General features: G+C 33.9%; 2 protein-coding genes, 1 long non-coding RNA gene and 1 other non-coding gene across 5 annotated transcripts; 2 read left to right on the top strand and 2 right to left on the bottom strand.

Annotated features, from left to right (window-relative positions):
• The first annotated feature begins 60,973 nt into the window (after positions 1-60,973).
• Positions 60,974-61,348, top strand: LOC123648095 (probable protein BRICK1). The gene has a single exon (XM_045565821.1). The coding sequence runs from the start codon at positions 60,974-60,976 to the stop codon at positions 61,199-61,201; it is 228 nt and encodes a 75-aa protein (XP_045421777.1). The 3' UTR covers positions 61,202-61,348.
• Positions 61,349-131,161: 69,813 nt separating this feature from the next.
• Positions 131,162-170,052, bottom strand: FAM174A (family with sequence similarity 174 member A). 2 transcript variants are annotated; one of them, XM_045565966.1, is made up of 3 exons: positions 169,404-170,050; positions 151,504-151,638; positions 131,162-131,598 (listed from the first exon to the last, which is right to left on the bottom strand). In XM_045565966.1, exons 1-3 carry the CDS (start codon positions 169,841-169,843, stop codon positions 131,595-131,597), a joined length of 579 nt encoding a protein of 192 aa, XP_045421922.1. In that variant the 5' UTR covers positions 169,844-170,050; the 3' UTR covers positions 131,162-131,594. The 2 variants fall into 2 exon arrangements, with proteins under 2 accessions (XP_045421922.1, XP_045421923.1); XM_045565967.1 differs by lacking the exon at positions 131,162-131,598 and having other exon boundaries at positions 151,500-151,638; positions 169,404-170,052.
• LOC123648261 lies at positions 169,960-249,195 on the top strand. The gene is made up of 4 exons (XR_006738542.1): positions 169,960-170,193; positions 210,566-210,655; positions 248,084-248,245; positions 249,091-249,195. It is a non-coding gene; the product is annotated as an uncharacterized LOC123648261 (long non-coding RNA).
• Positions 249,196-277,917: 28,722 nt separating this feature from the next.
• LOC123648699 lies at positions 277,918-278,025 on the bottom strand. Its single transcript, XR_006738725.1, has one exon. It is a non-coding gene; the product is annotated as a U6 spliceosomal RNA (small nuclear RNA).
• Positions 278,026-288,358: the final 10,333 nt, after the last annotated feature.

The raw sequence follows: 288,358 nt of genomic DNA, 5'->3' as shown, positions 1-288,358 counted from the left end.
AATGACCTCACTAGCTCTTCATAACTATAAAATTGACCAAGCAGATTTTTAGATGTAGTACATGGATACAGTAATAAACATGGCATGATATCAAACAAGAGTAGACAATAGTTCAGTAAAATATATGAGAGAGCTCAGAAACAGAAAAATGAATCTGTAGAAACTTAATTTGCAATAAACAGGCTCCACACATCAATGAACAAAAAGTAAATTTTTAGTTTATAGTGTTAGAAAAGATAGATTATTATATGGAGAAAAATAAGATTGGATCACAACTAGAAACACATAAGACGATTCCAAAAGATTTAAACACTAAATGTTAAAGATAACACTATAAAAATAATAGAAGGAAATGTTGGAGAGTATCCCTATGATAAGGAAGGACTTCTTAAAATTTCAAAAGCATAAACCATAAAGCAAAAACTTGCTTAATTAGATTATGTAAAATTAAGAATTTATGATCATAATAGACTGCGAACATGTATAATGGAATGGCAAAAGATATTTCAAGTCTGCAAATGGCAGAGCAATCAAAGCTAGAATTCCTGAAAATTAACAAGGCAACCCCAATAGAAAAGCTGACAAAAGATGTAGATAAGAATTTTATAGTGGAAAAATCAAAAAAAGCTAAGACACATATGAAAATGTTCAAAGTCATTAGTAAACAAAGAATTACAAATTTAAAGATAATGAGATATTATATTATACCTATTTAATTGTAAAAAAATTTGGAATGCTGGAAAATACAAAGTATTGGCATGTATATGACATGTATGAATTTCCATGTGCTGCTGCAAAGAATGTAGATTGTAATTTTCATTTTGAGAGATGTTTTCATTTCCTAATAAAATAAAATTATATATGCCTTATGGTGAAGGAATTCTACCCCTTGGTGTACAGTGCTAAGAAATTCTCTCACAAGACATGAGAGAGACGTGTGTGTAGATATTCATTGCAGCAATATTTCTAGTGATAGAAAGTTTGAGGGAATCTGGGAATGAATTTCTAGAAGGGTAGGAAAGAAAACGAAGTAGATGCATGCCATAAAATATAGTGCAGAGTGTTGAAGCAATGGATTAAAAGTGCACAGAGAATCATGAATATTCTTAGAACGTAGAGACAGATTAATAGAAAGATAGATACACACATAGACAAATAAATCAGATACAGTGGTCCCCAAACTTTTTAGCACCAGGGACCGATTTCATGGAAGACAATTTTCCCATGGATGGAGGGTGGGGCAAACTTAGGCATTGATGCAAACCATGGGGAGTGGCTGTAAATACAGATGAATCTTTGCTCTCTTGCCTGCCGCTGCCCTCCTGTTGTGCAGCCCCCTTCCTAAGTTTCATGGAAGACAATTTTTCCACAGGGGCTGGGGGTGGGGAGTGGGAGTGCAGGGAGCAGGGTGGCAGTGGAGCTCTGCAGCCTGGTCCCTAACAGGCCAAGGATTGATAGCGGTCCCTGCCAGGGGCTTGGGGACCCCAGATGTGTAACACAATACCGTTTAAGTACATTGGAATACATGTGCACAGAATGATCTACATTTGCTAAGATACGAACATGCAAAATACATATTAAACATAGTAATATAATGACCTTTGGATAAATAGGAATGGGTAGAATATAAGAATAAATAAAGAAATAAAACAAGAAGAACTTTGATGTATCATTGATGATAATGTGCCATGAACTGAGTTAGCATACTTAACCATATGCATCTTAGATTCAGAAAATAACATAACAAAACAATAAAATCATATTTTACATTCAGGGCACCTAGAGACTGATGACGTAGCATCGTATGTGGTATTACAGATTTTTGCTGTTCTTAATTCCTATCCTTTACTCCTAGCAAGGTACAAGACTTCATTTTCACTCCACAGAAGACTATTTTGCCTATAAAAGACAGGATTTGCTGAGCGGTTTCTTCCAGCTTATGATGTGCATGCATATATGAAAGAACAGCAAAAGGGAATTCTCTCTGAATTTTTCACTTTGAAACAGTTTTCGGCTATGTACTAAAATATTTCAGTCACTTTCAAAGGTTTCATTTTTTTAATGGAGGAAAAGTTTAATTTGAAGATAATATGAAACTGCTATAATAGCTTATTAAACATAAAGGATAAAAGAACCAGTGAAGCTTTAAAATGGTAATTAAAAGAGGTGATGTGTGACTAATGCATTTATCCAGCCTCTTCTAACAGTAAGTCATGATGATGCTAAAAATTTTGTCTATATGTTTAGAAATTATTGATGAAATTTCTAATTCCATCGACTGTCAAAGTCCTGTGGTATTACTGCATTTGAGCCCCCGAAATTAGGAAGCAGTGGACTCAGAGCAGCAGACGTCCGTGCACCCTGCCTGCTGCCACCCTGCGTGACTCCTGGCAGGAAAGTACACGGAGACTCTGTCACCACCACAGAACTAGGGAAGGGGGTGGGGGTTTCGATGTGGCTTCCAGGTCAAAGTGAAACTAGAAGTGACAAAAAACAATTTATTCGTTCTCCATATAATAGAGGATCTATTCTGTTTCGAGATGTTTCCAGGTTTACAAAGATATTTACATGTATTAGCCATTCTCTGCCTCACAAACGTCTGTGAGGTAAGTACAGTGGCATTATCTGAATTTTACGGAGGAGGAAACTGGATCTACGGAGACATTTCTGTAAATATGCACACAGTCATCATGCTAAGGTGTGATTTGAATATAAATTTCCACGTTGCAAGTCAAAATCATTTTCTCTAACATGGTTTAAAACTTCCATTGGACTATAAACAGCTTCCTCAAGATTTTTTCCCAGTTTGAATCAGAAGTTACATTTCCCTAATGCCTAACTATTAGGGAAATATATAATATACCCGAAAGAGGTGGGGTGGGGGAGTATGATTGAATCATAGAACATTTTGGTACAATGTATCGTCTGAAGTAATAGTTTCAAGCTGTATTGATGATTTGGTTGTGTTTTACATGCTTAGTAATCCATGTAGAAGGATAAAAAATACATGTTTTCAATAAAATATAAAATAATACAATGATTTTGGTAGACTGGTTAACACATACATATGATTTTATTGGACGACAGTGTAAAAACAGAGAAAAAAAGCACAGACGACTAAATGATGAATAGAAAAATGATGCGGATTTAGAAATATAGTGCTGGATTCCCCTACAAATAAAGATAGCATTTTCCATATCTTCATGTGTTGACCAATAAAAAGTGTCATTATAATATGACACCATAGGATGCATATTTGTTTGTAGAAAGGCAATTATAAGTTCCTGACAGGAGAAAGAAGAGACCCACAGTTCCTTAAGTAAGAACAGAGTCTCAAAAATCCCTGCTCAGAAAAGCCTCTCACACACTTTCCATAACTTGTGATTAATTTGACTAATGGCTGCTTTTTAACAACAGCAAATAACCCAGGGTGAGAGTGAGGCTAGTTTATAGAATAGTCACAGCTTGGTGTCAATCATTTTAATTAAATGAGGGTTTTACCAGTTGTAGATGTTGACCCACTAATGAGTCTCTGTCAGCAATTTTTTAAAAATAAAATGGAATGGAAAATGAATAGAATAGAAAACATAACAGTTGGCGGCAAGTACTATGGGCACAATCTGATGTGTGAAATGTTTGATTCAGTTATTTTCTCTGTGTTTATATTTAGGATGTAAAGTCTATTCTTTACCATTCCTAAATGTTTTAAAGCCAACGAATGCAGTGAATATCATGCTGAAGCCCAAGAAATGTGGATGGAGGAAAAAACTGAAGCAGGAGGTTTCTTTGAAGTCTGTAAATTTTGAGGATGGAAAGAATCTTGGACAAAGATGATCCAAAGGTCAGAAGAGTCAGGTATGACATAGAGGACTAGTTACCGATATGTGAAAAAGGATGCCAGGATTAGTAAGGAATGCAACTAAGCCCATTTTTCGCCAGTTTAGCAAATTTTCTATAGTTTAGCCTAGGAGCCTACAAACTAAGTTTTTATACATCTCTCACAAACTAACAATAATTTTTACATTTGAAATGATTGAAAAATCAAAAGAAAAACAACATTTTGTGACATTTGAAAATTACATGAAATTCAAATTTCACTGAGCATAAACAGGCTGCAACAGCCACACCCATTCATCTGCATATTGCCTACGACTTATTTGGTTCAGCAGTGGCAGAGTTGAATTGCAGCAGCAAACACTATATGGCCAGCAAAGCTTAAAATATTTACTATCAGGCCTTTTGGAGAAAAATTCTACTGACTGTTGATCTAGGCTACTCCACGTAGATCCAAATATCCTAGAGCCAGCTCATACTATCAGACTGGGTCACAGAGCAGATAAGAGTATCTCCTTTCAACTCCTGTTTAATGACATCACCTTCGTAACCTGACATCAGCCATGGTAGAAGTATTTACACTACTGAAATCAACAGGTACAAATCAGCACCTTTTGGGTTTTTTCATCTGAAAGCCAGTTGTTAACATTTATAAAACACTATATTAAACTCATACTGGAAACACTTAAAAGCTGTGTGAATTTAGGCAGGTAATAATCTAAGTAAACCACGTTTTTCCATTTTTTAGCCTTGACCACCTATGACAGACATAATTGCTTTTAGGATAAAGTGAAATTAGGCAATTGCACACTATTTAAAAGAGCAACAACAAAAACACGGAAAGTATAAGCTGCTATTAATATTCTCTCCATTGAGAAATTTGTGGTCATCTCAAAACATTACCACAAAAAACTTTGAAGATAAAAGTCTCATCTCTAGATTTCACATAAGACAGCTGATGTTATTCCCTTTGAACTTTTTCTCAACATTATAATTTTCTTCAATTTAAGCTAAAATTTTGTTCACATTAAGACTTGTTTTGTAAATATAGGAAAGAACTGTTAGGAAACTTTTTACTCAGGATGTTTAAATCAAAACATCCAGACATTGTCTTTTTTTTTTTTTTTTTTTACATGACAGAATGTGACATTTTAATGAAAACCTTAGTCAATATACAATTATTGTGAATCCATTATTTATTCCAACCTCAGTGTATGGCCAGACATTGTCTTTTGATAACAACAAAAACAACAAAAAAGCCATCAGCAGAGAGATGTAGACAAATGTGTTATTTAATATTTGTTTTTATTTTTTGCTAATACAATATATCAGTATCTTGTATGTGTCTGACATCTTGGGTGTGTCACTGTTCTCAGAATTTCAAGCATCTGCAGAACTCTTTGGCCTCATAGGGTAATTTATGCACTCCAAATCTCCAAACATAATGTGTTTTATTTCTGTTGCCAAAATTAAAATATTATTATCTTCTTTTGAATATGTTGTTAATATAGAAATAGTTATACTTTTGTAGTATAACATGACAAGATGGAAAACACACAGTTTTTGAAGTTAGAAATGAGAATACTGGCCTCACTTTTTATTAGGTTATTAAGTATGAGATGTCTGATTTCCTTAAGTACTAAGTTTGACAGTTGCTATCTCTGACATTTCACTTTGACACTTCTTGTTTTATTTTTATTGTGAAGGTATATCCTTAGTCTTTCAAACACACATTTTGGTTTGTGATTACCTTTCACAATTTTTTTTAGTGCAATTTTTGTGAAACCGTGGACAAGTAAAAAATTCGTATCATTTTCGAATGAGTTCCATTGTGGAAACAATGCAGTGCAGACAGCTGAAAATGTCAAGGAGGTGTTTTTGGGAAGGATGTGGCTAATGAACACACAGTACATCAATGGTTTGACATGTTCCATTTTGGTGATTTAAATCTTGAAAATGAGCCACACAGGCCACTTTAGACTAAGGTGGATAATGATGAGCTGAAAGCTGTAGTGGAAGCAAATCCATCTCAACCTATGTACGAATTAGCAGCAAGGTTTGATGTTACCATTACAACAATATTGGACCATTTGAAACAAATCAGCAAGGTAAACAAGCTGGATAGATGGGTTCTGCATGAATAAACAAGCGTCAGAAGAGAAATCGTCAGGAAGCTTGCCTTTCTTTGTAGTCACACCAAAAAGGTGAATCATTTCTACATCATATTGTTACATGTGATGAAAAATGGATCCTTTTTGACAATCTCAAGAGTTTGACTTAATGGTTGGATAAAGGTGAAGTCCCAAAACCCAATCCAAACCCCAATATTCATCAAAAAAAGCTAATGATGTCTGATTGGTGGTCTAGCATTGGTAATATCCACTATAGCATCATGAAATCTGATCGATTGATTTGCAGCAGATGTCTACTGCAACTGATTGGATGAAATGATGAAGATGTTTGCGATTAAACAGCTGAGATTGGTCAATAGAGACAGACCAATCCTCTTGCAAGATAAGGCTCCAGGAACCACATGTCACACAAACAACACTGCTCAAACTACAGAAGCTGGAGTTGGAAACTCTTTGTCATCCACCATTTTCACCAGACCTTGCACAAACTGACTACCACTTCTTCCGGGCTTTGGACCACTTCTTGCAAGGATAAATATTCAATTATCAACAAGCTGCAGAAAACACCTTTCGTGATCTCATCGCCATTGGCTCCCCAGGCTTCTTTGCTGCTGGCATAAACAAGCCACCATTAAGATGGCAAAACTGTGTTGATAGCTTAAGAGCATATTTTGAGTAATTGTACTGCTTCTTGTTTGAGACATAATAAACTACACTTTTGATTCAAAATGGATATTTCATATTTAATGACCTAATATTTTTCTTCAATTTCTTCACCTCTAAAATGAGTCATTGCAGAGTCAACAAGAAAAGGAGCTGGATCAGTTCCTTTGTCTTCAAAGCTCTTTAGTTGGGCAGAAGTCTGCATGAGCTGGGATGGAATCTCTTCTCTGTCAATTAGGTGAATTAATTTGTGCAAGTCCTTTCAGTTTCTGAGCCTATGTTTCTATGTGGGTAAAATGTGAAAAAGTACTTACTTTGAAGTTATCATGTTAAAAATAAATAATATATTATAGGAAATCACATGTTAAATATTTAATGAATGTAAATTCATCATATATCACTCCCTCAGTTCTTATACTTACTGATGGTATTATTTTTTGAGAATTTAACTTTTGTCTTCTTTCAGATTTTAAAATAGGATGCTAGATCATAAAGTATCCACTATTCCATGATTATGAGCATCTCCTCTTTTTTCATTCATTCGTTTCTCTGCTTTGTGATATCTCTTTCCAGTTGATGAACATCTTCTTCAAGAGGTAAAAATAGAAGGAGAAATTTTAATCAGTACATTCTTTTTCTGGAGTGTGATTTTGGAGGTCTAAATTTTACCTATGAATGTCTATTTAGAGATCTTTCTGCATTCGAATTTATTGTATAATTACATAGAATCATTTGGATGAAAACAGAAGAATAATAAAAATAATGAGAAATTTTAAAAAATGAGAAAAATAGATTCCTGGAGGAATCTATTCAGTAATTCTTTGATACTAGCTACTTTACAGTTATTATTTTTATTATAGTTCTTTATTTATTTTCTAGTAAAGTGACTTCTCTCAGAATATTAAAGTTGGTTCAACAGTTAAGACAATAAAAAATAGTCATTTTCCAGTCCATATATATTTGTGAAGGGTTTTATATGTACCAGGCACTATAAGGAATCCAGAGAAAATCAGCTAAGCACGGTGGCTCCTGCCTGTATTCTCAGAATTTTGAAAAGCTTAGGCGGGAAGATAGCTTGAGGCCAGGAGTTCTAGACCGTATGGGCAATGTATGTCTGATATCCAAATATGATTATTAGTAGTAGCTGTTTGCTTTTAAGTTTTTAGAAAGATAAATCATATTGTTACCCTAATCAAAACTGAATATAAGACAATGTCTATATTTCACTTGTAGCTGTACTCTGTGTCAGAAAAATGGGAAAATGTTTATAATTGTTCACTACCATCAAAAGCTAGATTACAGTGAAATTTAATTTTCAACTATTTGTGATAATATTGGCTCTTTTGCATATTCAAATATACACCTACTTTTTATATTAAATAGATAAAATGTCTTAATCAAATTTGGGTTAAGTCTACAACCACAAAGGGAAACAGTAAATTCAGGACCAAATCTTTTTGATCATAACAAAGTTCATAATTATTTCTTTTTCTAAGCTATAAAGTTACCTGGTTGTGCAACACAAACATGACTAGCATAGCTTGCCTTTCATGCTCTTCTTTTATGGGATTATCAGTGTCACTCTCTTGCTGAATCTCCTTTAATTCAAGGTTATCTTTGTAATTTGATCTCTCCATTATGCCAAAATTACTCTTACCAAGAACATCAGCCCCTTCCCAAAAGGATAGTTTTGATATATATATCAATGACTGGAACTTGGAACTTTGCTACTAAAAATTATAAATTGCTACAGCTGACAAATTAAAGTCTTAAAATCTACTTACTTCAATTTGTTGTAAGGGCATTAAATTATTACAAAAGGAGCTACACTGAAATCTCCAAGTACTAGTCTTTTTGTTATGTCTAAAGAACAAGTTGCTACTTTTCCTATCATGCCTTAGGGATATATTTTATTGTGTAGAAATCTACCAAAAGAGATTAGAAAATAAAAGTTCGCTTTCTATATTTCAGTCTTTAACTTTTAACCAGTGTTTCCCCATAATGATGCTGGCTGCCATAGTGGTAGTTCAAGCTAATTTTTCAATGATTTCATTTATTGTATATTTATATAATCTCTCTATATTAATAATCATCTTCATTTTCTCTTGATCTGAATTTGGAGAAAAAGAGCCTATGAAGAACCCTTATTTATTCTCAATCTAATAAAAATGGCAGACATTTACTTCAAACATATTCATAGCACAGGTTCAGACACAGAAAATTGTTTCTGTATTAGAAATAGGAAGTAACAACATAAAATAATAAATAAAGTAACTTGGTGTTCACTTTTCTTCCCCTTACCTAATACCCCAATACTTTATTTCCATATGAAATAAATATAGAACAGTTTGCCCTATTATGATTATTTTATTAATCCCTAACTTCAAAATTATAACTCATATATAAATAGTAGCTTCTTAATATTACTAAGAGAACATCTTTTTAATAATAAATTAACAATTTATTATTACACAATGTGATCTTTTTACAATTGAGAAAAACAATTTATTTTGTCAACAGAGGCCAAAAATATTAGGAAGCAACCTTTTTATTAAAAAAAGTTTCTTATTTTGATGTGGTGGTGTTGACTTAGTGCTGTTGAAAACAATAATCATGAGAAAAAACATCCTTAAATTTTTTGAGCTATGGACATCTTTGACAGTCTAGGGAAAACTATAGATTACTTCTCAGAAAAATAGTTTTAAAGGCATAAAATAAAATACATAGTGTTACAAAGGATACAAAATATAGATCTAAATTAAATCCTAACTTAAGATCCCTTTATGTAGAATAGGGTAAATAAATAAATTGGTTTATCCCCATAAAGTTCCATTATAAGTCAAATATATCAGAGTAATGCATGTTAACATAACTGATAGGAATATAAATATAAGTTGAATCTAACATCTCAAGTACAATGATGGATTGTGAAGCTATTTTGAAATAATAGAAAATTGGCTTGTCAAAATTGGATATAGAGCCTTTTAAATCTATAACAATCTAGAGAGATTGTTCCTTTTAAATTATCTGCCTAATTTACCCAGCTCTACATAGCAAACTGATTTTTAAAAATTAATGCCCTGTTCAATATTTTCTCTTCTGAAGGCTCTTTTTGACCTACCTGTAGTAAGAATGATTTCTTCCTCAGCACTCTCAATGCATTTTTCACATCTCGACCATAAGAGCTCATATTTTAGTTAATGTCTTATTTGTTTCATTTCCTTTGTAGGTGTCAGTTCCCAGAGGATGACGACCATACCTTACACATTTTTAGATCAGAATTTAAATTTATTTAAATTTTTTTTTTAGATTTTACAGTCAATATTGCAGGATACAAGATTGATATACAAAAGTCAGTTGCTTTCCTGTGCACCACCAATAAACAACTGGAATTTGAAATTAAGCCCACATCATTTATATTAGTATGAAAACATTGAAATACTAAGGTATAAATCTAACAAAATATATAAAAGTTCTATATGAAGAAAAATACAAAATTCTGATGAAAGAAAGCAAAGATGATCTATACAAATGGAAAGATATTTTTTGTTCTTAGATAGAAAGACTCAATATGGTCAAGATATAAAGCTGTCTGCTCTCATTACTTCTTTTCATCATTGTGCTGCAAGTAGGCAAGACAAAGACCAAAAAAAAAAAAAAAACAAAAAAAGGCATTGGAAAAGAAGAAGAAATAAACTTATTTTTATTTGCAGATTACGTGTTTTTATATATAATCTTGTATCTAGACTATCCTAAATAATCCTTCAATCTATTAGAACCAATAAATGAGTTCACAGAGGTTGCAGGATACAAGAACAATATATAAACATAAATTATATTTCTGTATACATACTAGCAAACACATGCTAAAAAATAAAATTTAAAAAAACAATTCCATTGCAATAGCAATCAAAAAGAATAAAATGCTTAGGAATAAACTTAACAAAGCAAGTGCAAAATCTTTATTGTAAAAACAGTAAAACATACTTGAAAAAAAAAATTTTTAAGCCTAAATAAATGGAAACACATCCTATGTTAATGTATCAGAAGATTTAATATAATTAAGATGTTAACACTCTTCAAATTGATCACCAGATTCAGCACCATTGCTTTCACAGTTTCAATTATTAATCGTTCCAAAGTTGACAAGCTTAGCCTAAAATTCATATAGAAATTCAAAGGACCCAGAATAGCTAAAACATTCTTGAAAAGAAATTTGCAGGACTCACACTTTCCCATTACAAAAGTTAATATAAAACTACAGTAACTATTTTAATTACTGAATTTTAGTTACTGGCATACTACAGATAGACAATGAAATAAAACTTAGAGTCCAGAAATAAATCCTCATGTTTATAGTCAATTGACTTTTGATAAGGGTGCCAAGGCAATTCATAGGCAAAGAACAGTCATTTCAACAAGTTATCACTGGGACAATTGGATATCCACATGCAAAAGAGTAAAATTAGATCTCTTCCTTACCTTATAAACAAATATTAACTCCAAATGGATTAAAGGCTAAGTACAACTGCTAAAACTATTAAACTCTTACAAGAAAACATAGAAGTTAATCTTCCTAACTTGGGTTAGGCAAAGCCTTGTTAGATGTGATACCAAAAGCACAAGTCACAAAAGAAAAAAATAGATCAACTAGATATCATTAAAATTAAAAGTGTTTTTTTCTTCAAAGGATAAAGCAAAAAGTTAATATGCAGAATAGGGAAGTATTTGTAAGTCATTTATCTGATAACGGTTTATTATCGAAAATATACATAGAAATTTTACAACTCAAAAATAATAAAAAGACAAATAAGCCAATCAAAACGGGCAAAAGATCTGAATAGAAGTTGTTCAAAAAATGCAAAAATGGCCTATAACATATAAAAAGATGTTGAACATCATTAGCCATTAGAGAAATGGAAGTCAGAATTACGATAAATACTACTTCACACTTACTAGAATAGCTATAATCAAAAAGACTGGTAATGACAAGTGTTAGCAAGAATGTGGAGAAATCAGAACCCGAATACATTGCTGATAAGAATGTAAAACGGTACAGCCACTGTGTAAATCAGTTTGGCAGTTCCTCAAATTTCAAACAAAGTTACCATGTGACACAGTATTTTCACTACCACGAATGTAGACAAGAGAAATGAGAACAAACATTGCTACAAAAACTTGTACACAAATTTTCATAGCATCATTATTCAAAATAAAGTGTAAGTAACCCAAAGCCATAAAGTGTAAGTAACCCAAATGTCTGCCAATTAATGAATGGATAAATAAAATGGTGTATACCATTGCAATAGGATATTTTTTGGCAATAAAAATGATGAAACACTGATACATGCTACAACATGCATGAAACTTGTAAACATGCCGAAAGAAAGAAGACAATCACAAAGGATCACAATTTATATCATATGATTTCACTTATATGCAATATCTAGCATAGATAAATTTATAGATACAAAAGTACTTTAGTGGTTGTCTAGGGCTGAGGGAGAGGTTTGATAAATGAGCAGTAACTGCTACAGTGTTTCTTTTTAGATGATGAAAATGTTTTAAAATTCATTGTGGTGATGGTTTCACAACCCTGTGTATCTACTTAAAATCATTTAATTATATGCTTTAAATGGGTGAATTGTATGGTGTGTGAGTTATATCTTAACAGAGCTGTTAAGCAATATATATACTAATAAAAGAAATGTATAAGAATGCTTATAACAGCACTATTTATGGTAGTACCAAACTAGAAATAATCCAAGCGGCCATTATATAGAATAGATAAATAAGCTATGGTGTTAAAAAATAAATTACAAATACATGCAACAATATGGAAAAACTCAAATATGTTTAATGAAAGAAAACAAACATAAAACCTTTCATATAGTGTGATTCCTTTTACTTAAGAATGAAAACTGGTATAATGAATCTGCTGTATTTGACTTCAGGCAAATGGCAACTCTGTATTGGTGCACTGATGAGGTTTCTTGATCTGGATATTGATTTCATGGAAATGTCAATATGAAAAGTTTTTCGGCTGAACTTTTCTGTATGTTTGTTAAACTGTATTGAAACTTTGATAAGGTCTTGTTAAAGAAATAATATCGTTTAAGTATATTTATTTTGTAAAGAAATCTAAAAAGCTTTTTAGATAAATTTTCATCAAAAGTTATTGAAATTTAAAATTTTAAAAAGTAATTGAAATAAAATGTTCAGCATAGATGAATTCCAGTTCTGGAAAAACTTTATTTCCTGAAAATGCTATGTTGATAATATATAACACTATAAAGCTTACAGAGAAATTTTTCACATGGATTTAGTTTACAAGGGATATGATGCCTTGCAATATACACTATATAACTGAATACCCAGCTTCAGAGTAGCCAAATGATCTTTGAGTCAATCAGTAACGATGAGTGCATTTCCCACCTGGCTAAACTGGGCAACTCTCAGAATATAAAATAAGTATACTCCTCTTTTTTAAACTTATCTAGTGGAAATATAAATTCACATAACATAAACTGAGAATATACAGTTCAGTCTAAAGTGTTAATTATGTTTTGGGATTAAAAAAATCATTATAGACTGAGATTTGCTAGGAAAGATATCATGATTCTAAGCTTGGATTAATTTTTGTTCTTTTTGTTGTTTTGTTTGGGATACAAACCTACAGAAATGTAAAATGTACTTGGACAAAAAAGGAGAATATTATTCAAAGAAATTATAGCCCAGGAACACAGAACAGGGCACATAATAGATTTAATAAAGGGTAGAATGAAAGAATGAATGAAAAGGTAAGAGTTGATAAAAAGGTTAAGGGAATAATAATATTGGATGTGTGGGGCAATAAGGGCTTTTATAAATACCTTTAAAATAATTTATGATAACTATGCTGAAAGAAATATTACTTAAATTAAGGATCATAAAACATACCTGGCCATGATATTAATGATCTTTAAAGATATTATGAAAAGATAAAAGTACCTGGCTGTTATAATTGAAATGTTTATCATACAATACATGAAAAATAAGGAAAGGATTAAGAACAGTAGCTAAGCCTTAATAAGATATGGAAAGTAAACTAGGGGATAATCACTATGGGGCAATTAGAAAGGAGAGAAAACAATAAGGAAAATGGAGTGAATTCAAAGTTGTCATCTGTCTAAATTTGTGCTAAGTTTTAAATTAATAGCCATAACCCATAGAGAGTAATAAAAACCCCAAATCTCATATTTTCCCCTCACTTTAAACTTTGTTTAATCAAGAGAAAGACTAAGCTCTTTAACAGAGTCTAAAGCATAATGAATAGATTAGGCAATTCTCTGCTTTATCTAATTAAATTAGCTAGAGATTCTTTCTTCTGACTGTAATTTGAATCACTCTTAGAGATTACTGTATTTTAAAAGTTCTGAAGCTCAGGTCCCAGATCAGATCAGTTAAATTAACTCTCTAGGGATGGGGGATATATTTCTCTATTTAATCCTTAAAAGAAATGAAAATCCATGAAATAGGTTTTCATGTTACCCCATTTTACAGATAAAGATAGTGCAGCTCAAAGGAGTTAAGCAAGAAGATTGAGGAAACTAGTAAATAGCTATTTGGGACTCAAATTTGAATCCTCTGATCCCATATATGATGTTCTTTCCATTGGACTCTGAAACTTTTCCGTTACTAATGGATTTTGAAATAAGACCTCAGAGCCACCAGTAATCTTAAGAAATTATGGAGTATGGAAAAGGTCTCTGAAGGCTGCAAAGAGCCAAATGTAGTCTAAGGGAGTATACCGATTCATACATAGGCTATATAGGCTATTACTGTGCCATGTGATGAGACTGCTAGGGGAATATATCAGGTTCTTCAGAGACTCAGAGGAGAGTATTTTAGCAAGGAATGCAAGGAGGAGAATCCAATTCTTTCAGTAATCTCCTTTTCTACAAAACCTGGTTTTAGTCAAAATGGAGCTTATTTTAGGACACTGAAATATTTCAAGAAATTAAGATAAAACCTGACCTCCCAAGCCCTGGAAAGAGAGCAGATGGTTACTTTCTCTTCTTTGGGAGATGTGTGGTCCTTTGTCCATCTTGCCCTGCATGTTGCCTCTACCTGCCTCTGAAATTGGGCTTTCCTTTTTTATTCTTAGCTTCTCTGCACAGGTGAAGATGCCACTGACTACCCAAAACTTTTTCTTACGTTTCCTTGCTTTATATTTCTCCACTTCATTTACACTATCTTGTGTACTATATATTCTCCTATTTATTTACCATCACTCCCCCCGGAAAGGAAGCATCACAGGGTAGGAATTTTTATCATTTCTGTTCGCTGCCATGTCCCTAGTACCTATGTAGTAGTTGACATATATAGACCCTCAATAAATATGTGTTGAATAAATTAATGAATGAATAATTAAATGGACAACTTCTTTGAAAACAAGCTTTTCCCTGGTGATTTTAGGTTTGCTCCCTGTATACAGCCACCTGTTTATAACCTTTAGAATTTGATCAGGAAATGAGTTCAAGCTCACTCTTCAAGAATCTCTCTTTGTTGTAATTGACAAAAAAGATTTGAGTTTACCTATTCTTAGGCTTCAGAGATTTTTTTCTCCCTATTCTCTGGAATAGTGTCCCTATGATATTCATTTCAAGTTTATTGTATTCACGTGGCATCATGATCAAATAGAAAGAGCAATATGTTTGGAATTACAATGTGGAAGTGGCATCCATACCCCGATACTTATCAGTGGTGTGAACTTGAGCTATTTATTTCATCTATTTGTGAAACTGAAATAATAATAAAACCTAATATGGTTATTTGTTTTAAGTAGTGAAACATGCAAAAGATATAGTCCATTTTAAAAGTTGCAATTATTAATTTTTTTCTATAAAATTGCACCTTGTTCATGCCTATTGTAGCTGATACTAATTTGGGGTTATTACAAATAAAACTGCTATGAACATTCATGTGAAGTCTTTCTTCAGGCCTATGGTACCATTTCCTTGGATGTAAATGCCTAAGAGTATAATGGCTAGATCATATACAAGGTGTATGTTTAACTTTTAAGAAAATGCCAAACTTCTCTCCAAAGTTATTTTAGCATTTTACCTTGCACCAGTGATATAGTAAGTTCTAGATCCTCTGTATCATTGTCAACACTTGTTGTAACTAGTTATTTTAAATTTAATTATTCTAATAAGTGTGTAATTGTATATCATTGTGGTTTTAATTTGCATTTACCCAATGACTAATGATGTTGAGCAATTATTCTGGTGCTTATTTGCCATCCATATATCTTCTTTGATGCATTCTGTCCAAATGTTTTGGTTATATAGTTGTGTTGTATTATTGAGTTTTGAGAGCTTTTTATATATTCTGGATATAAATACTTTATCATATATATTATTTGAAAATGTTTTTTCCCACTCTATGACTTGCTTTTGTAATTTTGAATATGTTTTTAAAGGAACTTTTTTTTAATTTTAAGTAAATGAAATTTCCCAATATTTTCTTTTATCAATAATGCTTTTGGCATCACATGTAAAATATAATTTACCTATCCCCAAGGTCATAAAAATGTTCTTCTATGTTACCTTCTAGAAATCTTATAATTTTTGGTTTTATATTTAAGGCTACAATCCATTTTGAGTTAATGTTTATATATAGTATGGATTTGAGTTCAATATTTTTTGCATGTGGATTTCCAATTTTTTCAGCATCATTTCTTTTTTTTATTTATTTTTCTTTCAGAGTATTATGAGGGTACAAACATTTTGGTCACATTTTATGACTTTGCCTCACCCAAGAGAGGATTAGAGGAATGCCCTTCCCCTTAAAAGACTATCCTTTCACAGCTTTTACAATTGTCTTGGTACTTCCATTGAAAACAAATTTCCAAATTCCTGTGGATCTATTTCTGGACTCTCTATTCTGTTCCAATCATTGATTTTTTAGTCTTTACCTCAATATAAAACTGTCTTGTTTGTTGCACTTCTATAATAATTCTTGAAATCAGTCAGTGTTCATCTTCCAGTTTAATTTTTCAAAGTCATTTTGGCTATTTTAGGTCCTTCGCATTTTTACATACATTTCAGGGTAAACCTATTAATATCTACTAGAAAATTTAGCTGTTATTTTTCTTGGGAATATGAGTTGAATCTGTAATGCAATTTGGGGAGATTCACAATTTAACAGCATTCAATCTGCCAATCCATGAGCATAATATATATCTCCTTTTACTTAAAAATTTTTTAACATTTTTCTCAGTGATTTTTGTAGGTTTCAATGTGCAGGGCAGGTCTCATTTAAAAAAAAATAAAAAAGGTTTTTTTAAAAGCATTATATTTCATAATTCTGATGCTACTTTAAATGGTAATTTTAAAATTCAACTTCCATTGATAATGTGTAGAAATATATTTTTTATCTTCAATAGTGCTAAACTCCATTATTAGTGCTTATAGCTTTTTGTAAATTTCATTGTATCTAGACAATCATATGTTCTAAGAATACAATTTTACCTCTTCTTTTCCAGTGTTGATGTTGCTTCATAAGCATGGTAAAGGACATTAATGGAAAACCTACGGATGCCTTTTCTATATTGTACATGCAAGAGTACTGTGGTATTCTGCTGTTGTTTTGGTTTTCATGTTCAGCTTTGTTGTGTATTTTTAATTACTTCCACAATAACCAGTGTTATTCTGCTAGACAGAGATTGAGAGTCTTACCCTAAATAGAAGAGAGGTACTCTTCCATTCAAATGAAACCACAAAAGCCCTGTTTCCCTAGCTCTTTCTGTTTAAGGATATTTGGACCACACAGCAGCCAGATCACTTAAAATCTCTGTTCCTTCTTTGTCCTGTCCTCTTCTCTTTCCCCATCAGCACATAAATTCTAAGCCATTGGACTACTTGACTCTTCTTTCTCTAGGGTAGCTGAACTAGGACTTCATTTTCCTATATTAGAAACATCCGTACACTTGCAACATACGACCCTATTTCTTATTTCTAAAAATATATTTGATAGTGAAAGATGTGGAGTGTTATCCCAATTTATCCTACCAACACCTGTTCTCATTACCTTCTTTTATACATTGTTTCTTCTATAGTATATATGCTCCTACATGTGGAAATGATATTTAAATTTGAGCATATTTTAGGTTAAAATGTGTTGTGGATTGTTTTTCATAAATTGTAATATGCCTCTTTATGTATTTTCCCCTTTGCATTTTTATTCAGGTAACCATGTTTTGTGAGTTTTACCAATGACACAAATTAGATGAGAATGTTAAGATCAATGATTTATGTGAGGGTTTCTACTTTGTATTTAATACACCATTTCTTGTTAAGGTATTAACTGATGTTCTTAAGTTGAGCTACTATGGTTCAGTATCCCATTTAAATGACAAGACCAGAAAAAGTAGAACTGGTAAATTTTTAAAATCCAAAGAAAACCTCTTCCTGAAAAGTCCAAGTCTGATCAAGCAGAAAATTAGAAAAATATTCTACTAAGTACTAATTAGTACTTATTTTAATTTTCTAAACCACGATGTGCCATATAGTTAGTGTGTGTGTGTTTGTGTGTGAGAGAGAGAGAGAGAGAATGTGTGCGTTTGTGTATTATAGTCCATTTCCTGATAAAAAAATTTGTTTCTTCTGTAAAATCAGCCTTGGTTTTTGGAGCAAATTAAATTAGATTTCTTCTTTTAACAGTTTAATATAAACTATCGATTTTTGCCTCAAAAAGTTCTCAAAAATAATTTGGTTTCAAAGATAATGTTTGAAAGTATTTATTAAATTATGACCCACTTCCACCCTTGGCATACTGTATTGTTTCTTTTCCTACATGTAAATTCTCAGACAATTGAGAATGTGCAATAACAAGGAAATTAGACACTAGACCAATTTGAACCAATATAAATAAATTTCCAATACACATCCCAAGCATAAAAATACTTATGAAATCTTATTGAGCTTAGTTCTTAATTAGATTTTAAAGCTCATGTTCTTAACTATATTCTAGCAACTTTGAATGATATTTTTAGATACCCCATTGCCTTATTGTTTTATATCAATTAACATTGTTGTTTTCTAGTTTACATTCTTTGCTTATGAATTTATGAGTCTAGTGACTTCATATGTATTAAATCCTCATGTTACCAAATGAATTTTGAATAAATTTTTAAATTATTTTCATTCTTCTTTAATTAAATGGTCTCTATTGAAAGCATGTTAAATTTGCATACATTACATATGCATGCTGAATTGAATATGCAAGTTCTTCTTAAGCAATACCCAAGGAAATTAATACTCAGCTTTTTGGTAATTTCTTTTTACATTTTTATTAACATCTATTAGACTAATTTCTCCACAGGCAAAGTAAATGGCAAATGTTAACTCAGAAGATTTTATAAATTTGAAGTTTTATAAAATTATACCTAAAAATAAGTCTTTCAACTTTGAAGAAGTATTGAAGCTTTAATAAATTATATTAAGTCAGAAGGTTAAAATCAAATATATGCTGATTTGAATCTAGTTATAGGGACAAAAATTAAAAATTAATGAAGAGAAACAAAACAAAAAAAGGATAATAGGGACTCTAAGATTAGCAGTAGGAATATGGAAAATGTATTAATATTTCTTGAAATATATGTTATTTTTATTGTGTCACTTACAAATGTATCAAATTATGTTTTATCAATATACTACTTTTTTATACCTCTGCATTAATTAATCAAATATTTATTAAACATCATCTGTATGTCAGATACTTTTTTGTGGGTACTGGGCATTCAAAGAAGAGCCAACAATATAATGAGGTAGAACCTTAGGTAAATAACAGACTCCATATTTGAATAGTAATATTAATTGACTAACTTTTTAATAATTGTTTAAATTTCGGCCTAAATACCACTTTATCTAAAAACTTTTCCTTAAGTAATATTCCTTGTTCCCAAATGAATTAAAGACGACCACTAGGGGCATTTCTTTAGCATTCTGTTCTTTCTTTATTGTGTCACTTACCACACTTTATTGTAAATTCTTGTTTTAAAATTAAACTCCTTGATTCTAAGCTTTGGAAGGATAAATACAAGGCTACCTTGCTCACATTTATACCCCTTGTGCCTTTGAACAATGCTTGGCACATGGTATATGGTTAATATATACTAGTTGAATTGCATGAAAAATGGAAGAGAGGGGGAAGAGAAAGAGCGAGAGAGAAAAAAGGAATGAGGAAGGAAAGAGAGAAAGGAAAGAAGAAAGGGATAGAGGAGAACTAATTTTATATTTAAAACCTCCCTTAAGGTTAGTTTGGGATGAAATTCTCAATTTATCTTCAGATATGTCTAATTTACAGATACAATGGTTGGGAGATAGAAGAAACTAAAATTCATAAAAAACATTATTCCCCCTCCAATTTAATATGCTGGCGTGAGAGTGCTGGAGACATACATACACATGAAGTCTAATTCTACTTTCGATTCATCACCAAACTATTATCACCAAACTCCTTTGAACAGTTTGAAAAGGACTCAGTCACTAATTCATGGCTAAAGATGTCTATATTTATATATCAGTGAAATATCTACCTGAACAGGCCAAGATGTAGGATAACTTTAAAATGTTTTCTATCTAAAGAGAATCTATACATATCACACTTATCTCCAGTGAGGATGGTGTTTATCAAAAAGTTCCAAAACAATAAATATTGGCATGGATGCAGAGAGATAGGAACATTCATACACTGCTGGTGGGACTGAAAACTAGTACAACCTCTGTGGAAAGCAATCAGGAGATACCTCAAAGAGATACAAGTAGAACTACCATTTGACACCGCAATCCCATTACTGGGCATCTACCCAAAAGAATAAAAGACATTCTATAAAAAAGACATGTGCACTAGAATGTTTATAGCAGCACAAAGTCACAATTGCAAAGATGTGGAAACAACCCAAGTGCCCATAAATACATGAGTAGATTGACAAAATGTGGATAAGTATACTATGGTGTTCTACTCAGCCACAAAAAACAATGGTGATCTAGCACCTCTTGTATTATCCTGGATAGAGCTGGAACCCATTCTACTAAGTGAAGTATCCCAAGAATGGAAAAACAAGCACAACATGTACTCATCAGCAAATTGGAAACTATTACAGTTAAAAAATTGGAATATATGAGATAAAAAGGTTATACATTTTCCAGGATTTTGAAATATATTGATACATATTTTCTAGACAGGTTACCTATTTCATCATTTCCATAAAAAAACTGATTGTTACAACCCTTGGACATATTTGCTAATTTGATACTAAATAAATGATAACTTACAGTTATTCTTACTTGGATTTCATTTGTTTGTTTGTAGCATGAACTAAATATTCTTTTACGTATTGGTTAGGGGATTTTTGTAGTTATTTTATTTGCATTATTTTTATTCATATTATTTGTGTATTTTTGCTTTCATCACTTTGTCAGTTGACTGTTTTTAAGATATTTGCAAATCAAAACTAATCTTTCATCTTTATTCAGCTATATTTAAACCTACAATATAAAATATATATCCCAATATGAATTTGATCCAGAGAGAGATCTTGAACCCAACTTGACAAATTAATATATCTGAGCCATAAATTAACCATCTGTATTACATTTACACGATGAACTTTTAATCATTAGTCTATGCTTAAACTATATCATTCAGCTCCCAGAGTTTGGAAAATTAAAATATGAAATTAACAAGGCATGACTTTTGCCAATAAATCTGTTATTTTCACTGCAAGACAGAGTAACCATTTATGTTGCTGGAAAGAGTTGCTTTCAAGCTCTAAGATGCTTAATTTGAAATAGCATCATTGCAATTGCGGCAGTAAATGGTTCAAAGTGCACCTTATACATTCCGAGTTTGCCAAATCCTTTACATTTCCAATCTGACCCACATCATATTTATTGGGCTATAATGACTGTGGATCACAACAAATTCAGGATGCTTCTGGAAAGGCAAAACCTCTCCTATTAATAATGCAGCAGCTGAACATTAACGTACTGTCACTATGCTAGTTTATGATGTGATAAAATTGTTAAAAGTACATTACTATACAACTGCTGGGGTGTATTTGGCCATAAGTGTGTTTTAAGTACTGAAGAGAAACAGGAATAAGATAAGGAGCAAGACAGCTTTCATGAAGGCAAAAAAGGAGCATAATACATGTTATCAGGCTAGAATGAAAGTGTGTTTGTATGTATGTGGGGGCATGTATGCACATGTATATAGTGTGATGTGCTGAATTCATGTGTATTTTTTTGTGTTTTAATATGTATGCATGTTCATGCAGGTGCCCGTATGCGTTTATGTGTTCGTGCATGTGCACATGCATGTGTGTGTAAAGGCAGCTTCCGGATTTCCCAGCTTGCCAGCAAAGCTGCTAACGACAGATAGTCAGTGGGTAGAAGGAGGAATGGAGAGGGTATAAAGTCAGGTGAGACTATTTCTGAGAACAAAGTACTGAGTGATAAAACCTGTGGACAACACTACGCGTTAACCCTATAAGATCTTGACTAGCGTGTAGCACAGTGCTGATTTCTCTCACAAAAATTATATATTTAAATTTAAAACATTGATTTTTGAGAGTTGTCCGTATTAGTTTTCTACTGCTGTGTTATCAATTACCACCGTTAGCGTCTTAAAACAGCACAGATCTGTTATCCCACCGTTTCCGTGGGTCAGGAGCCCTGGCACGGCTCAGGTGGGAGCTCTGCTCAGTCTCACAAGGCTGCACTCAGGTCCTCTGCCAGGCTGCTTCAACATCAGCAAGCTTCATTAGGGAATAATTTTCTTCAAGCACATTCATGTTGTTGGCAAAATATATCTCCTTACCACTGAAGGATTGTGGTAGCCATTTTCTAGCTGGCTGTTGGCTGGGGTGACTCTCAGCCTATAAAAACCACCCACAGTCCTGTGCCATGTGGCCCTCTTCATGGGCAAATCACAATAAGGCTGTTTGTTTCTTCAAGGCCAGGAGGAAAATCTCTCTAATCTCACCAAGGGCCCAGTTGATCCTTTAAGGGCTTTCATCTGATTAAGTAGGCCCACTAAGGATAATCTTTCTTTTGCTTAACTAAAAATCAACCTTAATTGCATCTGTAAAATCAATTTATTTTTGGCATTTAATATAGCCTACTCATAGCAGTAACATCCCATCATATTCTCAGTTCCCACCGTACTCCAGGGGAGCATTACACATGGCATGGGCATGTATAACAGGAGGCTGAATCTCGAGACTGGTCTCACAATTGTGTCAAGCCTGTTAAGCAGCCTATACTGTTTACCTTTACCCAATTCTTAATTCAATTACCAATACGATAAATTGTTTAGGAAATATTTCCAAATTTCACATTTTATGATCTCATTCTCACTTTCTCACTTTTACCTATTCCATTTGCTTCATTATTTTCTTGACTTTTCCTCTGTGCCAGCACCCTTTAAATTGACAAACTATTACACAAAACTCCTGGCTGTGGCTTGGTTTTCCCTGATAATCCCCTCACCTCTTCTGCACACTATACCTTGCAGAACAATATGCAAAAAAGAGAGTAAACGCTTTTCCCGCAGACAGAACTGAGTTTGAATCTTGATTTGCTTACTCATTATAAGGCCTTGGGCAAGTCATTTCACTTTTTTGAGCCTCAGCCTCCTTATCTGTCGAGAAAGTCGTAGTTTTTACTTTTTGTTATAACTGGCAGGAGAAATTAAATAATGCTTTATATAACATCTAGTAGAATACCTAGAACATAGAAAGTGATTGATAAATGGAAATCTGTTCTCTAAGTACAACTATCCTTTAGCATTTTTCATTCTAGGTCTTATACTGCTTGGGCTTTGCATAATATTATAATAACTTCTATTTATTGATAACATTCTATGGTCTAGACCGTATGTTCAGTATATTCATCACAATTATCTCATTTAATGCTGTATTACTTCCCTGTTGCTGCTGTAATAAATTATTACAACCTTGATTTAAAACACAAAGTTATGATCTCACAGTTCTGGAAGGGACATGTCCAACATCAAGGTGTTAGCAGGGTCATACTCCCTCTGAAGGCTCGAGAAGAGAACCCATTGCTGGCCTCTTCTAGGTTATGGTGGCTCCCGGTGTTCCTTTCCTTATGGCTACATTAGTCCAGTCTCTGACTTCATGGTCATATTGTCACATCGTCTTCTTCTGCATTTCTCTCTTCTGTGTGCCTTTTATAAGGATACTTGTATTAGAGTCAAGGACCACCCACAGATCCAGGATGATCTCCTCATCTTAAGATCCTTAAATTAATTTCATATGCAAAGACCTTTTTTCTAAACGTGGGATCATTCACAGGATCTCGGGATCAGAACAAGAATATGTCTCTTTGGGGGACACTGTTCAGCCCACTACCAATAACAATCTAAATTCTAAGTACTACTATTATTTCAATTTCATAGAAGAAGGAACCACATCTCAGAGATGTTTAAGTACTTCTCCTAAGATCACATGACCAACTAGTAGTGCTGGGATGTGGGGCGGGGGGGCACCCACCAATTTCTGACTCCAAGCCTGTGCCCCGAACCCCTCACTGTGCATTATGCTCTGGCACAACCCTGCAAGTCCTAGAGCTATCGGGAAATCTTAGAGGAAACACCTATCAGTAAAAGAAGACAATTTTACTCTTTTTTCCTTATATAAGCTTAACCTGACTTTCTGAAACTGTCAAAAATCATTTCTTGTAGTGAAAATTAACCTGAGTGTAGGAGTGAAAGGTGAATTGCTTTAAATTTGAAGACGTCAAAGTGAGGGTCGAGTAGATGCCTATCTTGGTTCTTTAATTAGAAGATTTCAGAGTTCTGTGCTGAGAATTTAAAAAGCAGGATAAATCACTTCACCTTTGTGCTGTGGTCTTTGATGCTCTGTTGCTGACCCTTTGTCACCACAAATTACAATGGTCAGAGACAGTTTGGAAAAGAGAGTAAATTCCCAAGTTTTGAAGAAGCACACTGTGCCCATGTTTCCCCACCATTCCACTTTTGTCTCCCCTTCCCAATTAACCTGGACTTCTCCCATCTACATCTACTGTGTTTCACTGGCAACTATGAAAATGGGTGAATGTGTCTCAATTTATACATATAATTCTTCTCATTAGAATAAATTCCCTTCTTATAAGACTCTTAACAGATCATATAATTAAGATGTTCCCCAACCCTGGCAACTAGAATCACTTTTTCATATTTGCATTAATATATATTTTTATAATGACTATAGAAATAATTGTACAAGGAGACACACACCCTAATGGAAAAATCTTGGGCTAGCAAAACAATCTGCGTTCTAGTTTCAGTTCTGCATTAATTAATTTTGTGACCTCAGCTGAAGGAAGGCCAAGAGGACCTTCTATACATTTTCCTTATTTGCAAAACTGAGATATTACTATTTCCTGACTCAAAGCATTGCTCTAAGTATAAAAGAATGTATAAAATAGATGTCAAAATGCTCAGAAAAGAAAAAAGTGTTCTAACTTTAAACAAAAAAGATAAAAGAAGAATAGGGAGCAATTGAAATAAGCAAATTAAAAATCTATATAAATATTTGGAGTTTTTTCTAAGTCGGGAGCATTTCTACAGTTATCGTGGTGGTATATTTATAAGCTTCAGCAATCTCTGATAATTTTAATGTTGTTAATTAAATATAAATTTAAATCTACTGAAATACTTCATCCTATAATGACAATTCTGCAAATTCCAGGAGGTGCCTTTGGAAATTTATTCTGTAATAGCCTCCCTTTACCCTTATCCTTTGATTTGCAGATGTGTTGCAATACTGACTTGATGTGAAACTCATCAGCCAACTCCAGAGAGCTTTAATTCTCAGCCATTTACCTCAATAGATAAGTGGTTAAATAGTAAACAAGGGCAGAGGCCTTTCCTAGAGAAGGTAGAGATATTTGTAGTGAGAATGCAAGGCAATTGAAAAGTATTTAAACTCAAATGATTAGTGGAGTTGTCCAGGGCCCAAAGGGAATTTCTGTTGAGTGGATAGGAAAAAAGATTGGCCTGCTGTTTTTCACAGATAGCTCACATTTAAAACATAAAGTAATTAAGTGTTTTAATTTTGATCCCCATGGTGCCTCCCCTTTTAGAGCACAGCAGGATGGGTGAACATAATTAGCACCATTGTGAAGGTTGAGTGCCTAAGGTTGTAGCAAGTCTTTGTTTGCAGCTGAAAAATGACATTTTGTTTTAATATCTTGCTACTCTTATCTATATTCTATTCCATTATAATTATTAAGCAAAAAGATTGTGCCTCCCTCAACTACAAAAAGCAGCCTCAACTCTTCAAAAGCTAGGGTATAAACTATGTCTGTCATCTGAGACACTAAGAGTGTGTTCACCTGGGCAGAAACCAAGGCTGAAAATGGTTTTTTTTTTTTTTGTATGTTTGTTTTTTTCTAATATCATTTTGTACTCAGACAAGATTAGACATAATTTTTATAATTTTATTTTACTCTAAAATATATTAATGTACATATGGTCCTTTTGATTTCCTGGTAGTTATAATAACTAAAACTTTGAGTTAGATTCATATACCAGGAATAATTGAATAACAGAGTAGATCCTTTTTCAGTTGATATGGTAATAGCAGAGAAATATAAAAGAAGAAGGTCATCTTTATAAACAGCCAGACATGTTTACCACTGCACTGAGATTCCAAAATAGTGCCTGGACTGGTATAATATGCTCCCTATAAATATTTGAAGATTCAGTATATGAAGGAGTCTTTTGTATGCTTTTTTTTCCTGTCATATAATACAGCATGGCAGCTCCCGACCCTGTTCTAGGCTGTGTAACTTGAAGACAGGGTGATAGACATGGAATAGGTTAGATTTAATATTTTTATGAGGATATTTCTATTGATCTACAAACATCAAACAGTTGTTTTATTTCTGTTGCAGTTAGAGGTGTGTTGGACTAAGAAACTAAAGACCTGGATTCTAGACTTCATTTGAATACTTGACCCATTTATCTCAAATGCAAAATGGAGATCTTAGCATCTTTCCCAGCTGTCCTACAGAATAGTCACAGAAGTCAAAGAGACCAGGTACACAGTCCTGTTGACACTCCAAAGATGCTATGCTATCCAAATGTGAGAGATTGTTTTCAGAATAAATGAGAACCACGTTACCTGGATGAGCACCTCTTGTCACTAGAAGAAAAAAGATAATACATGAGGATTGAGAGAGAGTATTCAAATCCTTTTCTTTCATGTTGGGTTAAATAGGAGAAACGAGTGTGTTCATCTAGAACCATGTAGCACTAAGGAAACTAGGAGGAAATGTGACCAGCAGTGTAGTGACATGTTTGAAAGCATCCGTTCTGGAACCAAACTGTCTGATTTGAATCCTACTTCTTCTCTGTGCTATCTATAAGGCCTTGGGAAAGCTACCCAAGCTCTTTGTGCCTTAGTTTACTAATTTAAAAATGTACATAATATTAAAATCTACTTTACAGGGCTGTGTCAAGAACTGTGAAAAGTCTGAAAGTGTAATGTACTCTCAAGCTAGCACATTACCCGGCCAGAGCTTCATGGATGCTAGTGGAAGACAAAAGACTCCTGGGTATAGAGAGATAAAAGATTTAATTATTCATGCATGCCATTACAGGACAAAAAGGCAATTATTGCCTCTGTTTGCAAAAAGAAAAGAAATACAAGAGATCTATAAAGGATTGTCTCCCAATGGGTCATTGTGGGTTAATAAATGTATTATTATTATTAAATAAGTTTTAACTATTATTTTAGTCATATATTTTATTCTATCTGTTTCACTCTCATGTATATTATTCATTACAATCATATCCAACTAGTCCAATTAGTATAAATAAGAGCATTAAAATTATATAAGGTCCCAGACATCCATACGTGGCATTGGGTCCCCAAATAAGGACCTGATAAGTAATCATTTTGTTCATTTGCCTTTTTCTTAATAGGCCTGAACTTGGGTTTAGAAATTTCCCAATTTTATTTATTTCCCTCATGCTGATTGCTACGGTTTGAATGTTTTTCGCCTCCAAACCTCATGTCAAAACTCAATCCCTAATGTGGAAGTTTTGAAAGAAATGCTTAAGAGCTGATTTGATTAGTGAAGTTCTCATGAATGAATTAATCTATTCATTGATTAATGGATTAACAGGTGATCATGGTGGTGGAGCTGGTGGCTTTATAAGAGAAGGAAGATCACTAAGCTAGCAAGTTAATGCAAGTTAACATGCTGAGCCCCCTCACATTTGGTGCCCTGTGCTGCCTCAGGACTGCAGAAAATCCCCACCAGCAAAAAGGCCCTCACCAGATGTGTCACCTTGAACTTGGACTTTCCAACCTCCAGAACTATAAGAAATAAATTTCTTTTCTTTATAAATTACCCAGTTTCAGGTATTCTATTATAAGCAACAGAAAATAAACTAAGGCCCTGTGTTGCTGTAATTTCTCACAGGCATTTGTTATTAACAAAATAATTTAATTTGCTCAGTAGATATGTAAAAAATTATTGTGTATTATACAATAACCATGATGATAACAATAACAGTAATCTAGAAAAACAGCCCTCCATAAAAGCCCACATTGTGTCTGATTAATACTTTTTTCTGAAAATTTCTTGGGCTATTGCTTTAGAGTTAAATTAGAATTATTGGAGAATGAAAAATTAAGAAATATTAACAGGGAAAAGTTAATAATAATGTGAGAAGATGAGGCTTAAAATTACAGAATAAATGATAGCAGATCAAAAATAGTGATAAAATAAAAAATTATATTCAATTTGAATAAAATAACTTACATTAACTAGCCATAAAATATGACTCATTAAAGTTTTTTTCAGTTGTAAACGTAATTAAAAAAAATCCAATATGTGTAGCCAACATAGAAAATGCATGGAATGAAGAACATGCACCACAGAATAATGGTGGCTAAGAGCGCAAGTAAACTCAAACATCTATTAACAGGATCACCAAGGGATAACCTTGTAGCTGCCAACAGAATTGTCTGAATTTTCTGCCAGAAGATCAGATACTGCTCTGCTTGAAAGAAAATAAAGTCCCTTGAATTAGTCTGTGGCCTGTGGCATCTATTTTTAAAGGTGGAATAAAGTAATATCTATAGTAATTATTAGTAGACCTGTTTGTAAAAGCAAAAGCTTTACAAGGAAAAAAAAGCACACGCTTTAATGCGTGTGTGTGTGTGCGTGTGTGTGTATAAAATCTATTGCAAATGACAATAACTCATAACTGCACAGTTCTTTATACTTTTAATAGAATTTTCAATGTAATACTCTAAAACAAGTAAGTTTTATTATGACTATTACTCTGCCTTCATTTTACATTAAAAAAGTGGATGTCAGAAAAGATAATTAACCAGTGATACCTAACTATAAATGTTTTAGAACCAAAGAAGCATCAAATTGAAAGTTAATAGACTCTAATTTATTTTGGCAATTAGAAAATATGCCCTCCACAGGAAGTTTCCTTCAACTCTATTCAGAATTTGGTAAAAAGGCAAAGTTAAGTCAGAAGATGACTCTTGGCTCATTTGTTTTATCAAAGTCTATGCATTACTGAAGTAGTCAAGAGCCTCATTGCTGACCACTTTTATTTCTTGGAAATGAGACAATCTGATTTATTTTAAAGAGTAATGTTTTCAAATTTTGCAATAATCCCATGCCTTTTTACCACAGCTACATGGATTAAAATAGCAATAAGAAAATAGTTGATCGCAACCAAGTATATAAATTTCTCAAAAGTACTTCTGTAAGAAATTTCTTTTTACGGTTTACAATTTATTTTTATTGTATATAACTGAACAAAATCACAATATAATGAGCTTATGTCATGTCTGTATTTTCTTGGGAAATGTGATGGAGAAAATGTAATATTAAATGGGAAAGTGTTTTAAATGTCATAGAAGTTGCAGCCTTCCTCAGTATGCATTCTAAAACAAGTCAGAAATTGTGGTTGTGAACTCTCTCCCCAATTTAACTTCCTTGTCCAAGAAGATACATTAAGGGAACAAATTTTAGAAACCAGTTTTATGGTTGCAAATAGAAGCCCCAAATCACAAAACTGATTGAGCTGAAGCAAATTTAGAGAATGGCTGTGGTGGCAGGCACCAGGCCTGTAAGAGGCACATCCCTATTGTTAGCACAGCAATCTGCAGGCAGAGCCTGCCTGCCTCTGGATGAGAGGCCAGAGAGGCTTTGTAAGCCACACTTGTCAAATCAAGATATCACAGAGAGAAAAAGCCTGAGAGTGAATTGCATTTTCTCACCAAAATGCTTCCATCATTCTTAACAGAATCTACAAAACGTCATCCTAAAGTCAACATAAGTGCAAGAAATTTGGGGTCTCTGTTACTGACCAACGATGTGGAAAGAGAGACAAAATTCACTTTCAGGGGCTGTCCCAAATTTTCACTGGATAAATAGGTAATTAGGTTCAGGTGTACCGCTTTCTCACCTACTATCCTGTCCCCCAAATGGATCACAGGACTTTCTTTTCACAAGGCTACCAGAAATCATGTTTCTTTATTCATTTATCCATCCATTCCTTGATACCCTCAGGGGCTCACTGATGGTCAAGAACAAATTTGTTTCCTCATGGAGATCATAGTCTTAAACAATAATGATTAGTTTTATGGATGTTGTACTAATTTGCAGTCCCACCTACAGTGTATAAGTGCTCCTTTCCCTCTTCATCCACGCCAATATCCATTGTTTTTGGACCATTTAATAAAAGCCATTCTGACTGGGGTAAGGTGATATTTCATTGTGGTTTTGATCTGCATTTCTCTGATGATTAGTGACATTGAGCATTTTTTCATATGTTTATTGGCTATTTGTCTATATTCTTTTGAGAAGCTTCTGTTCATGTCTGTTGCCCACTTTTTAATGGGGTTGTTTGATTTTTTTACTGCTAATTTGCTTGAGTTCTTTGTAGATTTTTGTTATTAGCCCTTCATCAGATATATAGCTTATGAATATTTTCTCCCATTCTGTAGGTTGTCTATTTGCTCTGTTAATTATTTCCTTGGTTATGCAGAAGTGTTTTAATTTAATCAAGTCCTATTTATTTTTGTGGTGACTTAATGCCTTTTGAAACAATTTGAGTGGAACTGGAGACCATTATCCTAAGTGAAGTATCTAAAGACTGGAAAAACAAACACCACATGTGCTCACTATTAAATTGGAACTAACTGATGAGCACACATGTACACAGAAGGAAGTAAAAGGCACAGGAAATCAAGCAGGGAGTTGGGGGAAGGAGGGGATGAGTGAAAACATACCTAACAAGTACAATGAACAGTACCTGGGTGACAGGCACACTTTTAACCCTGGCTCAAGCATTACAAAAGCGATCCATGTAACCAAAAATATTTGTTCCCCAAAATACTTTTAAATAAAAAAAATAATAATAATGATTGGTTCTTCTTACAAGTTGCTGCCACTGGCCCTTCCCATTTCCCTTTTCTTCTCCTTACCTCTTGTTCTTTTTGGTTTTCTAGGTTTTTTTTGTTAACAGGATAATAGTCGATAATTGCTTGATGTCTTAACTTACCCTGGAGATAATAGTATTATAACTAGAATGTTCTAGAGATATTTTAACCAAGGATTAGACTTAGTAATATCCTGGTACAGGAGAGTTAGAATCTGTCATAAATCAGGTTTTTTTTTTTTACATTTGTCTCCCATACTTGACTCTTGACTCCTTTGAGGCTAAAATTCATGTTTTTGCCCCCATATTCTAGAACAATGCCTGGCAGTATTCATTGAAACAAACTGAACTGAATGAAATACTAAGCAGGTATTTACTTCTTACTGATTCTGCCCAAACTTCAAACCATTTAGAAGTATATTAACTGTGTTTGATTTTCTGTTTTCTGGTTTGAGTTCTTTGGACACAGTCCAGCAAAATCCTCCCTAATCTGTATATAAAATATTAAAGTAAAAATAGTGGTTTATATATAGATAACAATAAGGTTCTTTGCTTTTCTGAATTAAGTGTTTCTAATGATAGCTAATTTTGACCCTAGAATGTTAGTTTGTAGAACATCATTTTCTCAGACAAAATGAATACACGAAATGAATAAAATGAATAGATAACAAATATAGTATTTTGGAATTATTTGATTGTAATAAATTATAATTTTTCTTTATCTACAATTCTTTTTCTACAGTATGCTAAATAAAAGTCAAAAAGCATTTATATTCATCTAAAAAGAATTCTAAATTGCCAGAGTGGTTACCATTAGCCAAAAGCTAGTACAAAAACAGAAAAATTATCTTTAAAAACCTACCATTAATTTGTAAATGTTGTTTTCATTATCTGTTTCTTACTCCCTGTTTTCCTACATGATACTTCAAATCTATGAGTGAAATAATGTCATGAGAGCCAGAGTATAAGAATTCTCTTTGAGAAACTAGAACTTCCAGATAGAAGAATGGTTTATGAAGTGGAAAATCAATTCCACTTGATTCTTGAAGTCTTTCATTGTTTTCAAAATTCATTTTCGTTAGCAAACTGTGAGAATTGCTATAGAGTTTAATGGGTGAAGGTGAGACAAAAGAGATCTATTCAATTGCTAATTGATTAAATATTTTTAATACCTAGTTTATGTCAAGACAATACTCAGCAAACAAAAAAAACAAACAAAAAAATGATGTCTGCCTTAACAGTACATATATTTTAGAAGAGGAAATTATAATTAACAAATACAAAATTGCACCTTTTCTCAGTGCTCTGAAGATGTGCCTGTAACAGGAGACTTGATTTGAGATATTGAGCTTAAATGACAAATATGAGTAAATTAGGCAAAAATGACAAGAGTATTCCACTTTTCTTTTTAGAAACACCATTATCACAATGTATTCAAAAATGTTTCTGCTAATATCCCCTTATGCATAAGATTATTATTTCATAGCCCAGGGATCTGAAGATACAGCCAAAAGCTTTTCTCCCAAAGCAAGATCTCAGTGTCTTAATCTAATTTTAGACTAGAATGATCTCGCATTTCAGTTTGCCCTGAGTCATCCTAGTATTATGCCTGTTGTTGTGCCTTAATTTTAATAGCTCACAGTTTACTCTCAGAATTATGGTAGTTAGGACCATAAATTATACATTCTTTACTTCTTTATACTCATATTTTATTCTCAATACTCATGAAAACATTTCATTATGTCCCAGAATACACCTGTGTTGTTTTATGTATAAGAAAGCAACGAGGAAGATATCTTCCAAGGGGAAATTACTAATCTTAGAGTAGCTGCAATTTGAGTAAAAGCAATTTCAATAAATTATTTAAGCACGTAATTTAAAACTGGTTTATATAATCACAGATAATATAGCCTCATCTTTGGTGGCTCCAAGAGATAGAAGATGGATGCAAACAATTGGACACAATTACAAGAATTCTAGAAATAGAAAAGCAGAAGCAGAGAGGATGAGAGAACTACACCGTAATCAAGGACAAGGCAATATTTATTATTGTTGTTTCTCATTGTGCATTTTTATTAGAAAACTAGAAGGCCTACTATATGAACATAAGAATTTAAAGAAGTTATAAAAATTATCGCCATCATAGTTATAAAAAACATCAGTGATTAAGCACTTAACTGTCTTAGGCACAAGGCACATGTTTTACATCAATAATTTAATTTAAAATTAGATGCACAAAATCTAGAAATCTATTATTTTGGTATTTTTGATTTTTTATAATAAAATCATAATGGCAGATTTTATAATAAAATCAGATCAGATCAGATTTTATAATAAAATCAGAATTTTAAATTTATAACTGATGGTCTTCAAAGCAAAAATTCTTTACTAATATACTAAATTAGGTTAAATTAAATCTATTAATATTAGTGTTAGATGATAAAGGTGGCTAAAATTGAGAATATCATTTTAAAATATGACAGTGAAAAGATGACTGGTAAATATAATAATGATAAAAGCCAGAACACGAGCACAATTCTTTAACCGGCAGGTAAAACAAACTGAGAAAAGTATTTGTATTTAGCTTCTAATGTCAATGTATTTCCCATATAAAAGTTCTCATACATTAATGTACAAGACAAAAATATTTCATTTGGATATATAAAAAAATAGAAGAAATAAACTGACCAATAACTACTGAAAACTTATTTAGCCTCACTAATAGTTATAAAATATGTAAATTAAATATGAAGTATTGGTTTTGCTTATAAAATATTCTATGAAGGAGTAAAGTGAAATGGGTAAAATATATCTTCCATATGTCACCTTAAGGATTATCAATTGGTATATCTTTGTAGAAGTAGATTTGATAATATATACATAAAATATCTGAAACACTTTCCATCTTTCATGTAGTTCTTTCACCTCAACTAATTTGTTATACAGAAATAATCTGAACCCAGATTGCATACAAATACAATGATGACAGTGCTATTTATGGCAATATAAAAATAAAAGTAAGTTAAGTGCACAAAAAAGCAGAAAATTAGAACATTTGTGGCACATTCATAGTTTGGAATTCTTTGTATTCTACAGGAACCTTGTAAATAAGATTACATATTGTCTTCAAAATGTGGTCATTTTATTACATTAAGTGAAAATAAAAATAATTTAAAATTATATAAAATTATACCTTGAAGAAAATGTTTCAAATCTATGTACATTGTGGCCATAATTTTGGGGAGAAATAAACTTACACATATTGACTCAACACTGAAAATAATTGTAAGAGAATTCTAATAGTGGCTGTCTCTGAGAGTGGGCATTTGAGTAATTTCAAATTTCTCTTTATACTTTTCTTTATTTCTTATATGTTATTATTCTGAAAATGAAGTCATTTTATAATCTGAGTAGTTCTGAAATGGTTTAATAGAACATCCTATCTGTGAAATGATTAATTTTATAAGAACAACATGATTGCGTTCTTTAGCCCAGAAATTTGTTTTCTCAATACTATATTCAAACACAAGTGACATAGAGATACTCAAAGGGTGGGTTTTACAGTTATATGTAGAATTTTACGTCATTTATATATGCGATGGTTATCATTAGTTTGTCATCAGATAAGAATAGGCACCAATGATTTGGCTGTCATACATCTTCTCTGTATTTCTTTTCTAGAAAACATAACAGAAAAAACATTGAGAACCAGGATGAGAAATTCACTATCAGATTCATAACTTCTTGTTGATGAGATGTACTTTGTAAAATAATCATCTTCCCGCTTTCACTACAGCTTAGCCTTCTTTGAAGAAAAATGAAAGTTGCCATCAGCCTAGGGATAAACACTGTATATGAGCACATCTGAAGAAACATAATGCATATCCTTGTAGAATTCAGCTTGCAATAAAGTTCTAGTGTTGCTTTCTCATTTGTGGGCAGGATGTGTTTTATTAAATGGCCACATCAGGTGTAAGATCATTTGAGAGCAAGCTTTCACAATGTTTTCCACAGCTAGCCACTTACAAACCTGCCGAAGGAGGAAGGAAATGGGGTAACAGTTTGTGTTCTTAAAAGCCATCAACTCAGAATAGATATTATCCTCAAGAAAAGGAAATTGCATTTACATAGCTCACATTGAACCAAATTCTGTTTTTCATTGTGCAGTTGGCCTTCCTTAAATGGAAAGAACAGAGTAATCTTCTCAATGCCCTTCTTGAATTGTCTGCAAGCCAGATTTATGTTTAATTCTGTAAGAGAAAAACTGGCACAGAACTAATTCTCTAAATGATAAATCTGCAATTTCATGTAGTTAACAGTTTATGTGAAAGCCCATCCCAATAGCACATCAGGAATCCATCAATACCTTAGAATTTGTATATATGCAGAGAAAGGCCTACTGTTTGCCAAACAGTATGATAAATCCTATTGAAGGTACAGAAGAAATATTAATAGAAGGCATGATGTCTGCCTTTGGCAAGATTACAGTTAATCTGAGATGGTATCAATTTGCTATTTTCTCTCTTCCTGAAATAGAGCTAAGCACTTTGCAAAAAGTACCTTACTTAATCTTTAACAACACCTTGAAATACATATTATTATCCTATTTTACAATGTGACGATATGAAATTCCAAGAGGTTATGTATCTTACCTAAGAAGATATATCTAAAAACAGGTAGAGCTGGGATTTGGAACTCTGTCAGATGCCAAAATCATTAATTTTAACACTATGTTAAACTACCTTATCCAGACTATTTGGACAAGATTTCACTGTGAGTTAGCTGCATCATGCTGCTCTTTACCAGTAGCACAGCTTTGCTAAAATAGAAGACATTGTAAAGAATGTACATATTATTAAATGCCATTTGAGGCCATTCTCTTCCTTCTGATTAGAGTCATGAGCTTATTGAATGTCAAATATAAAAATCCCAATTTATATCAAATTAGCACACTCCGTATATTTGCACATTGAACTTCTATTATATACTCTGACCTGGCATCCAACTATATTTCAGCTTGCTAAGGATTTGTTTGCTATAAATTGAGGCTTGAATCACGACTATTTCAACATCCGTCTCTCCTCTCATGCATTATTGCCGCCACTAAGGTCAGCTAATGCACACCTATGGAGAATCTCAAATTCCACTCACACAAAACCATAATTGTATATTTTAAAGGAATTGTTAAATTCCATGTAAAATTTTTACTTAAATTTAAATGTATGGAATTACCAATATGCTCTAAACAAATTCTCTATTGTCAAATATTTATGACTAAATTTCTTTTTTAATGACTTTTTGCCTGATGAGCAATAAAATGTGTTAATAATGACATTTCACTGTTATTTAATGTTATCATTTGCAACACTTTGCTGAAGTATTTCCTGGAAAGATTTTTTTTTTTTTTAAATCAGAAGTTTAGGTAAATCACAACAGAAAACTTTTATTGCAACTATTCCAATATCCTAGTAGTACTGGTGGGTATCTTGGCTGTGTTTGGCATTTATCCACCAAGGATAGTTCTCAGTATTTGAAACTGTGTAATCCATAGGGCAAATATATCACTTTGTAATGAAACAGCAAACATTTACTAAAGCCTTCTGACTCAGTGTGGTAAATCCAAACTAAAAGGACTATTTTGGTTCCAAATCTTCAGAGTTTACATTCTTCATTATTCTCCAGTATGGATAATTTAAATTGTTCTCAGTTGTGCTCAAAAGGAGATATCTAAGTATTGATGTCAGTTTATACAGAACTAAGAATGAAACTTATCGGTTAACAGAAATATAACGTCCTTCTACAAAGAACTGATTAATGTGGCTGATTCAACTGATTATAAATTTCAATATGGCATGAGAGTCATTTAGAAATTTCCCAACATGGTTGTTTGCAAGGAGTTAGGGGGTTCTTTACTATCAGTCACTTGGCACCAATATCCTGATCAACCAAAATATATTTAATACATTCAATGATGGAAGATTTGTCATGAAGATATAATCACGCTTCTTTTTAAGAAAAAAACTATGGAAACACAAGATAATATTCATTTTGATAATGAAGAGGGCTTTCTTCATTAACTTAAACAGGCTTTGGAAAAATATTTAAAATTCATATGTGTGGCAAGTATAATAATTTCCAGTTGGCATACTCAGTTGTTCAATACAGGCACTACATAAATCTGCTCAACAACATAAACACACTGCCTTAGAGCGATCTTACGAATTAAATAGCCTGTTGCCCGGAGAGAGGAAATATAGAACAAAATTAATAGTACAGCTACTGTATCTCAGTGGGGAACTACCCTCAAGCCTGAATCATTGCAGAAGAAACGAAGTTAACAGAGCTGATTTTAGTGAGTATGAGAATGAAAATGCCTATGAACTCAAGAGAGAGGAGTAGGAGAGTTGATTTGATAGCATGTTGTTAATTAGCTAGCTTAACAGAAATGAAAGTCATGTAGAAAACTAATTAAGTGAAATTGATGTGCATGATCTTTGTCTTCATTTTTGAATACAGCCAAAGCAATCTCTGAGCCAGGGACTCCAGCTCCAGAAAACATGCTTCCATGGGCTGGATGCTGATAAGGGGGGTTGATTTCAGCTGCTCATAAAGGCATGCTTTTCATGCTTCGGTGATGTGCCCAGCCCAGCCATCCATGTCAGTTTAGTTGTGAGAGACACCTGCTTTTTGTCAGATTGTCAGGCACATTAAAAGTGGAAAAAATATGATACTGCCCTCATTTCATTACCTAATTATAACTCTCCATGGCCTTTGTCAGTTGCATTGCTGACTCAGAAAGTACAACAAGTTACCATTCTCTACCCATATCAGAAAAACCCAGACTAAGGTATGGAACTTTTGTGCTATATTTTAAATATGTATGATTTTTCAGTATCTCTTCTCATTGAATTAAGGTTGCATTTTATCCACTTCATCTTGCACACATGAAATGCACATACGAGTGTTTGCAATCCAAGGAATTCAACTAAGAAAATTTGAAAATATTTCATATTGTTCTGGGGTGCTCACATTAACTTTTAGCAAATTTAATTGTATGCAAATCAGAGAAATAAACAGAAAAAGAATAGATATTGGTAGCCTAAAGTCAGTAAAGATTTATATATTTCATTTTGTACAGGTAACAGAGTAAAACCCATGAAAGTTCCAGGGAAGCTGGGAAGAACTATTTGAATAAATTTAGCAATAAGAGTGACCACTGAATGCTTTCTATATGCTAATGGATATGCTAAACACATAGAGACATTATTTTATTAAATCTTGATAAAAATCCCCTATTAAGTTATAACTCCCATTTTATAGAAAATTAAACTGAAAGTCAGAGAATTTAATTAATTGTCTATGATCACAGACTTAGTAAGAGGAGTAAAAAGACTTCAAACTCAGTTTTCTCTCCAAAACCTATGCTTTCAACCCTAAAAACATAGAATACAGATTACAAGAATTCTTTCCAAGGGAGTTTTTCCTTAAAAAATTATCATTTGGAGAATTTCCTAATTTCATTTCTTTAGCAAAGCCCAGACTATTAACATTGAGCCTGGTACAAAGTGTTTGATATTTCAGATGTTGCTGTTTCCTTTTTCAAGAATTTTAACTATGACAGTATATATTACTAATATCTGATATTTATATTCTGAAGATAGCTGACTAGATGAAATACTAGAAAAGCCAGAACTCCTTTTGTATTTTTTTCACAATAAGAGTTTGAGAATTTATTCTCTATTTTGTTAGTTGTAGCTGTTTATATACTTTCACTGTCAAACTGAATAATTAATTGACAAAAGGACATCCTGTAAGATCAGAATTTATACAATTTCTCAATCGAGTCTAAGATATATCTAACCATGGCATAACAGCGCATGTCTGATAAATTGATTGTGAGGAACAGGACAGAAGTACTTTTTTATATGAGGTGCAAAGAATCCTTCAGGGAAAGAATTTATCCTAAGGGTCATGATATAATTCTGTACAAGGAAACAGCTTCTTTGGAGCTGTGAGAGGGATGGTCAACTCAAAGTACAGTGTGATGTCTGTCACTCCAATTTTTTCTCAGCCCATGTGTTGTGAGGCTAGGGTTGAGTCCAAGAAATAGTTGGGCTGAAGTATAAAAGCTGATAATATATATTTCTTAGGGGCTCAATAACATACTGAGGTTACAAGATATCATACACAATAAATAGTGTAATACACTTACAAACGTAGCTTCAGTGTGCTGACTGCTCCAGATTATCTCCTGGTGTATAATGTTGCTTTGACATTCTGAGTGGACATACCTGTGGTACTAGCAACAGGACCCAGTCAGTGCCCAAGTGTGAGGACACGTTCCCCCCTGAGAGTAAGGGATCGCAAGCGTAGTGGTGTCTCGTGCCTGTTATTTGGTAGCAGCAGGAATTTATGTCAGTAACAACTACTTTGGAACTTCATGGGACCCCTTGGCACAGAAAGCAGACCTCTCACAGAGGATACTCTCAACCGTGGCACTGGTGAGGTGGCTTCTCGAACATAAATAGTGGGGGTGAGAGCAGAAGAGTGGGGAGTGGATAAGAGTAGATACTAATGGGTGATGAGAAAAAAAAACTTTCCCTCTTTCACGTGGTAACAGACTTTCAACCATGGACTTCCCCTCAAATTAGGAGATGTTTTGAACAGGGTAAATTTCCCATAAAAGTGGGTAGTTATAAGACCAAGGAATCCTGTTTGTTTTTGTTATTCAGATCATGAAAACCATAAGAACCTTACTAGAAAAATACCAAAGGTATTTATTGATTTCACTTTTGTAAATGAAAGATTATGAGTCTGGGGTTCATAATGATGCATCTCAAAACCTAGACTGATAGACATTTGCTATTTGTGGAACAAACATTCCAAAGTCAGTAAACAAAAACCAGTTTGTCTCCTTTTCCATTCATGTGCCTTACTCACAGTCATCTTACTAATTATGTGTCTTCAGTTCTGTTGCCAAGAATATCTAGCATGAGGCCAGTGAGGCCTAGGGTACAAATTTTAAGCAGTCACTCACAGAATCATGGAAATGTTGACCCTCTCTTTAATGACCTCACCCTAGTCCCAGTCCTAGAAGACATCCTTGTCATGTTCCTAATTGCTACTAAGTAAGATATCTGCTATAGATTTTTGAAAGGTACCCATTATTTGATTAAAAAAAGCCTTTTTCATTTTTAGTTTGCTGTTAGTTTTTTAACTGATATCGAATTTAAACAATTGCTTTTTTGCATTAATTTAAATGTTCAAGTTTTTTAAAAATCCATTATTTAGTCAGTGCAATATGTTACATTTATAGATGTCTATGTCGATTCATTGTTATGTTTCTGAGCTAACCTCATTTTCTCTAAAGCTCAATTCAAATATCACTTTTGATCAGTTAAACAGAAGCGATGCTTTCTCTTCCTCTAAATTGCTACAATACCATGTTTATCTTTCCTATATACTTTAGCATATTCTAGCCTGTATTGTATCTCTCGTATTCTATTTTTCCTCATACTATGAAGAATAATGGATTGATTAGAAGCCAGATAAACTGAAATGGATTCCAGGTCTGCCACTTTAATATATGTATGGTTCAATTTTCTTTTATGTAATATAGAGATCATAATGCATGCCTTGCCTGCTTTTCTAAGTATTTAAATGAGATACGTTGATGACAGTATTTTGAAAATGTAGAAGGCTTCATACGTATCACTTTTATTTTTAATTATTAAGCTTCAAAACTTACAAAATTTTTGCTCATTATTGGCTATGCCTAGAGGTAAAAATGACCTTGAACAGGTCTTTGGATTTCTCTTTTACTGTCATATCTATCTCCTGGAATGAATATTATTAGCAATAATCATATTGAAGGATTATCAGTTATCTTTTCACATCCTGTTAATCAGATTGCCTTGTGGCTCACTACAGAATCTATGGTTGCTATCCATATCCTCTAAGAGATGGCAGCTACACCTAGAGCAAAGAGATCATTGATCTGCTTTAATCTCAAAGATCACTTTTTTATGATCCTAATGAGACAATGATCTTGAAAAGAAGAATCTATAAAAAGGACAAAAGAGTTTTCAAAATTATAAAAATTTTCGTATACCTAAACAAAATAAAGCTGGGCATCAGCACATCAAATCTTATAATAATATACTCTACTCTTGTAGAGTAAGAGCAATAAAACCATTCAAGTTTCATGAGAAGAGGGAGAACAACCCATGTATCAGCTGGTGATCACTATATAATGAACAATACCAAAACTTAATGGCTTACCAACGATTATTTCTAATGAGTCTACAGGTTGAGTATTGTGTTATGCTGATCTCACCAGCTCACACTAATGTGTCTGCATTTATCTAGAAGGTCTTCCATGGCTGCTGATATAGGGTGATCTCAGTTGAGAACAATCAATTCTGTCCCACATCATTTTTTATCCTTTAGCATTTTATCTCTGGCTTGTGTTTATGGTGAAGACAGATGACCAAACAGACAGAATTAAACTATAAAATGCCTCTTAAAACCTGGGCTTGGGGAGTTTCACAGTGTGACTTCTGTTGTCTCATTTTACTGGTCAAAACAAATCACTGGGCCAGTCCACATTCATGTAGTGGAGAAGTAGATTCCACCTCTTGATGGGCAGAATTGCAAATTCACATTGCAAAAGATGCAAATACAGGGAGGGATAGAGAATTGGGGGAATTTCGACAATCTACCACACCTGTCCATGGCAAAATCCTACAATGAAAGTGTTAGAAGTGGTAACAGAAAAGTCAAGAGGGCTTGGCTTCACTCTCATTTGGTAAGGTGGAAGGTGACAGCCACAGGGTCCAATGCCCAGTAGGAAGTTGCAAGAGTAACCTTGATTAGAACATTCACATCTCACATTGCTGCCATGTGTAGTAAGGTGGATCTAATTAGAAGTTTCTGTATGTCCTGCAGGAATCAAGAAAGTGATGACTTGATCACTCATGAGAATAGAGACCTGCTATGCAATCACATAGCAAGGGTTAAGCTACAGAAGTTAGGGCTACAAAACCCAAACAAGGATCATATAGATACTGTTGCTAACACACAGAGATGTCTGCAACATTGGTAAGAGATTCTGAAATGATTATCATGCCCTGACAGGAAAAACAAAAACAAAAACAAAAACAATTTATTTGATCTAGAGCTCTGAGACCAGACCAGCTAAAACACTGAAATAGAGGCAAACAAAGACTGGAAAGATAGACACAGATTTTATTGTTTCACCTCTCCAACACACACACACACACACACACACACACACACACACACACACACACACACAATAAGATCAAATGTACCACCCTGTGTTTGTTGGAGAAGAGAAAGATTTCCCTCATAAAGTGAAGAAGTTTTGGGGGTGGGAGAAGAACACTGAAGATTGAATATTTCCCCAAGAGGGATAATGCTTATCTGAAAAGGAGATGTTCACATGAGAAGGGATACTCCTATTTGACAAATTTGTTGTTGTTGTTGTTATTATTGTTATTAAGATCAGATCCAGTAAATAAAATACATAAAAAAGTCAGGTTTTCTTTATATATCAGAAATACAGAAAGGGACAGTTCCAGATTTTGTGGAGGCTCTGTTCAAAAGAAATGAAACAAAATGTATCACTTTTATAAATTTTGCACACACATACAATTATATAAGTACTTTGCAAGGGCCCCTTCCAAGGTCTCAGAAGGGGCTCCTCCAAGTGAGGGACCTGCAACTTAAGCATCATTATCTTCACAGTACTTCTGTCTTGGTACCATCATATTAAATATGAGAGTTTTTCTTCTTTTGATAAGTGTACCATCATTATTCTTTTCTTTTCTTTCTATAGGAATGTTTCCATAAATAATAGGTTTAGTAGTACTTGTACCAATTAGGTGGCAAGACAAAGGTATTAAGGTATTCAGAACAGAGCATGGTACTGCAGAATAGGAAGGCTATTTGTTTCATTCTCCTCTAAGTTTGAATGAAAATTATCACTTTAAATAGGTCATGATTGGAAATCGTCTTAAATATGTGTTCAAATCCTTGAAGACTGAAGTATCATATGCTGGCAGCAAAATCATTTTAATGCGGTGTCTGAAGGCCCTAGACCAGAGAGAGATGAGAGTATCCTACTCTCGGAGAGAAAACACTACTGCCTAGTCTCCACAGTTACCTCTCTCTCAACTTTTCTCAGATCTCAACATCATGAAGCTCCATAGGAGGAACTCTGACGTGCATCCAGATTTCTTCCAGCTTTCCATACTATCTTCCTTTGAGTGTCCAGACCTCATAGAGTATTACAGTTTCTTGTTCTACTTTGGTAAGCTCACATCTCAGTCTCTCTTCTTCAAATCATGTTCAATCTTTCACAGTCCTGGTGGCCAAATTGTGTTCACAACAACCCTTGTAAATTGAGGTAGATACACTGAGTGTTCTTGCCCATGTACAGCTTGACTCAGGACCATGGAATAGGGTCATTTTCCATGAGACTACCTTCATCATTCCCATAGAAGGATTACATTATCTCATTCAACCTATATTAAAACAGCTGTTTTATGATTCTAGTCTGTTCTGAACTTGTAATTCATAAACAGTTATATCCATTTTTACTTGAGTCATTTGATTTTCTTATTTATATGTAATACAAAAGAATTTATCCAGTTGAACTCCATTCTGCGTGTCTTCAATACTTTATAATATGTCAAAATTTTAATATAGTTTGACATCATTATTTTTTATTCAAATGATTATATGAAACACTCCTATTTAAAATTCAGGCTTGTCATTGCCATTAGTTAGTTTCCATTTAATTAGTTTTTTAGAATTACACTTTATAATTATGCATACTAAGAAATAACAAGTCTTCACATTCTCCTGTTAACTGACTAAACAACTTGTCCTATATTTTCCATCTTTTTTGCCTCATACTTCATTGAACTGTGAAAACCTACTCAACTATTTGAAATGGATTTTGCAATATTTACCGATATAATCTGAGATTCCAGTCTGCCAGCACACCATGAGCTCACTCTAAAGGTTTCAGAGAGATAAGAAAAAAAAATAGCTGTGCAGCATTTATGGAGTGTTTTATACCATTCCTTCTTAAAAACTGCAATATAAAGCAGTCTGCTCATATATTTTTGACGTTCTTCTTCTATAGTCAAGACTATATTTAGGAAAACATAAAAAGTTGAATCTTAACTTTCAAGTCCTAAATAACTTTTTTTTCTTAACAATGGCTAAGCTAATATGAACACAAGTACTTCCACTGTAGGGAGAAATGCTATAAAATAGATGTCTTCCTGACACTGTTTATATAGCATTTGTTTCTTTTAATGAAGACACTGTACTCTTATACAGTGTTTACAGCTATTGTGTTAGAGATCCCTGTGACACAAATGGTCCATATCATTTTAGAGGGATCAAGCATCCATTAACTTGGACCCACCTCCTAGAAACTTGAGGTATGTCTACCCAGTACAGTTATTAACTCCTCCATTTAAAGATTCACCAGGCAACATGAATGAGAGGGAACGTTTTTAAAGTAATGAAAACCAATGTATGTTAGATGATATAGAAGAAGAAAACTGTCATAGAGTAGAGAAAAAGTAGAGCTTGGGGGTATGGACCTGCATGTTAGCAGTGCCACTAACTCAAACTTTGGTGTTTGCCAGTTGAGCCACTTCATTTCTCTAGGCTTCAGTTTCCTTGTATGTAACCCTCTGTAATTAAACTTAATTAACAATTTTTAAAATATGTTTCATAATCACTGCAGCCAGGAAATGATATGTGAAAAGAAAGAAAAAAGAAAAAGAGAGCAAGAGAGAGATTGGGAGAGAGAGACAAAAAGAGAGAGAGAGAGAGAGAGAGAGAGAGAGAGAAGAAAAGAAGAGGAAAACAGAAAAAAATAAAAAATAAGAGGGATCTATGGAAACTTGGAGAGAGTACACACTAAATCAGTAGATTCACAGTGCATATTTAATAAGACAGAGTCTCTTGGCAGTAAGGAAATGTCTTACATTGTTTTGAAAAATTCTTTTCTGAATGTATTGAATCTGAAAATCCATTCACACCCTCTTTTTATGTAACATCTATTAATATAACAAAAAAAAACATTATTCCAAGTGACACACATTGGGAGATGCTTGTCTTTAAGTTTCTGCTAGCTTATTGTATAATACGTTTCTATGAAAGTACTACTCTCTCCAAAAGATTGTTTTCTGACCTTAAAGTTTCTGGATGAAGAATTTCCTTCTCTTTGGTACTTCCATGCAGTTTTGCCTGCATGGCTGTAGTCACTGCCTGGGAGTTGCTCCAGCTCTCAAGAGGGATGAGCCTCCCTCATATGTCATCTGTTTGTCCTCTTCTCTAGTCATTTCCCTAAGGTGAACTCCTTTGTCCTCTGCTCAGGACCCATATTGACGTCTTAGTCCAGCACATTCTCCCATATCCCACAGCAATCAACAACTCTACTTAGGCTCAGGTTAGGAGCATCGAGTCTCAGAACCACACCCCCATGACAAACACCATATCTAGCCAGAGCTGAATTTGAACTCTATAAGAGAGAGAGCATTCCACCCTAAGAAGACATAAAAAGCCAGCTCTTTGGCAACTTTCCATAAGTTCACAGATGCTAAAGCAGCAAATAAACAGAATGGCTTTAAGAGGAATAACTATATCCAAAAATTCACCCATAATTAATCCCCTTATTCAGTGCAATACCTACTAAAGGATCTCTTATGATAAACAGAAAAAAAAATTATTTTTCTTTCTCATGCATAACTTACATTCTTGACCAGGCTGCATGGAACTCATGGTAACTGGCTTTAGGCTCTCACTTAGCTCTACTGTTTTTCCAACCTTCCTGCAATCCCTTCTCATTCACCTTTACTCCTCAAGGGGACACAGTGTACTGTGCATTGCCTATATTAAACATACTATTTTCTGTAGAGTTAATACTTACTGAAAGCATAAACCTCATTTTCAATAACATTTATTCTAAAAAAATACTCCATTAGTTGGACATGTTCCATTTTTTTACATAACCTAGTTCACACTATTTTCAATAATAAAGGACATATATCAGCTCAAGTAGCTGTAGTGTTTAAAGAAATAAACTCTAAGTGAACCTTAATTCAGAAGTTGAGCAAAGTTATCAAACACCAGTTTCCTTTCATTATTTTCCTTTTTCCTTAGGTGGTATATGTTCCATCATAAGACCCACTCTCTCATAGTAACTGGCTGTTCTGTGATCAGGTTTTAGTGACCGCATGCTTCATCATTCATATCAAGCAGGAATAGTGAGGATTTGACTTTTCCTGAAGATCACACACAATAATCTCAAGCTTTATTCTGACTAGTTCAATTAGGTCATGTCCCCATCCAAAAAAAAAAAAAAGTGAGAGAGAGAGAAAGAGAAACAATAAATGCTATTTGTCCTGGATTAGTATTAATTACTATCAAAAAGAAGTTGAGTTGAATGATTGGAAGAGGTCCACCTCTGGAGGTGAGGATGAGGTCAATACCATTCAAATCACATGATTAGCTTCTGCAGAGTAGGTGAAGAGGAGTAGAGGATTGAGAGGTAATCACAATGTCAACACATACACACTTTCACAAAAACAAACACTTAAAAACCCACACTTTATGAAATTAAAAATAAATAAATTTTAGAAATTTGTAAGCATTTCAATGGACTGGCCAAACTTCTGAAGTCTACCACACACAGAGTTTCCTTCCAAGGTCCCATAGTCAGGATGTGCTGAAAGTACAGCCCCCAATTATTTCTGTTTTATATCATGTAACATACTCTCTGCAGTTGAGTGGTTTTAAGGCAGGACCCTCACCCTTAAGCAGAAAAATCCATAGACTCTAAAAGACTAAGGGAGCCAATCACACTCTATTCTTCACTGTTGAGATATACAGACAGTTAGCTGTTGGAACTAAAGCAGGAAGGACAGGAATGAGCTGGATTTGGAGCCATGAGGTCTCACAGGATGTCAAAGTTATGAGAAATAGGAAGTTATGAGACAGAAAATTCATACAGACTAGAAAGGCAGGAAATATAGTCTTAGTGAGAGTTGATCAGAAGGTGCAAAAATAACAATAGAAACAAAGGAAAAGGGACACAACAAGTAGCCAAGTCTGAGATGCCTCTATTCCCAAAGCCTTTCCATTTCAGTCTCTGTGAGAGCAATTCCACTTCTCATTCTGTTGCCCCTGCTGCTACCATTGCTCTCCATATGTTCTTGCATAACTGCCTAGCCCCTTCCATGTGGGGACTGAGTTGCCATTCCATATAAATGATAGAACCAAACTGAAGAATATATTACAAAAGGATTCTTTGCTTGACTAGATATTTCACTCTGGGGTTGTTTGAATAAAAGATCTTCCCTTCTGGTATATTAAGATTTTACTTTACAAATTTGCTTGACATGTTCCTCAAAATGTACTAGTTTATTCCTAATACAAGCTAGACACCAACAGCCCTAGGCTGATGATACTTTTGGGCTGGGGAAATGTGAGTCTCATTTAGACATATGCTGCTTTTCTCACTTGCTAAGTCAGGAAATAACTACTCCCTACATGTCAAACAGGACTTCTAATTAGCTCACCAATTTATTATGGAATAGACATGTAGTCCATCTCCAATTTACGAAGTATTTTTAAAAGGTCTTTAGATGAAAAACATTAAATCACATCAAAATAACCATTATAAAACGTAAGAATTGAGTTCACTTTTTAAATTTTGATACTAGTGTGATCTATGAAGCCACAATTATATTCTGTTTTCTGAAAATGAGTTGTAAAATCCTCCAGTACCTTTTTTTTTTTTTTTTAATAAAATGTATATTTGGTAAGGTCACATGCTTCACCTACAGGGCAGAGCCGCGGACACACTGATCTGAGTCAGCATGGAAATTTGCCTGGAAGCAGGGGTTCTGTTCTCCTAATTGACCTGCCAGTTTGAAATCTTTTCTTGGCAACTATGACTTCCTACAGAGTTGAAAATGTTGTCCATCTTGAACTCAAATAGCATATTTAGTCAAAGACAACATAGTGTTCAAAGTAAAACCCCTTCATGAGAAGAAAAAATATGAATTTTAAGGGAAGAAAAAATAATCAATAGCTGTTGGATTCAAAATATTGGATCAAAATATGCCCCCATATCTCTGACTTGTTGTTGCCAAGGCAATTTTAATTAGCTGACTACATTCTTAGAGAATAAATTTTCATTTCTACAAGGATCATCAATGCTTGATCAAGTAGTATGATAAATTAACTTGTAAGAATTTTTGATGTAAAAAATAGGTTTACTATTTTGCTTCTTCATTTATTTCTTCAGGCTGACTCTGTTAAATATAATAAATAGTTTCAAAACTATCTTCATGATATCTTGCTGCACACTCCTAGCTACTATTGCAGATGCAGTGAGATGATCACTGGCTATTTGGGACTCCTCTTTCCTAAAGCTACTTCTGCATAAAGCTTTAGCAGAAACTCTCAGAGTTTACAGAATTAACTTTCATGCCCTTCATGTTCTGTTCTCATTAAAAAATTTTATCCATGAAATATATCAGTTCCATGATCTATGTTCATGTACTACCGTGTTAGATATGCCTGCAAGAATAAGATCTGTAAGATCTATCTGGACTAACATCAGCAGGATGGCTAACTAGAGTTGCCTAATTCTTGTAGCCCCTACCAAAAGGGACCAAAAAAAACAAATACAGAACTGTATTTCAACTAGAGCGACTGAGGAAGTAGGATAGAGAGCACCAGGGGATGGTGACATCCCCGTAAAGCATGGAAACCCAGGATAGCACCAGAGAGAGGGGAGTGAGACATCCTGCCTCTGCCACACTGTGCCCCTGCTGAGATCTGCTCAGAGTCAAGGGGCACACCTTACGGGGTAAAGGTAAGCAGGAGATTTTCAGTGGTTCCCATTGCAGACAGAAACAGCAGCAATCCCTCCTACAGGAGAATCCTCCCGTACTCACTGTCCCAAATACAGTTTGGAGAGTAGCTGGAAGTTCACACAGCTGCATTTCTTCAGAGTAGAAACCCACCCCACACCACTGTGACCTAGTTGCTATGACTCAGTGCCAACTTGAAAGGGGACACATTACTAGAGTGCATCCTGCCCTGGGGTCCAGCAGCAACTGACTCTAGCCATCACTCTGAGTCCTCAGTGTTATTTCACCATGTTCATATACATGACTACAGTGCTACAAACCTGGCTCTTCAGAGCCCAGGCCAGATTGGACAACTGAGACACCAGCATAGAACACATGTGTCCCATCAGTCTTCCAGGGAAGAGGTGAACCTGCACAATGGAGAAATCAATGAACAGCCAGGCAGCCAACTTGCCAGCACACACCTGTATTGCACAGCTGACCGGCTAGCCTTGCCCACATGTGCCTACGCATGGCTTAACAGCCAGTCCTTCGGAGACCTTGCCCCAAGACAGACTACTGTAGAGCCACCTGGCGTTGCTGCATAGAAATGCCCAAATACCTAACTCAACAGCTTGTCTGGCGGCAGCCTAGCCCCTAGACAATCTGCTGCAGGGTCATCTGACCCTGCTGTGACCACATGCACACATGCACACCAGGCCCAGTAGCTGGTCTGGTGGTGGCCACCACCTCCCTAGAGAGCCTACCAGACAGGCTTTCAGCCCTCCACACCCTCACATACTTGGCCTAACATCTCACTGACTCCACTCTCACCACCCCAGCAAAACCACACTACTCCCATCAATAGTGCCCACAGCCTAGGCTACTGAAGCAATTATAGATATTTCTGCCAAGGATTACAGCTAAAGCAACTGCACAGAGCCCGCAATATTGAGCCCGGCCATAACCAAATTCAGTACACCACGCCCAACTAACACCCTAGGACCCAACTAGAGAAGAGAGTCTTTCCATAAAAAGTTACTCCATAACGTTAGAAAAAGCAACTATTCTACTAGACACAAAGATATCAATGTAGTGACAGAAAAAACATGAAAAAGTAAGGAAACTTGACACCCCCAAAGGAACAAAATAAGTCTCTAGAAACAGACTACAAAGAAAAGGACATTCATGAAATATCTTAAAAGAAAGCCAAAATAATGATTATAAGGAAACTCAAGGAGCTACATGAGAACACAGACAAACAATTCAGTGAAATTAGGAAAATAATTCATGATCTGAGTGAGGAATTCGACAGAGTTAGATATACAAAAGAACCAAACAGAAATATTGGTGCTGAAGAATTGAATGTGTGAAATAAAAAATATAACCAAAATCTTTAAGAACAGACTGAAATCAACCAGAAGAAAGAACTTTGTAATTTGCAAACAGTTATTTTGAAATAATTCAATAAGAGGGAAAAAATAAGCATAAAAAAGAATAAAGAAATCCCATAAGATTATGGTGCATCATGAAGTAAACAAATATTAGCATATAGGAGGGTAAGAAGAAGAAGAGATGGAAACAGGCAAAGAAAACCTATATTGTGAGATAATAGCTGAAACATCCCAAATATTGCTAGAGATACGGATATCCAGATTGTGGAAGTTCAAAGAGTCCTAATTTAATTCAATTAAAAATTCTCTCCAAGGCATATTATAATCAAACTATTAAAAGACACAGAAAAAGAGAATTCTGAAAGCTGCAAGAGAAAAATATCAAGTCACATAGAAGGGTATCTTCATTAGACTATCAGATTTCCTAGAAGAAACCTTGCAGGCCAGTAAAGAATGGGATAATATATTTGAAGTATTGAACGAAAATAACTGTCAGCCAAAGATACTATTTTTAGCAAATTTGCTCTTCAGAAATGGAGGAGAAATAAATAACTTTCCAGACAAGCAAAAGCTGAGGGAATTCATCACCACTAGACTGTCCTCACAAGAAGCACTTAAGAGACTGCTACAATTGGAAACAAAACATCACTCTCATGAAAACACATGAAAGTATAAAACTCATCAATAGAGGTAAATTTATAAATCAAACTCAGAATACCCTAGTAACATAATGGTGCCAATGTGAATCTCTCCATTCTTTACTATGAAGGTTTAAAGTAAAAATGATAAAAACAACAACAGCTAAAATTAGTGGCCAAGGAACACATAACAGTTAAAGAAATAAATCAGGACAACTACAATATAAATTATGGAGGGAAGAAAAATAATCTAGAGTATTTTTATGCAACCAAAGTTAAGTTTTTATCAGCCTAAAATAATCTGTCATAACTACAAGACTCTTTAATTTAGCCACATGTAACCAGAAGACATTACAACAGATATACAAATGAGAAAAAGAAAAGAAAGCTTACCATCACAGAAAACCACTAAAGCACAGAGGTAAACAAGAGAGAGGAAGAAAGGAACAAAGAATCTAAAAACACCTAGAAAATAATTAACAAAATAGCAGGAGTAAATCCTTATATCAATAATAACTTTGAATATGATTGGATTAAAAGATATGGAGTGAATGAATGGATATAAAAACAAGACCCAAATATATGCTATCCATAGGAGGCTCACTTCACCCATTAAAGACAAACATAGACTGAAAATGAAGAGATGGAAAAAGATATTCCTTGCAAACAGAAAACAGAAGCGAAGTAGTCATACTTATATCAGATAAAATAGTGTTTAAGTCAAACACTGTAAAAAGAGAAAAAAGGTCATTATATAATGATAAAGGGATCAATTCAAAAAGAAAATATAAAGTAATAAATATATATGATCCCAAAGTACCCTATATATTACATATTATACTATATATAAAATATGTGTTTATATATAAAATATACAAAGAAAATACTATTAAACAAAAAGTACAAAATAGACTGCAATAAAATAACAGTAGAGAATGTCAACACCCCACTTTCAGCAATGGACAGAAGATACAGAAAATTCAACAAAGAAACACAGAAAGTAAACTGCACTATATGTCAAATGGACCTAAAAAATATTTACAAAGCATTCTATCCAACAGTTGCAGAATACACATTTTTCTGAACTGCACATGGCACATTCTCCAGGATAGATCACATGTTAGGCCACAGAATATGTCTTACGAAAGTTAAGAAAACAGAAATCATATCAAGTATCATTTCCGACCACAATGGTTTAAAACTAGAAAACAACAAGAAAAACTTCCAAAACTTTACATAAACATTGAAATTAAACAACATGCTCTTAAACAACCAATGGGTCAATGAAGAAATTAAAAGGGAAATTTTAAAAAAATCGTTGAGCTAAATAAGAATAGAAATATATCATATCAAAGCTTAGGGAACATAGAAAAAGGGGTTCTAAGAGGGAAGTTTACAGCAGTAAATAACTACATCAAAAAAGAAGAAAGACTGCTAATAAACAACCTAATAATGTACCTCAAAGAACTAGAAAGACAAAATCAAAGTAAAGCCAAAATTGTTAGAAGAAAAAACATAATAAGGCTCAGAACAGAAATAAACAAAATAGGGAGAAAAAGCAATCACAAATTTAATGAAACTTTTTTTTTAAAATATAACAAAATTGTCAGACCTTAGCTAGCCTAAAAAAAAGAGAAGACTCAAATAAATAAAATCAGAGATGAATAAAGACACATTATACCTGATACCACAGAGGATCATAAGAGGCCACCACTATATACCAACAAATCTGAAAACATACAAGAAATGTATAAATTCCTAGACACACAATCTTCCAAGATTAAATTATAAAGAAACAAAAAGTCTAAAGAGATCTATAATGAGCAAGTAAATTGAATTAGTAATAAAAAGTCTTCCATCAAAGAGAAGCCCAGGACCTGATGACTTCATTGGTGAATTCTACCAAAAAATTAAATAAGAATTAATACCATTTCTTCTCACATTATTTTAGAATATTGAAGAGGTGGGAATACTTCCAAATTCATTTTACAAGGCCAGCTTTACTCAGATTCCAAAACCAGAAAAGAATACAACACAACAAAACAAAACGAAAAAACCACGGGCCGCTGTCCCTGATGAACACAGATACAAAATTCTTAAGAAGAAGACTGAATTCAACAGCACATTAAAAAATCATCCACTATGATCAAATGGAATTTATCTCAGCAATACAGCATTGTTTGCACATATGCAACTCAATAAATGTGATACACTACATTAACAGAAAGAAAGATAGCAACCATCTGATTATTTCAATAGACACAGAAAAAGCATTTTACAAAATTCGGTATCTTTTCAAAATAAAAACCCTCAAAATACAGGTAAAGAGGGTATGTACCTCAACACAATAAAGGCCATATAAGACAAACCCACAACGAATATCATACTCAAGCGGGAAGGCTGAAAGCATTTCCTCTAAGATCAGGAACAAAACACTACCTCTGTTCATAATACTGGAAGTCCTAGCCTGAACAATTAGGTAAGACAATGAAATAAAATACATGCAAATTGTAAAGGAAGAAGTCAAATTGCCCCTGTTTGCAGACAATGTGATATTATACAGGCATACCTTGTTTTATTGCATTTTGCTTTATTGTGCTTTATACATATTGCATTTTTTAAAACCTTGAAGTTTTGTAGCAACTCTGCTTTGAGCAAGTCTATTGAGGCCATTTTCCCCCAAAATGTGCACTCAATTCGTGTTAGCATTTTTAGGCATAAAATATTTTTTATCTACTGTTTTTTAGATATAATCCTATTGCACACTTAATAGACTATAGTGTATACATAAATTTTATATGGACTGAAAAACCATAAAATTTGTGTGACTCACTTTATTGTGATATTCATTTTATTGTAGTGATCTGGAACTGATCCCACAATATCTCCAATGTATGCTGGTACGCAGAAAGTCCCAAAGACTCTACCAAAAACTGTTGAAACTAATAAACAATTTGAGTAAAGTTGTAATATACAAAATCAACATACAAAACCAAGTAGCATTTCTATATGCTAATAGTGAACTGAGAAAAATTATGAAAACAATTTCATTTATAATAGCTACAAAAATAACATACATAGGAATAAACTTAACCAAGGAAGTGAAAAACCTCTACACTGAAAATTATAAAGTGTTCATCAAATAAATTGAAGAGGACATAGATAAATGGAAAGATATCCTGTTCATGAATTGAAAGAACTAATATTGCTAAAATGGCCACAATACCCAAAGTGAAGGGTAGATTTAATGCAATCCCTATCAAAATACCAATAAATAGAAGAAAAGAATCCTGAAATCTATATGAAACCACAAAAGATCCCAAATAGCCAAAGTAAATTTTAGCAAAAATAACAAAGCTATAGACATCACGCTACCTGACTTCCAAATATGCTACAAAGATATAGCAACCAAAACAGCATGGTACTGGTATGAAAATAGACACATAGAGCAATAGAACAGAATAGAGAACGCTGAAATAAATTCGTGCACCTACAGACAAAAGTGCCAAGAACATACATTGAGAAAAAGATATTCTCTTCAATAAATGGTCCTACGGAAATTGAAATATCCACATGTGGAAGAATGAGACTAGACCTCTACCTCTAACCAATATAAAAATCAACTCAAAATGGATTAAAGACTTAAACATAAAACCTAAAACTATGAAAGTATGAGAAGAAAACATAGGGGAAATGTTTCACCACATTGGGCTGGACATGGATTGTTTAAATGAGACCTCAAAAGCACTGGCAACAAAAGCAGAAGTAGACACACAGTATTACAATGCATTAAAAAGCTTTTGCACAGCAAAGAAAACTATTACCAGAGTGCTGAGATAACCTACAGAATAGGAGAACATGTTTGCAAACTGTACATTTTCCAGGGGGTAATATTTGAAATGTATAAGGGACTTAACAGCAAAAAAATAAATAACCTGATTTAAAACTGGGCAAAAGACCTTCATAGACATTTCTGAAAAGAAGATACACGAACGGCCAACACGTATGTGAAAAAATTCTCAACATCACTAATCATCAGGGAAATGCAAATCAAAACCACAGTGAGATACCACTTTACTTCAATTAGAATGGTTATTATCAAAAAGGTAAGAGAAAACAATTGTTGGTGATGATGTGGAGAAATGGGAACACTGACACAATGTTGGTAGCAATGTAACTTAGTATAGCCTTAAGGAAAACACTATGGAGATTCCTGAAAAAATTAAAAATACAATTATTAATACCATATAATCCAGCATTCCCACTACTGAGAATTTACCCAAAGGAAATGAAACCAGTATGTTGAAGAGAAATTTCCATTCATGTTCCTTTCAACACTAGTTACAATAGCCAAGATATGTAGTCATCATCCTAAGTGCCCATCTACAGATGAATGGATGAAGAAAATGTGGTACATACACACAATGGATTACTATTCAACCATAAAAAGGAATGAAATTCTGTCATTTGTAACAAAGTGGATGAACCTGGAGACCATGAGGTTAAGTGAAATAAGCCAGACACAGAAAGACAATCAGATAGGAGGAATAAATTCTGGTGTTCTAGTGCAAAGTAGAGTGATCAGTTAACAATAAAATATTGTATGTTACAAAATACCTAAAAGAGAGGCTTTTGAATGTTCTCACCACAAAGAAATGATAAATGCATGAGGTGATGTATACACTAACTACCCTGATCGGATCATTATACAACATACATAGGTATTGAAATTTCAAGTTGTACCACATAAATATGTACAATTACAATGTGCAACTAAAAAACTTGAAAAGATTCCTTAAAAATCTGTAAAACATATGATATATATTTTTCTTTTATTTACCAGGTCTTACCCACAAATAATTCTTTTTTTTTTTTTTAAATCCAAGCCTAGTCACCTTCCTATCTTTTTTCTTTTTCATGGGTCTCTAGTTCCATAGTCATAAATCTCAAGGTTTTTGCTACCCTTACACTGGGGCAAAAACCAGAGGCTTCTGTTTAAACTGTAAAGTGGTTCTGGAGTCCCAGGGTACTAGGAATCATCTCAAAGGATGGTAATTAGAATAAGAGCTCCTAGTAGTTTTCCCACACATGGGAATTCCCAGAGGAATCCATAGGTTCAGTGGTTTCTCTGTGTGGAGCTGGAAAACAAGAGTTTGGAATGTCTGGAGCTTCTCTCAAAATACAGAATGGTTTCCTAAAGAGTCTCTGAACCCTCATGCCAATGGTCCCAGGCTTAACTTTCAGATGAAGTCTAAAGACCACTGACTAGATCAAAAAATGACCATAATTTAATCCTAACCAGTATATAGATCATGTATTATGTATCTTGTTTCTTCTGATAAGGCGAGGACCTGAAGTAGGGGTGGCAATATTTATTCATTTCTTCTTCCTTCTGCAGGTAAATCAGCTTGATTTTTCTCAGGGGGACTATCCTGCCCACTCTCCGACCAAGCAGTTATGGTGGTATCAACTCCATCCTCAATCTGTTAGCACACATGGCATTTATATCTGACCAATCAAATCACACATGCCTTTAGTCACAGTGATTGGTTGAGGGAAGAGTACATGATCTACTAATAGCCAGCAACATACACTATTAGAACCTTTTCTAATATTATTGAAAAAGAGGAACACTTTGCAAACACTCTCCCCAACCTCCACTCGCTCCCATTTCTTTTATCTTTTTGGTGGTGTTTTGTTTGTGGATTCGGAACTATGAAAACCTAAGGCTAGACTGCTGACAGCCATATTTCTACCCAAAAGGGAGCTTTATGGAGAATAGATCTAAGGTAATTCAAAGCAGAGCCAAGAGATGAAGATAAATCAGATTTTGATAACATTTGAACCTCTGTATTCAGCCATGCATAAAGTCAGTTCTATCTTTGGACTGTTGTATTGTTTAAATTAGGGTGTTTCCTATGTGCTTAAAATAGTTTATGTAAGTATTTTTGAACTTGCAACTTTATGACTCCTAATTTATACTGGTGGCAAACAGCATGCATTTTTTTTTTTTTTGGCTAAAAGTTGAAGATATGTTATATTTCCTTATTACCATGGTTACCAACCTTTAGCACCAGGAACATTTGTATACGATATCTTATCCAGAAGTAAAAATAAATTTATATCCTGTCAAGTAGAACTGATCCAACTGCCATAAAAGTGTTCCATTGAGCTAACACTGTCTCTACTTGAGCCACTGAGATCCTATTTGGCCTAAGAGGCAGAACAGCAACAACAATTAGGTATCTAAGAAACCTAATGCCAAGTAGCCCCAGTAGCTGCAAGACGACAGATAAACTCCCACCAGGGCATTCATTAGCTACTGCACTAAGTGCCAAGCCAGAAGGGAGAGAGATGATGACTGAATAATTCTCCATCATTTTGTCTGCCAATTACTACATGCACAAAAGCAAAATAAATAATATATTTGAACTTTGGCAAGCGAGGCACTACTTTAAAAAGTCCTCCTTAAGTTGTAGGAAATATATGTACTTTGGCAGCAATAATCTTTGCATTACTCTGCCTTGAAACCAGCTGTGTTTGAGTGAGATCTGGAAATCCCATTCAAAGGAGCACTTGACTGAAAACATTTTTTGCTCAGATGAACCATTAGCATTAATGAAAACCTATAAATCTGTGCATTTCAAATGAAATTACCACAAATGCTTAGCCACTGGACTTCACAGGATATGCTTTGTGGGATCTATGACGGGAACTTAAGTTTGGGAAAAAGAGTAAAAAGAAAGTGTTAGTCATCATGCCCACAATTGTAGATTGGACTTAATGTTAGTGTCCTTAAAGGGATAGGATGCACAGTCAAGTGATATTTATTTGGTCAAATGCTGGCAAGAAAAGCATGATTCTATTTAACATGCCCCAACCCACATTGGAGACTAAACTAAGCTACAGTTACCACAGAAACCTCAGGGGAAAATCTGTGGCAGTGTTATTGCCAATGTCAGAGTAAAACCAGGTCTACTGGATTGAAGATTATTTGTCTATCTCCGTAGGGACAAGAGAAGGCTCTGCCTCTATTCCTTAGCCATGGATTAAATCTCTCCCACCGTCAGCATAAAAAAAAAGAAACTCTTGGAGGCAATTTCTTTAAAAAATAAATTTATACAGCTTTTTTAAAGCTAATGGTTTTGACTTATAAAATATCATTACTTAAAAGTAATTTAATTAGGTTTATAATCAAGGAGAAAAATGGGAGGGGACCCTCAAAGATTATCTTGAAACAGAAAAACACATAAAATTACATAGAAAAGGGTCTCAGTTGGCTGGGATGTTCGGTAGATCTGATGCTTTCTTGCTTTCTTGGGATCAATAAAAGGTATTTGAACACATTTAACTCTATCACACTCTGTGGGGAAAAAATAAGTTTTTGAAATATACTTGAGGTCTCACAGTTTATACTGTTTGCCAAGAGTTAACATGATCAGGCAGCTGATACATTTTGATATGACCAGGGCCTACATCTGAAATAGGGTTATGTGATAAGCACATTGTTTGACTTAGTTAAGCTCTCTTATCCAATGTATACCTAGCTATTCAATGAAGAGATGGATTAAATTATCAGTTAACAGGAAAATTATTATTTATACTCCCATTACATTCAAGATATTTTGTTAGGTACTTCAGGGCATACAAAGATACTTAAAACTAGCATGTCTCTAAATTTATGTTCCAGTTAGTAAATAAGACCTGGGCACTGAAAATGTTATCAATGATTGCCAAAGCGATTTAAGGCACTGCTAGCACTTGAGGGAGCGGCATGATGCAAATGACTTTTCAGTGGTGAGAAAATCCTGCATCCCTGCAGATTTTTGAACGTCCAGCTGGAAATACAATTTTAACAGCTATTTATAATTATATGAGCCTGAACATCTGTTTATATATATATATATATATATATATACACACACACACAAAGCTCATTTGCACAGATTTAGTTTACATTGGATTTTCTATTTTAATGTATAAATCAAGAAAAGACTACTTTTATTTCCTGAACTTTATCAAGAATGGTTGATCTTTTCAGAAATAACAACCCCAAAGACAAAACCAGTATTAGAGCTGCCAAAATCATACACTTTGTATCATTTAGTATGAAAAACTCAATAATCGTTTCTTAAGTATTTGTTTTATAGTGCCTCCCATAAATTAAATTTCTAGCTCTTTTGCCAAGATATTTTTAATGAAATAAAAACAAGACAAACAAAAATCACCAAATTTAAATGACAATTTTACAATGAAAGTACTACTCAGTCATTAAAAAAAAATGGTGAACATTAATACCTCTTGTATTCACCTGGATGGAACTAGAGACCATTCTTCTAAGTGGAGTATCACAAGAATGGAAAAACAAACACCACATGTACTCATCATTAAATTGGAACTAATCTATCAACATTTATGTGCACATATGGAAATAACATTCATTGGAAATCAAGTAGGTGGGACGGGGGAGAAGGGGATGGGTAAATTCACACCTAACAGGTACAACACACACTATCTAGGTGAAGGGCATATGTAACTTTGACCCAAACAGTACAAAAGCAAGTTATGTAACCAAAATGTTTATACTCCCATAATACTCTGAAAAAAAAAGTTGGCAAAATTATATAATACTTTTTCATTTTCTCCAACTCAGCAATATGTAATATATCTTGTCCTATTTATTGTTAATTTAATTAAGATTGTTTCCTAGTTTTCTTTTTCTTATCTGACATTAATCTGCCTGGTCTGTGAATATCTATATTATACTTATTTTTCTATTAGTATCTAATATTATCTCTTCTCATTGATTTTTCTATAGTTCATGTACAGAATGGTTTCTGATCTTTCCTTCTCTGAAATTAAAGCTTAATTATTATAAATAGGTGAATGAATCTATTTCATTGAGGTTTCTATTGTAGTCATTCATAAATACTTAAGCATTAAAATATATATTAGTGTATTTCTAATAAGATAAAATTATATTGATTTTTGAAAAAATTAGGTACATAAGCATGTTGCTTTCTCTGTGAATTCAATTTCAGGATAGTACAGTGATCATTATTAAACATGTTATGAAAAGAGAGCACTGGATTTGAATGGATTGAGACCCACTGACTCTGGGTTTTAATGAAAGTTAAATAACATGGTATGCATAAAGTGCTTAAGAAAATAATTGACTTGTAACATGTACTCCATAAATATGAAATCTCATGCAATGAGGGGAATGATCACTTCTGACTCTAGTGGGAATGATCTCAAAAACTGCACAAATTAAATTGCATGTCAAATAAAAGATAAACTATGATTATTTCTGGCAGAAATAGACAGCAATATTACTTGATGAGAAAAATGAGCAAAATGTAAGGATATAAAAATGTAAGTCATAGTGTGTTCAATTTTTCTCCATGAGGAGGCTGAGAGTGACCTAGTGTTTGAAGCTTTTCTTGGTAAGAGTCTAGATGTGAAAAAGCATAAAAAATTAGGCCAGTCATCCCAAGGAAATATCAAGAGAAAAGACAAGATAGAGGGGAGAGTTTAAGTGTCACAATATTGGATAAAAATAAGAAAAATTTGTCAAGAGAAAGATGTAAAGTGTAGATGGGAAACAAAGCTATAGGAATTCCTTTCTTGAAAGAGGGTGTACCTAGGTAAGTTTTATCCAGAAAGAATTGGTTGCTTAACTATGGACAAAGGGATGAAAACGAGGCCTAAAATGTTTGAAAGGTCTGTATAAAGACACTTGGATAAATTACAACAATATTCTTAATAGGTTAAAATCTTGAATTGCCCATTCTTCTTTAACAATTTTTGACCTGAAATCCCAGGTGAAAAAAGAAAGCAAAAAAGTGAGGCAACTGGCTGGGCCAATAGATTTAAAAAAAAAAAAAAAAAAAGAACTTGGTGCAGCCATGGCGGGGCAAGAGGATCTCGTGCAGCGGGAGATTCACCAGGACCGGGAGAACCGGGAGTACATTGAGGTCATCACCAGCAGCATCAAGAAAATCACGGACTTTCTCAACTCGTTTGATATGTCTTGTCATTCAAGACTCGCAACGCTAAACGAGAAATTGACAGCCCTTGAAAGGAGAATCGACTACATTGAAGCACGGGTGACAAAAGGTGAGATGCTCACCTAGGAGTATGCCACGCTGCTGCTGAGAAGTTGCTTGACAGAACACAGGCCATGTGGGAAAGGCCCCAGCAGCCTTCAGCTCCTTCCTCTCTCCTTAAGGAGCAACAGGGCTTATTCTTGTTTTTCTTTTTTCAAAAGAGTGGCCTTCGGGCTCTGCCATATGCATCTGGGGGTATGATGTGGCTTGTGGGGAGAAGTCCAGGGGAACTCTTGGAAACAACATTAGGCATTTTACCTTTTCAGTAACATTTTATAGGACGACTTGTCAATGTATTTGAGGTGTTCAGAGCCAAAAGCCTGGAACTCTTTGTGAAGGTCCTCACCACGTGTCTCTTTCTTTGTCACTCAAACTCTCCTTACACCTCTCATTGCTCTGCACTGTATCTGTAAACAGTCTTTTTCTCCTCTCCACCTTTGGTGGGAGATGGGGGGCAGTGCCGTCCGAGACGCTCATGCCTTGGCAATCTGGCTGCCAGAGAATGTTGTTGCTAACCCAGCAGTCTCTTGTCATTTGGGGGAGGTCAAGGCCAGGGCCCCACTTGGCTTGAAGGGACATTTTCAAAGTTTTCTTTCTGTCACTTGGGGTAGCTGTGCCTCATGTTTCCCTAATAAACTCCTTGACTTTAAAAAAAAAAAATGAACTTGGATGTTGTTTGTCCAAGTTGATACATGTCAGTTCACAAATGAATCTTAGGTTAAAAGAAGCCGTAAATGCTAGAGGAGGCTTCTCCCATCTCATCTTCTTTAGGAAAGATATGGATCAAGAGTTCCCTGAAGGAGAAAAGAAAGGTAGATTTTCTTTGCATTTCCAAAGTTACACTTGGTTGACTAATGCTGTCCTATTAGTGAGAGGGATGATAAGGATGAAAGTCATCATGGCACCAGCTTAGAGAATTAATTCAAAAGTCTGAAAAATGCTTTGATCTCCTTAGAGATGATCTACATATATAATGTGTGTACACATATATGTGTGTGGATGCATAGAGAAATTTGTATTAATAGTATGACCCCTAAATTTGATTTGCCAATTCATTGGTTGTAGATGAAAAGTGTATATTTCCATAACTAACACTCCAATAACTTTAAACAATCCTGTAGGACCTTACCATTTCTAACTTCTGTAATACCAATAATTGCAATAGTATGAAAGACTTTGTTTAGACGTTATTGGCCTCCTTTTACCTTTTGCAGATATGCTTGGCACACAAGAAACATTTATTTGAATCCCTATACTGAACAACAAAGTGTTTCTGTGAATACTACTTTTTCCATTTACAAAAATTTGGAATAATTCCAATGCCTATAAAGAGTGTATGCATTTCAGTATTGTCTACCATAGTGAAAACCTTGGAATAATATAATACCTGTCAAAGCAGTTAGTTAGGGTATACAAAATACACTTACATTGAAGGAATAAGTTCTAGTATTCATTAGTACAATAGGGAAAATATAGTTATTGTATACTTCAAAATAGCTAGCAGAGATTTGTAATGTTCTTAAAACAAAGCAAAGAGAAATGTTTGAGATGATAGATGTCCCAATTACCCTGATTTAATCATTACATGTATATATGTATCCAAATATCATATGTATCCCTAAAATATGTGCAAATATTATTTAAAAAATTGGAGTAAAAGAGAATGCAATAAAAATGCTTAAACTCATGCTATAGACATATTTATTGACTTTGCAATAAAATACATATCCTTAAATTTTCTAAAGTCAGTTACAAATCAGGTTATCTGTATATGTGAAGTAGAAAGTATAGGTGTGTGTATTCATAATAAAAGTAGAAAATACATATAAAACAATTAATGTTTTCTTTGGTAAGAGGAATATATAATGTATATTAGTTCTATATATTTTCAGTAATTAAAAAACAGCGATGTAATAAATATCTTTGTACCTATCACCCATTTTTAACTTATCTTAAGGCTTCACCACATTGGTTTCAGATCTGTTTTATTTTACACCCATAAAATATTCCAGTTCATTTGAAGCCCCTTACACACTTTTTTTATTTCATTTTCCTTTTGTCTTTCTTACCCAGAAGTAATTCTTATCTTGAACTTGACTTTCTTTTTAAACTTGACTTCAATTTTTAATATAATTTGAAATACTGTACTATATATATGTTCTCATAAACAATATGTGTTTTTCTGCTTGCTTTGAATCATTCAGTACTTGTTATCATACTGAATTTATCATTTTAAACATGGTTTTATCCATTTAAAATTATGTTTGTGAGATACGTCACCTTTATTCATGGGATTCTAGTTCATTCTTCATCACCAAGGAAGAAAGAAAGAAAAGTGGTTAAGATTAAAGACTAGAGCCAAACTAGATGAAAATCCTAGCTTTGATTCTTATTAGCTGTATTTTACCTTGGATAAGGTACTTTACCTCACTGTATCTCATTTTCCTTACCATAAAATTGAAATATTTAGTAGTCTTTATTTGACAAGGTTGTGATAAGTATTAAATGTGTTAATATTTGCAAATCACCTAGAACAAACAGCACATGGCAAGCTGTAATTAAAAGAATTTTTTAAAGATATGACCTGTATCATATTCCATTTTAAGAAATGTATCTATCATATTTTGTTAAATATTCATATATTTCTAAGTTTTTTACCGTCACACACCATGCAGTATTCTATTGCTTACAGTCCATTTTTGAGCATGTGTCTGTGTCCATTTGCATTTCTTTTTCTCTAAGGTGTGTATGATGTGGAATTGCTGGGTCACAGAAGATGCAGATGCTCAGCTTCTTTAGATATTGCCATTGCACTCTCCACAGCTGTTTTTAGACTTACAGTAGAAAAATGTCTTCTATTATTGGACAAAACTTAAATTTTAATGAAATCAAATGCATTGTTCTTTTCCCTTAATTTCCTTTAGAGTTTCATAGTTTCATTAATAAATTATTGCATATACTAGAGTTATAAAGATAGGAGGCAGCAGTCTATTGTCTTTCAGATATGGATAACTTTTTTTTTTTTTTTTTTTGAGACAGAGTCTCACTTTGTTGCCTGGGCTAGAGTGAGTGCCGTGGCGTCAGCCTAGCTCACAGCAACCTCAAACTCCTGGGCTTAAGCGATCCTACTGCCTCAGCCTCCCGAGTAGCTGGGACTACAGGCATGAGCCACCATGCCCGGCTAATTTTTTTTTTGTATATATATTTTTAGTTGGCCAGATAATTTCTTTCTATTTTTAGTAGAGACGAGGTCTCACTCTTGCTCAGGCTGGTCTCGAACTCCTGACCTCGAGCGATCCACCCGCCTCGGCCTCCCAGAGCTAGGATTACAGGCGTGAGCCACTGCGCCCGGCCTCAGATATGGATAACTTATCTACATTATTTATTGAAAATATTATCAAATAGTTTGATTTTTGGGTTTAACCTCTCCTCTATTTGCTACATATCATTATCACTATTATAAATATATTTTTAAAATCAGAACAGATAATAAAAATATTTCCATTGAAACAACAAAATAGTCAATCTTTGGCCATCTCATTGATCCCATTGCTTTGACAGTAAGGAGACAGAAGAGAGGAAAGCTAATGTAAGTTGAGCCAGGTTCTAGGCTCCTAGTTTGGCTTTTTCATATACAGAAGAAACTCTCTGACTTCCATGGAACTAAATATTAGAAGTTCACATCACTCACCATTTCTTATGTTAATCATATTAATCCATTTCCAGGGTCTTTGGAATGCTATACATTTGTTTTAACTAATTTTTAATTAACAAATTAACTACTTGTCCCAATAATGTCAGATAAAAGACTTTCTACTGTACATTGCATCATTTAATCATTTTAAGATTCCTGTAAGGGATTGCTGGATTAAATGGTAGTTTTATTTTTAGTTCTTTGAGGGATGCCCAAACTACTTTCCATAGAGGTACTAGTTTGCAGTCCCACCTGCAGTGTATAAGTGCTCCTTTCTCTCTGCATCCACACCAGCATCTATTGTTCTGGGACTTTTGGATAAAAGCCATTCTCACTGGGGGTTAGGTGATACTCACTGTGGTTTTTATTTGCATTTCCCTGATGATTAGTGACATTGAGCATTTTTTCATATGCTTTTTGGCCATTAATCTATCTTCTTTTGAAAAGCTTCTGTTCAGACATGAAGTCTTTTGTCCACTTTTTAATTTGGTTGATTTTTTGTTCCTGATTTGCCTGAGTTCTTTGTACATTCTGCTTATTAGCCCTTTATCAGATGTATAGCTTGAGAATATTTTCTCCCATTTTATTGGTTGTCTATTCACTCTGTTAATTGTTTCTTTGGCTGTGCAGAAGTTTTTTAACTTAATCAAGTTTCATTTGTTAATTTTTGCTGTTGCTGTAATTGGTTTTGGGGTCTTCATAAATTCTTTTCCTAGGCCAATATCTAGAAGAGTTTTCCAACATTTTCTTCCAGAATTCTTATGGTTTCATGTCTTAGGTTAAGTCTGTTATCTGTCTTGAATTAATTTTTGTGAGTGGTGAGAGATTTGGATCCTGCTTCAATCTTCTACATGTGGCCATCCAATCTTCCCAGCACTATTTGCTGAATAGGGATTCTTTTCCTCAGTGTATATTGTTGTCTACGTTGTCAAAGATCAGATGGCAATATGTGGATGGTTTCATATCTGGGTTCTCTGTTCTGTTGCATTGGTCTATGACTCTATTTCTGTGCCAGTGCCATGCCATTTTAGTTACTATAGTAACTTGTGGTATAGCTTAAAATCTGATAAAGTCATGCCTCCAGATTTGTTCCTTTTGCTTAAGTTTGCTTTGGCTATTTGTGTTCTTTTCTGGCTCCAAACAAAGTGTAGAATTATTTTTCATAGATCTATTAAAAATGACATTTGTATTTTGATGGGGATTGCATCAAATCTGTAAATAATTTTGGGCAGTATGGACTTTTTAACAATGTTGATTCTGCTAATCCATGAGCATGATATATTTTTTCATTTGTTTACATTATCTGTGTTTTCTTTCCTCAGTGATTTGTTGTTCTTTTTGTAGAGATCTTTACCCAAAGGAAAAGAAGTGATTTTATCAAAAAGACTCACTAGAATGTTTAGTGCAGCACAATTCACAATCGCAAAGATGGGGAATCAATCCAAGTGCCCATCAATTCATGAGTGGATTAAGAAAATATAGTATGTGTATACCATGGAGTACTACTCAGCCATAAAAAATGAATCAATACTTTTTGCAACAATCTAGATGAAACTGGAGACCATTCTTTTAAGTGAAGTATTATGACAATGGAAAAACAAACACACACTTATTCACTATTAAATTGGAACTAACATATGAGCACTCATATACAGAGATGGGAGTAAAACTCAGTGGAAATCAAGCAGGTGGGACGGGGCAGGATGGGATGGGTGAAATCATACCTAATGGGTACAATGTACACTATCTGGTTGATGGGCACACTTACAACTTGGACTTACACAGTACAAAAGCAATCCATGTAACCAAAACATTTGTACCCCCGTAATATTCTGAAATTAAAAATAAATAAATATGTGCACTTAAGTGTTGATCAGTTAATACCAATTTGATGGTGGGTATATGTGGTGCTTGTTTTTCCATTTTTATGATACTTCAGTTAGTAGAACTGGCTCCAGCTCTATCCAGGACAATACAAGAGGTGCTAGATCACCATTGTTTTTTATGGGGTGGAGCAAAGGCAATATATGAAACCTAAACATTTGTATCCCCATAATATGCTGAAATAAAAAAAATTGAAAAGTAAAAATAATAAATAAATAAATACATAAATAAATAAATAGTTTGACCAAAAAATAAAAACCAGACTCCTGTGAGGTAGTTATAATTTCACCATTTTTTATAGGAAACTAAGGAAGAGAAGTTACAATTCTACACATGTTAAACAGTGATAATATTGAGATTTTAGCTCAGGTAGTAGTAAGTCCAACACTAATATTTCTTTATTAATTGTCATAATTTATATTTCTTTCTGGGTATGGCTTAATATTGAAATCAGCATATCTTTGGATTCACTTACAACAACTTTTCTTGAGAAACACAATGATTGAAATCACTAACTCTAAGCAAATTTATATATTCTACTCTCCTTTTAAGTGAACTTCAGAGTCAACCTCTAAATCCTAAGGCTCACCTGAGAATGTAAATGTCTAGTGGCATAGATAAAAGGAATAGGGCTTTGATGGAACTATTCCTATCCCAGAGTTAACTATGAATATTTTTTTGTACAAAAAAATCTATTTTTCCCAAAATGTAAGATATATTGAAAGGAAAACATTAGGAGACTATTAAAAATAAAAGCTAAGCCATCGTTTATTTTAATTTTCTTGAAAACATTGACTGTGATTGATGTTTAGACGTATCTCTAGAAAGATTTAGAGTACTCTTTTACAGTCTAATAACTTCCAGCATTGATAAAATAACCCAAACATTCAATACTATTTCTGAAAGCTGAAATACAGATTTCACAATAATCAACCACATTTTGAGTCATGTTTTAATGAGTGAAACAATACAAATGTATCCTTTCCAGTGTGGAAATCCTTTCAATCACTAGGCTTGTTATTGTTTGTAGTTCCTCGCTTGTGCAATCCTCCCTCCATTTTTGTTTCAGGGCATGTCTAATTGTGGGGCTTTTCATGCTGCGATTATGTGTTTCCTAGCTATAGATACAGATGTCACATCAATTGCAACTGTGTTTCATAGGTTATATGGACAGTCTACCATCTACAATTGGACAACTGTTTGCCATGCATGAAGTACTCTACCTTCCTTTTTAAATCCAATTTCATAACAGTCAAACATAGCCTGCTATTCTGTAATGAGCACAGGTCTTGAGGCATGAAGAAGGATTTCACTTTGAATCTGTGTTGCTACTAACTTAGAGTTGCTATTTTCTGAATGTAAGAACACTTGAATGTCACACATAAAGTCTAAGATATAAAAGATACCAGCTCTCTGCAACAACAGCATTACTTGAAAGTATTTATGTAGTGAAAATCTTCCTCAAATAAATTCCAGTCCTTCTTCACAGTATCTCTACAAATTCTTCCTATAATTTAATCCTATTTTCAGAGGAAGACGTATATTTGTACTGTTCATTTCTTTTTTATTCCATCACTCATAAAATTTTACCAGTTGGCTGTGAAAAATCAATGTCCTCTTGTAGGTTAGCTAGTTGATCATTTTTTTAAAAAGCCATAGGAATCAATATAGTATGGTGGATGTGTGTGTGTGTGTATATGTATGTGTGTGTGTATATATATACCCTCAAGTCAAATTGCTGCATTCAAATACTGACTTTTTACTAAATGGGCAATGATGGGCCAGTCTCTTACCCTCACTGTACTCATTTCCTCATTTATCAAATGAATAACAATAGGACAGATTTTGCAACTTAGGTAAAAATTAAACGAGCTAATACATAAAAGAAATGCTTACCATAACAGCAATCACATATAAACTTAGCAAATGTGAGCTCTAATGATTTTGACCACGTCAGTTTTAATGAAGTACATATACACATGCAAGATCCATAAGTTTTGATTAATTCTTTCTCTCTGTAAATGCACCTTTTTTTTTCAAATTTGTCTCTTCTCCATTTACATGTTATCATTTTTATTCCTCAAAATTAAATACAATTCTTCCATTCTCATCCCATGTTTGTTGGATTATTCTGTCCATAAATGGATCTATTTGCCCAAACTTTCAATCATGTGACAAGAATCTTGTTTTTTACTGCCCAGAATAAGGAGGATAGATGGAATAAATAACTTTGTCCTAGAGGAGGAAACACAATTGATAAACTGGACCAAATACAGGATCATAAGAAGGATGGGGCCTGGGATGAGCATGATTGCCCGCATTGTTCCCTTAAAACAATCAATACTGAAATTTTTTAGACTGCTAGATAAAACACATTGGGATGCTTATTTAACTTCAATTTACTAAATTTTCAAGCCCATCCCATGTGCTAGGTCTAGAAATTACCACAAAAGTTTGAGATTTAGCAGCTTTAACAGAAGCAAAGAACTAATATTTACTGAGTATGTATTTTGTGCCAGTTCCCGAACTAAGCATTTCCAAATAATTATAAGATATATATAGACAGAAAACAGAAAAATAAAGGAGTAGGACTGGCATTTTCTGAAGTGCTATTGTGTGTCTATGGTTAAAAAGATCAGATCATAGTTCACAAAAGCAGGAAAGACACAGATTATATCATTTTCTTCAAAGAAAATTGAAGGTGATACTGAACCCTCATTCTGTTAGGCTATCAAGAAATTTTGGCTCATCCATGCATCTATGGTGAGGGCTTTATCCATCCCAGGAACATGTACAGATATATAAGAGGTCTAGTCATGCAAAAGAAGGAAAAGAAAAAGTAAATAAATAAGAAAAGGAAAGAAACCCAGAAAATGTCTTTTAGTTTGATTAGGTAGTCCTATGTGGGCAGGTGGCTCTGCTACTTCTAAGTGTAGGCTGGGAGACCTGCAGATAGGTTTCAGTCTCTTTAGGTGTGCAGTGTAGACATATCTTCTCAAGACCATTCTGCCTTCCTAGGCTGTAGGTAAGAGTTCACACCAATCTCAGAAACTCACAGTCCAGCTTCTTTGCCTATTTAGGAAGTCTTTTTTCTTTTTTATTACTTTCTCTTGCTTCTCTTTGCTTTTTTACTATAGTTTTTTAAATGAACTCAACCTTCCAAAAATTAAAAGCAAAAGGAAAACAAATGTTTTGAGATGATCTCCTAGTCTGAAAAATTCCTATTAGGTAAGAAAGCACAGATGCTTAGATAACAGCATAGAAAACAAGAGGGGAAAAATCCAGAGCATAAAACGTAAATAGCAGTTCATTTTAATTCTTCAACTATAATAAAAAAAAAATAGCAATTAATACCTAAATACATTTTCCTGACATATACTAGGTGTTCTATGTGTATTAACTCATCTGATTTGCATAACGATTCAATTTTAAGTAAAGAAAACTTGGCCTCAGGTTTTCTAAAGCCCAATAATATAATTTAAAGAATTGAACAAGATGAGCTCAAAAGAAGGGTATATCTACCAGCATAAGTCACAGTCCTCTTACTAGATCAGTCTGGTGGCAGATCAGAAGATTCTTTTGGAGCAAATGGTGCAATCCTGGTCTGGAGAACTGGTTTTGGGGCTACGCAGTAAAGAGCTATGTCTTAAATCACACCACTCATCCACCTGCTGAGGTATCAGATATTGCAAATCACTAGACTCCGCATCTTGCTCTGGATACCACCTTGCATCTTGCAACTGTTGTACTACAAAAATTAGAGTTCAACATGGGCTTTAAATTTTGGGGCTGCGTACATCTAATAGGTGGAACCAGTCTCCTGCCTGAACTGACAGGAGGGCTGAGAAAGCCATTTGGCCTTTTCAGTTTCAATAACTGAAGGCAGCTTTGCTAACTAACAAAATTCATAAAGCAGAGAGATCTTCAAATATTGGAAGAAGTTCAGATTCAGGTTGGCTGAAATGAAAGACAAGTGGCCTGTATATTGAATGAAATGCAACTTAGATACTGGCACCTTAATAAAAACAAGAGTTTCATTTGGTGAAAAAGTTTGAAATGGAAATGGGTTGATCCTCTTCAGAGAGACAGCTAACATAGGGCCTTTTTGGAAAATTATTCCTAAATGCATTGGGCTGCTTCTTGCTTGCAAAACAGAAATTACTGACTATTGGTTAAAATGCCATGTGAATTAATTTTCAGCCTCATTTATTCTCTGGCTAAGCATAAAGGCAATTTCAAAGGAGAAAAATATCCCCAATGTGTGTTGCCACAAATCTTTTGAGAGATGAAAAATATTAGCAACTAGTATAATTTAATTTCAGATTCAAACAGCTATCACTGTTGTAGTTAACAGTTCTGAATATACACTTAGCAGATTCATAGAAAAAGACTACTGGTTAATGTTAGATGCCAATTATTTCTTTTAGTGTCTAATTTGCTTATAATTGCTCCAGCATAAGATAATACATTTAAGCATTGAACCCACCCTCTGTAAACCTTATCACCAGGGATTAGTTGGAGGATTTAATTAATTCTCTTTTCTAATTAATTGTCTTCCCTTCACTGTAAGCAGAATAGTTCTTTGTTGACTGTTGGTTACTGTTGGGGTTTTTTTTGTATGATTATACTGGATTAAGTGATAGTTTCTTTAATTACTTAATTTCACCAAATAGAATGATTCTTATGAAGATTACACAATGTCTAAAAATTGTGATGAAGCAGGTATATTTATTTCAGATACAGATAATGGGTGAAAAAGTGAATGGCAGTGACAACCTTTGCATATTTCATGTATGCTTCTAATAATGAACTAAATTAGCATACATTCATTTCTGAGTGATTGTATGGCAGTAAATCAAAGATTAAAAAAATGAATCTAAAATAAAGGTGATATTTACCATTTGCAGTCAAAGCAGAATTCCCTGGGTAGGACAGTGCTGCTTTATAATCTCAATTTTGGTTATCATTTAAGTTAGATTTAGATGACCAATTGCTTTAATTTTAGCCTCAAAGAACAATCTTTTATTGGACTGGCAGAACACTTTACATGAAATTTTTTTCTTTACAGTGTACTCTGCAGCAGAGAGACGGAAAAGATTAGAAAAGAGAATTGAAAAACATTTTAATGGATTAAAGTTAAATAAAAAAAGAAATAGAATTCTTTAAGTCATTTGATCTGTACCTCTCACTTTGTGTCTGTATTATTTTTCTTTTCTTTTGCCTTAGGAAGACTACAAATTGTTTTCACAGTCACTTTTCATTATTAGAGCATTAGAGCTCTTGGACAATCTGAGACATAATTGCAATATCGCCCTGAATTGATGTATGGCCTTGAGAAAGAAACTTAACCATTATAGTTATTGGGCATTATAAAATTATATTCTGGTGTGTACTGATTGAGGGATGACTGATCACAGCAGGACATTCCTTTTAGGCAAGTTTTCTTGTTTATTTTCTGAAGGGATATATTATACAGCACATCCTGGGTCCCTGTGGTCAGAGGTCCTGATTAAAAATAGGATATCAAAACAATGAGTAAAAATACAAACCACTGAGGTTCTCTTGTACATGTCAGTAATGGGCCAAAGGGAAACACCTGCTTCATAGATATAAATGGAGAAGTTTCTGTTGTTTCAGAGGCCAGGCAAGACTCTGTCTATTCATGCTGCATCAGAGCAGAAAGAGTTATTTCATATAAAAATACTTCAGGTAGCTTAAGTGTACACTGTTGTGATAAAAAATGAAATAAAAAACATGCTTTTATTCAGCCATTTTGATTTAAAACATTTAAACAACAGATTATATTATTTCACATCCCAGTTTTATAAATAGAGGGTATTGACTGTAATTGAAATTTTTCTTGGTAACTCAGATTATCGTTATTATTATTGTCCAATTATAATAGCTCAGCAATGTGTCAGATTCAGTTTTTCTAGCTTGTTTCCTATTGAACTATGAACTGTTTTTTTTTTTCTCACTCATTCATTATCCTTCTTAAGCAAGAATTCTCCTGCTTATATTTTTTAATGATTGGGACAAGAAAATATAAAAAAAATAAGTTATTAAGAGTCCAGAATAATTGCATGATGCTTTCTTTCAGTTGTGCTCTATAGTTCTTAATGAATTCTCTGGAGAGACTTTTGCCTCTCACCAAGTTGTACTGGGAACCAATTGATTCAGTTCTTAAACAGAGAAAGAATGGACAAAATTTATGAAATAATGGTGTTCAATACACTGGACACTAGGCAACAAAAATAAATCCTCCCTCAGACAGAAAGCAAATGACATGAGTCTTATAATTATCCCAATTTACTGCTTGGAGAGAGTTTCTGGTCCAAGATCCAAAGAGAGGAACCACAGTTGAATCCCAGCGAACTTCCCGAATTAAGGAGACAGAACTGAGAAATCAGGAGACCAAGGTGGCTAGAATTATTCATAACGGGATAGGAAAATCTTCACAAACAGAGAGCTCCAGGTGTCTGCTGCAGGTTGGTATTGTCTATTCAGCTGTGTACTTACCAGCAAATACATATGAGGAAACCACCTGAGATAAAGGAAAGATGAACAAAAAGATTAGAATTAATAGTGCATGGTGTTCACGTAGACTAGGGATGGTGCCTATTTCCACCAGCCAGAAGAGAAACACACATAATTCACAGGGCACTGAGTATAGTACTCAGAAGTATTTTGCCTCAATAATGGGATAGTTAAACCTATACTAAGCATTTTCTGACCTCACCTAACAAATCTTAAAAGCAAGAACTGAAAGGACCAAAGTGTTTCCAACTACTTAGCTGTGTCACAGAGCAAAGCTTTGGAATATTTATAGGAATATGAAAATAAAGAAGTCCATGAGTCAAAAAGTGTGGCATTAATCACCCTTTAAGTTAGTCAGAAGGAATAAATGGATAATACATGCAAAGGAAACTATACAATAAAAGTGACTTAACACATTTAAATTTGATGTCAGTACTATTTTTCTATTTTCAGATGTCATGAGTTGCTAGATATTCTGTTAAGTTATTAATGTTTTTATTTTACAACATATATATTTAAAGAATTTTTGAAATGCATTCTACAAGTTTATCCTACAAATACATTTTAAGCAAGTTCTTTGTGGTAGATTTTAGAGATATTTAGGAAATAGACATATTTCCTAACCACATGGTGCTTCAATCCTGTGGAGGAAACAGACATTCACAGAATAATTTTAAAAAGAAATGTATGAAATGTGAATCAATTGTCATCCTAGAAATTTCTGTCATCTGCACCATGTTACCATACACAGTTGGCCAGCTGGATTTCTGGTCTTGGTCTAGGTGTTTCTGAAAGCCCATAAACTTATTTATTATGTTTCCATTAGTAAGATACCTAAAGAAAGGTAAATATGAAAGTGAGATATTTCTCACCTGCATTAAAAATGTATGCATATAAAGAAAGTTTGTACTTGAGATAGCAGATCTAAGTGCAGAAAAACATAGCTTGCTTCCTAATTATATTTAAGATTATGAAAGTAGAATACAAGGGGCCATGCTTTTAAAATGATAGTTATGCCCATAAGAATAAATAAAATGCCCTGGAGTTGACACTTCAAGGGGGAAGGGACACAATAGTCGAATCTATAACTGCTTTTAGGGTGGTGAAAGTTGTATACTGAACAATGCTGGAGAAACCATTCATGGCATGATTATCCAGTGCATGACTTGCATGAATGCATATGAGGCCCGTGAGTAGATTTCTATGTAAACCGCTGCTCTAAATTTATGAAATAGGATATAACCCTGTCTCTCAGCCTTTACACCGTGCAGTGGTAGCAAATAGACCAAGATACACTGACCCATCCATTCAGGATACTAGGACTAGTCAAAGAGCTAAGCTTTCCTATACAGTCAGAAGAGGGGTTTCTTCTCTCTTAGCTTCGAATACTGTACTTTAGTAGTCTCTGTCAAGCAGAGTTAGCAATATTAAGGTTAAGTTGACAAATTCGTCAGGTAACCAGAGAGCTGGAACTAGTAAGCCTTTAAGAGATTGATAACTATTTGTGTCACTCTTCTAAATAAACACCTGGAAGGCAGTTAAATATGTATATGCAGAGTACCATAATGGGCACAAACTTTCCCAAATATTTAATTTAATCACCATCACTCTCTCTTGTAATTTCTTGGGTTTGCCCTTTTGAGGAATGCTTTTGCTTCTATCTTCAAGTCTGAACATAACTAAAAAAATGAGCACTGCTCAATAAATTTGAGAGAACCACTGGTACAGTTATAATAAAAGTCCTTGAAAATCTTCCGTGATACTTAGGTTTACATCCTCCAAGAATTGTTCTGGCATATAGTATATGCGAAATAGGTACCTGGATATGTCCTGAAGGGGTAATGATTTTGGAGGAACCTAAAAAATACATTTAATATCAAATAATGTACCATGATTACTAATCAGGTATGAATAAAAGCAGAGCGGGACTTCTTTTCACAGGTCTCGATGACCTAATCCTTTTGGGGAATAATAATTAGTCTAATCAATGGCAATCTTTGCACTTTATATAGTCCAATTCAGTGGGTTTAAAAGTTGCCTTCCCAGGGAAATTTATTAAGGTTACAAAACAGTAATGTTGAGACAGATATTTTAACCAATAGAAATGTTAATACTAACCTTCATGGTGTTGACAGCAATGCTTTTAACCCTTGTCATAGATCCTAGTCAAACTTTGACCAAGAGAGCCAGAAAATTCTGTTTTTCTCCAATATCTTTACTCAACGTACCTCCATTTATTTCCTTATTCATTTCACAAATATTAATTGAAGATCTATATTCCAAGCTCTGTGATGGGTAAAAGGGATAAAAAGATGAGCAAAAACACACCTAGAATATGAAAACTAAACTTATCCTTCTTTAGCATACAATGTCCTATCTATAAAGTTAAATAGGTGAGTAATTGGTAATAATTTCAGATTGCTGACAGCTCAAAATCCTCTGCATCTGAGCCTGAGGAGAACAGAAGTGAAAGGAAAAAGAAATGCACAATAGTGAGAGGTTTAAGAGAGAAAGTCAATCCAAGATCTTTTTCCTAATGGTGTCCTGAGGGTATGACATGAAAGAATGACCCATTCTCCTTAATTTACTCAGTGTAATGCTAAAGTATAAAGTATTTTTTGTAAGAAATCAGTACTTTGGCATTGAGTCTAACATCCAGATGTGTATTTCATTATGTTTATTCACTGTATTTGTATAGGCAACAAAATTTCACCAAATGTTATAGCTTTGTAACAAAAAATTAGCACAGTTGTAGTTTACTATTGAAATCATAATATAAACTTTAAATATGACTGATAAATATATATAGGCATAGAGAAGGGAGGTAAATATTCATAAAATGATACCAAATAATATTTACTCCTTAAATATAATACACATGAAACAGCATGTTTACCTCTCTGGTATTATAAGGAGTTTATATGCTTAACAGTTTTTGTAGGTTTAAGGTATGTAGGAAACCATACAGATATCTTTGTGGTCATCTATCAGAAGGGTGGAAAGAGCTAAGAAAGAAATATTCCTTTCCTTCTCTGCCAGAGAAAATAATAGCACTTGGAAATTATACACATGAACATTACTAAAAAGGAATGTATGAAGAGCTGAGCATAGGAAATAGCAGAAATTCATTAGTAATTCATCTCTGCCTTGAACCAGTCAACCTTCTTATCTTATTCCTGGAAATTTGGCCACTGGTAACTTTTACCGCCACAGTTGAGCAACTGGTACTTTCCATTCTCGTGGTCCAGTCCCTGTTTTATAAATCCACTCAAAGAGTCTGAGACAGTCAAGAACCCAGACCAAAATTTTTGGACTGTGGTGCTCATGGAGAAGCTTTCACTGGGAAAAGCAAATAATTTTCATAAGCTTACCTGTGTGAAGTAAAAATATTTTCACAGTGATGACTCTTGTCTGGTTTCTCTTTTGGAGGCTCTTACTCTTGAAACTCAATATAGCTGTTAGAAAAGATAAAGAAGTCTAAAAGTATGGGTAAATGACTTAGTGATAATTTTCTTTGGGTCCATTTTTCTAGGATTATTTTCAGGGACGTGCAAAGTGCCCAAAAGACCTGTTTCTGTATATGTTGCCGTGGCTGACATGCGCTAGGCAAAAGAAATGCTTGTGCCCCAGATATGTTCTATACTTCTTCACAAAGGCCAAGCATCCCATACAAATTTAGTGAAGGCACTAAATCCCCGGGTAGACTAGTTGCTCCTTTTAAGGATACAAAGGGAGAAGTATCAGTAGATATCTGTAAAGATACAATTCAGAGACTTTATCCTAGATTACTACTTACAGTACCCTTACAAAATATCTCTGCTTCCATGGAATTTAGAGACTAGTAGGATAATATGATAATTCTTTAGGTCTTCATTGATTAGAAAATGGTATATAGGAAAAGAAAGAGAAAAAATTTACTCTATCTGTCTTTTTGTTTACAGTTCCCAACTCTACCCTAATAGATAATACATGGTCTCCAATAGTGGGAACCACTAAACTACAATTATCTTCATTAGGTTTTGTTCACACCAGTGAATCATGATCACAAGAATAAACCCTATCAATAAAGATATCCAATAGAATGGAAATGTAGCCACCTTGACAGTAGAGTCTCGTTATGATGCATAATTATACTGAAAGAAACTGCTGAGGACCTTGGAGCACATGTTCTCTGTCACAGTGAAATGTTACTCTGATGACATGAAACAGTGTTTGACTCATGGTCTGTATTGTGGAAATAGCACCCAAATTTACTCAGGACTCCTCATGTGATTGTCATTGTTAGCTTAATGAAACTTGACCCATCAGAGCAATTCCCCTCATGTGCAAGAGAGAACGTGTTTAACTCCAGCAGTTCCACTGGGTTTTGCATTAATTAGTCAATATCCATATAATTACATATTCCATAATTGATTCTGACAAAACATTCACCCAAGTGCAGACAGAATATTGTCTTATTGAACTTCAAAAATCATTAGACAGATCATCAAAAAAAGACCCCTTTGCAATCCAATTGCCTGTTTCTGTGAAAGTTATTGCAATGTCATATTGACCATCCCAAACTCCTGGCAAAATTATACTAACGAGAATCAAGTTCATTCAAATTTATGCTTTTAACTGAAAGTCTTCCAGAGAAAAATACTTTAAATGTTTACATGATCTGAATGTCTGTGAACCAAAGTCTATGTATGTAGTCATATATGCAATCCTAAATCCATGTAATAATTAGCAGCCCCGAGTAAAGCATATGTTGTTCATTATTTATTCATCTGTTTTTCTAGCTCTGAGAAGCACTGAGTTTGATGATGGAGAGTGAGGACTCTGTCTGTATGTGCATATCTAAAGCTTCAGCGAAGTGTGAATCAAATAATATTAATATTTTGACAAAGCAGAGTGAGAGTACTGGATTCACTGATCATCCTATAAAGAAAAGCAGATTAGACAAGGAAAGAGCTTGAATGTAAGCCAAGGGGGAATTCCAGTGAAAGTTATGCCATTAATGAACTATGTAAATTAAAGAAAGTCACTTTATTCCTCTGGTCCCTGTTCTTATATATGGAAATTTGAAAAGCTGGATTAAAAGTTTTCTGTAGTCTGCAAAAAATTGCACCACTTTACCTTTCTGTGAATAAATCATGTCAAATGCATCAAACAAGAAAGCTCCAGTCACCACAGTTACTAAACATCAATCTGGAGATTTTAACTGGAATGATCACACAAAGGATGATATGAATATCAAACAGAAGGAAAACAAAATAAATATTACTAGAGGAAATAAAAAGCAAAAAACAAGATCTCTATATGATAAGTCTATAAGGTAAACAAACAAGTGTTTCTTATTAGCAATAACATATTTAAATTAAAATAATAAATATTTTCTATTACAGAATATATAAAATAAAATAATACATTTAACAAGAACTATTAAAATTTTTATGAATAAAATTATAAAACACTGCGGAAAGATATAAGAAGACCAAAATAAATGCAAAGTCACATATTATTTGCAGGTGGCAAAACCCTAAACTGCAAAGCTATCCATTCCCTTGAGAATAATCTGTGTGTTTAATACAATCGCATGTAAAACTAACAAAAATCCAAGAACATTTTTAGAAGACTAATAATGCGAGATAATCCATGCTAGGTACCAATAAGTACTCTAGACCTACAATAATTAAATGGTGGGCTACAGCTCAGGAATGCACAGAAAGTTCAAGGAAACAGAAGAGTCCAAAAACAAGCCTTAAACTAACATCTAGAATTCTTAAAAACTTGCTTCTGACAACTTTTTGCCAGTTTCCCAATTCTTTCATGGAGGAGGCAACTTTTGGAGTTCTTTACTCCACATTTTCACAGATCTAACTCTTTCAATGCAATTTAAAATCAGTTTTATAAATGTGGATGGTATTTATGGAAAACAATAGAGTAATGATTTAAAAGTTCTAAATACCATATATTCTTTAAAATGTACTTCCCACATTTAGTTAAAACTTAGTTATCTTTTTACCCAAATGTTTCTAGATTTCTTGTAGTTTTCTACATTTCCACTTTAACTTCTCTTGCTCAGTGTCCTTATAAAATATTCATAAGAATATTATTCTATATACTTTAAATTGCTTCTTTGAAGGCTTAATATGATACTGGATATGAAACTCATTGGAAAATGTACTTTAAAATGTAAGACTTCAAAGTCCTTTCTGCTGTACACAGTATTAAATATCAAATAGCACTTTTTTCAAGTGAAGGACCATGATGTCCAAATCTCAAGCAAAAATAGTGTTCACTTCAGCTGTATTTTGATAGTAGCTAATCAGACTGAGAGATGCTGATGCTTTAGATGTGTATTATAAAACCAATGTCTGTGGAAGATTTTCTTGGTATCTGAGAAAAGCAAATGGAAAAATGGAAGCAAATGGAAAGAAGATCTATAATAAACTCTCAAATCTTTATGATCATTCAAATATTTATTACTTAATGCAATAAAAAGAATTACATGAAAGATTTCAGCATTTTGCAAATTCATGTATCTGTTTCTGGAAAAAGAAGGAAGAGGAAGGAAAGAGGGAGAGAGAAAGAGTGAGAGAGACTTATCCTTGGAAAAGAGATAAGTATAATTTTTGAATAAAATATTGCAATTATGATATCATAACCAAATCAGTAATTTTTCTTTTGCAAAATTGTAACATTTCCTTTAAGAAAATATATGTGCTTGAATTTTTACTACTTTTTTTGTCATAAAAATAGTCCAAGAAATTGTGAAATAACAATCTTAAATTTAAAATCACCATTGTAAAGATACAATTAAATTGATTTTAACATCTCTAAAGACATCATTAGGAGCTTAGTGAGTAATTTTTAAAGTCTGTAATCACTCATTTATCCATATACATTATATATCCATATGCTATATCATGAAGACTGATACATCTGTAAAATAATGGTAAATCAAATACAAATAATTGTTTGACTTTTACCACTTTAAAAATTATATTACTTAATACAACAGAAATATAGATCAAAGACCTGGAAAGAAAGGGATTAACCATATATGCATGACTACAATGTTTTTCATTCTAATTAAAAATCTGACAATTTTAAGCCTGGCACAGTGGCTCATATCTATAATCCTAGAAATTTGAGAGGCAGAGGTGAGAGGATGGCTTGAGGCCAAGAGTTCAAGACCAGCCTAAGCAACATAGCAAGACCCCATCTCCACAAAAAATGGAAAAATTAGCCAGGTGTGGTGGTGCACACCTGCAGTTCCAGCTACTTGGGAGGCTGAGTTAGGAGGGTCACTTGAGCTCAAGAGTTTGATGTTGCAGTGAGCTATAATAATGCCATTGCACTCTAGCGTGGACAACAGAGTGAGACCCTTTCTCAAAAACAAACAAATAAAAAATAAAAAATTTTGATTTTCTTAAACAAAAAAATCATATTCACAATTTTTCTTGTTATGCCTTATCTAGAAATAGTATGTGCCATGCCAAAATTAAGTAATGTGAAGTTTCCAAATAGGCAGTGAAATAATACAGTGACCTAAAAACAAGACTTGGGACACTGGGTAAATTAGAATAGTTTATAGCACTCACTCAAATCAACACAATATTAAAATTTTATTTCAATATTTAAAAGAAGGAGTGAAGAGTAGAACAAGCAACTTGATATTATGTAAACACACTTAGGATGAAATTCCAAAGATCTATGTTCTAATCCCAACTTTTAATAATGATTATGGAAAGTCATTTAATGTCTGTATAACACTATTCCATTGAATAGTATATTATGATAATCATAATAAAAAATAAATCATAATAGTTGTAGAGTTTACAAAGTATTTTATTTAACATTACCTTATTCTCTAAGGTCACTTCCAGTTTTATGCTCTATGAAATAAAGTTTTAAGCATGATGACTACAATTAACTAAGATATTTAATGTGAAACATTTGAGAAACTTGGGGGAAAAAATATCTTCTTTTAGAATTCATCTTCTTTCAAGGCAGTAAGACTTCAATCATACCAAACATAACTTCTTTTTAAACTAAGCAATACATTCTTTCTACAGAGCCACAAGCAGAATTTAAAAAGATAACTGAGTAGATGTATACTATTTCATGAACTGATTTGACTAAAAATGTAGAGCTCAATTATGTTTTAGCATGTGTATTTCTTTTGGGTTACATGATGTAGATTTCCAAGGAGATGCCTGTAATAAGAGCCTCAGTTGGCTACACAGGACTTCAGGGTAGTATCCTTTCATTCAGGCTGTAGGCAGATCTAAAGGGGTATCCTTTCCCTAAGTGCCAAACACTGATGTGTTGGGGCTGACATATATTTTGGCAGAAGACAGCTGATTGTGCCCACTTTTCCCAACTCCGGGTCCAGTAGCATCACATATAGCTCAAAATCAGTCATGGTGGGAGTACTTACATTATGAAAGTCAGTAAACACTACTAATATGGGCTTCTTCAGAGGAGAGAGAGGGCACCTTGACAGCTCTACAAGTTTACCAGCATACTGCTAGTCAAACCTTTGTAAACTCTGGGTGCAAGGAAAGGTGAAGTGAAACCAATGGTAAACATATTGACAAAGAATGAGACCCAGTTTTTCCTACCTTCAAAACTGATTGAAAACTACTGAAGAGTCTCACAGTGAAGTGATTCTCTGACAAGCTCTCTCAAAAGGAAGCATTGTTCGATCTACCTCTGAAACTAAGTGACAAAGAATCCTTTTTGTTACAAATCTCTCTGTACTTCTTTTTTTACTTTTAATCATTATGGGTATGTAATAATTTTATGTATTTATAGGGTATGTGTATCGTTTTGATACAAGCATACAATATGAAGTAATCAAATCAGGGTAATTGTGGTATCCATCACGTCAGGCATTTATTATTTCTTTGTGTCAGGAACATTCCAACTCCACTCTTTTAGTTATTTTAGAGTATAGACAGAATTCTGAGAAAAAGACAGATTAAACACTGATCCATTAGATATTGTTGTTGGTCTTGAGGAATCTTAATCAGTGAGAGGTGCTGAGGAGAATAAAAAAACTGACAACACCTTCTTTTTTTACCACTGCCCTCCCACTAGGTGAGGAACTCAGGCTAACTCAACAGTTTGTGCCTCTTTGGGTTTGTCCTAAGCATGTGGATGTTGGGATAAGATGAAGATAAATAGAAAAGACAAAAATTAATTGGTTTTAATTAATTATTAATTGATTGTTAACAACCTAATAAGCTTTTTAACTTTTGCAGGACTTTTCAACTTGCCATACGGTTTATCATTTCAGCAACTACAATTCCAATATTTTTTATTTTATGAATATAGGATTAGATTTGCTAAAACAGGCTGTACCCTCCAAACATGTGAATGAGAACATTTTTTTAACATGTAGAGGACTGTAGAAACATTTTATGTCAATGGTGCTGATATATGCTGGAAGGGTTGATCACTACTTTGATGTATTCATTAGAGAAAAGTAAAAGTAGAACAAAATAATAAAAAGACTAGATAATAGCTTTTCATTTTCAAATTTTCATTTTTCCCACAAACTGACTCAGGGTCACATAAAATTTAATCCAGAAAATTATAGCTGTGATTATATAAGCATAAAATAGATTTTTAAAATCTTTTTTCCTTTACTTGTCAACTATATCTTGTGGCCAAATGAAAAATACAGTCATTTCACGCCCTCTTAAGAAAGGTGGGTAAAATGAAACTTTACAACGTCAGAGTAGGTAAGAAATTTCAGAGCTAAAGGTCCTTCATTGAAAACAACCTATATTTAGTTGTCTGATGCTTATATTTGAAGAATGTGAGAAGGTTGTGAAATGGTATTAGGTAAGAAATTAGCAAACTAAGAGATTGCAAGAGGAGAAAGGAATGAGTCAATTAATAATCTTGTCTGTTAACAATCTTTGTGCTAACCATATTTGATGACTCAAAATGAAAGAAATGTTAAAAAGCTGGTGAATAAGAACTACGATAGTGAGCAAAAAAATGTTCCAAACACCTGCACCCTGGAAAACATCATTGAAAGTGTCATTACATTAAATGTCTGATGCAGAATTCAAATTTGGTAGGTCTTGAATGATATGATATAATATTTTACATAGATATTTCTTCTGTTAAAATGTTCAGAGATGTAATTTATTAGATTTCTTAAAGCCATCTGACTGTAAGCATAATTCCAAAAGGGATGTACGGCACAGTCAAATCTCTTTGCTCAGAGCAACTCTTAGCTTCTGTCTTCCGATCTTGAAAATCAATTCTTATAAAGTTTGCTATAATTATATTTAATGGACAATAGAGATCTGAATTTCAAAAGATTTGAGACTTTTAGAAGAACTGAATAAAGAGAAAAAATGCTTGTGTATGCAGGTAATAAAACTCAAGGGAGCTGAGCAGAAGATGCCGTGTTTCCTGAAAGGTTCTGAGAATTCTGTGAGAAGTGCATAGAGATACTATGGAGCAAGAGTTCAGGAGACTTTGAGAAAAACAATATCATTGTGAAACCCAGAGGAACTTAAGGAGAAACAGAAGGTACAGGAAGAAAATGCTGTGCTTCCTTAGACAATAACTAAATACAAAGAAAGAGCAACAGTCCTGGAGGGAGAGTGTAATCATGATCTACCAGAAAGGGACGAATGGAAGTAACTTGGCTTTATAGGAGGGGCTGGACATATGTCTCAAAGAGGAGACTACCTGGCTGACGCTGAGTAATGCTTTAACTAGCTTCAAGCTGACCTGAGAAACTGGAACTTATATCCTCATATTTCCCTTATCTTTCCTGAGTTTGTAACCCCAGATTCTGTTTCACCTTAGTAATTTGTTCAAGCTATGTACATAGATATCAATCTTCTAACTTCAGTAGCTGCGACCCATTTGATCAAGGAACAAAGAAACTACATGCTTTCCACTGGGAGACTGGTTTTGCATTAACTGAGGCATTGCGGAGAAAAAGGGAGAGAAGGAACTTGGCTCAGTGTTCTAACAATGGAAGCCTTTAAGACCTTTCCCCCCAGGCTGACATACGGCAATCTACCTCTACAGCCATGAGAAGTTTTCATGTCAGGCTGCTCCGTGGCTTTTCAGGCATGAGACCCCTTAGGCTCTGAGGTGGGAACATGCTTTGCTGAACTCCCAGGTCGCTGATATATGTCCCCCACCTATGCAGTTAACATCTGCCCTTATTTTAGGCCCCTTCCCAGGCAATTCCTTCACCTCCTTTTTTCCCACAGCCTCAGACATAGCATCCCTAAATCCCAGCGGTCTTAATCCCATCACCTCACTCCATTTTATCCTGCTTCTTTCCCTCCCTCACTGGTGCTATTCCTTAGTAAGTGCCTCCAGAAGTTTCCTACATAATCCAATTCAAGGTAATTTCATTTAAGACAATGGTATGTTTCATTTGTTTAGTTTGGAATTTAATTTTTTTTCTTATTCTAAGGAAATATTAAATATTTTACCTAATTTTTTACTCATGATTTTGTATCTGTCTTCTCAAAACACAGAGCTCTCAAAATTCTATACAGTTCAGGGCCCCCAAAGCCTGGATCTGTTTCTTCTCTCCTTGAAGGAGAAAACCCCTATGATTTGTCCTGAAACTAGTGGCAGGAAAAATTTCCTGTAATAGCAGAGACTGGGCACAGAGCTTTCTGCATGAGGGAGGTCTGTGGCCATGATGTGCTTCACTATCCACAACTGTTGCATTACAGCTGGGTCTTTTTCAAATTATCCGACTGTACATCCCATAAATTTGACATTGTTCAAAAATATTTTCTAGTTTCCATAGCCAAATGTATCCAGTCATCCCTCAAATATATTTATAGCATTTTTGGACCTTTTGTTAAGGATTCAAACAGGATTGTGCATTTTACCTAATTGCAATATCCCTTTACCCCTTTAATCTGCAAGAATCTTCCCACTTTTCTTTCATGACATTAATACTTTTGAAGAGTTGGCCAACCGCATTGTAGGATATTTCACATTCTAGATCTGTATGTTTGTTAAGGACAAATATATTTTAGGATATTTAGCAATCTGTACTTGTCTGATTCTTTTCTCATGCTTAATTTTAAACGCTTTCGTAAGAATACTACATAAATGAAGGGATTTGTTCATCAATCACATCATTGCAGATGTAAAGTAGGTTTGCCACTTTATCTCATTGTTCATGCTGTGAAGTTGGATCATTTTGTTATCTGCCTCAGTGTTATCCTAGATTTCTCCTTTATGATTAAGTAATCTTTGTATGAGTGGAAGGGGGATAAAACCTTGAAACCATGTAAATATTTTTGTACATTGTGCTGATTTTTGTACTCAGAAATTCTCAGCAAATGCTTAACTACTCATCATATTCTACTCATTAAGTACTAATTTACTACTCATTAAGTAATCTAGACAGGAAAGAATGATTTTAAAATATCCAAATTACAAAACAGGCCCATGCATGGTCCTGTAATAAAATGATCAGAGCTCAGGTGGCTCTTGTCTTGGCAGTGCTGGGATTTACTGACTTGGCATGCAGGTTCCTGTGCCAACGTCTGCCATGGCTAGTGAGTTATACCACATGATCGATCTAAAACTGGCCAGTAGATCCAACGTTTTAACCCAAATGGTTATTAGCTCCAGGTTTGTGCATTACTCCTGGGCTTAATTTGCTCCTCTCTACTTAATTGTGTGCATCCTCATTTTCCAGGAAATACTTCTGCACCACTTATTGGATTCCCGATGACAGTGTCACAGCATGTTTCCAAAGTGCACCAGCTGCCCAGGAATGTCATGGCAGCTGGGATCACATTTACCTGAATGCTTCACATATACCTCTTGTTTTGTTTGACAGTCTTTATAGTGTAGAAAATCTTTCTTTCTTTCTTTCCTTCTTTCTTTCTTCCTTCCTTCCTTCCCATTAATTGGAAGAAGTTTGACTCTTTTGGACTTGCATTCCTAGGGGACTTTTCTCATCACTCTTTCTCTGCCAGGTAGTAGCTGCTATCTTTATCTTTAGATATTACTGCTTTAGACCAGGGGACAATCCTTTGTGCTGGGGATTAGTGACTTTTCACTGTCCTTCTTTATCCTGCTGCCTCCCATTTTGCTGTAGCTGCCTTTTCCTTGTTGCATCATGGTTCTGAAATTTTAATAAATATATGTTTTTTTTACTTCTTATTTTCTTATCTCAATATAGCAGTGGTTCAGGATTTCTTTCCAAGAGATCAATATTCCAGACTAATTATTTCTGGACTATGTTTTAAGCCAGAATCTCATTTCCTACTGTTCTGTATCAATTTTGTGACACCAAAACATTACAAAACTTAGCATTTCATTCTTGACATGAAACACACAACCCCCAGTTGGTCTGATTTGATGCTTAGGCTCCAGTCTAAAGGCACCCATTTAACATGAGAAAACATGGCTTTTTCTTCTCCACAACTGTAGGGGGTTTATCAATAGCAATTTCAAAACAACTGTGCTCTCAATATAGTGAATTAGTATACTGCAGAATATTTTCTTTCACCCTGTAACCCTATTAGCATCCAGCATAGAAGCAATGGAGACAAGTCTATTGCTACTTCTTATTCAACAACTGAAGGTTTACTCCACAATTTTGTATAGCAAATATTGTAAAATATCTTTTCCCTTTACTACTCCTTGCTTATCCCCTAATGTCCTACCCTTGATTTCTTTATATCTTTCAGGGAAAAAAATGCTAAGAGCACTTAATGTATTTAAAATTCCTTCCAGGATTTCTTAAAGGGAAGTAATAAACATATTCCCACTCACATCCTCTGACTCAGTCTCATTCACATGTACAATTGTGTTTCCCAGTAAGGCCATGTAACACATTAAAAGCTGAAGACAAGCTGAAGAGTCACACCAAATTGGCCATTCAGCTTGAAGACACAATGGGGGATAATCGCTTAATCAATCTGCATTGTCCTTTTGTCATATCACAATAGCTAAATTGAATAGTGACCACAACAATGGCTCAACATTGCTGTGCGAGGGAATGATTTGCTGTCTTTCTTAGATAGTCTCTCCTGGGTCATGAAGAAATAAAGCAATTATGAAAGTTTCTCACAATGAATCAAAGGAAAACTACAGTCAATTGCACAAACTCTGTTCTTTTTGTGCATAATGTCAATATATAAATCCTAGAAAAACTTTAAAATATATGTTGTTTTTTTGTATATGATCATTAACATATCTTTGTTGTATTTTTGTATATGATCATTAACTATTGTATTATTTCTCCAGAGAAATAGAAGAAACAAAAAAAATGTGTGTGTGTGTATATATATATGCACACACACATGCATACCCTTACCTTCCCCCACCCCCACATATATAAAGAGATTTATTAGTAAGAATTGGCTCATGCAATTATGGAGTCTGTCAAATCCCAAGATCTGCAGAGTAAGTCAGCAAGCCAGAGATCCAAGAGAGCTGATGGTGTAGTTCCTGCCCAAAGGCAGGAAAAAGCTGATGTCCCAGTTTGAGAGCTGTTAGGCAGGAAGAATTCTCTTTTCCTCAGGGGAGGTTCGGCATTTTTGTTCAAGTCAAGACCTCAACTGATTGGATGAGGCCCACGTACACTATGGAGAGCCATCTGCTTTATTCAGTCTACTGATTTAAATGTTAATCTCATCCAAAAACAATTCTCACAGACACACCCAAAATAAAGTTTGTCTGGGCACCCTAAAGAGCAGTCAAGTTTACACATAGAAGTAACCATTACAACTGTCTATCCTCCCTGAGGATGGTATGTCCTCCAAATGTTTATTTTCCAAAGCATTCACTTTCTTTTCATTTAGCACAGTACATTTTGCTCTCACTGCCAAATTATATATGAAGCGTGATTTGACCCCTTTGACTGGGGGCAACTCAATTCAACCATCTAACCACCTTGTGTAAAAATACCACTGATGTCAGGAGCCAAAATTCATAAATTTATGTCATTTTCATCTCATTTTTCACACAGGATTCTCTTTCTTGAAGATATATAAAAATCATAGCTCAAGTTCTTTAACTTGTATCTTTTAATTATCAAGAGGGGAGACAGTAATATCTTTTCTTCACCCATTACAAGGTTCATAGCTGAGATATGAGAGCCTTCAGAAATGAAGACCCAAAGAAGCAGAAAAACCTGGGCATTTTAATGGACAGTCATGCAGAAGTATTATTGGAGGGCAAAAGGGCATGATCTAATGGGAATAAACTAAAAGAGAACTTAAAAAGGCCTCTTTGTTCAGTTTTTTTCTCTGACTCTGCATCTTCATTTCTTTATCTGAGTATAGGGTGCACCCCTGAGGAATGAGCATCTCATGATATACTTTAGAGGAAGGTCAGAGCATTCTTTTTGGTCTGCTTCAGGACAGAATTGTGGGAGAATGTCAGAAAGAACTTCCCGCGTCGGCTATTTTCTCAAATTCCTTCAGCTTAAAATACTCAATATGCCAAGGTGCCATATTCTGGGGTAGTGTGTCCTGAATGCCATCACATCCATTCATTTTCCTGAGCAAAGATGTGTTTCAATTAAAATGATTGATACTAGAGGAAAAAATAATCCAAGAAAGGTCTTGGAGATAGCCAAGCCCTTCGTTAATTTTATAGGTGAAGAATCTAAAGCATGAAGAAGGGAAATGTCTTATCCATGGGAATGGTAGTGGGAGAACTGCGAGCATAAATCAAGTGAAGACCTGCGTACCTTTCACTCTGTTGTGCTTTCTTCTATGTCGTAGCACGTAAGGACACATAAGACAGCAATGCAACAAAATCTCACAGTCTGACAAGTAATTCCAAAAGACCTTTCTTCCCATATTTAACGCTTGCCTTTATTCTCATCTAAATCCTTAAGAAAAAATATCAATAAACAAGCCAACCTTCCAATAAACAGTTGCTGAACACATGTAATCACAAATATAAAAGAGTGACCAGTGCAAGTAGAATTTTTTTTTCTCCATGTATAATAATAGAAGCTTCTACTAAAGAATATTTCAGAATTATATGGCTATTATCTCCAGGAAACGAATGCAAAATAACCTATAAAATGGATATATTATAACCCCAAATAATAACAGTGCCTGCTTGGGCAGTATCTCCTTCCCTGCAGGCATAGTTACATAGGAGCCAGACCTAATGAAGAAGAAAATATAATAACAATAAAAAATTCAAACTTCAGGGTATTGTCAGAGGTCCCACTTTATTTTCATGGTAACTTTGTTTTAAACTTAATATACAAGGAAAAAGAAAACAGAGAATATGATGAAGAAATGTATGTTAACTTTCATGATATAGTTTACTATTTTTCTTAAATCTATTTACTTGAAAAGGGCAACAGCTGTGAAGACAAAGGATAAACAGTCATCTAAGTTAGCAGCAAAGCTGCGTGAAGGATTTCCCCTCACTTGAATTCCTCTTACTTTCCTCTAAGGACCCCAAAGTGCACTCAGTGTAAGAGGCAGCTTTTCTGCCTGTCATATTCAAGGAGAGAGTCACTTCCTTTGTGCTGGCTAAATGCCAGCTGCAGGGCAGAGGAAAGCTGAAGTGTCAGCAGAGGAGGGAAAGGGCTGATGGGCAAAGTGTGGAGACAAGAGCTTGCACCCTCTGGGGCAGCAGCAGACCTGGCCAGGGGATCAGCATCAAGCAACCAAGTACAGCAAATATGCAGACCAGGAAAAAGTGGAGGAAAAAAGTGAGATGCTTAAAACTCCAAGAGGGTAAATTTGAAATAACCTTGCTGTTATTGCATTATAAAATTTTCTTGGGTTGTTTGCATGTTGTTTGTTCTGTAAGACCTTCAATTTCTGGCACAAACACGAGTGATGAGAGTAATATGATCATGAGACTGCAAAACTACTTTTTTTCTTTTATTTTAATTCTCTAACAATGTTCAAAATATTGGTCTATAAAATGATGCCGAGTAATGGTGCTTACTCCTGTGTTTCAAGGATGACCTTATTCTGGCTCACCTTGGTTTGAGAAATAAGCTTCAGTTTAATTCCACTTGAGAGTGGTTTGGAAATGACCCAACAGTTGTATTCCTCATACAGTGGTCTTGAAGCTATAAGGAAAGGGATTTTTAAAAATGCAACCCAACAGACTATTTCAAATCCTAAGGGAGATGGATCTTGGCCTCCCTGAGCCTATAAAATTAAAAATAACATACCAAAAGTTATTCTAAGAGTCTATAAACCTACTGGAACCAATCCACCTCAGTATACTAGGTCCCCAAATCTCCATAACTGAATCAAAATGAATTTAATATTTAGTAGTGAGATTCATCAAGATGTGAAGAAAGCCATTTAATTTATTATCTATATTTTTTAAATGTGAGTGTTTAAATATAAAATGGCTTTGACTTTGAAGAAGTCAGGTGATAAAACAAAAGCACATTTGTTCACCCCTAGAGAGAAGATGCAAACAGTTGAATCAAAGGGCAATGAGAGTACATATAATGATTTCTCCTTTAAATACATATCAAGAAACATTGTTTTTTAAACAAAAGTCTAAAGGCAGGACAGTCTGCCTATACTGAATAATTAGGATCATTTACTGCTCAGTTAATAGTGAATGAGGAAATGATTACTTGTATTCAGAATAATATTTAAATACAGGCTGACTATTCAATCCAATCAAATGAAAAGAAAATAGCATATATAAAAGATGACCTTTAAAAACTTATTAAGAAGAGCCTTGGCAACACAGCAAGACCCTGTCTCTACAGAAAATTAAAAACTCCTCTGGATGTGGTAGTGTGCACCTACCTGTCTGTAGTCCCAGCTACTTGGGAGGCTGAGCTGGTTGGATCTCTTGAGCCCAGGAGTCCAAGGCTGCAGCACACTATGGTTGCTCCACTGCATTCCAGCCTGTGTAACAGAGCAAGATTCTGTCTCTAAAAACAAAACAAAAAAACTTCATGAAATTTTATCTTTAACAAATTAAGGTAAACTCATCTACCTGGCTTTCAAGGCTGTGCTTAAATTTGCACAAGTCTTCCCATATACCTGCCCTAGTCTCCAGTTAAATCAATCTATTGCTATTGACTCATACATTCAATCTTATGCTATTAAGTCTTTGTGTTTTTCCTTCCAATCTAAGCACTTCAGTCTCTGCTATCAAAATCCTATTTATTTTTCAAGATCCATTTCAAGTATGTCACCACTATTTTATAAAGATATTCTTATTTTTTTTATTTCTTTAATTTACTACAAGCCAAAATGTATGTCCTCCCCATTTTCACTTCCATCCCATTAAGATGAGGGCAAGAATGGCCAAGTGAGTGAAAAAGATTCTTAGGAAAATATCTGAAGTTATGTTATTTTTCTTAAAGATTTATGAACATTCAAGTTATCCTGTGATTTTCTTTCCAAGTCACTTAATTATTCCATAATTTGCTGAGTATTTATTTTGACCCAAACCCTGGGCTAGAACCTAGAAATGGAAAGATGACTTAAGATACAGTACCCACCCTCAGAAATTTCATATCTAATGGACAAAAGGAATTTGAACACAGCTAGACAACAAATGCAAAGAAAATAACCAAAGAGAAGCAGACCATTAGCACATCATAAAATTTTCATAAGTTTCCACACCTAATTTATGCAAGATTCAGACTATTGAGTTTAGTAAAGATTATTTTGATGTATCATCCATCACGGAAGATACACATTAGTCAGCTAGAAATAAAAACAAACATACAAAAACCAAAAAATGAAAACACAAAAACCTTATTTGTTGCCCTGGGCACGTTTGAATTTGCTCCTCAGTTTCACATTTTTTAGATTTTTACATTTCATGGTTCACTTAGCTCCTGTGTGTCAGATGAAATATTTTTTAAAACTATTCTTATCTACTTATTTGCATGTATGTATATTTTATAAGCTTGGAATTTTCAGATTAACTTTCTGACCACAATGTTTACAGTCTTATGATAGAGTAAAAACATTTTTAACATTCTCTGTAATTCAGTCTCTAAAAATATTTTCTTATGCTAGGCACACAAAATGTTCAAGTGTGCAAAAAAGCAGACAAATGTACATTTAGAAAGAACAAAACCTAATAAAACCTCAAAAATTATTTAGAAAGCTTAATGTAAGATAATGTTTACTCCTTTTCTCAAGAAGGAAACATCTGTAACAGCTTAAATTGAGATTACTATGAAAATTATTAAGGTTCAACATTGAAGAACTGGAATAATAATTTTATTTTCTGGAATAAGATTGACCAACTGTGTGACCTTAAATCATCAATTAAGCTCTCTGTGCTCTCAATTATTGATATGTAATACTGAGCTGAATATTTCTTCTTATTAGAAAATGTTTAATGGTGTATTTTGTCCTTTGAAAGAAAGTGTTTTGGAAAAGTCAACAAATAGTGTCACATTTTTCAACTATCAGTTGAAAATAAAGATAAAACTATAATTGTTGGAAATGAAAATATGTATATGTATAAAACAGTCACCTTTCCCTTTGGGTAATTTACTCCAGAAATATCAGAATATAAGGACTTACAATATGAAATGGATCTCCTTATCGTAGGAATACAGATGAGGTTTATCAGCCTCCATGCATGAAAGCTCTCCACAAGTGGCCTTGCCTCTATGGCCGACACAGAGAGGATATGTACTTGATTTTCAGAAGCCTTGTGTTATGGTCTTCCCCAACACTCCAAGATTATAGTAGGCAAGAATGAAGATCCTTTCCTAAAACAGAAAGACATTTAATTAATTCATTCATTGGTTGTTTATTAATCCCCTGAATTCAAAGGATCAGAAAACAGGAGGCAGAGGTTTTGGAACAGCACCAATGCTCTCAAAGCCAATTCTATTCAAAGACAATGTGTGTTGATAATGCAGCAGGCACAGCCCTTTGGGAATCAGGGTGGTAAGCCCTCTGAAAAGCACAGTTTAACCTGCTCAGCATCCCAGGTCAGGAAAAGGATTTGTATAACTCTAGTGCTTTCTTCAGAGTTCCTAGGTCAGGAAAAGCTACTGCAGTAGATTTAGTTACTGTACTGATCAGAAACAGTCTTAACAGGAAAACAAGACCTGGTATGAAGGTTAAAAAAATAGATTGATAGATGATATATAGAGATATAGACAGATATTATAGGTAGATGTGCTACTTTCCATAATTCCATGTAAAAATATAATAAGAATAGGGATAATAATTATATAATATGGCTCAGTGATTGAATGGTAACATATAACAATGGTGGTAAATCTTATGGTAGAAACTGTATAATAGCTATAAATGTCACCTAGAGGGTTGTATCACAATGGAAATTTAAATCAGTGCAATCTGGCTAGTCAATTAAAGACTTACCACCATAAATCAAAATTTTCAAAACCATCAGAAAGTCCAATTTTATCAAACCATTTTATTGCTGAATTCTTGGAATTCATACAAAAGTGAGTCAGGTAATGGATAGCTAATCCAAATAAACATGCATGCCTTCCTTACCTCTTCATTGATATGTATTTTGATTAACAAAAATAAGTTATTTAATTATTTTATATATTTATATTTAGCTATATGAGAAAATACAAGTGTTTTTCTAATATAATTAGAAAAATAATTATTTTCTTTTTAAAAATTTATTTATTTTTTATTTTTTATTTCAGCATATTACAGGGGTACACATGTATAGGTTACATATATTGCCTTTGCCCTACCTGAATCAGAGCTCCAAGCAAGTCCATCCCCCAGACAGTGAGCACTGCACCCATTAGGTATGAATATACCCATCCCCTCCTCTCCGACCCACCCGCCCGACACCCAATGAATGTTACTACTAAATGTGCACATAAGTGTTGATCAGTTAATACCAATTTGATGGTGAGTACATGTGGTATTGATTTTTCCATTCTTGTGATACTTCACTTAGTAGAATGAGTTCCAGCTCTATCCAGGATAATACAAAAGGTGCTAGATCACCATTGTTTTTTGTGGCTGAGCAAAACTCCATGGTATACATATACCACATTTTATTAATCTATTCATGTATCGATGGGCACTTAGGGTCTTTCCACATCTTTGCAATTGTGACTTTGTGCTCCTATAAACATTCTAGTGCAGATTTCTTTTTTATAGAATGTCTTTTTTTCCTTTGGGTACATGCCCAGTAATGGGATTGTTGGATCAAATGTTAGTTCTACTTGTATCTCTTTGAGGTATCTCCATATTGCTTTACACAGAGTTTGTACTAGTTTGCAGTCCCACCAGCAGTGTATGAGTGTTCCCATCTCTCCACATCCACATCAACATTTATTGTTTTGGGACTTATTGGTACAGGCCATTCTCACTGGAGTTAAGTGAAATCTCCTTTGGTTTTGATTTGCATTTCCCTGATGATTGGAGATGTTGAGCATTTTTTCATATGTTTCTTGGTCTTTAGTCTGTCTTCTTTTGAAAAGTTTCTGTTCTCGTTCTTTGCCCACTTTTTAATGGAGTTGTTTGAATTTTTCTTCCTGATTTTCCTGAGATTCTAGTTATCAGCCCTTTATCGGATGTGTAACATGCAAATATTTTCTCCCATTGACTAATATTTCACACAGTACTCACATAGTACTCATATTTCTGTCATCCTCAAATTTCCAAAATACAGCTGTACAGATAGGGGTTAGAACAATTTTGATGTGCAAATGAGCTGAGGAATATCGAAAGACCAATAGAAGACAAAAAGACTACCCCAATTTTCTGGACTACAGTCTAATGAATAAGACATGAAACTTTATAAATAACCTGGTGTCTGTGTTTTGTAAATGACCCGTGTTGTTTAACAAGTCTTTCTCAGGTATAATAGCATCATATTGGAAACTGAAGGCAGAAGGACAAAATTTGCAGAGGAGAGGTATTTTAGAGAACTCACAGAAGTCTATTGTGAATGGCAAATCTGATATTAACACATAAAAGGATTATAAATAATGAGAAAATACAATTATTTAAGGAAACTGTGGAAAAGTATAAGTCACTTCATTATGTTCCCTGTCTTCATATATTTAAAAGGAAAACCCTCCAGTGTGTTGGTTCATATATTCTAGAAAAGACAAAGTTTGAATGAATTTCTGCTTCGTGTGTCTGTTTGGTTCTACTCTTACTGCCAATAACTTCATTCAGTTCACCTTTCTCTCCTGGGTTACTATAACAACTTCCTAACATATTTGCTTTATTTTTTTCTTAGTCTTGCCTCATTAACCTGTTTTATGACTTGTAACCTAGATTATTTTTGTATAACTAAAATTTGATCATCTCACTAACCTACTTTAAACTTGTTCATGAATACTCAACTTAATGTAAAGTTGTTTCTCTGAGATTATTCTTTATTGCATACTTATACGAATAATTTCCCGCCATCCTAAGTTTTTTTTTTTTTTCAGTTCCTCAAACATATCGTACTCCAGTACTTCACATGTGCTGGAGGCTACCCCAGGAACACTATCCTGGTCTTTGACTGTCAAACTTTTTCTTACCTTTTATGTCACTTATTCCAGAAATGCAGACAATGGCTCTTAACCTGGGGTCTTTTTCCTTCTCTTACATGTTTCCATAGCACCTATCAAAGAAGTCATCCCATTGTAGTTATCTGTATAATTACTTACCATTGCCTTCACTAAGGTATGGGTTTCTCATGACTAGGGACTGTGAAAACAGTGCCTGAACCACTGTGTTATATTTTTAACATGTTAAATGACATAGTGGATGTTCAACAGTAAATATTGAATGGATATACAAATTAATAAATGTAATATATAAAATATATATTATGTATCCATTTTAACTGATGGATATTAAATAAATTTTTAGCACTCAAGGAATATTTATATAAATGTTATATACCATGTCAAAGAGAAAACCTCAATAAATTCTAGTAAGAAAATATTATATGATCTATACTTCATAACCAAAATACCACAAAATTATGAACAAAAATCAACTAGAAATAATTTAAAAGTTTTGAAATACTATTTTAAAAAGTGTCTTAGGTTAAAGAAGTAATGACAACATAGAGAAAGATGTTTATGGTTGAGGTGAGAACTCTGGAGAATGGAAGGGCTGAATATGTACTCATTTTTTCATGATTACTTTTTTTCTTTTCTGAGGGACAGAACAGAAATAGCTTGCTGAGGTCATTATACACTTAACTTAAAAAGGGACACAATGGACCAACCTGTCCTTCATATTTATAGGACCCAGGATAACAGCACAAACAAAGGCTCCTGGCCTCCCATCATTACCTGCCTACTCCCCAGCTCCAATATTACTCTCTGGCCTCAGTGAAGTCCTATAAACAGGATTGTTAAGTCAAAGGATTATCTGGACTCAGGTATCCAGAATGTGATTCATAAGAGATTCAGGGGTGAAGACTCACTGGCCTCACAAATTTCTTATCTTAAGGACACTGTGCAACTTGAAACAGAGGTAGTCTCTCTAAAATCCTTTTAAAAATCAGAATACTATGTGAAATAATAATAGAAAAATATAAATTATATATCAAGTATAAATTTTGGCCAGGGTGTTAGGGAAGGACTCTCTAGGGAAGTAATATTACACTGAGGCCAATTAGATGAAGACATTAGACATAAAAACATAGATTAAAGAAAGTTTTAGGAAGAGTGAGTATATGAGCAAAACTCTAAGACAGCTTGGAATCTTTTAAAAGCTTGTTTAATGCTTAAGTAACTGAAAAAAGACTGGTATGGCTTTTCAGTAGCTAATAAGAGAGATAGGCAAAGGCCAGATCAGGCTGTGCAATATAGGCCAAGTTAAGACATTTTGATTTTCCTTTAAATTCAAGAGAAATCCCTTGAAGAATTTTAAGCAAGGCATTGCAATTATTTTAAAAGTATTACTCTGACTATTCTAAGGCAAATCGGCAGGAGGGAATCAAGCATGGAATTAGGGAGACATTTCAAAACCTATTGCAAAAATCTAGATGTCACAATGATAGCTTGTGTAGTTACATGGGGGATGAAAAGTGGAAGAATTGAAGACATATATTGCTAGTAGAATCAATAAGATTTTTATGATAGATTAGTATAAAAGATGAAAGAAGGGAGTTTTCAAAAAATAAAGCCATGATCTCTGGTTTGAGGAATCTGAAGGGATGTGGATGTCATCAAACAAGATGATCAAATATGAAGAAGAACACTTTGGATGGAGAGACATCACATGTTTATATTTACAGATATTACATTTCAGATGATGGTGAGGTGTTCAAATGTATAAAACTCAGAGATGAGGTCAAAGTTGAAGACACGTACTCAAGAGTTACCAGAATATAGATTTAATCTGAAGCCATGAGGCTAGATGAAAACAACTAGGGAGAAATTAGAAAATAATAATGAAAGTAACACATAAGAAATTTTAGGATTGAATCTTGAGTTATTCTAACATTCAGAAGACAGTAGAAAAAAAGCTATCAAACGATACTAGGGAAAATAGAGTAAAAGAGAATTAGGCATAATAGCACTGGAGTGTGGAGTCTTAAATCAAGTCAAAAGGAAAAAGAGAGGAAAAAATGGGAAACTTGAATACTTCTAAGAGGTCAAAAATATCAGGACATAAAAGTGTCCATTAGATATTCCATCATAAAGATGCCCTGCACAAGAACAGTTTTAGAATTGAGGTAAGAGAATAAAGTTCTAAAGTGCATAATATATTAGTCAATGAATGCAGTACTGTTTAAATACTTGTATTTTAGTGTCAGAGTAATATGAATTATTGGCAAAATAGTCAAGCTTTTCCCCATAAGACTCGTCCACTGACCCAATCTCATAGACCCCAGACTTAGCCATGTGACTTGCTTTGGCAAAATGTGAGTGGAAGTGAGGCAAGCTATCCAAGCAGCATCATTAGTAGTTATCAGACTGTTCCACCATGCTTCTTTTGCCTTGCCAATAACTTGACATGCCCTTGGCTAGGGCTGTACCATCAGCCTGGGTCCCAGAGAGAGAGAGAAAGCCAATCCAAGATATAGGTATAGCATGAAACTTCAGGATAAACTAGTAAAATGTGATCAAAAGCAGATACTGTTAACTTTGCTGACTTAATTTAAAGTTGATGATGTGTAATCACTGTGTAGCCATTTTCTACAGGGAAAAATGTAAATGTGTAAGAGGAGTTACAATCATTATAGTCTTCAAATCAACAAAAGTAATGAACAACAAAAGTGGTCATTATATAGTGGTAAAGGGAAGAATTCAACAAGAATACGTAACAATTCTAAATATTTACATACCTAACACAGGTATTCACAGATTGATAAAACAAATCCTACTTGATCTAAACAAAATGATAAACAGCAGCATCGTAATAGCCAAGGGCTTCAACACTCCTCTGACAGAACAGGACAGATCCTCCAAATAGACAATAAACAAAGAAACAATGGACTTAAAGAGAACTCTAGAACAAATGGGTCTAACAGACGTTTACAGAGCATTCTAACCAAAAACCATTGAATATACATCCTTCTCATCAGCTCATGTAACATTCTGTAAGACTGAGCACATCCTAGGACACAAAACATGTCTCAAAAAATTAAAAAAAAAAATAGAAATTATACTATGCATCTTCTCATACCACAGTGGAATAAAATTAGAAATCAGCAAGAAAAAATCAAACAATCCCATTAAAAAGGGGGCAAAGAACATGAACAGAAACTTTTCAAATGAAGACAGACTAATGGCCAAGAAACACATGAAAAAATGCTCAACATCTCCAATTATCAGGGAAATGCAAATCAAAACCACAAGGAGATACCACTTAACGCCAGTGAGAACAGCTCTTATCAAAAAGTCCCAAAACAACAAATGTTGGCGTGAATGCTGAGAGATAGGAACACTCATACACTGGTCGTGGGACTACAAACTAGTACACCCTCTGTGGAAAGTAGAGTTCTCTGGAGTTTCCCAAAGAACTAAAAGTAGAACTACCATTTGATTCAGCAATCCCACTACTGGGCATCTCCCTGAAGGAACAAAAGACATTATATATAAAAGGCATCTGCAATTGAATGTTTATAGCAGCACAATTCACAATTGTAAAGATGTGGAAACAACCCAGGTGTCCATCAGTGCATGAGTGGATTAATAAAATCTGGTATATATATATATATATATATATATATATATATATATATATCCTGGAGTACTACTCAGACATAAAAGAAAATGATGAGCTACCTACTGTATTATCCTGGATGGAGCTGGAGCCCATTATTCTAAATGAATTATCAGAAGAATGGAAAAACAAGAACCACATGTATTCACCATTAAATTGGTATTAATGAATCAACACTAATGTACATATATGGGTAGTAACATTCATAGGGTGTCATGCATGTGGGAGGGGCTAAGAGAGATGGGTAAATTCACACCTTAGGGATGCAGTGGATGCTGTCTAGGGGGTGGGCAAGCTTGTGAAGCTTCCAGCTTTGACTTGGGCAGTGCAGAGACACTTTATGTAACCAAAGCATTTGTACCCCCATATTACTCTGAAATAAAAAATAAATAAATAAATGCAATCATTAAATAGGTAGAGTAATATTTTTAAAGCAGAAGAAGCTAAAAGAGATAATATTACAAACATGTTAAAACTGGATAATATAAGCCATATATGTGTATGAACATTTGTGTGTGTATATATATTTGTATATGTGCATCTTATAGATAACAATCCAACATAATTTATTTTTAAGAGATTCTGTGAAAATCATGCAATGATTAGATTCACCTACACTTTTATGAGCTATTTTGCCTATGGCTAATTATTCTATTACTTTAGTAACTGACAATGCCCCTGTTAAAAGATTCAGAACATCAAATTTTGCTTATTACATAATTTGTTATAAATTCAAGTATACGTAAATTAGTCTAAATGGAAAATTATTTTAAAACAAACATAGGTTTTCCATTTTATTCTTCCTTCTTTCCATGTGTCTTATTACTAAAAAATTGTTAAGAATTTTTATTACTGAATATTTTATTATTGGCTATTTTCAGAAAAATACTATGCAGATTTACAGTCTTTGATCACCTGTTACTCGTTTAAACATATCAAAGTACCTTCCACTGGAATCAACTTTAAAGAAAATATTACATTTTATTCAAAAGTAATACTAACTTCCTTCAAAAAATTCCTGTGTAACCTGGTTTTTGTTAAAAATTTGAAGTACAATAATTCCAAAGACGTGACATCCTAGTGCTGCAGTTTACTTCCCATCAATGACTTTCCTATCGTACTCATTCCCAAGGTCTTTTTTTTTCTCTTTTGGTAATGTAGTCAGTAGTGCAAGCTTAACCACTTATTTGGAAATCAACCTATGTGCTTTCCACTTTGTATATCATCACCAACAATAAAAATCCTGAGATCAGGATGTTGCTGGCAGCATTTTGATACTGCATTAGGTGGAATAAAATCCAACTTGCTTTTTGGAAGTTCACAGCTCAGCATTGATGATAATAGTGCAATTGTTTTTTCCTCTATGAGATAAACAGACCTGATTTTTAGGACTTAACCAGACTGAACAAATGTGCAGTGAAACAGTACTGTTTCAAGTCTGAAAGGAAACTTTTCTGATCATAGCTGTACTTTTCAAGTAAAGCACTTTTTCAAGATGAGAGTATTTTCAATGCTGTTAGTGATCGTGGAGAATTCTGGTATATAAAAAAAACAATTAATCTATATAGGCTATATGTGAGCATTCCAAATCTCAGTTCTTTCGTTATATTTGATGATTAGGACAAGGCTTTCTGCATCCATCACCCACTGTGTTTCTTTCTCTTCTCAGCTCTGTTTGAAAAATATGTTTTCATTATTGCTGTTGTTTGGAATAATTGTATACTAAAATATGTTCATATTAGCAAGAAGTACTTTGAGAAGTTGCTACAAGAGGATCTTAAGGGTTTATACTTCCCACTTTGCCCCCAGGATAGTACCAAGACCTAGGTTAAGGAATGAAGAGAGGAGGACAGAAAGACAGAAGGCAATAGGAGAATACAGGGAGAGGAAATGAGGCAGAACAAAAACGATATTTGGAGCCTGGTTTTGAACCTCTTCAAAGTAACTTAAGAGGAAATAAATATTTTGTTTAAATCTTTGGAATTAATATGTGTTGATGATAAATAAGACAGTTTGTCCATAGTTTGTCTTGGTAATGGATACTGCTTGTATGTAGGCATAACAGAGGGATTAGATATGCAAGTAAGCCAGATACCCACAGTGATGAATTAATCACAGATATATATAGCAGATATATATACACACACCATATGTATATATATCACAAACATATATACACACCATATATATGTATACACATACACACATACACACACACACACACACACACACACACCCCAGATATAAAATTTCCAGTTGTTCTGCTTCAGGGATTCACAACATGGGACAGTCTTCTTGACATAGATACACAGATATGCAGACATAGGGTGAAATGGCAGTGTATACTCATGCCTCAAAAAGCTATTTAAAAATTCAATCAAAATATAGGTCACAATTAGACATGTGGATCACTAGAGATCTCTGAAAACCTCTGAATATATTATTGGGACAAATCTATGCCCTTGATGGAGAAAAGAATATACACAATTTATTTTACCAAGCTATGAAAGCTTACCATCCTTAAAATGTTTTGAGAAAAAAAATTATATAAAAAATATATATTTATAAAATGACACATGTGTCATATATATGTGTGTGTGAGTGTGTGTGTGTGTCTAGTGTTGCTGCAATATTTGGTACAGAGAAAGTGCTTAAAAATGGGAGCTGTTATTATTGTTTCTTTATAAGACATCCAGAGTATTGAGCTTTTAAAATATGCAGTGATGTGCTGTAAATACATGAATGGTGTGTGAGAATCTTCATCTATATATAAATAGATTAGGATTATTATGACTGAGTTGGGAAATAATGTTTCCCTGGGAATATTCTATAAATTCCTTAAACAGCAGCCACATATGGTTATGCAGGTTGTGCACTATACAAAAATATCCACTTGAGCTGAGTGAGAAAGAGCTGAAATCCAGTATCTGTACCATGTCGTGAACTGAGTTTTCCCAAGAGAAATGAATTTAGAAAATATTTGTCAAGTTGTCTTAAAGATTAATGTGGTAATATCTATGAAAATAATTTTAAAATTTTAATTATCTGGACTTCTCAAGTTAAGACAAAATCTCAAATACACTTTTCTAGCATGAATAAAAGTCAAGAGAATTCTAGATTTATGTGCAAACAAAATTTTTAAATGTAAAACTTTAGGTGATTATTTAGCACAGTTATTTTTTTCCAAATACTAATACACATCCTGAAATATTTTTTATTATCCATCTATATAAAGTGAGAGAAACAGAAAAAAATAGGCAACTAGTTTTAATTTGTGACATGAGGACACATCATAGAATTTTTGGAATGGTCTTAATGGGTTAGTTAGCTAATATTTTTCTTACCTTCTTTGTTTCATAAGAAACTCTTAATGACCATTAATTGTGTTTGGAAATCAATGTCAAACATCATTATAAATATAAGATAATTCAAATGCCTGATAGGTGTACATCTAGTTTGGGAAAAATTTTTGGATTATAAACATCATGTACTTCCTGTGAAGAATTAATTTTTCATCCTTACTTCTATCTTCTCCACCAAATAATAGTTCTGGGTCTATTGTGACTCCTAGTGGCTTTTCCTGCTTACTGTATACTGATGGGTTGTATTTCTCTCCATTTTGTCCTTATTATATTTTATTTCTTGGGTCTGATGAATTACAGTTCCAATAATCTCACACACGTACATCTTTATATCTTTTTGTCCCTTGTTACTTCCTCCCTATATTCAGCTCCTTTCTGCTGAACATTGGAAATTCTTTCTCTTCTGCAAAATTTAATGATATGTCCCTTCTCTTTCTCCAAGAAAGCCAGATTTTCCCAACAAACATCCTTGAAATGTCATAAAAATTTGTGTTGTTGACTAATTTAAATTAATTCTTAATGTAAAAACAATGTTATTTTCTATTGTGAGCTAAGCAGGTTCTTATGAATTGTCTTGTAACTTGCACACATTTTATCTTTTATTAGAGTATGTATGTATGCTGGATACTGCATGTAGGGATGTTGGATGTTTTGGAAAACCCTATGATAAGTAGAATCCAAATAAAACTCCTGAATATAAAACGGTATACTGTGTTTAGACAGATAATGAAAAAAAAGTGTTCTGAAACTAAACCCATCAATTGCCCACATTCCTTTTCCTACTGTATATATTTTGTAACTTAGATGTGGAAAAAAAAAACTAAAATTATAAAGTCCCAAGAATGGAGATATATTGTAACAAAGTTGGATCTCAAACAGGTTGGGACCTCAGGGAGTCAACAAAATAAAGCTTTGTCATTTTCGTAGTCTCATATTCTAACTTCTTTCTTACTTTTTTCTTCCTTTAAATTAAAAGGAGTACCTATTTTATCTCTTAAACACCTGACATGAAAATTGTTTTTATGTTACTCAGGTCCATTCCATTAGACAAATTTTTAAAATTTTCCCCAGCTGTATTGAGATATAATTGACAAATAAAAACTGTATATATTTAAGATATACAATGGGATGTTTTGATACATGTGTATATTATGGAATGATAACCAATATCAAGCTAATTAACATATCCTTCACCTTACACAGTTACCTTTGTGTGTATGTGAGTGTGTGTGTGAGAGTTAGAAAGATGAGAACATTTAAGGTCTACTCTTTTCACAAGAGTCAAGTATTTGATACAATATTGTTAACTATAGTCAATATGTTTTACAGTAGGTTTCTAGCAATTATTCATCCCACATAACTGAAACTCTACGCCTTTTGACCAACATCTCTTTATTTCCCTCAACTCTAGCCCCTGGAAAACGTTGTTTTATTCTTTGCTCTTATGAGTTTGACTTTTTTACATTCCACATGTAAGTGAGTTCATGCAGTATTTGTCTTTTTGTGCCTGGCTTATTCACTTAGCATAATGTCATCCAGGTTCATCCATGTTGTTACAAATGGCAGGATTTCCTTCTTTTTTTTTAAGGATCAATGATATTCCATTTTATATACATATAGATGTGTGTGTGTTTGTGCTTATATGTATATATCTCACAATTTCTTCATCTATCCATCAGTGAACATTTAAATTGTTTACCTGTCTTGACTATTGTGAATAATGGTGCAATAAACATGAGAGAGTAGGTATCTTTACGGGGTAGTTATTTCATTTCCTTTGTATATATACCCACAGAAGGGATTGATGAGTCATAAGGCAGTTCAATTTTAAATTTTTGGAGGGCTCTTCATGTTATTTTTCATAATGGCTGTACTATTTATTCCTACCAACACTGTGCAAAGGATCCTTTTCCTTACATCCTCACCAACACTTATCTTTTGTGTTTTTGATAATTCCTACCATACTAACAGGTGTGAGGTGATATCTCATTGTGATTTTGAGTTGCATTTCCCTGAAGATTAGTGGTGTTGGGCATTTGTAAGTCTTCTTTGGGAAATTGTCTATGCAGGTCTTTTGCTCATTTTATAATCCAGTTATTTGTTTTCTTGATATCGACTTGGTTGAGTTTCTTGTACATTCTGAATATTAATCATTTATCAGATATATGATTTGCAAATATTTTCTCCCATTATGTAGGCTGTCTTTTCACTCTCTGTTTCCTTTGCTGTGCATAAGCTTTTAGTTTGATGCATCCAGTTTGTCTGTTTTTGCTTTTGTGACCTGTGCTTTTTACAATGCATTTTGAGCTTTGAATCTTGAAACAATGACTCCAAGGAACAAGCAAGTTTCTGATTACCTTTGAAGAGGCTATGATGAGGATTAAAGATTACTGCAGGTGCAGCTGCAGATATCTCGTGCTGGTGGTCACTAGTGGCAGAATCCTGGGCAGAGACTTACTGTGGCAGAATTCGGGTTGTTCTCATCTCTTTGAGCTTCTACTGGAGTCTTTGTAAGCTTCCCAATATTCTCCTTGAGGCTTCAAAGCTCCCCAAATTCCTTCCAATAAATAATCTTACAATAAATTCTTTTGTTGCTAGAGTTAGTCTTCCGTCTGTTGTTACAATTGAAACCTTGACAGTACAGTCATTTCTCTTAACATTCTAAAGCAGGTGGACAATGTCAAAGGGCTCCATCTTAATAATGGCAACTTAGGTCCCAGATTTGTCACTGAAATTTTTGGTCCTGATCTTAGAATCTGATAATATTTACCTCCCAATCCTGGAAGAAGAGGTGTAATTTTGGAATTCTGTCAGTATCTACAGTATCATAATGCAATTTTGGTAAGAACATAAAGAAATGTATGTCACTGGGTAATATTCAATTCAGCTTGCTTCAAACATGTCATGAACAACCTATTCATGTTCAGCATTGGGTTTAAAATGATAAATCTAAACTTTTTTACACCACGTTTATTAGCCCAGAATAAAGATATATACCACAATACGCACAATATAGTGTGAAAAGAGCTGTAAATGAGATATTTTATAGCTATTGTTGAGAGTGCAAAGTTCAGGGATGATGTAAAAAAAAAAAACAAGACCCAGCAATATTTTCTTCTGTCCAAGTAATAATCAGTGAATGATTCTGAAAGAGGTGGTTATAGCTGTACACAGAAGTAGTAAGATAGTGGAGCAGAAAGGAAAGGATAAGCATTTAAGAAAGTCTGCATCGATATTTTTGTAGCTTTCATTAGTTATGATAAAACCAACATGTTCATTATCTATCAGAAGCCACATAAAACAAACCAAGATGCCTGCAGTCACTGGATAGGATTGTGAACGCAGGCAGCAAGTATAAAGGAGACACAAAAGAAGGCCACCAGCACCGCAATGAATGGTGTCTCTGCTTTAGCAATCATTCTTCTACCTATCACAAGCATTATTTCCTTAGTGCTGTATTCTTCGTTATGCAAGCGCTGCTATTCACTCTCAGACGGAGAAGCAGAGAAGCCTAGCTCAGGGGAGACAGTCAGGCTTCCTCTCACTAGGAGTGGAGGGAGCCTTTTGGATTTGTTTGTTTATTGTTTGTTTGTTTACAAGAGACAGTGCTGACTGCCAATTACATTTTTGTGATAAGAGTTGAAGCAGAAAGAAGGCAAACTATAAATCTTTGAAAGTGATTGTTAGATTTCTTAAAGCTGTGATCCCACTCATAATAGCTATTGAGATTTTACTCCCTTCTCATGTTCGAAAATATTTGCTATTCACATAGTTTCAAAATCCTAGGCAACATTTGTGAAGTCAAAAGCCACAAGAAAATGTATATATCATCCATCTATCTAGACATATAGATACAGAAATAGATAGTATAAATATGTATTTAGTTTTGTAATGGCACAGTAAAACTATTTTGCTTGAAACATAACTAACACAGTTTTCAGCGGACTGGTTTGAAGTTTACCTGGATTGAATTAACATTCTAGTAGGCAGCAAAAGTTAATGCATAAAAGTAGAAAAAAATTTAAAGAACATTATAAATGAGGTATTTGAAATTCTCTAAACACATCTAATTACATAAAGGTAATAGTAATAAACTTACTATGATCTTACATACCATATACATTTACTAAAGTACATGGCTTAAAGATTCCTATAAGTAATACTTAGTTTAGTTTGAATTTTGGCATAGGCTCTATATGAGCAAATTGGTATTCATTTTAAATAAGAATAGGTTTCATTTTTTCCTAATAACTTTTGGTAATTTTCTCCTAGATGGCATAAACTGATATTTTTTGTGATTTCTATACTTATTTATTTTCTTATCTGTTCCTAAAACATTTCCCAGAACATATTCTACCTATTTACAAGCCTCAAATCATCTGATTGCTATTGTTGTCACAGTGAAATTAGACTATCTGTGAAAGAGGCAAGCAACATCTTTTTATAGTTGCATGTATCAACCAGACTACCAGGGTACATCTGATTTGTAAAATTTTCAGTGATTATTATCAGTTATACTAGACGTGAAGCAGAAAGAACAGTTTGATTTTCAAAGTGAAGATTGAACTTCAACACTGTCAAAAAAAATCTTGTTTTGACTTGTAGAGTGAGCGTATTTACTATGCAAGACACAGATGGAGAGAAAATAAGAAATAGCAGAATGTCATCTTGAGAAGTCCTTTTTTGACCAAGCCACAAGACAAACCCCTCTTTAAAGCATAACTGTGAATTTTTTTTAAAAAAATGTCAATTCTTGGCAGAAGAGAAAATTAAAATTTAATTACCCTCACGTTTCCTTTCTTTGTGTTGAATTTGTTTTGTTCTTATGAAAATGAGACGGATTCAAGAGAGACTTGGAGCTGAAATCCCTGTCGGGGGACTGTCAATCACACTGGTAGGCACAGGTTGTAGCTCCAGCCTCCAAGAAAATCATGTACAAGCAAATCGCTCCAAAACTATGAATATTCTAGATATTTACTTATTTCTTCTACTCCCACAGCACTTTAACTCACCCCTTAACTTTAGTTGCAAAGGCCTGAATTACAAGGATGTCCGTATTAGACTCCTATTGCTGTCATAACAAATTGTTACAATCTAAGTGACTTAAACTTATTATCTTACAGTTCTGGAGGTCAGATATCCAAAATACAGGGATAAAATCAAGATACTGGCAGAGCTTCATTCCTTCTAGAGTCATTAACGGAGAATCCTTGCCTTTTACATCTTCTAAAGGCCACCTGCATTTTGGGCTGGTGGCCCTTTTCTCCGTCTTCAAAGCCAGCACTGTAGCATCTCCACATCTCTCCCTCCTTCTCTCTCTCTCTCTCTCTCATTTTTTTTTTCTCTCTCTGTCTCACACACACAATGATGTGTTAATACACCTTCTTTAACTATGACTCTCCTGCCTCCCTTTTATAAGAGCCCTTGTGATTACATTGGGCCTATACAGTTGATCTAGGAGGGAAAATAAACAGTAATCGATAGTAATTGGTAAATAAAAAGTTTGTATTTAAATTTCCCTTTAGCAATATCAAATATATTCCCATAAGTTTATTGATGATATGCATTTTCTTTTTCCATGAACTGTCTTTTTACATTTGCTCATTTTCCCAATAAAAATGTTTATTTGTATGTTTTCAAGTTGTATGAACATTTTGAATACTAATCTTTATAGTGTCACATGCATTGCATTATTTTTCCAGTCTATAAGTTGTCTTGATATCGTCTCTGAAAGTCTTCCTGCTAAATACTTTATAGTTCATTCATTCATTCACTCAGAACTTTTTTACTCAATAAAGGAGAAGAAAAAAATGGTATAAAGAGTATGTATTAAAGGAGGTGAAGGTAAGTAAAGAGTTAAGTATAAAAGTATATATAATCTTATCTCATCCTACAACAATCTAGAAGTGTACACAAAAGCTTTTCAATTTCCTGCTTAATAAATGCAGACTCAGAATTTAAGTAATGTCACTAGAATTTAAAACAATATCTGAAGGGCTTAAAAAGCTTTTTTATTAAACCATGCTGCCAAATGTGGTGATATTGCTGCAAATCTGTTCAGTGTTATCCTTTGAGCCTTTTATCCTACATAATCCAATTTAGTTGACCTGTCATGTTTTATGAATAGTAAGAGAATTAACCTAAAAAAAGATATATTATACAGTAAGCAACCTTATATTTTAAATAAAATACACATAGCCCCTCCCCACATTATCTGACCTTCACTTTACAGATATATTAGGTGACTACAAATACACAAATCTTGTGTATGCAAATATAAGTTATCTGGAAATGATTGGAAATCAGTGATTAAATTAAATCCACATAACAGATATTACAAAATTATTTATTAAATGTACTTTTATTCACTGCAGACTAAAACAATCTGAAGGTAATTTCAGTAAGAATTTTACCGTAAAACAAACACATCTAAGAGAAGAAATTTTGTATTATATATTTATTAAAAATATGTATTGATAATATGTTTATTAATATGGTAAAGAAATTAAAGTGTGATACTACTTTTCTTCTTAGGCAACAATGAATAAAAATATGTAAATATACTAATTTCTATTGTAACACAGGCCCTGTCTTACAACCGTATTGTATTTGAATATGACTGAGGAATTGTTGAGGATACTATACATAATTCTATTTGTAGAAGTGCCTGGAAGCCACTCATCCTGTTTGTATTTTTTCTACAATTTTTTATGACAATAAGCTCAAGTAGCTTCACTTTGAAATGCATCTTTACTATTTCCCCTTCTTTGAATCACTTTCTTAATTCCCTAATTCTGAACTTCCCAAATAAACCATTACACTCAGTCCTTGCCTTAGAAGCAGCTTCTGGGGAAACCCAATCTACAATACTCAGTACCAGAAATTTCTCTAACAATAATACCATTAGGATAGAGTTATAAATTTGAAGCATAAACCAACCAGATGGTAACAAGAATCCAATAGCAGATTGTAAATTGGGTGACGATACCACTGGCATGTTGTACTATCATCATTACTGTGGTGAACGGAGCTGTGATATAATTGAAAGGGGAAGCACTGGTTTATGCAGTGTCTCTAGAATTTGGGAGAAATGAAGGTAACAGTGATCTAAAAGGTGAAAGAATTGAATGGTTACTGAAAGAACAAAGTGTCAGACAAGATAGGGCATAGTGTGAAAACCAGGAGGCCCTTAAAATCTGCATCAGTAAGGTAGATTGTGTGGAAAATCAAGCCCAAACCTATTGTTATAGTAACAGAATTAAAAAAAAAAAAAAAAAAAACTCTTAATCCACAGCCTCAGCAAGTATTCTAGGTTTAATCAGGATCTTAACACAGGATTAGTGAGACATTGGCACATGGGATAGGAGATATCTGAAAGTAAATCCTAATTTTGAACTTTCTGTTCCATTCAATGCTTAGAGCATGCAGAGGTGATCAACATCCTTTCTAGAAGACAGTAGCCTCCCTCTGCCTATATACAATGATGGAGAAAGCTCTGCAACATCATGACAAGTGCATATAATAATGATTCCTTCAAGACTTTCCCAAAATGAACTAAGTTAATTTATACAAGTAACAGTACCGAAGCATTATTACACTGAGGGAAGGGAATACTCAGAGTTACTGAGGATAGTTAGATCCAGAATCTGAGGTGAAACTAACATCAGGGTCCAAATAAGCATCGTAGCTCTCCTATTGGCATGGCAGCATACAAAGGTTAGATGGTGAATAGAATCATGGCACAAGTACAATTCATAGTAGGTTCAATATCCATGAATATACCCTGTGGTCACTTCTCCAGATGCTGAGTGTTTAATTGAAGTATTAATATATATGCTTAGCAGCTGGATGAATCCTTATGTTGTTTTCTGGCCTTTGAATAAGGGCTGTCATTGTAAGAAATGTCAATAGAGAAACTATGAAAAGGTAGTAGCCTTTTCTACTACCAAGATTAAAAACCAGAAACAATTCTGTATCCCAAGTAGAACAGCAAAGATTAATGTCAAGATCGTGTTGGGGGATACCATCACATCCCTTTTTTTGTAATTCACTAGATTAGCCTCTGCAAAAAAATAAGATGAGTTTTTTTTTTAAATTTTTATTATTTATTTATTTATTTATTTATTTATTTATTTATTTATTTTTATTTCAGAACATTATGGGGGTACAAATGCTTTGGTTACATAAATCGCCTTTGCACCAGCCGAGTCAGAGCTACAAGCATGCCCATTCCACAGACAGCGCACACCACACCCCTTAGGTGTGAATTTACCCATCCCCTCGTCTTCTCCCCTCCCACCTACGCAACACCTCGTGAATGTTACTTCCATATGTGCACATGAGAGTTGATCGATTAGTACCAAAAAAATAAAAAAGAGATAAAAGAAAAAAAATACAATCAACTGATTATGGAATTAGCTTTTCACCCTCACAATCTTCACTTAGTCTTTATAGAGATAGTCATTTGATGCATCTTTTTCCTGCTGAGGGAAAGCATATTGTTATGTATTGACAAATACAAAGAATAAACACTAAGAAAGTGAGAAAAAAAGACGAATTTGGCAGATCATGGTGAACTACTGTGAAATTAACTGGGTGGGAGCTCAATCTCAGATACTGGTAGGAAAGTCATATCTTTACTAGAACAGATCAGCACAGCCTCTGACACTTAATATGCAACTATTAATTAACCAAATGCTTTCTTTTCAAATCTATGAAGAGGAAAATTCAGAAGTTTAATTAACCTAGAACATGTAAGAGTATATATTCATGGTCTAGGGTTATACTATTCATAACTCTCTTGCTAATATATAATATAGCCCCAGAGGATCTTGATTATCTACATAGTCCATGGAATCTAACTGTGATCCTCTATATTAATGATATCATATCAATTAGAAATGAGAAGCATAAAGGGAAAAGCATTCTTAATGCCTTGGAAAGAGACATGTATGCCAGGAAGTGAGAGATAAAATCTAAATATTCAGAGACCTGCCATTGGTGAATATTTTAACTATCCAGTGGTCTAGGGAATACCAGAACATGCCCTCTAAATTATAAAGCAAGTTATTGCATTGTGGACCTCCTGTCATTAAGAAAAGCCTCCTTGAGTGACCCAGGATATTCCAACCAGCCCTGTAGCTTTGACTTTACACTGGCAGATCCCACTGAAATCTCTCAACATTTGAGAAAGAGGGGATTAATTCAGAGAAAATAACTTCAAATTTCCCAATGTTGAGATTCTACATTTTAATCACACGGTTGGGTTTATCTTGATAAAACAAGACAAGGGAATTGCTGTAAATAAGAACTTCGTTGGAGTGAAAAAGAGGAAAATTTAGGAGGGAATCTTGGTAATTGTGATAAGAAGTCAATCATAGATAATAAAAGTAATTATAAAACACAAGTAAGGGGTCAGGTCAAGTAAAAATCATCACTATATCCTGAACGTAACCAGGATGTGACATGATTCCCTCAGTAACACTCAGAAGAGTCATAGGAGAAGGAAAGAAAACATATAATCAAGATTATTCAAGCTGGATATTGTCAAGGTGAGACTAGGGGTGGACACTGAGGAAAATGCAGGAAGAAGGGAGAGTGGAGTGGGAATGATTTGAGTTAACCTAACTTTATATCAAATTAGTGCCAAAACCACACAGAAAAAAAAAATTAACATGGCTTTTGAGCACAACTCTGACCATATATCATTAGTGAAATATTCCTTACAAATAAAAATAAAATATCAAAGTATATTAAACTTCTCTCAGTAGCTTTATTGTTAATAAAAGTATTGGTTAGTTATATAGATATAGCAATTTTGTAACAGTTATATTCAAATTACAGGACAAAGCAAATAAGTAACTGTATTATTGTTAATAGTCATTAAGATTTTTCATAGTAAAAGAAAACAGGTGAAATTATAAAATCAGAATTTAAGTAAAATATTCTGTCATGTTAAATTTGAGTTAGACACATCAATATGAACTTATGATTTTAAGGCCCTGAAAGGTACAGACATCACAGTAATAATGAGTATGCTTAAAACTCAGAAACCCAGATTTTGTTTTTCATATACTCTTCTAAAATAAACCAGGGTTCTTAGATATATTCCAAGATTAGAGTGAAGAAAACACAACATGAGCCTGAGAAGATTGTTGGGCAAGAAAACCAGGAAGCCTAATGGAGAAGGTTGTTCAAAAAGACACAAAAGTCAGCTTGAAAGGGCTCCTATTGGCCAAATTTGAAACCTATGACCCCATAGTGACAGCAGATGTTGGGGGGGAGAGGGGATGGGTGTATACATACATAATGAGTGCAATGTGCACCATCTAGGGGATGGACACGCTTGAAGCTCTGACTGGGGGGGCAAGGGCAATATACCTAATGCAAACTTTTGTACCCCCAATAATATGCTGAAATAAAAAAAAAGAAAGGAATGACAAAAAAATTACAATTATATGACAGACTAGGTCACAAAACAGCTACACTACTATATAAATGTTGAATAAATGTGAATCATTGTACTGCCTATATTCAGGAAATAAGTGCTTTCTAAAATATATCAGTTTTCCAATAAATATAAGGGGCATATTTACTTGTCATAATTTTTACTTTGCTAAAAATGAAAGGTTATAAAATTTGATATCTAACTTATACAATGTTTAACACATGGTTACAGGACAAATTCAAATGTACTTACATATTTACTACTGGTACTGATTCCTAAAAACTCATTACTATAATGAAGAGGAATTAAATGCATATGCTGTGGTGTAATATTTTCAATGGAAATGACAAATTCTTTCATAAAACTACAATGTCTTAATAAAGTCACTTATAATTATAACCTTTTCTATAAACAATTTAATATAAAAAGAAGAAAACAAATCAATATTTGTATCACACTAGAGATACATTTTTGAAAAATGAATGTTCCATAAAACTGTTCAAAAGAGATTTTAGAAGGACGTTCTCAAAGATTTTTCAATCTTGCTGAATTCGTTTATTTTTAAGAAATAATACAACCAGAGATCCTTCGATTCATGGGCAAATTAAAAAGCTCTTTTATTCTGGGATGAAGAGATCATAAATCCAGGGCCCTGACGTGAAAGAGAGCATGAGTGTCCACAGCGTTTATTTAGCTATAAACGTCAAGATGGTGGTCTTTAAATAATTTATGTGGCTGGGTGGCTGCTTGGGAAGCTGCAAACATGCCATTTACTACCTTTGCTAAGAAACTGCATATTTTCTCCATAATAATGCTTTGATTTCCTGTGAGAATTCTCTCCCTTTCTCTCTCTCTCTTTTTATAAAAAAGTGCTTTCTGATCATGATAGTTTGATAAATTTCCTGCTTCTGTAAGTTCTTATAAAAATAAAATGTATGCGTTTATATCCGTAATTTTATGAAATCCCATTATTCAGAATTCTTACTGTTCTTTCCCCAGGTATTTACAGAGTCTGATTAGCAAAAGCAGAAGAGATGACAAGAGAGATTCCTTGTCATAGTTATCTGCCAAACTGAAGCAAATTCTTAGCAATTCTGAATATATGAGGCAAAGGGGACAAGGGAAGGGGATAATTGAAAGCACTTCTCTTAGGAATTTAGATATGTAATAACTTTCAATTCTAGAGGCATGTAGAAAGACCTCATGAGTAGAAACATAATCCAAACCTATCAGTCTATGACATGTTTCAGAACGCAAAAGGGAGACCATAAAATGTGTGTGTGTGTGTGTGTGTGTGTTTGTGTTTGTGTGTGCAGGCATTTGTGTGTATTGTGGGAAGAAGAATTTCTCCAATAACCTCTCTGGAACTGTTGTTTCTTTTCTGTAGATGATATGCAAGTTTTTGACCAATGTTTTAAAATGTCTGGACTGGGTGCAGTCTATGGCTAGACAGAATAAAGAATACACAGATAATTAGAAACATATGCTTCTAAAAATATAAATTATTCTCTTTTAGAAAATTGAGGAGCATTTTTAAGCCTCATTCTAAATATTTAATTCTTCCTAAGAATATAACTTAATTTGCTTAGCCAGTGGAATGCCCTTTAGGATAGAAGCAAGTTTTCAGTTCAGTGTTTCTCATTCTTGGGAAATTCATTCATTTATTTCTTGGTTATGTATTGACCCTGTTCTGTGTTCCAGACATCACATTGGGAGGACAAAATAAGGAACAAGGAAAAATCTTTACCTACATGAAATATACATTTCTGGCCTGGTGGTAAAAGTGAAGGAGACAAACAAATAAAATTAAAAAATAAATACATAAGCAAATTTTAGACTGAGATTAAGCACAGATTATTAAATTAAATAAACAAGATGTGGTAGTAGGGAGTAAATGGGCTGCATGATTATTGGTAAGAATGCACAGAGGAGAACTCTTGGAGAAAATGCCATTTAAGTTAGATCTAAATGATAACTGAATATGAACAGCTGTGTGAAGAACCAATGATGAATTTCCTTAAAATGACTAGGTAACTTGCCCAAGGCCAACCATTCCATTAGAATAAAGCCTCAACTCAAACTCAGGTTTTCTCACTAAAAGATTACTCTTCTTTGCACAAAGTGTTTCTCTCTATATAATAACATCCTAAACAAAAGTTTCAGATTTCTCTTCCTCCCCATTCTCATCACTTTTTAATGTTGAAGTGTTTCGTGACTTCAACTGTGAAACTTCTCTTTTCTTCACCAGTTTGGAGTTATTATTGACTTCCCTTTCTTTTGTAAACTGTCTCCAATTCATGAACAAATCCTGTTAGCTATACTTTCAAAATATGTTGAAAATGTTATTTCATAAGCAAGTAATTTCTTCACATATATTTTTCAGTTTTAGCTATGTATATTTTGTGATTTTCCTATATTGTTAATTTTATAGTTTTAAAAGTATATGTTTTTCATTTTGATCGGTTCTATTTTTCTTTCAAATATGCCTATACACTTCAATTAATCATTCCTTTCTCTCTCATCTTTGTGATTGTCTTTTGCTTCTATTTAATTTTATAAACAGCTTCTTAAATCCTCTAAGTTACTCTTTGTTTATCCCTTAGTTGTCTAAATATGATATTTTATTTCTATTGAATGTTTTTCATGTTGCCTTGGCAACACTTGTGTTTTGTTATCTTTGACTGTAAACTAAGTGCTTTATTTTAATGTATGGGAGTCCTGCTGGCCTGAATTGGAGCAGCTTTCCTACAGAAACAAACTAGCTTCTTCTGGTTGCTGGGAAGCACCAGATACACAGCAATTCTCTGTAATTTTTTTCAGCTGAATGGTCTCACTCAGAAATCTTAGTCTCAGTTCCTTCACCTTGATTCTGGCTCAAAATTCAGTAGTCAGATAGCTTTTATACTACTAATATCCACTATGCCTCTACTTGCTGCTTGCATCTCTTGCACTACTTCATGTTTTGTTTGCTTACTTATTTGGGGAGAAGTTAGCCTCGGAGACCACTGCTTGCTACCTCAAATGAGACTAGTACTGCCTCAAAGAGTGTGCCACGTTTATGATCTAATGGTTTTGAAGTTAGAGGGTCTTTTATACTATCAACCTACTATAATACTGGCCAAAGGGAAAAATAGTATGTCTTATCTTTTATTTTATTTTTAGAAATGGGTGTTAAAAACCTACTATAGTTGTTAACTTGTCTTTCCCTCCTATAATTCTCTCAGGTTTTGCCTTATTTGTCCTAGGTTATGCTTTCAGGCACACACAAGTTAATGATTGATATTATCTTCCTTTTAACATTAAGTAAACTCCTTATAGCCTATTTAATTGTTTTGCCTTGAATTCTATTTCTTATACAATGCTACACTTTTTTTGAGACTTTGCCTCAAAAGAGTCTCTTTTTCCATTCTTTTATTTTCAGTCATTCTTGTATTGTTTTACAACTGGTGTGCCTCTTTTAACGAGCAGATAGTTATATTTTTACAATTCCAATCTCAGTTTCTTATAAAAGATAAATTTATTTTATCTCTATTGTGGATAGTAATGCCAATACATATTTTGTCTTACTTTTACAATCTCATTTCTATACCATGCTGCCTTTGCTTCATTACCTTTTGTTGAATTAACAAGTTTTTCCTTTCCCCTGTTACTGCTTATTAAGTTATATATTCTATTTCTAAACTCATTGATTAGCCTTAAATATCAAAAAACTTAACATTCTATGTTTTCTGATAAATTTCAAAGCCAGAGCAGTAATATATTTCACCTCCTCCCTCTGCTGTTCCTTCCTCCATTTTCTCCTTCTGGACTTATTTATATTTAAAAATTTGGTTTACAAATTAATTTTTTTATCATTTCTGGCTTTCCACTCATTTCTTCCGGATTCTTTTTTTTTTCTTGTTGACGGGTATCTTTAAATAGTTTTTCTCCTAGACTTCCCCACACCTATTAAACTCTTAATCATGTTTTGGCTATATGTGTACTTATTTTATTTTCACTTTTGAATAAAAGACGAGCTAGAAAGAAAATTCTGAGTTGCAATCAATTCCCTCTTAGCAGTTTTAAAATATAATGCTGTCGTTTTATGACATTTTAAATTATAGATGAGGTCTGCTATAATTAAGCATTCTTCTTTTGTTAGGAATCATTCTTTTTTCTCTAGTAGTTTTGAGTTTATTTGTCCCTGATATTCAGTAACTTTATTAGAAAATAGTAAATGTGAAATTTATTTTTTATTCTGCTTGCTTTGATTCATTATTTGTTAATTTAGTACCTTGGCTTTCTTTGATTCTCAAAAATATAGTCATTATAACTTTGTATTGTATCTGTCCCAATCTTTGTGCTGCCCCTAGATATTCAGTTACACACTTGTTGAATTTTCTTCTATCTCTCTATTCTAAAATTATGAGTAATTTTCTCAGTTTTATATTTCAGTAGACTAATTATATGTTTCTGTGTGTACAGCTTACTACAGAGTTTTTCTATTAAAATTTACTCTATCAACTATTGTGTCTTCAATTCAATATTTTAACTGGTTAATTTTTAAATTAGCCTGTTTTTGACTAATAACTACATGTTTTCATTCCATAATTTGTTTTAATCTGAGATGCACAGGTGTCCAGTCACAGATTTTGTTTAAAAGCAACATGCGCCACTTTTACAAATGGCCCAGGTTTCCCATCCATGCTTTCCCATGCTCTTCCCACTTTCCTCTGGCTTTCAAGATAGCGACAAGAGCAACTTTTGAGCCCACGCACTAAAGATGGAAGAATCATCCACATGGTTAGGTTGTTAAACAATTGTATGTGTCAAAGCCAGTGCCAAACTAAAATGTCTACTCTTTACTCTTACATGAGAAACAAATAACGTTTTTGGGCTGGGCGCGGTGGCTCACGCTTGTAATCCTAGCACTCTGGGAGGCCGAGGCGGGTGGATCACTCGAGGTCAGGAGTTCAAGACCAGCCTCAGCAAGAGCGAGACCCTGTCTCTACTAAAAATAGAAAGAAATTATCTGGCCAACTAAAAATATATACATAGAAAAAATTAGCCAGGCATGGTGGCGCATGCCTGTAGTCCCAGCTACTGGGGAGGCTGAGGCAGGAGGATCGCTTGAGCCCAGGAGTTTGAGGTTGCTGTGAGCTAGGCTGATGCCACAGCACTCACTCTAGCCCAGGCAACACAGTGAGACTCTGTCTCAAAAAAAAAAAAAAAAAAAAAGAAATAATGTTTTTGTCCTCTGTTACCGAATCTTAGCTTGAAAACCCATCTTGCACTGGAATATTTCTCTTTCCCACAAGATCCCCTCTCCCTGTGCAGTGTCTCGTGAGGTTATCTCAGCTCAGTCACAGGGATCCACAGCTCAGAGATAGGTCGCCCGAAGGTGTTCAGAACACTGTCTGAGGGTGTTACAGCAAGTGTTACAGTAGGTGGTCCCGCGGACAAACCCAGTGGCACAGGGAGAGTCGGAGAATCAAAGTTTATTCTCTTAGGTGAACCTGCGGCCAATATATGTAACCTAAACTTTTGTACCCCCACAATATGCTAAAATAAGAATATATATTAAAAGAAAAAAAGGACCAAGTGTAGAAAGGCTGAGGAGGGGAACATTTTCAAAGAAAAAAATAAATTTATTCTCTAGTGGGCTCAGAGGGGTCTGGCCACCAAAGTCTGAGCCCCGTCTACCTGATTTTTCCCACTTTTATTAAGTTGGGGTGGTCCAAGGGGTGAGGTCTCAGGTGGCTGATGCCCACCAGGTAATAGGTTAGTTGATATGTCAGGTAATAGGTTAGTATTATGTTGATGCACCAGGTAATAGGTTAGTTGCTGTACTGGGTTAATAGATTTAGTGTTATGCTGATGCACCAGGTAATAGATTAGTTGATGGACCAGGTAATAGGTTAGTATTATGCTGATGCCGGTCTTCAGTGAGGAGTGGGGGTCTCAGGTGGCTGCTGTGCCAAGTAATAGATGAGGGATTTCCTTATCAAGAGTACCCCTGTCTTCAAACCAGCATACGGGTTGGCTAGGATCCAAGTTGTACTGTTGTCTCTTTTTACTCTCTCTACCACATATAAGTGTTTTGTTTCTCCTACAAATGGACCAAGCTTTGCTGACTATATTCGTGTAGCTAATCTAGCTATGTGATCCAAGCAGGAACTATGCTAAGTTTCTGTTCATATACAAGGGTTGAAATTCTAGACTCAACTTCTGCTTCTGAACCCAGCATCCTTTGGCCACAATGCACCATTTCCTGTTGTGGCTTCCCCAAAATTTCATGTTTGTGTATTTTCTTTAACTCTGTGATATTTTTTGTATCATAAACTATTTCTATGAATTTGTAGAAGTGAAAACAGTTGTCCTTGTGCGCTTAACCACACATTATGACTTCTTAAAATTTATCTTAAATGGTGAAATCTATGTAGAGATATATACAAAAGGATATTTATTTTAACACCCTTTATACAATTAAGTAAATCATTGATAGTGTGTTTGATTACATACATTACACTATTTCACAGAAAATAATACCATGTAGTCAATAAAAATAATTACATTACCAATTATTGACAAAATGAAACAAATGTTAATTTTTCAAAATTAAAAATAGCTGTTTATAGTTCAGTTTATGTATGTATATTTATGTGTTTGCATGCTTCAGTGTGTATACACAAGATAGCATATTATTTTAAATTTGTGTGCTTTTAATTTGTAATTTCCAGAATTTTGGGATGAAATGTTTTATTTCAGAAAACAGGATAAAAATTTGAATTTCTAAAGGTAATTCCAGATTTTCACAGTAAATATGTCAGGTGGTAACTGGCAATACATTTAAAACGTATAATTACAGTATCATTTAGCTTGTGATCTGTTCATTCAACTGTTTCTGGCACACAAACAGTACCTATGCTTATTTATGACACTCTAGGACTCATATCTGGGATATTACTCCTGCTGCTTCATCTGGCATATGTTTGACAAACAGATGGATCTTCCATTATGCCCCAAGGGCCAGAAAACCTGAGCTCTTTCAAGCAAAGCAGTAAATTATTTGCTAACTTCTTCATGGTCCCATTGATGACCTGATAGATCAGCAAACCAATGGAATGTGTAAAGTATACTAAATTGGTGTTGGTATAAAAAATAAAAATTCAGTGAATACAAAGGAAAGAAATCAATTGATCAAAGAATCAGTAGAGAGAAAGTTTTCCAATACAAACACACATTCTTTATGGAACTCTAAATTAAATAATGAGTTAAATGACAATAATGGAGAGAAGCATCAAGAAAGAATGAGTTTGTAATCACTGGAAGATGCCTTTTTGCTCATATGTATGTATAGAAAAAAATTGGTGTAGAAATTTCTGATGCAGTCTATGTTTTAAAATAATATATTTGAAACAAAATATAGAGAGTTCACACCACTAAAGAAAACACTGGATAAGATTTCTTTTAGAGTGCTATATATAATCTAAACTCCCTGAGGGCTGGGTAAAAAAATTATCATTTTTATTTCCCAATGCATCAGCCTCAGTGTTTTCCATGTAGTAAGTGATCATGAAATCATTGCTGAACTAAATAGAATTGGTTGAAGTTTCCAGAGGCAAAATGTGGTAAAAGCAATTATATAAATGTGAAAAATTACAAGCTTGAATTTATAAAAACTCTTTTTTATTTGACATAAATATTTTGTTCTCTATTTAATATTCCTGTTATAGAAACTACTTTTTAAAAATTCTTGGATTTTAGAAGATTTAGCTTTAATTTCTCTTGTGCCATCTACTTATTGTTTCCCTTTTTTAGTGTAAGAACAGTGGGAGTAGAAGTGGATTTTTTCCAAAGTGAAGCATTTAAAAACTCAAAGTTCATAAATAATTAATGCACCTTGGCATAGAATTTAAATTATGTACTCACAAACTGGCTTACCCAATAAGGCTGACTTATCTATAAGCTTTGACGGCAATAATAGCTTTAAGCTTTTTAGATGAGGAGAAAACAGAAAAGAAAAGCAAGCATCCAAGTAGGGGACAGCTATGTTTGTGAACCCTGATACGTGGCCAATAGATATTTTTGCACAAAACAAGGCCTGAAAACCATGGAAATATAAACCTAAATCATGGTGATCAGCCAACTTTGATGGTGAGACCCAGCTGTAATGTAAAGTCTGATTCTAACAACAGCCTTGGCAGCTTTTCACATTGCTTCAGCTAATACACATAAGTGTTCACTCTGCAAGGGAGCCTGCTAAGGACCAAAGCCATGCTGCTAGAGTACAAAGACAAAATAAAGACATGAACAACAACAACAACAACAACAACAAAACAGAAAGCAAATGCAGATCACCATTAAAGGGTCCCATCACAATATCTGTCACATCAAATATCATCCCCTGTGATTTCTTTTTAGTTTTTTAAAGTTTTAATTATGGATAAATAACATTTGTATATATTTATAGAGCACATGTGATGATTCGATACAGGCATACAATATGTATTAAACAAATTAGGGTAATTGGGGTATCTATTATCTCAGGAATTTATCATTACTTTGTGTTAGGAACATTTCAATTCCACACTTTTAGTTAATTTAAAGTATACCCTAACTTACTGTTGACATAGTCATTTGTTGTACTATCAAATATTGATCATTCTATCTAACTATATTTTTGCACCCATTAATAATCCTCACTTTATTCCCCCCTCTCCACTATCTTTCCCATCCTCTGGTAATCAGCATTCTACTCTATGTCTTCATATCAATTGTTTTTAATATTTAGCTCCCACATATCAGTGACAACATATGAGATTTGCCTTTCTGTGCTTGGCTTACTTCACTTAACATAATGTTCTCCAGTCCCATCCATGTTGTTGCAAATGACAGGATTACATTCTTTTGTGGTTATGTACTATTCCATTGTGTATATGTATCACAATTTCTTTATTCATTCATCCATTGATGGGCGCTTAGGTTGATTCCAAATCTTGGCTATTGTGAATGGTGCTGAAACAAACATGGGAGTGCAGGTATCTCTTCCATATACTGATTTCTCCTTCTATGGCTATTTACCAAGCAGTGAGATTTCTGGGTCATATGATAGTTCAATTTTTAGGTTTTTGAGGAACCTCCATACTGTTCTCCATGTGGTTGCACTAGTTTACATTCCCACAAAAGGTGGGAATATCCTCAGTTGCATTTGTTACTGCCTTTTAGATAAAAGCTTCTTTAACTGGGGTGAGATGATATCTCATTGTAGTTTTGATTTTCATATCTCTGATTACTATGATGTTGGGCATCTTTTTCATATACCTGTTAGCCATTTGTATGTCTTTTTTTGAGAATTGTCTATTCGGATCTTTTGCCCATTTTTTGATTGGAGTATTTGACTTTTTTCCTATAGAGTTGTTGGAGCTCCTTATATATTCTAGTTATTAATCCCTTGTCATATGGGTAATTTGCAAATATTTTCTCCCATTCTGTAGGTTGTCTCTTCCTTTATTGATTGTTTTCTTTGCTGTGCAGAAGCTTTTTAGCTTGATTTGATACCATTTATCCAATTTTGCTTTGGTTGCCTATGTTTTGGGTATATTACTCAATAAACTCTTTGCCAAGACCAATGTTTTGAAGTATTTCTTCAATGTTTTCTTTTAATGGTTTCATAGTTTCAGGTCTTAGATTTAAATCTTTAATCTATTTTGATTTGATTTTTATATATGGTGAGAGATAAGGTTCTAGTTTCATTCTTCTGCGTATGGATATCCAGTTACCTAATCACCATTTATTGAAGAGACTATCCTTGCCCTACAGCTGGACATCCATATTATCAGATAATCCTATAAATGAAATGTCAAAAGATTAAAAAAAAGAATTTGTAATACTCCAAATAGGAGCCATCATAAGGGTAGCCAAGCAACATCCTAGCAAGAGATGAACTGGTATACAGCCAGGCAAAGGCAGCCAGTCTGAAGGCAAGGTTGAGAGCAAGAGTTTGGCTTTCTCCCAAGTATATTATTTTCAATTACCCTAAGACAGTGGACATTAAGGTAAGGGAGGGTGAGTGGGCAGAGTGTAAAGGCCAACTAATAAAGAGAACATTCAAGGTTAAAAACTCTGACTAGATAAGATCTTTAGCTATAATTACTCCCACAGGATACTGACTAGGTAGAAGTAACCTACTAACATTCTGACAGAACTGTATGGTGACCAAACACCCAATCTGGACTGTAAACTCTTCTGACTGCTATTGCTTCACTAAAAAAGTTACCGAAAAATTTCCTGACACGCCCCGAAGGAAAAAACACAGACAGTAGTTTTTGAAAGCTGTACAATAGCCTGAAGTATCAGATCTGCACAGCCTCCCGGAGGGCAGAGCTAGGGAACACGGAAACTGAATGAGGGAGTGAAACACTGGCTGACCAAGACCGTACTCTGCCACTAGTTCTGGGAGTCCTTGTCATTCCTGATCAGTAGTATTTCAGAATTGCTAGAAATCAGTGACTCCTCTGTATTTGCATAATCCTCTCTTTTCCTGGATGGAAGTTCTCATAACAGCTAATCTATTTCTTCCTCAATATTGTACATATTTTGGAGACAGATACTTTATTCTTTAGGTAATAAAATACCAGAAAACCAGAAACCACGAACTACAAATGGTCTTATTATTGGGATTACACATCACCAAGATTATACACCTTGCACTTTGAGTCAGATGCAATAACTAGAAAAGAATTTGAGATGTCTCTCCTGGAAAAAGAGGTAATTACATTACATTATTTGAAAGAAGAATGTGTAAAGAATGTTAAGTAGCCAAAGTATGGATTGTACCAAATTTTGTTAGATTCCTACAAAATATCCATTTTCTTTTTCCTCATTAAGGGACCTCCTGTATTATTTTGTGTGGGGGCTGGTAATGAACACAACAAAATAACAATATTTTACAGAACTATACTGCTCTTTTTCTGAACTATGAATAAAAATCCTGGTCAATGAGAAAGTGTGCCAAGGATTTCTGGGAAATTTTGCTTTCCTGTTGATGTAGATAATCTGTACATACGCCCACCATAAATTTCTTCCCTTTATTTACATATATATTACTTCACATATGAAGAGATAAAGTTTAATATCTCTCTTCATGAATCTGGGAAGGTGATGGTGACTGATTTTACAGATAGAATATAGCAGAAGTTCCATTTAGGAACTTCCAAGATGAAGTCATATTAAACCTTTCAGTGGCAAAATGTTTATTGATAACATGCTACAGTCATGTAGACAGTAGAAAATGGTCTCAATAAATTATACATCAGGCTAAGGAGATTTCCAGACAGAATGTTGAAAGTGCCATTTAGTTTCTGTTAGCTGCATAGGATAATGTATAGAAAGAAGGAGATTTTAAAAAAAGACATTTGTTTTTTTATAGAATAATTTGGAAGAGCGAGAAAAGAGTTAGGATTTAATGGGCTCAAAAATAGAATCATTTATCTTACCCAGTTCTTCCTGGCAGCAAAAGTTTTCTCAAAACAAAAGATGGCCTTAGGGCAAAACTCAATCCCAGAGTGTTTCCAGTAACACATAACATCAGGGTAAAGTTCAGTTCAGTGGCATCCTTGGGTTGGAGGACCCTTTACTGACACCTCAGAAACATTTATGGCAGGTTTACATACAGCCAGAAAAAAGTCTTCTAGGAATATCAAGGAATATTTTATAGACAATAGGGCTCCTAAGAATCTTGGCTGTGATGCCACAGCATCAAACTCTAAGCCCAAAATAGAGAAGGATCTATCTGAAGAAAAAAATGTGGGAGTGGTATTTGTCTAACAGAGTAAACCCTAATAGGACTGGATGAAAAGGCACAGACGCAGTTCAAAAATAAAAAAGAGCTATTAGGACTCAAACTTCCACCAGCAGAAAGCAGGCTCTGAAAGCTATTCAGCAGCAAACATAGGCATTTCTAATGGAAAGAGGGTCAGTCAGGGGCACAACTTCAAGAGCATAGATGTGGTGCAGACACATTCTGTTAGAGCAAGACTGGGCCCCAGTCAAGAAACTGGAGACTTGTGCTCACCTAGATTTCAGAATTACTGTGAATAAATGACTGCTATGTACCTCCCGTCAGAAGCCACTCCTTTGTAAATTGGAATTTGTTTTGTAAATTTCATAACCTTGGGTCACTATTGAGTTTGTCGAGCAGGTAACCTATTGAGTTATTGAGCAGATTACTTGTCTCTTTAGTTTTAAGATTCTTTTGTTAAAAAACAATTTTAAAATTCTTTTGTTAAAAAACAAACAAACACATGCCTAAGCAACTGCACCTGAGAAGCTGGACCCTCATCTGCCCTTGAACCTTATTTAAATGATGAATCCTAGACTTCAAACCAATGTCACAATGGGATATAATTTGGGGGATATTGGAGAGGGATTAGTCAATTTTGCATGTGGGAGGAACATAAATATTGTTAGCCAAAGAGCAGACAGTAGTAGATTGTTTCCAAAAAGGGCCACCATTGACTCCTTCCCTCTGTGCCCTTCGTTTCAGTGGAGTTGAGTTTAAATTTAGTTCTGGTCTCTTACCACTATCACAACAGCCTTGAATACAGTTGTCTTTGCCTGTTTAACTTTGTCTGTTACAATTTTTCATTTGAAACTGCATATATATGACAACTGAAGTAATGCGTAGTTATGCCTAGGGAGAGGTCAGAGTGTGAAGTAGAGAAATCTAAAAGTAGAAAGAGCTCCTAACAAAAGGAGGAAGAGAGAAGGAAAAACAAACAAACAAAAAAGGAGGGTATCAGAGAAGCCAAGGAAAGATAGTGATTGTTCTTATAGGTTGTTTCATAGACTATATTTTGGGAAAGGCCATCTTAGATGGCACTCAAATTTAATCTTCAGTTTATATAAACCATTAGATGGTTGCATACAAACAGAATGATTTTTTCCCCTGTGAAATTAATTTTACTGAATTATATTGCAGTGTAATGCCACTAGTCTATGTTAAAAGATATTATAAGAAAGATGTGCATGATATAGTTTCCTGAGATTATTCTGAAGATGTTGGGGAAAATGTTCACTATTTTATGCCAGGGGATCTCCTTATATTAATATTTACTCCTTAAGAACCCTGGAAAACAATTTTTATTCTGGTTCCATACCAACAATAAGTGAACAGCTTTTGCCTCTCGAGTGAAATTTATGACGTATTTATAACAAGTGTACGGAATTTCATATCATAGCTTTGAGACAATGAAATGATGGTATGACCTCATTATCCTACTTTTTGTTTACTTGTGCCTCAATTTGTATATTTGTATACAAATATTGTATATTTACAACCTTATCCTTTCTTTGGAAACAAACTGAAATACTCATTAACAAAAATAAATTTCCTGAACTCATATTTAAAAGGCCATTTTGCTACTTTCTAGTTGTTTGATTTGGGGAAAATTCTTCAATTTTTCTGAGACTTGGTATCCTTGTTTGCAAAATGGGGATAATAGTCCCTCCTTCTTTACAAAGAGTTATTGTGAGGATTGAATGAATTAACAAATCTAAAGCATTTAACACAATTACTCTAAAGTGTTAATTGTATGTGGAAAACAGTAGACTGTGGTAAAAGAAATATTGAAGATAACTAAGATGGAAAAAATACTGGAGCCAGAATTCAGTACAATATCTGGTAGTTTCTGAAGCTCTGCTTTAAATCACAGTGTGATTTATCTTCAAACTGGCAGAGGTTCTCCATCCTGGGACAATCACTTGTGGAGCTTTTCGATGGTTATAGATGCTTAGGCCACTCCTTATGATAACATAATATGAATCCTTGAGTGTGGGACCAGCACATGCATATTTTAAAAATATTTCCATAGGCTAGAAACCATCACATTTTCTATAGAAGTCATCTTGCTCCAAAACACTTCTATGAAGAATCCCTTTGCTCCTGCTAACAGGTTTTTTTGGCTTTCAGGTCATCAGATACCACTTATATCATAAAGGAGTTAAAGGTAAATAAAACTATGAACAGATATCCAAACTAGGTGCCTTTGTTAGAAATAATGGTCAGTGCTTTGATAGGCAACTAAATTAGAAGCAATTAAGCAACAGACTCCTGTGGATGTGAGAAATAAACTTGATTAATCTACCCTTACTTATCAAAGTCTATTTTATCTTACAGAGTTAAAAAAAAAGTATGAGGTATTTTTAAATAATTCACATACTTTGAAAATGAAATATTAAAATTCATTGGAAAAGGCAAGCCAAACCACTGGGATGCTTACTTTTGGAGCTTAGGTAGCCACATTCCAAGAAAGGAATAATTATCAGCAGAAATGTCCCAGAATATGTCTTTTCTGAAAGATCATACTTACTGATTTTACTTTAGACCTTAGGATTTGTTAAATCCTTAGCTCTGAGTATGGTGTATTGCAGATATGACAAGCCAAGAACAACTAATCAAAGGTCACATGTCTGTTGCTGGAAAACAGGTAAATCTGCAGACATTCTGGACCTCACTGGAAACACTGATACTAGTGTACCTATACTTTAGCTGACTCATCCATGAGAAGCTATTGGTCCATGAGAAGCTTCTTAGTACTGTGCAAAAAATAGAAAATTAGTCTGAGTATTCAGTTGAAAGGTTCAAAGATACATTTCTTTATGAGGCTGAGTGAGAAGAATAATCTATCCTGTTGCAAAAACAAACAAACAAATAATAGAGTATGTTCTATTTTAAGGAGGGAGGTTGGAGCCTGAATGGATGAATACCAATATTCATCCATTCAAGATTCAATGAGAAAAATATGTAGAACAAAAGAAGAAGAGTTAAAGTCTAGAGTTTAAAGATTGACATCTTTCCTGCTTTGTAGATAAAGGATTAGAAAAAAAATCAGCCTAAGCTGCACTCTAAGTCAAGAACTTTCTTCAGGCAAAGGAGCAAGCGGAGTAGGAGGATGACATGAACTTGCACTCCTTTTTAGGTAATAATAATAGAGGTGGGCCCAGGTTGCCCCCAAAAGGACCCCGGCAGATTAAGAGAAATAACTGTCAGAGATGTAGCTTATTTTGCTTCAAAAAGCCTATTTGAGGAAAAACTACCTGAGCAATTTCAACTTATTCCTGGTGACATGGCATGGGTACTGAAGGCACCTGTATAGCAAGAATACAGAGAGGAGCAAATACAAAAATATGTCCTAGAATCTGATATAAAAATAGAGTCAGGTACCTGGCTATAGATACTCGGTTGTGGATCTATAATAAGATCTTTCAATGGGAGATGCAGCATCCATAGTTTTGTAACCAGCCAGACATGAAAGTTTTGGGGAGGGTCACTCCTAAAATTTTTTCTCTTCACTTTTACCTCCTGCCTTGCAACATACTATTGGCATGGACAGGAAAAATACATTGGAGACTATGAATTTAAAATGTTTAATTTCTGATGCAAGGGATTAATAGTGTCAAAGAAAGGGAAATAACATCTATTTTAGTAAATCAAGCATAATCTGTACTAAGAATAAATTTTACTTGATTCTTGTAAGTCACAGAATATAAAGCTATTTATAAAAGACATCCTTGAAAGTGATAGGATAGCCACCGGGTATTTAGGGAAATAAGTACTCGAATTGCCTGTGTTTATGGAATGGATTATTTAACTGCATTTGTCCCTTCATTTATGTTTCTTATAAGTTCTTTTTTACTTCTCAACATAAGAGAAACAAACTTGCTTTCCTTTATTGCTTCACTTAATAGCAGTAGTCAGAGAACAAAAGAAAAAACAAACAATAGAAAATAAGGTAAAAATGATGAAACTACACTGAACAAATTAAAAGGAATGCAATTCAAACCGAAGTACCAAAGGGAAAACATTAAAAAACAAACAAACAAAAAAACGGGGGTTGGGGAGAGGTGAGAGGATAGGTGATAAAGGGTAATGGATTACATCCTTGGTAAAGCAACTAACCCCCAGAACTACCTAGAAGGCAACAAGGTGCAGGTTGAACACCTAGCTAAGGGGTTGGTTTTCATAGCAGTAGTTACTTACCTAATAATTAAGAGAAATTGGGCAGAAAGAAGCTACTTGATTTTCTAGTCCCACATAGTGGTTGGTCAGAAATTTCCAACTAAAGAGTAGAGCATCTATAAATTACTTTAAAACCTATCCTTTCTCCCCATTTATTCTCTTCCTGAGATATAAATTCAATTATAATAGCTCTATTGATCTCTAATTCCTAGGTTATGCTATTACTAATAAAATAGCTAAAAGGAAGTATAAAATGGAAAAGGAGAATAGTAACATGTTTTCAAAACATCTAAGATAACACTATTTTAAAATGTACATATAGCTTTTTAGGTGAAAATCCTAACCATTTCATCTAATATATATATACTTACTTCAGATATATAATAAGCATGCTTGTTATCCTTTATAATATAGTCATCTAGAGAAATTATATATTTCTAATAAAGTTGCTGTCATTGTCAAAACATTTTAATAATACACCCTTTAAAAGCAACTTGAAGACCATTTATAAAAATGATCATTACTTTAGGTTGCCTTAATTATTAGAATTTTTACTCTTTGGTAGATTTGATTCTTACTTCCCATTAGTTTTAAAGCAAAAGCCACCTTATAAATGATAGCTATTAAATGAATTATTACTGTTTCAAAGATACTTTATGATTTTCCCATATTACAAAATGTGAGCTTTTGGGTTAAATTTCATCAAAACATGTGTTTTATGTTAATAACATTTTAAAAGAGGGAAATTTCTTTTAAGAAATCTGGAGTCTTGCCTTCTCTTGGAAATCAAAAGCTAAGGTTTAATAATAGCGGACAAGTATTTTCCTGTATAAACTATTAGTTGGAACTGAAGAGAGGATGATTCCTTAAGTAGAAATGTCTCCCACTTTAGTCCCTGCTCACACATTTTTTTATATCTATGTATACATACACACACACGCACACAAACATCATGGTGACTTGACTTATTGTGGAAAGCCAGTTGGCATACAAGTAAAAATAAAGTTGGCATTTTGGATGGACAAATACTCCAATTTGTTTCCTTGCTAGAGGACTATCTATCCTTGCCTTGTTAAACTGTGGAACAGCCTTAGGGTTTGTTTTGGCCAATAAAATGTAGGTGAAATTGAAATATGTCACCTTGAAGCAGAAGCTTAAGAGCTAGCATGCAGTTCATCATGTGTGCATGTTTAGTTATGAGACAATACTAGAGGTAGAGGTTTCTCCATTAGCTTCGTTCCTGGAGAAAATGAAGAGCAGAATCGCAATCCATAACAAACATGCAGCATGAATGAGAAATAAATTCTTGTTGCAACCCACTTTGGGAATCATCTCTTAACTCTCTATGACCTATTGTATCCTGACTGTCACACACGTTTAAATTACCTTCTGGACCCAATAAGCTACTGAATTTGTGATTTTCTTGTAAGTTCTCGAACTTTTAAAATGTGAAAAATTGAACTCAATGAGGTTAAATAATTTGTTTAGAAATAATGAAGTCAGTTTCTGCATACACGTCTGTCTGACTCCAAAGACTGTGCATGTATTTTAATTCCTCACTCTCCTATACTCTAACATGATAGAGGCTTTGAACCATGCCATTATTGCCATTTCTATTTCACTGTATTATAAACAAATAAAAAGGCTTTAAAATTCACAGATTTCTGAAATAATTAATCAAAGTAGGTATCTTATTTGTACATGGAAGTTGACAAAATATAATAACCCTTTTATGACAGATTTTTCTAGAAATCATATAAAAATACATATTAATATATAATTCTATAGTCTTTAGGTTTATTTTATAAACATATTATCTGTACTACTTTAAAAGAATTTTAATTCTTATATAATAACTCAGACATTTATTAATATTTAAAAAACCCCGACACAAAGTAGTAAATTTGCCTTTTTTTCCCCACAAAAATGGGAAATAGATATCAGTAAAGGAAAATTTTAATTATTTTTACACACCAGTTGGTTGTTGGGATTTACAGTTCTTTAAATACGACAACAGCAAAAAATAATTAACATCAACTGATAGGTACATAAAAGAAAACAGTTTACAATCATGTGGTAAGCAAAAAACAAAAACTGATCAGAAAACACCACTTTAAAGTAATTTTCAAATAGGTAAACTATTATAGTACAGCTTATCTCCAACAACTCTGAGCCCATTAATATAACACTTCTATACATATAAAGATATAACAAAATGATAGAATATTTATTTTAACAACAAATTAAAGTTTGTCATAATGTTTTTAACTTAAATACCCTCCCCCATGGATACAGTGGCTTCTTTTTTCTTAAACATAGAAACTCTGCTCTTCACTATAGAAAGATGAAGTCCTCTCATCAAAAGGCACATTCTTATCTGCAAGAAAGAAAAATACCATATAAGTACTCCTTCTGGAACAATTTAAACACATTTAAAAATATTCAGAAAGATTTGGAGAAGGAAGAATATAATCAAAGTATTTAATCTAAAGGAATTATAATAAAGGATACCAATAAAATAAATGATTTTGTCTAGATCAAATATTTCAGATAATGTTGTTTGAATTATAATTAAAACTTTTCAAAGGGATTTGTATATAACTACTGTGAGTAAAGACTATGACATATTCATGATAAAGTTATACCCTCATTTAATAATCATAAATGACTTTAGTTGACTCAATTATATAATACAGTTGACCTCTGAGTGACATGAGTTTGAACTGCATAGAGTCCACTTATACCCAGATTTTTTAAAGTAAATATATTGTAAAATTTTTTGGAGATTTGCAACAATTTGCAAAAACTTCTGGATAAACCTAATAGCTTAGAAATATAAAAAAAATTAAGAAAAAGTTAAGTATGTCATGAATGCATAAAATATATACAGATACTAACCTATTTTACCATTTGCTGCCATAAAATATATACAAATCTATTACAAAAAGTTAAGATTCACCAAAACATACACATACACTTATAGACCATACATGGCACCATTCACGGTTGGAGAGAAATGTAAGCAAATGTAAAGATGTAGCATTAAATCATAACCGTATAAAATTAACTTTAGTATATACTATACTACTAGAGTAATTTTGTAGTTACCTCCTGTTGCTATTCGGGTAAGCTCAAGTGTATTTGGTTAAAATGCATGTGACACTAATCATTTCCATGTGAATAGTTTGCCTCTCCAGTAAATTGTGTATCACAGTAAAAGTAACCTCTTGCTTATGGTTCTTACATATTTTTCATTGTGTTTAGTACAATACCATAAATGCTGAATAACACCATGGGACTCATACGAAGTGCCACTAGTAATGCTGGAAGTGCTCCCAAGGAGTAGAGAAAGTCATGACATCAAAAAAAAAGTTGAATTGCTTGGTATGTACTGTAGACTGAGGCCTATAGTGGCAGTTGCCTGCCATTTCAAAACAAATGAATTCGGCATAAGGACTATTTAAGAAAAGGAAATTTGAGAAACTGATATTGCCGCTATGCCAGCAGGTCTTGCACTTTTTACAAAATAACTTTTTATCTCATATTGAAAATGCAGCTTTTATGTGGTTGCAGGATTGCTATAAGGAAGGCATACCTATAGACTCTAATATGATTCAAGAAAAAGAAAAGTCATTATGTGACCATGTAAAGCAAAAGGGAGATGAAGGATCTAAAGCTGGAGAGTTTAATGCCAGCTAGGGATGGTTTGATAATTTTAGAAAGAGATTTGGCTTAAAAAATGTCAAGATAAGAGGAGAAAGAGTTTCTGCTGACCAAGAGGGAGCACAGTCCCCACAAAGAAAATCACTGAAGAGAAAGGATAGCTGCCTGAACAGCTTTTTAATGCAGATAAAAGTGCCCTGGCTCTGGGGGGAAAAAAAAAATGCCACAAGGGATATTTACTATTAAGGAAGAGAAGCAAGCACCAGGATTTAAAGCAGGAAGGGATGGGCCAACTCTACTGTTTTGTAAAAGCAAATGCTTATGAAGAGTACTGCCCTTATTTGTACAGCTGCTAGCCCCTGAGCTTTGAAGAACAAAGGTAAACACCAGCTTCTAGTCTTCTGGTTGTAAAACAAGAAGGCCTGGACAATAAGAACTCTTTTTCTGGATTGGCTCCATTGACACTTTGTCCCTGAAGTCAGGAAGTACCTTGCTAGGAACTTCTTTTGATACTGGACAATGCTCCTGGCCACCCAGACCACCAAAGGCAACAAAGGGGTTGCTCAAACACATCTCTAATTTAGCCTCTAGATCAGGGGTCATAAGGGCCTTTTAGGCTCATTACCCATGGTGCTGTATAGAAAGGATTGTCAATGCTATGAAATAGAATCCTGATAGAACATCATGGAAGTCTAGAAGGAATATACCATTGAGGATGCCATCATCATTACAGAAAAAACTGTGAAAGCCATCAAGCCTAAAGCAATAAATTTCTGCTGGAGAAATCTGTGTCCTGGTGTTGTGCATGACTTCCCGGGATGTACAACAGAGCCAATCAAGGAAATCATGAAAGAGACTGTGGAGATGGCAAAAAAAGTAGGGGCTGCTGAGTTTCAAGATATACATCTTTGAGAAATGTAAGAGGTAACAGACACCACACCAGAGGAATTACCAGAAGATGACCTGATGGAAATGAGTACTTCTGAACCAGTGCCAGATGATGAAGAAGATGTAGAAGCTGCAGTGCCAGAAAACAAATTGACATTAAACAATCTAGCAGAAGGATTCTGATTATTCAAGACTGCCTTTGACTTCTTTATGACATGGACTCTTCTATGATACAGGCACTGAAACTAAGGCAAATGGTGGAAGGAGGACTGGTATTGCATAACATGTAAATATTTTTAGAGAAATGAAAAAGCAAAAAGTCAGATGTATTTCTGTGAAGTCACACCAAATATGCCTGCCTCTCCTGCGTCCCCTTTCATCTCCTCCACCTCTTTTGCCTCTGCAAGAGTCTGCCCCTGAGACAACAAGACCAACTCCTCCTCTTTTTCCTTCCCAGCCTACTCAACAAAATATGTGTTAATTGACTATTATTGGTAAGGATTCCAGTTAACAACAGGCTATTAGTAGTTAAGCTCTGGGGGAGTCCAAAAGTTACATATGGATTTTTTACTGCATGGGAGGGTCAGTACATCTAACACCCATGTTGTTCAACGGTCAACTGTATAATTATTCATTTCTATAGTTTTTATAAATAAAACTCTTTAACTGATCCTGTTTTTCTAAGCCTTCAGAAACGAAGATTCCTTAAAGGTATTGGCCTGGAAGTATACTTTAGAAAACAGTAAAAGCTTTGGATATTTATGATATAGTAACAAAAATTATCCATACAGAAGGCAAAGTTTTCAATACATACATACAATGGGGTAAATTTGCCCATTTTTCTCTTATTGACTAGTTTATGGTAATATAAAGTTACATTTTTATCACACACATTTTATAGATCTTAATTCAAATTATAAAACTTGCTTTTCTATTGCTTAGTCCAAATTTTGGTTTCCAAGAAACTTCTAATAACAACCATCACAATCAAAAGCATTTAGTCAAACCAAAAGAATAGCCAAAGGTATGGAGATTTTGCAAACTTAATAAATCTTCCTTTATAATCATCAGTAACATTTAGAACTTTATTAGAAATATGTCTGAAAATGAGTAATGCTCTTTTTCATCTTGTTTTATTAGAATCTTTAGTCAGCAATCTATAAAAGGTCTCTAAATCATTAGTATAAGCTAATGAGGTTCCAATGTATTTTTACTTTGAGAGTAAATTTAACCTTTTAAAAAAGGTATTATAAGTTATTTAAAAAACGATAACAATATAACACATAGACTTCATTTTACACAACCCTTGTCTTTTTAATTTTTAAAACTCATGCTCATTTTGATAATGAACTTGTGGATTGTAAAAAATTAATGTGTAAAATCAAAATTGCAGTTTCATGTATTAGGGGAAAAACATAAAATAACTAAAACTTAATCTAAACTCTATCACTAAATAGCCTCTTGAACGTTGGATTGACTTATAAGAACCTAAGGAACATCACGTAGCACCACAAGTTTTCTAATAGAGAAGTACTTAGCATATGAAGAATTTTTTTTTTTTTTTTTTTTTTTGAGACAGAGTCTCACTTTGTTGCCCAGGCTAGAGTGAGTGCCCTGGCGTCAGCCTAGCTCACAGCAACCTCAAACTCCTGGGCTTAAGCGATCCTACTGCCTCAGCCTCCCCAGTAGCTGGGACTGCAGGCATGCGCCACCATGCCCAGCTAATTTTTTTCTATATATATTTTTTAGTTGGCCAGATAATTTCTTTCTACTTTTAGTAGAGACGAGGTCTCGCTCAGGCTGGTCTCGAACTCCTGACCTCGAGCGATCCACCTGCCTCGGCCTCCCAGAAGGCTAGGATTACAGGCGTGAGCCACCGTGCCCAGCCTGAAGAATTTCTTAATGTATGGCTTCACAAAGGTATTTTGAGACTCAGTTAACCTCACCAAGTATGTGAATAACCAGAACTGCCTATTAGAACCTATCATATTATTAGCATATCATTTCTCAAATTTTCTTAAACTTCTTTATAAGACTGTCTGACCAGTTCTCCCACTTAGCGTATTTCATTCCTTGAGTGAGGATTTCCTCAGAATGCTATCCTGGATGTTTTCATCCTGTTCAGCTCCTACTATGTACTATATGAAATCACCATTCTGCAATCCCTCCCTGGTATGACTAAACCACAGACCAAATTCAATACTGAAGAAGATATTCTTCATCTATATGCCCCATAGGACATATTTTTAGCACATGAAGAATTAAACCCATCATCTTCCAGCCTTAAACCTGGCCTTTCTCACTATCCTCTTAAATAATCATAATGTTATCTACTTAGTCACCATTCCAGTGGGGGGAGTGAAGTCACCTCTGACTACTTTTTATGTCCTGAGTATTGATGGCATCTTACAATAGCTATCAGGTGGCAATTTCTTACATAGTTGCCATTGCCTATATATCCTAGTCAAAGAGCTCTGCATTGTCACTTCAACTGAATTACATATATTGTTGGTTTTATAAAGAATGAATTTAATGATGTTTAAAATACATTTAAAAAGATTATATCATCAATTACCACTGAGGCAGTTACAGTACATGTAGACAGACATGAAAGAGAATAGAAAGTTATAATTTAATATTATTGAAGCAAATATTTATCACTGAACAAAGGCATCAATTCCATATATTCTTGCCAAGAAACAAACATGTCTCTTGAGATTGGAAGATACCCCAGATAAATGAAACTCTGCTGGTTTCTGTTTTGAGGAACTGTTACATACCAATCAATGCAACTGAAAGTAGAAGACAACAAATTCTTCAGAAAGGAAGCATGCTGTAAAAGTACTGAGAGGCTAGTGTGCATGATTCTTACAAAACTAAAAACTGTTACATTATTTCATAATTAAATTGGCAGCTATTTTTTTCTTTCTTAATGGTCTGCTTAAAATTAATAGTGTCTTAGACTAAATGAATAATGGTGTAAGTCTCCACAGAACTTATATCAATTTAGAATAAAAAGACAGGGGAAAAGAGGGGTAGAATCTTTTATTAATGATATTTAAATCTTGAATTGACAAAGTTTAAGCTGGAGATAACTGAACTAACTGAAACTGGAAAGTTCAAGTTTTTCACCATTAGAATGTAAGATGTAGAAAAATTAAGAATGTTATATATATTCTTGGTCAACTACATGCTATGGTAGTGACATGTATAACAAGTACACATAAATCTATTTCAGATGTAGTCTCATGTGAAAAACAAAAAGGTAACTACAACATTTAATGCCTTGATGGCTTCCAATGTAATTAAAATTGGTATGTAACATATTGGGCTGTGTGTGCTACTAAGTTTAATAGTTAATGAAGTTAATAGTTAAAAATATTTAAACAATTACCTATATTCATTTAACCACCAGACATATATTGAGTTTTATTAACTGTTAAGAATATTGCTTGATACTGGGTAGGATGGTGGTAATGAAGAATAAAGAAAGAAAGAAAAAGAAAAAAAGGGAAGGGAAGGGAAGGAAGGGAATGGAAGAGAAGGAAAAGAAAGAAACGGATAGTGCAAGAGGTGTTAGATCACCATTGTTTTTTGTGGCTGAGTATATCCATGGTATACATATACCACACTTTATTAATCCACTCATGTATTGGTGGGCACTTGGGTTGTTTCCACATCTTTGCAGTAGGTGGAAGAGGGAAGGAAGGGATGGGTATATGCACACCTAATGGGTATGGTGCACACTGTCTGGGGGATGGACAGGCTTATAGCTCTGACTCAGGCGGGGCAAAGGCAACATATAATGTAAACATTTGTATTCCTGTAATATTCTGAAATTAAAAAAACAAAGTTTACTATATTCAATAAAAAATATATTGTGAACATCTTTTCAAATAAAAAAAGAAAGGAAAGGAAAGCAGAAGGGGAGAGGAAAGGAGAGGAGAGGAGAAAAGAAAGAAAAGAAAAGGAAGAAAAGAAGGAAGGAAAGAAGAGAAAAAGCAAGGAAAAGAAAAGATAAAGAAAAACACAACCCCTTCCTTTCTTATTGCAAAATCACAGATAAAGCTTGGAAGTTACTCAGAGGACAAAAAACCTTGACCAAGACAGGTAGCCTGAATTCTAGTACCATCTTCATCAGTTATTTATTGGACATTCTAAGGTTTTTTTGTTAAAACAGGGATGAAACAAATAGTTTCCAAGAGAAAATTAAACATTGTCTTTTTATGGCAGTCTTCAAGATGAAAACAGACAATGATTATAGAGTCTAAAAGGTGAGAAAGAGTTTAGGAGATACAGTCCTACTATACTATTTGGCAGGCAACTTGTTAAGGAGGAAGAATCAAGACTCAAGAGACTGGTTTAAAGTCATTCAGTTAGGCAATGACAGAAGCTCAAGAAGTCCTTGAGTCCATATAATTGCATTCTGGTTCTCCTTATTTTACCACGATACTTCTCAGTCATGGAGGGTTCAGTCATTGACATCTAAAGAATAGAACAAATGTCAAATGCTCAATTTTCTGTCATTTACAGAATCCCCACTATACTAAAAAAAGCTACTCTGGTTATGGCAATGGATTCTTATTCCTTCTAAAAACAAACAACAACCTAGACACACTACTAGTATGCTCTATGCTCTATCCTCTGCTCCCATTGTCCTGGATATCTCTTGCTTTTCTACAAAACTGCTAATCATGAATAATAATTCCTTAGAATCTATGCCTTCATTCAGTGACCCTCCCCAGTCCCAAATATTTCATTCTCATCAATGGCCAAATGTGGCCTTCAAAAAATATTTGGAATAGTCAAATAGTGACATGCTATAAGTTATCTACTAAACATCTCTTCTTCTCTTCCTTTTGTTTGCTAATAAAAATCTTGATTTTTTTTCCCCAATGAGCAAAAGGGTGGCAAGGTCTGTTTGAGGGGGCAGTTCTGAGAAAGTTTGATTTCCTGATAAAGAGGCAGATGTGGCATAGGTTCTTGCCTTCCATCCTCTCGTTGCCTAACACACAAATGTGATGGTGGAAACTACAGCAGCTATATAACAAGAGTAAGACAAACATAAGGAACGTTTTGAGAAACTGTACAGATATAGAATATGTAATCAAAAGGCCATTGAATTAATACCAGGAGCCAACCACTGCAGAGTTCTCATGCCATGAGAAAACCTTTCAAGTCTCTGTAATGCTGGGTTTACTATTACTTGTAGTAAAAGACCATTCTCCTACCCTACCCTCCCAAATCATTATGTTTGGCTATGTGGCAAAGCAAGCATATAGTTAGTAATAAATTTCATGGAAAACTTAGCTCGACTATTTTCCAAGATCCAAAGATTCTAGATACATTATACAGTAATACAATTTTTTTAAAAAATACATTATTTTAAGGATAGCTTAAAAGCTAATCCAGAAAAACTTAAAATATCAAAATGGCTATAGATCCAAATCAAGTTTGAATAGAAAAACTAATCTAGTCCAGTCAAGAGTATTGTTAGTGTTTGTTCATTTAAGTAAGTTTGCAAATATTAGACTCCTGGAGGTTTTTTTTTTTTTTTTTTCCTCCCAGGTCCTTTTAAATAAGATATAATGTCCTTGGATTTTAGATAACGAACATTATATCTGAGAGTGCTTGGAAAGGTTAATGCCTTAATAAGTGTGTTTAGGACTTTTCCCATTCATACACTTGAGGTCCTTGTCCCCATGTTATCCTGCAACCCAGTTTATATAAAGCGACCATGTGGTTGGTTATGTTCCTCCTCCCATGTCCATGTCCCTCCATCCCATTACATACCTTAATGATTCTACAAAGAGAGACAGACTAAAGAAAGACTAATACAGCATGATCTTACATGTAGAATCTAGTAAGAGGTAAGAGTAAACTGATGGTCACCAGAGGCAGGGGGTTGGGGAGCAAAGGGATGAAGAGTTGCTGATGAAAGGGTAAAAAGTTTCAGATAGAGAGGAGGAAGAGGTTTTGAGATCTATTGAACAGCAGGATGACTATGGTCAATAATGCATATTTCAAAATAACTAAAAGAGTAAATCTCAGATGTCTCATGATTAAAAAAGATAAGTAAGTGAGGCAATGAATATGTTAATTAGTTGATTTAACCATTCCATTTTTTATACATATATCAAAACATCACTTGTATCCCATAAATGTATATAATTATGATTTTTTTCAATCAAAAGTAATATAAATAATATATTTTTTAAAATAGAAAAAAAGATTCTATAATCCAAACAATCACAGCAGAATGTAAATCTGGAACCAAAGCAGCATTTTATTAAATGAATCAATTGCTATATAAGTAGAAACTTGTGACTCATCTGTTCTACAAGGACATTCATTTAATAGAATTAGTTTAAACTAATCAATCAAACACTCTAGATCTGTGCTAAAACAATAGCTACTAGGCACATTTGGCAATTAAAATTAAAATTTCAATTAGTTAAAAATAAATAAAATTAAAAATCCAATTCTTCAGTATCACTGTAACATTCCAAAGGCTCAAAAGCCACATATGGCTGGTGGCTATCAAATTAGCACATTGTGATTCATAATTATTAATGGAGCAAGGCAAATTTTCTCCTAAGGCTCAATGTCCACAGGAAAGTAAAACATACAGAAAAAAACCTATGTGAAACTTCTCTTTTGCTACCTGTTTAAGTAATGACAAACACAGAATAGCTCCATTCAGAAGAATAAATAATATACAAACTATCCTATTAGTAACACACCACTGGACAAACTAAAACATAAATTTCTTTGTAAAGTAAACACTAGTACTTTAGGACATTCTTTTATTCTTTTTATTTTGACTAACTTTAGTGTTTATTCTGATAAAATGTTATACCCAACAATTAAGGCAGTATTTCAGAAATTAGAACTATACTTTTTTCAAACTGATAACTGCTTGAACAAGATTTTCTTAATGGGGGTTTCTGGCTATCAAATCTGCTATCTGATTCTGATATACTGATGTTAATAACAAGAAAATATTTTATGGTCAAGTAACACATTGAACACAGAATGTAATGAACACTTACACTATAATATTAAATTTAATGAAGCAGAATAGACGTAGCCCAAAAGCAAATTTAAGGCTTTTAAAATTAGAAAGTTGGCAGAAATTACTAGACTAGCCTTGAAGTTACAGAAATGCTACCTTTTAGAAACTGTCACTAAGAGATTGCCAAAATGTCCTCTAGTTTAGATAACTAGAAAATAATAATTTAAAAATAATTATAAGATAATTTATTTTTTTTAATTTTAATAAAAAACAATAGCAAGAAGGTATTTTTTTCATTTGTTGTTTTGAGTTGTAAAGCACTGCTCTAAACTGGTGTTTTTGAGACTAGGTCTGAATATTTGTCTCCAACATTTTTCATTCAGAAGAATGAAGGTAATTTTTAGCAGGCATATGCTGCCTCTGATTCCTCATCAGTTTTTCTGCCTGAGAGAGGTGAAAATTCTACCCAACAGTTAAAAAATTGAGATTCATTTTTCAATTTTATAATTCCTTTGTGCAAAATGATTCAGTAACTAAACAAAAAATTCTATTTAATTCTAATTAAATTCTATTTAATTCTATTAGTTCTATTAAATTCTAATTTTGGAATAACACATTCATGAGAAGTTATATTAAGCAAGTGGCTCAAGGTATTTTTTTCCACATACCTACAAATTTTCCCTATTTGACTGTATTAACCTCCATATTTAACATGCTAGATATAGTGGTAACTGTGGTTAACTACTTGATATACATTCCACCTCAAATAATCATTCTGAGTTAATCATTATACTTCCATTTTCCTCCCCAAGTTTTAGTTCAGGAATGATCACATAACCTAATCCTGGTCAATGATGTGAAAAAATACAAATAAAGACAACTCTCTTGGAGGGCTTCTGGGGAAACTTTTCTCATTCTTAAGAAAGAGACACTGGAGAGCTAGTCCCTAACTTCCACTGAAAGTTACCCTCTGGTTGTAATTATAGGGACTGCAAGCATGATCCTCTAATCAGCCTGAGAATGGAGCTAGCCCATAAAGATGAGCAGAACCAAGAGAATCCCAGGAGAAAACAGCACAAGCCCTGGGATACTGTACCTGGAGCTGGCCCTATATGCGACACCCTATTATACAAAATAACATATTTCCTTTAGGAAATTTATATTAAACCATTTATTGGCATTTTCAGATGGTTCATTCTAATATGTGGAAACAGTGAAAATATTATCCCACATCCTAATGACCAACAACAATCACTGTTAATATTTTGATATATCTAAGGCCACATTAAAAACACCCTTCTCTTTAGCAGACTACAAAAAGCTAGTTTTATAAAATTGTAAGCAAGGAAATTCATTTCTCTCTCTGGAAATGACTTGCTTCCTGTTATTTTGTGGATAGAATTTGGAAAATGAAGAACTAATTTTAGAAAAGCTTAAACAATGAAGACAGCATCACTAAGGGATCATCTAACAAGAATTATTAAAAGTTATACTGTAGACTAATTGGAGTCTGCAGTGCAGTTGAAAAGGCAGACAAATCATGCTACTGATATGCCTTTTGGGGGGTCTTCACTTGAAAAACTAATAGTAACAGCAAGTGGTAACAGAGAAGACAGAATGAACAGAATTTAGAATCATTCTCTGTATAGGTATAAATCAAATAAATGTTAAGCAAATGGAATGAGATTCATCAGAAAGAGAAGCCTAAGTTATTTGAACTGTCTGAGACTTAGTTTTCCTACCTTTCAAATGAGAGCAAAAAACTATTCTGAAAGATGATTTTGATGATTTCATAGTACCCGTAAAGAGCTTAGCATAGTGTATGATACACACTGCACTACAGTAGGTATTTACTAACAAGCAGCTATTACAATCACTTCTATTGTAGTTCTGTTACCCCATTCTGCCCAGGCTAGAAATAATTACTCCTTTCTATGAAAGCCTGCACCATTTACTTAGATACTCTTTTCTGCCCTGGCTTTTAGTTACTTGAATATTATCTATCCTAGTATACAGGTTCTTTGTTAATTTGTATACAATAAAAGAGTCAAATTTAGGTGAAGAATTATAAGAGAGAAGTGAATAGAGATAGAAGCAAAGCAAATAACTTATTGTCAAAAAAGTTTAAGTGTCTGAGATGTGACGTATATAATTTCAAATAAAATATTTACTTCAAGAGTGAAAGCTGGATCAAATCATCAGTTTAAAAAATAATATTTCAAGTTCGGAGATTTGGGAAATTTTGGTTTCCTCATCCCTCAGAATTCAAATCAACAGTATATTAGGCTTATATATATAGCTCATTAATAAAATAAAAATAATTGGTTTATAGATGACTGAACCATGTACTTACGATGTTTTCATAAAGTTCAGAACTGACTCAAATGCTATTTTATTCAGAAAAGGCACATTATGTTAAGAAAAAAGCTTAAATCAACTTTGTTACATTTAGTCAGACAGGTTAATATGCCTTCCTTAAGCAGGTCTCCTCCTAAACTGGTTTATTAATTAAATCGTTTTGGGGTTTGGGTGGATCGACAATAATATTTTAAAGTACTTCTATAAAACTTTCAATAGTTCTAAAAGAAGACTGATGAGGATCATCAGAGAGTCAGCAAAGGAACTGTCCTTTCAGTTCAGTGATGAAGCCCAATCTGCAACAGTTTTATATTTCCTGATATTCTATGATGGCTGACTTTAATTTGCTTTGTCTGACAAAAATATGTGGCTAATATAATCAGTACAGCAACATATAACACATGCAACCACAGTCAGCAAAGGCTTTGCCATAAAAATGGTTGTAAAACCTACACTCTCCATTGCAGGATATTTGTAGCAATCTTGGCAATAGAAAGTGGAGTTATTTATAACAATACCAACAACAGCGAAAGAATACCACATTTCTCAACCCTCTATTTAGCCTGTATCTTTTTAAAAAAATAATGTAGTTATTAGAGGGCATGGTTTTAAGTGCCAATGGAATCCAAAGAGAAGCAATAAGCAATATATTGAGAAAGACTAAAATGGGAAAACGTTATAGATAAAAGAAAGCAATAGAATAACTAGTAACAGGAAATACTGCTTCTGAATGTTTTTCATTTGTCAAACACAACTATATATACAGCTTTTGTTATTAAATAGCATTTTTGAACAACCCTAATATTTTCCTAGCATACAAATAATATATATCAAATATATATAATTGTATGTATACCATATATACACACACACAAGCTTACATTTAAGTATTTAAATGATCACAAGAAAAGCAGTTATGTGACAATTATTCACACAATTCACCACTTTACTTAATAGTTTTACTAAAATCCAGTATCTTATGAACAAATTTCTTAAAAAAAAAATTATCAATTACATAAAACACAGAAAATCTGAAGAACCCTTTATCTATTAAAGTAATTGAATTAGTTGCCAAAAATCTTTCCATCAAAAAAGTCTATTTCCCTGATGGTTTCTCTCATGAATTCTATCAAATATTCAAGGTAGAAATAAGAGCAGTTTTATGCAAACTTTTTAAAAACACGTATGCAAAGAAATCACTTCCAGCACAATTTAAGAGAATTGCAAAACTCTAATATCAAAACATAACAAAGCCACTACAAAAATGCAAACTATATACATACATATATTATGTGTGCGTGTGGTGTATGTGTACACATATGGCAGAGAGTTAACCTTTGCTTTCAGTAAAAGAATGAATTCATTCACTTTGCTCTGTCCACTCAAGTATCATCTTATAGGCACCTCCAATTCCTAATGTGACTTCATGCTATGTGACCCATAATAGCAGTCCGAGGAATTTACTCTGAAAATATCTCTCCAAAAATACAAATATATATATGCACAAGGTTATGCATTGCAGTATTATTTATAATTATAAAATAACTGAAAACCACTAAGTGTTAAACCACACGTGATTGAATAAACTGTGGTTATTATACTATAGCCACCATAGAGTACTACGCAGTTATAAAAAATAAAAACTGTATGAACTTGCATGGCATAACTTAAAGGAAATATTAACTTCAACAAAAAAGTAAAAGAAAGCCTAGATGGCATGCTACCTCTTGTGTAAGAAATAAGAGAAACATAAGACATACATATTTCTGTCAACTTTTACCAAAAGAACTGCAAGGAGGACAATCCAGAAAATGATGAAGTTGATTGTCTAAAAAGGGTAGGGTGAGGAGAATGGAGCATACAAGAGAGACTGGTACTTATCTGAATGTGTGCATGAGTGTGTGTGTTTAAATTTTATGTATAGGATTAACTTTTAGAAACATGTTAGTGTTTTTCATATTAAAACAATAAAAATGGGAAGGGGAGGGGAAATTTAAAACAGAAAATAAACTAAAATGAGTTCAATTCAAATGACTACCGTCAGCTCAGTGAATAGGGGAGGAAAGAACTAAGCCAAATGACTTATGAACACAGTATATGACTATATACCCTCAGTCTTGGACAGGATAGGGTTATGAGGAAAAAACTGCAAATATTCATAAAATCTTTGTAGGTTTTTTTATTAAGCAAAACAACTGTTTAATAGGCAAAGCAACTCAGAAACTATTTTAGTTTTATTATAAGATTGAGCAAATGAGTAAAAGTGTTGATGTTCTTGAAAACCAGGAATTTCTATAGAAGGAGAATATAATTATGAAAAGGGAGAAGGCAAGAAAGAACTCAGTAGGGATGAAATGGAATATAAGGTATGAAGTAACAACATGTAAATATGAATATATACATATATATGTGAACATATGAATACAATAAATTGGATCAAAGTGCTAAAAACCTCAAGATGATTTCATTTTCTCATCCCTGAAACTTGTTTTACCATTATTATCACCATTTCTCATTCCTTGACTATAGAAACAGAACATCTGAATCTTGTTGATAAATCTTCCAAAATCTGTTAGATGATTCATTCTTCTCTACCTCTCCTGCTGTCACTCTAATCCAGGTCACTCCGTACACTTGCACCATCTAACTGGCCTTCTTCTTTGTCATCTTACTCCTTATCTTGGTCTACCCCAACCCATGCAGTCAGAGTAATCTTTAAAACACAACTTTGGTTGTTTCCCTTGTCTTAAAATTTTCAAAATGACTTTTTATGACCTGTGGAACTGATTATTAGCAAGGATTACAACTGCTTCATGATCTGTCTTCTTGGTTTTCTACCTTCACTGAGCAAATAAAAATGGACAAATAAAAATTGTACATATTTAAGGTGTATACCTTAATGTTATGATATACATATACTATGTGAAATGTCACAATCAAGTTATTCAACATATCCAACACCTCACATGGCTATCACTTTTTTATGTGTGGTGAGAACACTTAAGATCTAACCTCTTAGCAAATTTCAAGTATGCAATACAGTATTGCATTGTTAACTGTATTCATATTGCTATAATTAGGTCTCCAGAACTGATTTATTTGCATAACTAACTTTGGACCCTCAGACTACCTTCTCCCCATTTCCCCCTCTCTGCAGCCCCAGGCAACCACTATTCTATTCTCTATTTCTATGAGATTGACTATTTTAGATTCAACATATAAGGCAGAACATGCAGTAGTTGTCTTTCTGTGTCTGAATTATTTCCATTAGCATAAAGTCCTCCAGGTTCATCCATGTATTTGCAAATGTAAAGATTTTGTTACCTTTTAAGGCTGAATAATATTCAATTATCTAATATTATATATAATGTAGATTATATATACATATAACATATTGTAATCCATTCATCTGTTGTGGGCATCTAGGTTATTTTCATATCTTGGCTATTGTGAATAATGTTGCAATGAATATGAGAGTGCAAATATCTCTTTGACATATTGATTTCCTTTGGATATATAACCAGAGGTAGAATTATTGAATCATAAGGCATATTTTTAATTTATTGAGGTATCTCCATACTGTTTTTCATAATAGTTGTACCAATTTATATTTCCAACAACAGTATACAAAGGCATCCTCTGCCCATTTTTAAATCAGATTATTTGGGTTTTTTTCCCATTGAGTTGTATGAGTTTCTTATAAATTTTGGGTTTATTTATCTCTATCTATATATTTGCAAGCCATATAAGCATATATATATATATATATATGCACACATATATATATATATAGCGTAAGCCATATATATGTACACAGACATATATATTTACAAATATTTTCTGCCATTATATAGGCTTCTTTTTACTCTGGTAATTGTTTCCTTGGCTGTGTAAAAGCTTTGTAGTTTGATGCAACCCTACTGCGTCTATGTATGTAGCATTGCCAACTGCTTTTGCTGCATTTACTAAAATAATCATGCAGTTTTTTTCATTTTACTAATGTGCTGTATTACATAGATTGATCTGTGTATGCTGAAACATCCTTGTATTCCAGGGCTAAATCCCACTTAGTCATGGTCCATCACCATTTTAATATGCTACTGAATCAGATTGCTGGCATTTTATTGAGGATTTTTGCATCTATGTTCATCAGCGATATTAGCCTACAATTTTCTTTCTTTTTTTTTTTCCTTTGAGACAAGGTCTCACTCTGTCATCCAATCTGGGGTGCAGTGGCACAATCATAGCTCATTGCACCCTCTAACTCCTGGGCTCAACCGATCCTCCTGCTTCAGCCTCCAGAGTAGCTAGGAACTGACTACAGGCATGTGTCACCATGCACAGTTATTTTTTTTATTTTTGTAGAAATAGTGTCTTGCTATGTTGCCCAGGCTGGACTTGACCTCCTGGCCTCGAGTGATATTCCCACTTCATCCTCCCAATAAGTGTAAGCCATTGTGCCAGGCCACACACAACATTGGGCCATTAGTTTTCTTGTGGTGTCTTTGCCTGGCTTTGGTATCAGGGAAATGCTAGCTTTATAAAATGAGTTTTAAAATGTATCCTCTATCAGTTTTCAGAAAATTTGAGAAGAGTTGGTATTAATTCTTCTTTAAATGTTTGGTATAATTCATCCATAAAGTCATATGTTCCTGGACGTTTCTTTGTCGGGAAGTATTTGATTACTGATACTATCTCCTTATTTATTATTGATCTGTTCAAGCTTTCAATTTCTTCTTCATTCCAGGTTTGGTATATTACAGCTTGTTTCTAGGAATTTATCCATTTTTTCTAGGTTATAAAATTTATTGGCATATACTTGTTTATAAGTCTCATGGCCTTTTTTATTTCTGAGGTACCCACTGTAATGTCTTCTGCTTCATTTCTGATTTTATGCGAGTCTTCTCTTTTTTTCTTACTTAATTTAGCTAAGGATTTGTTGGTCTTGTTTATCTTCTCAAAAAAACAAAATCTTAATTTTGTTGAATTTTTCCACTAAATTCTCTAATTTATTTCTACTATAATCTTTATTATTGCCTTCCTTCTGCTAACTTTTTATTCTTTAGCCACTTCTGTGAGGTGTAAAGTTAGGTTGTTTATTTAAAATCTTTCTTATTTTACAACATAGGCATTTATTGCTACGTAATTCTCTCCTAGTACTGCTTTTACTCCATTCCATAAGTTTTATCACGTAGTATTTTTGTTTTGGGCTATATTGAGATAACTTTTAAAATTCCCTTTTGATTTCGTCTTTGACCCAATACTTGTTCAAGAGTGTGTTTAATTTCCACATATTTGCAAATTTTCCCATTTCTTTGCTATTATTAATTTCTGGCTCCATACTATTGAAATTGAAAAAGATAATTGGAATAATTTCAAACTTCTTTAATTTGTTTTGTGACCTGATATGTGATCTATCCCAGAGTATTATGTGGGCATTTGGGAAGAATGTGTATTTTTCTGCTGTTGGGTGTAAAGTTTTGTGTGTGTCTGTTAGGTCCACTTGGTCTACAATGTTGTTCAAGTCAGCTATTTCATTAATGTTTTTCTGTCTGGATGTTCTATTCATTATTGTAAGTAGGTTATTAAAATCCCCTATTTTATTGCTATCAATTTCTTGCTTCAGATCTGTCAATATTTGCATTATATATTTAGGTGCTCTGATATTGAGTCATACCAATTATCATAACTTCCTACTAAACTGACCGTTTCATTATTATATAATGATCTCTGTTTTTTTGTCTCTAGAGATAGTTTTTGACTTAAAGTCTATTTTGTCTGATATAAAACTGGCCATCTCTGCATTCTTTTGGCTACTATTTGCATGGAATACTTTATTTCTATACTATGTGTGTCTTTAGATCTGAAGTGAGTCCCTTATAGATAGCAAATTGCTAATTGCTAAATCTATTTTTTTTTTTTAAGTTTTAGTCCATTCAGCCACTCTCCATTTACATTAATTACTGGTACTTGAGGACTTACTATTGCCATTTTGTTGAATGTTTTCTGTTTTACAGTTTCATTTTTCCTCCTCTTGGTGTTTTCCTTTGTTATTTGATAATTTTTTGGGTAGTGGTTTGCTTTGATTATTTTCTCTTTATCTTTTGTATAGGATTTTATTTGTGGTTAGCTAGAGACTTGCATAAAATATTTTGTAGTTATGACTATTTTAAAATGATAAAAGTATATTTTCAATTACATATCAAAACTCTACATGTTTACTCCCCATCTTCTGTTTTTGTATTCCAAGTTGCTTCTTTTTATATTGGCATCCATCAACTTATTTTTATCCTTTAACTTTTAAATTAGGATTAGTTTATACACCAACATTACAGTGTTACAATATTCTGTAACTGTCTACATATTTACCCTTAGGAGTCAGATTTATGCTTTCATCTGCTTTCACATTGCTGTGTGGCATGTTTTCCTTTCAATTTGAAGAACTTCCGTAAGTATTTATTTCAAGGCAGGCCTAATAGTGACAAACTCTCTCAGTTTTTGTTTGCCTGGGAAAGACTTTACCTTTCCTTCATTATTAAAGGATGATTTTGCTGAGTATAGTATAGGCAGTTTAGATAGGCAGTTTTTTCCTTGAGTATTATGAATATATCATCTTACTCTTTCTTGGCCTGAACCGTCTTTTGCTGAGAAATCCACTGATAGTCTTATGGAGGTTCCCTTTTACTCAAGTCTCTTTTTTCTTACTGCCTTCAAAACTCTTTGTCCTTGACTTTTGACAATTTGATTATAATATGTCTTGTTTTAGTGTTCTTGGGTTTGGATATATTTGAAGTCCTTTGAGACTGGATGCAGACATGAATCTTGATGTCCATTTCTCTCCCATGGTTTGGGAAGTTTTCAACTATTACTTCTTTAACCTTCCTTCTACTTGCTCTCTCGTCTCCTTCTGTAAATCTCTTAATGTATGTATTAGTTTTTTGATGGTGTCTTACTAATTCCATAGGCTTTCTTCACTCTTTTCCATTCTTTTTACTTTCCTCTCACTAGGTAATTTCAAGTGACTTTTCTTTGAGTTTACAGATTCTTTCTTTTGCTTGATCAAATCTGCTGTTGAGGTTCTCTCTTGAATTTTTCATCTCATTCATTATATTCTTCAGCTCTAGAATTTGTTTGGTTCTTTATTATTATTTCTGTCTTTTTGTTGAACTTCTCATTTTGTTCATTATTGGTTTACTGATTTTATTGAAGTTGTCTGTTTTCTCTTGTAACTTGCTGAGTTTCCTTAAAACAATTATTTAAAATTTTTTTGTGATGCAATTTTTAGATCTCTATTTCTTTGGGGTGGGTTAGTGGAAATGTATTGTGTTCCTTTGGTGTTGTCATATTTTCATAATTTTCTGTGTTCCTTGCAAACTTGCACTGATATCTGAGTATTTGAAGCAGTCATCTCTTTCAGATGGTATGAACTGATTTTTGTGGGGAGAGATGTTCACCTGTACATTTTGGCAGCTTCTTCTCCAGAGAGCACAGTGGCATGGATACCAGGCAGCTCAATTAATAACCCTAAGTTCCTATATTAACAACTTATTTTTTGTGTGTGTTCCATTTCTGTGTGTGTGTGTGTGTGTGTGTGTATATATATATATATATATGTACATATATATATATATGTACATATATATATATATATGGGGCTTAATAGCATAGTTTTTGTAGAGTCTTCTTTTTTTTTTTAAATTTCAAGATTTCTGTATTCTTTGCATATGTACCTGGTTGTAGACTCTCATTTTCCTTCACCCAAGTAATCCCTCTCTACCTCAGTATGTATTTACTTATTAGATTGAATCTTTGTTGCCTCTTTTTCCCATTCCATTTTCATTGAAACTAATTCAACCCTCATGTGATTTTATTTATTCAAATCTCTTAGGGAAAGTCTCAACAGTCAGTAAGAATAGATCTGCTTAAGGATGTAGCTATACTATCAGACCATAAACAATCAGCCCCACAATTCTTCAAGGAAATACTGTTTATAAATACTATAACCCAAACTAAAAACAAAATATCTTCAGAATACAAAAAGAAAACTAAGTTTACTAAAGCTCTCTCTCTCTCACACACACACACAGTTAATAGATATTATAAGAATGAAGAAGTTCAAAGACAAAGCTCTCCAAGAAGAGATTACAATTAAGATTTCTTTTTGAGATAGTATTTTTGTATCTTCAGGAAAGCAATATGAGTGTGAGCTATAGGCTAGGTAGCAAAAAGAAATTCATTAAACATAACTGAATAAAACCTGTTAGAATAAAAACTGTTAAATAAAAGTCTACTTCACTTCAATTTGCTTGGCAAGGACTTGCTTCTTGATTCATGAAATTAAATTCCTGGAATACTTACCTTCGAGGATGATTGGCATCAAACAATGTGTTATCATCATCCTCATCATCTTGTTCTAAAGGTGTTAATTCCATGTTTTCTATGTTAGTGTCCAAAACTCCATATCTCCTAGTCTTTCGGTTTCTTCTTCTCATCCTATTAAACAGAATAAATTAATCAATAAAAATTATTTCAATAAGGTATAGATGATCCTGTATTTATTTGTATATTAAAAATAATCATTCTGTTTCAGACATAGGAGGTATTCAATATCAGAATGGTTATATTTCAGGATTGCAGCCAATTTACCATCTAGGATTACTTATACTTCATGAAATAAAACCTACTCCTACATGTTTGTATGCCATCAGTTTCTTCTGTCTGACATACTCTCTTCTCCCTTTGTCAACTGATGGTGTTGACAGATAATCATTTAAGCCTTAGTTCAGGCACTTCTTTTTGAAGCCTTCTATTCCAATCTTTTCCCCATGTCTTCCATGTTTTTGTGCCCCACTAAGAAACTGCATGGCTATACATAGTCAGATTCTAGACTGGTAGCTCACTACCCTAGCTGAACATCATAATCACCTGGGCTATTTTAAAAGTCCCATGTTCAGGCCATAATTAAGTTAAAATGTATAGGAATAGGAACTAAGCATCAATATTTTGTTAAAGTTCTACATGTGATTCCAATGTGCTGAAAATCACTACTTTTGATCAGTGGTTCTTGAAGTGTGGTTCTCTCTATCAATAGAATCACAATCACCTAAGGACTTAAAGAAATAAAAATCTTCATGGCTAGCCCAGACCTAGTGAATAACAAATTTTGAATGTGAGGCCCAGAAACCTATGTTTTAACAAATACTTCTTGTGCCTTTGATGCATACTAAAGTTTGAGAACTACTGCCCTAAAGGAATTGAAAAGATTTTAGCTGTATATATGAAAGAATCTGATGATTTAGAGCTCCATTCTGCATTTCTCTCTCAAATAACTAGCTCTTTTCTTTCAAATCATTTACCTTAATTTGCATTCATATGTGGTTATATATAGTTTATGTGGTTATTTATTCGCCTGTCTCTTCCACCAAGTTTCATGAGGGCAGCAACCATGACTATCTCATTTACCATTGTACAACCACTTTCTAACACATTGTCTTATCAATTAAGATGTTCTTTAAGTATTTGCTTAGGGTCTGAGTGGTTTCTAGCTCAGTGATGCAAAACCATGACCCTGTTATCAATGCCTGAATCACCTCCAATTCAACTACTTCAACTCCACACATAGGAAAATATGTGTCACAAAATTATCTATTGGAGTTTAAAAACAAAATAGAAGATATTTCAGAACTGATGACAAAATTCGATTTACTTAAATTCCAATTCACTTTGCCTGATGCAATGAATATGATAAATAATTGGGCTATAACACCAACTGTAAAGAATAACATGAACCTCTTCAAACATGACAGTGGGGCTCCCTTGAAAACAAACTGTCCTATGTATACATGCACAAATACATACATTCAACAAATATTTGAGTCTTACTAAGCATCAGGCCCTATACTAGCTTCTGGGTATAAGCACCTGATTTCAGTGTCAAAATTCACACAATATTATTAAGCATGGACAAAATCCAAAATAATTTCCACCAATCATTGCCTATAGCTTTATCTATATACCCACCTACAGGTGATGGAACATGAAACAGTGAGTTAAGCATGGTATTTAAAGTTCCAAATGTAACCAATGAAAGAGTTAATAAATATTAAAACTAGCAAAAATGAGGCAGTATGAAGTATAAGCTAGTCTTTTTTTATAGTGAGAAATTAAATATGTTTAAGTTATTACCAAGGTGAGAAAACTGCTTGAGCTTAGGAGTTCAAGACCAGCCTGAACAGGAGTGAGACCCCATCTTTACTCAAGAAAGAAAAAAATTAGCCTGTCATGGTGGTGTGTGCCTATAGTGCCAGTTGCTCAGCAGGCTAAGGCAGGAGGATCACTGGAGCCCATGAATTTGAGGTTGCAGTGGGCTATGACGATGCCACTGGACTCTACCTGGGGTAACAGTGAGACTCTGTCTCAAAAGAAAGTTATTAAATTAACAAGTATATATCTGTTTGGTTGTGGGTGTGTGGGTGTATGTGCGCACACACAACCACACACCCACACACACCATATAGACCAGAGGTCTAAATTTTTTCTGTAAAGAATTAAATAGTATTTTAGGCTCTGTGGGCCATATATGGTCTCTGTCACCTATTTATCTTACTTTTTTATTTCATTTTGTTTACAATCCCTTAAATATATATATAAAAATATATATTTAAAAAAACATTCTTAGCTCTTGTGCCTTACAAAGACGTGCCAGCAGATGGGATTTGGCCTATGGGTGATAGTTTACCAATCTCTGATTTAGATTTATGAAAATAATTGAAGAAAAACTAACAACATAAATGAATAAAACTACTGTCCCTAGAAAGCAGATACTGAAAAATATAGGGATGCTGGTTTACTATTGGTGCTTTTGAGCGCACATGATTTAATAATTTTGTATGTATTCCTTTGATTTAAAAAAGTATATACAAGAGAGTGAAACCAGTTGGTAGCATACGGTATGGATACTGAGAGTTAGAAATTCTGCAATTCCCTTTTGCCAGTCTTTTGCTTGATTTCCTAAACCATATGACTTCCCAAACATTCTGGCATTTTCAGTCAATGAATAATTTAATGTCATGTGAAATTATTTTTGGAAATAAATTAGATTCTCCCAGGTCATATATATCAAATAGTCAATACATTAATAACCTGCTCATTGTCAGCCACAGTATGTTGACACGTCTTAAAACAAGGAATAACATGAACACAGAGTTTACAGACTTTAAAAATCTTTCCCATATGCTGCTCTTCTCCACTCTCAAAGTCTTCACTCTACCTTGAATGAATTCCTAATCTTTCAATGAGTAGCCAGATTAATCTGTCTAATAACACTATTTTCCCAATATGCATATAGTATAAATATTTGACTGCATTGCTTTGGGCATTTTATTATTAATCCTAACTTATACTGTCCTTTAATTCAATCTTGTATGTAAACACGAATCTAAGTTCTTTAAAAACAAGAACCTATTTCATATACAGAGACAGAACATTGTTAGGCACCAAATAAATGAGCAATGCAGTTCAATTTAAATGAATTTATTATTTTAGTATATGTACTAATTCACATAAGAATGAGTCAAATAACACTGGATATTATTAAATAGAATTTAAACTTGAAATGCAACCTTTTTAAAAATGGTCTTTCATCAGTCCAAGGATATATGCAGTGATGACTACTTGGCCTCGACAGTTACATGGCCATAAAAACTACAAATAAAACACATATACTGTATTACTATATGTGGTGCTATAATATCTCTCAAGGAAGGTCAAAAACAATTATAAAGCTTTAAACTAAATGGGCTGATTCAATAAACTGTATACTGAAAATACTAGCAAACATTAAGTATAAAATACAACACACACAAAAATTTACTGAAATTTTAAGTAAAGGGCTACTTTTATCTTTTAATATGCAGTGTATATTACTTTTAAACACAAAAGTAAAGGAGGCTTTAAAAATCCATGCAATTTTAACACTCAAGGTCCTTTTCTTACAAATGAATGTTTTCACTGAGTTCATGACACCCAAACTTGTCTGTTGGGTATATGTGTGGGTTGATAATTATATACATGTAATTATGTGTATGTATACTTTTCTCCTAGACATAGTAAATGCATATTGAAATATTAAAACAAACTTTGCTGGCTGCTAATGAACATAAAACTAAGGACATGCTCTACAAATATGTAGAGAGGGAAGTATGTAAGCCTGAGCTGGCAAAAGAAAAAAGCTATATCATTACCTATACTAAATCACATTCACTCATCATCACATGGTGTGTACAGATGAATGATCCTGGTCAGACGCTTTCTAAGTATTCAAGTTAATATCCAAATAGCTGGAGATGCAGATTCCTTAATGTTCCATTATACTCAGGTTGGTGAGAACTATTTCTGTTCCAATAGCATGTATAAGCTAGATTATCAAAATAAAACTAAAGTACTAAAGTAAGCTTGATAAAATTTTATGTAAAAATGTATAATGCCACATAAAATAAACACAACAGACTAAAATTCCATTTCATTTTACTGCTCTACAAAAGGGAGAACAATGATCAATGTAACTTGCTATATTGCTATATCTTGCTATACCTACCTGCTTTAATTCATATCTTTTTTTTCCCTTCTGTTTTCTTTTAACTGAACATCTGTAGGGTATATATTAAATATGGAATAATATAAATATTCTTCCTTCACTTCTTTTATAGCACATTCAAAACTAGACTGAGGAATATATTCTTTACTATGTATATATTATATATATGTATACATACACACATATATATATACATACAACTTCCCATGTGGTTAGATATAATGATAAATCAGAGTAAATATATTAAAGTACAACTACTGATATAGAAATTTTTGTCTTAACGATTTTTAGCAAAAATTGAATTAGTGACCAAGAATGAATTTGAAACTAATTTTCTGCCACTGCAATGTAAGTGAATAAAATATGGGCATCTATAGTTTTCATCCAATCCTTGTATATATGACATAGTAAAAATTCTTTTGATTAATTTGATATCTCTCTCATCTTTATTTTCCATTCTCATAATCCAATCCATCATTTGTTAGATCAACTTTTTCAAGAACCAGATACCAATAAGGAATGAGTGTGTGTAATGGGTTGAACTGTGTCCTCCAAAAATTCATAAGTTGAAGTCCTAACCCCCAGTACTGCAGAATGTTATTTAGACTCAGGGTCTTTATAAAGGTAATCAAATTAAAATGGGGACATTAAGGTGTGCTCTCATCCAATATGACTGGTGTCCTTACAAAAAGCGGAAATTTGAAGACAGACGTGCATGCAGGTAGAATGCCATGTGAGCACAAAGATGGTCACCTATAAGCCCAGGAGAGGCCTAGAACAGATCTTTTTCTCACAGCCTTCAGAAAGAAGCAAACTTGCCAGCACCTTCATTTTCGACTGGCCTCCAGAACTGTGAGACAATAAATTTCTTTTGTTTAAGCCACCCCACTTATAGTACTTTCTTTCAGTCTCTCACAGATTAATGCAGAATGCAAGAGATTTATCAACGGAAAGGCCCAAGAAGGATAAAGACAGGAGGGAAAGGGAAGGTGAAGAGAGCCTACAGACGGTGATACATGTCTGATATCTATAAAAAATAGAAAGGAAGGATGACTGGGTAGAAAGAGTTGTAGCTTGCAGTGCAGTTCTGAAAGAGTCTTGATAGAATGCCTGCAAACAAAAGCTGCCCATTAGAAGAGTCTTCTTTCAGTCACAATGGCCAGACTCTGCTGGCCACTCAGTCACTGGCTGAAAACAGGACTTGGAATTATGGCCCTGGCATGAATGCTATGGCAGCTGCATGCTGTCAGCCAACTATGCTTCCTGCAGCAGGTTCTCTCGAAAGGATGTCTGATTAGTATACCTCCATGGCTGCCACAGTCACAAGGTATTATTGATTATATACTTCCTGAGAATCACTGAAATTCATTTATATTGCTCCACCATACCACTGCTATCTTATCGTCTCTTCCCTGACTATTAAAATAGCTTCCTAACTGACTATCACTATCTTCTCTGGTCACTTCCCCTTCACCATCTAAAATTCTTCAATGGTTTCCTATTACTCAGCATTAAGTAATGAGTGTAATATCTGGTCTATAAAGATGAGCACCAGATGGCTCATACTTTTGCCTTTAGGTTCAATGTGTTCTTCACTCCACATTCCACTTCACTTTCTGAATATACTCTTCCCTCAAACTCTTATCAGGGCCATGCTTTCTCTGTCACTGGCCTCACATCCTTTTCCTACCCACCTCAGTGTTGTGTGGATGCCTATTTATCTTTCAGCTCTCAGATTAGGTACCCCTTCCTTAGGTACCTTCCTTAGGGAAGCCTTCTGATTTACCTAGCCAGGTCACAAACCTCTATTATTGGCTTACATAGCACTCATGTACATCTCCTTTAAAGTATTTATCAAAGGTGCACTTGTATACTTATTTACTTAACTATTTTTCTTCCCTGTTAGACCTTTAATTTCATGAGAGAAGGAGCTATATATTACTAGCTGTTCTTGCTTACCACTACACCTATGGCAGACAAGTTCTATCATAAAGTAGATGCCTAATAAATATCTGCTAAATAATTAACTGAAATATTTAGAAAATATATCTTGCATTTTCGCTGTATGACAAAGACATCTAAAATTTTATATGCAAATCATTACCTCCAGGACAAAAGAAGCCTGAAAGAATATGATTTCCAGAAACACACCACAGCAAACTCTAAGGGGACCTAGCTAATTTTTCAACCATTTAATATGGATCTGTGGAGGTGAGTAATAAGTTTCTGGTTCAGGACAAAAAAAGTACTAGAATATTTAAACATATTAAACATGTACTCACTTCAGGACCTCTGAGATTTCATTTAGGATGGTTTAGGTACAGCTCAGGTGTTTGTCATACTCTATTCAAATTAGAACCACTAATATTTAGCTTGCATCCTGTGCGGAGGAGTTTCATTTTTATCTTTTGGCTATGTAAATTTACCATATTGTAACACATAGTTATCCTTTATATACACTATGAATAATTGAAGTTTACCCTTTCAAAAAGCTAAACTGGCTTTTTGTTTTTCTTGTTTTAAATTCTCCATATTCTACATGGAACTTTATCCAATGCTAAAGAAATTCCTGCCTTCTTATACAGGAAAAAATGAGATTTTTAAAAAAATCTCTTTTTAATCTCTCAGGATCATTGTAATTAGTCCACTTTGATGTAAAGCAATGGTGCTCTCAGGATCTATTGAAATGTATGTGACCCCACGTTGAAGTTCTCAGACTACTGTGGTTTTGAATCCTTTAGCTTCTTCTCATAATTTTTCTTGGGCTCTATTGACCTGACAGTTATCAATTGCTATCACTGTCACAACAAGTGCATCATTAAACAGAGGATTCCTCCAACAAGGTATCCTGCCACAGCTCATCTCCAGTAAAATGTTCACTGCTAACAACCAAAGGTCAAAAAAGAAAACATCAAAAGCATGTTCACCTACGTTTAGCCTACTACAATGTTGTTTTCTCTGATAGACACCTTTTCTCACCAAACTCCTTGTAATTCAGCACGTATAATCAGTTCTTATGCTTAGATGTGTTTCCTGTTTGAAAGCAGGCTGGTAGATATCCCAAGGTAATGTAAATCCTAAAAAAATGTCATATACTTTGGCTTTGAAGTATCCTACATGAAAGAGTATAATAGTTTCCTTGTCATCTCTCCTCTTTGTCTTTACGTGGATTTCCTAGTCTTCTCTTTTAGGCCCTAAAGTTTGGGATGTGAGTCTTGATAATTCCTCTGACCTCCATTTCTAAAACTTCAGCATGGATTTATTTTCTAATCAACCTTAAAGTCCTATGTACAAACAAACACTCCAAAGATTCATCCCACCTGGCCTCTCACTGGCTCTATGACCAACCCCTCCAGATTTCTCCTATAATCACCTTTCATTTCCCTTACTCCCACTCCATCTCCAGCCTTGTCAGATCTACCTTCTTGCTGATTATGGTTTCAGAAGCCAGATGCCACATAGGTGTATAAATAGATACACTATAAAATATATTTATATATATATACACACACACACACAAAAGTATATATATATAAAATATAGATTTAAAATATACATATATTGAGGTACTATATACTATATGTCTTTCAAATGTATAAAAATATATGTAAATATATTTAAAGCCTCTATTTTATAAATATAAAGTATAAATATAAAAATAGTAATAAAATAGCAATGTTTTATGATATGACAGAGGTATTAAAAAACATATCATAGTAAAATCTTCCCCAAATATATTACAATTCTAGATGCAAAAAAATTCCAGTAAGAATAGCTAATATTTACTGTGTGTGCACATATGAGAGGCATTGATCTAAACAGCTAATAAGCATTACCTGACACAATCCTTATAACAATTTTATAGGGTAAGTACCCTCATTTTATACACAAAAAAAGCACAGTTTGGAAAAACTTAAATTTGGAACAGCAAATCGTAGAGCTAAGAGTCATACGCAAATAATTTGAGTGCTGAGCCTGAGTTTTAAATAATTAAGTCAAAGTGTATTCCTAATGAATCAAAGTAATTTCAACCAAAGTCACAAAATTAGTTGACAAAACAGTCATGTGATCTTCAACTTAATGATTTTACATTATACCAGACTGGATAATATTGTTAGTTGAACTATATTTGCTAGTTCATCCTTTTGCAGTTATAAAAAAAATAACTTGGCAGCTACTTGCATTAACAAGCACAATTATTTTGTTCTGATTAGTTCATCTCTTAGTTTTGATCACTGTAACAGAATCTGCTTTTTGTGTGAGACAACCTGCTTCTTCTGGCTTAACAGAAACACAATTTTGTTTAGAGAGCAATTGTGCCCAGCCCTAAGGAGGACACAATGATCATAATAATTGGGGTAAACCAATCATGAAAACATAATTTTCCTTTTGCCAGTCATTGTCTAGCGGTGAGCAGAAGCAGCAGTTCAGACAAATGAGATAGAAGGGGATGTCTCTGGTAGTGAGGTTTCTGGGAAAAGATTTTTCTCCCTGATTAAAAAAAAACAGAAAAGAAGGCCTCCTTTCAAATCCCTTTCCCTCCTTCCTGCTTGAGATACTACTGTGTGAGAACTTAATGTTTAAAGCTAAGGTAGCCACCCTATAGAGAGAGAAGAATGGAAACATCCAGAATTCTTGATAATCTTCCAAAGCCACTGAATCAAACTTGGGTCTACTCATATTCATGATAAGTAAACAACAATAAAATATATCCTCATGTTAAAGTCATTTTTATTTGGTTATTCTATTGCTTATAGCTAAAAACCTCCTAACTCATAAAGATACTCAGCAACTCAACTTCTCTGCATCATACTGCCATTTTACATCACCTGCACGTATATTTCCTTCTAACCCTCTTCTTTTTAAGAATCCTTTTGTCAGGTTCTATTAGCAATTCCTCCACTCTGAATAAACTGATTAAACTTTTCCTCAGCAGTTTTCAATCTATTAATAAAATCACATTGCCACAAAAAAAGCCCACTAACTTTTCATACCTTCACTTTACACTTGTGTTTTTCAGTTTGGCACAGTTGTCCCAGCTCCATTTAGATCATTGTATCCTTTCTATCATATTCTTTCCTCAGAGATTTGACAGCCCAAATTAAACAACAAAACTGTTTTCAAACTGGGATCCTCAGAGTCCTAGGTTTCCGAAGAGGTGTGCCCAATCAGCACGGTTTTGCTTTCACCTAGTTTACATGTTGCGGTACCACCGCTAAAAATGATAGAAATCTACATTACAACAATGCACAAGACATGCTGTCATAGAATCTGTCATGTCCATTGCCCCTAGTCCACCTTAAGAAAAATTGTTCCACCTATAAACTCCTTTGAATGGCAGCAATGGTTACTCATGTGTTCTACCATGCAAAATCACCTACTTTCACCCACAACTAATATGATCCTGGGACGAGCACCTTTTCTAAATCATGATTGTCAATCTCAAGGATAGACTGTGACCTATGATGTGACTTAGCCTACAAAGATAAAATAAGCCAATCAGAATACCTGCTTTCGATATTTAGCTATTTAACAATTGGCAGGGCATAAGGATCATCTAATGAGAATAGACACTGGCTGCAACAAGGGACCTAGGTACACAGGTGAAGTGTATTGGTACATGCCATGTGAATATCATTACTGAAAATTCACAACTCAAATTTTATTGATTGTTTTGTTTTCAGAATAACTTTACAATAACCAATCAGAAGCATCTCAATTCAGTTTCCCCTTTTTGTCACAAATCCGACCTCTATCAATTATAGGGAAATGTGTCTCCTGGCTGCACTCTATTACAATTTATCCTGAGGACTACAGGTATCTTAGATATACTCTAATAAATAATTTGTATATTATCTTGGGTAAATAGATGTGAATAATATATCCACATAAAATAACCCCAATTGACTTTTCTGTACAACTTCAGATCATGAGCTGCCAGTATGGAAAGAATTTGAAAGGAGTTAAAATGACTAGATTTTACAAGACTGATGTTAACACCTCTCTCTCACAGATATCCCATATTTCTAATCTTCATTTCCATGTTTTACTTTCGGTTTTCCATACATTCTTTCTTATTGCCATTTGTTATTTATTCAGGAAACACTTGGAACATTTACTATTTTCTAAATAAGCATAAGGAGCAAACAGCATAGAAAAGAAGACAGACAACTGAACCAACTATTATGTTTCACTGGAAATAATGTCATGATACAGGTATCCACAAGGTGGTCTGCAATCACAGAGGTTTCCCAGTAGAGCTGATGGTTCACTTTCATCTTCAAAGACAACTAGGAGTTAGACAAAAGGAGGAGGAAAGAATCCACTGCTTGAAAAATGTACTTCCATAAAAATATAGCACACTTGAGGCTACAGCACAAGATAAAATAAAACTGATAAAAAAGAGTCAGATTGAGGAGGACCTTAAATGTAATCTAGGGAGTATGAACCTTATCCCAACAGATACCATAGAAATGTACTGTCCAGTAGAACTTTATGTAATGATGAAAATACTCTGCATAATTCTGTCCAGTACAGTTGCTACTAATGACATGTGATTTTTGAAGTCCTTGAAATGTGCCTAGTTTATCTAATGGACTGGAATTTTTTTTATATTATTCTGATTAAGTTTTTAAATAGTCACATGTAGGTAGTGGCAACCATATTGAATGGTATAGCCATAAAAGATTATAAGCACAAACACAGCATGATCAGATTTGCATCTCAGAAGGAAAACTATATGCTCAGCATGGAAGGTAAATTGAGAGAGAGACATACTTGGAGTAAAGAAAACTTAGTAAAGGTATCACCATAACCTAGTGATGTGAGCCTAAACTAATGTAAGGTCAGTGCAGCTCACAAAGTGGTAATGTAGAAAAGAAATACTTAGAAATTGAAACTGGATGATTGGATATGAATGGTAAACAAAAGAGAGATTTGGGAAAGTTCAGGTTTCTAGTCTGAGAAACTGTATAGATGATGATGTCATCCACCTTGTGAAGCAAGATATGCTCAGGGGTAAAAATAATGGTTTCAAGCTTGACCTTTATGAGTCTGAATCATGTATCCAGTAAGAAGCTGGCTGGGTATACACGTCTGTAACTCAGAAGGCATCGAACAGCTTAGAGGTAGCTTAGAGGTAGTTATGAAAATGAATTTGGAATATGTCACCCAGAGAACATGGACAAAGCAGAAAGGGTTAAGAAAAAGACCCAGCTATTTAGGAAGTAAAAATCACTCTATTCCACAAACATTCAATGAATGCCTCTACATTCCAGGAACTGGAAGGGGCCTGAAGGGACCAAGGATGTATAAGACACAGGCCCTGCTCTTGAGACATTAGTTGTAAAAGAGTCTTAACGGTGGGAAGAAAAGTTCATAAAGAAAGAAAATCATGAAGAAGCTGGGGACTAAATATTTAAAGATGTAAGAAGAAAATCAGAAGAGATGTCACAGAAGCCAAAGTAAAGACCAGTGTATTGATTGCCATGAAATTGAGACGATGTGGTTATTAATTATCCTCCACAAGGACAATTTTAGAGTGGTAGAATTAGAAGCCAGACTGCAGTGAAAGGTGTGGGAATGGGGACATTTCAACAGAGGATCTCACTTTCTGTCCTACTGCATGAGGTTTATTTAAAATTCCCTCTTCATGTCTTCTCAAATACCTTCCTTTCCTATACCTCCAATATTTCCTTCTCTACTGGCTTTTTCCCCACTACTAGCATTTAAACAAAATTGGATACTCCATTCTTAAATGGGCACTTTTCTGTATCTCTCATGCAATACTTCTCCCTGACTGAACAAATTATATCCATGGAGTAAAGGCCACCTTTCAGGTAGATTCAGTTACACGGCAAATTTGTAGGTAATTCATATCAATTAGAGATAGAGTTCAGTTTTCTATAAAAATATAATCATTTTGGCTATCATATTAAGTGACTTTTCAAACAGCCCTGGCTATGAGAGTGAGATTCAGGAGCAACCCCTCTACCAGTTAGCTTAATCTCTTGCTACCATATTCCTCAAAGTTCAATTTATTAGCACAAAAAGCAATGGTACTCCTCCACTGGATAAGCCCCTTGAGCACAAACGTCCTCTTTATTACATTTAAAGTCCCAAAATTCAGAATGGTTTGAGACACCTAACAGTCACTTAAATTTATCATGAACTGATTTGTGTGGATTTAAAGGTGGCTGATAAGATAACTTGTCTTTTTCTTTACATAGGGCACATTCAGCATCACCTATAAAACTCTGCAACCAGCTTGTCACACATGTAAATAGTAACATGCTGAGACAAAGATCTCCACAGCTCTCAAGATCACTAGGCAGGGTATAAGGTGGATAATATCAGGACACATAGTTTCATACATTTACCCCATATAGACATCAATTTCTATGTGTGACATGACATGAAAAAGGTTGGGAAGCATTGTCCTGACCTCCAACAACACCGCCAACAAATAAGAACCTCTTTACTTTTACCTCCCAGAACTGCACACATGGCAAACGTTGCTTAAATAGAAAAATCCTATTATCACTTCACACAGATCCCTGACATATTTGATTGTCATACCACTGTTACAACATCCTCTTGACATTTTGGCACTTGAACACATAACCAATTTAATATTTTATAATATTTTAAGTGCATGAGTAAACATTTTGAGAAAGTAAGTTTCATCTCTGCAAAGAATATCAGTTCCTCGAGCATCTGTCCTTATTAAATACATTTCCAAGCTTCTGGGTCTGACTCTATAGAAAACATTCAATATATACTGTCTGGCTAATCAAATGATGGCAAATAAGGACAATTTACACTTGTTGGGAAAATTCTACTTTCTAAGGTTATACAAAACAACTAGTATGGAAGTTCCACAAAGGTAGAAACTTTTCCATCCTGTACACTGCTAATCCTCATCCCAGGGCCTACTAACTGGCACATAATACGTAGCCAATAATATTTACTGAATTAATGTCAGTAACTAAATACATAAATGGTCAAATAGTATTCCCTGTTTTTGCTTAAATTGAGTAATTTCTATGTCTTAGGATCTTATAAGTAGGGTGGAAACCAAATGTTTTCTGAAAAAAAAAAAAAAAAAAAAAAAGAATAGAAATTCCTTAACTCATATTCTTAAGTAACTAGACAGGAGAGATCGTTATCAATCTCATATTCATAATTCAATAGTGATTTGCTACAGGAGGAGCTAAGGTAGAAATATTATAAATACGACCAGATTAACAGAGGTCGCTTTAAAATATCACCATTCCCTATGTCTAGTAAATCAAGAAAAATCTTTGGATGAGGTGAGGAATGAAGGGGGTTGAGGTAGTGTATGAAATTATTTCAGTGTGGCACCAACATGATGATCAATAAATGTTAAAGGTGATTCACTTTTTAAAACAGTGAAATTTGGAAGCATAACATTTAACAAATTCATATTTTAAACAGAAAGGCACTGGGCAGATAATATCTACCTCATTTTTCACCATAAATAAGCTAGCCATCTTTATATGCAATATCACTTTAATTACATGCAGTAATCACAGGAAGCAGCATGGTTCTTGAACATGTTAAGTTTCAGCACAGCTGGTTTCGGCAATTCCTATATGTGTGCCCTTGGACAAATTAGTTAACCTTATTAAGCCTCAATTTTCTCAACAAGAATAATATCACCTACTTTGCAGGTTTTTGCAAGAATTGGAAAATGTACACAAAGTATGTGGCATTATATCTGACACACAAATTAGCAATTAATACTATTAGCTATTAGAATGGTAAATAAAATCTCAAAAATAATCTTTCAGTTACAAAGTAAGAGTCTTTGAAAGAATCCTAATTTTGTGTCTTAGCTTATGGGCTTGGGTAACCATTCAAATTAAATATCGTGTATTTCCGATGGGCATGGTGCCTCACACCTATAATCCTAGCACGCTGGGAGGTTGAGGCAGAAGAATCACTTGAGCTCATGAGTTTGAGACCAGCCTGAGCAAGAAAGAGACCCCTGTCTCTACTAAAAATAGAAAAAATTAGCCAGGCATGGCGGTAGGCACCTGTAATCCCAGCTACTCAGGAGGCTGAGGTAGGAGTATTGCTTGAGCCCAGGAGTTTGAGGTTGCTGTGAGCTAGGCTGACTCCATGGTACTCTGGCCCAAGCAACAGAGTAAGACTCTGTCTCAAAAATAAATAATAAATAAATAAATATTGTGTATTTCCTATACACTAAATATTAATAGGAACTGTGTGTATTATAAATGCCTTTTGATAGCATCCTGTATATTGCTGATTATCTATGTGATTATTTGATTAATGCCCCTCTACTCCTCCAGTCTGTAAGCACCACAGAGGCAGAAATGTTTATTTTGCTCACAAGTGTATCCCCAGTACCCAGTATTGGGTAGCTGAATAAATACCGACAGCCTGAATGAAGGCTATTATGCTAAATTTCATGCTCATCTCCACCATATCAATTAGCTTTTAATCCTCATTTCATAGGAGGTGTTCTGAAATTGGAAAGGTTAAGTGATTTGCTAAAGAGCACAGAGGCAAAACAGTGGAAGAGTTAGAATCTAAGCCTTGGTCTCCTCCTTGTAATATAACACACTCAATAAAAAATGAAAAAGCACCAATGAGATGACATGAAAATAGAAATAATTCCCCGATTTAAGGCAAGAACCATTATTCATAGTTATACCAGAAATTACTTTTATATAATCAACATATTTAAGATTAATAACAATCCTCCAGAGTGATTTCTTTTTTCTGGCCTTATACTGCACAGGGAATGTCCTACAGACAGGAAGAAAATCTAGTATTAATTGAGATCTTCGTATTTCTTTATTCTATCAGTAAATAGCAATTACTCTTAAATTTCCAAATCCTCACCATCTACCTATTCATCAATATAGAGAATTAACTAAAAATGCTCATTCATTAAGCAATTACTTGTTTAGTGCCCATGTGATGTTCAGCACTGGAGATACAGTAGAAAGTAAGACATACAAGTGTCTTCTCATAGATATTATGTGTTCATGTTAGGAAGCCTACTCTGTTCCCACTGTATTTCTTGCATATATTTTTCACTTTCTACAGAGAGAATCTGACTGTTCTTTGGAATATTTCCAGACTCAAAGTGGAAGTTATTTCTAGACACATATTCATTACAACTGAATTAGATTAAAACAAAACAACTTGGAAGTCTCATGGAGTTCGATCTAATAAAAATTTACAAGTAAAATATTCTCAGTGTCACCTCAACTCAGTTAAGAAAATAATAATTTTGGCCCATTCTTCCCCCTTGGCACAAATAACTAATGTTGGTGTGCTGTCACACATATTTTAGAAGTGAAAGCCAAATTGAGCATTCACCAAAATGATGAAAAACAAAATCTGGAAGCAAAAAATATGAGTTCTGAACATTGCCCAAACATTGTTAGCATCAATCAAGCTTTGGACATTTGGTAGTCAACTAAATTTAGGACTTGGACTGCATGTATGTATTATATGCTGGTTGAAAAATGCAGTTTATATTAGCCATAGTTCAGAACTTAGCTGTTATCATACAACATGTTACTGAATCATCCAATGGAATCTGATTGAAAAGACTGTATCCTTCCCAAGTTTTACAGCAATGAAGATAGAAAACTAATGGCAATAAACATATGTATAAAGATTATAAAAAAGGTGAAAGCAAAAGGAAAAACGAGTAAGGGACATCCCCCCAAATTGTCATCATATCCATAATCTATGAGAGAAATAATACTTAAGGTACTCTGGATCTTCACAGGAATTATATGCATATGGAATTGAATAACAATTATATAGTGAGAAAAATAATTTATTTATTAATTGTCTTTTAATCTTTCTTTATATCAAGGAGAAAGTCTCAATTTGGTACTATTATGCCTTTAACACCTCCCAAACATTTTCTAACTTCCCTACTAACAGAAAGTAGGCCTGGATTTGCTGGCCTTTGTGAACCCATAGTATCTAATTCAAATATTGTTTATACCAGTAGTTCTCAAATGTTTTGGGTTCCTTTACATTCTTAAAGCCCCAAGTAACTTTTATTTATGTGGATTATATATATATATATATATATATATCTCAATATTTAACATATTAATGAAACCTGAGAAAACTTATAAATACTTATCAACTGATATAAAATAATACAGGTTAATTTAAATTTTTACGAAAAATAAATATACTGCCAAAAAAGAAAAAAATGATAAAAAAAATGACATTGATTTAGGTTTCTTTTCAAATCCCTTTAATAGCTCGCTTAAGCTGACAGAAGTAGATAGAAAATAGGAAGAGACAAAAAATTGAAAACAGATTTTCATATTTGTTTCTACATTCAATCATTTGCAATGTGTTGTTTGGTTGAAAGGTACGAAGAAAATCTAGCTTCATATAGATATGAACATTAAAAAGGAGCATTTTAATAGCCTTTTCAAATACTAGTAGTTATTCTTTTTTAATACTACACCAAATCTTGACAAGAGGTAGTTTTTTAAAGGTTAGTTGCAATGTGCAATCCAAAACGATATCAATGAACTTTTTGTACCCTATAAACTTGTAAAAGAATGTATTCTTTTGAAAATAGTTTTGATACTGTAGATCCACTGAAGAGGTCTAAGAGGAATTCTTACCCGCAGTGTTCCCTGGACCATTATTATGTCAAGAACCACTGGTTTATCATTACTTTTTTAATTAGTCATTTAAGTCAAGTGATGTTGGTTTTCCATTCATGATAATAATGACTTGTTTAGAAGGAAACTTTTAATTTAAATGATCAATTTAAAGAAATAAATTATAATAGAGAGGATAATTATACGAAAAAATGTGAAGTAGTTTGGAAAACCATAAACCAATACAATCTTGCAAACCTACCCTCTATTCTTACTTTATAATGGAGCAAACTGCTAGATAGCTTTCCCTCAGCTCTTCTCTTGGCTTTCTTCTAATAGTGAGGTCTTGGCTCTATATGTCAACTCTTCAAAGAGGTAGTCCTCAACTAATTAGGTACAACCTAATTACTTAGGTGGCAGATTAAAGGCCTATACTAAAAAACACTGACGGTAAGGAAGAATTTGTCTTCTCCTAAATTTTATAAAAATAAAATATCCATAATAAGGCCCTTCTGTACTACTCCACTCAAATAAATATTGATTTTTCTATTCAGTGGCAGTACTGTGCAAAGAACTCTATGACTTACAAACCTACTAAAAATAAGTATCCTGCCCTTAAAAAGTTTGCACACTGATAGGCAAAAATTTGACACGTTAGGTACACAAAAATATACAAAATAGAAAGGGCGAACTTTACAAGATAGTGTGGTGGAAATTCAAGGCAATAAAAGATTACTACCACTTCTGACACAGGGTGCCCTTTGAGGCTAGGGCAGGCCTCAGGCACGATGAAGAAACATGGAGGCGGGGTGCTAATTTATAAATCAAGGAAGCAATTACTTGGAGAGTCCCCCAAAGGTAACAGGCCATGGAGACAAAGCTGCATTCTCACTCTCAGGCAGGAGCCCTTGATGCTGGGGGAGGGGAGGGAGCGACGCAGGGTCACACAATCAGCCTTGCTGGAGGAGCGGACCGGCCAGCCCATCTCAGGCCCACAGGGGAGCCCGACCGAGGCTTCGCCTCACCTGACCGTCCTGACCACGAAGTACACCAGCACCGCGCCGCTCACTACCATCAACACAGTCAGGGCCCGCTGGGTCATGGGCTTGTCGCCAAGGTTGGGGCTCACAGCGAGGCCGCCACCCAGTAAGCCCTCCACGGCCTTCCCTCCTTGATCCTCTGCCGCAAGTCCCGCCCCGGGGCTGCTGCCATTGCCGGCCTCCGAGCCCCGTGGCCCAGCAGCTTCAGCCGAAGCACGGCCCGGCTGTTGGGCCGCGGTGGGGCCCGGCGATACGGGCAGAAGTGTCCGCGACCCAGGGTCTGGAGGCCCCGGGCCCGGCGCGGCACTGGCCGCCTGGAGCAGTACCACGAGAGGTGCGTTCAGCCCTGGCAGCAGCAGCAGCAGCAGGAGGACCCGGGCCAGGAAGTGGATGAGGCAGCAGCAGCAGCAGTGAGGGGCCGTCATCGTCCCCGGACCTATCTCTCACCACGCGGGAGCCGCCGGGCCCGCCGCCCTGGCTCCAGAAGGGACCATGGGCGCGGTGAAGAACGAAGGCGAAGTCACCCCACACCCAGGCTGAGGCCCAGCCGTGGCAGGTGGCAGAGACAACAGCGGCGGCAGCTGCCGGGAGAACCGGAAGTTCGTACATCTCAGCAGCCTCTGCTGCTACGGACGCTTTCGGTTGCCAACATGTAGGGGCGGGGCGCGCTCAGTGGCGTCAGCAGCCCAGGGCTTATGCGCATGCGTGCTGGAGGAATGCGTGAGGACGTGAGCTCTGTGGAGGCTGGTGAGGAGTTGTCTATGAAGGGTAACAGGTAAGAAAGCGCCTAGACCAAAAAGTAAAGTGTGCGGCAACTCATTCCATGCTGGAACATGAGAGATAGTAGAAAGTTCACAATTTGAATTCCTTGTTGCAAAAATGCAAAAACACATCTAATCAGTAAGCAAGACAGGCTTAGTATCCCCCAACTTTTTTCCTGATTCCAAGCCCTTGACCTCCCTTTTCTTACAGCATGTACTTCAGAAAATCTGTAATTGCAAATTATTTCTCTGCCCCTTTGGGAGGTGAACCTTATAAAAAGTTTTTTTTGTTTGTTTTTTGTTTTTTACAGTTTTATAACTCAGAACTGCCTTTCTCAAGGATTAGGGAACCTTCCCTTTGAAATGCAATTAGCAAGGACTATCTCCCATTTTCTGTGGAAGGAGAGGAGCCTAACCTCAGTAGGCTTCTTCAAGTTGTAAAAAAACCTGTCATGAAGATAAAGTTTACTTTTCCTTTGAGTAAAATCAATTTAGCAAACACATGGCCTATGACTCCCCCCACCCCAGCTCTTAAAAACTCTCCAGCACTTTGCTGCTTTTAGAGGTGTGCTCAGACAGAGTTCATACCCTTCTCCCCTATTGCGATACTCTTGAATAAAGTTTTCCTTGATGTTTAACTTGGACTTCAGTAACAGGGAACGTCAGTTTAAGTAGATATTAACAAACAAGAAAACATCTGACCAGAAGCCAAAGTTAGCATATGTCATCTTATTCAAAACTTATTCATTCAACAGACCATTTAGAGTTCCTACTCTTTGCTTAGCACTGCTGAATTTTGAGTATTGGATAATGAACAAATGAGACTTGATTCCTGCCCTCATAGAACTTAGGTTCAACAACAATAATCACACCAAGTTTGAATTCTGAAGTGTGTGTTGTAAATGAAATGTACAAAATCTACACTGCAAATTTTGTTAATTGCTACTTTTGGTAGGGTGAACAGGATAGTGTCTTTTAGCTGCTTTCAGGGATAAATAGGTGATGCAGTTGCTTCTGCCTGGTAGAATTGCAGGGATTAGGGCCCTTAATGTTGAGCACCAGTGTGATGAAGCCCATTCTTCACACATATTATTGTCAACTTCCACCAGGCATTTATCAGGAATAAAGTGACTCTTTTGATTTCCCATCTTCCTTACTCAGAACCTTATTCCACACCATTCATGGAAGAGAATTAGTATTTAATGCCACTCTCCCCCACCTCTCAAGAAAGACCAACATTCAATTTGTGAAAGAAAGAAAGAAAAGAAAAATGTGCATTATTATTTCCTTTCTTCTAAAATGTGATTTTTTCGTTGTGATCTTTACCTTGCTTGATGACATTATTACTGTCAGCTACTCAGGCATAAAACCTTGGAGTCATTTGTTACCTTCAAGTTCCCATCTGCAGCAATCCTTACCAGAAACTGGGACATGCAAAGAGTTAAATGAATCTGAAATCTCACAGTCAAACTAATGTTTCCAAATGATTAGAGAAAGCCATGTTCTAATGTTTCTCCAAATTTGACTTCCAATCGCCTTCAACAGAATCAGAAAGAGAATTTGTTAAAATTGCAGATTCTAGTGCACTATTCCAGAGGTTTAGAAATAGAATTTTGGAGAATGGACACATGGATTACATATATATATATATATATATATATATAAAATATATATAAAAATATATATATATATATATAAAATAAGTTCTCAAGGTGATTTTCATTGACACTAAAATTAAAGTATCTCTTTCCTTTCCTTCACTTCCTACATCCTGATGTTCTCATATCCTGTCCACTTCCCTAACATCTTTCCATTAATCCACTTCTTTCTGCTTTCTGCTTGTAATGTTAATAGCTAATCATTTTTATATTGATGGGGCTATATACTAGCTTTTTTGGCTCCCAGCCTCGTCTACCTTCAATTAAACCCTGTATGTTACTGCCAGGGTCAACTTTTCAGGATGAGATCTCTCTTGAAATACGAACAAACAAAAAACAAATAGATTTTTCCGAGATACTTAGTTCCCATCAACAGTAATTTTAAATAGGCAAAGCACCTGGAAGTTATTGTGTTCTTTGTAGAATACCATAGTGTTTGTAAAACATCATGACATATTAATAATAATGTATTCGAATCTATCATAGGTATGAGGGACAGTTTTCCTAAGGTAAAATATTGTGTTTTGCTTATGACTATAATGGTAATTTTGAGCACAAACATCTAGTTAAAATACTAGCTCTCAAATATATTGGTTGTTTCTGAATTTTTCTGTTAATCTTAGTATACTAGTTCATTTACTTATCAGTTGGCTTCCAAACAAGTTGTACTGAGCACTAGAGATTTAAAATCATAAACGGGAGAAAATTTCTTAGGGTGCGAAATTTATATCAAATTACTTAAATGTATCTGCATACTAGGAAAAGACCAATATTACTTTAATTTATTAAAAAGGACATCAACAGAAACTTTTCAGAAGAAGATAGACTAATGGCCAACAAACATGAAAAAACGCTCAACATCTCTAATCATCAGAGAAATGCAAATCGAAACCACAATGAGATATCACTTAACTCCACTCAGAATGGCTTTTGTCAAAAAGTCCCAAAACAATAAATGTTGCTGTGGATCCGCAGAGATGGGAACTCTCATACACTGCTGGTGGGACTGCAAACTAGTGCAACCTCTGTGGAAAGCAATATGGAGATACCTCAAAGAGATACAAGTAGAAATACCATTTGATCCAGCAATTCCATTACTAGGCATCTACCCAGAGGGAAAAAAGACATTCCATAAAAAAGACAGCTGCACTCGAATGTTTATAGCACCACAAGTCAGAATTGCAAAGATGTGGAAACAACCTAAGTGCCCATCAATACATGAGTGGATTAATAAAATGTGGTATATTTATACCGTGGAATACTACTCAGCCATAAAAGACAATGGTGATCTAGCACTTCTTGTATTATCCTGGATAGAGCTGGAGCCCATTCTACTAAGTGAAGTATAACAAGAACAGAAAAACAAGCACCACATGTACTTACCATGAAATTGGTATTAACTGATCAACACTTATGTGCACATATAGTAGTAACATTTACCAGGTGTTGGGCAGTTGGGGTGGGGAGGAGGGGATGGGTATATTCACACCTTCTAAGGGATGGACACGCTTGAAGCTCTGACTGGGGTGGGCAAAGACAATATGTGTAACCTAAACATTTGTATCCCTGTAATATGCTGAAATAAAAAATTTAGAAAAAAAAAAGAAATACAACACTCAGTTGACACAGCAACCATATTTCATGGACATATACTTAAAAAAACACTGGCCAGATGAGTAAAATCTGAACTCTTCATTCTGTTATTGAATAATGAATGTCAATATTAGTTAAGTAACTAGTATTTACCAGATATTGTGCTGTCAAACATTAAGTCATTAGCTTGTTTAATCCTTAAAAGTACCCTGTAATTGTTCTTATTTTGCATGTGAAGAAAGTGACACACAGTGTAAGTAATTTGGCCAAAATCCAGGTGCTTAAAAACACTAGAGCTGGATTTGGAACTCTGGCTGTCTAGTAGCAGAAGTGGACTATTAACTGCTACATTATTATATTTTCCTAAGTAAGCATTTCCATTATTTGATTCTAGCTTATTATCTCAGTCAACTATTGCTAGAATAATGCTGCATAATGAATAATCATAAAAATCTCAGTGGCATACAGCAAATAAGAAAGCTTCCACGTCAGGTGACTGAAGTCCAAAAGGAAATAGACTTTAATAGTCCAGAAAAGAGAATATGAAGTGATCACAAAACCAAGAAGCCTAGAGAATGTATTAAAAGCCAGAACGTGAAGGCAGAATTGGAATATGAGAGAGACGACTAAAGGCAGCAGTTCAAGAATAAGAAAAGAGTGTTGTTGGAGTAGGCACAGCATATCCAAATAGGAATATAAACACATTTTAGGATTAAATATCTACAAAAGCAGATGACCATAACAATGGGCTATAGTTCTTAAGAGGAAACAAACAAGGTGAGTCCCATAGTTACCCTGGATCTCTGTGGGGGAACAATATCTCAGCTACAGTGTAGTGATCCTGAGTTTAATCATAATATGGCAATCTCTCTAATCTGATGAATGAGACATCAGAGTTTTGGACTTTTGAAAGTGTTGGAATCTGTGGGGCAGGGCATTAAAAAACGGGGTCTGTGGAGTTCAAGAAGTCCAGTTGGAGTTCCCCACAAGTCTTTGCCTGAGGACTGGGCTATACAACCATAGGCCAACTCCAGACCCATTTTAATAAAGCCCTGACAAGATCCTTAGAGGAAACAGTTTGGAGATTGAATCACATCAATTTAGGAAAGTTCAGAGAACAGATCAACAAAAATCATATGATTTCAAGAACAGAGATATAAAGTGGCCACAGAAAAATGAACAGGATGACCCATGAATTGAACAGTATTTCACAGTTTCCAAAAAGGATAGAGAGTATAATAAGGCAATAACATAGTTTTAAAAACTGGTGAATGAAAAACTTTTGACTTACAGTTTCAAGAAGGACGGATATCAGTAAGCAAGAGAAATACAAAGAAAGTCATATTTAGGCATATCAGAGTCATACTGAGTCACACATATCAGATTCCAAAATAGGAAAATCTTCAAATCAGCCTTGGTATGGAGGGGAAGATGTATTACATACAGAACAACAATAATACAAATGAAGACATACTTTTCACCAGAAACAATGGACACCAGAAGCCATTAAATACCAGTAAGGTATTTAAGGTGCTAAAAGAAAAAAAAAAAAGCTATTAATCTTTAATTTGATATCCAGGGAAATTATCCTCCAAAAATATGGTGAATAAAAATATTTTCAGACAAATGAGATCTGAGGAAATTATTTCAAGTAGACAGCACTACATGTAATACTAAAGGACATTTTTTTCAGGTTGAATGGAAATAAGACAAGAAGGAAACTTCAATTTACAAGAAGGAGAGAACACCAAATAGAAATGGAAAATCAATGTGTAAACACAAGAACCTCTGTTTTTTTTTTTAATTCTCTTCAAATCTCGCGAAAATAATGTTCTGCAAAATAATATTACAAGGCTGCATTTTAATTCATGTACAAATTAAAATATGGCAATAAAATAAAAGCAAAGACAAGAGAGGTACAGGAAATGGAGATATAAAATATAGCAATAGCATAAAGTACACAAGAGGTGCAGACTCTGTTAAATTAAGGAAGAATATTTTTAGACTTGCAGCAATCAGTAAAAAATAATGAAAAGAGGTATGTCTAAGAGAAGATATTATAAATAACTACAAACAGAAATATGTCTTTGTCAGACATTTCTTACAGTGAATCATGAAAACGGCATCTTTCTAATAGTAAAAGTGACATTATCAAAGTTTGGAAATTTACGGTGTAAAGAAGCAATAATTCCACCATGCTAAGAATTTCTGATATTCCAATATTATGTGTACCTATGTACATACATGTATATAATTTGCTTATATAGTTAGAACAATACAGTACATATAATTTCTATCCTATTTTTACATTTTATATCAGAAATATTGTCTAAAATCTCTTTGTAAACATGAATTTTAATGGTTTACCATATGTGTTTACTGCATTGGTCCATTACTGTTTTGCTGCAACACTATTATTAAATATACTCTTGGGGTATTACTTCATTTAAATATTTTCCAGCATCTCTGCCATTGAATTGTTTCTTAAGGGACTATGTGCCAGTCACCTCATTTTAGGGTATTATGTATGCAGAATCTGTCTTAAAGATTTTCTTTAAATGGTATGTCATCTGGCTGAAAAGCAAAAGTGGATAGAACTGAGGCAAGTACTAAGTATTAAATGGCTCTCATTGACTGTGGATGAGCAACCAACCCACAGAATAACAACTGCAGAAGGTAAACTTGAGACTGTGGTTGAAGTATAGGCAAGAACAAAGAAAGGTGTTTGAGAACAGAGTCAGGTATGGAGTAGGATGGCTCTCACTCACTGCCATCATCCCAGAATATTAGACCTTGTATAGGAGGATTATATTGATGAACATTTAGTCTGATGCAGTAATATAGTGTTTCCAAGATAAGGGTAGTCTATTGGCAATGAACGAAAAGTGAGTCACTGTCAGGTTTGAAAGGAAAGTTGAAAGAGATTAATTATTTGTGAGACAAGGGTGTTATGACTGGCTGTATATGTACACTGAACAATCTCCCTTAGCATCAGTGTCATCAGGTGAGAAAAGAGAAATGCATACCACGTTCTTTAGCAATCAGTTTACTGAGGCCCTGCAGAGCCACGGGACAGAAGCATCATGGGGTTTATAATCTGTAATAGATACGTCTGCAACTGACTTCTTCAATGAAATGTTAGGATTTGGTGGTTGATATTGGCAGGAGGGAGGGAAGGGAGTGAAATTTGTATTTTTAAAACCTAGAAACCAGACACGCACCTCAGAAAAGAAAAACAAACTTCATCAAGGCACTGAATATGTAAATCTTTACGAAATCTTGCATTCCTTAATTGAGCTGATGCTATACTTAGAATTTGTTGGAGACATTATACTTGTGTTTTAATTACAGAAAAAGCATATGATATCTGGATAGTAATCATTATATTTTAAAATGGCTTGTTAATTTGAAAGTATACATTGATACCATAGAAGGAGAAATGCATCGTAATCATCAGTTGATTCCATATTATGAAAACCTATTTTACTTTATTAAAATTTTTTGAACAGATAATAAATTTACATGGTTCAAAATTCAAAATGTACAAAAGGATATTTACTGAAAAACTTCATCCCTTTTCACCAGATATGCAGTTGCTTTCTCAAAGCCTAATTATGTTTTAGGTTTCTTGTCTATCTTCCAAAGTTATTCATACATACACAAGATGTATAAAAGTTTTATTTTCTAAAACAAAGGAAATGGTAGTGTACATTATGTACAGTCCAGTACTTTGCTTTTCTTTTGTTGTTATTTGTAAGAATGCCTTGGAGATTATACCATTTCAGTACATAATGAGAATTGTTTTATCCTTTCATTCAGGGCTGAATTATGACTTTTATAGGCCTCAGGCATTTTGACATTCTTTAGCCTCTATCTCCATTAAAAATTTTAAAATTATATTATGATTATATTGGTGTAAAGATTAATATAATCCAAATTGAATTATTTATGATTATTATGTTCATTTCTTTTTGTGGTTATAAAAGAAATTAAAATTACATTTTTGTGGGTCCCTAAAAGTATTGTGGACCTTAGATTCTCTGGCTATTGTCACTAATGGATAAATCAGCCCTGGTTTTGACACTACAAAGTTTTATATTATAAGGATAATAATTTATTTTAATCAACACCCCCATTGATGGACATTTATGTTGTTTCTAAACTTTTTGATAATTCTTTTGTACTAAATGGAGTTAACTTTGTAAATCACAAGTTAAACAAAGAGAAGCAACCAAACACAATATTTACATACTCATTTAGAATGCCATCTCTGAACTAAAAGTATTATTTTGTTTTATTTTCCTTTATTTGTTTAGCTGGTGGTATACCAGATAGCCACCAAGTCCTACTGGGCATCAAAAGTATTATATAGTTTTTATTTTGCTTTTCTATTTCTCTGTCTTCATACATCATCCCCTTTTCATTCTTTTCTCCTTCTTACATACTGATGAATTTTCTCATTTCTTTACAATTCTTTTTTATTTCATAACTACTGTTTAAGTGTGTCCTAAAGGCTTATGTAAACACTTTGGTAAAATTCAAAGATGAAGATATGGCTGATATTTATCCCCAAATGGTTAATGTTTGAAAAGTGTCTGCATAGAATTTCCTTCTGCTTGTACATAAATAGCCTAACCCCCAAATTAATTTAGATGGTGTGAATGTTTTGTCAAATTACCTTGACCTGGATTCTCACAAGTATATTATGTCTTTCTTTTTATCCTATTTTCTACGCTAATCTCTTGACAAAATCATCACTTAGGTATACATAGTGGCTATTTTAGTATTGATATTGGAGCTCTCACAGAAAATTTAGTTTAATATGGCTTCCCTAAATGAGATATTTATCCAGCTACTTTAGGTTTGTATACCATGGATTGAACCAGGAGGAGCAGGTAAATGCATATAAAATCAACTGCAGAGTGATGGTCCTACCTGAAAATAGGTTATTACTTTCAGTCGTTTTTTTGTCATGCAAGAGAAGGCATATTTTGATTTTTTTCAAAATAAAGAAGAAATCCATATTTTTATGTAAAAATCACTTTTCAATTAACAAATAAAATAAATAAAAATAAGAAAAAACATGCAGTCAGCACGGCAGGCCAAATCAAATATATCTGTAAGGTGTAGAACTCATTGTTGGTCAGTTTAAAACTTCTGTATATGCTCTTGGAAGACAGAAGTTTGTAACTGCCATTGATATGCAACAGAAGTGCACATGGCTGGTGTTCGTTAATATTATGTTAATTTACAGAATCAATAGGAAATAAGATTTCTAATTTTGAATTTTGAAAAATATTCATAATATGTTCATTTTACTTATGTATCACAACTCTCTGGGGGATCAAAAAAGATGGAAAGGTATAATGCAAATTCTTCAGGTTAATCAAATTCCATGATTTAAAAGAAAAAAATAACACTAAATAGTCATTTGTAGAAATGTTTAAAATTATAATGGACCATGAATGAAATGTAACACCATAAATTTTATGGAAGAGAAAAGGGATGTCTAGAGATTGTATGAGTTTTCTGGTGTACATAAAGCTACTTAAATGCACGACTCAACTCATATCTCCTAATTTTTTAAAACTGGGCCCTTTCAGACTACACAATGTTTTCTAATCTGGCACTAATACTATACTTAAACTAACAATTGGATAATAAAAGTTTATCCCCTGACATCCATAAATATTCAGATTTTTAAAAAGGCAACTCCTATTAATAAGAAAATGTTTAAAAATTAAATTAATTAGGATATTTTATTCTAAATGGAATAATATAACTAGATATTTAATAGGTACAAAAGTTTGATTTTATGAATATGATACCATTAAAAAATCATTTAACAAAATGAAATTTGAAACTAGTTTTAATACTAGTTTTGGTGTGGTTAATTAACAATAATGAATAATTCTTCCTGTTTTATCAGATAAACCAGTTTTTGAAGTTGAAAATTATGTAGTATGTCCATAGTGTTCATTTCAAAGGATAACAAAGGATGACAAAGATTATAGGGTAAATATTGCTGTCTAAAAAATTTAACAGTTTTCCTTTAAAAATTATGTGTGTGAACAATTGCTATATAAATGTTTTCCTGCAATACTAATAAGATTGAGGCTTAATAATCATCTTATTACTCTTGTTATACTTATTACTCATCTTATTACACTCAAGATTATTCCCAGCAATCAGCACTGACATACCAAGAAAGGGAATCTGGGTATGTTGTCAAAGAAGTATCTCCCTCCAAGAACTCTGTCACAAGCTCCTGATTTGGGTTTTGTAGAAAGGCCACAGTAAAAGAAAACTATGATGGCAACTTACCGGTCACCTCAGGAATGCCCCAGAATTGTTATAAATCTGCGAGGTAAGCCCTGAAGGAAGGATGTGGTGGTCAGGGAGGATTAACCTGTGTCTAAAACTTTAAATAGAGCCAGCTGATCCATCCACACACATGGTCATATTAAAGTAGTATACACAAGCCACAAGCTCATGATTCAGGTCAGATATTTACCCAGCATCACCCTTCTGTTTATTCACTCTGCTATTGCCTCTTGGAATGCATCTTGGATTATTTTACTTAAGTTGTTATTGAAGATACATGCTCTATTCTTAGCCTGCATCCTACTCTGGTGCACTGCAACCTCAAGAGAGATTTGATATACAATGCTATATTGTTAGCTATAGTCACCTGACTGTTCAATAAAACACCAGAACTTATTCTTTCTTTCTAAATGTAATTTTGTTTATCTTCACATAGCTAGAAGAGAGGATTTTGAATGTTCCCATTTCATAAAAATGATAAATGTTTGGGGTGATGAATATGCTAATTACCCTGATTTGATCCTTACACAATGTATGCATATATGAAAATATCACATTGTACTCCATAAATATGTGCAATCATTATATGTCAATTAAAAATAAAATTTAAAGATAAAGATCTTTGAAAAATTATAGAATATGTATGTAACTATTAACTAATATTTTCATGTGTCTTACTAGATATGTGTGAGAAAATATCACTCAATTAGAAAAAAGGAATTAAGTTAAGGGAAGTAGAAACTGGGAATTCCAGTGATAATATCTGCACTGTTCCTATGTTTTGTTTATGAACATCTTTGTTCAAGATGAATCACTAGAGGACACTAATAAATATAGCAGTCCTAAAAACATACACTGAACATCCTGTTACATGAAAACTACTATTCTCTCACAGCAGAATAAAAACAGATAAAAAGCAAATTCTGTACTTTAAAGGCTTCCCAACTAATCTGAAGTAAAAACAAATATAGCAGGCAGAAAAGGAAGAAAAACAAATATCCAAGAATGTCAATCACAAGATTCTTCTTTAATAATTATCTTATTTGTCACCAGGGAAAAACTACTTCCCCTACCAAAAATATCTCAATCAAAGCTTATTGATGAAAACATTGTTAGTGAATTATATATTTTCATGTGATTCATCCATTTATTCATTAGCTCATTTATTCATCTTTTCAATTTATCAAACCTATATTGAGTACTACTACATGGACATACCTAGTAATGCCTCTTGGGTAGCCTCTTCACACCTATACTCACATAGTTATAGGGAAGTCTGACCCCATTTCCTGGCCACACTAGCAAAACTCTAGGTGAGTACCTGACCCAAGCTGGGTCATTCAGAATCCATTAAAAAATTTAGAATTTGCAGTAAGATTCAACTCATGTGTGAGAATGTTTACTGAATGGTTAAAATGTATAAACTCAGCCACTTTTTCTGCAATGTGGGCTTGGGTGTAGCTAAAACTGATTTGGATATCAAAAAAACCTGAGGTGACAGAAGGGAGAAATAAACAAAAATGAAAAGTGGATAGTGACTGTAGGATTTATTTGTGTTTTGGTTCATTTTGTTGTTTTCAACAGCATTTGAGTTTCTAATTCTGGAATTTACAAGTTCTGGCTACTTTCATGTCATTGTATGTTCTGAAATTGGGCTCTTATAATATGTTCTCTCTCCAGGTTTTTTTTTTTTATTCCCCTTTGGCATTGATTTTCTGTCCTTTATTTGCTTCTAAAACAATTTCAATTAATACTAGTTCTGATGAACTACTGTGTTAGACACTGATAGTTTAATTGAGATATAAGTCCCAATTTTTGAGATACACACAGATAAAGTAACTAATCTAATAACATATGTTCAATAAAATTGTAATGAATTTCTAGGAAAGAGTTAGCCAGAGGATGCTGTGTTGTGATAATAGCTGGTAGATAGGAGCTATGCTGTTGTACAACAATGGGTTAAATTTTACAAATACTAAATTAAAATAAATAATTATCCTCAATAATAAAATGTATTTTTAAATTATTCATTTGAGTAAATTATACATAAAACTGTGCCATATAATATAATCTGCACTAGTTAATTTCACTTGCATTAATAGATGATTTTTAGACTCAAAATTAGCATATTTAAATTCTCTGCCAGCCTTTCCAAAAAAAAAAAAACCCTGTAAATAACAGTATATGAGCTTATATATGAAAAGGCAGAAAGTCACTAATTTCATAATAAAAATAGGAATAATAAATTACTTCAGGTATACAAGTTTTAATTTCATTTAGCCAAATCTAAATTCCAGATGTCCAGTATTGTTTCTCCTTAAAACAATTCTCCTAAACAGGTAAAACAATAATGTTGGTCAAAGGGTACAAACCTTTAGTTATAAAATGAATAAATTCTGGAGACCTAATGTACAACATGGTAATTATAGTTAATAAGAATGAATCGTACACTTGAAATTTGCCAAGATAGTAGATCTTTAGCATTCTGACTGTACATAGACAATGTAACTATCTGAGGTGATGGAAATGTTAATTACCTTGACTGTGCTAATTATTTTACAATATAAACAGATATCAAAATATAAAATTGCAAACCTGAAATTATAACAATTTTTACGTGTGAATTTTACCTTAATAAAGCTTGGGAAAAAAGAATGCCTAATAATGTAGGGTACTTCTATATTGTGATGAATCAGGACATTCTTATATCACTTTATACAAAACTGATACTCTTACAAGGTATTTCTACCAAAATGGGACAGAGTCACATACGTGAGGTTTTATTTACTTTTATTTTTTATTTATTTTCTAAAATAAACACTTTGTTTAATTTTGAGAGCCATGAAATTTTCCTTTCTTTCTCTCTTTTTTTTTCTTTGAGACAGGGTCTTGCTCTGTCACCCAGGCTAAAGTGCAGTGGCATCACTATAGCTCACACTGCACCCTCAAACTCCTGGCCTTAAGCAATCCTTCTGCTTCAGCCTCCCGAGTAGCTGGCACTACAGGTGTGGACTACCACATGAGCTGATTTTGCTGTTGTGCAGAGACGGGGTCTTGCTCTTGCTCAGGCTGGTCTTGAACCTCAGGCCTCAAGTGATCCCCCTGCCTCAGCTTCCCAAAGTGCTTAGGATTACAGGTGTGAGCCACCATGCCTGGCTGAGGTTCCTAACCTAAATGAATTATCTATTGAAAGGTTATTCAGTGAAACCTTCTTTTCTTTCTATTTGCTTAGCTGTGAAAGATAAACAGCCAAATTAGTTATTAAAACTGTAAGATAGGTTATATATAAAATATGTACTAATGACCACTTAGAACTAGAACCAGACAAGGTTGCCCACTGTCTCCATTTCTCTTCAACATCATGCTGGAAGTCTTTGCTAGAGCAATTAGACAAGAGAGGGGAATTAAGGGTGTACAAATGGGGGCAGAAGAGGTCAAACTCTCACTCTTTGCTGAGGACATGATATTATATGTAGAAAATCCAAATGATTCAACCAAGAACTCCTGTACTGGCTTTTTGACATTGTGCACTTTTTAAAATTCTGATTCTAACTTTTGTCCATAATAAAACACGTGGATTAATTCCCTCTCATGGGGTTTTATCTCCATAAAACAAATAATGACTGTAAACTATATTATTATTTATACCATTATAATAATTAGTATTACTACTACTACTACTATTTAGGGGACATAATGTACTTGAGGCTTCTGTTGGAGAACTACATGGATCATCAAAGTTTGGTAGGTGAAGTAAAATGAATCTTGCATTCAGAAGAAAATTTAATACTGGAGAAATAATTTTATATAGTTGATATAGGGACTGTAGAAAGATCATAACAAGAAGAAGATGTTCATCTGTGGACAGAGCAGATGAAATACTAATATATTAGTATTTCAGCCAGATAAATAACAGTAAATGATAAGGAAAATCAAAATAGTATTGCCAGGTAATCCAAGAGAGGAGAAGATAGATGTTGCAAAGAAATCAATGTAGCTGAACAATTAAAAGTCTATTTGACAATCAAGAAGTCAGTTTTAAGCAGTTTTAGTGGAGTAGTAGAGGGAAAAACACAGTTCAGTGAATTTAAGACTAACTGGTTAAAACAACAAGTTTCTACTACCTACCTATTAGAATGGCAAAAATCCAAAGCACTGAGAATACCAAATGCTGTCGAGGATGTGGAGCAATGGGAATTCTCATTCATTTTTGGTGGGAATGAAAAATCATATAGCTACTTTGGAAGATAGTTTGGCAGTTTCTTACAAAACTAAATATAATCTTACCATAGGATCCAGCAGTGATACCCTGGGTATTTACCCAAAGGAGTTGAAAACTTATATACACACAAACAAAACAATGTGTTATAACAGAAAAAATGTTTATATCAGCTTATATCAGCTTTTCTTCATAATTGCCAAGACTTGGAGGCAACCAAAATATTCTTCAGTAGGTGAATGGATAAACTTTGGTACATCCAGACAATGGAATTTTATTCATGCTAAAATAAATGAGCTATCAAACCATGCAAAGACATGGAGGAAACAAATGTATATTACTAAGTGGAGGAAGCCAGTGTTGAAAAGGCTACATACTGTATGATTCCATCTATTTGACATTCTGGAAAGAGCAAACCTATGGAAACAGTAAAAATATCAGTGATTGCCAGAAGTTGAGGGGACCGAGGGATGAACAGGCAGAACACAGCAGATTTTTATGTCAGTGAACTTACTCTTTGTGATGCTACGGTGGTGGATACATGTCCTTGCACATTTTTCTCAACCCAAAGAATGTACAACGCCAAGAGTGAACCTTAATGTAAACTGTGGATTTGGGGTAATAATTATGTGTCAATGGGCCGGGCGTGGTGGCTCATGCCTGTAATCCTAGCACTCTGGGAGGCCGAGGCGGGTGGATTGCTCTAGGTCAGGAGTTCAAGACCAGCCTGAGCAAGAGCAAGACCTCGTCTCTACTAAACATAGAAAGAAATTATCTGGCCAACTAAAATATATATAGAAAAAATTAGCTGGGCATGGTGGCGCATGCCTGTAGTCCCAGCTACTCGGGAGGCTGAGGCAGTAGGATCGCTTAAGCTGAGGAGTCTGAGGTTGCTGTGAGCTAGGCTGATGCCACGGCACTCACTCTAGCCCGGGCAACAAAGTGAGACTCTGTCTCAAAAAAAAAAAAAAAAAAAAAAAAATTATGTGTCAATGTAGATTCATCAACTGTATTATAACAAATGTGCCACTCTGGTAGGGGATGTTGGTAATGGGGGAGGCTATGCGTGTGTGGGACCTAGGAGTATATGGGAAATTTCTTTACCTTCTGCCCATTTTTGCTGTGAATCTAAAACTGCTCTTAAAAATAGACTTTATTAGAAGAAATTTAAAAAGCCTCAATGGAGGCATAAGAATGAAAACGGTGTAGATTACTCTTGAGAGTCTGTCAGAAGAGAGAAAGAAGAGAAGATAAAATACATTACTCTTTTTGTCCATTTTCTAAGTGGAGAGGACTGAGTGTATTTGAAGGCCAAATGAGAGTTTTAGTCAGGAGGCAGACTAAGGATGCTAGGAGAATAATAAAGGTATAATACAACCACTGAGGAAAATGGGAAAGGAAGTCAATGAAAAAGTACTGACTCACATTATTCACATGATTATGATTATGATTATGTAGTTGTATGCTCAAGCCAAAAGAGAAAGAGATCTGTATCCAAATGAGAATTTGAAAAAAAAAATCTCAATACACAGCTCTGCATCTTATATTTCCTTCACTTTCTACTAGCGTATCCTGTAAAAGACATATACATCCCTTCTGCAGTCTGGCAAGTATGAAAAAAGCCATAAGATTCTCTATAATTGTTTTTATTTTGTTTTACTTTCTTTTCTCATATCATTTCTTATGCCTCTTCCATCTTCTATCTGACTATTCATGTTTTTAAAACATTTACATTTCACAAAGGAATTATTTCCATTTTTGGCTATAGGCATGTATCCTATAGAATATGTTCCATTACAAATGCAACCTGTAGGAAAAATTCAGGAAGTGCACTAGGTCATAGAAACAGGTTAGAAAACAATGAGTATAATACACAATATAATCTGTCTTCTGCCACTGCTGACTGAAAAGGTGGGCTAAATAGCAATTACTATCCTTGGATGAGTTGTGCTTGTCAAATGTTACATCTAAAAAAAAAGAAAAATATATCAATAAAATCAATGTGTTCATTGGCTTGTTTACCCAATAGCCAAGTATTTACTATATAGTATTAATATTATTTTTGCAGTTCTATCAAATGGAATAAAAATAGCAATGAAAGAACCTGTGCACCATTAAGTACAGGAATATTTGTGGAATTTTCTCCTTCACTCAATTCTAGATCAGTAAAATTATTTTACTCTATAGTATTAGGAGACATATAAACTGTGATTGTATGGTTGTACATTTGTGTTATGATTCTATCCTTGCTGGCCTCTACATTTCTAAATGCCATTTGCGGAGCTAATTTGAAGTATATAAAACTGCATTTACTAATATTGAGCTATAATGATGTAAAACGTTTCGATTCAGTAGTCATGTCATATTTGGTCAATAGCCAGCATTTGCCGTTAGTAAAAAGTGAAGCACCTACAAGAAGTGCCAAGTCAGTAAGAGAAAAAAAAAATCAAAGGGGGATGAAGTGATCTGTAATGAGCAGAGAAAAATCAATAAGATAAGAGAGCCTATCTCCTAAAATGAATGAAGCAGAGACCAGCTGATATTTGAACTACATTTATTTCATGTAAGTTGTTGCTTTGAGCAGTAAAGATCAGCACAAAAATACTTCTTTCTTGCTCTAATTCTTCCTGATTGCAAACCCATTCTAGATTTTAAGCATTCATTGTGCCTAGTAGTACACTGAAAAATGTCTTATTTTTTTAAAAAAAATGTTTAAAGAGGCAAATATAGAGCAAGTTCTACACTATGCAAAACTCTCTATAATAAGCTGAAAACCTGATTGTCATTCTCTATTACATCACTCTTATAGCCTAATTTAGACTGAATAAAGAACAGTGTGAGAATTGCCAGCTTAGTGTGCAGGTTAGCCTTGGGACTAACTTAATTTAGTGCTCTGTCTTGAAGCATATAGAAAGCTTATCAGGAAAACATTGAAGAGGAATTTGTAAGTCCTTGAAGAGTTATTCATAGATTCCAGGAAGATAAATTCAAGCTTCAAAAAGAATGGAGATTGTGGCACCTGAAAGTTACAAATTGCACTGCCACTCTGTTCAATTCCTCCCGTTAAGAAAGCTTTCTTGGCTTCTGTTTAACAATAGGCTTTTCTAGTAAATCCATTGATTTAGCTAGAGGATACACAAAAGTAAGGATATTTAGGATTTTAGAGGGGCATTCAGTGTACCTTTTTAATGCTCAAGTATACACTATTGCTTTATATTTTCCAAGGATGATAAAGAATCAGGTGAATATCCAATACCTCAAAAGAGGAAAGACAATTTATATACAGTCATCTTTTCTAAAGATTAAGCTTTTCACGAGGGCAAGGAAAAGAGTGGGTTTCTTCTTTCCCTACTATCCAAATGAGTTTATTAGCTCAAGTCTTTGGATTCCAAGTCAAAAGCTCTTTGTTATTCAGACTTAAAGATGACCCCTCAAAGCCTTACAACCTTTATTGTGAATTGTACTAGCATTGTGTATGTGACCAATCAAATATGACAAAATAGATGATATGCCACTTCTGAGTTTAGATAATAAGATAGAACATCTAACTTGGTTCCTCTCTCTCTTAGACCACTCAATCTTGGAAAGGCCTTTCTTAGATCATGTGATCTTGGGAAAGCCTTATGGATTGGCCTACCTGGCAAGGAACTAAAACTTCTTACCAATAGCCATATGAGTGAACTTGGAAATAGTTCCTTCAGCCTCTGTCAAGCCCTAAGAATGCAGCCCAGACAAAAGCTCGACTGCAACCTCATGAGAGATCCAAAGTCAGAAATATGTGACTAAACTACATTTGAATTACTGCATCTCAAAAACTGTATGACAGTCTTATCTTAACCCACTAAATTTTAAGCTAATTTTTATATAGTAATATACAAGTAGCACAACTTTTTCATTTATGAAATGGTTGTTTTCTAAATAAGTGATGTCAAAGATTCTTTTAGTTTGGCCCTGATCAAGTGTGAGTGATTCCTGGGGTGTAAGAATGGTTCAATATATGCAAATCAATAAATGTGATATACCACATAACAGAATAAAAAATAAAAATCATATGACCATCTCATTAGATGAAGAAAAAGTCCATGAAATTCAACATCTCTTCACGGCAAAAATTCTCAATAAATTGGATATAGAGGAAATGTACCTCAACACAATGAAGACTATGTGTCACAAACCCAAAGCTAACATCATACTCAATGGTAAAAAGCTAAAAGCTGTGCTTCTAAAATCAGGAATATGACAAGGATGTTCATTCTTATCATGGGATGGATGAATTAATATTGCTATATATCCATACTACCCACAGCAATCTACCAATTCAATGCATTCTCCATCAAAATTTCAATGACATTTTTTACAGAAATATAAAAAACAATCCAAAAGTTCATATGGAACAACAAAAGTCCCTGAATAGCTAAAAGCAATCTTGAGCAAGAAGAACAAATCTAGAGGCATCACACTTCCTGATTTCAAAACATATTACAAAACTGAAGTATAAAAATGGAATGGTACTGGTATAAAAACAAATACATAGAATAATGGTAGAGAACAGCCCAGAAATAAACCCACAAATATATGGTCATATAATCTTCAACTGAAGCACCAAGAATTCACAGTGGACAAAACATAGTCTCTTCAACAAAAATGGTATTGGAAAAACTGGATATCTACACTTAAAACCATGAAATCGGACACTTATTTTACACCATACCCAAAAATCAACTAAAAATGGGTTAAAGACTTAAATACAAGACTTTAACCTTCAAAACTCTTAGAAGAAAACACCGGGGAATAACCCTATGAGATTGGTCTGGGTAGTGATTTTTTTTGCATAGGACTCTAAAAGCACCAGCAATTGAAGCAAAAATAAACAATAGAGACTACATTCAACTAGAAGGCTTATGCACAAGAAAGGGAACAAGCAATAAAATGAAAAGACAATCTAAATAATAAGAGAAAATATGTGCAAGCTATATATCTAATAAGGGGTTAACATTCAAAATATTTAAGGAATTCACAACTCAATAGTAAAAAAAATTCCAAGTAATTCATTTTAAAAATGGAGAAAGAACTTGAACTGATATTTCTTCAAAGAAGCCATACAAATGACAAACACATACATGAAAAGTACTCATCATCACTAATTATCAGGGAAATGCGAATCAAAACCACAATGCCGTATCACCTCACACCACCTATTAGGATGTCTATTATCAAAATGGCAAAAGATAGCAAGTGTAGGAAAGGGAACCTTTATACATTGTTTTTTAGAAATGTAAATGGTACAGTCATTATGGAAAACAATATGGAGTTTTCTCAAAAAATTAAAACTAGAACTACCATGTGATCCAGCAATCAAAATTTTGGATATATATTCAAAGGAAATACATTACTATTTCATCCTTAAAAAAAAAAGAGGTAGTTCTGACATTTGTGGCAACATAAATGAACTTGGAGGACATTATACTAAGTGAAATGAGCCAGACACTGTAAGACAAATACTGCATGATCTCATTTATATATGGTATATGTAGAATCTAAAAAAAACACCAAACTCATAGAAACAATAAAAGGAGAGTACCAGGGATCAGGGTGGGGGAAACAAAAATATGTTGGCAAAAGGGTACACATTTTCAATTATAATATGAATAAATCCTAGAGACCTAATACATAGTCTGTTGATTATAGTTGATAATAATATATTGTATGCTTGAAATTTACTAAGAGAATAGATCCTAAGTATTCTCACCACACACACACACACATGGCAAGTAAGTGAGGTGATGAGTATCTTAATGAGCTCGATTGTCATAATCATTTAAAAATGTATGTGCATATCAAATCATTATGGCATACAACTTTTATTTATCAAGTATACCTCAATAACACTGAAAAAATTTCTTTTGCTTTATGAATGTCACTGATAGAGTTGAACCACACACTTTTAGATACCATCATCCTATGAATCCAAGAGATTTAAAAGAAAAATGATTTTATTGTGATTTTCAGAATTTTAGGTGATCTTTTTGTTTTAAGGTGTCTAGGGTACATGGTAGGTGCTAAGGTTAGGGACTGTCTCTTTGAAAACTAACTATATATTAATAGGTTTACATTCTACAGTTAAGCATATTTATTGTCCTTTCTTCAAGTTATTCTGGCTTCTTGCGCTGTCTATATGTGTAAGTTGGAGATAATAGTATTGGGTCATTGGAGTGATAAAATGCACATAGAATACTTCAAACCATGATTGGAATTTTGTAATTACTATATACATGCCCTTTCCTGGATTATCTCCCTCAGCTCATCTTGACTATTAGTGATATTATTAGGGAGATATCAACCTATCGTTATGATCCTCACCTCTAATTCAAAGTTTATTGTCCTAGAATTTTCTCCTGCATTCATATGATATTTTTTCTCAAGACATTTAGCTGACAACCCTAGATTTTGAGTTCACCTCTTTACTAACATCAATTTATTGGATACAATTCAAACATAATACTTAAATATAGCATACTCATCAACCAAGAGACCATTTCGAAGTGTTTTAAACACAAAAAGGAAATGTCAGTAATCACTGGTTGCTCAGTTAATGAGAAAGTGAAACACTGGTTAATTTAAGGGCTATGATGTTAATTAGTCCAGAGAGTAATAGAGAAGAAGCTAGTAAAGGAGATATGTATGTAGACTCTGCCACATAAGCAAAAAGTCCAGAATACACCTCCGATTCTTATTGTAGTTATACTTAGAGATTAAGGACAAGCTTGTGGGAAGGCTCTCTGAAAAAAGAGACATTTAAGCATATATCTAAAAGACAAGGAGAAGTTAACAAGGCAGAGTGGAGTAAGAATTAAATAATTTACCATTTTTTAAATCAAGATTTTATTCCCACTAAATTATGATCCTGTTAACTTAGTAGATACTCCATTTAAAATGCATAGTAACTCCATTCTTGGTAATTAGTAACCTGGGATTTTTATTTCAACTTTTCTATTTGAAGAGTATGCCAGCTTGAAGTACTGTCATTTCATTATTGAACTACTTATATTATTTAAAGTCCATTAAGAATAATACTAAATATGTGGGATTTCTGTTAACCTTACCTTGCTCTTTGCATCAGTGATTTGGACTCAATTATGGGCTACATATATCTCTACTATTTGGTTAAAATGGACAAAAATCCAACTTAAAATAATTTTATTAAAAATTTATTGGTCCCGGTCGGGCGCAGTGACTCACGCCTGTAATCCTAGCCCTCTGCAAGGCCGAGGCGGGTGGATCGCTGGGGGTCAGGAGTTCGAGACCAGCCTGAGCAAGACCCCGTCTCTACTAAAAATAGAAATAAAAATTATCTGGACAACTAAAAATATATATAGAAAAAATTAGCCAGGCATGGTGGCGCATGCCTGTAGTCCCAGCTACTCAGGAGGCTGAGGCAGTAGGATCGCTTAAACCCAGGAGTTTGAGGTTGTTGTGAGCTAGGCTGGCGCCACGGCACTCACTCTAGCCCGGGCAACAGAGCGAGACCCTGTCACAAAAATAAATAAATAAATAAATAAATAAATAAATAAATAAATAAATAAAATTATTGGTCCCTATAAAAGCCTATTATTAGAGATTATTGCTCACTGGATGGATCTACGGACTTATGTTATCACAATATTCTTTACACTGATTTTACACTTATACAATATCTAAGAAGAGAGCTATTTGAAATCAACATACATACCTAGTTATTGACTTTTACACAGTACTTATATTTTTTTTTATTTCAGCATATTACAGGGGTAAAAATGTTTAGATTACATATATTGCCTTTGCCCCACCCAAGTCAGAGCTTCAAGCATGTCCATCCCCCAGTTGGTGCATACCACACCCACACCCGTTAGGTGTGAATATACCAATCCCTTCCCCTACTCCCATCTGCTCAACACCTGATGAATGTTATTACTATATGTGCACTTAAGTGTTGTTCAGTTAATATCACCTGATGGTGAGTACATATGGTGCTTGTTTTTCCATTCTTGTGATACTTCACTTAGTAGAATGTACTCCAGTTCTATCCAGGATAATACAAGAGGTGCTGGACCACCATTGTTTTTTGTGGCTGAGTAGAACTCCATGGTATACATATACCATATTTTATTAATCCACTCATGTATTGATGGTCACTTGGGTTGTTTCCACATATTTGCAATTGTGAATTGTGTTGCTATAAACATTTGAGTGCAGATGTCTTTTTTATATTATGTATATTTTCCCTTTGGGTATATGCCCAGTAATGGGATTGCTGGATCAAATGGTAGTTCCACTTGTATCTCTTTGAGGTATCCCCATATTGCTTTACACAGAGGTTGTACTAGTTTGCAGTCTACCAGCAGTGTATGAGTGTCCCTATCTCTCTGTGTCCATGCCAACATTTATTATTTTGGGACTTTTTGATAAAAGCCATTCTCACTAGAGTTAAGTGATATTTCATTATGGTTTTGATTTGTGTTTCCCTGATGATTAGAGATGTTGAGAATTTTTTCATATTTTCACTGGCCATGAGTCTGTCTTCTTTTGAAAAGTTTCTGTTCATGTCCACTGCCCACTTTTTGACAGGGTTGTTTTATTTTTTCTTGTGACTTTCCTGAGTTCTGTACAGATTCTATTTATCAGCCCTTTATCGGATGTGTAGTTTGTGAATATTTTCTTCCATTCTGTAGGTTGTCTGTTTGTTCTAATGATAGTTTCCTTGGCTATGTAGAATCTTTTTGATTTGATTAGGTCCCATTTATTTATTTTTGTTGTTGCTGTGATTGCCTTTGGGATCTTTTTCATAAATTCTTTGCCTAGGCCAATGTCTGTAAGAGTTTTTCCAACATTTTCTTCTAGAATTCTTGTAGTTTCATGCCTTATGTTTAAGTCTGTTATCCACTGTGAATTGATTTTCGTGAGAGGTGAGAGTTGTGGATCCTGTTTCAGTCTTCTACATGTGGCTATCCAATTTTCCCAGCACCATTTATTGAACAAGGATTCTTTCCCCCAGTGTATGTTTTTGTTTGCTTTGTCAAAGATTAGATGGCTATAAGAGGATGGTTTTATATCTAGGTTCTCAGTTCTGCTACGTTGGTCTATGTCTCTGTTCTTGTGCCAGTACCATGCTGTTTTAATTACTAAAGCCTTGTAGTATAGTTTGAAGTCTGGTAAATTTATTCCTCTCAATTTTTCTTTTTGCTTAAAATTGCTTTTGCTTTACAGGGTCTTCTCTGGTTTCATACGAAGTGTAGAATTATTTTTTTCTAGATCTGCGAGAAATGATGTTGACATTTTTATAGGGATTGCATTGAATCTGTAGATCACTTTGGGTAGTATAGACATTTTAACAATGAGCACGGTATGGTTTTCCACCTGTTTATGTCCTCTGCTATTTCCTTCCTCAGTGTTTCATACTTCTCCCTGTAGAGATCTTTCCCTCCTTAGTTAAATATATTCGTAGGTATTTTATTTTCTTTGTTGCTATTTTTTAGGGTACTGAGTCTTTGATTTGGTTCTCAGTTTGACTGAAATTCAAGTTTGATAGGAAGTATCTTGCTGCTACATTTACGTGAACTGGAAACATGTCCTTTACAGAAAGATTCACATTCTCTTCTATGTAGTTGACAGGAATATATTTTCTTAATTTTGAACCAACTGCATTGATTATGTAATTACTGTCAGGAAAAATGACTTCAGGTCAGCTCTTCAAAAAACAAAGATATTTTTTGGCTTTTTGTATTTGTCTTCTAACAATTACTACCTTCTATCCAGCAACTGACATATGTATTAGGATATGTACTATGATCTTTTATTATAAAAACATTTTTGAGTTCTTTTACTGGAGAATACACACACACACAAATACACACTTAAATGGACTGCACATATATTCTAGGCTAAGAATCTTGTTATCATCATATTTCTGCTACAGACCTTTAAACTTCCACTGTTTATGAATTCATTTGATGGTATAATGGTATGATTTCTCTATGGCCCTCTGGAGTCCTTAGGGCCTTCTCTGAGAAATCCTACTGTCCTCCTTCAGTGCAGAGGAAGAGAAGTCTTTTAGTAAATTAATCATTTACTATATATATCATTTTTACTCTCTCTTTTCTCCTCTACTTTTCCCCCTCCCTTGCTTTCTTTCTGCCCTTCTCCCCATAAAGCTGTGCTGTTTCTTTCCACACCCACCCCAGGCTTAGTCTGTTAACTCCTGCCTGGCTCTGGTTTACACACCAATACAGAACACCTGCACTGGAGGCTCAAATTCACTATTGCTCAATGTCTCAAAATCTTTGTGAAAATAAACAGTACTTAGAAAGGATTTCCTGGAAATTAAGTCGTCTACACATTTTTATTGCTTGGAGATTCTTAACTTTGCATAAGGGAGAGTATAAGAGCACCTTCAAATTGCATATACATTTTATATGTATGACTTTGAATGGACAATCTATTATTTTCATCAGGTATTCAAAATGGTGTGTAACTAAGAAGTAGTTGGGAATCATCTCACCTGATATTTTTGAAACTAATTGATTTGGATTTATGCAAAATTTAGAAGACTGTGCATCTGGATTTTGGAACTCATAGTATTACATATATTTAATTGTTCCTAAGATGAGTATGTTAATAATTTTTAAAAAATAACAGAAACCTAAAGAACATAAATCATAAAATTTTATCTAGTGAAGGCATTTATCTTTGGTGTCTGTATGACCAATAAATGTGCCTCTTGAGAAACTGTTCTATCTTCATATTTTGTAAGCAAGAAACTGTGTTCCTCTCCTCTTGCTTTTCTATTAGACAGTACAGTGCCAAATTTGAGGCCCACTGCTAGATATTTCACTCTAGGGGATACATTTTGTGTCACTTTTGAATTTATTCTATTGTTTATACCTTTGTTTACCTTTGCCATAAATTCTTCACTTCTTTTTGATGTGTATTTTGTTGCACTATGTATTTTATAAGCTGCTCTAAATCATTTCCAAAAGCACTGAATGTACAAATATAAATGAATAAATTAATAATAGTGACTGAGGCAGAATATAAATCTTTATGTTTGTTTTATGTATTTTTTCCACAAGACCCACTGTTTTAAAGTGATATCAGAAATGGTTCTTTAATGACATACAGTACTTTTATAGTTTTTATTGTAATAATTATTAATATTTAAAATCTGCTAACATATCCTTAATAAAGTAGTAAGAGATAAGGAGCCAACATTGAAAAATGAACCCAAAGTATTAATTATTTAAAACTAAATGGTGGAGTAAGGAACTTCTCCCTTACCACCCTTGAGGTTTAAAACATATTTTGAGCCTCACTGCTTTTGATAGATGTACTACTTTGCAGTCAGTTTTTCAGAAAAATCTAATAAAATTGAATATACTACTCAAAATGTGTCTACTTTGTATTCCACTTGTAAATATAATTATGAGTTTCTGCCTTGGAATGCATTTTAATGCACATTAGTGTACTTTGTGTGTGTTTGTGTGACTGTTTAAGGTTTTCTTTTAGTAAAATTACAGTGATTTATATACAGTTCATGTTTTGTTTCCTTTTAGTTTTAAATTTGCACTTGTAAAAAGTTCATAAATATTGCTTGTTTGGTGCAAATGGGTTGCTGACTACTATCTTATTGCATTAAATATTATGGTAGGATGAACTGATGAATGTAAAGAGAGTAAAAAAGAAAATTGATTTTTTCTCTTTGTGTCCTAAGTAGAGTTCCTCAATCTAAAATGCTATCTATAGAATAATCATTTGAACATATATTTACTGAATAAAATGAAAGCCCAAATCTTGGGCATAGCATTTCTAATAAGCAAGCCCAGAGATCTGCTATAAACCATTTTTTTCAGCCACATATTCAATGTGCTATCAGGGAAACACTGAGTCTTAGCCAAAAAAAAAGGAATGAGTATTCTGTTTATAGTGCACAAAACTCTTAACAGTGACAGGTTAGGTAAAATTTAAAAAGCACCATTTTTTTTTTTATTCTTTTTTTAACATCAGCAAAAGCTACTGCAACTCTCCTCTTTGGGTAGCCTGTGTGTACAAGAATAACAAACTAGAGGGGCTTCCATACATCACATAACTCATCCCAGTCTAGGTCTAGGCTCAGTTTTGTGCCTAGATCTTGGTAAATGCTCAGTAAATACTCATAGAATAATTGAGGACACCGCAGCGGGCCAGTCCCTGTACAGTGGACCTATGCCTCAGATACATCTGTCACAGAAGAAAACTGAAGTGCCTAGATTGCCAAAAACCAAGTTTACTACAATGGAAGGAAATGTCTATCTGGTACCTCCTACTCAGAGAGCTGACATGCACTGCTTCTTGTCACGTTATGGGTGATTTAGTGCTGTGGCTAGAAGGTATGCTCATTGTTCTACTCAGATTTTGCCAGAAGTATCAGGTCTATACTGGTTCTTACAGTAGGGGAAGAAAATGTGAGAATCACATTCTTCATAAGTCTGAGGTAAATTGCTACTGTAAAGACTTGACTCTTAATACATAAAGTCTTTTTAGTAGTCCTTCTTAAGGGTTGTTAACCTAGACTGAGGGAAAAACTCTCTAAGTAGTCAGCAAATAGGCAGGGAAAAGTGAAACCAAGAAACTTTAGACTGAAGAGTCTAGAGGGCTTGCTAGTGAACACTGATGGAATAGCTACTAGGAGCTATAGAGTACCTTTGGAGAAACTCAGTGTTATTGTGAAAAATAGTTTCTAAACTAAAATAAGGATAGAAGTTTGCATTCGGAGATATGGAACCAACTCAAAGGAGGTAAAAAAATGCATCTAGGTTCTACTTCTAAATCCCTATGAGAATGTTTGGGCATTAATCCCTTTGATACATTTATTAAAATCTCTGTGTTACTACTTTGTCTGTCAAGATTTGACCCAAGAAGTCAAATGATGATGAGTGCTTTAGAATAAAAAATTTATTATAGATATTTTTACCTCTCACAATTGGTATAGGAGTCTCTGCAAGGCTCCTGCCTGTGCATCTTATGTTGGCTCTCAAATCTCAAAATGTCATCTAGGTAAGTGATAGGGAAGAAAAGCCATATGTGAAGTAGGAAAGAGTGGAGAAAAATTGGAACCCATGAGGCTAAGTGGAGACCCACATCTATCTTATACTGCCAACAAAACCATGATGCACATAACCCACAAGAGAAGCTTAAATGAAAAGTTCATGGTTGGCTTAAAGTTATTTAGTAATAGCATTTTAACACCTTACTCATACCACCCCTACATACTCCTCAACTCTTTACAAGGCATTAAAAGATTCTTCAAAAGGCTAGCAAATAATCATATAATCATCAGAAATCAAACTACAGTTATCTTCAGGAAGCAGAACACTTTCTGAGGGGACTTTTAGACTACAAGTGGTTTTCTAAGAGGACGTTTCTCAGTACAGTAAAATGGAATCTTTCTCTTACATTTTTAGGATCTGTGTGCAGCAGTGGTAATATTAAAAGAAGATTTATTGGTCCCATAAAAAGATGACTGTTTCCATCACTGCACATCCAGAATTAATGTTGTACTTTGTATCCATTTCTACAAATACCATGTCTACCAGATTAATCCTAGATCAAATGAAAATTCTTCATTCACAGCCATACAGATGATCTTTTATAGTACTACACTGTTCAGGAATTTAGTGTCAGCTAACATAATGACTTACTAAGCAATGTAGCTTTCATATGTACAGTAGTCAGGTTATTTTTATTCTTCCTCTAAGGGGGAATATTGTTGGAGGCTGGCTCTTTAAAAATAACCAGTTTAGAATGAAGCAGACATATGGCTGATGGCAATGATACTTTCATTTTAGTTTGGTTTTAGTTAACTTAGAATCTAATATAAGAAATCTTTCATACAACAACAGAACAAAGCCTAGTCACTTTAGTCTTAACATTCACATTTGTATATAATGATAATATGAAAGACCAAGCATTATATAATTTGTTTTAAATTTTTCATATTTACATAATGCCTTAGTGTAATATTTACTCTAAAATATTTAGAAATTTAGTAGGAAATAAAAGAAAATACGTGAATATACAAAAATTATTCCTTAGGAAGAAAATTTATAAAACACAATTTACCTAATGCAGATGAAACTGGAATTAGGAAATCAATAAATATATGTGCTCACACTTTTAGGTTCAGTTCACATTAATAAGGATATTAAGAGAACAGATTCTTTAGCCAATAGCAAATAAAAAATATGTGATGTGTCTCCAAACAAAAGGTTTTATTTGGTAATATACAAAGAATAGAATTTCATTTTGGAGCATACACACAGACCAAGTTGGTCCCTATTATGTCCAAAAACAAAGGAGAAAGTTGAACTTTTATTGTGAAAGAGAAAATTTATATAAGTTGTTTTGAAAGAAAGTTCCTTGGTACTTGTGGCCCTATTCAGGAGCTGTCAAGCTCTGACTGGTGAGTGGTGTCATTGGCTAGATAAAATTACTCTTAAAGTCATAGCAGGTCATTTTGCTTGCAAAACAGGTCTTGGAATAGGTGTTTGTGACCTGAGTGTTGTTTCTCATGGCCTCTTGTCTCCATTTTAGTTGGGTGTAACAGGAATGACTCCCAAATTGTGTAATCAGTTTTTACATTTTGATCAAGATCTTTTAATGAAAGCATTGCTGATCATTTATCTTTGAAGTTAGGCTTAATTGTCCCTTTGATCTGTCCCAGCTGTCTCTGGTCTCATGTCAAAGGGAAAGCATAGGAGTCAATGTCACAGGGACTGAGGCCAAATTTGAGCAACAAAGAGGCCAGAAGGAAAAACTCTCAAAGGACAGGTTCTCCTGGACTTTAGGATGGAGTTCTATCTCATTAATACCATAAGTATTAATAATCATCTAAAAGAATCGGGCTAACATTATCCTGTTGGGAGAGCTGGCTTTACGAACATTAGACAACAAGAACAGAGTTTAAATATCACAAATATAGAAATATTACAAATCTAGTTTGAATAATAGTTCTAAACCATGAACCCAATCTTGAAGGCAACCAGCTAAACAGATTGAAAAGTCCAGATGTATTGGGTGAAATTTGTTGAAGCCGGGTAGTTTGTTCTCTTATCTTGTAAAACTGTGTTTCTCCTTCCTCAGAGGAGTTTATCTATATTTATCGTACTAAATAGTGTTAGCAGTTGCACAAACATCACCTTGTTTAGATAATACATAATCTAGAGTAATCTTGTTATCTAATACCACTTTAGTAAGAGAATCTAGAGGTGTTTGTTGAGCCACAATGGCTTTAGCTGTGGAGTCAACCATAGATCCAACTGTTAAGGATAAATTTTTGACTATTGTATTAAAATGACTGACCCCTGTCATCCAAAATGACCACTAGGATGGCTAAATAGTAGAAAAGAGAGTTTTATTGACAATATCAATTTTCAAGTGGGGGAGAGACAATCTCTAGCAAAAACTGAAGGTGCTCCTTCTGAAGAGAGAAGGAGCAGGGTGATCAGTTTTATGCCACACAGGGTCTGTATTACACAATAGAGTCATACATATTCAGCAGGTTTTGGGGAAAAGCTATACATATTTATCAGAGGAGTTGAGTGCATGCACAATGGGTAAACATATATGTAACATACATCCCGTGTTCACTTTGAGGTAGGATTTTAATTTTAAAATAATGTGAAATTTGGCTCTTTACATCTAAAGGTAAACTGCAGGGCACAAAGACTGTTTTTGTGCATTCTCTATAGGCTGCCAAAACTGGCATGAGGTCTGCAGCTGTTTATCAGGAAAAAATGTTTGTACAGCCAGGCTTCTGCTCAATCAGAGTCATAGTGTTCCGTCATAAATCATAGTGAGGAAGGTCCACTACTTTGCCTGATAGCTCCTATTGTTTGGAAGTTTCGCAAGAGTGTGGTTTTCTTGTAGCCATAGGAATTTAGGGAGTTGCCGGTGCCGGCTGTGTGCTGTGTCCTTGGCCCCTAAGTAATTTTTCATTTCCTTAAACTTAGCTCTTAGTTGATAAAGGGGAGTCTATTTTGGTCTCCTAGATCACACAATAACATAATTTAAAAAGAATTTAACAACTGAGAGGTTTGTCTGGTCAGATTTATGCCTCTTGGTTGAGTATAGTATCTCTCTTGATATGATGATGCAAGTTAAGGTGTCAACCAGTGTTTAGATTTTGTTAGTTTAAATCGAATCTAGAAATGTCCTAAACCTCATTGGCCTTTTATTTTTTATTTATTGAGATATGATGTTGTCCGTGCATATGTTTGATTGTTGAATTCCCCACAGATGAAAATATATCCCGATGGGGCAGAACAGGTAATTTCATACGGAGTATCTTGTGTATTAACAGTTATTCATAGGGAGGTTATAGCAGTATTTATGTAAGGTGATATTGCTGAACTGTTGTATGATTGAAGTCCATAAATGATTAGAGGATCAAGGTCATAAATGTTTTTGTACCTTGTCAAATTTTAAAAATTATTTTATGATTTTTAAAAATATAATCTTAACCTAACTTTAAAGTCTTTTTTTGCTGACCTTAGGTACTGTTAGGGTGAAGCAGGGAATCTGAATATGGGGATTCAAAGGCTTGATCTTATATAAAGGACTCAATGTACAGTTTGAACAAAATGTTACGTGGAGATCTTGTATAAAGGACTGAATGTACAATTTAAGCAGTTACATTAATGAAATCTATTGGGGGTAGACTAAGAATTCATTTGTATTATGGACAGATGGGGGTTTTGCTGACAAATCCAAGGTCGATTAACTTTCCCTTTTTGGCAATAAATTGGGAAATAGGAATTACACTATTGTCTTCATAGGAAAATAAAGGCATATAGGAAGAAACCAATAATAAAAGGAAAAGATTACACTGGCCTGATCTCGACATCTTGGGATAGTAGTCTACTTTAGATGTTATTTGCTTTAATTTGGGGTGAACTTTAGCTTTGGTGTTGGTCCAATAAGGAGTAAGAGCCCTTTGTGAATTAGAGATGTGGATCCAGAAGTCAATGTTTTTAAGTTTGGCAGCACAGGATTTGGTGAGAAGGTCTTGATATGGACCCTTAAAATAAGGCTGGAAAGAATCCTTACGTAGCCATCTTTTTCAGTAGACAAAATAAGCCAGTTTGTAGATTGTGGTCTTTTATGTATTCATCTCCTAGGAACACACTGTGGAAAGATTATTTTGCCAAAGTATAATTTGTATCCATTGTTTTAATAATGCCCTGACAATATTGCAGTACACCTCCTTTTATTAACTGAGGATCAGAAGTAGAGAAAGCTAAGTGCATAGGATGGATTACTGTGATTACTTTAAAAAGTGAATGTTTGTGGGGCCTAATGGGAGTGATTTTCAAATTTAGTAATACCAAAGGAAAAACCTTAGGCCAGGGGAGGTGTAAGGTTTTTATAAGTTTTGTCAACTGGGTTTTCATAGTTTTATGTGTTTGTTCTGCTAGGCAAGAAGATTGGGGATTGTAGGCACAGTGAAAATGTAATATTGGCCAAGCTGAATATACTTGCTTTTTCACATTGCTAGTAAAGTAGGTTCTCTAGTCACTGTGAAATTTAACAAAATTTCCCCACATAGGGATAGTTTTTTTTTTTAAGAAGAATTTTGGCCATGGCTAAAGTAGTGGCTTGTCTGTAAGAAAAGTCTTCCACTCAATGGGAAAACACACAGATCATAACAAATATATATGTATATCCATAGGAGGAAGATAGTTGTGTAAAATCCATTTTTTGAATTTCAAATGGCTCATTAGGTAAATTAAAATGTCTGGGAGTGGTATATTCAGGTGGCACAAGCCACATAAGTACTTTGAGTAGCTCTCTTTACATCATCCCATCAATATTGTTTTATTAAAAAAATTAATTTGTCAGTTGCCCAATAAGTCAAATTATGTACTATAGTTATCAGTGGATATTTCATTGAATTGAGGATAACTGGTTTGTTATCAGGTCAAACCAGAGTTCTTTTTGATTATAAGAGGAGTAGCCATGATTTTTATAAATTTTTCTTTGAGCTTTGGTACCCAATTTTGTGGATCTTTGGTAATCTTTCTTACATAATCTTTTGAAGGTTCTTTTATTGGAGTATTACAAAGATTTGTTTAATTTAACCTTTAATAGGAGCATTTTTTGTAGCATTATCAGCAAGGTGCTTATTTAGCTTCCATATAGTATAATTTTGCATTTCCAGGAATTTTGATAATAGCCAAAGTAGCTGGTACCTGGATAACATCCACCAAATCTTAGACATAGGATCAATTCTTAATTTGTCCTTTAACCATTAGGTTTTGTTTTGTTTTGTTTTGTTTTTTAACTGGGAGAATGGGAGAGTCATAAGGACTTATTAGACCTTGAATGTTATATTTTTAAAATTATGGACCTTATGACTTGCAAGGCAGTTTAGCTCAAGGAATATTATTTAATATTAGGCAAGCACTTGGTTGATTCAATTTGGACAGTAATAAAGGATGTTTTATGAATTATGCCAACATCTGATTTATGATGGCAATTGGGTACTAATATTTATCCCAATAGGGAACTCTGAGAGCCAGTAGGTATGTCTTTGGTGGATGGGACAGCATAATAAATAAGCAGAACATCATTGATAGAGTCCAGTGGACTATTGGACATACTGAATTCTAAAATTATATTTCCTCTTTGGAAGAAAGAGATGTCAGCATGGTTATTTTTTTTTAAAATCTCAGCGTAATACATAAGTTGGAGCATATTTTACCAGTAAGAAGGAATTGGTATTCTGTAGAGGCCCAAGGTGAAAAGCAATGGGCTAAGACATAAAAATAATCAGTGATTTATTAGAAACTATCACTATTTGATTTTTTTATTACTCTAGGCAGGGACTGGTTGAGGTTGGTGGGGTTGAACACTGATGAGGTTCTTCCTGTATCTATGGGGACAGTCAAGATCTCATTGTCAAATTGAAGAGTGTTCTCCTCCAGGTGATTAAAGGGAATGGTTGGTAAAAGCCCTTGTATATTTTTGGAGCCCCTTATTGGGAGGGTGAAGCTGAAGAGTTAAATGAAGACACTATCTTAGACCATTTGTGTTGCTATAAAGAAATACTTGAGATTGGGTAATTTCTAAGGAAAAGAAGTTTATTTGGCTCATAGTTCTGCAGGTTATACAAGAAATTTATTGCTGGAATCTGCATCTATTGAGGATCTTGGTATGTTTCCACTTGGTCTGCTTCCACTCCTGTGGCACAAGGAGAAGGAGATCCATCATGTACAGAAATCACACAGAAAGAGAGGAAGCAAGGGAGGGAAGAGATGGTGCCAGGTACATTTTAACAATCAGCTCTCACAGGAACTAATAGGATGAGAACCCATTCATTACCATGAGGATAGCACCAAGCCATACATGAGGGATTTTCCCCCATGACCCAAACATTTACCATCAGGTTTCACCTCCAACATTGGGGATCAAGTTTCAACATGAGGTTTTGGAGGACAAACATCCAAACTATAGCAAAGACTGTTTAGATTGCTTAAGTTCATGACAGTTTTTATTTTAGTGGCAAAGTTGTTTATAATAATTAACAAATGCCAGGAGGTGTTTTTTGCAGATTAGGGACATTATGGAATTTAGAGGGCTGCAACTATTTTTCTCTGGAAGCATTCATATATTATAATTGGAGGTTTAGAATTTTAGTGATTTTTGTATTGGTATCCTCTAGGGTGTAAGCCAGTTGATTTGCCAAATCAACAAGATCGAGGGTTGGCATGTTTTTCCATTCCATGTAACTGAGAAAATTTGGGGGAGACCATTAACACACATAGAATTAAAGGTGATCCTGGTAAAGTTAGCATCCATAGGAAGGCTAGAATTTTCTTTGAATACAACCTGGAGTCTGTTATGATAGTTATGAACTGGTTAATTTGGCTTTTGGATACAAGTTTAAATTTTATTAAAATATGTGGCTCTAGAAAATGTTTCAAAGATGATTTTATGTAAATTTCTTGTAAGTTGTCGAGCATTTTCCAAATATTGTAGGGCATATTCTTGGGAAGTGGGGACAGGTCTCACTAAATCCTGTTGAGGATGGGAGCAATTGGCTTTTGCTATCCATGTTGGGCCTAGCCTTCTCCCACAAGTATGTGGACACGTTGATAAAGATCAAAGATGATGAGCCAGAAAGACTGAATTGTGATGTTAAATTTAGTGACTAAGTGATGAGGATCCTCGGTAACCTTAGGAAATTCTTTGGCTATAACAGAGTTCAGTTTAATCCAAGGGACATGGGAAATCTGGGGAAAGTAAGGATCATTAGAGGTTCTAATCTTAAAGGGACAAATTTTTATAGGTTGAAGTTTGGAAGCAGAAGAGATAGGAGGAGTAAGAGTAGTAAGTGTAAGGGAAGAAGAGAAGTTTGGAAAGGGAAGGGGCAAGGGGAAAGATAGTAGGTGGCACCTGAGAAACAGAAAGGGTTTAAGCTTCTAAGGCCTTTTTCATTTAATTGATTATTTGTCTCAACTAACTTAGAGACAGTATTTTGGAACAAGGCTATTTTTGAGTCTTGAGTACATTTGGATACCTCAAGAAACCATTTAAAATATATGCCCCATTTAGATTTTTTAATTTTGTACCTATGCCCATCTAATTTATTTTTGAGAAAGACAAGTTTAGGGAATTTAAAAGAACCCAAGGATGGCCACTGTAATTCCAAATTGTTTTTAGTATAATAGGTCCATGGAGATAAGAAAGTATATTATGATGGGCTGTAATGCTTAAGCATATAACCAGATGGGGCCCCCAATGCAGGGCTATAATAGCACACTTTTGAACCTTGAGAGTCTACTGTGTAAATAAATGTATCTGTATTATTTGGCTGAACATGTAAAAGCCAAAATAAAACCCAAGTGTACAAAATGAACTAAAGAATACAGTTCACACTTAGCAGAAAGGACAGAAGCCTTCTTTAACAGGAAAGGAAAAGTCCCCCATAAACAGGAGAGGAAAGGCCCCTCAAAAACAGGAGAGGAAAGACCTCTCATAAACCAAATCCCAAATGAAACCAAAAAACTCAACCAAAGAAAATGAAAGTTTGATCTGAGAGAGCCTCAGTGGGGCTACAAAAGGCAACATGTGGGACTGGGTGGCTCAAGAGAATTGTTGTGGGCACTGCATGCCAGTTCTTGGGGCTGCCAAATCTCTCCAAGGTGAAGCCACTTTGAGTCTCACTTCTGACAATATCAAATAAAACATCAATGTCAAATAAAAATATAGAGACAAGTTCTCCAAGCAAAAGATTTTATTTGAGAATATACAAAAGATAAACTTACAATTTGGGGCATATGGACAGACTGGATGGTCTCTGGTAGGTACAAAGAACAAAGGAGAAATTTGGGATTTTACTGGGAAAGATAAAAGTTACATAAGTTATTTTGGAATAAAGTGCATTGTCACTACATAGGAGCTAATGAGCTCTGATTGGTAAATTGCAGCACTTACTAGGTAAAACTAGTCTTAAAGTCATAGCAGTACATTAAGTTTGTAAGACAGTTTTTAGAGCAGATGTTTGTGACCTGAGTATTTTTTCCCTTGGCCTCTTGACTTTATTTTAGTCAAGTGTGAAAGGAATGAATTCAATTTGTATAATCAATTTTCATTCACACTTGGGTCACATATAGAGAGATGATTCTCACCATCCTGCCTTCTCAAGAACCAAAAGTATTGTTAGTGATGTCTCTTCACAAAACAAAACATGAAGGAATTAGAAAATCAGGAAAAATCAAAGAAATATGAGAACTATGCATATTAATGCAATTATTTTTAATTTATCCAAATGTTTTTCTGTGAAGTTTGAAAAAAACATTTTTTCAAGCATGAATGTCAGAAAAATGTGCATCAACTTGCTCCAGTAAGTTTTAAATAGAAAAAGTTAATGACATTAGCTTTAAAATTTGTATAGAAAAGTTGTCTTCGAAAGGCATTGTTTTATACCCAACTCTTGAAATATAAATGCTATTATTTTTGTGAGTCACATAAAATGAAATGTGAAAGTAATGCACTTTTGGTTTGAAATTGAATTACTCCATAATTCTTAGATATTGAACATAATTTTTTAAAAATATTATTTTGTATAAAACAAAAAATATTGTAGGAAGATTAAGAAAGATTTAAAGAGAATCTCAGTTATATTTAGGAATTTTTTTCAGTGAAAGCTTTTCAGTAACTTTGTACCCCAGATGTAAGATTTGTTGGTTATATTTGACACTGGAAGTTTCCTGGAGGAGCCTGCAGATGATGGTAATCTTGACCCACGTTGGGAAGCTCTCGTCTGTGAAACAAAAGGCTAGACAAGCTGATGTTCAGTAAATTCAACTCAAATTAGATGGAGCCCTCTAACCTCAGTCTTGAAATTAAAAACATATGCAGACCACCATAAGTCCTCTCTGACTTAATGCAGAATGCTTTTCTGAATTTACTCTGAATAAGAAAATATAAAAAGCATGTGCTGGGTCTAATGTTGTGTTATAGCATTTAGCTTTGAGGAAGGTACATTCAATCCAAGTAAATATCCTGAATAAATATTCAACTTGCACTCATATTCAGACTTTGAGGCTATTTCCTTCACAATTGTTTCCTCATTTGTACAATTCTTAAACTAAATTTATCAATCAGTAATTTTAATCAGTATAAAGAAATATGTTAGCTCAGAAATGGAAAAGTGAAACATGGATCAAATTGTAAAGCACCTCTCTGACAGTTTGACATGAGGCCAGAAGCAAGAGTTTACACTAAATGGTGTTTTTAAACTGCAACCTTTTGCATTATTTGACTTTTTTCCCCAGGAAAACTAAGATGTGAAATTTAATAATCCCTTTTGACAATTTTATAAAAATGGGATGCCATGCTTAATTGATGAGGGGCCTCTTCATCTGCCACCTCCAGGCATTTGCTGTAAGTTGTTGATACAGAGTTCACAGCCTCTATCCATCAGATCTTTGACTGCATCTGTGTTATTAACCTTTGGGTTGATCTGAGCGTGGCATTGCCCAGACTAACTGGCTGTCATGGCAGCTTGTCAGCTGGACCTCATGTGTTCTCTTTCACTTTCATTTTGTCTCCCAAGATCATCTGAACAGATAGGGACAAAGTGATGTAGCCAATTACCTTGTAATTTCTAGATTGTCTAACTTTTCTCTTGAAATACTGCCAGAAGGAAATGAAATTCTAAAAGATATGCATACTTCATTCACTAGAAATATACTGGTCAAAACTTTGGGAGTCGTAGAGACCCAGGTTCTAATTTCAACTCCAAAGTTATGTGACTTTTTGCAAAATGCTTAACTTCTCTGGGTCTCATTTGTAAAATGAAGGAAATGATTTGGGAGTAGAGGTAGTGAATTTTCTTCCAGAATTCATTCTCCTTGTATTTCTTTTGCCAATAGGCTTTACCAGGCCAGGGGCAGATCAATCTTTTGAAGGTGTTAAAAAAAAAGGATATAAAGTCAATAAATGAATATGTTGTAAGCTCCCCTACCACCCAGGGCCTTAGAAGTAATCTATGTAAGTGAGGGGCTCCAAAAGTAATGCTACATTTATTAGGTTCACAGTAAATTCTGGTAAATCTACTGAGGTCAACTCCATCACATATGCACATTTTAGTAGGAGTCCTGGTCCCCTAGCTAGAGGCTACATTATTTAGCCTGCCCTGTTCCTAAGTGTGACCATCTGAACGAGTTCTGGCTAACAGAAGAACACAAGTGATGTATGTAACTTTCAAATTATATTCTTAAAATCTCTGTGAATCCTTGATTTCCTCTCTCCCCCTTTTCACTAGCTGGGAAATGGCAATAGCTGAACTTAGAAAATGGCAACGTCTTGGACTCAGAGATGGAAGCTCTACATTAAGTCTGCCAGAAACCTCTCTAAATAACTCATTCTGGATCACCCCATATGTCTAAGTGTTCCTTCAGAAAGAAAGAAACCTATATCTTTGTTTTAAGTCAATGTATATTTAGGTTTCTTTGTTTAAGTCACTTAGCCTATATCTTAAGAAATATAAATACCTACATTGCAGTATTTTTGTGAGGGTTAAATGATATAGTTCATGTAGTGTTTGCACGAGGTACTCAGCAAATATTATCTCTCTTATAGACTGAATGTTTAAATTATCTAGTTGTGTTTGGGCAAAGAAATACTCCTAAAATCAACAGAGAGGTTAAACCTTAGTGTTAATGGTTTAAGAATATATCACTATTTCTTTATCTTAATAATAAATGTTTCCCCTCTGCTTTAGAACTTATAAGCCAAAGATATTGCCCAGTATCATTCCATTTATCTTCATATTTATTTTCCTTTATGAATATTTGGTAATCTTTGATGTATTTGTTCTAAATGTACAAGGAAGAGTTTCGTCTTAACTTTTCTTGTGGCTCTTCTCCATGAAACAAAATAATTCTCCACAATTAAGGTGATCTAAGGTGAGTTTATTTCACTTATTACGAAAATAATCCTTGAATAAGCATGAATCTCTTTGATAAATAGAACCAAGCTTCCATAGCCAAACCATGACATCTGCAAAGATATGAAACTTGCAAAGATTGTTGGCCCCTTCCAGCCCATCCTGCTCCCACCATTCCTCCCCTCGGTAAATATCCTGCCTTTAGTCTCTCTGCCAATATTACTCTCAGACTTGGCTATGTACTCAGCAAGATGTAACAGTATATTTATCCCCAGGAGCAGGAAGGTTCTGGAGTTGTGAAGTAACTGTGCTACCTAGCGTTCACTGGAATATAACTGAGCATTGCATTTTCTCTTACCCTTTGGTTACAGTTTTTATTTATCACTCCAGATCTTACTGAGAGTCCTGAGGAAATTCTCCTGAACCACAACTAAGCTGTCTGGGAGAAATCATGTTTTGTATGCCTGCACGAAGCCTTTCCACATTCTCTGAACTCTGTTTCCTATGTGTCAACTGCTCACGGAGTTTTCCTCATGGGTCATATCTGTAGTACCCACTTCCTTTTACCATGTTATGAATGAGATGACCATCCAAAACCATGGTATTACCACCCGCTTGATTGAGAATGTTTAGCACTAAAATCACCCTAATTAATTTCCTAACTCAGGGGATTAAACCATCTTAAATATTAAGACTGGCTTAAAAAAGCAAGAATTTGCCACTTCATGGGGTACTATGTAGACTGCATGCCATATACACTGGGGCATGCATAAACTGGTTCAAGAGGCAGAGTTATGTGTTGGTAAAAATATGACAACTTGAAGCAGAAGCTGTGCACTCAAAAACTTGACTCTACCAATATCTAGCTGTATCACCCAGGTCAGGTTACATATTCTCTCCCATTTCCTTTAATTTCATCATCTGTAAAGTAAGATCAGCAAACACACCTTATAGAATTGTGTAACTTAAGAATGGTCATTTCCATAAAATGTTTATCAAGTGTACAGTGAGCACTCAATAAATTGTAGCAATTAGCTGTGATTGAGATAACATTGAACATGAATAAATAAAAAGTAAATGCATAAATAAGGGTCTGTACTACTTTTCATAGTGTGAAATATATTCTGCAAAATAAAATAACCACTTTGGGGCTTAGTTTGAAAGTTCAGTATTCCTGTAAAGGAAAAACATGTAAAGAAGATTTATCTTTGGATAAATTTAAGCTAAAACTATTCTAAAATTGTATCCAATAAATAGTAATTGGGTGCTGGGAAATATGTGCCAGGAAATAAGCAAGTATTAGGAATAAAAAAAAAACAAGTATAATTTAAGGTAGTAAACATTCAAATTAAACATGTACATGTGATACAAAAATGCCTGAATACAAAAATGGAAAGTAGTATGTAGTTATTCAGACAAGAAATAATAAGCAAAAATATATACTGTCTCCTTATCTGTATAACTGTGATTTATTTCATTCTGTCTTCCTGTTTTGCTAGTTGTAACTTTCCAGTATATGTTTGAATGTCTGCAATGAGAAAGGGGACACATTTTAATTACAATCAAGATCTAATATATCATTTTTTACTGCAACAATCATGCACTTACTGTTAAACTATTAAGAGAAATAAAGTATAGAATTTATTCAGTTTGATCATGAGTGTTTATATACTCAAATAAAAATTGACAGATATTTACTTTTATATAGATAGTTTTGTTCTTCTATTGCTTAAAAATAATATCCACGTGGATTACTGATTATAAGACTTGCTTTGCTGACTAATCCTCTCATTTCTCCAACCTATCAATAGCCTCCTTTCTGCCATCTATAAAGTTACCACTTTGGAGAACCAAACTATTCAAACTTTAGAAGAACATTTTTATATAGAAAGATAATTAGTTTACATAAATATTTTTATTTTTCATATGTAAGATGTAAGGGTAAATATAATTTAAAATAAGAAGCTTAATTTTCCCTGTGAAAAAGAAGGAAAAACATGTCCTACTTCTTTTTTGAGCACTTACTTTAGAAAACTTATAATTGTCAGGTTTTTTTCTATGTCTCTTTGAAACATATGCAAAAAACTTTTTAAAGACTAAATAAGCCTCTTTCCTGTTTTACAACATAGGAATGTCTTTCTCAAGGACATGGAAACCATCTGTTTGAAATGTGATCACCAAGGAATATACTACTCCTATTACCCAGTTTCTGTGGGAAGGTAAGAGCCTAATGTTGGCCAAGTTGCAAAACTACCTCTTTTCATAAATATATGAGTTTAGTTTTCCTTTTAGGTGAAGCCAATTAACTAACGGAGAGTCACCCCAATTACCAGGTGAATTTAAGATGAACTGTGCATAACAAATGGTACCATCAAGTCTTTGCAATTCTTAGTGGATTTTGTATGATGTTCATCACATTCAGGATTAATGCTTATTCAATAATAAAACTGGTTTTCTCTCATACCTTTGTGAAGAGGTTTTCTGCGTTGGCAGGAGATTTTGGTTTTATTTGTATTTTCTCAACAAAGATGACACATATACCATTCATTCATTTAACAATTCATATATTTGAAATATTTGAACATTCCTCAAAAACTAAGGTAAGTAAAAATCTTTACACATGTACATGTACATTAGGTTGCACCATTTGATATTGTAGTTTAGTAAGTAAAAAATAGAATATCAGCAACTTCATGTGTTTCAAAATTTATTTTATGAGACTAGAGAAATGTGTGGAAGACTCTATATCATACTGTTAACATCAACTAATTAGTTTGGAAGAGATTATAACTTTTTTATATATGCTTTTTTCTAACTGTTACAATAAGTTACTGTTACTATTTGGTTTGTTTTACAAAGTAGAAATTAATAAGATAAAATATGTTAATTGTATTTGAAACATAAATCATTAATCAAGGTAGAAACGATTTCTATTTTACTTATTTTTTCTCTATATATCCAGCTCCTAACATAGTGCTAAATATATTGTTAAAGAAAAAAATGGGGAGGGGGAGAAGCATGAATAAATGAATGACCTTAACCAGAGAAGGTTTTTGAGGAATAGTGAAAATTTCAAGAAGCTAAACTGAAATGAGTTGACAAATGTTTGGTAGTAAGAAACCAGAGGCAGTATAAATAAATACCTTCTTTTAAATGCTTAGCCAATACTAGACTAGCTAAAATACAGTTTAATTTTGGTAAAAAGGAGTCTTTTTGTAGATATGCATTCCTGAAGTATAATGACATGCTTATTAACATAATTGTTGGTGGAAAAGAAGCTGCAGATGTAGAAAAAGACAAGATAACTGAAAGTTGGAGATCACTGAAAAAGTAGGAGGAGGCAACAGCCTTCATTGGTTGTATGGGGATTCCCTCTACTATAACAAAAGAGAAAGAAAAACTGCAAATACAGGTCTGTAGATTTGTTGGTGGGAAGATTGAGGAATCTTGGCTGATGATGGCTTTTCCATTTCTGTGAGGCATGGAGATGAGCTATGATGCATATATTTTTAATGCCTCAATGGCATTATATGCCTTTCTTGCTGAGTATAATGCCTGCACAAGCAGTGGTAATGCCACACATACTTCCAAAATTACAACTTTTAGTTGTCAATTGCATGTCCAGGGCTCTAAAAAGAAGGGGATGAATTCTAGGTCCCTTTTCTTCCAGAGGCTCTGCATCAGTTGGGATTCAGCTAGTGAAATGAAAATCGCTCTAGGGATTTCAAACAAGATATTGTTTAATAGAAGAGATTATAATAAAAGAAGGCCTAGAGAAAAAAAAAGGTTAGCGAAGCCACTCTATCATTTAGAAAATCAAAAAATGGCCAAATCATAAGAAACTACTTCCATTTATTTCATTGCCCACTTCACTAAAGATGATGATTCTTTTTTTTTAATTTCAAAATCTTAAGGGAGTACAAATGTGTTTGTTGTGTGGATACTTTTTATAATGCTTAAGTTGGGGCTGCTGAATTGTTTGAGTTCTTTGTATATTCTAGATATTAGCCCTTTATCAGATGTACAGTTTATTATTATCTTCTCCCATTCTGCAAGTTGTCTGTGTATTCTGTTGATGATTTCCTTTGCTGTACAGAAGCTTTTAATTTAATAAAGTCCCATTTATGTGTTTTTGTTGTTGCTGTATTTGCCTTTGGGGTCTTAGTCACAAATTCTTTGCCTAGGCTAATATCTAAAAGAGTTTTTTCTACATTGTTTTTCTAGAATTTTCACAGTTTCATACCTTACATTTAAGTCTTTTATCCATCTTGAATTAATTTTTGTGTATGGCATAAGATAGGGATCCTGTTTCATTCTTCTGCATGTGGCTATTCAATTTTCCCAGTACCATTTACTGAATAGGTCTTATTTTCCCCAGTGTATGTTGCTGTCTGATTTGTCAAAGATCAGTTGGTTATAGACAGATGGATTTATATCTGGGTTCTCTATTCTATTCCATTAGTCCATATTTCTACTGTTTTACCAGTACCATGCTGTTTTGGTTACTATAGCCCTGTAGCATATAATTTGAAGTTTGGTAATGTGATGCTTCCAGATTTGTTTTTTGCTTAAGATTGCTTTGGATATTTGGACTCTTTTTTGGTTCCAAATGAAGCATAGAATCATTTTTCATAGATCTGTGAAATATGACATTGGTATTTTGATGAGGATTGCATTGAATCTATAAATCACTTTGTCCTTTGTTGTTTTTAAGGCTTTTTATGCAAATTCTATCAAAAACAAAAGAAAAAAGTAATGGCTTTTTGTTCTGTAAGTAAATGAAAATGTATAGATTTTCTGCATTGCACATTTTTCAGACTTTTCCAACATATTTTCATATACTATACTTCAGATCAAGGCAGAAGTTCTATTTAATTAGCTTTAGGAACAGATGACTTAATCGAAACAATTTGAAAAGTGTTATTTCCTCACTGTGTCTAGCATTTAGCAATGACATGGCATATGTGGTTACAACCTTATTTCTTCCATAATAGGAGGAAATAATCATTTTCATTTTCATTGTATAAAATACTGTGAATTTATAATGGCTAATGTCTCCAAGTTATTATGTATTTAAAATGAAATCATTTTAAATGCATGTAAAGTTCTTCATGTTTTGTGTCAAGGATATATGTTTTGTTCAACTGTTTAAGGATGAATTGGTGAAATAAAAAACTAGATTTGGTTTTTGCTATTTTTGGGCCATAGGGAAAGAAAGATTTGCTAGAAAGCTCACAAATTAAGATACTTATAAAATATTCATTTTAACTTATCAAAATACATTGATTATAAATAATTAGTTGTATTTTCTTCCTGGCATATGACTATTTCCAGAGAAAGCTATTCTTAACATATTTTATTTATTTTCATCTTCTATAAATATCCTCATTTTAACATTGTGTGAAATGAGTGTCAGCTGGTAAAAGATCATTTTGATGTGATTTTGACATAAAAGCATTCTGTGCTCCTAAAACGAATGCTATGATGGTAATGTTAATGAGTTAGATGTCCGATGGAAATGCAAGGAAAATATTTGGAAGAGTAAGGCAACATTATTAGTAGTGTTTATTTTTCAAGAACCATCTGGTTATTTTACCTTTAGAACTGATCTTTTTTCTTTTCTTTTTATTTTTGAAAATTAACATGTATGTTTGATATAAAAATTTCAAAATCAAACCTTATAATGGTGTATCATAGAGCAGTATAGATAAGCAGAGCATCTCTACTGATAAGGTGGATCTGTTTTAAAAGAGAAAAGATTTCTGTTGTCTGTCAGAGTTACTCTTAGGCGAAAAAAAGCACGGAGAGTAAGGAACAAGTTCCAGTGATGACAGCCCAAGCACTATGGGAATAACATGCAAGTTTTTAGTTGAGGATGACAGTCACTCAGTGTTCCCGGTAGCTGCAGTAATGTCCTCTTCCTTAGTATCAGTCAAAGATACTGTCTAAAGGTTAGGTTGTAAAGGTAGAGAAAAATAGGGAGAATGGAAGAAAGCAGATTCTATTGAAATTATGTGTTTTATTCAAAGGTCATTATGGTGTTACTTAGAAATTAGGCCGCCTACAAAATAAACCCAATGGTGAATAACATCAAAATGTTGTGGCAGGAAGGAGTCTCCTTGGGTGTGAGCAAGAATCAGCCAGTGTCAGTTTGCATTTTTCCAAAGCTTATAGAACTGATTAGACAGAGGGAAATTCATGATTATATTACATATACCATTACACATTTTCATGCATTTTTCTAGGTCATTTAATTGAGGAGAGATTTCAGCAAAAGCCAATATATTTTGTTTCATCTAGGATGCCAAGGTGATGTGACATTTTTGCAATTGAGATAGTATTGGTAGAGTAACACAATTCAATACTTGGTAAATATCAGGTTTTCAGCCACGCAGATTTAAAATTTGAGTATCACGAAGTTCATTGCAGAAGAAAAACTACAAAAAAGTAGAACTATGGTGGCTAGACAGTTTTTGAGATTTAATAAATGATAAAATGATAATCAATTAAGTCACTAAAATTTCACCATATTCATTACAATGATCTATAATTGGGTCACTGCACTCCAGCCTGGGCAACAAAATGAGACTCTGTCTCTGAAAAAACGAAAAGAAAAAAATTCACCATATTCAATTAAAAAAACTGTCAAATGGTAATGCATTTGAGCAGAACAAACAATAATGTTTTAAAATTCACTATTTACATTCATTCAAAATATTTAGTATTATATTAATGATGCTGTGATAATGTTTTCAAAATAATATTTTCCACGTGAATGGAATTCAAAACATGAATAAATTAAATAGGTGTAGATCCCATAGAATATATGCAAGGGAAGAGAATTTAGAAATGGTCTAATAAAGTTTTCTCATTGTATCAATGAATAAACTGAGACCAAGGATAATCGATGACTCTTTCTGAATTATCAATTATGGCAGAGTCTGAACAAGAATTCTAGGCATCCATCCTTAACCCTGGTCTTAATCTATATTATTCTTCAGTAATTATTTAATGTTTTTTCATGAGAAAATTGAATATTTTATGTCTCTCAATTTAATATTTATATATCAAGATACATTTTTTATTTTTGTTAGCATGTAGAAGACAACCTATTGATCACTATGGCTCTACATATGTTTTACTATAAATACAGATCTGTATATGTACAAACATATTGTATAGACTATGGACCTCTAAATCATAACAGATATGTTTATAAAATCTCTTTGATTCATTACATGATGTTGCTAGTTTCAATATTTAAACAAAAATACTTGTTCAATAGATGAATGACACTCTCATGACTATATTTCTTCCATTCATTTTACAGATTATCTCCTGGACATCCTTTATAATTGGTAGATAATCTTTGTTTGTGATGGATGTTAGGGCATCTAGATGGATTAGTAACTTATTATGAAGTGATATCCATAATTTATTGACCAATAATCTTACTAGGAACAATATTTCTAATTGTGTAAAGCTTTATCCATGACTCTCTACAGAATCCAGAAATACAGTAGAGAAGGAACAAACTGATTTTGACAAAATAAATCTTTTAACAGAAATAAATATAAGATATTGTATTTGCATAGAAAAAAAATCAAATTGAGTAAATATCCCCGCCAGAATTTATTTTAAAAATTTAAATATTTTAGTCAATCATTAATATCTCAATACAGGGCATTTAGTGAATTATTGGTCTGATGTTAGGGGAATTTCCAGTTTTTTTGGTAAATCTTCAATTGAATAGTAAATGAAAGGTGTAGAACACTAAGAACTATAAACAGAAAGTTTTTCAACATAGATGTTGACATTCAAGATAATGTTACATAATAAGATATTATTCACAATTTTCATCAGCTTTCTGCTCAATCAGTATCTTCAAACTGATTCATGTATACATTTCCAAGCAGTGGATGTTGCCTTCTCCTAACCACCATTTTAGATGTGGGAAAATCTAGTTAGTTTACAAGAAGTTTCTCCAATCTCCCCTAAATTCCTCATTAATATTCTGCTTTTCTGAGACAAGGATGACTTCCAATAGTAACTTTTTTTTTTCTCATTTGAGAAGTGGGCATCCTCCAACATTCATAGAGGTTTTATAAAGTAGAAAACATGCATTTAATTAGGGACTTATTCTTCTCTGCTGCTTAGGCAAATTATTTCTATACTTTGATTCTAGATATCAGAGAGACGACAATGTCTTTGCTTGAAACTTGATCTTTCCTAACACTGACAATTTTCCCTTATTCAACATTGTCATATTCTGAACTCTCAGCCAAAGGAAAAATTTCCCAAGCCTTGAACTCCTTTGATAATTGAAAAACTAGGTTCCCATTAAGTAATACCTTATCCATAAAATAGAATTCTCATAGCTGTCCATTAAGACTTTGACTTGTAATCAGTTCTTACTATGTAACTAAAGCATATAATTTCTGCAGTGATAAGATTAATTTGCAATATGCTGAAAAATGAATGTAATAAACATGTACATGAATCACTTTGTTAATATTTCAAATGGCCTAAATCACTTCACACAATGATGTCAATCAGGACCTGAAACATAATTTTATGCATTTCTCCCTAACATAGGAGAAATGAGACAACCAGTTTAAGTAATTCCAAGCCTTCAAGACCAATGATCCAAAGACATTATTTATGCAATTCAAGTTACCTGAATAACAATACAAGTTTGGAAAAAGTAGACCCAGCTTCAGATTTGAAGTTATAGTCTATAACTCAAGCTACAGATGTAACTTGTAATTCACAATACTTTACAGATTGTGTATTAAATACACACGCACACAGTTAAACAAAATTCAAAGCAGGCAGTGAGTGCATCAGGTAATTAGAACTAATATGTTGTTTGGAATTAAAGTCAAATTCTTTTAATTGGCATATCTCGGTGGGAATAGAAATACAAACTTGTAATTAGGTGATTGGTGTGATTATCAAAGCCTCATTGGCATAGATTTTGCAGTCACTTTTTTTGGCATAGGTTTCTCACATAACTGTAACATGGTATGGGAGATGCATTGAATAGCCATAATAGGAATTTGATGTTGCCTAAGATGAAGAAATATATATACAGAATGAATAATCTAGGCCACCCAAAGATATTACACAACTTTACGTAAGTGAGAATCAGCATTTTTGGAATAAAACTCTGTGATTTTAGTAAAATAATCTAGTTTATTTACTATTTATAATCAGTTAAATATATTAAACTAATCTCAGGTTTGTAATTATTAGGCACACAGCAATTTCAGCTCAGATCTACAGTCAAGAGTCCAATCACTTTTCTGTAGGGTATGTGGGTGGAGGTTAATAAACAAGAATGAGAATTATTTTATTTTATTTATTTCATTTCAGATTATCATGGGGATACAAATACTTTGGTTACGTAAATTGACTTTGCACCACCCAAAAAGTGTGCCCATCCCCCAGACAGTGCACCTGATTTGTTAGGTATAGATTTACCTACCCCATCCTTCCCCTTCCCACCAGCCCAATGCCCTATGAATGTTACTTCCCATATGTGCACATTAGTGTTGATCAATTAGTACCAATGTAACGGTGAGTACATGTGGTGTTTGTTTTTCCATTCTTGTGATACTTCACTTAGAAGAATGAGCTCCACCTCCATCCAGGATAACACAATAGGTAGTTCAATATTTTTTTTTATGGCTCAGTATACATATACCACATTTTGTTAATACATTCATGTATTGATGGGCACTTGGGTTGTTTCCACGTCTTTGCAATTGTGAATTGTGCTGCCATAAATATTTGAGTGCAGATGTGTTTTTTATAGAATGTCTTTTTTTCCTTTGGGGTAGATACCCGGTAGTGGGATTGTTGGATCAAATGGTAGTTCTATTTTTATTTCTTTGAGGTATCTCCATACTACTTTCCATAGAGGTTGTACTAGTTTGCAGTTCCACCAGCGGTGTATAAATGTTCCTATCTCTCTACATCCACCCCAACATATATGATTTGGGACTTTTTGATAAAAGCCATTCTCACTGGAATTGAGTGATATCTCACTGTGGTTTTGATTTGCATTTCCCTGATGATTAGAGATGTTGAGCAGTTTTTCATATGTTTATTGGCCCTTAGTCTGTCTTCTTTTGAACAGTTTCTTTTCATGTCCTTTCCCCCTTTCTAAAGAGGTTGTTTGATTTTTTCTTGGTGATTTTCCTGAGTTCTATATAGGTTCTAGTTGTCAGTCCTTTATCAGATGTATAACATGCCAATATTTTCTCCCATTCTGTAGTTTGTCTTTTCATGCTATTGTTAGTTTCTTTGTGCAGAAGCTTCTTAATTTGATATGGTCCCATTTATTTATTTTTATTGATGCTGTGATTGCTTTTGGGGTCTTCATCATAAATTCTTTGGCTAGGCCAATGTCTATAAGAGTTTTCCCAATGTTTTCTTCTAGAATTCTTATGGTTTCATGCCTTAGGTTTAAGTCTGTTATCCATCATGAATTGATTTTTGTGAGATGTGAGAGTTGTGGATGCTGTTTCAGTCTTCTACAAGTGGCTATCCAATTTTTCAGCACCATTTATTGAATAGGGATTCTTTTTCCTTTTAATTGAATGTAAAAGCCTGAAGTAAGGGGAGGTTTTAAAAGGTAGGGCTGTAAAACAATCAATAAGTCATGAAAAATTGCTTTCATGAATGTTTTATGTAGTTATTTATCAACATATTAGTGTCATTCTCTTCCCCTCGCCCCATTCTCTGTATTCTTCATGGTAGAAATCAGGATGTCAACAATAAAGGCATCATATAATTCAAACTGTGACATAACAACTCCAAATAATTCACTGAAGATCATTCAAGCACTCTTAATTAGGAACTTGTAGTAAAAGAGAAAGGGTCTAGGCAGAAGTTTCTTTACTTAAGACAATGAATTGTAAATGAGCTCTCATGAAATTTTTAAAAATATGCTGAAATATTTGAGAGAATAAACTATATTAAGCACTTTAGAAAATACATTTGCATTTAATTCTGATGCTATTTAGGAATTATTTTTAACTGTTCCTCAAATGCTGTTTGGATATCTTATTTCCTCTTACTGTATAAATAGCTGAGTCTGAGTGTTATATGAGTGCATGTGTGTGTTTGTCGGAGGGATATGTCTGTGTATTGACTCAAACTACATTTCTTGCCAATAAAAAGAGCTCTATGAAGAAATTAAATTAAATGAAAATATGAGAGAAAAATTAAAATATGTGAGTATAAGTTATTTTCCTTGTCAAATACAATGAGGAGTAGCATTATCATTTTCAAGGAATTATGAAAGGATTACCTTTAAAAAATAGAAAACAAAGGGAAATATGAAGTCTTACTTATTGTATTTCTATTATGTGGACAGTAGTTCTGGGTGAGATAGATTCTATCTCACCTACAATCATTTACATTAGCTTTCTAGGCAGTCAAAGACACTATATAATGTGAAGCTTGTTGTTATTTTACAATGGAAATCCAGCCTAATAATGTTTTGTGTAATAGTCTCTACTCCTTGAAAACAATGTTAATAGACATGCCTTTAAAACATACAGATGAATTTGGACTGTAGTTTGGGTTAAAAGGTCACCTCAGGAAAAGATAATCATTTTCTATTAAGGTTGAAACCACTGTGCACTTCACTGAACTATATGGAAGGTCACAGTGTCTTATTAGAAGATTAGTTTATATTATTGGCTGACAGGAATAGCTTGTAAAGTGTGATTCATGCTCTGAAATAGCACACTAAAGATAATTTTTCCTCTGTCTCATCTGTAATAATGAAAATAACTAAGAAACTACCTCCTAGACTTTACAGGTCTATAAACATGTAAGGGAATCAGGTCACCCTATGCCACCACTGTTATTCCCCATTCTTATGTGCTATGGTCATTCCCTTTATCCTGGAACACATTTGTACAGAAGAGGAAAGAGAATTCTCTGTTTAGCTTGCAGGACTACCTTCTTATTTGCAGAATGAACAAGATACGAAGCACCAGATAATAAGAGGAACAACTACCATTAAATATGCTCTGTGAATTTATTTTATAATTTATCTATTGATCTATTCAGGGTAAGAATAATTTTGCCCAGTAAATGTAGTTACTCAAGGCCAAATAATTCAAAAATATTAAAATATTTAGAGAATTATCAAAATAATCTAAAATAATGGGATAAACTCTGATCCTTTATATCAGGCAGCATACATAGCATAGAAGGATATCTAGTGCTACATTTATTATTATAATTTACATAATTATCATTGTATAGATTATATAAAAATCTGGAGAAGAGAATTTGTAGCAATTTTCCCCAATATACAATTTTTCCATACAAGAGAGATATAATATTTATGAATAAAATCAGCTTTATATTTATTATAAAATTACTATAGTTATCATAGAGTTATTATCTTAGTCAATGAATTGAAATGTAGTAACCCTTTTATGTATATTGTTATTAAACAGAATATACCTTAACTGAAATATGATATTATTTGGTAGATTATTTGCTATTATCTGCTACGTACGTGATCTCTACATTTGATGGTTTCCTATCATCCAAAATATAATAGCCCTTTATCTATCATTAATTATATTCCTAAAAAAAACTTAGTTATTCTTCAACCCCCTTAAGTTTAGATCTCATTTTATTAATAGAAATTTCTCTGATCCATTCTCAGTAATAATTACTCTGTGTTTGTGCCAATTTCTATTATACATTTCCCACTATAATCCAGTCATCTATTTACCAATAGCCTCCCTTTGTAGTTCTTGAATTTATGAAAATAATCTGTCCAACACACTCATTTGGTTATGTGGGACAAGATTTCTTAAAACACTATAATATGGCAAAGCCCCAGAGGGGAGGATACACTGGAAAAAATTAAATATCACCAGCATCAGCATTAAAAGGTGAGGTGACTGGGTGTATTTTAAGCTTTTTTAAGGGGCTGCAGATTGTGGCATGCACCTTACTGCACATGTTGATAACAAAGGGCTACTTAGCCATCCAGGTCTGGTAGACTTTCAGGAGGAATGAACTCTGGAGTCAACTGGTCCATGTGACTGGGAGAGTCTATGTGCTGACTGCATCTTGGAAGATGTGACAGGTGGAAGAGTTTCTCTCTATGCCCCAACAGAGAGCTCAAAGTTTGCCTAGTCATTTACCTCTGACCAACTGGAATGAAAACATGTGGCTCTCTCTGCTTGTTGACATGCCACTGCTTAAGAGACCCCAACAATCTAACTTGAATGAGTGCTATATGGGTACCCCAAATTGTGAATAATGAAAAGTACAATCCTAATCCAAGTAACTTGAGGTCTGAAGACCAAGCCAAGAACCCAGAACAAGTGGAGTCTACCAAGGCAGAACTGATGAAGGAATCGGGAGAATTTCAAGAAGAATATTAAAAATGTTATAATAGAGGCACATAGAGTCACTCCTTCTCAAAATATAAAAGAAAGAAAAGAAAAAGAAAAAACCTTCTGGAATCAGAAAACGTGGCTTCTAAGTTAAATCACTCAACAAACAAAGAGACAAAGATCACTGTTGAGGAAAAAATGTTACTAAGGTGGAAGAAATATGAAAAATGCAAAAATCATCAGTGAACAGCTTTAGAGCCAAATTTCCCACCTGCTGGACTTTGTCAGGTTGTTGAGCAGTTGATGAGGTAAATAAGTGCTGAGACATTGATTCCTCACAAGCGTGGAGTCACCTGTGAAGGACCTACCATAAGCATTCTACTCCATTTGCCACTCATGCTACGAAAAGGAAATGAAAAAAGTTGAACGCCTAAGTTTAGAAGCTAAATCCAAGGGAGCTCATCTGTGAAAAATTGAAGTTCTAGAAGAAGAATAAGAAAGATAAAGGAAAAATAATAAAGAAAAAATTCTATCAAAATACAGTGGACTCTTCATTTGAAAAATTTCCCTGAGCTGCAGATGGTACAAAGGAAACAACACACGGAGTGTACACCTGTGTATAACAATTTGAGGAAAGTGATTCGAACAAATACAATTTGAAAAAGAACAATATAGGAGATGTAGAAGTAGGAAGCAAACTGAGAAATTAATTTTAGGTTACACATAGTTACATTAAATACATGATAATCATGTGACTTGGAATTATAATACAAGTACAGATAAACAAGAGAGACACTGGGAAAAAATCCTGATCCCCTAAAGATGCTGGAGTTGGAGAGGTGAGTGTGGGGAGAAAGAGTGGGGAAATAAAAACATTGTAAATATTTTATGAATAAGGAAGAGGGTGTTGGAAAAGTTAAGGCTTTTTGTGTTGTGTTCAGAGTATTTAATTTAAATGTGAAACTGGTGAAGTAGGATGGTTTAGAACAGGAAGATGAAACAATTTATTTCAGCACCACACCAGGCTGGTGTACTTACCCACCTTGTTTTCCTGCCAAAGACGTCTGGACAATGGTTTAGGGCAGTGGAGCCAGTTTGTTGCAGCTGCTGCTACATGCTGATTGTGTGGAAGTACTGGGATATAGAGATTGGGGAAGAAGGAACACTGCACTAACAGCTCCAGGTTGCTACTATATCTGGCCCTAGTGTTTTGCCTTGCACCCAGGCTGCCTTCCTCGAGCACCACCTTGAGGCCAGCATAGCATCACACATGGTCAACTCAGAACTGCTGGTGAGTTGACTGACACCTTATGGAACAAACTCTGACAAGAAAAGAAAGGTAAGGATACATTCTGCCTTCCACCACTTGTCAAGGAGCTATGGCCAGCTCAGCCATGCACTCCTTCCTTCCCTGTCTTGTTCCTTTTTTCCCTTATTCCTACATCCCTGGGATTGCATTCACCAATAGCATTAGCATATAAACCTGAAACCTTTGACTCCAATGTTGCCTTCTAAAGAATCCATATTACATTAGAAAATAAATACTAGTGCCACTGAAAAAAAAATTGTGGAACTCCCAAGTTCATGAGTCAGTGAGGGGAAGGAAATGAAAAGAATCAGTGACATCTAAAAAACATAAAGATATGGGTAATTAAGAAATGATAACAAAAAATAAATAGTAAAAGCACAATAATATAGAAGAGGGCAAAATCGATTAATTATACTTTTAAAGATTAGGTTCAATTTTCCTGTTAAAAGACCAGGCTTTAAGATTGTGTTAATTACACAAATCTAGCTACTTATGTTTTACCAGAAAAAGGTCTAAATCCTAGTACAGGGTGAAAGTAAAGGGATGGATGAATATGTTTCAGGTGATTGCAAACTGACAAAACCAAGGATTTCAATTAAAACTTAGGTAAAATTTAATTCATAATAAAAATATTAATTGAGACTTAAGGAAATACAATGCAGTAAAAGGTATAAAAAAACATGCCATATTGACTACAGCTTATAAGGTCATTGTGCAATCCTCCTACTTAGAACTTCAAGCCATTTCATAATCACTGCCATGGAAAATCCCATTAAGACTAGATCTAGCCTAGGTAAGAGGAACTGGCAGGGATATATATGTATGTGAGAAGTTGATATATCACTCCCTCTTTATATTTAGGCCAAGGGCCATGTAGTAAGTATTCTCCAAGAGTAATGACATCTTTTGTGCTTCCTTTTCTCTTCAGCTATATTGAAATTAATTCTTCAGAATGCAGGATATTCTCTTTTCACTGCCTACCTTGTACTGGATGAGAAGAAAAACTACAAGGAAGCTAAAAAGGCAATAGAGCATAGAATGTATACTTCTGTTCCACATCTGCAAAACTTCTTAATGAGCCATTTACCTAAAAGTAAGTTAAATAATTATAAAAAAATTTTTCATCATATATTACAAATGGCTCCAAATAAATTTTAAAAGTCTTAAGGTTCTAAAACTGTGGATAATTATGTGACAATCTGTATCCAAATATGCTTACTGGTGAAACATATACTTTATTCTTTTTATTTCAATCTATACTTTTGTAGGATTGTAAATTATGGAAGTTTGTAGTTAAATATCGGTCAATCAGAGGCAAGTCACAAGACAGCAAGGACAGATCAGAGCAATGGGGGCAATAATCGTGGCCTATGGAGGAATTTATTTTTCTATTTAAGAGCTGAATGGGCTATAGGACTTTTTCCTGACTATATCATATATTAAATTACATAAAATATATAAAGAGATAGATAGATAGATAAAGAGATATATTTCTTTTCTAAGAGTAAAATAAATAAAATAACATGATAGAACCCCAGTGAACTATAAATAGAAATTTCTAAGGCAACCTGCCTGGGAGTTCAAATTACTTTCTTTGCTCCTTGACCTTTGCCTGCTCAAACTTGTTCTCCTTGGGTGATCTTATCCTTTTCTATAATTGAAACTATCAATTACTTTCTTCATAACTTTAAATCTGTCTTTTTAGCACATACCTTTCACTTAAAATCTAGCCCAGTATTTCAATTCGCTTTTAGTCATAAGCACCTGGAATGTCTTTATAGAATTTAAAAGTTATCTACAAAGAAAGAAAATGGATAATAATGATAATCAAAATTACTCCTCCTTTGTTATATCCATTTTACATGATTCTAAGATATTCCTCAAATCTATCTGTCCTTCCTAATTCCACCATTGACTTCCTGATAATACTTCTGTATTATCTCAATAATTGATACAGTCTTTTTGCCACCTGTGTTCTCTAATAGATCCTCCTAATGGATTCCACTTATTTTTCTGAAATAGTAAGTCTGATAGCAATCCCATATTTTAAAAGTTCCATCACATCTCCCTTATCTTCCTAACGGATGAAGTGAACTTCTTAGCATGGCATCTGTAGCCTTTGAACAGCCTCAGACTTCTTTTCTAGTCTTTCCTGATATACCTCCATATATCAGTTTTGGCTAAAAGAGATTAGTAAGGAGGTTGTAAAAAGAGGCTAAGCATGTTTTGTTATTAAGTCTTCTCTTCTTATTTCATTCATTCTTATAACAGGTAAAATCTGCTAATGATTTCTCTGACTTGGCTAAATACTATGTTGTGAATTACTCTAATGTCATATTGATCTGTGCAGTCATTCATTCAATTATTTATTCAACAAGCATTTCTTGAAAGTGGTTATTTGGAGATATTGGAGATATAAGGTAAAGTATAAAACTGATGTGATCCTTGCCTTTATGGGTAAGACCATATGTATTGAACCCTGTATTTTCCCTACTCTTATTTACCACAGTGCCCTGCTCAAATATTGTGTCTTCTATAAAGTCATTTATAACACTTTTTGCCAACTCAGCATAATTCACTTTCTTATATTGTGTCTCATAGATTTGCTTCTATTCTCTATTAAAACAAATCAAACTATATTTGTATTTTATATGGACATGCAAATTAATATCTGGTTTTAAATGTTACCAGTAATAAGCCAGTATATTGAGTATGGGTATGAAATTAGTACCTATATATTTTTAAAATGCTTTATGCAAAAACACAATACAAAATAGGTTACAGTCTGATATTCCTTTTGCCACTTATATTTGATCTTTACGAGCCCCTCATTCTAAAAAGTTGTCTTTTTCCTTTTTAGTGAAGCCCCATGTCTAGAGCTCAAAATAGATACATTTGCTTAGCCCTCCAGTTTTCTGTTTCCTCTCCATTTCCCCTTTCTATCCAAGCTAAGCACCATGCCAATAAGTGTCATCAAACTATCTGCACATCTTTGATTTCTTCAGTCATGTCTGGATTTACTGGATACTATAAAGGGTCCTGAGTAGGATTGAAATTTTGTCCTGCCCATGAAAATTTTGGAATATAAACATCAGTGGTCATTGCTTAGTCCTACTTGGGACAATCAGGACCAAATATGTTAGTTACTAAGCCTATGTACATACTTAGGTATTGAAACAGGGAACTGTCAGGCACTGCTTCAGGCATTGCTGTTAATTGTGCAGGCATCCCTTAACTGAGTCAGGAAGTTTCAAACTACCCTGATCAAAACAAGATGGGAACAGGACAAGGTCCAACTGGTTAGAACCAAGATGGCAGAGAAATTGCTGACCACTTCTTGACCTTGCAGCTTCATTATATACTTCGTTACCATAAAAGTTTCTAAGGAAACTCCTACTACCATCCTGCACCTGATGCCATGACACTTTCTATTTGACCATATTTAGTCAAAAGGAGGGCATTGCCCTAATTCCAGAAAACACCACCTTTTTCCAAGAAATAACATGAATATTCCTCCCTTTGTTTTGCCTATAATTAAGCTATTGCTTAAATAGAAGAACTAAAGGATCCATGGGGGCTGGTTCTCCTCGACAGGGAGAACTTGCCTCTACTCTGTCTGTGGAGTAGATTTTCTATACTTCTTGAATAAAACTCACTTTCCTTTACACTGTTGCTTCACTCCTGAATTCTTTGTTGTACAAAGCCAAGAACCCACTTGGACTTCAGGTGATTCCCAGATTTGGGAATTATGTTCCTGTGATAATATTTCTTCATATGGCTAGCACACATTCAGGAGACTAGATTGGATATTTATTTTAAAATGTTTTCATATATATATAAGAATGCGGAAAAATATTTATGACCAGGAGATAAATGATTACATTATACATACTCCTTGGGGGACAATCTCCTTTTTTTCATTATTTTTGGTTCCTCTCCCTCCAGCCTCTATCCTTACCAATATTCTTTAATTAACCAATTAACTCAAATTGTCTACCTAGAAAATATTTGTTCTTATTTTTCTCTGTGGTTATCCAATACATACACTGTGAAAGTTGCCTTTCTTACCCAATATTTTGTGAAATACTTTCAAGTTCAATGGAATAGCTCTGACAAGTTTTTGTTAATGGCTGGTGATAATTAATTTATTAAACAATTACTCCAGTAACAGGCATTCCACTTTTTTTTTTTTTTACATTTTTGTTTGCTTTTTGTCATTGAAGGCAGTGCTGTAATAAACAACTTTTTACTCTCGGCATTACCTACTGGTGGCTTCATTTTAGTAGGTAAATTCACTGCATTGAGAATATATATACACACATTATATATACGCACACAGTATTATATATGTGTATTTGTGTGTGTGCACATATATATTGTCCCATATTATTTTTGTAAAAGGCTATAACAGTCGCATTTCTATTAGCAGTGTCTATGAACACTTTTATTTAAGAAATATTTCTTCCAGAAATTCCTTTCAGGAATAGGTGTACCAAGTTACCACATACATAAGAGGTGTATCTGAAAATTTCCTCATATCAGCATTATTCAAAATGTGCTGATTATCTACAATGTTCCAATGGCTTAGGTACTACATTTAATAAGACCATAATGTTCTCTTCCTTTATAGAACTTACAGGTAAGTGGCAGACAGAGACAATGAACACTATAATATACTAATGATAGGGGCAGTGGATTGTCACTAGAAAAACATAAAAGTGATACCTAACATGGACTTGGGAATCAAGAAACATTCCCCTATGGACGTGGCACCTAACCCGAGACCTGAAAGATAAGTGATGGTTACAGAGGTGAGATATAGGGGCAAGTGTCCTAGGGAGAAGAATAGGTATCCACAGAATTTAGAAAGCAAAAGAGAGCAATTTCAGATCTCAGAAAATATTCTCAGTGTAGAGTGTTAGAATTACAAATTGAGAAATATAAAGAGATGAGACTGGATAGCAGGAGAGGAGTTAGATGGTGAACATATTTTAAACCACAGCACAACTGGAATCTAAAGCCTCAATAATATCATGTGTATGAACCTATAGAAGTTTCTAAAATTTTCCTTCTTTGTTTTTATACAAATAATAGCACACTATGTTTTTTTATGTACAGTTTTTTCACTTACTAATATACATTAGAAATACTTCCCTAACAATGCATAAAGAGCTTCCTTCCGCCCTTTCTATAGAGACATTATTTTCCATCCTGTGACAGTATCATAATTCAGCTTACTAGTCTCTTGTTGATAGATTCAGTCTGTTTCCTATCTTTTACTAATATAAACAGTGCCGCACACATGAAAGTATATCTCTAGGCTGATTTCCTAAACTCAAATTGCTTGGTCAAAGGTATGTACCCTAAAATATATATAAATACTATCTAATCATCCTCTATACATACTCTACTTTGAGATTTTTGTCATTTTGCTAAGTGAAAAATGGTATCTCAGAGTAAATTTAATTTGTATTTCACATGTAGTGACTGACATTAGCCTTAATTTTATATGTTGAGTCATTTGCACTTCATTTTTGACTTGTATCATATTATTTGCCTATTTTTTATTAGCTATTGGTGTTTTCCTTACCAATTTGCAGGACATTTTAATTTATTATAGATTTTAGACCTTTGCTTTTGGTAAGAATTAGACATATTTTTCCCTCTTTTTGTCACTTGTTTCTAATTCTTGCTTATGGTTGTTTGCGGTCAGGCAGAAATTCTATTTATATGTAATTTTGATGTTTCCATAGTTAGAAATTAAACAAACACAATTATTCCATGTGTTTTCTTCATACAAGTCACAATCCTGCTCTTGAAATTTTCAGAGTCCAGTAAAATGAAAGATGAGCCCAACAAAATGATAAAACAAAGTGATATATGGTAAGGTTGAAGGAAGTAAAAAGTATTATATGAGTATACCTCTGCCCCAGCTATGAAACCTGACGTAATCAATACTCTACCCATTATACCTATAAAATAATGTTATTGTACACTTTACAGCAAATTTTCACTTAGCTAATAAAAATTCTTTCAATTTGATTTTTCTTCCTTATATAATTGTAATTTCTTCAAGCATAAGCACAGACTGTTTTACTTTAATACCTTCAGAGAGTGGATACTACTTTTAACTTTGAGTAAGTCTATTGATTTAGTTATTACAATCTTTAGGAATCTGTTTCCCCTTTAAGACTTGGAATTGTCTGTTTAACGTTTACCAAATAAATAAGCGGGATAGAAAGGACTCAGGTCCCTGAATCAGAGTATTTATGGTAGTGTTAGTCCAATTGCTCTGAAAAAGAAATGTGTGCTGAAGGGCAGATGATGGTCCTGTAGAGAATATCTCTGTTGATTCAGCACAAGCCCCTGGATTTTCCCAATAGTATGGGGCATTAGTGAGGGTTCTCCAGAGAAACTGAATCAATGGGATATATACAGGTATATTAGAGGAGAATTATTATGGAAATTGGTTCACACAATTATGGCAGCCAAGAAGTCCCAGGATCTGCTGTCTGTAAATTGGAGAACCAGGGAAACTGGTGTAATTTAGTCAGAGTCTGAAGAGCTGAGAACCAGCAGAACTAATGACATAACCCCCAGTCTGAGGCTGAAGGTCTGATAACTGGGAGGACTGCTGGTGTAAGTCCTGGAGTCCAGAGTTCTGAGAACCAGGAACTCTGATGTCCAAGGTCAGGAGAAGATGGATGTTCCAGCTCAAAAACAGGAGGAGTGAATTTGTCCTTCCTTAGCCTTTTTGTTCTATTCAGGTGGATCCTCAACTGATCAGATGATGCCTACCCACATTAATGAGGGCAGTCATTACTCAGTTCACTGATTCAGATGCTAAACCCTTCCAGAAACACTCTCACAGACATACTCAGAAATAATGTTTTACCAGATATCTCAGTATTTTTTTAACCCAATGAAGTCAACGCATAAAATTAATCATCACATGTGGAAAATGTGCCATCTGTATTTTTGGCATATATAGCATTGAGTTCTTCTTCCCCCACCAACATATCCTCTGTACACTTCTGAATTTGTCTATTCAGACATTAAAATGCTGCATCTGTTTCAGACTAAAATGTATCATTTTAGAGTGGATTTCTTCATTAAAGATAATCATTGCAAAGAATAGTAACAAATTTCAAGAGATTATCACTAATCAAATACTATGTTATAGTAAGTTCTTTATCATCTCTAATCTTATAAGACTCTTAAAAGTTCTTAAAATGATAAAACTGAGCCACAAATAGTGGATATCCTGCTTAATTTAACATTAGTCTGTAATAGAACTGGCATTCGGGTGTACATCATTCTGATCTTAAAATCATTTTTTCATCCCACTGTAAACTCACCAGAATTTTTTCACTGAATTAAGATTTAATAGTGTGCAGTGAAGTTTAATAGGTTAAAATTCAAAATGCTGTGCTAAGACTCTAATTTCTATATTTTGAAACCACAATATCTGAAGACATTATTAATTATATTTTTGATGTTATGTATAGAGTAAAATACATAATTGCCTAAATGGATTATTTACTATAAGAATATTTTTCTTTAAGTTTTGTATCAAATAGGATTTGACATAAAACAGAATCCATTCAGATTGATAAGATAAAGGTACTTCAAAGATAGGGTTGTTTAAAGATGCAGCAGCATTTTGAAAATAAGCAAGGAATACTGAGGCACCTAAAGACAAGCAACAGAGGAGGGCATTACACTACCCTTTGTAAATCAGGGAGTAAAGAGGAGAAAATGGTAAGGCAGAGCCAAGGATAAAGACCCATTTAATGGGAAGTAAACTCATGACACAATGTATCTAGAGCCAAAAGAATAGCTCTGAAATAGTTATGGGGCTTGTAAGAGGTGCTACAAATTCTCACCTTTCTTATTTCACTGGTTCTTATTGGTTAACCCTAACAAAGAACCAGCTGTGAGGCAGTCTATTGGTCTGAGCCTCCTAATATAGAGAACAGGATAAAGATGGGTGGAAAACAGACATGACAGTATATGTAGAGGAGGAGGAGTCAAATGAAGAATAACCAATTCAAGCTTTAACACTGATGACAAAGACATGTTTAAAAATATTTTCATGTTTGCACGAGTTAATAGGAAACTTACAGATAAAATTCTTTACCTAACTGTAATTAATCTCAGTTGTCCTCTAACATATATTCTTCTGCTTTTCTTAATCTTATTTGTTTTTTCCTTCTAATTAATTAATCATTTTTATACTGCACAGATTCTAGAAGATGTTGTAAGTGCTACCTGAAAATAGGTAAGGTATAAAGGAAGGGAAGGGGAAGGTCAGATAGGAGAAGATAAATGCTTAATGGGATAATGGAACAAGTCATATATAACTTGTATAACTCCCATGATTTGGGGATTATAAAACTAAGTGGATAGTACTTGTCATTCACTAAAATTGGAAATGAACTGGTATGCATGAGTGTGCGTAGAGATAAAGAATTTCATTCTAGACATGTCATAGTTAAGTGGCTTTAGGTTGTCTACATAGGCATTGGGTTTGGGATTAAAAATATAAAATTTTTATTTATTTACATATGACTCTGAAATCTTTAAAGCCATGGTTTTAGAAGATCCTTGAAAGACCTGAAATGGTAAACAATACATAATATAGTGTATATACACCTTTCCAACAGAGAACTAGTAATTTTTATCAGATTATGAAAAGATTCTCTAGTTCAGTATTGCTTTCTGAAGTCTTTCAAAGGAATGGAAACTCTAAAAGGAAAGTGGGCAGACAAGAAAGGAGTGACTATGTTATATTTTTGGACTTTGGGAATAAATTTTTTTCTATATATTAAATGACATTTTATGAAGCCACTGAATTATTGACCAACAACAAGCTTACCCAGAAGGACCATGTTTAATATGCTTTTGATTCTATACTGATCTAAATATCTTTAAAATCTGTGCTCTACAAAATTCTAGAGACAGTGTTAGCAAGTGTCCCCTACTTTATATAGTTCAGAAGACTTCTCAACCAAGACACTCTAGGCTGGAAAAAAAATAACTCCCTACTCTAGTATTATGACACAAATGTTTTCTTTTGAAATATGTTTTAAAAATATTAGAATTGAACTTTTCCCAAAGTAGCCCACTAATATATCAATGTACCACTTGGGTGGGTGTGAGTATGACAGAGAGATGCCTGTGGAACAAAAGCCCTAATTATGTACATAGTAATCACGTTTACTTTATTTAGACCTCTATCACTTACTCTTAGCATGGAAATATATCTTCATGATATTATTACCCTGGATATTAAATAAAGGATATAAAAAGAGAAGATTTTAAATTTGAGTATATATCATTGCTTAGCTGAAACCTTGAAGTCAATTCCAATTCTCTACTCCCAAAGTAGTGAAAAATATACTCTAATTTTTAGTGTCATTAACTAATTTGCACAATGTTTTTTATAATATGTCTTTGATGCTTTTTAAAATGACACAAAAACCAAATATTTAAATTTGGTATTTATATTCTAAACATTAAAACTATTTTGAGTAGACCCCATCATATGAAAGTATTTTCCAGTGTGGGGTGTGTGTGTGTGTGTGTGTGTGTTTGTAGTTAGTACATACAAAAGAAAGATGTTAAAAATTATAAATTAAATCACATATTTCAATCCAAATATTACAAATATATTGATAAAGATGTATCCTATGACATACTGGAAATGAGATGATTAAAAGAATAAGAAGGATTTCTGAAAGAACAGCATTTTATCTCATTCTATTTTTTAGTCTTTGTCAACTTTTTAATAAAATACCAATCCAGGCACAAAAAAATGATGAAAACAGCTACTAATAAGATCTTTAATCAAACATTTCTCAGAATTCAGGAAGAATTTCTCCTGACAACAAGATATACAGAACTGCAATAACTGGCTGATGTTAACATGTTTGTTATCTGCTGCTTGTTTTAGTAAACTGCATTTTCTGATGATAAAGTAGCACCTCCTTTCTCCCCAATTATTTATATCTTTGATTAAAGAAGCAGGCTAAGCCATAAAAAGAACCGAGTGCTGACCCTATACAATGAGAGTTAATTCTAGTACTGCCTTCATGAGTTTTCTTTGTGCACACATATAGTAGAAATTCAATGTACACTTACTGAGCTTATTCCTGTGTGCTAAACAATGTGTTTATCACTAGCATTAGTGAACGCAACATAGCCTATGATTTCATTGAATTCGTAGCTTAATAGGAGATACAGACAAGTAAACTAATAATTTTGAGTGTTATGATATCAGTAAGTTAGCAAGGGTTCTGGTAGTATTCATTCAAGAAGCAGATCACCCACTTCCTGGGACTTCTCAGAGAAACCACTGTCTAAATCTGAAGTTTATCTGATCTAATTGGTCAACCACTGAATGATTTTAAGCAGAGGGGAGATATTATCAAGTGTGCACATTAGAAAGATCAGTGGTGTGTCACCAATTCTGCAACATCAGTACATCTCTTTACAGTCTTGTTAAGAGTTTAATTCTCAGTATTGCAACCTGGCTAGCAACAGAACAAGGAAAGAAGGCAGTAATTCTTAGCTTTCAGGTATATGAGGTTAATGCTAGGAAGAATTTTGGTTCTAACTGTTAAGATAATAACATTGCTACACAGAATTTCAGGTAGGGTTACATTTAATGTCATATCTAGGATAATCATATGGTCTGATTTGTCTCGGACAGCTGGTTGTTATCAAGTTTCCTTTAGACTAAAAATATATAGTCACCTTTATAAAATTCTTAAATAACTATAGATTAAAGTAAATATGAGCTCCATTCTGAGCCAAATCAGAAATCAAAAACTAAATCAGACATTTAAACACGAGAGAATTTACTAACTACAGAAGTGTTTCAGCTAAGATCTCAGAGATAGTAATTGCAGGTAGCAGCTAAAATCCTTTAGAACTGGGTATTCAAAGAGAAGAGACTGAAATTATTACAATTTAGTAATAGGAGAAGGTTCCCCATGGAGTTGAGTATCAAGGTTCTGAGGAGTACTGACCAGTAGGTGGTAATGTCCCTGAGAGCTTGTGATGGGACTGATTCTACAAGTATTGAGGTAAAATGGAAATTAGATTCAATTGCTGGAGCTATTAGAACAAATTTTTGCCAAATGTTAAAAGGCTGGGCCTATGTGAAACTGACAGGAACAAGAAGTAGGCAGAAACTTCAACGGAAGCAGTCTCTAGCCCTGTAGACTCCTAGCTATCCTTGTTGGCAGAGCCTAACTGACAAAGTAAGTGAGCAAGGCAAAAAATGTGGTTTGCACAATGAACCCCCAAACTGCACACCCATTTACTGCTCATTTTCTGGCAAACTGGGGAATGCTTACGAAAGAGAATGAAGATGAATTTTTATTTCATTTTAAAATTAGGCCAATGTAGTTGAGGATGTCAGAATATCAGAACCATTAACTATATTTTTGCTTCAAAAATCTGTCTTTAAGTGCATTATTTTAAAAGGCATATACAGTATGTTAAATATTGGATTGTGTATTGTGAAGCATGTAAATACTTTCTATATGAGCCCTGAAGGCATTTCTTTCACTAGTTTACTTAATATAGTTTTCCATATGTGGAATAATTTAGCTTAAGTGTAATAGATAGATCCACATAAGCATTCTGTTTTGGGAAAATTAAAATTTGCTTTGCTTGGTTTTTACTGCAGATATACATATATACACACATAGAGATGCCTTGAGGTATAACATTAGCAAGGCTGATAGAATTTTCACCTTATTTGCAAGCATGGCCATGTTTCTTACTTTGCATGTCCTTCAGGCCTCATCAGAGCACAAAGTTCTGAGTGACTTCAAAGGGTTTTCTGTGCTCAGATCAGCTCTATGGGGCATGAGAAATGAACCGACACCAGAGGTGCAATGAAAGGTAAAAATCACAGCATCGACACAGCTCTTGGGTTAAGTGGTAGGCTGAATTACTGCACCTGGATATATGAATCTCATGGGTTCATGATGGAAAAGATGATAAGTATTTAAGGCAGAAAATAAATCTGAGTTCACTCACTGAATTCAGGGAAAGTTTTCCTCACCAAGTAATGTAGGGAACGTTTCATTATTATTATGAAGATCTGTCAGCTTCCTTGTTTAAAGAAGAAAATAACAAATAGAATGATCAAGCATAAACGCAAAAGCAGTATCTGGTTCACAATAGGTAATCCACATATGCTATTTGGATAAAAACAGTCCCTTCACAGTTTAATAGGTATTTTTTCAAAATCTTATATTTACAGTGGTGTGAGTTCTAGGGATACTGAGAAATTAAAGACAGAACCAGGAATATATAGAAGAAATTCTATGTATCTCTCTGTGCCAGCCTCTCTTCTCTCTAAAAGATTGGCCTTTGCAAAGGGAAGAAAGACTATTGGATTCAGATATTATACCCTTTGACACAAATTGTTGCAATAACTTCTTGTAAACAGGAAAATATAAAATTTAACACAATGTTTACATACATGTACATGTTAAAAAGAATACAATATCTCAAAATGAAGTGGCTTATAATTTTAGGTAGATTGTGCACTTGATAGTTATGATTTGCATTTTTGAGAACTTAAGTCTTTAAATAATCATTATTTGATATAGATCAATATGAAATTTATTCTCTAGAATTAGGATTTTTATTGTCTCCCATTCAAATACTCGTGTTTATGGACTTTTAAACTTTTCCTTTTTTTCATGAGGGTTCCTTCTTCACAAATATCACTTTGAGTGTTCCTAGAGCTCATATTAATACCATATTAATATTCCTTTACAATTTATTGACAATGGCATGAGATTAAGAGTCATAAGAGTCTTTTGGAAAGCTGCTATAAGCAGGAACATGTTTTCCTTCTGCTTTTTAGCTGAATGACAGGATATCTATTGAACATTAATACTTAAGAGCAGCCCGAACTTCATTCTTCATGTGCATGATTTACAAAGTTTCTTACTGGAATATCATTTCTTCTGGAATGTGTCTTAGAGTATTGACAATAAAGACTGAGTGAGACATATATTAGGCTCAACAAAACACATTGCAATTATTATTTATTCAGTCATATCTCAAATGATTGCTTACAAAACAAAATTGGACATATTGTCTTACAACCAGCCATGTTCCATAAATCTCTTTCTCATTCTCAAAACATTTCCCTGTAGTGCTCTAGCAACCACTCTGTTCAGTTTGTGTATGTTACACTCTTCTTCCATCCCTATTATCAGGCTCCACTTTAGAGATTTAGGATATTACCAATAGCTGGAAATGAAATCATGTGGTTAGAAAAAGAGATTTCCTATAATTGGTAATAGATAGGTTTTTTTTCTCTACAATGTTAAGTTTTTTCCTTTATTTCTGGGCTGTGACCTCTAGAAACCAATTGAAACCAATTGAAACACTGTAGTATTGTACGATTTTCCAGAAGTCCAATGGCTCAACTGGGCCCCCATTGCAGCCACTACTGCCACCACGTTTTTCAATCCTCATTTGTGAAACATCCTTCTCCCAAGTTTCATATGCAATCCTTTGGAAAAAGCATTTGCTTTTCACTGCTCAGAATTTGACTCCAAATTCCACATATCCTGTTCTGATCTCTCTTGTCTATGCTTTATTATTTCTACTTGAATAACCTTTCACTATAAATTTAGCCTATGAAATTTTGAAGATGGTGCTAAAACCCACCTATGTGGTCCAAGGATAACATTTCTTGATGAGAGAGGAATTATTTTAAGTTGAAAACACTATGATTTTTTCCTAGTCTAGTTTCTATGGATTAATTTTTTTATATACTAGTAAAAATAAATAAATAGTCATGAATAAAGCAATGAAAAAAAGGATATAAAAAGGAAGGAAAGAAGAAAAAATTGAAAAGGGAAGGAAAGAAGGAGGTTCTTCTAACGGGAGGGCCACCTGTGAGGACAAGGTATCAGGGTGTCAGTGAGAGCCCCCTCAGCAGCAACCTCAACCATCCCCATTGACATGTACTTTTTACACATTATTAGCAGTCTTGGTACAGTCGTTGACAGTATTAGCAGAACTATCAATCCTTTCAGAATCTATTAGCAAAAACAGCCCTTTCAGCAGACTCTGGAAAAAAATTCAGTAATTCATTTCAGAGGGCTTGGTAGTTTTAAAAGCTGAAAGTGACTGAAGAAAATGATGGGTGTTCTATGACTTAACACCTAGGACTCAGTTTTGGAGCACAAGTAAAAGATCCCCTAGGAACTTGCACAACTGGGAGAAAATTGATTGGCTAGATTAGAATTTCTGTAAAATGTGAAGGAATGGAGTGAAAATAATGCTATGCTGTAACATTTATTGAGGCTTCATATTTACGTCTTATACAGTATACCTCACAAGATTCAAGCCACATGAAATTCTGACACTTATATAGTCTGTCATTCTTTGTTCTCTTGCTGTGAAGGTAAATGGATGCTCAGCATGATTTGGCATTTAATTTCTCCGGGAAGATGCAAACAAGTGTCTCAAATTGTTAATTTATTCATCCAAACTCCTCGCAGTAGGTGATCTTTACTTCATGCTGTAATGGTTAATATTAGCCATTTCCTTATAGTCTTAATCTAAAATTGCTTTCTTTAATACAGATATCCCTTCTTAATTTTCCCAAGTCTATATGACACTATCATCCTTTTAGTATTTCAGGTTAAAAATTTTAAAGTCATCTTTGACTACTACATATTATTGTGAATATACATCTCACATGTATGAAAATAAATAAATTGCAATGTCCCAAATCATTAACATACAATTTTCCTTCTAACTCTCACAAGCAGAACATGAATTTGGGATTAATTGTTTTTATTTCTGGATCATAATAATAGCTTATTAAAAGTCTCTCTACCTCCATTTTTCCCTTTAAAAATTATTTCTGCATATTACTGCTAGATTAGTCTTCTCTGAACTAATTTTATCTTGAAATATAATAAAAGAAAAATATTTACATGTTCTCATCAAAAGGCTATACTCTCTTTATGTTATCTATCATATTTAAATTTTTGTCTAATTTGTGTGAATATTTAAATAATCTGATTTTAGGTTATTTTTCTAAATTTCATCCATTACTTAATCAGGAAATCTTTCAGTGATTTAGTAAATAAAACTACTAATTTGGTATGTGCTGCCTTCTTAATATTAATCAGAATGCAAATTTCATGAGGGTAAGGATAGTGTTCAATATTTTCTTTTATCTTTCACAGAACCCATAATAGTAGTTTTAAAAATACAGTTTTTTGATAATCACATATTTGTAAATAAACTTTAAAAAAAAATAAAGCTAGTTTTTAAATATCACTGAAATCTATTTCTAATCAATTAGAATCATATGAAATCATGGAACTAAAACTTAGGAGCAAAAAATTTATACAGTTTAACAATTGTTGTTATGTCATGCATATATTGTCTGTCCATAGATGAGAAAATCAGCTCACCATGTTTTCTGAAAGACAAAATGCTTTTCAATCATAAATTATTTACAGACTTCTTTACAGAGATCTATTCATTGTCATTTAATAAGAAAATGTCTTTGTATGCTTCATAATATTCGTGGAAATTCCAATGCACAGCTTACACCCTCTTTCATAATTGCCTACTGGCTTGTCATTGCATATGTCAAGCTCCCTTGTGAAGTAGAATCCACTTAGAATTTAATGTAACTCAAATGATTTTAGTGTTGTTTTGATTATCTATAACAAATCGTCTTCAATCTACTTTCTGAAAAACATTTTTTGTTATGAGAAGCAACTTCTGCTCACTTAAACATAACCTTATGTTTCATATCTCAACGTCACAAAGCTGTCACTGCTTTTGAGGTATATTCTCAGATTTCCAGTTTTTACTTAGTATTAAATAGGTAAATAAGTTAATTCATTTAAGAGACCTTAAATGTTCAATCAGTTAATTCATTCAAAAGACCCTGAAGACCTTAAATTAATGACATATTAAATCCATTGCTTTTAACCTGTTGAGATTATTCATTTTTCTTCTCTATCATGCACTTAAGTAAATGCTGTTTTGTTGACAGCTAATATTTAACATGTCAGAGACCAAGTTTATTACTTTCACTGAGCAAATTCCTTATTTTTCAAATACCCCAAAGTTCTCAATCACGTATTCCCCCTTTCCTTCTTCAGATGATTTGTTGAATAATTTGTCTTTTCTAAAGATCATTAAAGTGAGTGAGAAATCTTATATATCTATAGAATTTATAGTACATAGATGTGAAAAGATTCCAACTGTTTCTACTGAATACTAGTCAATGATATCTGGTCATTAAATGGGCGTAAGAATCTGTTCCTTTCAATAGAAGTCTGGAAACCTGAGATCTCCAGCTCTACGAAGTGGTGACTGAAATAAGTTGTTCAAATCTGTTTGGTTCTCCACTCCCTCGTTTGTATAATTAAGTCATTGAAGTATCTTTTGGAGGTCCTTTTAACATTGAAATTGGTCATGATTAATTCAGTGGGTGAGAAGTTTGTGAGGTGCATTCCTATGGCTGAGCAATAATGAATAACCAATATTTGAACTCCCGCTAACAATACTACCTACAAATGCCCGTTTATCTCCCATAATTACTTGCCACCTTGCATATAAATTTTATATTGCTCAATTGAAAGAATAACAACTTTTAATCATAGTACTTTGAGGCAAACATTTATTATATAAATATGGATGATTATAATTAGCGTTTCTCCTTAAAAGCATTTGAATTTTCTTGAATTCAATTTCCTTTTTACTAGTGTGGAAAAAGAGATCCATTTCATCCTCTGAAAATGGAATGCATTTAGAAATGGGGAAAGAAACTATGTTCCTTTGGCAAGATCCCCTGGGCTAAGATGCCAGCTTCATTTTTCTTCATTGTTCAGTGTTAATTTGGTTCAGCTTTGTTTGCTGCCAGTGTAGTGCCATTTGAAATCCAGAAAACAAGGAGAGAAATTACATACTAGTAATTCAATATATTTGGCCCTTGGGGAAATCTAGACTTCTAAAGTTTTAATAATCTATTTATTTATTTCTATTTATGATATAAGCATTGGAAAAATAGCATTTTAATATAAAGAGTATTGAAAGTATTTCTGTGAAATCTCCCACATAATGTTAAATGTTATATGTACCTGATCAGGTCCATTGGCTCAGAAATTCATAGCTATCAACTTTTGTCTTGTAAGAAATTTTGAAAAATATGGAAAATCTATAAACAAATCTATGCTTAAACAGAAGAAATGATTCTATTTTTATAACTTTATACTGAAATTAATATGTATAAACATGTAATTATTTTAGCATGGATTCTACAATAGATTTTTATGGAGTATTACAAAAGGAGATATTGTTGGTAAAATTAATTCTGCACATAACTATTTGGCATATGAAAAGAATAAAATATTATAGTGGTGTTTCCACTAATGATCTGTTTTGTTTACTACCATATAAAAACAAGAGTCTATTTTGGGCTTTTATTTCAGTCGCATAAAATTTCCTTTAGAGTTTGATTTGTTTTAAAAAAGAAAGTTCTGGAATAATAAATATTTTTGAAGAAATAGTATCATTTAAATATATCTGTAAAGAGGCAAGTTTATGAGGATGAACTATGGCAGCTTGAACACTTCCTGTCCTGGTATCATTATCTCAATTGCCACCAAACTATTAATACTTTATCTCTCTCATGCCACATAGCTGCCGAGGCTTAGAGTCTGGTAGCAAGACCTCAGACTTAATTCAAGTCCTCAAGGAGTGGGCTGTTATAGTAATTTTCTCCACTGGGCTTGATATCACTTTGGGACAAGTGCAGGGAAATTTAGGATGAAGATCTAAAGAAATCACATAGATTCCAGAGAGAAACTGGTCTGCAAAGATCATGGATCTCAACCCCAATAATGGGAAAGTCTGCATCTTTTCTCTTGAGAGCTTCATGGAGGAATAGCTGGTTCTGCTGTAAAGAAGAAGGTGTGGCATCTTGAGTTCCATTTACCCCTAAAAGTGAGAGTAATAAGAACTGAAAACTTGACTGTTGCTTTTTCTTAGGTCAAGAATGCATTGTTTCACACCTCTCTCCAGATCACTGTTATGTTACTCCAAGTAGTTAGATTGAGCCTTAATGAGAAGGCAAAATAAAATTTTGTGTTGCTAAGGGGCCCCAGCAAATAGAGGAAACAAAAGAAGAACAGACAAAAGGGGCAGTTTCTAATGAAATAAGACTGCTCTTAAGAGAAAGATATTTTAAATAAAAGCAACAGTTTTCATTTAACTTCAACAAAATTTTATTTTTTTAAAAAAATCAAGCATTTTAAATCTGTAGGTTGATGACACTGATCAGATCTGAGAAGTTTATGACCAATATTTCTTAGTTATTGTACGGCCCTGTTATTTCTCTCCTACTGTATTACATATTCACCTATATGAATGACAAACCATTAGCTTTTGGTTCTTTTTCTGTACTTTCCTGGGTATTTTTCTCTACTTCACTTGTCTTCTCTTTGCTATTCTGCTTTTAACGCACTCATTAAATGTTCAGTTAATATATTTCTCAGATTTAGGATTTACAAAGATTTCCTATTTTTATAGTTTCCAGTTTTCTGATAAAAATCTTTATATTTTCCCCTCTTCTCCTGAACATATTAATCACAGTAATTTTAACTTTTTTCCTAAAACTCAAAGAGCTCTATCATCTCTGTCTTTGCTTCTTTTATCTGATTTTTTTTTCCCTTCAATTTCTGCCATTTCTAGCCTATCTTCTGGAATTCTTGAAAATTGCTTATTTAATGCCAGTGTTATGTTTAAAAAATTATGGAGGCTCTGCATGATCCTATCTTCTTTTGTGGTCTATTTATTTTACTTCTAGAATGCAGTTAGAAGTAAGAACAATTTTTCTGGTCCAAATAAAGATGGAATATTTTCCTCATGTGAAGGTTAGCCAGTTTCCTGTTGGGTTTTGTTTAGGGCAATCCTACTTTATGCCTCTTTTAATAACATATATTTTAAGAAAGTATTTTTATAATCAAAATGTTTGGTTGAGACCAGGGATCAGCAGACTTTATGTGAACAGCCAAAGAGTAAACATTTCAGGCTTTGTGGGTCATATGGTCTCTGTCATAACTAGCCAGTCCCACTATTGAGGCACAAAACTATCCATAGACAACACATGCATGAATGGGTATGCCTTTGTTCCAATAAAACTTTATTCACAAAAACAGGTGTTAGGCTGAATTTAACCTGTGTGTTACAGATGGCTGGTATCTAAATTAGATCACAAATAAATGTCCCATCAGTTTCTTCACATTTGCCCCTTGAATTTAAAAAAATAGCTAAGGCCTCAAGGAAAAAGGAAGCACACAAAGAGGAGGAACTGCACATTTTTCTGCAGTTCCTTTTCCTACAGGATCTTTTCCCTCTGCTATTAGTGTACGTTGTAGTCTTGAATTGTAACTATTTGTCCTTCTAGGCCCATGAGAGGCCTATAAATTCTGAACCACAGTTTCTGCTTGTTTACTAAGTGTCCTACCGTTATTAATCAACAAATACCTGGAAGGAAAAGTGACAGAGAATGTCTGGCTAATGTCAACACTTTCGTCTTCTATCTGGAATCTTGGCTTTGCAAATTTATTGCTTTCTTTATTGCACTCTATCACCTTTGCAGAGCTGTTTTGGTATTTCTTACAGTGTTTTCTATTTCTTCTTGAGGGGTGAGTTGGTCAAATACAAGATAATCTGTCATAGTGGGAAGCAGAAGTTCCCAAAGTGAAAACAAACAAATAAACAAAAAAGCAGTTTGTATCATCTTGAGTAAACTGAAAAAATACAGAAGTGGAAAACCATAACAATGAAATACATAGAAGCAAACACTGAATAAAAAAAGAACTAATATCATATATATCAAGTTTTACACTTTTTTTGAAAACTACTTAATCATGTTCAATAATATAAAATAAAATCTGAATAATAGAATGACATGCCGTGCTTTTGATAGGAAGATTGATAGAGTAAAATTTTCAATCTTCTCCAAATTAAATAATAAATGTAATGTAATTTCCATTGTAATCACAAGAATTATTTCTTAGTTGGGTAAAATGATCGCAAATTCCATTTGAAAAATAAATGTCTGAGAATAGCCAAGACAATTATAACAAAGAATAGTTACAGAAGACTAGACTTATACTAAAACAATATAAAAACATCAGAATTTTTTTTAAAAGTCCATGGTATAAGAATAGAAAAAAATAAAGTAAATGTAAAAATTAAGCATTTTAAAATAAGATGTAAAAGCTTAAATGAGCATCCTGTTGGTTCAACAAAACTCTTAACCATGTCAGAAAACCTAGAAGCTATGAAAAACTAAAGACAAATATATTTGAGTAAATAATTTTTAAAAAATATATTGCATCACAAAATATACTATAAACAAAGTTAATATGCCTATGACTGATTAGGATAAATATTTGCAATGGAATTAACATCTTAATATAATAAGTCCATAAATTCTTGAAATTTAGGCAAATATACATAAAAATAATTTATTGATATTGCATTACAATATATGATACATTCAATGTATTTTTCTCTCATGAGCCACAACTATTGTTGGCAAATAAGGGGAGAAATATAAATTTAGTAGTATTTAGGAAGCTCTATGGCAAAACCCATTAAAATAAAAATGTTTATATTTAACATTTCTTCTGCAAATATATCCTATGGAAATATAAGTCTCATTCATATAGCTATGAGGATATTTATTGTAACTATGTTGTGGAAAAAATAAAATAAGATGGATGTTAATCTTTAATAAAATGGTTGAATAAAATGTGGCATATTCAAATTATGAAAAATATGAAGATATTAAAAAGAATGAAATTCTTCCATTTTGATCTATTAAGTGAAAACTGTAAGATACAGAGCAGATAGGTAGATGTAATATGATCAAATTTTTCTAAGACAAAGAAAGAAATTTTTAAAAATACATCTAAAGTGTTTTGTATGAATTTATTAACATGGAAAATCAATGGAGATGAAAATATATTAGTTTCTTTGAGTGGAAAATACTCAATTTATTTAGCCCTTACAAACAGAACTCATCAATAAAGTTCATGTATATGAGATTTTGGAAATTAATAAGAAAATTCTAAACAGCTGGAAAGAAGATAGATGAGAGGTCTTCACACACTGTAAGGTACAAGTTCATCTGGAACACACAAAAGAGGATCTTGAATGGCACCAGAATTAATCTCCTAACCACACGTCTTTGTTTTTTTTCAATTTTCAATTTTATGTATACATATGTACATATTGTGGGGGCACATGTGATATTTTGATACAAGCATACAATGTGTAATGATCAAATCAGAGTAATTGGGATATCTATCACCTTATACACTTATTTCTTTCTGTTAGGAACATTTCAATTCCACTCTTCTAGTTATTTTGAAATAGACAATAAATCATTACTATAGTTGCCTTATTTTGCTATCAAACACGAGACATTATTCCATTTAACTGTATCTTTGTACCAATAAGCCAACCTTTCATTATCCCCACTCCCTACAACACTCCCCGGACATCAGTCTACTCTCTCTATCTCCATGAGATCGATTGTTTTAGCTCCCCTAATGGGTGAGAACATATGATATTTGCCTGTCTGTGCCTGGTTTATTTCACTTAGCATAATGTTCTCCAGTTCCATCCATGTTGTTGCCAATGTCAGGATTTTATTATTTTTTATGGCTGAATAATATTCTATTGTGTATATGTACCATGTTTTCTTTATTCATTCATCCGTTGATGGACATTTTAACTACACTTCTTATAAGTAGTTCTTTAGAGTCTTGCTTCTCAAAGTGTTGTTTTTAGACTAGTAGCATTGGCATCACCTGGCAACTCTTTAGAGAGGCATGTATCTTGGACAGCTCAGAATTATTGAATTAGAATCTTCATTTTTACCAAGCTCCCCAGATAATTTTTATGTACATTATGCTTTGAGGAGCAATGCTTTAGCTCAGGAGTCCCCAACCTTTTTGATACCAGGGACTGGTTTCATGGAAGACTGTTTTTCCATGGATGGGGGGTGGGAGGAAGGTGGAGCTCAGGACATGATGAGGGCATTGGGGAGCGGCTATAAATGCTCTCCATTGCCCGCCACTTGCCTCCTGCTGTTTGGTGCACCCCCCAACCCCACACACTCTTTCCTAAGTTTCATAGAAGGCAATTTTTCCCCAGTGCGGGTGGGGTGGGAAGAGGGTGGCGGAGCTTTGTGGTCCAGTCCCTAAAAGGCCCAAAGCCCAAAGGGTTGGGGACTGCAGCTAACTGATGACTGATGGATGAAAGTCAGAATTCACAATGTATCTTTTATATTTAGGTGTCTACAATTATGCACAGAAAAGTGTGACAAGTTCTTATTTAAAAAAATATTTATAATAACGTGCATTTTAATAAAAACAATAACAAATATACTCTGTAATAACTCTCTGATAGATTTTGATGGGGAACACATGAATTCATTAATTTTAGACAATATAGAATACTTATTAAATACTTATTAAGGTTATTGGAGCCTTAGTTCTCCCAACTACAAAATAGAACCTTAATTAATAAACCTATTTTATTGGACTATCATAAAAATATACATAGTAATTTGAATGTTAAAAAGCTTTACATAAATAGAAAGGCATTGTTTTCATTGGGGTTTTTATTAAATGCACATACATCTTTTCCTTTTCTTTACTTCAGAGTTTTTCAAATTGGAATTTTTCAGAAGGTTATGGAAAAGTTTTAGTCAATCAAGGAAATTGAAGGCATAAAATATTATGTAACTATTTACTGACATATATTTACAGATTCTTAAAGTTTTGCCTCCTATTCTGTTTTTCTGTTTGCCCTCATATCTAGTTTTTATGAATTGTATTAATCTAATACTGGTTTCCACATACATTTTGTAATTTGTATAATTAATAAATGTATGAATATTAAATAACATATTATGGACTGGGTTATTTCAATAGAAATATAACAGCTTGAAATAAAACAATGTGATATGTGATTTTGAGTGTGACTCAATAAAAATAATATTAATCACATTTAAAAACATACAGTGTATTTTTGATGAAAAGATTTCTTTTCCATTGGGTAAGATACCTGGTAGTGGGATTGCTGGATCAAATGGTAGGTCTACTTTTAGCTCCTTCAGGAATCTCCATACTGTTTTCCATAGAGGATGTACTAATTTGCAGTCCCACCAACAGTGTATAAGCATACATTTTTCTCTTTATCCATGCCAGCATCTGTTGGTTTTTCACTTTTAATAATGGCCATTCTGACCAGGCTAAGATGGTATCCCATTATGGTTTTAATTTGCATTTCCCTAGTGATTGGTGATATTTAACATTTTTTCATGTCTGTTGGCCATTTGTGTATCTTCTTTTAAAAAAGTTCTGTTCATGTCTTTTGCCCACTTTTTGCTGGGATTGTTTGGTTTTTTTCTTACTGTTTTGTTTGCTTCTTGTTTGTTGCTGTTTATAGATTATGGATATTAGTCCTTTGTCGGATAGTTTGTGAATATTTCCTCCCATTCTGTAGGTTCCCTGTTTATTCAGTTAATAATTTGTTTTGCTGTGCAGAAGCTTTTTAATTTAATTAAGTTCAGTTTATTTACTTTTGTTGATGCTATATTTGCCTTTGGGGTCTTAGTCATAAATACTTTGCTGAGGCCTATGTCTAGAAGAGATTTTTATATATTTTCTTCTACAATTTTTATGGTTTCATCCCTTACATCTAAATCTAATCCATCTTGAATTAATTTTTTAATATGATGAGAGATATAGGTCCTGTTCGATTCTTATGTATGTGGCTATGTGATTTTCCCAGCACTATTTATCAAATAGGATGTCCTTTCCCCAGTGTATGTTGTTATCTGCTTTGTCAAAGATCAGTTGGTCATAGCTATTATATATGGTTTTATTTCTGGGTTCTCTATTCTGTCCATTGGTCTATGTCTATACTTTTATGCCAGTATCATGCTGTTTTGATTTCTATATCTTTATAGTATAATTTGAAGTCAGGTGATGTGATGCTTCCATATTTGTTCCTTTTGCTTAAAATTGCTTTGCCTATTCAGGCTCTTTTTTGGTTCCATATAAAGTTTAGGATTATTTTTTCTTGATCTGTGAAGTAAGACATTGGATTTTGATGAGAATTGAGTTGAATCTGTAAATCTCTTTGGGCAGAATGGACATTTTAATGATGTTGATTCTACCAATCCATGAATATGTGATATTTTTCCATTTGTTTGTGTCATCTATGATTTCTTTCATCGATGTTTTATATTTCTCCTTGTAGAGATCTTTCACCTCCCTGGTTAAATATATTTCTAAGTTTTTTATTTTATTTGTAGCTATTGTAAATGTTATTAAATCCTTGATTTGACTTTCAGCTTGACTGTTATTAATATATAGAAATGCTACTGATTTGTGTACATTGATTTTGTAACTTGAGACTTTGCTGATGTTTACTGCAGCATAATTCACAATTGCAAAGATATGAAATCAACTTAAGTACCCATCAATACATGAGTGTATAAAGAAAATGTGGTATGTATATACCATGGAGTACTACTCAGCCCTAAAAAATAATGAAATACTGTCATTTGCAGTGACTTGGATAGAACTAGATCTCAGGCAATATGAAAGGACCAGGGAACCAACTACCATACTCTTGTTTGTAAATCAGATACTGTGCCTGAAGTTTCCAACCTCTTTCTAAGAGGTGCTCATCTTTCTAAGTGAGAGACACAGCAGTGGCTCATCAAATTTGCACACTGTTCAGAGAAGAAAAAGAGAAACCAATTACACCTTAGAAGCAAATCAAAAGGTGGGAAGTATTGAAGGATACATGCACAGAGCCCTTCTTCTGTCTCCTGCTTCCTTTTCCCACAGTTCTCCAGGCTGAATCTTCCTAGAGCAAGTGCCAAGACAGCCTTTGTCAGAGAAATCACAGATTGTCTCAGCCTCCTGTTCACTCTAGGTCCTTCCAGCCACGGAACCATCCCAGAATCACCTTGTCTTCATCTTTTGTCTCATTTCCATTTAATCTTCAAGGTATGATTTCTTGGTTCAATCTTAGCTATAGAAAAAAGTTACTAATTTAGGAGCTCTCTGTAGGTCTTCCCTTGGTGCAATTGTCCCACCTGGGAAGGACAAGGGTAGGCCTCAGTCCTCAGTCTTGGCCCTGCCCCACCTTAATCCTGTCCCAAGCAACTGCCGTACCGGGGGTAGAAGGGAACACCCTATGAATCTGCCAATCAGAACTTAGTACACCAACTGCAAAAGAATGCAGAGGACTCTCTAGCCCATGGGCCAAGCATCATAGGTACAATAGAGTCCGGAAAGTGACTTAGAACAACCCACATGCCTAGTAAGACTCAGGTTATGCAACTCCCAACTGTCCAATCAAAGTGATTCCATGGTGATCTCTGAACCACGAGGGAGAGCCCAATCTGGGCACTATAAAACAAGATGTAGATAGTAACCAGGCCCTTCCTTTTGCTCTCTCTTTGCTATGACAGTGGGTCCGGTCATCATCTGTGGTATGTGTACCGTGCTCTGTAAACCTATATCTTGCTCTTGCTCTATAATCCTATCTTTATCTCCTCAATAAAGCTCATTTTTGTGCTTGTCTTACTTTGGTATATCTCGTCATTCTTCAGCCACCAGTACACCAAGAACTGACATTGCAGACCTGAAACCTGATACTTTCAGGAAAAACATGCCATGCCATCCTATCCCACTCCTTCCACTCTGCTTTTAAGATGGTCTCAGAAGTATAGAGTAAGAATGAAAATGACCCTTCCCCAACAGTGGAGATTTGAACCAGAGACAACAATTCAGAACAAGAATTGGTAGACAGCCATTTAAATCTCCTTACCCCTCTCTTCTAACACTAGATTCAACCTGGAAATCTGGAGAAATATTTAGGAGGTTGCTGAAGACTCAGGTATTTTGTTAATGAAAAAGAACTCCATTATGGACATAAGGACATAAAGATCTCATTGGAAGTATGCAAAAAGCCTTTAAGATCAGGTGTTCTCAGTTTTGTTTACTGCTGTAATTCTAAGACTAGAACATTGCCTGACATAAAGCAGGTACCCAACAAATGTCTGTAAATGGATGAATGAATGAGTAAATAAATACTTTACAATCACTAGTATTTGATTTCTATTTGTGATTTGTTAGAATGTTTTTGATATTATAAATAAATTTATGCTATAGCACTTAAATATTTTTCAAATATTGAAATTTTCAAATATTTTTCAGCATGATTTTTAACTCATATTTCAGAAATGACAAAGTTACTGCTCTTTGAATAAGTCCTTACATTTTTAAGCTACATGTAATTAAATATCATTAAAATTGAGAGAGTACAGTTTTGAAAGAATATGCATAATAAAATATATAAATAGTTTCTTGAAGTAAAGAATATTTTTGCAAAACAAATTATTCAATTTTCTTTTTGCATTTTTGCCTGAGCATTTGGAATTTCTCATAGTATTTAAAACGAGTTTTTCATTGTTTCTTTTACTTTCTGGAAACGGGTGTTTCTTCCATAGTTAACTGAGCAGAAATTTAAGAACTTTATCAGTATACAACTACAAAAATGAATGCTTTTCAGGGAAACTGGGCTGTGCTTCTTCTTTGGAGCCAAGCCAGGATTAGTTAACACTAAGAAAATGAGGCAATATTTCTGTTGTTCACACATACTACATTTACCACAAGCAGTAAAGCTTCACATTGGCAACAATGGAATTTGGCCTGGCATTTCCAGCCCTGATGTTCTCAGCTGTGTGGTACATTCCTAAAAGAAATGAAATGGTAGAAGAGTTATTGTTGTCTATTGCCAGGACCAGAATTTTGAAGTGTAACCAGAAAGAAGTATTTTCTCCCACTTATATGAATACTGATAATTAAGCTCAAGGAAATGAAGTGCATAGAATTAGAATTGAGATTTTGTTTTTTAATGTGAACTTGTTTGATACCAGCTTCCACTGTTCTCTGACAGATGGATTCTTTTTGGCAGATGATTATGCAAACTGTTCCTTTCGTGCCTGTCTACATGAAATGTATTCTATAAACACATTGAAGCATCATGGTCCTCTGAGTCCTCAGTGCTTGGGAATGTATTAGCACCACAATGATTTGGATGACAGGATTCAAAAGTGTCTGAGAGGGGAAATTGAGGGAACACTAGTGTGATTATTTTGGTTCTCTCAAGGGCCCTGGTAGATAATAATGTGGTTCCCTTGAAATTTGACATGGGGTATTTTTATGTCAACAGAAAAGAAACAAGCTCATAGATAATAGAGGAAATTCCAAATGAGCAAATTGTAAATAGTTTTTAACAAGTGTTTTAACAGATACTGGAAAACTAATGCATTTGTGAAATAATGCTTAGAAAATTTAAGATTTTTGACAAGGACTCACAGGGATTATTATGCATCTCAAGATCTAATCCTTAGGGTTATATTTCCTCATGATTTAACAATTTTACGATGATTGCTCTAATATATTGATCACAAAGAGACTCCACCCTTTATATTTCTGCATTCAAGGATATAAGAGCTGACTCACTTGTATTTTTGCAACCCAAACTTTAGTGGAAATTTTCTTGAGGAATTACCACCAAAAAAAAAAAAAATCTGTGTTTTAGGAGAGAAAACCATATTGCATCAACTGTGCCATTTGTGTTAGTTATAAAAGTTTAGCCTTTCTCTTGGGCAGTATAAGAGTGCTACATTATACATGCAGTTGGTCAATGAAATGCTACCTCACCCACAGTTCTGGTCAGCCACCTTACCTAAAATTCTGAAAGTTAGTCTCCTTGAGGACATTATGAGAACTTTAAGACTTCTGGTCATTAACTGACATTGTAGGGGACTTTGTAGAAGACAAGGGGAAGGAGTTGAAAATGAAAGACTTCTTGAAGTTCATTCTATAGGGTTTGGCAAAGACACAGAAGCCACGAAAAGGAATTGAAAAGAATACAGGACTATGTTCTCTGGATTCCATATGTATGATTTGCTCTCTAAAAGTTAGATTTTTTTTTTCTTGAAATAGACTATTATCTTTTATTTTCCAATAACTAAAGCCATGCATCACAAAAAGATGACACATAGTTATAGACACTTCTGGGCAGGTGTGGTGGTGCAGCAAGAATGCTCTGAACTTGGTAAAAAAAGACTAGAGGAAAATGTGTGTATGAGAATGTAGGTATGTGTGTGTAAAACTGCCATCTTCCTAAAATATGTGAGATCAAAGAGAAGCCAATCGAGGAAAGACACTCCAACTGTAGTCACATATTGGACACTTGCTTGGGGATTTTGATGTTGTTCCTGATTTATCACCACACATTTAATCAGGTCAATTTAAATGACATTGATTTGTCATCAACTAAACCAACATTACAATTATCTGGATATTTGGCATGTAGGTATGAGATGTCATTGTCATTGGTCAATTATTGAAATATGATTGTTGGAATCTAGTTATATAATTTGGTGACTGTTTGAGAAGCAATGAGAAAAGGATTGGAAAATACAGAAAATGAACCAACAAGCTTTTTGAATTCTCTACCTCTGTTACCACATAATCATATCTTCTTAATTATTCTAACTAATGAAGTTAGTAGAACATAGTCATTCATTTATGCAATAAATATGTACGAAGTGCATGCATATGGAGGTATTGCTCTAAGTGAAAGGGATATAGCAAAATTTAAGGCAAGCAAATTTTCTTATTTTATGCAATTTTCTTATTTTCTTATTTTTCTTATTTTTCTTATTTTATGTTCCATTTGTGGCAGCAGTGGGTATATGCAGATGATAATAAACACTTGAAGAAATAAACATAAAACAAAAGATAATGTGATGGATTTGAAAGCATAAGGATACCTAACACTGGGAATGAATTCTTATGATATTCTATTTAAATAATTACTTAATAGTAAACAAAAAATAGCTTTGCAAAGATTTGTGTGAAGAGAATTCCACATTGAGAGAGCAGAAACACTCTGCCATGAGTATATTCTGGTGTTCCAATGTCTATTCCCATGTAACAATGTCAAAACTTAGTGGATGGAAATATAAATTTTATTTTGATCATGACTTTGTGGATGAAGAGTACAGGATGGGCTCTGTAGTGTGCAAATCCTTCTCTCTGTGCTATCAGCTGTGGTGACTTGACTGTGGCTAGAGCAGCTACTCACATAGCTGATAAATTGATACTGGTTGATAGCTAGGAGCTTAGCTCTGGCTGTTGGTTTAAGGCCTTGATTTTTCCTCGTGTGGATCTCTCCAAGGACTTGCTTCAGCTTTCTCACAGAATGGTGTTTGGCATCTAAGAATGAGTGTTCCAGGAGATAGGAACTGAAAGTTTCCAGTCATTTAATCTTTCACCACTGGCATACCCAAAGTAGTCACAGAGTCCACAGATTCAAGGAAAGTGGGAATAGACTCCAGCTCTCAATGACAGAAGTGTGAAGAATGTACGACCATCTTTAATCTGTCACAGTTAGCCTTCTGGCTAAAAATTATTTACAGTATTCCCATTTGAAAAATACATTCACCCATTCCCAAGAGCCCAGAAGTTTCATTCCAATACAAAGCAGTTTCAAGAGCAGGATCGAGGATTTCATAGTCTAAATCAGGCTTAGGTGTTGAGGAGGCTCCTCACATGGACTAGCAAGTTGGTGCTGGCTGCTGTCTGGGAGCTCAGCCAGGCTCATCCTCTCCATGAGGTAGCTTTGGCTCTATCACAGTGTGGTGGCTGACTTCCAAGAGAGAGTGGTCCAAGAAACATGAAGTGGAAGCTGCCAGTCTCCAAAGGCCCAGAGCCAGAAACAGATACAGCAAAACTTCCAAAATATTCTATTAGTCAAAGCAGTCACAGAGCCCACCCACTTGATGTGAGGAGCATCAGCGAATTTGTGGTTTTCTTTAATTTGCACATCTGGTATATGCAAAGGGCAGAAAGATGAATCTGTAGACAATATCCCATAATATCCATTGTGTACTTCTAATATATAAACAAATCTTTTTTAAGAACATAGATATGTATATGTGCTTTAAATGGTATCTTTGAGTACAAGATATCTATAGATGCTATAAAATTACTTTAGGACTATGATAAGCCAATTTGTAGTGTCAGTCAAGCCAATGGGCAAAGAGGTCTTGCTTCTAGAGTACAAAAACAGAAGGGGAAGTGCAATGACCTAAAGTTGTCAAGAGCAGGAGGAGAAAGAGAGTGAATAAGAGCTTAGTACTGAACTGATAGCTGAAATTAGAGGAGTTCCACTTAAAAGTTCACTGAATGGAGGATCAGGAATAGGCCAAAAATTAAACTAAAAATTACAGTTTGGAGGTCAGGTTCAACTGCAACACGACAGGAAGTCAGAACAAGGGGAGAAGGAAAGTAAGGAAATTCTATTTCATTGTCATAAGCAGGACAATAGCACTAGCTTCTTCCTAATACTGCCCCCTAGTTCTATTATGTATGGTTAGTTAGGCTTGTTTTAAAAGTACATAAGTGAAGGCAGAAAAAAATCACTGAGTGATTTTCTTCCTTTTGACATAAAAAAATGGATAATTATATATTGCATGGAATAAAACATTTCTTCAAACAGCATATGAAAAAGATAGATTATCGAGCTCCAAAATATTTACAAGTACTTTTGGGATCCGACGGGGGAACTGATTTGGTATTTTGGAGGACACTCTTAAACTTAGCCTATGGAATTTCTGCAGTGATTATTTTTTTGCATGCAGAAACATAAGACTGGCAAGAAGAAACACAAGCACTAATCACAGTGAATAGAACAAACTCTTTTTGAAAATGGGCATGGCCAAGATGATTATAATTGTTTCTCTTTTGCAAGTGCAGAAAAGGATCAACTTGGCTCTGCTAGTCTTTCTTCAAGATAATTGCTTTTCTTTTGTTTTGAAACTTTTTTTTGTCTCTTCCTTTCTTCTAACCTGAGCCCAGAACATCTTCTCCATTCCATTAGTCACCCTATGACTAATTTTATACCTTTCTTACTTAAGAATTATATTTGTTTTCTCCCAATATTGTGAAAATGTGAGTACAGTAACTGTTTCTAATTGTCCATAGATTTGCTCTGTGCAATGTTGTAGCCACATGGAAATATACGGCTATTATTTAAATTTAAATACAGTATTTAAACTTACTTTAAATTAAAATTCATTTCCTCAGTTGCACAAGTCACATCTCTGGTGCACAAGAGTCATGTATGGCCAGAGGCTATTGCTTTGGAAGGTATAGACATAGAACATGCCCATCATCATAACAAATCTATTGGACTGTGCTACACAAGATTTTTAATAATTTCTTATAGAATGAAGGAAAAAAATGTCTATGATTCAACATTATTACAGTAATTTGGCTTTATATAGGAAATTATGAAAATATACATAAACATATATATAATTGTAAAAATATACATAAACATATATAGAGAGAACTTCAGTTTTCTTGACATGGCATTGTAATGAAATGTAAATAAAACTTGAAATATAAATATATTCCATATAAGTTGATTCAAGAAATATAAATTAAAACCTAGGCATGCTAAATAAAAGCATTTCCTTTCACATAAATGGTTAATGACCACTTTTAGCTATAAATGTTATTTGTTCTAAAGAATATTTGGGTAGTCTAGATTGGTCAGTCCTTAAGATAAACTCTTGAACTCTTTAATTGTCCATACTGAGGATTCATACCAATGAAAACAGAATAAGACAGTGAATCTATATAAATCTGTACCATGCCAAACCTGAATCTATGTTCATTTAAATCTATTTTAAAAAATAGTTTAATCTGTAGAATACTTTAATGAAGCAATCAGAGAGACAGTGATATAGTGAAAACTGGTCAGAATTACCAAAAAAAAAGTGCTTTTCACACATAAAGAGATTCAAGTTATATGAAACAGATAGCTAAAAATCAGCAACTAAAGGGAAAGAATTTTCTGATGGTCTTAGTTTTAGCTGTTTGGGAAATTACAGAAATGACCTGATAGTTGTTATTTTCTTCCTTGACCCACATAAATAAGGCTGCAATGACAAAACAGTTGAAGGATATGCTCATTCATCCTCCGTGGAACCTGTGCCCCTGCTCCCTGCGCAGTGGCTCTCCAGATTTATGCATGTTGCTTCTTCAGCTGGAAATAATCACAGATTGGCAATTCAACATGAAGAGGGGAGAGGAAACCCCTATGCTTTGGAAAATATGAGAGAAAGAAAATTAAATATTGACTGAAGAGAAAAATTTCTAATTGGATGGGAAAAGTTAATTCATTGTGGAATAGAAAATGAGACCATCTCTCAAAATAGTCTCAGATACATGACCATTTACTAGTCGTATTTTTCCATATAGATGACCACGTATGTATGGCAGGATAAATTTTTCATTCTCCCTACCTAGGTGTTCCTACATGGCATGCTTTCTCATCTCTGCTATTCTTTTATAGTCCGGAGAGAGCATACTTTTGCTTAAATATATACAAAGCAACCATCTCCAATTATAATAAGTATTCAGAGTTTATTGCTTTTGCTTACACTTGATGGAAATCAATATATTCAAATCTTTATTCTACTTATTTTCAATCCTTATTATCTTTTCATTAGAATTTTGTTTAATTGATATGTCATAGTTTTACATATTTTTGGGGTGCATGAGATATTTTGATACAGTATACAACATGTAATGTTCAAATCAGGGTAATTTGGATATTCATCTCCTCAAACATTTTTCTTCATGTTGGGGCCATTGCAGTTCTTTTCTTTTGGCTACTTTGAAATATACAACAAACTATTGTAACTATAATCTCCCCACTGTACTATCAAATACTAGGCCTTATTCCTTCTATCTACCTGTATTTTTGTACCACTTAACCAATCTGTCTTTAACCCCTGTTGTCTTTTAATTCTACATTTCATAGCTGGCCTCTTTGCCCAGTGTTCTTTTCTGTCTACCCCTGTAAACATTAGGCCCTACCTCCTGAGCTACAGTGTAGTCTTTAGCCATATTGAAGTTTTTTATTTCTTTCTAAGATGATCTGATGTGACTATTGGGGTGCTGGAATAAGAACTCCCAGTTTAAAAAAAAAAAATCCATGAATTGTAGCTTATCCTAACATAAAATCCAAAATCTACATTTTGGGAACAATAATATTCATAATGGGTATAGAAATAATTGCTTTTTAAAATTCTTTTTGTACCAATATACTTATATCTTTACATTATCTGTTAAAAATTTTAACCTGCCTAAGTATTATTAAGATCTCTAATTTTGCCATCAACTTTGGTCAATTTGTATGATTATTTGTGTAGTATATTTAATTATTAGGTCCAGAATTTTGGAATTTGACTTACTTTGTTTCCTTCTAACTCATTGCTATAGACAGAGTCAGAATCTACATGTATCATAGATATCATGATAAATTTTAATTGGTCTTAGCCATCAAATTTAATTTTGGATATAGAAGAAATGGCTCTACTATAAAGTCTTCTTGGCCATAGTAGTGATTTTCCTCTGCATGTTAGCCTCATCAAAAATTTGTTACTGTCATTTTATATTATAGCAAATTTGGAAGCATAGGTAGTTGGACATTTGGATGGTGAGCAGTTACCTTTCAGACATATAGGAGGGCTCTTTACTGAAGAGGAATCCTATGAAGTTGTTAATATTTACAGAGAGCAGAGAAGCTCTTTGAGGCTATTTTCAAACTGCAGTTTCAATGATATTTCTGGAGCAAAAATACAATGTGAGAATATCACTACTACACTTAAAAACTTCCATGCCCTAGCACCCCTAGCATAAATTTCAAATCCCCAGCATGATTTACCAGTTTCAAATATGTTCCCTAATTATTTCTCCAACTTTATCTCCCACTATCCCTTTCCTCTACTACACTGCTCATAATAAGCAACCTGCTATCCCATCATAAGTAACCTGCTGTCTTCCAAATCACCATACTCTCTTTCATTCTTAGGCCGCAACATGTATGCTTTTCCACTCCCTTGATGTTACAACCGCCCTATCCCTTCCACATCCCAGGGAGGTACCTGGCTTTTATTTTTTGCTTGTTCAAATTTCTAATATCAGTTTAGGCTTTCTTTTAATTTTTTCTCTGCAAAGAAGTCTCTGACAACTCTCTCCTCCATACGTAGCCAAATATCTAGACTTTCGTCTTAATGGGTCTAGAATGGGTAGAGAGAAAAGAAAAAAGGATTTTTGGCTGGATGCAGTGACACACGCCTGTAATCTTAGCACTCTGGGAGGCTGAGGTGGTAGGATCGCCTGAGCTCAGGAGTTCGAGACCAGCCTGAGCCCTAAGCAAGTGTGAGACCTGGCTCTACTAAATATAGAAAAAAGTAGCAGAGCGTAGTAGCACATGGCTCCTGTAGTCCCAGCTACTCGGGAGGCAGAGGCAGGGGGATCTCTTGAGCCCAGGAGTTTGAGGTTGCTGTGCACTAGGCTGATGCCATGGCTCTAGCCCAAGTCTCAAAAAGAGAAAAAAGAAAGAAAGAAAGAGAGGAAGAGAAGAGAAAAGAGAAGGGAAGAGGGATTTTCCATCATAATAGAAAATAGAAATCTATTATTATTGCATCTGGATAATGGGTCGGGTGTGGTGGCTCATGCCTGTAATCCTAGCACCCTGGGAGGCTGAGGTGGGAGAATCACTCAAGGTCAGGAGTTCAAGACCAGCCTGAGCAAAAGCGAGACCCGTCTCTACTAAAAATAGAAAGAAATTAGCCAGACAACTAAAAATATATATATATAAAAATTAGCTGGGCATGGTGGCACATGCCTGTAGTCCCAGCTACTCGGGAGGCTGAAGCAGAAGGATTGCTTGAGCCCAGGAGTTTGAGGTTGCTGTGAGCTAGGCTGATGCCACGGCACTCTAGCCCAAGCCCAGGCAAGAGAACGAGACTCTGTCTCAAAAAAAAAAAAAAAAGAAAAGAAAACTGGATAAGGTATGATGCTCACTAAATATTTTGATCATGGGATATCTATAAGGCACTCTTCCTTTAATCATCCCCAATACCCTATACTCCCTGCTAGGGAAGCTGTCATCATATTATATTTGTGGTAGATGCAGAGTTATACCGTCCATGTCCTCTTCAAAGAAGTACTTTCTCTCAAGCTTCAGGGAGTGTGGCTAGCACACAGACTTTATTTATAAGCTTCTTCAAGAAACTTCTTCAGCCTTGGCTGCAGGATGTCACCTTGTCTGAGGTCATGACCTTTCCTGGGGAAGCCTGCCTGATGGCTGTCTGTGGCAGGGCTATAAATGCCCAGCAATTTATTTAAGAATCTGTGCACTAAAGGCAAGGAGATAACCAGATTGGAAGACTAAGAGCAAGTCAGTTTGGAGTAAAGACATATGAAGGGATGTATGGGAGTGGGTGCGATGTGAAAAGATCTTTGTATCACCTGTTAGTGTCCAACAGAAAGCATCCACCACTAAAGAGGCTCTTCACAGCCAAGGAGACAAAGTGGACCAATCAGATGACATCAGCTTGTGTATGTCATCAGCTTCCCCAGTACCAACACAATGCACACACGCAAGAAGTAGCCAAGGCGGTAGTTGTGGAGGCTGTGCATGAACCAAATAGAACATACTGCACTAAGTCTGATGTGCTAGGAGCCAGCATCAGTTCATACTGCTGAGTCTCTAGTATAGAACATTTTTCAAGGAGACAAAGTAGCCATTTTGTCTCAAGTTGATTACATTTTCTCCTTTCTATCCTGGAAAGGCCACTGGTTCATCAGAAGAACAGACACATTTTCTGGGTGTAGGTTTACCTTTCCTGCCTTTATGGTCTCAGCCAGCACTTTTATTTGAGGACTTACAGAATGTTTGAGTGACTGTTACCGGATACCATATAATGTCTTGTCAGATCAGGTGACCCCCTCTATACAAAAAAGGTCCAGGAATGGGGCCCTCATATACCATAATATCCGAGCTGCCAGCATGATAGAGCATTGAAAAAAGGCTCGCTGAAGACCCAGCTGGAGGAGCAATGTGCTTCAACTATGGTATATCCTGTATCAGTATGCAGTACAGACATTGAATTAACGACCTTTATTTGATTTTGTAATTGCAATAGGAAGGATATATGCTTCCAGAAACCAGAAATGAAAGTAGGAGTGGCCCCCTTACCTTAACTCCCAGTAATTCACCAGGCAACTTTATGGTAAGTTGAATGTCCTAGACCTGAAAAGGAGCACAAAGTTTTCCAGGCAACAAAGCAAGAGTCCCACTGAATTATAAGCTAAGGTTATGACCTATGCTCTTTCAGCTCCCGTGTCAAGGGATTAACAGGCAAAAAAAAAAAAGGGAGTCACTGTATTTATAAGGGTAATTGACTCAGATCACAAGGAGGAGGTAAGACTGAAAATACACAAAGGGACAAGAAATAGTATTTGTGGAACTCAGCTGATTCATTTGGGTACTTCTTTATATACTTTCCTTGCCTAATTTTTTACTGTAAATGAACAATGACAGGAAATCCAGCCAGAGAATGGAATGCTGACTAGGGACTCAGTACCTTGTAGGTACTGGGTCATTCCATAAGATAACCCACCGACCCAAACACAGGTGATAGATGAGGGTGAAGAGAATGTGGAATAGATAAAAGAGGAAGGAGACTATGAATATCAATTGCTGTCCTAAAACCAATTGCAATAGCAATTTCTCCCTCTGTCCTTTCCCATCTCTTTCCTAGAGCAGCTACTCTAGGTACATGGAGATCAGGGTACATATGTGACACAATGAGTGGAATGTGTAGATATAGAGATGTGCCACCCACGTTCCCTTAACTAAAGACTGCTGTCCAGCTGCCTGGAGTATTGTCAGAGACCGTTTCCAGTTGTGAGATCCTCAGGGGATGCCTCAACTCCAGAGAGCATCCTTGCTCAAGGTTATACCCATCCTTGTGCAGCTGGCATCCGGTGACTGATTGATACTGGAATATAAAGCCCTCACGCTTCACTGCCATGAAGGACACTTTAATGCTCAATATTTATCCCAAAGTTCTCTACTAAGTTGGCCAAGGCTTTGACAGGCCTGTATTTGCGCTTCAACTTCCCCTACCACTGTCCAATCCTGTTACCTCTCTTTTGGTTTCAAAGGCATTGATTCCTAACAAATATTTGCACCCTAAATTCTGTCTTAGTGCCTGAATCTGAAGAATCCAACTTGTGATAATATTACAGTATTTTTTTGCCTTTTTCATATAGCAACTCTTGGAGGGATGAAGTTGTATCATCTTTACCATGTTATCTACAAAAGCTATCACAATGTATGACACATATGTTCTCAGTAAAGAATGAAGAAATTTTAAATATGCATGAAAGTTAGAAAACATGTATATATTTACTAGGAGTAATACTCAAATTTGAATTCTAAGAAAATTGTATTATATTGGGTCCAAATAGAAAATTATTTTAAAATGACAAAATAATCATAACACATAACTTATTCTATATGTAGGTGTGAGTTACTCCATAATTTTCCTGAATCTGTAAGGTGATTAAATAAACAACAGACCTCTCTAAGATTTCATGATGCCTTTGTAATAACCCTGCTGTTTTCTTTAAGATCAATGACATCTCAAAGTAATTCGAGGAAGGGTGAATCTAAAATGAATCCACAAATGGAATAAGATATGATAAGATTACTTTAGACTGCTGCATTTAACTCTTAAGTTTTCTTGCTTAGAAATACATAACTTTGGAGTACATTTTACAGAAAAGAAATTAGCATCTTCTGTCACTGTCAGCAAACACAACTTTTTGTTTTATATCTGGATTTTTCTTTAACATAATTCTGCATATAGTGTTAATATATCTTACTATAGCAAAATTTCTTCACCGTAGGAAAAAGAAGATACTGTTACATCTTGACAATTTATGATAAATTTAGAACAAAACTAAGATTTATATATTTCCCTAACACATATCTTGAAAAAAATAAGCATTTTATGAATGAGTATAAGGAATATTTGTTACTGAAATATCCTGCTGCATTTAAAAAATAGAAGAGGAATTCATTTGATTTCTTGAGTGAATAGTTAAAATATTTTTGTATATTAGAATATTTATAATTTTGTATAAAAGTTATTTTTATGAAAACTTGTTTTATGAAATAGATACTATTACAATTTATATTTAATAATTTTTCAAATGTGTTTATATAGAACATAGATTTTTAAACTACACTATCATCAAAATGATAATATGAAAAAAGCTATCACAAAAGCAGCATAACTAAAGAGTAAATATGGTTATAGTTATAAGAAGGGCCAATTACCTACATCCATTATGATTTTTATGGAATAAAATCAAGTGTTTCATTGAAGCACATATTATGTTCTTACATTCTGAGGCTATTTTGGAAATAAAAGACACAATCTTTACCCTTAAGAACTGTATACTTTGGCATAATGCCCTCACAATAAACTTAGCGCACTTTAAAAAAATACTAGGGATCAAATTTTGGATCAGTCAATTCCTAGCTCTAATGCTTTAGGCAAATTACTTAATTTTTCTGAGGCTCGGGATCTTCACCTGAAAAAAATGGGGATAAAATTGCCTACTTTTCACAACTATTATTCTATTTCTTCTTGGCCTCTTTAATAGGCTTCTTTCTTTTAACCTGCAATGAAAACAAGTAGGTTTGTTCCTTAATTGTCTGTTCTTGGTCCTTTAGTTTTCTCTCTTTTCACATTTATGTTAGGTGATTCCATCCATTCAAAGTTTTTCTTACTACATACTTTCTGGTGAACTCCAATGTTGAGCCACCATGCTGGATGTGTCCCCTGAGTTTGAAACTCCTTTGCCACTGGACATATTCAGTTGGTTGATCCAAGAGACACTGCAGACTCAACTGCATAATTCAGTTGTTACCTGCACTGCTCCTCACTCCTAAACCTTCTCTCCATACTACCAACATCCCCACCATCACCTCAGCAGGACAATCTCCTCAAATCAAAATTTAATACTGACACTTCCAGTACTGCTAATCTCACCCTCACTCTCCTCATGCAACATGCTGTCATGGAATGTGCAAAAGCCATCCTACAGCACAGTCACCTAAATAAAATAGAAATCAAATTGTCACTGTCCAAGTTACAATTTTCAATATGTCCCACATCCTAAAACACATTTATCACCACTCGGTTTGGCAGATAAGAACTTAGATGAGCTGATTCTTACATCAACAGTTCCAGACATTCTTCCTCTCTCTTTTGCAATCTGGTAACATAAAACTTATAGAATTCTTTGATTCTTATCACAGACTATGTTATTTTATACTCGTGCATTTGCCTGTGCTGTTTCCTCTACTTGGGATATCCTATCAAGATTCTTGGTCTGACTAATTCTTTGATATTTAATAAAAGCACCTTCTTATTCAGAAGGCCTTCTCTGAATCTTCAAGTTGAATTTAGCTCTCATCCTCTTGGCGACTATCACATTTAAAATTATTTGCATATAAACCTGCTCTTACCTCAACCCTCTACATACATGGTTATGGAGTTTAACAGGCAGTTATCTGTATTTTTAATTTTACGTCCACTCAGTATCTAGCAAAGTGCTTTTCAATAATTGGTAGCACCGGGGTGCTCAGTAGTTGGCAGCCCTGGGGCTCTAAAAAGAAATAGGGGAAGAAGTTGCTGGGCTGAGGGCCTTTATCCAACACTCTCTCAAAAATAACTCCAATAAATATATTAACTAAGTGATAACAGTTGTTTATCTAAGCAATAGTAGATTATAAATAAATCCCTTAGCTCTCAACCTCCAACCAGAATGTCACTCTTGTTTTTGTGGATATAGAAATTGCAGAGATATCACTAAGTACTGATTATAATAATTATTTAAAATTAAATAAAATGCTTTAGTTGTTTTTTTAATAGCTTTTTAAAAGCTTTTATTATAATTGCTATTATACTGAGATTTGTTTTTACTTGAAATCACAAATTATTTTTAATCACAGATTTTTGAAGGCAAATAAGTCACTGAAAATAAAATAATGAGCAATTTTTCCACACACAATACTTACCAACTTCAGACAGCTTATTTCTGAAGATGCTTCCTTTTTTACTATTTAAACAATGCTCTACCACCATCAAACTACTCTATCATTTACAGATAAGATAGTAATGCCAAAGTGGGAGAAAAGCGAGTAGTTTAATAGCCTTATAATTCTAGCTTAAGTTACTTTCTCCTACTCTTATTTATTTATATTTTGCACAATTAAACTTCATTTTAGAAAAAAAGTTAATAAACATTCCTATAATCTTAAATAAAATGTTTATAGTCACAATGTTTGAATCAAAATACATCTTGGCTCAATATGACAGGATATAAATAAGAGAATAAAATGAGCTTCTTTCCTTTTCTTTAGTGGCTTTCTAATGTCTCATCAAAGAAAAGTTTTCAAAGCCTTAATACTTCCTAATGGGTTGTTTTATTGTAAGTAAAAGCATCTTTACATTTATAGAAGACTTTCAAAATATGCTGCAATTTTTTAAATAGCCCTAAATGGATTCGCAACTTTCACTAAGCCCATCTTCAGCTATTCTTAGGTAGGTACTTATTTGTAGGACAGGGCTCTACTAAGGATGTGATTCATGTACATGAAGACCCCAATTATAAGAAGATGTCAACCAGAATCACCAAATCAATTACTTGGAAAAAAGGAACAGAATAATTTTAACAGCAGGAAAGAACAAAGGAAGAAGTAATTATTATGGTCCTATAGTACTTATCTTGGTTTTAAAGAACAATTTGTAAGCTACTGTGAAATAGTGTGCCTTGATTACTTCACTCCTAATGGGAAAATGTTAATATGCTTGAATTGCTGCCAAAGAACATAATCCTAGAGATATTGAAACAGGTGACCATTTGTTGACATTATTGACTCTATTGAAGACACAATTATTTGATTTCATCAAACAAATAGAGTTGATCAGAATGTCTATTCATGTAGATAAATATGATCATTTGTTACTGAAAATATTAAGTTCTATTTAAAGTTTTAAATATAACATTCATCAAAATGGCAATGCTTTTTAAAACATAGGCTAACATTAAATATAAGGATGAGACCATTTCTTTAAAAACAAGAGATTATACTATATACCATGGAAAGATTTCAAATCTATTTCATTTCTGAGAAATGAAAATATATGATTTAAAATGTCAGGCTTCAGCTATGTGGACAAGCTTCCCATAATCCATTATCCAAAATAAGCTACCTTATTTAGGAATTTTGTGAAGGCAGACAAGCTAAAATCATGTTTCATAAATGAAAGGGTTTATACTAAAGTGTTAGTCCATCAAGAACTCAAAATGATTTTTAAAGATATGTAGGCTGTTGTTTCATATTTAGTGCTACCAAATTGGCTTCATATTTTCAAACTCTGCTCACCCCACTCTAGTTACCATTAAAATCACCTTGTCAGTTAAATAAAATTGGTCGGTATCCATATAAACAATATTGATGTGGGGAAAAAGCAAGTTAGCAGTATATATAAGGTGATCCTATGTGGAGGGAAGTGGTAAACATGTATACATATATAATCTGAATTAAAGGATACTTTAACATTACACATGCTCATAGTGCATGGTGTTTAAATAATTTTTAGAGGGTCTACTTAAATTCTAAATTAGAGAAAATCCACACTTTAAGAAAAAGAAAGCTCTGTATATATATATATATATATATGTATAGATAATAAAGTTCACTACTTCTCAGTGGAGCCTTCATTGCCACCCTTTCTAAAATCTACCCCATTTATATGTCCTTCCATTCTTACTTCATATTTTCTCCTTAGCGCTTTGCACTAGCTAAAATACTATATACTTTACTTACTTATTATGTTTATTTTTTGGTTTCTCATTAAGAATACAATTCCAGGAAGGTAATGATTTTTATCTGCTTGTTCAGTACTGAATCTCTATGACCAAAACACTGATATATAAGGGGCAGGTGATCAATAAATACTAGTTGAATGACTATGTATAATTTGTTCATAAATTTATTAAAAAATATATATGCATGCTAATATATAAATATATATTACATAGAAAAAGTCATAGTTCTTTATTTTTGTCTGTTCTCCTAGCTGTCTTAAAGAGAGGAAAAATAGATACAAAGAACAAAAATTTCAAAACCTCATGAAGAATGATGATTCTTTATTTAAATAGCTGCTATATTTAGGACACATGACAAACTTTAAAGAGTGCTCTATGAGACCATTTGATGGTAATCTTTGAAACAACAGAAGAACAAATGAGACATTTGATATATTTATGATTATAGGCATATTTGTTGCTACCAAGTATGCATGTATCTAGATTTTCAAAATTCATTTTATTTCTATTGAAGTATTTGAAAATAAAGCAATTATCTATGATGTGTACGCTCTTTGCTGCATCCTTCTGTGGAAGAATGTGTATTCAGAATGAAAACCATAGGACAGTTGCTCTTTGTCAGAATCTTGAGCCTTTCAAAATTAAACTACTAAATTACTTGATTCATAAATATCCTTTATGTACCAACAGAACTAAAAGGTTGTGATGAGTATTTTGAAGTCAGAATCACATGCTGACCTTTATATATATGTATATATGTGTACACACACACATATATATATATCTATACATATATATACACTCACACACACATGATTATTCATTCTTGCTAGAGCATATAATTTAAAAAGTTTAGTGAAGAATTATTAAGACCCACCTATATAAAATACATCATGATAACCCCTTGGGAGGAACACAAAGATGAGCACCATACGGTCTCTTAATAATAACAATGTTTACATTCACAACAGCTGCCATTTATTGAGCACCTATCATATACCAGACACTATATGAGGTACACTATTTTTACCCATAATGATCGTTCTGGAAATATCCTTTTGGGTACTATATTGTAATCATCATTTTACAGATGAAGAAATTGAGATACAGAAAAAACGAGTTGTTTCAAAATCATCTGATATTTGTCACCTCCTGAAATATGCACCTCTTTCTGTGAGAATGCCTCCATCACACATAATAGATATGAGTTGCACTTGCCATGTTTATGATACATAGTCCTTAGTCAACTACAATTTGTTGGATCGGGAGTAGACACTGGAATCCATCTAGAATATTAATGTTCTCTTAGGAATTCAAAATTGAAATTGAGAAATTCCAGTTCATTTGCCCAGAATACTTAAACTTACCAAAGATAAACTTAAAATCTGTTGGTTGATACTTCATCTACAAGTAGAAGCAGAAAAATCAAATCTGTAAGGAGGAGAATGAGGCATGTAAAGCAAAGAAGAGATAAGCTACCTTCTGAGAAGATTTAATTTCCTTTGGTCAAAGTAATAAAATGTATCTTCATTTGATTCCTGAGGTACTTTCCTCATTTGAGAAATATCTAAGAAAACTACTGTGAAGTTCAATAAAATCTGCAACCCTGTAGTAGTAATTTGCTAATATATAAACCAAGCTTCCAGTATAGCATGCTATTGCTTTTATACCTAATTATTCATCATATTAACAAGGAATTGATTCATTTAGCATACTCACTCATTTTTCTCTTTGTTGATACATATTCAACATGATTGTTAGTTTTCCTTTATAATTTTACTTCATAGAAGCCTTTGTGCACACTAATCAGATTATATGTCAGATTTGGTTATTTTAAAATAATTTTTGTATTATTATGTCTTTGATTTAGCACTACCATATATATGTAACTAATCCATTCTCTTGTGAAATAGAGAAATTTTTATTATGCTGAACCTACAGATCTATTAGAAGTTAGTGGCTAAAATAAGTATTAAGAAGGATATATTTGGAAGGACATTAATAGACATGTATTTCTGTTGACTGAAAAATTTAATGTAATAAAATATCTTATAAATTGAAGTTGTATTGCAGATATAATATCAGAATCCATATAAGAGAAAATGGTACCATTGAAGCACTGCCATTACTACTTACTATCTAGTACTACTGCCATTAATACCAATATTTCTACTGCAACTTTTATTATTACTACTATTATAGATAACATTTATTTAAGACATTGCATATTGGCACTGTTACAAAAATTAACTCAAAGCGCTGGACATAAAAATCAAACAGCATTACTTCATGTTGTTATAATTTAAGTTAGTACTGCTTTATCTTTGAGTTGGGCAAGTCACTGAAATTATTTGCAAGAGGTCTTCCTTATCAGCAAAATTTCAGAAGATTTATAACAATTAAATGAGATGATGCACACAAAAATGTGTCTTGAAATTTATAACATAATACACATTTAGTTATTTGTTATGGGCTCTAAATATTTACTTGCCAATGAATTTATCAACTTTAATTAATTATAAGGAAATTTACATTCCTGATAATAGAAAAGTCATGACTAATTATATAAATCATCCTCCAGTTATCAATTATATAGGCATTTCTACCATTTCAATCTTCCAACATATTTTTCATTCACTAAAGTAGTCAAGCAATCACTCTGACCGTAATTAAATAACTACTATTATTTTAATATATTTTACCTATGTGATAGCCTTTTGAATCTCTGCTTCTATGAGTGTACTCAAAGTCAACATTGGTATAATGGATCCATGCGTTTCTTCAATATGTTTCACATCTACTCACACGAAATGAGCAGCTCTATTTCATAATTAATGATGCAATATACCCTTTTAATAAGGATTTTATCAGCCTACATAACTAATGACAGAATCACCTAAATGACCAGTTGGCTTCATTAAATTTTCCAACTACTGTGCTATCATCAATTCCAATTAAATTCTAAGTATGTCTCTCACCAACATGTAAACACATTTTCTAATTGGGAAGTACTATCATGAGTAAATTAAAAGTGCCAAGTTGGTTATTTAAATGATTTAGTAGTTTAGTGGGAAATCATTTGCTTTGAAGGTTTTCCTTTTTCTGTCCTTCACATTTGTTGCAATTTGGAATATCCATGTGATAAAGTTTTCTAGAGAAACTGAAGCTAGCCTCATCTAAAGCACATTTACTGCAGTTGGCAGTGATCATAGGTGTTTTCAGAGAGGATATTTTAGCACAGCAGTTGAATTGAAGTTATGAAGATCCAAAGTGAGATACTAGATAGTCAACAAAGAGCATATGGGATAAATAAAGTTATCAAGTTTGACTAGAAGTTTATCCTTAGGAGTTATTTTTCCCCATGAAGTTCCAAAAGAGATTGGTCAGAAAAGAGCCTGAATAGCCAAAGCAATCTTAAGGAAAAGGAACAAATCAGGAGGTATCAAATTACCAAACTTTGAACTATACTACAGGGCTATAGTAACCAAAACAGCATGGTATTGACACAAATATAGAGACAGGCTAATGGAATAAAATAGAAAACTCAGATGTAAAATCATCCACATAGAGTCAACTGATCTTTGACAAAGCAGACAACATATACATTGGGGAAAAGAATCCCTATTCAATAAATGGTGCTGGGAAAATTGGATACCCACATGCAGAAGAATGAAACAGGATCCTTATCTGTCACCACTCACAAAAATTAATTCAAGATGGATACAAAACTTAACTGTAAGTGAAATCGTAAGAACACTAGAAGAAAACGTTGGAAAAACTTTTCTAGATATTGGCCTAGGCAAAGAATTTATGAAGAAGACTCAATGGCAATCGTAGCAACAACAAAATAAATAAATGGGACTTAATTAAATTAAAAAACTTCTTCAAATCCAAGGAAATAATCAATAGAGCAAATGAACAACCTACAGAATGGGAGAAAATATTCATAAGCTATACATCCGATAAAGGGCTAATAACCAGAATCTACAAAGAATTGATCTCATGGAGGTAGTGAATAGAATGGTGGCTACTAGAGGTTGGTAAGGGTAGTGGGAAGGGGTAATGAAGAGGTGTTGGTTAATGGGTAATACTGTTAAATATAAGGAAAAAGTTCTAGTGTTCAATAGTGTAATGGGGCAACTATAGTTAACAATAATTTATTATATTTCAGAATAGCTAGAAGTTTTCAAATGTTCCCAACATAAAGCAATGATGAATGTTTCAGGTGAATCATGTCCCAATTACCCTGATTTGATCATTATATATTATATGCTTGTATCAAAATATAACGTGTACTCCATGAATATGTGCAATTATTATGTATCAATAAAAAATTTAAAAAAAGAACTCAAGCAAATCAGCAAGATAAAAACAAACCCATTAAAAAGTGGGCAAAATACAAGAACAGAAGCTTTTCAAAAGAAGATAGACAAATGCCCAATAAATGTATGAAAAAATGCTCAACATCACTAATAATCAGAGAAAAGCAATTTAAAACCACAATGATATAATACTTTACCTTTGTTAGAATGGCTTTTATTAAAAAGTCCAAAAATAATAGATGCTGGCATGGATGCAGAGAAAAAGGAATGCTTCTACACTGTTGATGAGACTGCAAATTAGTACAACCTGTATGGAGATATGTCAAAGAACTAAAAGTAGACCTATCATTTGACCCAGCAATCTTACTACTAGGCATTTACCCCAAGGAAAAGAAGTCATTTTATCAAAAAGATACCTGCACTCAAATGTTTATTGCAGCACAATTCACAATTGCAAAGAGGTGGAATGAACCCAAGTGCCCATCAATTCATGAGTGGATTAACAAAATGTGGTATATGTATACCATGGAATACTACTCAGCCATGAAGAAGGATGAATTAAGACCTTTTGCAACAATTTGGATGTAACTGGAGACCATTATCCTAAGTGAAGTATCTAAAGAATGGAAAAAGCAAACACCACATATACTCTCTATTAAATTGGAACTAACCGATGAGCACATGTGTGAACAGAGGGAAGTAAAACTCAATGGAAATCAAACAAGGAGGTGGGGAGGAGGGGATGTGTGAAAACCTACCTAGTGGGTACAATGAATACTATCTGGGTGACAGGCATACTTATACCCATGACTCAAGCATTATAAAATTGATCCATGTAACCAAAAACATTTGTACCCCTCTAATACTTTGAAATAAAAAAGAAAATCTCCTGTTTTATTACCTATTAATTATTGTAACATTTGTATTAAAGGTCTAATCTTGAGAGTATGAATACATGTTATAATAAATTAATAAATAACATCACTTTTCCACACATGGAAAATAAAATATTTTTGAAACACATAAAAAATTTTTTAAAAATTTAAAAAAGAGGTTGGTCAGTCATCTGCCCTTTGCTTATTTGCTTTTTCATCCTTAGCACCCAGAATACTGTCAAGCACATGGGTAGAATTTTGTCGAATGAATGAATGAACCACAAAAGTGGCTTAGTGACACTATCATTTTCTGTGTTAAAGCATCTAAGTAGAGGATCACCAATAAAAATAATAGCATCTATTTTTTATTGAACTAATTTTGTTCTGGTGATAGGAACAGGAACTTTTCATATGTTTTTATGTTTAATGCTCACAATATCCAAAACTGTAATCAACCAGGATCGTGTACAAAAACCAAAAACCAGTCTAGATATTTGAAATAACAAAAGGGTTAAATGTAAAAAAGATTGAGTTCTTAAAAACATTGTAAGCATTGGAGGTGTGGACTCCAGGGTGGCCTCTAGACATAACTCTAAGCTTGTGAGGGAACCTGACCACCAAAGCAGCCACAATTCTACCACAGCCTCCTCCACAACCACAAAGCTGGGGACTTTACATGGACATATCCACATCTTTATGTGCCAGCAGAAACCAGCCAAAGCAGCTGGAATATGACCTCTGCAATATTACTGCTTTCCAAATCTCAGAGAAGTATGTTTAATTGATAGTAATGATTTCTTTCATCTAGAACTTTAGCTTTAAGGAAATATAGAATATATTGTTTTTAGCTTTTTAGCCTCATCTGTACAGGAAGGAAGAAGAAAAGTAGTTGGGAAGAGACTCTGAATTCCACTAATGAGTTTCATCATAGGCCTTATTATTCCTATACCAAGATGTAGAAATTGTAAGCCAGATAGTTTAAGTAACCTGCCCACGATTACAGAGCTAGCATGCAGTGAAGCAGGAATTCAAATCCAGGTGTAGCAGTATGCATATGCTAGGATATACTTTAGAAAGAACAACGTGAACATTTCAAAATTTCAAAGACTCATATTAGCAGTGATAAGTTGTCTTCATTCTGGAGTGATCATACTCTGGAGTGTTTAGGACACAACAGTGGAGGAAAGAAAAGAATGTGGTGAACACAATGTTCACTCACAAACTTTTGCCCAGAAATGACACACATTTTCTTTCCTATTTCATTGACCAAAGGAAATCACAAGGCCATATCTGAGTTCACTAGCATAGGGTTGGGGGTGTTCCTCAGCAAGGGTAACCAAATGCTTGTAAAGAAAATATCATGGCAGATCTTACTGTAAAGTCTATACTCTTAAGCTATTGATTTTTTTTTATCCACTAAGACATTATAGAAAAGACCCAGATACATCACAGTCTTGGATTCACATGGAAAGAGACCCAAGTTGCTATTGTGTATTCTCATTCTAGGCTCAAACTTTCACGTTGAGTTGCTGCCAGCAGCTAATTTTCTCCCTCTTCAGTCCAGGTTGTTCCTCAGAAGATTATCTCAGGGGAATCAGAGCAAAAAGTGGCTTTATATAAGGGTGAGCTGAGTAGGGAGAAATGAAAGTGCTCCTCTTCTGAAGACATGTATTTGCCCTATCCATATGCAGCATTGCTTCTTATAAACTGAGGGGTGACTAGCAGGGGCACTCATATCAATTTTCATGCACTTAATTTCATAATAACATAAGGCATGTGCAACTATCAATCTCGAATTTGGAGATAACAAAACTGAAGCACAGAAATATTAAGCAGCTTGCCTAAAGTCTCCCAAAGCTGTGTCAGAGCTTGTATTTGAATGCTAGAAATCTTGCTTTTAAGCTCACAATCTTAACAATTATGCTTTACTGCTTTTCCTTGTGCTGGGCGTTATTCTAGATTCTGAGGATACAATGATGGGCAAAAAGAGATATGAGCTATACCCTCATAGAACTATAGAACTTATAGTCTAGACAGAAATATATACACATATGCACACACATATATAATTATTTAATTAGCAATTTGTGTTTTGAAGGAAAAATGTAGAGTATCTGAAATTATAAAACAGGACAAACAAGACTTGTGAGTTATTGAAGGATATCTGTGAAAAAATTTGATTTGAGAGTTAACTGACAGGTTTACTAAGTAAAGAGGGTCTAGAGAAGAATATTTTAGGCAAGGAAAACAGCACTTGTAAATGATATCCTAAAACAAGAATAAACATGAAAAAAATCTTAGATACTGCATAAAGGCCAACATGAATGGCATGGAAAAATAAAGGGTGGGAATGACAGGAGATGAAGCCGGAAGCAGGGCAGGGTGCATATCATCATGCAGGGGCTTATAGGGCAAATAAAGGATTTTGGTTTCTATTTTCAGAGTAACAGAAATCTATTGAAGGACTTTGAGGTGGGGAGTGTTATCATGTTAGATTTGCATTTTATGTTTATCATGATTTTTCGAAAAATATTGATTTATTACCTTGCCAGTTTCCATGTGTCCCAGAATTAAAGAAAGCACCTTTTCCCAGAATTGAGCTATAACAAGAGAAATTGGTCATGAGAAATCAACGTGTGTGTATGTGTGTGTGTGAGTGTGGTGAGAAAGAGTGTGGTGTACTGAAAGTACAATCTCACAACATGGAAGGCTGAAGAAAAATTAAACAGACTTGCGAATTGGGCACAAATGAATATGAATGAAGTCCTTTGTGTCACAGTGATAACTACCAGAAGGGATTTCACATTAAGTCTAGTGCAGCTATCCTGGAAGAGTAAATAGAACAATGCAGGAGACAGAGGAGTGAGATTCGACTTAATCAATAGAGTTTGACCAAAGCAGGAAGTCATCTTCCAAGAGCAGCATAAATAAGTGAGAAAAAATTTGGCAGAGAGGAACCAAAGAGTCAAAACGTTTAGCTAAAAGTGAAGACATATGGCTTCTATACAGAAAGAAATAAGTATTAAGCAACTGTTAGAATCAGGCCTCAAATGGTATATTAGGGTGAGAGACTGCTCTAATTTGACTTTCTAAACCCACCTATCCCATACTTGCCTTTAGATCTTGGAAGATACTTGTTTTCAGCTTGGATTATTTTGAACAAACTTCTCTGAATGTTGGGTGTCAAAAAAACAACTTTTTTTAAGCTGAGGAAAAAAAGTGATGCTATTTGAAAATGAAATTTGAGAAATAATTATAAAGCCAAGACACCAAGAAGGCACAAAAGCAGGTAAACCTTAGAAATATTGGAACCTAGAAGTCAGACACAACCAGAATTTAGTTTCACTTTTTGCCTGCCACTGCCATCAGCAGCACAGACTGGCTTTCTTAGCCTGACAAAAATATGGCCATGTTATACTACATTCTCATCCATTTCCAACCGCTGAAAAGATACTTCCTTGCACTGCTTTCTGATGATGTGCCAGATTTTTGGGGAAGAAATTCATCCCAGGTTGGATCACGTGCTACCGTGGTTCCACACATCATAATGTGGGTCACAAATGCCCATGTAAATGGTATTTTGATGGAGGGATATTTCAGATGTGATAAAAGAAGGGCTTCTGGGCAAATTCATGGTTTTACATTTGACCAGATTAACTACTTTTCATATATTTGCTAAGACATGGTATCTCTTTCTTGATCATCAAGACTAGAATATGTCTTTCTTCTGTTGGTCCTGTACTTACTCCTGTCATGATAAACATAAAAATGTATTATTTTTGCTTGTTTTGTAAAGAGTATCCCTTAAAAAATGATAAATTTATTGAGGGTAGAAATTTTTCTTTGGTAATATAATAGCACAAAGACTGACATGGTACAATGATAAATAGAAATTGATCTTTATTCTACTAATTGGATAAATTTTTGCAAGAACTGGGCTGAGAAAACTTAATATGGGTTATTAGATTTATTCTTGACAAGCACCCTATTAATTAGTTACTATTATTATCTTCCTTTTACACAGAGGAGAATTTAGACTTAGAAAAGGTGTGATGATCAAAGCCATAGCTGGTGTGTGTTAAAGTTGGCATTTAAACCCAATCAGTCTGATGTTAAAGCACTTACTTTCAATCATGATGTTTTCAGCCTTAAGAAACATGGAAATTACATGACACAAATCTAAACATTTTATTTGTTTTATGAAAGATTTAATCATTAAAATGTATTATTTATTCAAAGAAGAGAAGTTGATGGATAATGACATTTGTATAGACAGAGTGAAAAAAGAAAACAATTATTTGCATAATACAGGAAAAGAAAACAAAGTAACATGGAAGGCAGTTAATTTTTTTTTTGAAGTTTAACTATGTCAGTCACTGTATTAGATATTTAAACATGTATTATTTCTCCTAATTTTCCCCAAAAACCTGTTAATTAGATGAGTACTAAATTGATGCTGAGACAGACATAGAAACCAGTGTAAAACAACAGAAATTTTAAAAGATGACACTGGGATTATACTTGCATCTTATTAATAATCATTATCAATATGATAAAACTAGTATGGAACTATAAGATACATTTGTATGCTGAGCTCAAATGGGAAAAATAATTTTATTTTGTGACCTGAATGTCAGAAAATAAATGCAAATACAGTTGTCCCTTTGTGTCTGTAGGAAATTGTTCAAGGACTGCCCATGGGTAACAAAATACACCCATGCTCAAGTCCCACAGTTGGTCTGCAGATACAAAAGGTGGCCCTTGGGACCCACAGGTTTTGCATCCTGAGAATATTGTATTTTCTATTGGTGTTTGCCTGAATGTGCTGATGCAGAACAAGCAGATAAGAAGAGCCAACACTATTTATTGAAAAAATCTGAATATAAGTAGACCTGTGCAGTTCAAATCTGTGTTGTTGAAGGGTCAACTATAGTATGACTTACTGTGTGTTGACCAAACTATTTTATAAATAATATGTATATATGCATATTCTGTATTTTTAAGGTCTATTGATCACAGATTCAGTCATAGCAGATATATTTGCAGTGCCAGTGATCATTTGTCTCCAGAAATAGACATAACAAAAGTCCTGACATTTTTACCTCACTTATAGTGTAAATAAATGAGTTAGTTATCTTAGGATAATATTGATACAAGCAACTTTTCTGTTACAGCATAAAAGTTATACAGTTTCTGTCTCTGTTTTGAATCAGAAAGGTAATAGTTAATTCACCAAATTAAAACAATCTCTGTGACTGGAGGACAAAATAATTTGGATTAATAACCAGGTACACCATGAAATATACCTACATGCAGTTTGATCCATAAATAAATTCCTCTCTTGGAATGCTCTATGACATTACTGTAAATTTACAGCTCCATCTAAATTCACAATTAGTTACATGATGAAATCAAACTAATAATCTTTAGATTATTTTTGGTGATATAAAAATTTTGTAAAAGCTTTTTAAATTAATTTTATGTAATTGGAGATTTAACATTAAAATTCAAGATTTTATAGGATATATGGAAACAGAAACACTGGAAGATTTATGTTGTTTTTAAATATACTTCTGGCATACAATTTTAGAATTTAAAAAGGAGATAAATCATATTTCCACTGAAAGCATTATGAAAAAAATATTTTGAAAACATGAGAGTCTGGGGCATAACTTGATCATTCACACACAATGTGTGGCCATGTTTATTCAAATATCTTGCAGCTTATCTGAAGATTCTATGATACAAGTACTAATTTTCCTAATGTTTAAAAAACCAGACTCTATTAAAACCATCAGTGGAAAATTGCCAAAAGCTTTCTATAACTTTTGACATTTGATGTCCTGAATTTTAGACTTTAATACATATATACATCTACAAATTACCTGATTATTGGCATAACACATATAATGCTAACCACTTCTTGTCAAATATTATGCCTGGAAAGTTTTTTCATCATTATTTCACAAGGCAATGTATACTCAAAGTTCCTTTCAGACTAACTATTGTCATACTCTCTTTTGTAAAGATAAAACATAGTGTCAAGTACTAGCAGCTACTTTTAGGTAAGTTCCTTATGGCAACATAACATCACAATCCACATTTTAAAAAATAGCTGCACCATGGATAAAGAAAACTTTTTGTGCTTTTCTTTTGAAATAGACTCTTAGTGACTAATGGCCTAACCTTGCTTTATATAAGGACTCTCACTTTGAAATGCCTCCATAAAATTGGCAGGTAATGGTAATGCAAGCAAGTCAATGGTCAGAGGTTAGAGAACTTTGGGGATGGAGGGAGGGCATGGGTGGCCATAGCTAACTAAAGTATGGTAGTAATTCTTTATTAAAAGGAGAAGGGGTACCCACATTCTATTCCAGTCAATTTTGTTACTGAAAGATTTTAGAAACCCACATTAGTGGTAAACTTCCATGATGCTTTAAATACTAAGTAGAACTCATAAGATATACCTATGGGCCATTAGTTTGCAAACTTGATCTTACATTCCATCAGTTATGAAGTGGCTAAAAACACTACAATGCATATTGTCATCCCCAAATTGAAATCACTGTTTGAACTAGAGATAGGGAGAAGGCAGAACAAGAAAGAGACACATTTTTTTTTATTTCTTCATGTTAGCATTATTTGGTATTTTAACTAACTCTCTGAAATTAAAATAAAATCTCAAAACTGTATACAACTTGCTCTTTTGTTTGTTTTAAGAAGTGAATCCAAATTAACTACTGGGCATCTTGCAAGCCATCATTTTAATTCAAAGGAATTTTTGCTCATGTTTTGATCTTGATGCTCAATTTCCTTCTGTACCAAGCCATTATTTTGGGGCAACTGAGAGAAGAAAAAGCCTCTGAGAGGACTCCTATCTTACTGTTGGACTTAGGATGGTCCTCTTAAGGGCAGAACCCAAATAGAATAAAACCTCCTTTAAGCTTTTGCCCAAATAGTACATCAACTTGGGTATACTATTTGCTGCCTTGAGAACAAACAGAACTATCCTGATATAGGGTGAGTGTGTTTATTTACCCAGAGTGTGACAAACGAATGCAGCTTCTAAGTAATATAGTTTATTAGCCCATAAATTTTATTATAACAGACTCAACTTGTCACCCAGGAGAACCATAGAAGAATCTGAAGTATTAAGTATTTTCCAATGTAATTACAGAAAATTAGGCAATTAGAGGATTTAAATTCATATTCCAGAGACAACTATGCTTCAACTTTACAGGCCATTTTCCTGATACTAACACTAAGATTGCTACATTTATTTTGGCCTTTGAGACTTGATTTTTCTTAATGCATGGTATATTGAGTCAAAAAATAACTAAAAGAATAAAGAAAGAAAGCTAACAGAGAAAAGGAATAGCTAGGTGGAAGTAAAAATTTATTATGGTGCCACAAAGCAAAACTTATTGGTAGTAGAGATCTAAATACTACTTATTAACCATTATTCCATGGGCCCCCAATTTTTTTCCACAAATGCATTGTCATGGAAAATATTTATATACTCATATTTCCAGACCTGTAAAAAAAAAACACAAAAAGCCCTAATGTTGTATAAATTGAGAATTTGTTTGTGACTTTGGGTATGATAAACACATATGGAATAAAAAATATCTAATGTTAATATTTAATATTGAATCTTTCTTGTCCAGGTGCCATGCTAATCTTCTCTGTATCATTCCAATTTTAGTATATGTGCTGCTGAATCGAGCACATAAGAACTCTTATTCAGTAAATGGCGCTGGGAAAACTAGATAGCTACATGTAGAAGACTGAAACAGAATCCGCACCTCTCACCTCTCACAAATATCAACTGACAGTGGATAACAGACTTAAATCTAATGCATGAAGTTATAAGAATTCTAGAAGAAAATGTTGGAAAAACTCTTATAGACATCTGCCTAGGGAAAGAATTTATGAACAAGACCCCAAAGGCAATCACAGCAACAACAAAAATAAATAAATGGGACCTGGGGACCTGATCAAATTAAGAAGCTTCTGCATAGCCAACGAAACTATCATGAGAGCAAACAGACAACCTACAGAATGGGAGAAAATATTCTCATGTTACACATCTGATTTAAAGGGCTGATAACTCGAATCTATATAGAACTCAGGAAAATCACCAAGAAAAAATCAAACAACCCCATTAAAAAGTGGGCAAAGAGCATGAACAGAAACTTTTCAAACGAAGGCAGACTCATGGCCAAGAAACATGAAAAAATGTTCAACATCTCTAATCATCAGGGAAATGTAAATCAAAACCACAGTGAGATATCACTTATCACCAGTGAGAATGCCCTTTATCCAAAAGTCCCAAAATAATAAATGTTGGCGTGGATGTGGAACGATAGGAACACTCATACATTGCTGGTAGGATTGCAAACTAGCACAACTTCTGTGGAAAGTAATATGGAGATAACTCAAAGAGATACAAGTAGAAATATAATTTGATACAGCAATTTCTTTACTGGACATTTACCCAAAGGAACAAAAGACATTCTATCAAAAAGACATCTGCACTGGAATGTTTATAGCAGCACAATTCACAATTGCAAAGATGTGGAAACAACCCAAGTGCCCATCAATACATGAGTGGATTAATAAAATGTGTTATATGTATACTATGGAGTACTACTCAGCCACAAAAAACAATGGTGACCTAGCAACTTTTGTATTATCCTGGATAGAGTTAGAGCCCATTCTACTAAGTGAAGTATCACAAGAATGGAAAAACAAGCATCACATGTACTCACCATCAAATTGGCATTAACTGATCAATATTTCTGTGCACATATAGTAGTAACATTCATGGGGCATCACGGAGGTGGGCAGGGGAGGAGGCGATGGGTACATTCACACCTAATGGGTGTGGTGCGCACCATCTGGGGAATGGGCAAGCTTGAAGCTGTGACTCAGGTGGGGCAAAGGCAACATATGTAACCTAAACATTTGTATCCCTGTAATATGCTGAAACAAAAAAATATACTGAGTCTTCTTTATTGATAATACACTAAGGACACCTTGAGAAAAATATAAATCTTTTGATTCCTCTAAGGTCTCCTGGACCTGGTTTTGACTTATAATTTAGCTGTCATGGTGATGTGTTAAAACAGCTTGCAGCTAAATCAACTGACAAGATTAGAATTTTAAAAACACAGTTAAAGTTTTATATTAATGGAATCCTCATTTACAAGTTAAGCAGTAATTGGATGTTGTTGAAAATGGAATGTTAGTGTAGCATTTATTAAATTAAATTTGAATGTCATACCATTTCATATTATGAAAAGATAAAGAACAATTATTAAGAAATTCTTTGTCAAATAATAAAAATGCCATCTTTCAGTTTCTTTCCTACACTTGATATGTGTAATCAAATGCTTTATGTGGTTTTTTAAAAATTATGTCATATTGAGTTCTAAAGACTTCTTACCTCTGGACTCATAAAGCAAGCACACGTATATATATTTCAAGGTGTGCTGGATATTAAATTGAAATTTTTTTTACTGGTTAGATATAAACTGATAAAAAGCATCCCTATTAAGGTACATATGTTTATCTGGCTGTATATCACTGTTTCAATATATGATCTGTGCAGCTTGGGAAAAGAATTAACAATCATACAGTCTCCAAAGTTTTTATTTATGTATTTCTATAAATAAGCTGTGCATATGCATATGCAAACACACATATAAATTATACATATGCATTAATATACCAATAAAATAAATATAAACTATATATAGCATTAAATATTAAAATAATTGAGCTATAAATAAAATAATTTTTAATTAATGTAACTATGGTACAAAATCTTTTTTTTGCCAAGATTAGAGGTGATGTCATTATATTTGTGTATCTTGTTTATTAATTTGTGGTACAAAAATTTAAAGATTTCATTCCAAATTTAGTTTATTTCTATGCTTGGTTTTGATGGCTGTCATAACTAAAAACCCTTCACGAAGATAACAGATTTAAGTGGAAGAAATGTCTCCTTGGTTGTGCATACCATTTTTAAATTTTATTCTGCAGATATGTAAAATTTTTTGTCAAAATTTGGTTAGTACTTTTCCTGAAATTAAATTATAGGACTTATAATCTATTTGAAGGCAATTAATTTAATGCTATTAATAAATCAGTTAAAAATTTAACAACACTTACCCTTTGAAGATTTCTATGCAAATTAAAATATTTTGTTTCTATTTTTCTGTGTTTGCAAGTTGGAGAGATTTTACATTTAGTACAAAATATTTTCAAGAATAAAATTATGTAATGATTGAAATATGCCAAGATGATTTTTTTCAAAATTTCTCCTGTTCCTCATGCTATGTACAACTAAAACCTCTGAGCATTACATGTAGAAATAAAAAACATAAGAAGACTCTAAAAGGTGGAGAGAAAAAGGAAGACTGGCTAGAGTCCTCAGGACCTGAAGAAAACCATCATGGTGAGTTCTTGGATTTTCTTTTTGCCTCAAATATTCCAAATGTGACCTGAAAGAGGCTGACAATCTGGAAATACTAATGAGTACATACTACCCCTCCACTCCAAAAAAGAAGACTCCTTTTTTAAGCTAAGAGTCCAAGAAAGGGGAAGCCCAGCAAGACGGAAACAGCACTGTTTCAGTCAAACATCATAGAAAATATTGTGGCAGCTCTTCATCCACTCCAACGAAGAAAAATTGGGGAGCTTAGACTTGTATTTTGTGAGGCTATAATAAGGCACCTACTTGGGAGGTGACAGAGAAAGCCAAGTAAGGAGATAGTGGTTTCAGTCCTGCTTGCTGGTAATGTGGCAGTTCCCATATTGTCAGTGGAAAATACATGGAGGTCCCAGTCCCTGGGGTGCCCCACCAGGCATCACCAAAGTGTGATGCCAGAGGAGGCTCCATGGAGAGTAACGATTTTCACTATGGTTCAATGATATTAACACCACCTCACTACAATGTCACTGGAGACCATACAGAGAACCTAAACACTTTCTTCCACCCAAGAATAGCAAGAAATCCGATGCTGAGTGTCAACAAAGGCCAAGTGAGGAACTTGGACTTGTGCTTTGACCTGGAAGTAATGAGGCAGCTGCATCCCTTCCCATGTTGAGGCAATGTCATAAAAAGACAGCTAAAATAGAATGTCTAAATAATATCCAAAGTCTTAGAAAATAAGAAATGAATAATAAGAAATGAAAATAAGAATGAAACTGTCTAGATTTCAATAAGACATCACTCATCATCCCAAGAATCAGGCAGATCTCAAACTGAATTGAAAAAAAAAAAAAGACAACCAATAGATATCAAAACCAAGATGACAGAGATGTTACAATTGTCTGACAAAGATTCTGAAGCAGTCCTGATACAAATGTTTCAGTAAGTATTTACAAAGCACTTAACCCAAATGAAAAAACTATAGAAAGTCTCAGCAAAGAAAAAAAAAAGAAAAAAAGAAAGAAATTTGCAGAAAAAAATAGAAGATATATAAGAAAGAATCAAATGGGAATATTAGAATAAGGGAATACAATTAATTGAAATAAAAAGCTCAGTGGATGGGCTCAACAGAAGAATGGAGAAGACAGAGAGAAGAATGAGTGGTTTGGAAGACAGAACAATAGAAATTATCCAGTGTGAAGAACAGAGAGTAAAAGAAGCTAAAGAAAAAAAATGATAGGGCTTTATTGATCTGTGTCTTTAAAGTTCCAGAAAAAGAGGAGAAACAAGGAAAGGAAAAACAAGGAGAGTCTGAAAGAGTATTAGAAAAATTAATAACAGAAAATGTTCCAAATTTGTAAAGAGATAAATCTTCAGATTCAAGAAGATGAGAAAATTCTAAATAAGATAAACCCAAAGAAACATGCACCATGATATATCATAATTAAAGTTCTGAAAATGAAAACCAAAGAGACAATCTTGAAAGCAACCAGAAAATAGTGCCACCTTATTCGTAGAGGAAAAAGTTAGAATGACAGTGGATTTCTCATCAGAAACCAGGAAGGTCAGAAGGAAATAATACAATCTATTTCAAGTGCTGAAAGAAAAGAACTATCAGCACGGAATCCTATGCCCAGTACAAATATCCTTCCGGAATAAAGTGGAAATTAAGACATTCTTAGAGGGAGAAAACTTAGAGAATTTATCTCCGGAAGACCTACTTTAAAAGTTTTCTAAATAGAAAGGGAACAATAAAAGAACAAACCCTGGAATATCAGGAAGGAAGAAAAAATATAGTAGCTTGTCCTCCTTCTCTTGAGCTTTCTAAATTATGTTTGGCAATTCAAGTGATAATTAAAACACATATATGTTTTAAAAGTATGTGGAGAAATATTTAAGACATTTGTATTAAAAATAAGGAAAGATAGAATTAAAGGGAAGTAAGTTTTCTACACTTCACTGTGCTGGTATAATGATACCATCAGTAGATGATAATAATTTTTATGTATATATAATGTAATACCCAGAGTGACCTAAAACTGCTATACAAAAATATTCATTTGAAACATTATAGATAAAATAACAACAAAATAACAGAAAACAAAAAATAAAATTGCATACTACATTAAAATGTGTTATCAAAATGCCCAATAAAAGACAGAGAGGGATGGTATGAGTTTTAGTTGAGGGATATAGCCAGTTTAAACCCATATCAAATAGAAGGAGACGTGGAAACACACATTCTGATGGTGCTCATTTTCCCCATTGATCTTGTAATGTTCCCCTTTGATCTTGTAATGTTCCCCTTTGGCCAACTTCACCAGACGTACAAAGCAGAAGGGTACAAATTGACAGCACATGCAGGTCTGCCTCCTGTGCAGAAAACGTAAGAGTAAGTTGAGATAGTTATTAACAGTACACTAATTGAGATAAAAACATAAGTATAAATGTCTCTAATTTTCTTTCCTGTTGCCATATGTATTATCTTATTCAAACTCTAGAGGATGGGTGCCCTATTGTGTATAAAAATCTAAAATATAGTGAAATATAGTGTCAGTTTTCTCTTTACATTGAGAGCTACTATGTAGCTCTTGATAGATTATAGAAAAAATATTGGGGCAATACATTTTTCACGTCTAAAACCTACAGAAATATTACATAAATAAATAAATAGCTCCACCCCCTCTCCATACAAACACACAATATCACACGTACATATGTCATTATATATAGGTTTATATATGCAGAAACACATATAATACTCAGACTTGCACAGTCATGGGAAAATGGACCTTGTGGTGTAATGGTTGGCAATATATTTAATAATTAGTTTGTCTCCAGGCAAATTTGATTTTGCGTGTGTGTGTGTGTGTGTGTGTGTGTGTGTTAAAAACTCAAATAAAGGCATATCTTCTATAGAGTATATCCACTTTGATAAAGTTATCTTACTGATACAATTAAAAGTATGTGCAAAATTGACTACAAAAATATTAGTGACTTTTATTTATGATAAGAAAAGATATAAAACAACTTAAAAGTTGTTTCATAATACAGGGCTGGTGAAATGAATAGAACCAAATATTATGCATTTGTGAAAATGTTATTTCTGTGTATTATTTATTGACAACAGAATAATTTTCCTATTTATGGCTGAATTTGTTAAGGTAACATGGTAATAACATAATGTTTAAAAATACGTAAATCTAAAGTTTACATTCAAGCCCTTTAATGTAGGCTGTTAGTCTCTATAAACTCTCATCTATAAGTGGATATAAAATACTAGCAGTTATTGCATAGTGTTATTTTGCAGGTTTATGAAAAGATGAATATGAAATCCATAGTAAGCATCTGTTATATCTTGTACACACTAAATCAACAAGAAAAATGATGAGGTGTCCAAAAGATTCCACTGGATTCTCCTGAGTTATGCAGGAAAAAAAACAAAATTGAAAGCTTAATTAATGTATTTGAGATATATGTTAAGTAAGTACTTCTCAAAGGGTTTTGTTTGTCATGAATATTAGCGGTTAGGAAAAATAAAGAAATGGGAATGTCATTAATTCTGCAGACCTTCAAGTAGTTTTTTGAGACTGCATACTTACCTAGAACATGGGTGCTAAAAAGGGATAATCTACCATGCACTTCATTTTTGTCTTCCTTTTCCCTATATTAGACAAACGTATATTTATCTTATTTAAATACTCATTCAGTTCACAAATTGAGCTGAGTTTTGTAAGAGAAAATGTTCTTCCTCACCTCTTAGTAAGTGATAGTGTTTAAGTATTATGAGAATAAAGTCCTACGTTTGAATGATTTGTTTTGTTATCCAATGCAATTGGATTTACCACTCCTCTGATGGTATGTGTTGATCTCAGTGACAGCTGGCAGGCAGAGTAGAAGCAAAAGGAGTATCCAACCTAGGGGGTGAGGAAAGCTATTTACTGCAAAGTAAACATCCTTGTTGTACCCTGGTTCTGAGAAAACTAGGAGCATATTGATTCAGAGAACTGTGTAGCTACTTAATACTAATAGAGGAGCTTCTAACAGTAATTACTTTATATTGCAAAGTCAAGGCTCTTGATGGAATTGTGGATTGTTATTTATTAATATTAACAACCAATCTGCAAGATAAGTAGACCAGAAATCTATTTTACTTCTAGAAAACCGAGTCAACAGAAAATGAGAGTAAACTGATTTACTTATGAAGTCCTGATTAAAATGTGCTTTCTGCACTTCCAGACCAACATTCTTTCTATATTACGTTTTGTATCAATAGATATGATGGCAGTCACATGATGAACCTATGTTACTACTCAAATGATTATATTAATATAAAATTTTTATATACAATAAATATTGTTCTTTGCCAAAATGAAAGATACTGGCCTATATAATGACTCTGACTTTTTCCAATGATTCCTCTACACTAGCCACGATTTAACTTATTACTCAGCAAACAGACCATTAAATATCTTATATAATTGGATTTAAATAAATTGTTCTTTATCTGGCTTTCATTGGACTATTTTAATTGCCTTTATTAACGAAGACAATTTGTAATAATAGTTAAGGATGAATGTGTGTAACCTAATTATTCACCATAAATATTTAACTGATGCTTTAATTGAATATTTTGATTTAATGATAAAAATGTCAGGATAAATATATAATTACCTTATAAATATGCAGATAAAAATTAAAATAACAGATGTTTTAGGTGCTTTCTTTTAAAAATATGGAATTGAGTGACCCTCTGAGGAATTTTTGCGTTAAAATACTTAATTAAACATACATACAAATAGCAGAAAGCAAATGAATAGAAAATTATGAGAGAAGAACCTATAGATACAGAAAATCTAGGAAAAGAATGGGGGTGGGTGAGTATTGGGATGAGAAATCAAGTTTTCTCATTATTGATAATGCCTAAGTTTAGGTGGGTGAGCAGTGGAGGAGAGGGGAGAGGAAAGACATTTTGATTATTAATGAAAAAAAATCTAAGGAAGTTCGTCTTTTAATATTGTGGGTTTTAAGTACTGTAATTCAATCCAAAAACTATTTGTTTTACCAATTCTTTTAGCATGAAAACTTCAAATGACTTTTTAAATGTTTATTTATTTATTATTTGACACTTTGTAGTTATACATATTTATGGTATACAGTTTGATGTTTCAATACATATATATGTTAAATAATTATCTAATCAGGGTATTTAGTGTATTCATTGCCTCTTTGCGTTTATCATTTCTTTGTGTTGAGATCATTCAAAAGCATCTCTTCTAGCTATAAGAAATATACTTTACTGTCACCCATATTCACCCATCTGTACAATACAGGACCAGAAATTGTTTCTCCTATATAATTGTAGCTTTGTACCTATTGACCAAACTCCCCCCATCCTGCTACCCCTACTTGCTGTCCCAGTCTCTCGTAAACACTGTTCTCTCTTTATTTCTATATCAACTTGTTATTGTTTTAGATTCCATGTATGACTGAGATCATGTGGTATTTCTCTTTCTGTGTTTAGCTATTTCACTTAACATCATGTCCTCCAGGTTCATCCATGCTAGCACAACTGACAGAATTTGATTTTTTTAATGTCTGAATAGTATTTCATTGTGTATGTATACCACATTTTCTGTATCCATTCATCCTTTGTTGGACACTTAAGTTCATCCCATATGTTGGCTCTTGTGACTGTAATCCTTGTCAACATTGTCTGCAGTTGCCTCAGTGGCCCAGGCTGCAGGAGTTAGGAGTTTATGATGGCAGTGGCATGGTTTGGGGATCTCAAGCTTACCTTTTCCCCATAAGAAGAAGCACCTCTTGACTCCAAGGTGATCACAGTGGGCAAAGAATGTGGCAGAAGAAAGATACTTCTCTCTCATCCCTATGGCACTATCTTGAGCTTCCACACTCTGCAGGGATTTTGTTGGTCCCACAGGTCTCTTCAGTGAACTTTCTCAGTTACTCTGGTCAAAATATAGTTGTTTACTCATTGTTCTGGTCTCTTTTTGTGAGTGGTATGAGTGCCAGTCAACTCTAGTTGGCCATTTTACTGATGTAATCTCAGTTGAGTTTTTTTTGAAAACCAGAATTGATTGTATTAATATTAATTTCTAATAAGTAGGGGTAAGTTGAGTTGAACTGAAACATCCTATAATTCAAAAAAAATCATCTTACTGAAATAGTGGTAAATCATTGTAGACAATAGAATATCTTATTTTCTCAGCCCCAGATTGCATAACAAGGACTTGAAATATAACAAAATAAATTAGATAAAAGGTTAGTTTTTTTCTCAGAGATATAATAATGGCATAAAATATATGGATAAGCATATTATTCAATATAAAGTATTACTTATGTTTATCTAAATCCTCTGTGATATGGGGATCCTCTATATATTCCTTTTGAACTTATTTTGAGACATTGTTTGTGAATGTTTTTTATTCTATTTTTATATTTCAATTACCTTCTGTTGTTCTTTTTTCTATACGTCAAATATCACAAATTTGCTTTGGCATATTATTTTTTGTAGGATGTGACAAAACTGGGAATATAGTCAAGATACTTAAATATCAATTTAATAGTCTTTTAGTGATTACCTTTCTGCTTTTCCATTTAAACTAACCAGATATATTTCTACACAAAAAATTTCCTTCTCAATGATTGTTTCCCAATTCTTACAAGCCATTAAGATTCATATTTTTTCTTATAGTTCAGCACATCACCTTTATGTTTGCTACTTACTTACTGATGCTGTGTAAAGTCGAAATACTATTTTCCTCAACTTTCATTGATAGAAATTTTCTTTACCAACTTTAAACTCATTTTATTAATAACTCATAAGTAAAGAGAAACTAGAAAATATTGTACTGTTTAGTATACTTTTTGATGTTATACTGTATAATATTTATTGGAGGAATATTTTAGATAGTTTGTTAGAAAACATGAGGCTTTCTTAACCTGGAATTTATGGATAGAATTCAAATATATCTAAACTTTGATGAGAAATACATTATATCTTTATTTTCACTAACCTCTAATTGAAATTTAACATTTAATTTGATTATAAATATAGACAACAAATCATGGTCATGTTAATAGCACCCAGGTCTTCCATATCAGATAGTTATGGTGGATACATGGACATATTATTTATGATCACCATTTTTTCATAGTTGTTCACATAAATTGCATTCTTCTTGTCCTCAGATGCTTATGCAAAGCCCAGTGCATTTGGGTAACTACTGGGCAACTCTATATGTAGATCAGCATTGAAAGGTTGAAGTATCAGGTTTTCACATTGAGGTTTCTTTTCTCTATTCTCTGTCTTTCTCTGCTTGTTTATTAACATGTGGATGGAAGTGAGTCATTTTTCTTTTCTTATCAAAAATTTTCAAGCCTAGATTATTCAGATGAGAATTATTCTTATTCTTTATAAAAAGTGTTGTAGCATGAATAGGTATAACTGCTATAAATATAACCTGTATGCTGGAAAAATTTAAATGCATCTAACTATTGAAAAATCTCTATGAGTTTTCTGTAATGTAACTTTTAAAAATTATTTCTGACATATTGTTGCATGGCATAAATTATTTGCCATGTATAAGTTCTAAAGATTCTT

The sequence above is a fragment of the Lemur catta genome, chromosome 12, assembly GCF_020740605.2.
Source record: "Lemur catta isolate mLemCat1 chromosome 12, mLemCat1.pri, whole genome shotgun sequence".
Lineage (NCBI taxonomy): Eukaryota > Metazoa > Chordata > Mammalia > Primates > Lemuridae > Lemur > Lemur catta.
This window is presented reverse-complemented; position numbering and strand designations above follow the sequence as displayed.

Coding starts and splice junctions, on each gene's coding strand:
- LOC123648095 (XM_045565821.1), top strand. CDS start 60,974: ATGGCGGGGCAAGAGGATCTCGTGCAGCGGGAGATTCACCAGGACCGG.
- FAM174A (XM_045565967.1), bottom strand. CDS start 169,843: ATGACGGCCCCTCACTGCTGCTGCTGCTGCCTCATCCACTTCCTGGCC. Junction 151,639..169,403: donor TTCGTGGTCAGGACGGTCAG/GTGAGGCGAAGC, acceptor TCTGTTTAATAG/GATGAGAAGAAGAAACCGAA.